Raw genomic sequence first — 246,889 nt, 5'->3', positions numbered from 1 at the left:
GTCATTTAAGGTAAATGTTTGTCAAATGTCAAAGTAGTTTTTGTGAATATATGATACAAATGTACAAAAAAACAGAAAAATGGAAAGTTTTATGGTTGTGAAAAGCTTTACTTCACTAAATTACTTTATCAGCGGCAAAGAAAAGCAAGAGATAGAAAAGAGAATTTAACTACAGCTCCTTCACTGAGCTGCTTTGTGACTGTGTCTGTATTTGTTGGTATTTCTGTTGATGTCCTTCAAGTCGAGGGATACAGAAACGGCTCGGAGTATGTGCAACGCCCTTTGACTGTCTGACTGACGGTTCACCCAACTATTCTGTTTCTGAACAGCGAGACGAGCAGTAAACACAGGCGTGGATGACACTCTGAGGAACTTGGACCAGAGCTGCTTCTCAAAGCTGCAGGCCTCCATCCTACCTGAAGGGACACAAGGCTGGGGTGTCCAGGCTAAAACTGTGTTTTTGTCTCTCCTCGCTGCCAAGAGGCCTTTCTCTTTTTCCCCTTTCAACTTTCAGACATCCAACAGGCCTCCATCACTGGTTTTACTGAACTGCTAGCCTGGGAATGCACTATTGATTGGTAAATGAAGATTATGAATAAAGTTTCAAACAAAGAGGAATGTTGCTGTTGTGTGGTTGTGACTTCATCTAATTTCAGATAAAACTACACAGGTAGGACTCTGGAAAAGGTAATAATTTGTAAATGAAATGTAGCCATGTGTAGTAACATGTGGACGCAGAAGACAAACAGACCGTGAAGCTGAGCTGAAGAGAAGTTCATGACAAATAAGGTCTAGTAAGGTTGAAGAAAAGCATTTAAAAGTATAAAGAAGATCAGAAGGAGATGCTTTGTGCCTTTCTGGATCTAAAGAAAAAAATGATAGTGTGCCAAGAGAGTAACTGTGGTAATAGTGAGGTCGTCAGACATGGAAGACACATATATTAGGGTGGTGTAGGACATGTATGAGGACAACAAGACAGTGGTGAGGTGTGCGGTAGGAGTGACAGATGGGTTCAAGGTGGAGGTGGGTTTCCATTAGGGATCAGCTCTGAGCCTTCACAGTGGTGATGGACAGGGTGACAGATGAAGTCAGGCAGGAGTCTCCATGGACTATTATGTTTACAGATGACATTGTGATCTGGGGTGAGAGTAAGGACCAGGTGGAGGAGAGTCTGGAGAGGTGTAGGTATGCACTGGAGAAAAGAGGTGTGAAAGTCAGTAGAAGCAAAACAGAAAACGTGAGAATGAGAGAGAGACAGGTGTAACAATGAAGCTGCAAGGAGTAGTGGTAGTAAAGGTAAATGAGTTTAAATACCTGGAGTCAACCATCCAAGCCAAAGGACAGTCTATGAAAGAGGTAATCAAGGTGATTGTGACAGAAGGATAGCAGCATGCTGGATAGGATAGAAGGACAGATGTACGTTTGAAGGTGGTGGCAGGATTAGAAATGAGTGCATCAGTGGGACAGCTCAGGTCAAACAGCGCGGAGATGAAGTAAAAGAGACGAGACTGACATGGTTTGGACACATGCAGAGGAGGGATGTTGAAGATGGAGCTGCCAGGCAGGAGGAAAACTGAGAGATTTGTGGATGCAGCGAAGGAGGGTGGTGTGACAGAGGAGGATGCTGTGGATAAGGTGAGATTGGAGGCAACTGATCCACCAGGGCAGCCCCTAAAGGGACCAGCTAGAAGAAGAAGAAGAAGAAGAGCCCTTATTCAAAAAAGCTGCTGAGACTCTCTGATGCCACAGTTTAGTTCACCCCACACTCTGACTCACCTGCACAAATAACTTATTCTACTGACCCGACTCATGATGCAAAGTGTGAGTCATATTTACCAAAAATGCTTGTTAAATCTAACATTATACATTTCTCAAACCTAATTTAATCTAATGCATGAGGCCTACTTACTGTAGCCGAGGTGCTGCAATTGTAGTGTTACAGTTTGGTTTAAAAAAAAAAAAGCATGGACGATTTATTTAGGCTTTCATAATTATCACAATAATTACCTTGATTAAAATTATTATGGAGTGCGCCTAGGCTCTGCTTTGACCTCTGATGTGTTGAAAACATGAGGCTGTGAGCAGGGTAAGAGGCTAATATCACTCCGGCATGCTTCATTCTTGTAGAGGTCTGTCTGTGTGGCAGATGGTAAGAAGATGTGACAGAGCATGATGGAAGCAAAGAGAGAGAGGAAAATGAAGGTTATCCCGAGGGTGATGGGAAGGATGAGGAGAGGATCAAAACTGAAGACAGGGACAATATTGGAGGACATAAACACTGAAGGATGAGACGGAGGGAGTAACAGAGAAGGAAACACTGAGGCAACTAAACCATGTGCACACAATTCAAGGACCAGAACTCAAACTGTACAATAAGAACTAAAACGAATGCTCAAAATTAAAATTAAAAAACATGACCTTTGAGACACTAGAGCAACAAGGAACCCTAAACAGAAACCCAAAATCAAGTATATTCTCTAAATATTCAAACCCCAAAACAAAACAAACCACAGCATCAGCCCCCCCAGTCAGACACAGGAATGCTTCACACACTACATAAGAATTAAACTGACTTAGCTCGATTTCTTCTAAAGCTTTGTCAACCAACAAAACATATTGAGGTCCACGGGAAGCTAACCTACCCAGTAGATATGTGACAAGGCTGGTATGTTGTAGTTCTCTGATATCGATAGGTTCTTTTATTAGTTTCTTTCTTTTTCTTTTCTTTTTTTTTGGGGGGGGGGGGGGGGGGGGCTTTTCAGTAGAGGACAGTAATATTTCTGCAGGATTTTCCACCTTTGAATCAGACTACATCATCTGAAGTGAAGTCTATCCCATTGCATCCTGAAGGAAATGGTGGCATGAGGGCACTGAGTTTTCTTTATTAATATGTTCAGGATAAATCTTCATTAGTGGTTTAATGATCTGATGAAGATTCAGTTTTAAAAAAAATTGAAATAATAAAGTGAGTCCTTCTGCAGATCTGACGACACACCAACTGGCAGGCAATCTGGTTAGTTGTTCACTTTGAAAGTGAACAGAAAACACACTCACACACACTCCACGCCTGCCTCTTTTTGCTCTCTGTCCTCCCCTCAACACTGTCACCACCTGACCCAACCTACTACCCGTGAAATATGTCTGCAGGGACACGAGAAGGGGCGGACTGTGGCGTAAAAAATAAGAAATATGGTGAAAATATGTGTTGAGAGGAAAAACAAAGAAGGTGGCAAACATGAGAGTCTCATCACAACAAGACAAAAGACAGATGACGTGTGTGTGTGAGAACCAGACGTGATGTTCAGCGTGTTGAACCCTCTCTGCTGTCACTTTATCGCCACTCTCTCTGCTCTTCACTTCATTTTCAGGCTCATCGTCCATTTTTTTCGTGTGCGTGTGAATGTGTGTTGTTGCTTTTAATAGCATCACCATGGAAGTGAAGAGGGGTTGCTAGGTAACTGGCTGGCGTCTGAAAGGGTGTCTGATAGGCGGTCATACTGACAGACACAGCAGGAGAGGACTTATGTATGTGTTTTCTGTGTGTGTGTGTGTGTGTGTGTGTGTGTGTGTGTGTGTGTGTGTGTGTGTGTGTGTGTGTGTGTGTGTGTGTGTGTGTGTGTGAGACATCTGTATGCACCGCGTTTGAACCATCTTTACATTGCGAGGTTGCAGCTCAAATCTCACATTTTGTTCACATGTTGATAATTTATTTATTTCTCACGTGTCACATTTCACCTGTAAGTTTTTGTTAACTGTGCTAAAATGCACGCTAACACATTCACGTGCCATCATCCAGCGCAGCTGCAGTGTCAGGAGGGGACAACGAGAGAAAAACAGCAGACATGGGAAAGAAATGACATCATAGGGCACAGTGGTGACACCTAGAGGAGTTTGCCTGCTGCTACAGGCGCCTTTGTCTCTGCTGCTCCCACCAGTGTGAAACGTGAGACAGCAGCAGTGTGATATAACCAAGACCAACTTTAGAGGTCCTTTAATGATGTCCTCCGTCACCTCTGCTACGTCTAACTTGTCTATTTGTCTTGTTGATAGAAGACTGCTGACTTCTCGCACGGTTTCACTGAAAAGACTGAAATACAGGTTACATTGAAAACCAGCCTCCAACACTATATCTAACAGTTTTAGGGCTTTTTGAGCGTCTCATGGTGAGTGCACATCTACAGCACTCACAGAAAGTGAAAAAGTAAACAGGTCTGGATAACTTTTTTCCCCCATTAATAAATGAAGTTTTCATTTATAAACTGCATTTTGTATTCACTCAGGTTATCTTTGATTAGAATTAACATGTGTTTGATGATCTGAAACATTTAAGTGTGACAAATATGCAAAAAGTAAAACCTATGAAACCAGGAAGGGGGCAAATGCCTTTTCACAGCACTGCAACAGGCATCTCTGAAGCTCATCAGCTTATATTTCACACCAGAACCATTGAGAAGGATAAACAGAACGGCGGGAACAATAACATGCGTGTTTTTTTGGGGGGGATGAACTGGCCCTTTAAGTGCATTTTGTTGATAATTTCACACCTCAGTCTGAGCCCAATGCTTTCAGTTCTACTTCTTCATCTGAAAGTCTGTGACTTCGTGACAATAACAAAACCAGATGCAGTCGTGACACTGAAGCATCTTTGTTTGTTTTTATTTCATTGTCTCTCATTCGTTTCACATTTACTCATCATTGAACCGTAGAAACGTCACAGGTTGAGACCGAAGACAACATGGATGTTTCAGCTTCCCAGGTTTTCCTTGGTTTTTCATTTTATACTAAACAAATATATACAGATATCCCAGGAAGAGCATCGCAATCATAATTAACCCTTTTCCATAATAACAATACATTTAATAAATACTCAGTGTTCTTAACCACACAACGGGAATGAGTTTGGGCTCACCCTTCAACCAGTGGGATTGTCATCATCCCATACAAATAATAAACATGCGCGCGCACACATACACGTACTCACACACACACACAAAGAAATCTGCACAGTCAAGTAATAACATCTGTAGCCAGGATGAACCGTCCTCTGTTCAAAAACTACTCCGGAGATAAAAGTTGATTTGTCAACCATGACGGGAGCACTTTGTGCCGAGCTGGTCCACCAGTTGCCCAACTTAAAGTGCAGGTGACATCGAACACAGCAGATGAAAAGGAGAGAAGGTGAAGTTTGGAATCGAGTGGCGGGCTTCTGTCAGCGCTTTCTACTTTGTGTCCGTTTCAATGGCGTGAGCAGGATGGGACCAGACCGTCGGTATGTAAGGAATGTCTCCATAAAAAGTTTTTTAAAAAGACGGAGGAGAGGAACAGATGTGTGGCAACCAGTGGTCTCGTTTTAAAGAAGTGAAAAACCGTTCACATGTGAAATGACATGCACTGAAAAAGCACCAGCACACAGAAACAGGCGTATCTCCTTAATCCACACGTGTAAAGTAATAAATACATATACATATATGTATATGTACACATTCACACACAGAGACGCACACTGGGGCTGCTGGACCAATAGAAAAACATTTTTGCTAACAGGCTGCAGCAGGGATGGTGCAAGCACTAGCACTGAGAAAATAAACTCTGATTTATTTATTTTTTAAATTTTTACCTTACAAGGCTGAGGATATACACCACCAGTGAGAAAAAGGCTTTTTCCTGTCTCGAGTCTGGGAGAGAAGAGGACGACAGATGACACGTGTGAGGATGAAGAAGGTGGAGCTGATTTTATAGGGCTTGTTTGTGCACTGGCATGACAAACAGTGTGCAAAAAAGGAACAAGGACACAAGATTTTCACAATATCAGCGCCTCTTTTTTTTTTAAATAATGAAAATGCTCCGCCTTCAGGGAAGAAACATGCAAGCAGAAAGTGTAAAGCTATGCAGACGGGCAAAAGCACAAGCAGATGGATTGAAATGAGCAGTTAGTGAAGTCACAGAACGGCTGTTTGAGTACTCGAATGGCTTTTAAAGAAATGTAGCCTGGTCGTAGGGCACCAGGAAGCAGGTAGAGATGGCCTTTCTGGGCAGGAAAAGAAAGGTAAAGTGGGACTGGGCGCACTACAAGGCTGTTAAAAAGGCCTCTTGGACCCTCAGTGTCGTGCAGGTTAGTGAGCACTATCAGCGAATGGCTTTCTGTGAGGGTTTAACACCTTATTAGGGCACACAAGTGAGGTGAGTTGCATGAGGGTCCTTAAAACAACAAGAGAAGAAGTGGGATGTTTTTGCAAACTTCGGTGAGAGTGCACTTTGCTCGGCTCAGACATCAGTAGGCGTTCCTTGTTCGGCCCAAGCTGTCATGTCCTGGAACAGGTCTGAATGCAAAAGAAAAAAAAAAAACCTTAAAATGTTTGTTTATTCTTTGATTTTTACTACGAGTACTGCTGCCCACATAGGGTGGCAGGCTGTAGCTGCCCGCACAGAGGAACAGTGTGGTCCAGATTCTGGCCCTCCATGTCCATGTCCATCAGGTTGGGTCGCGCCGCACTAGCGCTGCTGTCCCCTGAACCGAGGGGGCTGTCGCAGCTGCTGCCCGGCGATGAGCTCAGGGTCCGGGAGAGAGAGCCCAGCTTCCAGGGATCAGGTCTTACCCGGGATGGCGTTGGCCTCGGTCGGGGGGCAAACTCCAGCGTCTTGGGCCTCTCCAGGGGGCTGATGAGGCTGTGAGGATCCGGGTCGGGGATGGGTGGAGCGGGAGCTTTACGCCGGTGAGGGTAGATAATGGCAGGTTCAGGTAGCCGGGGGATATCCAGCTTGTCCTGCATACCTAAGAATAATAACAGAGGTGTGTCATGTTTCAAGCAAACACTTCGTGATTTAAGCTGCTCAGATACGCAAGTGTGTAGTCAAATAAATGCCTGTGGGCTGAAGCTCAAAACGGATGTTTTGCATCAAATCTCCATCTCACATTTTTTGCACAAAGCAATTAAGTGAGAAAATCATCTGCGGACTAACTCACTAGAAAATATTCAGCAGCTGCAGCTGTAGATCAGATAATGAGGCAATGTTTTGCATATGTTAGCCCACTAACTGCAAATTTGTGTGTAATTTATGTTGCCTCAGATCTTTTACTTTAGGAAAGTTTGTAAGAAGTAAGTACTGCAAGGTATAAGCAAATATTACAATTACATTCAACACCGGGGGTCATCTTAGTATGCATACTGCAGCGAAAAGTCCAACATAAAGTGAGAGTACACAAAGAAATAATAAAACAATAAAGAGGGAAAACTAGGAAACATAAGAGTACGGCTAGAGAGCTGGCAAGTGGAAGAGCTGCAGGTATAAATACTGAGAAGACCACATAATGAAGTGAACACAGGCGTGGCACAGGAAGTGCAGAAACTACCTGAAGTGTAAGTCAAACCTCCTTTTCCTAATTGCAGCAAAGGCGTGAAGGAGAACTGACAATGGTACAGCAGACGTCTGCCCCGCTGAAACTACAATGTCCAGAAGCTGGACTTCAAAATGCAAATTTAACATCATGACAGCATGTTGTCATCCTCAGCAGCAGATTGGCAGATTGAGCTTACCCCACCTCTTGCCATAGGACAGCTGGGTTAGGCTGGATGGATGGATTTTTTTTTTGTAACTTTAGTAAGACTGTGTCCATCCATCACTTGACCAGTTAACGGTCAGAGTGTTGGGGGCCTATCCCAGCTGACCTGAAGTAAAAATTTAATGAACGATAATCCTGAAGGCTGGCAAATAATCACGGACAATACTAATGCAAAGCGAAGCACTGAAAAACCTTGAATGCACTGTGATATAGTAAACATTACCAATAATCTGATTAAGAGAGGCAACACCATGAGGAAAAGTAGATTTTATTACAGCAACATAAAGTTCAGAGTTCCACTGTGAATAGAAAACACGCTTATAATTAACATTTACATGATCTGCACCACTTTGTTGGTTTTGTTGATCATTTTGCATCGCAGTGAGTGGGATGTAATCTCCTTTCCTTTCATGAAGGGTGCTCCAGTGTAGCATCCACCAAAGGAGGTTATAAACGAGGTACTGAAGCTGCCCTGCAGTTACTTCAGGGTCACTTTGCACAGCAAATTTGACTCGATTGTACCCAGAGGTTTCAAAATAAAGCATGATGTGACTAACACAACACAGATGGAACTGACTGTGGTGGGGTATGTGCTTGTAATCGATGCACAGAGGAAAGATAGTGGATATACTGGTGAAAGGATGTTGAAGATGGATGAAGAGAAGAAGACCACAGAGGAGATTTGTGGATGCAGTGAATGAGGACATGCAGAGGGTTTGTGTCACAGGTTGTGCCTGGGATAGGGTGAGATGGAGGAAGAAGAAGCTGAGGAAGTTGTTCTGTACAGTTATTCTGGAAAATCCTTCACAGGGTCTCCATGACGTGCTGAACAGCCACAAGAGCACTTTTAGAAAAAGACTCATTTGACCATGACACACCACAGAACACCACAGGAGCTCATTCCTACCTGTGACACATGGACTATTTTCACGTATAATAAGCTGTTTGTATTATTTTTGGATTTATTTAACTTTGGAGTATTATTTTAACATACTGCACGATGAATGGAGTGCCTGATTTTTAACATTTACTTTTAAGCACTTTAATCCCTGGGATTAATAAAATACTCCGATTCTGATGACAAGTTAGACTAGATTTGAGTCCCGTACCTTTGTTTGTTGTGATGTGCGGTGGAGGAGGCATGGGCATGCTCCCGTCTGACGGCGTCCTGTGGTGTCCCAGAGTTTGGGCTCTGGGTCGTATCGCCCCATCTGAAGGGGTGCGTCTGTGTCCTCGGTTCATGGCCATGGCTGCAGATACATGGGTGGGCGTGAGCGACTGGTTGGGCTCCTTCTTGAAGCTCTCGGCCCGCAGGTCCAACAGTGGGTTGAGGGCAGGCGCTGGGGGCGCCGCCGGTGTTCTGACCCCAGCCATCGGGGTGAGGGGATAATCGTCTGGGTCAGAGGGGAGGAGGGACTTGGTGGAGTTGCAGTCCGACAGAGAGGACAAAGAGAGCAGTGTTACAGAGGGAGAAGGGTCCAAGCAGGGAAGCGTGGAGTCGTGGTGTCTGGAGAGAGACAGAGAGAGGTTTCGGCTGGGTGGAGAGGTGCTGCGACGGAAACGTCCGGTCCGCTGGAAGAGGCCATCCTTCTTCTTACGCTGCTCCTCTCGGAGGTCCTGCTCATCCTGAAGCACCTGAAGAGAACATCAGACCACAAAAACGTGCTGAGCTTTACTCTCATTCTGAGAAAACACACACCATTCACATAAGTTTAACAATTCAGCTGCTGCAATGTGACCTGCAAAGAACAACATTTTGGCCCACTGTCTTTGCTTCTCTTAAGTTCCTCTGACAGCATTTCAGTCAGGTTGATGTCTGGCCACCTTTGGGTGGATCAGTGCAGCATTTTGTCCAAGGTTCTTGTGGTTTGTTCAACCGCAACTTGAACTTTCTAAGATTATCACTCCCAGGAAATTTGTGCCATTATTTTAACACACAGCTAAATGCTCCAGATATGCAGAATGCCAAAGCATCTTCTTTTAAAGAGGTGCTCAGACTTGCCGATGATCATTTAATCAAGTGAATTTGATTATCAGCACCTGGTTCCTACTGACCCTCTTAATTCCTCTGGAAGTAGTAAAAGTATTCTCAACTTTCGGGACTGCAAAGAGCCCTGTGAAAACTGTCTTTTTCACAGGACCATAAAGTAATAATATTGTCGACCTGTACTTTAATAGGAAACATGTTTGACTCAATACAAAAGATCAGGTCTGACTCAGCAGCATCCCACATCTCTCACTGATAATATAAGGGCTTGTTCATGCTGGTTTATCCTTCATAAATGATTCAAATGAGTCTGAGGAGTCCTGGTATCATAGATTCTGAGACATGATCTCTGCCAGGCACTGATTTTATATTAACAGGTAATAAACCGTCTGCAGGAGGAGGCTGTTTATGTGGAGAGGCCATGTCTTCAATAAAGTGGAATCATGCGTGTATGAATGAACACGTCTGTTATTGTGTAAGAGAGATTGTGTCTCCAAGAAGGACATTAAAACACAAAGATATACACAAATAAACAGGATTAGCACAACAATCGAACTGCCTTGAATAGCAAAAAAGCATAATAAAATCTTCTGAATACAAAACCATGCATCATATCTTATGAAGATGTATTAAGTAAAAAATAAATTCATTGTGGGGGTTTGAGGAATAAAAACTAAATGTCGAGACTAAACTCGACATTTCAAGATCAAAGTCACCCTTGACCTTTCAATTTTATTCTCTAAATGCAGCAAAAAAAATAAAAATCCAAATGTCAAATGAAGAAAAAGCTCCTTCCTCATGCAACATGGCTTTAATCTTGCTCCAGAGTTCAACCATATCTCTCCCAGTTTCAGGGTTTCCTACCTGCTGTTTTCCCAGCTGTAGCAAGTCTTGTCCGAGACCCACCGAGGCGAGCAGAGAGGCGCAACCCAGCAGGAATATATCGCTCTTCTTCCTCTGACTGCAGCGACGAAGCGAGTCCTGGTAGCTCACGCCCGTTCCCAAGCCTCCAACCGCCTGACAGGAGCCCATATTCCCAACAGCGGGCACCATGTTGGGCCCCAGGCTGCTCCACAGGGAACCCGAGTCCTCCATGGCCCCGTTACTGCTCGACTCCGAGGGCAGCAAGGAGCCTGGCGATTCCTCAAACTCACTGCATTCCTCTGTAAAAGACAGAATTGATTAAACTCACACTTGTGATTGTGTGAATGAGGCAGAACGCACAGTGAAATGAAAAGACTCACCCATTTCATTCAGGCTGGAGAAGCCAGCAGTCATCGGGGCATGTTTGGGAGACTTGCCCAGATTTGGCGCGCTGGATGACCAAACTTTGCTTCCCTCTGCGAGAGACTTCAACCTGCAAACAGGGAATTTGAATTAGACTGGCAGGACATCAAGACTCCATTTTTTAATATATTATCAGAGGCAACAGATGCTGTGAAAATAACATTTTTTAAACGAAAAAGGGACATAAACCGGTCAGGTCGATGCCACTTGAGGACGCGATTCATACAAAGCGAAGATGATTACTCTGCTTCTGGCTTCTCCGCTCACTGTAATGAGATATTGATCTAAAGGTTTTGTTTCTGTGTGTTATCCAGACGAGTATCTGAAGAAGCCCCTTTTTCTTGCCTGCAGGTGAACAGACAGTGGGCCTTATAATCCTGCAGGTGTTGACACTGCAGTTTCATCAGGTTTTTACAGAAAACAAAGCTTTCTGTTCAAAATTAAAGAGCTGTGACTTTCTGTGCCTGTTGCTGGAAATTATTAACCACAAAATCCATAGTTTATCAAACCGTGTAAGAGCAGCCTGTCACTCCACATACAGTGCTGTCAAAAAAACTTCTCCCCCTTCAAACAAACCTGAGAAAATACTAAATTATCAAAGCCAAAGTATATCTTTAACTTTGAGCAAAACTGTTGACGTACTTTTCCTCGCCGCCCACTCTCTCTTTCTGATGGGTGGAGCTTGGGCCCCAGGTGCGTCCTTTCTTCTTATTGGTCGTCAGGTCTTCCTTTTTACACACAGCGCTGCGACCCCACGTCTTACTGCCATCACTCGGCGTCACTGAAAAACACAGCAAACATTCAATAAACTCCGGTCCATATCCTCACTAGACTTATTGACGTTAACGCTCACATCTGATAGCTCTCAGCCGGGGTATGACCCCAGGGCTGGCAGGCGGGGTCGTGCTCTCGCTCCCCTGGGTCTTCCTCTTGTCCACGCTGGGCGATGCCTGCACCGTGATCTTATGCTCGAAGCCTGCAAAGACAGGGAATATGAGAAGCATTTACATGACAAAAGGAGAGATTGATAGACAAAGAACTCACAAACAAACTGGCGATTTGGAAACACACACAAAACAAGGCGCAGATTTTGAGGATAAACTGAAATTACATCAAAAGGAGGCACACAGGAGGCGTCTCCCCATCTATTGTATTAGAGTATTAATACGCCATGAGAACATATATTTTGGATTTCCTACATCCTACTTTCACTTTAGGGATAATAAATTGACTGAAAAGCAGAGTTAAGTTAACTTTACTTATTATTGGGTTACAACTCGCTCGACAGCAACAACATATTGGAAGAGTGTCATTCTAGGAAATGCAGTGACGGAAATTTTGAAGCATATAAACAGATTCATGGGAAAATTATCTCTAAATTATATCAAGGCCTCAGGAAACAGAAAGATAATAACACCAAGTACAGTGAAACTCAATTGGGAAAAAAGAGCCAAACTTAAACGCAGAAATAGCTGAGGCAGAGTTTGCGTTGTGACACAGTATGATCATCGTGCAGTAAAAGTCAAGTGTTTTGTTACAGTATGTTTAACGCTGAGAAAGATGCTAGGCTATCAAATCCCTGTAGCTGTCCCGGCACTGTATCTTGTAATGAAAGTAATCAAAGAAGATGTTATTATCAAAAAGGACTGTTAGTTATTCAAAATATTGATCATCACTGGTTAACAAACAAAAAAAAAAGCTGTGAGTGATGTTTGGAGTATCCCACCTGTTCGGTTTTCCTTCTTAAAACGTGTTAAATAAAAAGCGATTCAAGACAAAGATGAGCTAACTAATGAAAAAACACAAAGACATGCATGTCAGGATAGCTGCTGACTGTAAACTGGCCGTGTGAATGTAAGAGTGAATGGCTGTTTCTCTCTGTGTTAGCCCGGTGATAGACTGGGCTCCAGTCTGGATGGATGGATGGATGATGGATGCCATGTACCACTCTTTGTTAAACACACATCTGAACTGAAAGGCTTCTCTCATAAAACCTGCTTCTTTCTAAAGTGTTACTTTGCATTAACTGTGTCCCAAATGCAGCTGTTAGGATTAGCAAAGTAATATGACGGGTTTTTCTTTCCACCTTTAGTAATGAAGTGATATTTTTTTACTGGGACATCCTTGTTAGCCTACATGAAATGATTTGGTAAAACAAACACAAAGGGAAGTATCAAAAATGAATTTTTTCTTTGCCTTTGTGATGTTTTCCATCAAAATCAAGGAAAAGTGATTACTATCGTTTACTATTCGTGAGTCAAAATTTCTACTTACATACTTAAACATCTGAAAAAATAACTTAATGATGAGACAATAACTTTGAGTACTTGAGTATGAATTTTGAGGAGATAACCCAAACGTATTTACTCATGGATGACAGAAACGCTTTGTTTTCACTGGCGGAAACGAGCTCCCAAAGATTAGGGAAAGGACATATGAGGTCATTCTTTTAGGAATATTCAAATGCAGCCAGTGTCCTAAATTTTCCACCTGAAAATACCCCATCTCACAGGAAGTGACATCATACCACCTTTGTGCACCTGATTCACCGGATTAAAACTGTCCGGGTGTGATTCCTGTGTGCACCCACCAGAGGGCAGACTGATACAGTTGCTGTCTCTGCCCAGCTTCAGTAATCGGCTCTTCTTGAAGTGGCCCTTCCTCTTCTTGACGCTGGGCTTTTCCTGGTACATCTGGTGGATGATGATGTTCAGCTCTCGCTCAACAATGTCGATCTCCCTCTCTGCCAGCTCCTGCTCCCTCTTCCTCAGCTGTTCCTCCTGCTCCTTCTGCTCCTCGGCTGCTCGGGCCAGCGCCTCCTCCCATGATCTCAGCTCCTGCAGAGAAGCAGGGGAAGATGAAGAGCTTACCACAGCACCTCTTTTGACACCTCTTTCCTGGCATTTTGTTAGCTGCTAACTTAATTCTTATTTGCAGAAGCAGCACAGATGTGACAGCGTGAGATTCCTCTCACCTCCGTATGAAATGTGACTTTTATTAAAGCACTTCTGTCTGAATAAATCAGCTCAGAACAGGAGAAAAGAAGAGCAAACGAATGTACTCACATTTGTCAACTTTTAGCTGGAAACTAAAGTTCTGATTTACTCATTCTGTCTTTGTACAATGTGACTTCTAACCACAACACTGAGCATTATAGTACAGAGAGGATCTGCGCGCACATACGAGCGCTTTAAAGTATTTTTATATGCAGACATGTTTTATAAAAATCCACCATTTCTCACCTTCTCTTTGGCCCTGAGCTCGTCGAACATCTGCTGGATCTCCAGCCTCCAGTCTTCTTGTAAGGAGTGAAAGGACTCCAGAGGCATCTGAAACATGGCCGACTGCTCGATGGCCAGCAGCCGGCTCAGGATACTGGTGAACGACGGCCTGCCGTGAGGGTTCGGGCTCCAGCACTCTGAGGAGCAGCAGACAGTAAGAATCTGTTGTTTATTATGGATTTCGCAGCTGTAATCATGACTTATAACTATAACGTAAAATTACAGGCACACGTGAAATAAAGTGCCATTTAAGTTGTGTTTGCAATAATTGAACAGACGCTACTTTTTCTTAATTAAGTGTAAAATTGTCACAGAAATTTCAAAGATTTCAAATATGAAACATTTAAAAATACATAAGCACATTTTTTTAAAGGCATAACAAATGTGATCTTACGTAATCAGGCTTCTAATGTCAAAACATATTTTCACACAATGTCCTTGGAAAAATCTCACTACCACGTTTACCAAAATAAAGACTTTAAAGGAGGGACTGAGCTAATCGTAACTATGTATTTTTAAACTGCAAATTATGTCCTCAAAGTCAAATCTGTCATTATCTATTTTATCCAGCAAGATAATATTATCACACTTTAGTTTTTTATGGCAATTACATGTAATCTGTTTCTAATAATGCAGAATTAACTGTGATAGGTCAGCAAGAATCACATATCTGTAGCCGTCTACATATTTAACTATTACATTTCCACTCATCCACCTTCTTGTTTTACCATAAAATAACCAGAACCCAACCAGCCTGGCAGTCAGCTGAGTCGAGCTCATGGACAAAGACTCACTGTTATACTTGGAGAAGATGTCACCATAGTTTAAAACCCTTTACATTTACAGACCTTCAACAATCTCTTTGAGAGTAAATGCAGTTAGTCCAACTCGGACTGTGACAGTTTGCAGAAAGGTCGTCTCCTATCAGGAGACCTGTGCAATCGCCTTGTGATAAAAAGTGGTCGTGAAGAGTCGCAGAATGCAAAGAGGATCCTGTCGTTTTTTTACTCAGGTGTCTGAGCCACTATCTTGCTCTGACAAAGCTACGTCCTAATTCAGACTAAGTCTGTTTTCTGTTTTTTTTCCTATTATTTTAATTTATTTAATAAAATGTTGGTATTTGGCGTCTCTGTAACATGGAAACATGGATTGTTATCTAATTAGCTTTGTCCTATACTGGGAAGTGGACAGTACAGAATAAATGCATGCAGCAAAATCTATAAAAAAATAATACAGATAGTTAGATATAGATATGTTTACATATCAGATTTTATATATTCATTTTGTCTGAATTTTTCCTTCAAGTTTTAGAAAGACAGACAGTGGCTGTGCGACGGACTGTGCAGGGTGTACACCACCTTCTACCCTATGACAGCTGGGATAAGCTCCAGCACGCCGTGACCCTGGGGATGTTTGGATGGATGAACAAGCACACAATAAAACCTAAAAATGGATTTTTAGGTCTAACAAAATGACACATAGATAATTTCAGTAGACTCGCCCTCTACCCCATCGACAGTTAATGTTTATTACCCTATCACACAGCGGTCAGGTTATTAGTACAGCACAAAAAGGACTTAGCCATGAATTGCTGGCTCGGACAATTCTTCCCTTTCTGGCACTCAAAGCGGCAACAGGAGACGTGGAAGGAAGCGAGATGAGACGGCATATGGCGACCATCATGAGCCAAACCCCGACTGCCAGTGTTGCCGAAACATGCCGCACACCTACAATAATCTGCCGAGCCACAAACTGATCACAACTGCCTCTCCGACGTCTAACTACAAACACACAACCCGTCTCCTAAAAGTCCAACAGATTAACGCAAGAGAAGCACTAACAGTGGAAAATTGAAAACATGGAAAAAATAGGGGCTAAAAATACAGCCTGCAGCAGGTGACGTTCATTTTTTTAATGGATCTAAATTACCATAAAATCCATGTGGCGGGAGAGGAGATGAAAGTGAGCCGATGACAGGAGTAAACAGAGTGTAGAGAGTAGCGAGGGATGACAAAGGGGAGATTAACGGATGAACTTGGATAAGATGAAGTGGGGGAAAGGAGCTTTAAGCAGCAGAGTGGGAGGGAAGTTTGGTGCTGTGGTGCTGACAGTTTGAGACGCATCTCTCTCTCTTTTTTTTTTTGTCTTTTACATTAAACCTGCCCTGCAGCTTTAACCATCCACATTTTTTTAAAAGTAACCTGGGAATAAGCATATTAGGGCAGCTTAGATATAAAGCAAGTGTGTGTTTAAACAGGGATGATCTGAACTCTGAAACAGGAGCCGGTTAATACTCCACCACTGTTAACAGCGATTATTTGCAAGGTGAAAAGGAGAAATGTGGCCCGGGGGGAGCTCAGGCATGTATAAAAAGTAAGTTAATGAAACCGTCCAGACACGCGTCGTCTATTTTATCTCTGTGTTTGCTTCTCATCTCCCAAATGTGGGATAGAAATTGTTTTAAAATGAACAACAGTAACCTCAAAAGTTACAGGATCTTGAAGTCAGTGGATATGAACAGCCTGTGGGCTTATTTAAAATGTTTCAGCATTTTCAGTGACAGTTTAAGGTCATATTCACAGCAACATTTTAGGGCTTTACTAGGTTATAAAGAGAGACAAAGGAGAAGGGAAGACATATTAAAGTCATTCAATGAATAAAAACAACTCGAGTAATCTCTGAGATCATTAAAGTCAGAAAACTCAGATATTCCTTAAAATATAGTCAGAAATGTCTGAGAAAAACATTTTCCCCCACCTATGTGAAATCTCCTCTTTTTAGGAGGTGTGTTTCTGAAGTGCAGCTGTTAATCTGCTAATCTAACTAAAGCAGCAAGTGAAAGTAAAGCTTAAACATTTTCCAAGGTGAGGTCGAAATAGTAAAGCAAAGTAAACGCAGGTAAATTTAATGTGCAGGACCGAAATTTAAAGATTTCTGAGGGAGCTCGGAAAATTTCATTGCTACTGTGTTAATAAAGATTATGATTCTTGCCATCTCACTATATAAAGTGATATCATAAAGATTAAAAGAATGTAAGCCGATAAATTAACATATATGTTCGTGTACATGAGCGAAGTGGAAAAACTGCCACAAGCTTGGGGAAAAACTGCCAACTGGATGGGTTTTTGATGATGACGATAACAATAATAATAATCATCATTTTGGACTTTTTTAGTTTTAGAAACCACTTCCTGTAAACTTTTTGAGTTTTTTTCTCTTACCACCTCCTACTTTGCCATTTTTGGGGGTGTTTTTCATGTTTTAAAATCTAATTTTTAAGACAGGAAATGAATATATTATTAATCTAACCACAAACCCCAACAGAAATACCGCAGTGACACATCACAAAACACAATATCCAGATCATATGCAAAAACATGCCGGAAACAAACCAAATATATTTTCAAACAGCTTTCAGTGCGGCTGCTGGAGCAGCCATACCTTCATCTTCAGCTAACCGTGATTACATATGTGACAAACACACACACACACAAAAAAAAAATCACTTTGATTACATTCTTGACTGAGGCTGTGTTCAGGTAACAACCTTCTTACCTCCCAGTAGTTGAGCAAAAGGTTCAGGGCAGGTTGAAGGGACGGGAAGCGTCAGCTTGTTCATTGCGACTCCGTAAGCTACCGCCAGTGCATCTATCTCCCGGTAAGGAACCTCGCCAGTGAGCAACTCCCAGAGCAACACACCAAAACTATGAGGAGAGATAAAAATGAGAAATCAACATTAAATCTATTCTAACTTAAAAAAAAGTTTTCAACTGTCACCTTCATTTTTTTTAAGTGTAGAACATGCTGTGGATCTAACATTCACAGCAAATTAGTCATTTAGTCAAGTTTAGTCAAAAAGAAAAGATAAAGCAGGCTGGGTGGGATGTGTGTCGATAAGTACAACGTAGAATAAACAGCTTTCTGTTGTGCAATACAGAAAATACCTCTATAAAGTAAAATAGCTCTGTGTTCAATAATGCAGCAATATAAAGGAGAATGTTATTCACTAAATATAGTGCAAACAGTCACAATATAAAATTAAAGTGGCCCAGTATAAGCCACGTGAACGTGATATTAAATAAAATATGAAACTAGTGACTGAAACCATCAGAAGAATATCTGCTGTTGTCATAATTTCCAGTCAATCTGACTTCCTTCTGCAATCACGCATCACTTCCTGCAGATGATGCCTATCTTTTATATGCAGGCCATGTTATTAAATAAACAACCTGAACACTTGGAATTGCTAATTACTTAACTTTCTTCTTCCCTGCTCTTCTTCTTCTTACCGTTTCAGTTAGAGGTCCAACACAGTAGATCATCTTCCTCCATCTCACCAGCCCTCTCCTCTAATCACACCAACCCACTGCATGACCTTCTTCACTACATCCTTACATCTTCTCTGAAGTCTTCCTCTTTTGCTTCTCACATTTCTAATCCTGTCTCTCTTGGTCACTCCCATTGAAAATCTCAGCATCCTCAACTCCACCTCCACCTCCACCTCAGTATTTATCCTAAAAGCTTTCATTTCTGTAGCACAGACGAGCATCTACCTGTATTGCTCCTGTGTGTTTAGACTTTCTCACTATCTTCTCTTTCTACATGTAACCCCAGACTGACTGCATTATGTGGAGATCAAGGCCCGAGGAGGCTACACTGTCTGTTGTAGGTCGTCAGAGGTTTTTATGACTCTAGCTGTGTGTTTGGGATCATTGTCCTGCTGCAGACGCTGTGCTGATGCCACTTTGCTGGAAAGTCCACTGACAGCTTTTAAAGTGTTTTGGTTATTCACCCTGTTCCCCGTTCGTCTGCCCTGACAGGCTGCATGGAGACATCTGTCAATGTGTAAACCAGGGAAGTGCAGTGACACACAAAGAGGCAAGGGCAGTACCTCCACACGTCGCTGCTCTTGGAGAAGAGGGAGTGCTTGATGACCTCCGGGGCCATCCAGGCGTAGGTCCCTGCTGCACTCATCTTGGTGGTCTGGTGCCACTCTCTGGCCAGACCAAAGTCTGTGATCTTCAGGGTTTTGCCATTCAGGTCATCCCGCTCCACCGGCTGCAGAATGAGGACTGAGGATGAGGAGGAAAGAAAACAGAAGAGAAGAGCTTTCGTTATAAAAGGTGACATTCTCATACACACAGTGTGGATGACAAAAACGCACACAAATACACTTAGAAACTGCTTTTGTGACTTTTAAATATGCAAATGCGCTCTGACAAGATATCAAACTACTGAAAGGGAAAAAGAAGAAACACAGACAGCAAACAAAGCTCCGGAGTCATGAATAATTACTCCAATCCGGCAGTAAAAATGAACTCACATTACACAAACCAAGTGTTTTTATGATTCTTAAATGCAAATATCTCTTTCTTTATAGTTCCTTTATGATACAGATTGAATTTATTTATTTGTTTTGGGTGAGGGGGTGGATGTTCTAAATTAAAAGATCAAATTATAATGAAATTAACCAACAAATCAGTCAAAATAATCACTACTTACAGCCTTAACAGAAGTGTCAGTGTGATTCAGTTAACTTCTGCTTTACTTTAAGTGTTTGTTCACAACAGTTGTCCCAAAATGCTTTATATTGAGAAGTAAAGACCTACTATATTACCAAAAAAAAAAAAAAAACCCCAAAAAATGTAAAACACCAAAACTCCCCACTCCTGCAATCAGAGACCATGAACAAGACGCAGGGGGCAGTGCAATGAAGGCAGGAGGAGATTAAAGAGTCTTCTTTCACTTCTTATTATATTCAGCAGAATCTGTGAAAATTACGATGGGCCTGAGACGTCAAATGCATTGCAACTTAAGAAAACAGCAGCAAATATAGAAATGCTACAAAAGCGCACAACAAAACAAAAACACAACAGAAAGCAAAGCAAAACACACACACACAAAAAAAATCACTTTGATTACATTCTTGACTGAGGCTGTGTTCAGGTAACAACCTTCTGTGTTGTGTTCACAGAACACAACGCAAGTGTTTTTGTGGAGACAATAATGTGACGGACCAGCTGCAGAGGTGACGAGCTAACAGTAAACGGCTATTCTATTCAATTCAATTTTATTTATACATCGCCAAATCACAACAACAGTTGCCTCAAGGCGCTTTATATTGGAAGGTAGACCCTACAAAAATACATAGAGAAAATCCCAACAATCATATGACCCCCTATGAGCAAGCACTTTGGTGACAGTGGGAAGGAAAAACTCCCTTTTAACAGGAAGAAACCTCCGGCAGAACCAGTCTCGGCCATCTGCCACGACCGGTTGGGGTGAAAGACGGAAGACAGGATAAAAGACATGTGGAAGAGAGCCAGAGATTAAAAACAAGTATGACTAACAGCTAATAAGCATGTAAAGAGTTATAAGAATCATACACATCATCCCACATATTATCTGCATGTTTTGGTTTCTATCACTTCCTCACCTGTTCCGTCACATTATTGTCTCCCCTAAAACACCTTTTTTTGATTTGTGAGATTTTCTTTCCTACATGCTTTGTGTTTTATTCAATTTCCAATGTGTTTTTTCTCCCTCTGCTGAGTTTTGTGTGCAGTGTTTTTCTATTTGCTGATAATTCATAACTTTGAGTGCACTTCACCTGCCAGGGCCACTGCATAAATGCTGAAAATCAAACCATGGATCTATTTTTCATTAAGAATAAGAGTTCAGCAGCACAGCCATGTTCGCAGAGCAGGTGTAGTTGGACCTTTGTGCCTATTTCTTCCATTCAGTGAAACTACCTGGTCAGTCTGCAGTTTCCTACAGTGACGGTATTTTAATGTGTGCAGTCTCCTTGCTAACATTAGATACCTTCGTCTTTGTGCCACTCTCAGACTTCCTCCTTCATTTCCGTGAGAGGACTGGCTATGGAAATATTTGGAGTGTACACAGTTCACTGGGAGCCAGGTGGGGGTTGCTCTCTCTCTCTCTGACTCGCTCGCAATTATCTACAGCCGTATGCAAAAGGTGGTGAAACAAGGCTACACACACACACACACACACACACACACACACACACACACACACACAACAGCGTCTTTGTTTACACACACACGTGCACTCCTGTGCGCGCGCACACACACATGCACAATAACCTTTCACATGATAAAGGTGTGTCTCTTTCGCTCTCTGTGCTCTGTCCACAAGCTCGCTAGGAGACGAGTTTCAGTGATACGGACGTGCTCTCAGGCCTATCAGCTGATACTTCCATAGCCGAGTCATGTTTTGCTTGAGGAACGCCGTCACAGCACTCCATTACAGAGAGGCTGTAGCGGTGAGACGACGATTAAATCGTGTTTGTGTTTGTCTGCTGGGTCAGGTCTTAATAGCGACAAAGAGGTCACACGACTCTGCCTGTAACTTGCTTTACGTCCGCCCAGATCAGATCCTTCATAATGTAATTCTATTTTTGTGTCGCTGTACACACAGCATCTCCCACACATCAGTGAGTGCTGCTCTTCCTGAAGTTTCTCACTTGTTCTTTGAAGTGTGTTTTTTCTTATCCTATTGAGGTTCAAATGACATGTGGTGGTTTACAGATTGCAAAGCCAGTTAAGAAAAATGTTATAGTGACCTTAAAAAGTATCCTAGAGTTTATTTATTGCTTATTGGCAGCTCTCTATATGAGACTATCAAGGTCTTCAGCTCAGCCACTGTGGCCCTGCACCTTTAAATCAGCATTGTTTACTATTCTGTTTTCTTATCTTAACGGTCTGGTGTATTTCTTCATATTTCATAAAATGTGAATGTATGGCATTAGAAGTGCACACTGTTTTGGGGTCTTTTCTTATTAGACTTTATGTACAATATAATCTTTTAAAAGAACAATATATTTTATTCAATTCACTCGATTGTTAAATGAGTAGAAAACGATACTTTTGGTTGTTTTCTTATTCACAAAGGACCACCACAGCAGTTAGTTCCTGTCTTGAAACAACCCAAAAAGGGATTTGTGTCTCCTCCTTGGATCAAACCAGGTATCTTTTACTTGATCCTCCCTTTTTTTTTTTTTTTTTTATTGCTGGTTCCAAACACCAAAAAGGTATTTTATGTAAATCCAGTGACAGCATATTTCTGTCAAACCACATTTATAAATTTTTGGGGGGTTATATATATTATTAATAAACCAAATAAAATAATTCAGGACCCAAAATTGAACCCTGAGGAACGCCACACTGCATTAAATATAAACACTCCAGTTGTATAGCTGGTATTTTCTATCGTTGTTATAATTTTCTCCAGAACTACTGATGGAGTCAACCTATTTGTATGGAATCCATACTCAATTAAACTATACTGTATGCATATTATTTGTACATGATAACAAATATGTATAGCCTAGGTTAAATTATAATAAAGTTATTGAAGTGATACAAGAAGTTTGACTCCAATGGTAACTGGTGGAAATCACAGACTAACCCCATATGTTTCTGTGATATTCTGTACATTGCATAGAGTTGTCTAATTAATGAATAACATAAACAGCTGTTAAAGAACTAAAAGGCAGGTATTAAATGTGTATTCGCTGCATTGTTGGGGTCAGTGTGTGTTTATTGTGTTTGCTTTCTCCTGCTATGTTCACTGTGTGGGTTTTGTCCTATAAGTCGACTTCTGTTGGCTAATTTCTTTACATTTGCTTATAATTTGAACCAATGCATTAATCAATGCACTGGTACAAAAAACGAAAGAAAACAAACCACTATAATGTATACAATATATACTACTATATATTACTGTTACAGTGGACTGGACGTCTACTTGAGCAGTTTGTTTTTTGTTTTTTTTTTTAATTTAAGACTTTTACCTGTAACTATGTATTTTTATATCGTGCCCTTGGTGCTTTTACTTTAATAAAAAGGTGAAGTATGTCACCTCGGGCATGCGTATTAGCAAAAAAGGAATAAAATATTCTATATCTTAGTGGATAATGAGAAAAAATATTCAGCAACAGTTTTGAGCAAAAATGCCAAATACTGCTCACATTTGAATATTTGCTGTTTTCTTCAGTTTTCTGGAAAAGTCAGTTACGGTTTCAGCTTTGTTATTATATAACACATCACAGATGAAACATCTAGAGCAAAAAAATACTACATGTTTTACCAACGCTTTAAAATGTATAACGCTGAAGATAAAAACTTGAAAAATATAGGCGAGTCCTTGAGTACATGTTATTTTCCACCTCTCTAAGGTAATGTGACTGTGTCGAGGAGTAAAGTGAGGGTTGCTGACAGTGATAATAAGCTGCCCTCATCCTCCTCCTCCTTCATCCGTTCTATTCTGATACTGCCGTCTGTGTGAGGGACGACTGTCTCCTCGGGGTTAGCTGTTTCTGAGAAGCAAAAATGGACCCGGACAGACTCCAAAAAGAAAAAGAAAAAAAGGACAGAGAGAGATTGGGATGTGTTTGCATGCTCGGATGGGTGTGTCCTCACAGTCCACCTTTCCCAGTTCGTTTCGTGTGTACATATACAGAGCCCTGACACTCTGGGAGAGGACATCAGGCATGTGGGTGGAAGGTCGGGTGGAAATAGAAAGAAAAAGACAGGGAGGCTGACAGAAATGCACAAACACAAACTGGATGTGTGACTGAAGCAGCACTTCCACCTGCTTCCTCTCCGTTTCTCATCTTCAAATGACTATATCATCAGCTTAGGTTCACACACTGGTAGAGAGGCCTTCATATTCACCCTGCCACAAGTTCTTCCATCCACACATCAAACACACAAATCAACATGTTTGTGTTAAGCTGGCAGCACAGAAACCTGAAGTGCAGCGACACACGAATAAGACTCACAAGGGCGTGGGAAGCATATTTTTATCGCAGTGAAGGAGGGGAAAAAAAGTCCTCAAGGATAGTGTGGCTTTTACACAATGCGATGCCAGCGCTGTTGGAAATGTTATCTCAAAATGGGAATGAGAAGAAAGCAAGAAGCACTGCTTACATTCTCCCAAAGGGCTTCTATACAAACATGAATTCTGGTAAATATCACAGCCACTGATTAATCGCACATCTTGATTACAGTCATCATACTTTGACAGTATTTCATCAAGAAAAACTGGTGCTTTCTCTGCTCTTTGAAAGCAAAGTCCAAAAAGTCAATATCATTTACACTCTCTTATCAATGACCTCAGAGTGCTGTGCCTGCAACCTACAGAGAGCATCCAAATTATAAACAAGCAGATCAGAACGAGTCTAAAGCCAAGCAAATAGCTCCTTGAGGAAAAATAAAGCAATGAAGATAAAAACTGAGCTTCATAAACAGGAGCTCTGCAGTTATTAAGTCTTTTGGGTACCACGCACCTCAGTGCTGTGTAACTTCAGTGCCCGTGGTCCCTAATTGCAATAATTGAACATCTAGGAGGCAATAAACTTCACATTCTGACTTGTTGCATCCTATTAGAGTGTGGTTTAATTCAGTAAGCTTTTTAGAACGACCCATTCATTCACAAATTCTTTTAAAGGCAGAAGGCTTATGTGTTTGATTTTACACACCTGTGGCACTGAAAACACCTCAGTTATAAACCTAATAGGAGAACCCTTAAAAATCTTTTCTGTACTGTGGCTTCTGTCATGTTTCAGGTCTACTTATAGAACAAAACGAGTTTGCATTAGACATTAGTGAGGGTGGTCTACTTTTGGAAAATCCTGGAACCTATTCTAATGTCATCAAACCAAGTTTTAGTTATACATTAAAGGTCAGATCCACCTCTTATTCATGTCATAAGATTATTTCTTTAAAATCCCGAAACCCAAAAAGCACTGCATGACGTCACAGTGGCTACATCAGTCTTTGACACAGGTATGCACCAGTTTGTGATCTCTGGAAGAGGACTGTAGGGTTTAGTTTTTGGACAGGACACACAGTGTGACTCAGGCCGCACTCTCAAAGCTACTATCACAGCCGAGTATTGATCAGCTGTCAGAGACACCTGCTGGGAGTCAAGTTTTTTCCACAGAGAGCAGTGTGGCAGCAGTTTTCTGCCCCTCTGATTATTTATTTACTCGCACCAGATATCCATTGTCGGACTTTGACCCCAGTCGTTGTTTAAACACTGACAGAGAGGCTTTGAGCTTACTAATGATCCTTCAGACTAGTTAGTCAGGGCATTAAGAACAGGTGACACATTAGCCTACAGCCCACATGGATGCTTCACCACAATGGAATGTGCAAAGGTCTTCTGAGTGAAGGCATTTCTGGAAAGCTTTTATTTAAAAACAAAACAAAACACATAAGCAAAGAGTGTTTAGCACATGCTAGTTGTGATCTGGAAAACCCTGCTGCCCAGTATGTTGAACAGAGTATGTTGTACTTCATGCAGGTTTGTGTAACTATTAGTCAGCAACAGAGGAGAATTATTTCACAACAGTAAAAGCAGCACGGCGAAAATAATCGCTGACTTGAAGCAGGACGAGAGCATTTGCAATGTAAGCAAAACTAAATGCAGCAGGAAGTTTGCTTCATCCACTAAAAGTAAAGCATCCATGATAATATAGGACACAGACCTAGTATCTTTTGTATAATGACTGTTATGAAAACCAGGTTTTTGGTTGGGCATATTCAGTGTGTACTATTGACAGTCTTAAAACACCAAATCCTAAAGACCAGTGAGCCGATCCCTGCCAACAACTGGTTGCTATGGAAAAATGTTTATTCCCCCACTGGTTGGCAAATGGTTGCTGGCTGTTTCTAGGTGAAATAAGTCACGAAGAGGGTGCTGCACTAAAAACCTGCTTGTGATTGGTCTGTAGCAGACGGTCGCAGATGGCCGTAGTTTGCATGGTAGATCCACGCTTGTGTGCAAACACTCAACATAAAAAGTGCAACAGAAATCGTCGAAACAGAGAGCGATCACCTTCAAAGTAAAAGTTGCATTTTTTCAAAAGAACTGTTTGTTACACAGTTAACAACTTTGACTTTGAAGGTCCCCAACATACATCTCACCTTCTTGCTGTGAGGCGACTGTGATAACGACTCCACCGCTGTGGTGACCCGATTTAAACTTATCCAAGCAAGCTTCTGGCTTTCTTCCCCCCAGGAGCTTTCTGTCCTCCCTGATCTCACCTCAGGATGCCTGCGTTATAGTTTGACAGCAAGACTCCCTGCCTGCTCCTCTCTGGAACGGGTCATCTCGCTTGCACCAGGTGCTCAGGGCTCACCCCGCCTCTTTCACTACTTAAGCTAAAAATAAATAAATAAATAAAAATTTAAAAAAAAAAAGCTAGAACTAACAAGAATAGTCAGAGTAACAGCCAGAGGCATCCACTGTCCAAAGGCCTGTTTTAAAAATTCATTACAAAATATAAACATAAATGATCTAATAATAATACTCTTTTATGCTTTCTTTTGGACATGTCAGTCACAACATTTAAAAAACATGTTATTATACTTAAGGGAGGCAAAATATTAGGAGCAATTTTCAATAGAAAACAGTGTTAAACACCTTTCACCAAAGGCTCTGACCGTGATAATAAAAAGTAAATTATTAGCTTTCTATGTTAACAACAACAAAAAATGCATCTGCATTATAAAGTTTTCATTGTTTGTGAAAACTGCTCCGGTTAGGTCGTCTTGATACATGCTCAATCATCCAGGTAAGTAAATTTCCAAAAGCTGATAGTTTGTGTTGAAAAGTTGCATAATTAAGATTAAGGAACTGACCTCCCAGCCCATTGTTCCTTCACTGTGCTGGTTTCAGTCATTATGCAAATGTATTGTTTATAAGATTGGGGAAACCTGCAGTTAGCTGAGACTGAAGAAATCACTTGGATGAGTGATGAAACGTTTCTCCCACAAAACGCTACGTCCAGATGAACAGAATCAACTTTTGGAGACTCCGGTTAGGTCCCACATTTTATTCTTAACTATCAGGTCTAAATTCCACTTTTCACATATTTTCAGCCCAATATTGAGAGAAATACTGATGAAATGTATTTAAAAACACTATAGCACGACTACTGGCAGATGAAAAAAACTAAACAAAACTATTTACAACTCCTTTTGATGACTATTCAGTGAGATTTTTACAAGCCCTGAGCAAAGTGCCATTGTCTCTGTGCTGCCTCGCCTTAAATAAACTCCGTGATGTGAGAGCGAGCAATCAGCTGGAGCAGCATTTTGGGCGTGGTCCTCTGAGCAGTCAGCTGAGAGATTTATCTTCTGCTGATCAGCTGATCTGGTTACTGCAGGTGGAACAGCCTGACAGAGCTCGACACCACTTTCATTTTCCTTCCTCTGTTCTTTAAAGTAACACTGCAGGCACATTAGAGGAAAGCGCAGTAGCTTATAGCAAGCGTATGCCTAGTGAAAACCCTAACATAAGAAAATTACACTTTATTGTTCAAAAATATAAATATATACATGAAATGTGGCTGAATAAAGTTTAAAAAAAAAATTAAAAATCAACTGCATCCTAAGCTGACCTCCAGAGAGCAGCCTGGACACATCCAGCTGATATCGGAGCGATGAGGAAATTCACAAATGCAAATGTGCCCCGAATGATTCAGCTTTAACATCAACAGCGATCTCTTTAGGCTCGATCTCTTGCATCACATGTATAATTTCTGGATTCAGTCCACACTGCTGTGTCATTAATTTGATGTTGTGGTAACAAGTGGGAAAGGTCACAAACCAGAGTAGTGACGTTGGGAAAGAAAAGGTGACTGGGGTATGAACAGGCTGACGCTCCTATGAGGATCCATTTTTACCGTCGTCCTCATCGGTTTAAAGGAAACTACACCACATAATCAACCATGAGGAAAACCATCAGGAAACTACGACCCCCTCCCTGGAAGCCAAGTAGTGATTAGTATGATGCTCCTTTAAAAAGTATACATTATGCACTCCACACTGTATATAAATGCCACTTGTTTTGCACATATTCAACTCTGTATATTTTATATATTTTATTATTATTATTATTATTTTATTTTATTTTTTTACTATTTAATTTGTAAAAATGTGTATACACACACACACACACACACACACACACACACACACACACACACACACACACACACACACACACACACACGTAGGAAAATATTTAGTATACACATCCAGAAATGCATATACTATTATATATTGTACATATATTTATTAGTTTCAGGTTGGCCATTCTTGTATTTTGCTCGTTTGTGTTGTTGTGTTTGCACATCTCTGTTGCTTGTGGGGCTCGCACACAAGAATTTCACTCGCATGTGCTGTGCCAGTGTGCCTGCACATGTGATGTGACAATAAAAAGTGATTTGATTTGATTTGATTTGATTTATATATTGGTTAGGTTTTCTTAAGGCGGTTTCATTGCATTTTCTTTAATTCCCAGACACTTGTTTAAAAAATGTCTAATCTAACACAAACCTAATTTGATGACTGCATTTACTTCAAAGCAATGAGTCTAAATCAAGCCACGAACAGATGCTAACATGGATGGTGCAGTTTCAAAAGCTGCCACTAGAGGCAGGATACAAACACAAGTTAGTCTTCATATACGCTCATTTTAAATCCCCAACTTACAGCATTTGTCACTGAAGTAGAAATACAGATACTTGCTTAGTTAGAAAATACTCCGGTAAAAGCTAAAGTACTGATTAAACCTCTTTACTCAAATAAAAACTGTAAGATAACCAAATCCCAACGAATTAAATGGGACAAAGTGGGAACAAAGTCTAGTTAACCTGTTCACTGCATTAAGATGTGATGTTAAGACAACAGCCACTCTGAGTGACAACACTGGCGGGAGTCAAACACACTAAGTAGTCAGCGGATCAGCTTTTCCAAAATTTATATTTTGTTTTAAGCCAAAATTAGCATCCCAGTTAATATCACACATCTCGCCACCCAAGCTAGCAATAGCCTCACCCGATAACCTTCAACTGCTCTTCCAAATATGATCATGCCTGGCTTAAAGGGAAAAAGAATAATCAATGAATAAAATAGGATAGGAACAACCAAAATTCCAGAAACTAGCAGTCGATGGGCTGCGTCCCTCTTTTATATACAGTCTCACAAAGCTGCTGGCTTAGTTCTCAGTGTTGTTTTTATCTGACAAAATGTTTGTAAATTTTAATTCATGTTGTTTTCATGTTCAAAATGGGCCTTTGGGGTTAAATATTTAGTCAGATGTGAGCCACACAGTTGTGACATTGTTGAATTTTATTATATGAGATCCATTTAGGTACAGCCGAATAACAAAGACCATCCTTCATCGAGTTATTTCTTTTTTCCTTTTCCCTTATCAGACTCATTTTACAGCCCCTTCTCCCTCTCCCCTGCAGACCAGGTGTAGCATGCACTTGATAACAGCTGCTTCTGTGTCGCCTAGTCAGCACCCCGATGCACATCTCCAACCACCTTCATCTACCTCCTCATCCTCCTGCAAGTGCAGTTTTTGTTGTCACTCCAGTAACACCTGAGCACCCTCCCCGCCGCCTGCCTCAGCACATCGGCATGAAAAAATAAATAAATAAATAATACACCAACACAGCAGCAGGCTGATGTGCATCAACGCAGACAAAGTACGTGCCCATGGGATTACTGAGAAGCCATTTCCCCGCCCCTGCCTGCAGACCCACCCTGTTTCATCTTCATTTCTACAAGATCAAAACCTCACCAACGAAGAAGTAACCGCCCCCTCGTCTTCATCTTCACATCACTTCTTTTCCCCACAGGTCCAGCCCTCTTCCCTCCCCTACTGCTGGTGCCTACCACTCTACTCTCTGCTTTTGCAGCTGTCGCCAGCCTGGCTACGATCGCAGCACAAAACAGAGAGAAATAGACTGTGTGCGTGCAGAGTAATGGGTGGAGGGGGCGTAAGAATATGAGGAAGCAAGGGGGGGGGGGGGTTCATGGTTTAAGATGAGGAATGGGGCAGGGGGGTAGGGTGGAACAAAGCTGCAGAAATGAGGGCAAAGGAGGAGAGTGAAGGAGAGATGGAGGAGAGAAAAGGCACAAGCACTATGACAGGGAGGGAAAGGAGTGGATGAAAAGATGAGGGCTACTAAGGGTAAAGAGAGATGACTGGAGGGAATGCTTTTGTCATTATCCTGGCAGCACATACCACATGTCTTTGTACCTCGATAGGTCTCTCCATTTTTTTAAGGGTTTTTTTGGCTTCTCACATCTCTCACCTCTCAAGAGATTTGAACCATAACAAGATGCACATCTTTCCCAGCATGCCCTACAATATATACGTAAATAAAACCCCAGATTGGTTATCTTAATAAGTAAAAAAAAAAGCTTCATGAGACAGTGTGGAAATGATTTCTGCCTGTTAGTCTAACTAAAAACTGTTGCAACAGCACAGCAGATGTGCATCGAATCCCTGGGTCTCTTTCCATTCCCCAGTGCTTTGATACGGAGGTTGTAGTGAGTATGCTCCCATGTCATCGATACCCCAGCTTGGCTCCACTTGTACCACCACAGGCCATCGAGGCTCCAATCCTGAGCCACACAGTGGCACAGTTTCACCCTGCAGCTATTCACTTTGTCTGCACACAAACGTAGCTGCCAGATTTGTGTGACCAGGCAGCCTCTCTCTCAGAAGAGATGGAGGTATTAAATGAGGTGGCTTTTTTTGTGCATGGAGTCTATGTACGTGTGTGTTTGCATCTTTGAGTGTGTATGATATGAAAATGGTCGTACTTGCAGCACAGGAATACACACTGAGAGATTTGAGCTTTTCTAACTCATGACAAGGTTTAGCTTTCACAGTTGTTTAGTTAAAAAGCAACATTTTACTGACATTAGATGCAAACAATTAGCATTTCTTTCCCCTAACACAGTTATTACAAACAAGTCATAGCCATTCTGCAGTGACAAAGAATTAACTGGACCTGAAAAGGTTTGATAGCAGTTAACTTAAAGTAACAGATAAGCAGAAAATAAGGATCAAAACCAAGAAGACAAAAACAAAACATTGTGGATATAGCTAGCTAGGGTTGCCAACTTTTAACTATCAAATAAGGGACACTCTGGTGTGCCAGAAGCATAATGCACAACCAGCTGGACATAGTGTAAATATGCTCTGTATGTGACATTGCAAATAATGATAAAGGAACAATGATAAGGAACAAGCAAATTTGGTTTTTATAATGGCATGTCCCGGCTAAAATGGGAAAGTTAGCAACCCTATAGCTAGCTAAAAAAAATTAGTGGCAAGTTAGAAACATTGGAAAATAATAACTGTTAACTGTTTAAAGTATAAAATAAATCAACTGGAAAAAAGGGATAACATTGTAAATTTCAAGCAAAAAGTATTAATAAATACCTAGAAAATGTTAACATAAGATATGGATGCTAATTGAAAACTGTAAGCTAAAGGTAGCATTGTCAACTAGCTAACAATATAGATAAACAGTTAAAAACTGCTAATTCAAGTAATGGATATATACTTAAAACTGCTAAAAAAAAAAAACACTGAACAGCTAAACAGCTTAATAAAGTGGCTCAACAGTTAAAATAGAAAGTCAAAATTATACATAAAAATAGCTAAAGGTAAAAGGGGAAATTGCTAGCTGACAATATATAAAAACTGTTGAAAAGAAGAGAAAAAAAATTGCTGAAAATGGTTCAAAGTGTTAGCTAATGATATAAAAGATATAGCTAAAGCTGATAGCTAACAGTATGGATAAACAATTAAAACTTTTAATTGTTAACTGTTAACTGAACTTAATAGAGAAACAATTGAAACTGGTCCTACAACATAATGAGCAGGTCTTAAAAAGAATAACCACTAAAAATAATGAATGTATTAATGGCTGACACAGTAAGCAAATGGTTATAGATAAAGAATCGAGATAGTTGACCAACTCTGGGAAGTGATTAGTGTTAAACTAAACAAAAATCAGTAAAAGTATATGACTAACTGAAATTAACCTCAATCCAATCCAAATGTGTTTTATTCAAAGCAGTTAAAATCCTATCAACTATTCCTCAAGTTAAACATCTTTTTTGTGTACGAACAGATAGCTGACAACGGAAAACTGAAGTTAAAGTTGTCTCACATGGATCACCTTTAAATATTGAAAAGCTGCTAACTGTGCACATCATCTGTTACATTTATGTTTAGTTTCATGAGTTATGGATGGACCTGAGTACTCAGTGGTTTGTTTTGGAATCATCCAACATGTATCACACAGAAAAACATTGAATCTCTCCAGCAGTGAATGTAAACGTTGAATAAAACATTACATGCTCGCACTGAGTCTCAGCTCTTCGCTCCAAACACGCAGCGTGTTGTCTGCCGTCTCACTGAAGTGTCCTTCACATGACTCTGCTATAAAAGTGGGTGAAGGACCTTCGGCTCGGAAGGGACACCCAGCGCCTTCTCTGCTTAGCCCGACTCCCCACTCTCCGTGCCAGGCTGCTGGCAAACAACAATGACTCTCTAACAGCCAACTAAACAACCACTAAACAGCCCAGGACGTGCCAGTGTAAATCTTTATGACTTTGTCCACTGAAATCCATGTGTCTTTAACGTATGGTGGAGCAATCCACTGTGTACATTTGTTTGTAGAAGTTGCATTCTTTATCATTTTTAAACTCAAATTCAGCAGAATCCCTGAATTTGAGTGAACCTGTTACTCAGCTACATAATGCAGTGCATTATGTACACCATCATACAGCTTGGGGACGTGTAAATGTGTGTCAGTGAAGGAGGGAGTCATAACTGTTAACCGGCTTGAAATCAGAGTTTTATTGATCAGTGGAGAAAGCAATCGTGACGAGCGGGTGCATCATTTGTAATCGTGCAGGCACTGATGGATTCGATTTAGCAGTTTCACTGCAGCTCTCCCTTTGTCTCTCACTCATAGAGACAGACTGAGGCTCAGCGCCATGTCCTTCTGACAGCGAAGTGATATAAACGTGTTTTAGCAGCGTGGTTGAGTTCACACAGTGTCGGCAAGACGTGAACAAGTCCAAAGTCCTTCCAATAATCCACAGTGTGGCACGCTTTTACTACTGCAACTACAGATCTCCTACCTCTCACCAAACTATTCTGAAAACTTTGTAAGCCATTCATCAGAATAATTAACCATTAGACTGAGTACTTATTAACATGTATAGATGTATGATAAATATCCAGTAACAGTATATGAGACGAAAAAGGGGAACGAGGGCCGGCGTCCAGGTGAAACGGAGAAGGTACCGGAGGCTAGCTGCTTTGCTGTGGGGTGACTCTCGGTGTCTGCGACCAGTTCCTCTCCTGTCGTTTGCTGGGGATGTTACGCTGCCGCCTGGGACCCGAGCCCCATGGCTCGAAAGCAGTTTGCTCACTCTGTGTCCGTCATCCATTTCCCGTTTTGTTGGTGACAGCTACGTCTGCTCATCGATCAAGGTTTTTTCCAACTCTGGAGTCGCTGCCCTGCCCGGCAGGTCCACAGGTTTGCACAGGTGTTTAATTCAAGTACCGCTGCAGTCAGCTGTAGATTCCGCAGATAAACCGTCATCAATTCGGTTCGCCCTGCTTAACGTTCGCTCTATACCGAACAAATCATTTATTTTAAATGATCTTTTTATCAAAGAGTCTCTAGGTTTTATGTGTCTGACTGAGAACTGGCAGCAAAATAAGGATTATGTCCACCTGAATGAAATCTGCCCGTCTGGCTGTTCTGTCATTGGAACTCCGCGTCTTTTAGGACGTGGTGGAGGACTTGCTGCTGTTTACCAGGACAGACTCATATGCAAACTGGTGACTTCGGACTTCTTCTCTTCATTTGAGTCACAGATGATGAAGGTCGGTTCTCTGAAAACCTTTTATTGTATTTTAATCTATCGACCTCCTGGACCTGCTGGGGTCTTTCTAACTGAATTTAACGACCTTCTGACATCGATCATTAAACTGGAGAAGGTTGTAATATTGGGAGACTTAAACCTTCATATTGATGACGCTTCCTGTAACACTGCTGCTGAGCTCATCACTATCACTGAGTCTTTTAACTTTAAGCAGCATGTTTCTGGCCCCACACATACGAAGGGCCACACTCTTGATCTTGTTTTCTCCCTGGGTTTAAATATATATGATGTATGTGTGGAAGATGTCCATGTGAGTGACCATAGTTGTATATTCTTTAATTTGTCATTTTACGTGGATCCTTCACCTCCTAAATTGATGATCCAAAGGCGGATTATAAACCAGGATGCTGCTAGAAGGTTTTCTGCCATGTTTGTCCCTCGCATGGCTCAAAATGATATGGATTCACTTATTTTGTCTTTTAACAATCAATGTAAATCTATTTTAGATATGGTGGCACCTCTGAAACTAAATGTTGTCCATTCTTCAAATTTCTGTCCTTGGATAAATGAAAGTATTCGAAATTTTAGGAGATATTGTCGCAAATTAGAACGTTTATGGAAGGCTTCCAAGCTTGAGGTCCATAGGGTACATCTCAAGGAATCAATTTTCTCACTTAACAACATGATAAAAAATGCCAGAACGGAATATTTTGCTAATTTAATAGCTTCAAAAAAGAAAAATCCCAGAGTATTGTTTGATACAATTAAAAACATTGTCTCTCCTGATATTCCTCATGTACCAGTCTATACTAAATCTGACTGTAATGACTTTTTAAACTATTTTGTTGATAAGGTCGCTGCTGTCAGGTCTAATATTTCTCCATCATCCTCTCAGTATCACATTGACACGTTGCTTACCTCTGATACCTGGTCCTCTTTTACTCCTGTTACCTTACAGGACATCAGTGCTCTGCTTGGTCGAATGAAACTGACTTCAAGCCACCTTGATGTACTTCCTCCATCATTTTTCATTAGTGTGTTTGATTCTATTGGCCCCTGTATTCTGGAAATAATTAATACTTCTCTTTATACTGGCTCAGTTCCCAGCTATTTTAAACAAGCTATTGTTGAACCAATATTAAAGAAACCAAATTTGGACCCATCTCTTCCAAGCAGTTACAGGCCAATATCAAAACTTCCATTGGTGTCAAAGATTTTGGAAAAAACAGTTGCAGAACAACTTAACAACTTTTTGGAAAAGAACAATGTTCTGGACATTTTCCAGTCTGGTTTCCGCAAATTGCACTCCACTGAAACCGCTTTGCTTAAAGTGTCTAGTGACATTCTGATGGCAGCAGACTCTGGAGAGTACACTGTTCTGGTTATGTTGGATCTCAGCTCTGCTTTTGATACTGTTGATCACAGCATCATGATAAATAGGCTGAAGGACTTGTTTGGGATTACTGGCGTTGTTTTAAAATGGTTTATGTCATATCTATCTGAGAGATCCTTTACTGTCTGTATAAATCATGTGCTGTCGGAAACATCAGTTCTGTCTTCTGGGGTACCTCAAGGATCTGTTTTAGGTCCTATTCTCTTTTTGCTGTATATCCTCCCTCTAGGCCACATTAATATTTCTTATCATCTCTATGCTGATGACATTCAGTTGTACTGTTCTTTCAAAGCTTCTGAGTTGTATAAATTGTCTTGTTTAAATAATTGTCTGTCAGAAATCAAACAATGGTTAAATGACAATTTCCTTCAGTTAAATGCAGATAAAACAGAAACTTTGATTATTGCACCTGATCACATGCTCTCAGAAATTAGGCAGCATATCAGTTTTTTAGACCCTTCATTTCAGTCGAGTCTCAGAAACTTAGGTGTTATATTTGACAGTTCGATGTCTCTTGAGAAACACTCTAAACAACTTGTCCGGAACTGTTTTTATCATCTAAGAAACATTTCTAAACTCAGGCTACTGGTGTCAAAGGCAGAACTTGAGATGATTATTCATGCTTTTATCTCTTCTCGTTTGGATTATTGTAACGGTCTTTTTACGTGTCTTAACAAATCAGCTCTGGATCGCCTTCAGTCTGTACAGAATGCAGCGGCAAGACTTTTAACTGGTACAAACAAGAGGTCACACATTACTCCAGTTTTGGCTTCTCTTCATTGGTTGCCTGTAAATTTTAGGGTTCATTTTAAAATTTTAGTTGTAACTTTTAGAGCTCTGCATGGTGAAGCTCCCCAGTATATCTCTGACCTGCTGAAACCTCATGCTTCATCCCGAGCACTTAGGTCTTCAGGTCAGAGGCTACTGGTGGTCCCACGTACTAGATTTAAAACACGTGGGGATCGGGCTTTTCAGGCACTGGCACCTAGGCTGTGGAACTCTCTGCCGTTGTCTTTACGCTGTCTAGACTCTACTGACTCCTTTAAAAAGCAGAGGAAGACATTTTTATACAAACGGGCTTTTAACTAATTTAATTAATTTTAACTTGTATGTCTGATCTTACTGTAAAGCACTTTGTGATTTTTATCTGTGAAATGTGCTATATAAATAAATTTTACTTACTTACTTACTATATCCAGAATTCTTGATGGTGTGAATTAAATGTAAGAAAAATACAACAACACTGGATAAAAGCTGATTTTGTTTAAAAGTCAGGATGTTCACATTCTGTTTGAATAAAATGTTCTGGTAATCAAACAGCTTTGTGTTTATGACTAACAGATTTAAATTGCTAATGAAGGGAACTAAGTTTAATTGTACTTTTCTGGGCGATCACAACACATACATATCACTAAACACCTTATTAGTGTTAGTGCTTTGTTAGTACAATGGTTATGTGGGACGTAAATGTAAGTCATTAAAAATACTGGCGACTGTCAGTGCTACCCCTCAGCCTCCTAGTAGACACACCTTTGGTACCAGCTCGTAAATCATACGTCACCACATTCTTGAGTTATCCCACTAAAAAGATTTTCAGAAACCTGACCTCTGACCTTGAATTCAGCAATTTAAATAATTTAGCAATTTAACTCTCAAGCAGCCAAGCTAGTTCAGCAGCTAAAATGACCAAATGGAGTTATTCATCACCTCAATATATTTTATGCAGGAATGCTCATTGCAATTATAACCATACCGATTCTGTGTATAGGACAAATATTATAATCATTAGTTGCAACATTTTTTCCCCAAATATAACCAGTAACATTTTTAAGTCTTAAGTATGTATTTCAGTACATTTTAACACCAAAATGTAAAGAAGTTGTGACTTCACAATATTCTGATCAAATGACTCCCAGATCCCTCACACTGTTATTCGAAGCCATGGTAATGCCAAGTATCTGGTTAGACATCATGTTTCTAAGGTTTTTAGGGCTAAATTTAGAATCAGGAAATTAGGTCTGGGTCTTTATGTCTTTAAGACGTTCCTGCAGTTTAACTAATTTGTCCTCTGGCTTCATGGATAGATAAAGCTAATTGTCATCTGCATAGCAGTGAAAATGTATGTTATGCTTTCTAATATTCCTGTCTAAGGGAAGCGTCTATAATGCTAGTAGAATTGGTGCTAGCACAGAACCCTGCTGAACTCCATAATTATCCGTAAGTTTGTGACGAAGAGTCACCATTTACATGAACAAACTGGAGTTTATGAATTAGCCGTAATTCACTGAAAAACATCAGAATGTAGTGATTAGAAGTGAAAAATTACAATATAGTTACAATATAACCAATGCCTTCCATTATTTAGGTCACACCAGAAGAGCAGTTCCTCTTAAAAACCATGATAGTAAACATCTTTACAATTAAAAATTTCACAGTGATATATATACAAATATACGGTTGGCACTATAACTCTTGGGTTTCTCAATTTCCAGTGAGTCTTTAGCAAAGGTAAACTGCCAAGTTAATAAACTGCAGGTTATAAAATCATTTGTATCCAAATAAGCATTTTTTTAAATATGAGTGGTTAAATGCTCAATGAAGCGGTCTCCCTAAAAAAACTAAAGAATTTACTTTAAAGACACAATAATGCTGGAGGAGACTTATCTGAAGAAGCTTGTAGGCAATATCAGAAAACGAAAAAGAGGTTAGAAGAACAACTTAAATCAGCCTCTTCACTTTACATCATGTCTGGAGAGTTCACTGAGGCTTCTGTGAGTGGAGAAATCAATATCGCTGCTGTAGCTGTTAGGAAACCTCTGAGAGTATAAAATAAGTTTACAGCTCCCTGATGCTGAGAAAGCTCACACAAAAACCTCTTTTTTTTTATTCACATTTTTTGTGAGCTTTGGAGTTGCTTAAAAGAGGCATTTTGACTTTTTACTTTAAAGTTTGTTGTGTTTTTTCTTTTTAACAACCACAGAAAAATGACACCACATCCGCATTTCAGATGATCTAATGCTCATATTGCTCGAAAGTTGTCTGTCACCTCGGACGTGATACAACCACCTGCTGACTATTTGGTAGTGGTTCCTGGAGGTCACTGGGTAAAAGTCATAAAGACCGAAAACTTTCCGCTGTTGCCCGTTGTTCTTGTTTGTCTGCAAATATTCGCTAGTTACTAGATTAATTGCGTTCAGAGTAGAACTTGTGCCTCAGCGTTGCAACCAACATGTTTCAAAAGGGAGAACTGTTCAATTGGCAAACAGTCTTGATTTCTGATTTATGTCTCCGTTTTCAAAGTTTCACTGCAGCTTAGAGAGAAGCTGAACAGTGTTTGTAGACAAGTTCATCGCTTCCACTTAAACTACAACCACAGCTACATGCTAGCAACTAAAGCAATCATAAGGAGGTTTTTGCCAATCGCTTGGGGAAATACACATTCTTCCTTAGCAACAGGTGGTTGCCAAATGGTTGCAGACTGGTCTCTAGGTCTGCGTGACTAGGTCCTAATTCGATTTTTAAATGTTAAAAAGTTAACATCACATAGCTAGGGGTCACGTGTTTGTAAAAGCTCAATAAATCTTTAATTGGTGTCACCAGGCTGGAATTTTCCCTCACTAAATAATATTTTATTTGCAACAAAGAGGAAGTATGTCAGCAATTTGCAAACAACTCTAGAGATTTATCTTCAGAGTTACTGGTAGATAGCTTTAAATTGACTGACATGAAAGATATACAAACAACTTTGTAAATGTATCCATCCAAAAGAAGAAAGCTTCTTTTGGATTTGTCCTAACAGAGAGAGTGAGAGACGGGACAAAACAGGCGTTAGCCTGGGACAAGCATTCACACGATGGAGAGAGCTTCAGGATTGAAGGGACTTAATTATTTCTACTGATCAGTAAGCAACAAAACCTGGAGGCCTGTTATCCAGCCTACTTTTTTCTTATGACCTTAGCCTACTACTCAACTGTGCCGTTGGAGTTTAAAGTGGCAATGGCAGGATTTTGCGTAGTATTTTACAGTACAAAACAGCACAAAAATGATTTGTGATCTAAAAATAAACCAGAAACAACCACACACACTGATCTGTCAGAAAAATAGAACTACTATGACCATAAGGTTAGCACAGAAAAGAGGAAGGATCCACGGAGGGACCATGATTACAAACAACGAGCACATTCGTGGATCCTCCTTCCACCCTGCTGTTTGTAAAGTAATACGTAAAGAGGACTGGATGTGGCAATGAAAGACTGAATTTATAATGATGCCTCTAGGTAGTGTGTTCATCGCTTCATGTGACGTGTTTATAGAGGTTGCTAGGTTACAAGAAAAACAGTAAAGCCTGCAGTAATGCCGTTTAGGCTCACCAAAGCTGCAAAAATTATCTATTGTAGGTTTGATATCAATGAGACATCGTCGGACAAAGCAGCCCCCAAAACATATGAGGGTTTTTAACTAATTTGATGCCAAAATTAACAATGAAGTAAACACACTGTTGCAGATTATGCAACTTAAAATCTGTATTTAATTCGAGCATTGCTTTTTAAAAAACTCTAGCAATGAAAACTTGCACAGGTATCTTTCTTTCATAAAGGTACCAACAGTGTCTGATTTTAAGCCTAGTTCCACAACTTGGGGAGACAGCCTCAAGAGCATAGTCTCCTTTTCTCCTCGACCTGGATCTAAAAGCACTGATCATCTGCCTTCAGCTGACCTGGATCTAGTAGTTCACCAATATAGGGATTGAAACAGACCTATGTAAGGAGGACAGAATCGTTATCACAAAAGATCTTTCAGAGGAAGATCTTTCTGGGGAGAAGAAGCTAACTCCTGGATGATTTCTAAGCAATCCAGAGATGATTTGCTCTGCCAGAGGAATAATGAATTATAAAAAGCATATTTAATTATTTCCATTTGACAATGAGAAACAGTAAATTTAAGACGGGTAATATTCTGCAGATGATAAAAACAGGTTTGTACAAAACAGCCAACATGGTTATCAAAACTAAACAGCTAATCTAAAGCAACATCCAATTTTCTCACAGCTGGGAGAACTAAAGATAAAGCTGTCAGGGGCACACAGTGATCAGGCTCTGATTTATGTCTGCATTTCAGTCTGGAGACGTTGCTGAACAACTGATTTTCAGCTGCTAGGTGGCTGCTGTGTTACACAGCAAAATTAGGGAAAATGTAAGCAGCATTATTATGATTTCACTTTTTAACAAACCTGCATGTGTTATACAATTTGCTCATTTGACTCCAAGTCTATCAGTATAATGAGGCCTACATATATATGGACACAGATCGAAAAGAACTGCAGCCTTCAGTGCAGCAGCGATGTAAGCCTTAATCTGTATCTCCCTTACTGAGGGAAAGAAAACTGGTCTGACCTCCTCTCAAACTGGCCTGTCCCTTCCTCCCCCATCCATCTATCTATTCCCATTCCCTGCCGAGCCTGCAGGGGTTTCTCTACAATCACTGCATTCCTGCTCTATTCTCCTACCCATCCTGCCTTGCTTCCATCCATCTCTCTATTCACAGCCTACAGTCGACCCTCACTGCCAGCATCGCCCATCCTTCGCCCCCCGTTCCCGCTGCAGTGACTCCTGCCTTTGTGAGCTCTGCTCTTGCTCTGTCTTGGACTGCTGTGTGAGAATGGGGTCATTGTTGCTGTGCTGTAGCATGTACATAAGTGTGTGTGTACATGTGTGATAGCACAAGTGTGAGTTTTTGTCCTGCAGCCCGACCTCCATACACACGCAGGCCTACATCCCTGTACATGCACCGAGCTTGGAGACATGCAGAATTTAAAACACAGCCTAATCTAGTCACATAATTTATTCCAACATCTTAAATGTAACACAAAAATTCAGACTAAATAGTTGCCTCACACAAACCAAATTATTGACTTATTATTATTGGCTTTTTAATGTTCCTTCACTATTTTCTGATTGGCTGCCAGTGGGTGGGGCTTTTGTGCTCGCTGCCAGAGTTGTGTGAACAAGATGACCACATTAAGGATAACAATTCTACATGACATCACACAGAGCAAACAGGAAAACAAATGACTTAAACTGTTTGTCTAGAGCAGTCACAGGAATTAGGTACAAATACACAGATCTCATTGTTTCATAAAGGAACATAGTGGATTCTCTTTAAAGACTTTTTTTTCTTTTTACATTAGCTGTCATGAAGCCATTATACCTGTATCATGAATATTATCCTTGACCTGAACTATAGCTGTAAAATTGGAACTGGTCTTTAAAATCTAAACCTTGGTTAATGCCATGTTATCATAATTCACACGTCATCAGGTAGAAGGTGTCCTCCGGCTGTTTGCATTTTAATTCAGTGCTGAAATATTTCAATTAATAAAATATTAATAACACAAACATTAAAAATCATCTGTACTAGCTGTCATCTTTATAAAGTCATACACTGAAAGCTGCTATTGGTGCTATTGGTTTAATATTTTCATATGTGACACATAAAATTATTGTGTGGCCTAATTTGAAAGGTAAGCACATCTCATGTTATCTATTTACACAGTATTTAACATCATAATTATACACAGAAGTTAAAACATGTAAACTAACTCCCCATTGCTTTGCATGTACCTAACACAGTATCTTTACCTCACTCTGAACCTCCCTGATAGTTTGAAAACCTCTGATATGGACTTTACTTTTCATAGGTGGTAACCACCCTGATGTTACAGTGAGAAGACCAAATGCAATACCCCGACAGTCAAACAAACAAAACAAAAAAAAAACAATTGTCCACACTGTCTGCAAGCTTCACCGGGCAGTTAGTGTGCAAATATCAACTAATCTCTCAATAACTGAAAGTTAAGCTGAAGCTTTTGGCTTGGCTTATTTCGCCACAGCATGGACTCATCAAGGTGCTGGAAACAGTCCTCAGAGATTTTGGTACTCAGGTAATCTGAGTATTGTTGCAGTAGATACAAAGGTGCCCATAACGTGTCTAGAAAGTATGCTTCACACCGTTACATCACCAGCAGCAGCCTGAATCGCTGATACGAGGCAGGATGGATCCATGCTTTAATGTAGTTTACGCCAAATTGTCACTGTGCCATCCAAATGTTACAGCAAAAGTAAAGACTTTAGGAAAAGAACAGTCTTTCCAATCTTCTGCTGTCCATGTGAATTGTAGCCTCGGTTTCCAGCTCTTAGCTAACAAGTGTGGCACCCGGTGTGGTCTTCTGCTCCTGTAGTCCATCTGCTTCAAGGTTCAACACAGAGAGTCTCTTCTGCATACTTTTGTTATAATGAATTATTATTTAGGCTAGTGTTGTTTTCCTCTCAGCTCAATGCCGGCTAGCTATTCTCCTGTAACCTCTCTATGCCTCAATACACCAAGTTGCCACCATATGATTGACCGGTCGGATACTTTATTGTGCAGTTGAACAGTTGTACCTAACGAAGTGGCTGTGGGTGCACTTCCACACATCAGTCTCGAAGGCTGTGGCATGATAACAGTTTTGAGCCCAGTTCCTAGCATCGCTGGCTCGCACTAGCCCAGTTAGTCACAGCCTCGGCCTCTGCTCTGTCTCTCTGGGGGATTAGCAGCCCACACTGGCCACCGCTCTAATCCTTTCCTCAACAGACTCGCTCTTTGGTTCTCACACACAGCCAGACAGGCTTTTCAATGACGGCAGCTATATGCCATATCTCAGCTTGCTAATCTTAAGTAGCGATTACAGCACTAGCGCGCAAGCATTGTTATTGATGTCATGGCCGCTATAGTGTAACACATCAAATTAAAAAAAAGAAAAGGCAAAAAAACAAATCTGTTGAATGAATTATTGTTATGTTGCTTTATAACTTAAATATTCAGAGTTCAGGCAGAATACTCAACAAGCCAGCTTTGGGACAAGGGTCTCCCGCTATTCACGTGATTGTTGACTGTGTAAATGGCTTCCATTTGAAGCTGCTGCAGTCATAACAGCAGGTACTGTCAACCGTGCTCTGTCTTTATTGTGTACGTGTGTGTCTATAGTATTAGCCTTTGCATTCATTGTTAAACATTACAGGAGCTTCATCTGAGGCCAGAAAACCACCAGCTACCTATACGTTACAGACTTTTAATAATGTTATCAAACAGGAGTTCAAAGCAAAGGACAAATATTGTAAATGTCCACAGTGTAACACAGTCAAGCTACAAAGCATTTACGGTACGTAAGAGCAGGATACAGGCACAGATATGTGCTGTGCAAAGAAAGGTGATCTGCTCACCTGTATTGTCTTACCTCCAGCTGACTCACTGCTTCTGTGTATGCACAGAGTGTCAGTGATGTACATGAACCATGACTCAGACTTGTGTAGTGGCAGTGGGAATGAAATAGAAGCATTGACATGTCCACTTACTCAGTTAACTATAACTTTCAAGCAGTCTTTGTAAGTGGACTATATTAAAAATGTATCTTTTGGACATTGATTTTAAAAATAGACTGAAATTAGATGGTTGAAAGGTGGAAAAGTAACTGGACCTTCAATATAGCTGGACGAACTGCTTATTACAAAACTCTCAGCTCAAAGTATCTGTCAATTTATCTGTTAAATTGTGTTATTACCTTGCCTCAGTGCAACCAGTAGTCCAAGATCAGATATGATGACACCCCAGTGGTTCACGGTTAACCACTAACAACACCAATGTGATGTTTGTGATATTTGTGGTTATCACCTAATGATGTCAGTCCTGAAACCTTTATGAATCAATTCCCTGAACACGTGTGGAGCTGGACTCACTGTGAAGGTTTTGGACTACTGGTTGCACTGAAGCAAAGTAAAACACAATTTAACAGATCACTTGAGCCGAACTTTTGTCATCAGCATCTCATCAAACCATACTGAAGGCCCAGCTAATTTCAGTCTTTTTAAATGAATTTATTAAATTTATATTTTTAATACAGTCCACTTACGAGGACTCGTTGAAAGTTAGAGTTTAACTGAGTAAGTGGACGCTGGGTTAATGCTGCTTTCTGTTTCACTCCCACTGCCACTACATGAGTAATGGTTTATGTACATCACTGACACGCTGTACAGTGACATCAGAGGTGATGATGTTTGTGGTTACCACCTGTGATGTCACTGTATCACTGTGGTTCAACTACCATCTCCAAACATTAACATTTATTTTAAGTAAAGGGAAAAAAATAAAATGAGGCTGATTAACAACTGGATTGGTGCTTAAATACCAACCATTAATACTCCAGTTACATACTTATTGAGCTGTGGTAGGACTGCCCCGGTCACTAAGGAGAAACAGGCGGGGTGACGGGGGCAAAATCACTTCAACCATTGCCCCATACAAGCCAAAAACAAAACAGCTCTCCAAAAATTGGACATTTTCAAACATTTCTAGAGTGGCTCCTCTTTCTGTCTCACATTCCAGCATAAAGTTTCCTTAAAATTGCAGGTCATCCTTTTGCATTAGATAAATGTGCCTCGATTTCCCCGACTAATTTTCTGCTTCAGAAATAATGTCATCATAAACCTTTTTTCCCAGGTCATCTTGAGACTGTTTGTATTCCCCATTTGTCCAGAGGCCTGTCCCAGCTGCATTAGGGTGAGGTCGCCAGGCGTAGCACGGGAGAGACAGACAACCATTCGTAGTCAATTTAATATCATCAGTTAACCTAACCCCACTACCTGCATGCCTTAAACTGTGGGAGGAAGCCAGAGTACCAGAAGAGAGTCCACACAGGAAGGCCCCGCCCAGATGGTGGATTCAAACCCAGGACCTTCATGCTGTGAAACGACAGTGCTAACCGCTGCCCAGATATCGACACTCTAAATCTTTTCTGCTTCCTTTAGTTTTACATTTGAGTCAAGCGAGGGCGACTGGTGCCCTATGCTTTGAGCAACTTAGAGGCTGATCCAGGATCAGAGAAACAGGTAAGGCATGGCCGCGGGGGCGATGACCTGCCAACCCACAAACATGCTGTGACATCACTCTAAGGAGGTCACTGTAATCAGATTATCCCGGTTACACAGACTCACCCGCTCGCTGTGGGCCCACAACGGCAGCGACACTCAGCAGGTTAAAAACACCCGCTGCAAACACTCGGGATAAATTTAGAAGAAAGCATCTGAGCCAAAAATAATATTGCTGTAAAAAAAAAGAAAAAAGAAAAGAAAACTTGCACAAAGCTTCCAACACTGATTTGATCTATCACAAGTGTCACGTTTTCCCTTGATGATTTCTTTTTTCTCTTTGGGAGTATGGAAACGGGAGGTGGTGGAGAGGCTCGGGGGCCTGTGCTGCACTGTAACCGCGGTGCTGCCAAGTGGTCGGCGGTTTGAAGAGGACACCTGAGACCAGCGCACCTGGACAATGAGCTGAGGTGTAACCCTAAACTGAGATGAACCACTGTTTATCTTCCCCCCATGCTCTGCTTCTCTTGTTTTTTCCCAGCAGTCTCCACACTCCAGCTTATTTTCTCTTCACCACCTGATCTTTTCCACCCTCTTATCCTCCCAATCTTTTGACCTGCTACTTCTCTCCTCTGTCTCACTTTCTTCCCAAGATTTTCCCTTCTGGGCATCACAAGGCTAATGCAAACATCCCACCAGTCCGGGTATGACTCATATAATCACATGCTTAACGATTAGCACCCTGCATTTATGGCAAGATTCATTATTCCGGAGGGAAAAGAGAGTCCAACATTCCCTCCCTGAGATTTTCCTGCATTTCTTCAGTTGCTATTTTCACACACACACACACACACACAATCGACTAAATTAGGGGACTGACATTTTACCCAGCAGCTGACAGCGCCTAGCAGCTGTATGACTCAGTAGCACAGAAGCAGTGCCCATGTCACCATGGAAAGGCAGCGTTATGGCGTTGTTGCCAGGGCTCTGCTGTCCAATACGCATCAGCTCCCGCATCATTGCTGCCTGAGCCGTACAGAGAGGAGGTGGAAGACGGCAGAGACAGAACTGAGGATGTATGGCAGTACGAGACTCATGAAGACAGGGACTGAAGATTAACAGCACACGAGCAACGAGTGTGTTTGCTACTCATACCTCTCCTGCTTAAAAGGCCTACAGTCAGCATCCTACATACTCCACCCTTATTTGTACTATCCGTCCCCCATGACTCATGTCACTTGGGATAAATAAACACTCTCCGTACCTGACCTGTACCTAGACGCACTTAGATGCTTGCTGTGTATTATTTCTTTGATGCACCAGCAACTGCAACTGCGTCTTTAAACAGCAAGTAGCACAAAGGACCAAAAATAGCTCAGTGAGTTGCAGAGCAAAACTGCTCTCCTTGAGGAGGGGAGGATAGAGGAGGAGGAAGAGGATGAGGAGCAGTAGGAGGTGTAGCGAGAGATGGCAGGGAAAACATGGTAAAGTGAGACCAGGACTAAAGCCTCCCTGCTGGGATCAATTTAAGTTTCTCCGCTAGTGTCATCATTCCCAAAACATCACATCAAATACTGGAATCCAGTGATGACACCTTTATGATCACATTTCTGCAGTGACTGGGAGAGGGCTCATTTGCCCCGGAGGATTACACACAGGGCAGCCCTGACTGCAATAGCTGTGACCACAAATCTGACATATAGACTGTAAACATGTCAATATTCAATGTGGGACAACCATTTAACACAGCAGCACAGCACCGTGTGCTGCTCTGCAAGTGTTTATTTCTCACCAGTCTAAAGTGTTTCTTTCTCTTCTCTTCTGAAATACTGTAAATTACTGGTTTCTGCTGATGATAACAACGTGGAAGCTTGTTTCATCTACTAAAAGAAACATTTTTGCCCTACATAAGTCAAGTTATGACTTAGTTACTTAAATGTCTGAGAAAAATAACTCAAACCTGACATTTTATTGTAAAGATGGCAAATTTTTGCCATCTGTACAATCTGTTAGAGTCTGAAACAAGCTTCCGTATGATGATGAGCCACAGCTACAAAACGCAACGCAATTTAAGTGAATAACATTGATCTTCTCATTAATACACATGTACCTAGACACTGCCACAACATCAGCCTACATACACAAAACAAAAGTGCTCAGGAACCATCTCTGTCACTGAGTCTTACAATTTCAATCCCACTGAGAATCTGGAAGATGCTACAGGTCGATTTTGGTGCCACAGTGCAACCCACAGGACCCAAAGAATCTGCTGCCAGTGACACAGTGACAGAAGCTGCCCCCCCCCGAGGTCCAGTGTATAACGGTGAGTGTACACAATACAAGGTAGTAGATACAAGGCAGATCGATCCAAATATCACACACTGTGATCTCCAACATAAGTTACCTTTATGCTGTAAAAGTATCAGTATTGATATCAGCAATACTGAACTGCATTTACTTATTATCTGATCTATATCGAAATCTGCAGTATAGCCAGGGCTGGACTGGGACAAAAAAATCGGTCCGGGCATTTTGACTAGAAACCGGCCCACCAGGTGTTATAGGAAAAACCATAAAGCCTTTGAATGAAAACAAACGCTGTTGTGACAGTGATGTACACTGTCTTGTTGGTATATGTATGATTTCTATACGTTGTACATCAGATAAAAACTTTGGTTGTAAGATTCAGATAATTATTTAATAAAAGCTAGACATTTTAAATGAGAATAAGAAGGAAAAGTATTTTATTTGTGCCCCCCTTTCCCTGTTAATGCCCTACCTGGCCCCTCTGGCAAAACTTTCCTAGATCCGCCCCTGCACAGTTACCAGCTGTCAGCTACTTAGAAAAGGATCCTGGTGTTATTTGTCTCTCAGAAACAGTTCATAACTTCCCTTCAACTCATTCATGTCACCTAAAAGGTCAACCTGTTTCTCCATCACCTGTTCAGCTCTGATGATTCAGTAAGGACATCTCCTGGTTTCATCTTCATGTTTCCCTCTCACCAGATAACCAAACCGACATCATGACCAGCAGCTTTACAGCTGTGGCTCCAGCAAACATCAGCTGATAGTAGAAGAAATTAATATTAAATAAATTCTAACAACAGCTGATCAAGCTTAAACGTGCTGCTGTTGTTTAGCGCGACAACCGCTGGTTTCCTCTTTCTGGCGATAAACAAACAAGAGAGAAAAGCTGATCAGCTGATCATTGATCAGTTTCACGATTGAATGAGAGAAGAAGAGACAGCTGACAGCGGAAAGACAGAGAAAAACTCCAGCTTTGTGTCTTTTTCCATCCTAGCTGAAGTACGGGACAAACTGTGTTCCTTTTTAGCTCAATACAAAACACGTAATATTTTCTCTGAATGCGGGACGATTCCGTTTTTTAGGGGATGGTTGGCAACTCTACTAACTGACCTTATGAGTAAAATAAAGTTCACTAGCAGTAACATCATAGCACCCACCCAGCTGTAGAAACTCCGTCATGCTAGCCAGTACGCAGTACGAGTTATTGTAACTGACGGTAAAAACTCAGCGTAACGAAAATAAACTCCACCTAAACTTGGTTTATATCTGATCCAGATAGACTGCAGGTCATAACTTCTTACCTGAAGTTCAGTTCACCTGACACTCGGATGGGCGGGTCTCTGCTCCTCCTGCCTTCCCTTTCCCTCATCCACCTGGCCTCTTGTGGCAGCTCCACCATAGCCACCACCAAACAACTGAGTTATTTTTACACATCTGCCAGCATCTGGCCAATCCACCACCTTTCATTGTTTATACTGTTATAAAAAAAAAATTTAAAAAAAATCATCGGCCCATAAAAACGAAAAATCACCATCGGCCCCCCGGGCAAATGCCCGGTATGCCCGATGGCCAGTCCAGCTATGAGTATAGCACAGCACTACTAGGTAGATGGTTTAAATGTTATGATTATTTGGTGTGTACTTGGAGGTCCTGATAGGCTGATTTAGCTTGGACCAGCTAGCCATTTCCACCTGATTTCAGTCATCATGTTAAGCTAAGTCCTTCCCGTTTATTGTTCTACAGTCTAGGAACCCAGATAATCTGTTAGGTTTTTCCAATTGTGGTTTTATACAATTGATCACAGTAAAACTATAGTTGTGTACTGCAGATGCAAAACTCCATCCAGAGACAATGAATAGAAATTAGAACTAGCTATAAACACTCATGCTCTGTATTGGAACTATGTTAAAGGAAGCGTCCCTACCAAATAAAAATGTATAAAATATATTAATTCAGACCATGAATTCTGCTTTCTGGTCATCGCCTGCACATACAGATAATCATCTTCAGACAGTAGTTAATTATTAACCAGTGTATTTCTGCAAATCCCATCTTGCTTTTATTTCTTTTTCTGCTCTTTATATGACCTGATGATCAAACACCACTGGTCAATGAAAGCTTTCAGCAACAAAAATCTTGACTTTTTGCATATTCATGTGCAGAGATGGATAGCTTGCTCAGATTAGAGACTAGTTCACCCGTCTTTGCTCTTAAAAAGAAAAAGGTGCCATGTGTTCTCCTCTCTAGTAAAACACTGTGATGCACACTGGATGAGTCCTGCATATGCTGTTCGTATTATAATATGCCCCTGATACGGCGATCAATAGATTGTGACTGCATCAATCACATTATTCTCGCCTTGAGTCAGTCATTATCAAAGTAAAGTTGTAATTAGTTCACTAAATTGAATCTTCCAAAATGCCATGCATACAAATTTAGGGAGGAAACAAAACCTTAGGCAAATTGATGATAATATAGTCAGCTTTTTGTTTAAAATCCTCTATTGCCACTACTTACAACTGAATGAAGTGGAACACCTGTTTCAAACATCTCGAATAATAATAATAATAATAATAATAATAAATGAGCAATTCTGTGTGACTTTGTGTTAGATTAAAGTAGATTTGACCTATAACTCAAGTGTGTGTATATTAAACAGAGGAGCTAAACAGAAGAACTATGTAAGGTTGTGTGTATCCTCACTCCAGCATACACAAAGGTCAGCTTGAAGGTTGCAGTACTGCAAACAATATCTCATCATAATGTCAACATAATCTAAATAACCAGTCACCTTGAGCTGCATGATAACACAACAGCTGAGCAAACTCCTCCTGCTGATCTCACATCATAACAATTTAAAATGTTTATCCACCATTGAGTTCTGCTCTATTCTTCTGTCTCAGTACACGTACATTACATCAAAACCTTTTTTCCAACAACTACACATTTGAAATGTGTTTTAGTATCTTTGTTTGATTACAGAGAAGATAAAAGACTTTGAAGTACTCACTATTACTCGACTTGAGGTCTCTGTGGATGATGGGTACGAACGCCTGGTTGTGCAGATAGTCCATCCCCGTTGCAATCTGGACGGCCCAGTTCACCAAAACTCTCGGGGGGACCTTCTTCCCAGCCAAGGCTCGGTTTAGAGCCCCCCCTCGAGCATACTCCATCACCAAGCACAAGTTGGGCTCCTTCAGGCAGACTCCACGGAGCGCGATAATGTTGGCGTGCCGGAGCATCCAGAACAGCCTGGCCTCCTGCCGCACGCTCTCTGCTGTGACACTGATATCCTCATCTGGGTCCTGCCTGGCAGCCTTAACGGCTACTTCCTCTCCCCGCCACACTCCTTTGTACACTTTTCCAAATCCACCAGCTCCTATCACCTCTTCCAGGAGCAGTTCTGAAAAGTCAATCTCCAACGGACAATCACCCACCCCACCTGCCACCAGTCCTCCTGAAGTCAGCTGCTGGTAATTGGGAGTGTCTCCCCTTGTGACATAGTTGCTTGGAAAGATACCCACCTTGTCCTGGATTTTGCCCGTCCACCAGCCCTCGTCTCCAGACACCTTAGAGTCCTTGGAGAGAACCTCAAGAAGGTCCCCACGCCGCAGGGTTAACTCTTCATCAGCTGTGGCCTCATAGTCAAACACTGCCGTCCAGTAAGGGTTGTTTGCCCCACCTCGACCAGAGTGGGAGTCTGGGGAGCCAGAGGAGGAGATGGTGGAGGAGTTCCAGCTGCTACCATTCTCCACCTGCACGACTGGGGCAGGAAACATTGGTGGCGCAGGGGTCATGTTTGGGGGCATGGAAGAGGAAGAGGTAGTAGAGGAAGGGGGCCCAGGGGGAATGAGGCAAGGGGGAGGGGGTGAGCAACAGCCCCCACAGCTGGTGCAGGACAGGGGGGCCGCTGTGCTGCTCGCTCTGCTGTATGGGTTCATGGCAGCCTGACTGCTGTTTGACACTGTTGGCCTGCCCTCGAACAACTCAGGCACAAAATCCATACAGGGCCCATTGACTGAGATGAGCTGCCCTCGACCACCGGAGGAGGGGTGAGGGGAATCAGTGGGTCAGAGAGCAGCGACTGCTCTCCCCCATCACCACATATCGCTGCTGAAACTGTGCCAAATCCTAAATCCTGTCACCGGCTGCTGCTGTGCTGTTGGCACAAAGTGTGGAAGTAACATGAATTCCCAAAGGCAAGTTTATTCAGGGATAACGTACATTACGTCAAACAGAATGGATCCTAACCCCATGCCCCAAAAAACTGATTGTTTTCAAAACTGTCTTGTGAAAAAAAGAAGAAGAAGAAGCTGGCTCAGGAGAGCGTATTTATCTGTGAAGGAGCATAATCAGAGAGATGCCTTCAGGGGTCCTGATCAGCTAATAAGCTGTGAATTAAATCCATCCAGTAAAAATCCAGCATTTACAATCTGAGCTCATAATTTTGTTAGAATTTTGATTTATTTGCCCGAATGACCTCTGATGGTTGCCAGACATGTTCCTTGTATAGACTCTTAGGCAAACTGCTGTGGGTGTACGAGCTGAGTGAAATCCTCTGCGCAGAGGTCCTCATTATTTCTCATCCAGCCCCGTATAGATGCACCTCCACTGCCTGCCATCTCCATGAATATAGGCTGTTTTCTCTTCTGTGTTTGGGAATATCCGCGGATATGCGCCCTACATCCAGACAAGCCGGTCCAAGCTAAATCCTACACGCATGGCCACTCAAGAGCCGGTTCAGTGTCCCTGAATAGCCTTCATCAGAAAAGCCTCGTCCATTTTAAGACAGCTGGGCAATTAGTGAAATGAGCCGGCGGCTGGGCGACAGGTAGTCAATACAGAGCTGAGAAAGTGGCACCATGTTCAGCATCCAGCCAAGTCTGAGCATAACAAACCCGCCTCCGTCTCTGTGCAGCGGCCTGATTTAATCGCCTCTGCTGGGCTGCATTGGTGATGGTGACGAGCGTCGGTTTGGACAAGAAATTCTTCCTCACTGGTGACGGGAAAGAAATGCCAGCGTTTATCATTATCCCGTTGCCCTGTTACCGCGCACGATCGCCGAATCTATAGCGGCGTAAGGAAGGTGTGAGCTTTAAATGTCCGCCACTTCTTCAGCGGAGACGGAAACCGTCACATAAGGTTTGCATGGAGGCATTGCGGTATAACAGCTCTACAGGCTATCCGAGGACGAGATGAACAAATCCACTGTCTCCATTTTTCCTCTATCAAGACACATCTGTATCCCACTAATATTAATGATCATAATAATAACAATAATAAAATCCTGTGTGTAAAATGGTGCAGCGTATCCAGGTGCCTCTCGCGTGTTCCGCCTTAAAATGGCTTAATTTTAATACGTAAACAATTACTGTAACCTAACCTGGAAAGTGAAGCCAGCAACATCCACTGACATCGTCGCATGGGCGTACGGTTTACATCCAAGTAAAGGGGCCCATCGAGGTCCTCACAATTTGGCGTCAGATTGACAAAGCGCTCAGGGAGTCTGCGTTCAGCCAGCTGTCTGGAGCTCCACTGTATTCAAAAAGGCTTTTCTCTCTTCCCCCTCTACACACACACACCAAACAGACAAAATATTTCGAGCTCCGAGCTGTCAGTCTGCGGGCTGACTTTGCATTCAAATATGCCGGAGTGCCGTTCACGTACGCTGAAGCGAGCGCTTCCCCCGTCACCGATTCTCTAATCATAGGGATGGCTGCAGCAGGTAACAGGTCCACGCCCGCGATCCCATCGCCTGTGCGCAGATCAGGGTGACGCTCACTGTGCAGGGCGGAGAGTGTAAGACACCGCAGTCTGTTGGAACGGGACTGGACTGTGTTGGTGTGCAAGTGCACCCTGGGTAATGTAGTGTTTGCGTGCTCTCCAGCTGACCTACATCATTCTGGCGGCTGATATAACTAAATAATTAACATTATTACAATCATCGGGAAACGGCTGGCTGTACAGTACATTATTAGCATTATCCTTTAATATACTGTGGCCTACTGTCCACTTAAAACAACCAGATTACAATTCAAATAATGTAAAATATTATATATTATAATATAATGCAATAATAAGATTTTGGAGCTGAAAATAGGGAAGGATATTTTTAGGCTCTAGTTGATAACACGACACAAAAGAGGCATTTTAACCCAACTGGTAGCCCCCTGATTCCCATTGTCCTGCTCCATTCCTTTTAATGTGTGATTTTTAAGCACCAGTGGCAGCTGGTATTTGTCTCATAGGCCATAAAATCACGGATTATAAAGCATTACTTATTTTATTTAGCCTATTAAAATTCAGAAAGCAGTAGCTGAAGGTCTTTTTATTTGATCTAAAAATAAGACCAGAATAGCAGTACAATGCAAAAAAGAAAAAGCAATAAAATAATGTCTTTTTAAACAATAGTGTTCACGCCCATTAATTGTTGAGCTATACTGACCCCTGGTGCGCAGTTAGTGAAACAGAAAGTCTTGAATGGAGTGTCTTATTCAGAAGGGGATCAAACTCTCTAGTCCATCTTTCTTCAAGTTCTTTCTCCCCACTTCTTTTATTACTCTCCACCCTTCATTGCCGCTTTGAATTCAAGGCGTGGTGTCCTTGCCATCCTTTTAGCAACACCCTCCTGTGCGTCAAACTCCACTCTTTATCAGTGCTTAGGTTGCATGCTGTGGTTTATTCTTACATCTTATTAGAAGGGGTTTTTTTGTCACATTATATATTTGACTTGCTGGAAAATTCACATCCTATATTTTCATTATCAACCCCGCCGACGAGGTAATGGCTCAAAAAGTTTTGGATGAATTCTGATAAAACTTTGTAGAGTGTAGAGTGGGGTCATGTTAACAGTCCATTAAAATTTGAGCTGAATCCACCAAGGTTTTCAAGGTCAACTGAAAGATTTATTCATCAAAATTGATAAAAAGCTTTATAACTTCAAAAATATGACTCCTAAAAGTCTGGTATGTCACATTTGACCTTTGACCTCTCCTTTAATAAACCAATCTGAAGGTTGGAGTGATAATATTTGCTATATATAGATATTTTTAAAACTATGTTTCTTACTGCAATTGTTTGTATTGACAAAATATAGGCACATGGAATATATGGCATATGATACACAGACATTATTAGCAATGATTTACAAAGCTCAGAGTCAGTGTTACAATACAAACACTTCATGTCATGTAACAATGCAATTCAATTAAGGAGGTGGTGGGTAAGGAGGTGGTGATTCATTTCAACAAATTACAACAACAGTCGACTCAAGGGGCTTTATATTTTACACACACACACATACATACATATATATATATATATATATATATATATATATATATATATATATATATATATAGCTTGTTAGTCTCGGTTATGGTGGCCATAGGTATCGTCCGTAGTGCTGCATTAACATCATCTAGCAGACCTTCTGAGAGTACTTCACGTAGTCTTGGTAACCAGCTACGGGGGTCCAGGTTTCAAGCTTGGCCATGATCCTATCTTTCAGGTCAGTTCCCCTCGCACTCAACGATCCTTCTTCTATCGCACTTGGGGCTTGGTACCCAATCTCGGGTGGGGGTGATGACATCACCCTCCTGACCTGGCGTCCTGGCTCCCCCTTGCCATAGCATTTGTGTTGTACCTCGTCAATCTCTAGCTGTGAGAGCAGTCCCTTCTTTCGAATGTTGGAACACTGAGCTACTAGTTGTTTCGCCGCCATTGTGGATGTTGGGTATCGAGGATTCCATAGGTCATCATCCTATTCATGTAACCCTTCCACCAGGGTTACTTGCGTAGTAGCATTCCAACAATGCCCTATTTTCATGTCTTGCCCACCGATGCCTTATTCCAGTAGCCCACTTCTCGTCAGGGTGCCCTGGGTCCTCAACACTTGAGGCGGATCTTGCTGATCCGGGCGATGCCTTCATATCAGTCTCAAATAAAGCAGTTTTTAATGTGTGTTATTTTTGTGTTATTATCTCAAAACTTTATTTTAAGAAGTTGAAATATACAGTGAGATTTACTGTTTAAAAAAAGCTCTCTGGAAAAGAAAGAAAATCAATCAACAGTATAAATATAAAAATAAATAAATATATCCAAATTCTTTCAAACAAATAGTTATATATCATTAACTTAGTTATTATTCATTTCAGGTTAATCGCTCAGCATTTCAAATCAGCAACCACAAGGGTGTGCTATTGACCTATTTGTGAACTTGACATGACACTGAGTAAAAACTTATTGGGCTGTGCAGTAAAACGCTCTGTCCACAGTTTAAAAGAAACAAAATAAAACAAAATACATTTACTCAAGTACATAACAATACGGGGATATTCCATTCTGCTTCTTGATACTATTCCACCAGTTCAGATTCTGTTTTTTATTTTTTACTTTATTTTTTACTTTGTAGACTCAGATTATTCATACAACATATTATTTAGTATTTAGTATTTATTTATTTATTGTCATTGTCAAGAACAATGAAATTGCGTTTGGGGCTTCCATTATAAACAAATAAATGATAACTAAGTATTATTGGTTAGGATAAGATGGAAGTTTGTAAATGAAAGAAAAAAGCGCACCATCGTTATCTGTAACAATAGGTCTAATGTATAAGCCAATACTATAAAAATAATTTACTTGTGCTACTCTGCCTTCAAAATAACAGCGTGAATAGTTTTCGTTCATAAATAAACCGTACAAAAGCACAATAAATTAAATTAATACTTGGTGTTCTGATTATTGTACTCTACTTATTGTAATCTGATACTTGTACTCTGCAGTATTACCACTTGTATTTACTACGTGTTTCCACGGCTCCAGGAGCAGCAGCGTGCCGCCCCCTGTGTTACTATCAGTAGTTTGCGCCAGTCGGAGTTACGCATGCGCAGTGAGTGCGGGCGCAGCTTCGCCGTGGTTTCGGTTGAGAATTCTTGGCAACGTCTCACTTGGTGAACAGGCAGCAGACCGTCGGGCAACGGCTGTTTCCACAATGTCTGGAGGATTATTTTAACGGAGCTGGAAGTGAGCGGAAACCCTGGAGCAGCGAAAGGTAAGCCGTGTGTGCTCTCTTGGTTTTCACTGAGCAGTTTTGGGTGAGCAGCCGGGGATATTCAAAAGCGCTGAAAAGTGGCGAGCGAAGTGAACGTTAGTGAGCCAAAGCAAACATTGAGAGGAGAGGCAGCCGAGCCGAGCAGACCAACTTCAGTCAATGCGGAGAGCAGCCTCTTTACTACGGCTCAGTCGCGGTTCTCAGTCCCGCCAGGAGCCGTTTTCACCGGGTCCGTGCTCCACTTTGGCCTCCAGCTTCTCAGCAAAGTATATACATACTCTCAAATGTGCCGCTGCACGCAAAAATTATTAAGGAGAAAATATTCCACAACCTTCGCGATCCTTAAGGGGCCAGTGCGCATGCTCATGGGGCTCTGCAGACTTCGGATTTGTAGTTTTTCGTACCTGAGTTAATCACAGTTGCGAGGGCCAAGAGAAAAACGGTAAAACTACAAGTTCCAGACAATGGGAGCTTTGTTTGGGAGCCAGCTAGTTAGCCTGGACGAGCTTTGAATTTCGAGTAGTTTTTCCTACAAACGGAAGTTGCCTTGGCTGGATATTGGATCCAGCATGAGCGGCATGGGAAATATTTTGGCTGCACCGCATATTTAAGGAGGAGGGGTGGGGAGACGAGTTCATTAGTTGTAGATGGAAGTGCTTTGTCATGAAAGGGTATGCAACACGTTTTAATTGATTGTGCTTACGCGTGTGTGTGCATGCAGACGCTCAGCTGTCAGAGGACCTGTGTGCAGGATTTGTAAGTGCATTGTAGATATGCATGCTTCTGTGTGTGTGCTTAGTCGATTGTGTGTACGCAGAATGGGAGATGATAATGCCTCAGTGTGTGTGTCATCTCCCTTTCATTGAGATCCTCCGTGTTGCTGCTGTACCCCCTCCACCCCCAAAGCCCTCAGAAAACGACACGTCGAGTATGAGGATGATGGATTTTGTCGGGCAAGAGCAGCAGAGCATGGCAGCACTGCACATATTCAAGGCATCATTTGCTGTGGTCGCCTCTCGTCTGGAACTAATGGAATAATGATTACCAGGAAAATGTGAGAATCATGTGCCAATGCCTTAACCTGGTTATCCTGTACTGCCCACTGTTTGCTGTACTATTGGGGAAATCCTGTATTTCACGTCCAGTTTAAGGGGAAATCAGGATTGGATGTTGCCTGTGCTGTTCACTGTAGTAACGACATGGTTTTCCTCATTGTAAATACAGTTTTTGATCAGTGGATGTACACCGAGCTGCAAGAGTCAGCCATTCAGTGATCTGTGTTTCCGTTGTTTTCATCCTTTCCATGGGTGTTTGGAAAGCTTGCATATTAAAAGCCAAACTAAGCACAATGGCTATTTTTGGTCAAGGAAAATATTAGGCAGTTGCTTTAGCTGGGAATCCAAAATGCATTATAGTTATCGACTGAGCAAAAGTTATGTACCCTCTTCGCAGTATAAGATAAATAGAAACTGAATGGTGAATGCAAACCTGATGAAACTGTATAATTAAAATATACCTAACATACAATATATGGACTCAATATGTATTGGGCCACCTACACATAATACCTACAGAAGCTTTTAAATCTTTCTACAAGATTTTGGAGGATGCTGTTGGGAATTTGTCAGGTCAGACACTTCTGTGAGCAGAGGCCCCCATTCTAGTTCATCCTGAAGGTACCGTATTTTTTGGATCATAAGGCGCACTGGATTATAAGGCGCATTAAGCGGAACAAAACAGTCAGATAAGACAAACTTTACTCAACTCATTCTTCTTGCTTACGCCACTTCCGTACCACTGATTCATTAATGTTGAATTCTCTTGCAGCTGCTCTATTCCCATGTTGTTGCAGTATATTAATGACTAACCTCGTATTGTGGATGGATTATCTCAGTTGTTCTCCTGACTGACGTTTGGTCCGTTTACAGCATCCTGCCATGCGATTGCATTTGTCCCCAACCCTCAGGAACCCTCACATTAATTTCTGTTGAGCAAAAAAAAAAAAAGGTTAGCATTCATCCTCCAGCTTCACTGTGTTTCTGTTATGCTAACATAGCTGTGTCGCTAGCGATCACGTAGCGCATCATTATATACCAGCTAGCCAAATTTCAGTAACCCTACAAACGTCACTGCTTTTTAGTTTTCTGTCTTCATTTATGTTGGAAGTGATAGCAGAGCTGTATGTTTTAATTTTTTTTGGAAATCTCTCAGTCAGAACATGCTATATCATGTTTATGTGGAAACTAGCGAGCTAACTTCCTGCTTCTAACTTCTAACTCCATTAAATTTAATACATTCTGTTTTCATGGATGCCGGGATGTTAAACTTAATTGTTACACCTAGTAAAGCAGCAACGCTCATCATTTTATTAAAGATGAAAGAATTTAGACGGTTTTTAACTCTGAGTGATGCCGCAGTGCTCGCTTGACTTTGGGACCTGAAGAGGACAGACTTTTTTGGACCCAGATTACTCTGAGTCTGTGAGGCTCCTGATTACAGTAGCCATAATGCTCTGACAATCCATCAAGCAGTACGGCTTCGTAGCTTACCAAAGTCATACTAAAACATTTTTGACAGATTTTTGAGTAGGGCTGTGCAATATGACCAAAATCTCATATCCCGATATAAGACATTTATCGTCCCTACAACGATATATAGCACAAAAATTTTACATTTTCTGTAAATTCTGTGAATCTTGGGTAACTCGACTGGCGTGAAGAAACCTGGTGGCTCTTTTTTGCTCATCCGTAAACACTCTGCATACTATTTCACGTGATTCATTTTATTTTGAAGAATCTCAACAGGATCTTCAGCTTTATTGTGAAAGGTTTATGTGGAAAATAAACAAGCGGATGGAGCCACGTGATCGTTGTTGCTAACGACAACGCATAAAAGCAGTTGCTTGTCCATCCATTGTCAGAATCAGAGAGACTTTATTTATCCCCAAGGGGCAATTAAGTGTGGTTGTTTTAAATATAAGAGGGAAAGCTTTAAGAAATTAAAATTAAATATTGCCTACAGTGCTGTAGGTACATCTTAGCTGCAAACCCCTTTGAAACCCTACGCTATGCATAACCTGGCGTACACTTCTCTGGAAATTTAACTGGATATTGAATTGATGCAGCCCGCAACTATTGACTGACTGGGCTGTTCATTACAGCTGATTCGTCTTATGTATTTCCGCCTACTTTTTAGCCTTAGTTTTTGAATTTATCATTGAGACGATAACAGTCATAGCCTCAATATAAGAACTCATGCATGTCAGTAAGTTCTTGAAGGGAAATTGGCAAACCTATGGGAGTGGATTTGAGGAGATGTACAAAGAAGTGGAAAAACTTGAGGGATAAATGTTTGCCTCTGGGAAGAAAAAAAAAAAATACCCACATTAAAGAGAAGGGACCCAGGAGGGGAAAACAAGCCAGAAGTTTATTTGTTTCTATTGTGGCATGTATAAAACACTGGGGACGTGACCAGATGCGCAAGCATGCTGGCAACAGCACTGGCCACTTACGTAGGTTACATCGTAGGCTCTGTAAAGATTCAAATCAACTGTCAAAGTGTTTGCGTTGAAGTTATGATCTTAATGCCAGAGGGGGTGTGAAACTCATTGAGTCAGCAGAGAGTTGGTGACTTTCACACACTATTAGCACTCTGTGACCCCACTCTGTAACTGTCAACTGTGGTTGCCACTTTGTGGCTGAGTTGCTGTGGTTCCTAATCACTTCCACTTTGTAATACTGCTTAAAGGTGGCCATGGAATATTTATACTTGGTTTCATTTTTCTCCAGATGGGTGAAGTTGTGTTAAAAAAATTGCATTAACGACCTTCAGTCTTATTTTAGAATTATTTGTATATCCGCCTGTTTGGGAGATGTGTATTCTTTCAAATGCAAAAACTGTGACACCAAATGTTCTTGATGAGCTGCTTAAGGGACCTTTTATGAACCTGTATACAGGGGGATGCAGCCACTGGTGTGAACTGACCCTTTTCATGTGCCAGAGTAGTAACTTGATAATGATGTCTCTGTTCTGTGAACATGCCTCAGTAATAACTTTACAATATGAGGGGGATGAGGAAGCTAAAGTGAATTAGCAACTTTTAGCTAAAGCTGTGTTGTTGTTGTTTTGTTTGGGGTTTTTTGTAAGGAAAGAGATTTTTCAGAAAAAAGGCTGTTGAAGTTTGTTGTCTTGGAGCTGAAAATCGTTGTAGTTTAAAGTTACAGTCATTTGTTTTTTGGGGTTATTTGATAGGGGGGAAAGTGATACTCTGAAATATCCATGTATTAATTATGTCTTCCAATAACAGCATTCTCATAAGCTTATGCTTATGAGGAAGCTGCCTTGTTGAATACAGTGGTGTAGATAGACATTGTCGTTCTGCCTAACGGCGTTATATGTATGTAGCTACAGAGCAACCACATGCATAATATGCTCAATATTGTCAGCAGATGCAACACTCCATCACCAGAAATCTGACAACAAGCCAACTAAACAACAACAGCTGTATGCAAGCTGCATTTTGCATACAGCATTAACTGTTTAAACTTCACCTTTCCTATCAAAATATGTTGATACAGCTGTAAGAATTCATGTGTTTCACCTGCATGCATTTTATCTAAAATACGTTTCGCTGAGTGTGACATGGGCTTGGAAAGTCTTGTATGGTCTTTTGGGTCTATCTAAGCATGTTTTTGTTTCTCTTAAAGCAATGATATCATGTTAATTTGCGTTGACCTCATAACCCATGACCCATGTAGGATTGTTGCAAAGCGCCTACAGGAGTCAGTTTGTAGCAGATAACTCTTGCTTTCAGTCTGTGATCTTTTAAGACATCCTATATTTTCTGCTACATATTTTTGGTGTTTCATTGCATGCAGCTGCAGGAACAAAGACTGCTGTCTTCAAAGGGAGGTGAATGTGGGCCACCTGAGTTATTTCGCCTGTAAACATTTTGTTGAATCACAGCATTCTATCTTGGCAGAGGTGACTCATCAGTTGTTGATTTTCCCCTTTTCCTTTTTTTCTTGACAAAGATTTCAAGGAACGTACTCATGGCCATGCAGTCGTGGTCATCTGTGGGAGGAACAAAGCAATCTTTCCAAGATCGTGATTTATTTTTTTTATTTTTTTAACACCAGTAAAAGCTGCGTTTTGGCATCAGCAATGGTTGTAGCTCTCTTTCCTAGCCGCGACACCTTGGCCGTCCTCCTGCCGTTTGTAATTTTAGAACGCAAAATCTCTTGCCAGGTTTCTTTTTAATCCTTCAAGGCGTCTTAGTTAAATAGAGGTTAATAGAAGTGAATAACTGTGTGTGCTCACTGTGTACATGACATCCATCACAATCACTGGGTGTATCCTGATAGGTCACAGAGAGGGAGCACAAACCTTGAGGCTATGGATGCCATCTGGTCTAAGTCAGGTTCCACAGTGATGCTGCATATGTGCATAAGTTTGTGTTTAAAGTGGGTCTTTAACTAGAACTCGGGCTAGCTACTGTCTTCTGTTCTTTATTGGAGTGTATTTCAAATTGCATTCTGTGTTTGTTGCTGGCTCATAGTCTTTTTATAGCCTTTATAAACCGACACTGTGACACAGGTTAAACCAGTGCTGGCAGTTAATCTGAATGGATCTGCGCACGTCAGCACACCTGACATCACAGCCTCCACCCAGCTTGCGGTGAGGGCATTAATTGACTGTGATCAACAGGTGGTTTTACCGAAGGTGTAGTTTTGTGTGTGTGTGTGTGTTTGGTGATGATTTCTTATTTTTGAAATAATAAACCTTCCAGATAAAACAATTTGTACATCAACTCTTTTTCCATCAAAAAAGTGCATTTCTTTCACCATTTATTCAGGACATCTACTAATCTGAAGGTCGGTGGTCCGATTTCTAGCTCTTCTAGTCTGCTTGCCAAAGTATCCTTGGCTCTGAGTCTCTCTTGATTCACGCATCAAGAGAAACTCTGAGTTTCTCTTGATGCGTGAATGTATGTGACTGTTGGATAGAAAGGACTTAGACATGTATGTGAATACATGTTGTATAAAGGTTCTTTGCGTGCTGAAGTATAAAAGCATTATACAAGAACCAGTTCATTTACCATTTGCCAGGGCTTGTCATGGTCATTTTTATCATCTCGGTAAAAACCCTTGAACAGTGTTACTGGACTTTATCATGGTGTTTTTCAAGCCTGAAGGTTTGTTTCTGCTCCTAAAGTTAATTTTCATTTAAATACTATTCATTTTCTGGCAGAAGTTAAACATTACAATTAATGTACTGTAAAACGTTATGCGGTTGTATGTCAGATAAATAACATGGGTATATGTTATAAAATTAAATCCTAATTCAGATTAGGGCTGCCACGATTAGTCGACTAGTCATGATTTCGTCGACTATCAAAATCGTCGACGACTGATTTAATAGTCGACGCGTCGTTTGAAGCTTTGTACGATCACAAAAGCCGCAGGAATAAGTACTAGGATTTAAGAGTGTAATAACGGACTGAAACAGGAGATGGCAGCACTGAATGTACAAGGATGCCAGCTGCCGTTAAACCCCGAAGAAGAAGTAGCAGCTCTGTCCCAGAATTCATAGCGCAGCCCAGCTCAGTTTCCAACAATGGCAGCAGCTACTTAGTTTTAATGTTACTCTTATTATTCTTTCTGGGTCACAAAATAAACGTTCAACATATTTTCAGGCGAGAATGTAGCTGTGTAAACCTCAAATATCTGCTCAGTTTATCAAGACACCACATATGTTCAAAAGCGCTCCGACATTTTCGGAGACATCTGTTACCCACTAGCTCGATAGCTAGCCGGGGGCAAGGCTCACTAGAGCCGGTGAGAACACCGGACTCCCAGCAAATCGTTTTCAAACCCACTGCAGTCTTTCGCTACTCAGGTTAAACATGATATATAAGTCATTTAGATAACTTAAAAATGTTATTGTTTGGCTTTTTTCAGTATTTTATTTGTTCCTGAGTAAATCTGTTTGGCTGAGATTAAAGTTATAGTTTTTACACAGCTGAATAAACGTCAAGCAGACAACTGATTATCAGAAGTGTGAGATGCTCGAGAATATACTCCGGTGTCCCGTTATATTACAGATAGCAAGGAGTTTATTAAATTTCACCGAAACAATCTGCAAATTTGCTAAATCTGCTAAAATTTAATAAACTATCATCTTGTCTTTATTTTTAGTTAGCACATACCTTAAACACTTAAAGCTGTAAGCTAATGATAGTTATATAAGAGCAGATGCACGCTGGTGCAATAAGCTGTAGGTTTTATGTCCAATGGATGATGATCCGATTAGTCGACTAATCGCAAAAATAATCGGTGACTAGTCGACTATCAAAATAATCGTTTGTGGCAGCCCTAATTCAGATCAGTCAAAAGTTTTAAGTGTCACAGAACAATGCAAACAAAATAAAAGGCTAAATTCTTTGGTTACTTAAAAATGAATAATGTAATATAATACCAAACAAAATCTCCAAAAAACTTCCTCTATACAATGTCTTTTCTTCTGCATAGATTCAAAATATTTTACTTTGTTGGGAAACAACCCACAAATAAATGGCCAATACACATATATGTGTATATATCCTCAACACAAATGCTAGAAACTTTTAAATGTAAGCAAAGGAAAACTTGAACAAAGCCAATATTTACTCAGTTGTAGTCCACGTTTTCTCCAATGAAGAAAGAAAAGAGAAAAAGCACAAGAAGTGCAGTTAATAGGGGTGCAACGATACACAAAATTCACGGTTCGGTTCGATTCGATACTTTGGTGTCACGGTTCGATATTTTTTCGATACAAAAAAAATGTTCATGCCTTTTTAATTTGTCATTTATTAAAATTATAAATATATATTTTAACTCAAAAGTACAGTTTTTAAATTTAACCCTAACCCTTGTGCGTGTTTTTTTTATTTTGACAGCGAATGCGCACCTGCGGACCACTTATGTGCAGCCCTGGTTATTTCGCTTGTCATATTGCAGCCACAGAAATTCTTTTGTCCATGAAACCATAAAGCTGCACTTTCTTTTTGCCTTATAGTCTGATTTGTCATAACTTCTCCGTTTTGTGGTAAGCTTTTCTTTGGCTGTCACTTCTTCACCCTGACCTGTCTTATTTGGCTCAGCAGAACTAAAATATATATCTGTCTGTGAAGGTTCTCAGTCATCCAGGTCATCGTAGTCAAATATAAATCCTGCTGCTTTTACACACGCACTCACATAAGCTCAGCGATTCTCTGCGCGATCAACCTCTCACATGTTTAAGCTTGCTGTGGGAGATTTCACTTGTCATGTTTGCATAGTAAGCTAACGATTAATAAGACGATGTCAGAGGAATTGGTGCACAAATTATCATCACTCACAGATCAGTGCTGTCGCTCTCTATACACAGTTCACACGATTGCAAAGTGAAAGCAAAAAAACAAGCGCAAATTCAAACGCGATTTCAATATGTCACATATTGGCAGTGGCTCACCGATGCCAATGACATAATTACCCAGCTACATTTCTGAAAGAATGCAAAAGCATTGACATATATTTTTCCTTCTTACAATAGCCCGACGGGCAGGGAAGAGATAGATTTTGGTAGCCCGACTGAAAAAATCGCTAGCCCCAGGACGTCAGGCTAGCGATATTGCAAGCCCTGTATCTGATTGAGGAATCATGCATCTTTGGAAAAGAGAGTTTATTACAGAGAAATGTCTCTTTCCAAAATAAAAGCTATACTATCCGCTTCTTCTGGGCTATATTCTCAGCAGCATAAGGAGAATCATGTGCTAACAGCTGTCTAAATGACTCTGCTAAAGTTAGTAGCATGCTTGTTGTTTTTGTCTTTGCACTAGGATGATGTCGGCGTAAATGTGCAGTCATATTCGTTGTGTTCCCACTAGTGCTTTCAGGTTAATCTCGTTGAAATGACCTTAACGCCACAACACGGCAAATCTCCGTTAACGAGCTACCGCGGATCGCCCCGTGCATGGGGCTAGACAGCCAACACGTTAACGAGCTAACTGTGCTAACACACTAGTTCCCACCCATGTAATTGAGCATTGCATGGCACATCCAACATACTGTTTTACTTTAGTCCATGACTCGCTTACCTTCAGGGTCATACGTCACATGAAAACCAAAATAATTCCAAACGCCAGATCTGAATGAGGGTGGGGGAGGTGCCCTGCGCTCTTCCTTCTGACTATGCTGTCTGTGTTGAGCGCTCAGTGGATCTGCGCTCGACAGTGCAGCCTAGGCAGAGTAGTCGAACGCAGATTCACTGAGCGCTCAACACAGACAGCATCGTCAGAAGGAAAATTTATAAAATAAATTACAAATGTTGTATTGTTCGATACATATGCGTACCGAACCGAAAGCACTGTATCGAACGGTTCAATATCGATACGAATATCGTTGCACCCCTAGCAGTTAAGTGTGCAGTGAGGGTCATATGGATAGTATGTGCAGCTAGACCACAAATCCAATGTGGTATCGAGCTGTCATAAGATGAGCGGCAGTGTTCAACCTGACAGGGGTCTGGCCTGCTATAAAGCTACAGGGTTAACTCAGAAACAGGTGTCAACACTTCTCCCATTTTGCCTTCCCTGCCTGCTGCTGCTGAGGGCTGGATGCCTCATTTGTATTGGCGTAAAGCGTCTAAAAGCTGAGTTGCTCTTTTGCTCAGCGCAGCAGCAAACCGAGCGAGCCATTTAAAAAGTGTGTTTCAGAGTGCGTCTTGTCTAAAAGCACCTTTACACCCTGTATTTACTTTGTGAATCCATATATAGAAATCTCTAGGCTTTTTGCCATTGCTCTATATCCTCTGTAGTGTTTTCAACAAGCAACCATCAATTTCATTTTTGTTTACACTGCATGCAAATAAGTTGAAATGTCTCGACAGAGATTGTTTTAATCTTTATGTAGCAGGCACCTTGTGGATGCAGGTACATGGGGATTGGGGGTGTGTGTGGAAGGAAAGTGCAGTCAATTAAAATACAGTTAGATTTAATTAAAGGTAGAATACAGTTGCAGAGCAGTGATCTGTAACATACAGATGTGTGTACATATAAGGTAGAATAGTAAGAGGCAATAAGAGAGAGAGGAGGACAGAAATGTAGAGGTATTGTGTGGGTGTAATAAGTGTGAGTTCAACAGAAAGGACAGAAAATTGCATTTCATTTGATAATGATGTAATGTAGTGTAGTTTTATGTAATATTGTGGTTACAGTGTGCTAAGTCACAGTTTCTCTGAGCAGTCAGCATGAACATGTTTTTGTCTAACTGAAAATATATTTCTGTATACATGAATGTATATATATCATTTTATATACATGTAGATTGGACTCAGCAGCATCTTTGTGTATGCAACAAGCTCTTGTTTGCAAACCTAATGAAAGTTGTTTAGATACTGTGCATAAACACATGCTGAATGGTTGTTCTGTGTTAGAGTTCAGGTGTACAGTTTAATATCAAATAGCATTAGATGAGTGACAGCATTACAGCCCACCCCCCTCCACTCTCTTTGATGTATTTTCCCTCAAGGGTTTTGTCCATAAGTCAGCATTCATGATGGTATCAGGAGGCCAGAGATTTACAGAGGGAGGGGCACATGAAATGAGTCTCTGCTTTATGGCCTCTTGTGCAGTGATAAAACATCTTCTAGGAAGGCAGCTGATCTGTGAAAACTGCCTCCTCTTTTTTTTCTCATTCCCTCAGTGGTCAAATTCTCTTAAGGTGTTGTTTACCCATCTGTGTCTTCTTGTCAGAGAAGAGAATGAATCAGATAATCACAGGCCTGGGTGTAAATATATGAGATGTGCCACTTTCTTTCTTTAAAAGAGGTCTTTTTAGCAGCACAGGCTATGTCCTAGGCTCCATCTTTCTCCTCTGAATGTGTTTGACTCGGGTAAATATAGCCTGTTGGTTTTAGCTCGAGGATAAACCCAGATGTTGAGGAGGCCTGTCTTGCCACAGGTTGGCCTGCGTCCGCTTCGTGGTCATCGTTGGTAACAGAGGGGAGAGTGAGAGAATGAAAGAGAGAGAGAGAGAGAGAACCACATCGTCCATCCACAAAACACTTAAATAGTGTTACTGACTTAACTCTCAGCTTGTGACAGGGTTAAAGCAGATCCACTGGCTACAAAGGCATTTAGACAACCTGATAAAGTGCTGTACATAAAGAGTGATTTTCACAAGACTGTAATGCAGTCCATTCGGTAATTTAAAGTGAAGGCCACGCTACAGATTTATAAATGGATATCTACTCCAGAAGAGTCTGTACTTAGCCCTGACAGGCAGTGAGTTTAAATATGAACACTTAGATCTGTCCTTTTTGAAACAGAGAAGGACTAAGATTTACATGAGTGTTAGAAAACTGGATTCAATTTTTTGAGGATTATCCGAATTCTTACATTAAATCTGAGCGCATGAAAAATAGGAATAGCTTCACCAATTGGCTATAGACTTGCTTTATCCCTGAACAGCACTGAATGTCCTCACCTTTATGACATTAAGAGCTCTCAGCTGTTACTCCTTCTCCTCCCTTTCCTTTGTAAAGTCTCTCTCTGCCCTCTCTTTAAAACACGAATGAGGATGGTGAGTGATGCTGATGACGATGCTAGAAGCACAGTTCATTCAATTGATCTCTAGGGAAAAGACTTTGTTCCAGAGACTTCCAAAGCGTTCAAATACTTGCTCGTTAATATGAAATGCCACGGAGGTGAAAGGGACAGCAGACACTTTTCTCTATAATGTCTTCATTTCCAGGTAGCCATGTCTAGAGCGTTAAGACAACGAGTATGTTGTTACACCTGCTTCTTATCTGTTCTTAACTGAGCCATCACATGTGGAGATGACAGGTGGCGTCTGCGTGTGTGTGTATGATTCCACAAAAAGCTCTATTGTATTTAGCATGCCAGAAATGTGCTGGAAACAGGAAATCCTGCACGACGGGATAAAGAAACAGCTGATTGTGTCTCCATCTGTTATTAATGTAGTGAGACAGAGTGAATTAACCCCATGCGCTTGACATACACACGAGCTTGACCATCAAACACCCGTCAGGTCATAGGTTCACTTGCTGTCTGTTTTAGGGTGGGGATATACCCTCTTTTGGATGCATGCGTGGCCAACTTGCACACACTAGGGACGAGTAGTTGTTGTTGTTGTTGTTGTTACTTTTTAAGCCAACCTAGAAAAAGCATAGATCTTTGGTGATTTGTATTGTTGTGACACACAGTTTAAACAATTTGGATAGTACCCCTCCGTAAGGTTGCAGATTACAGCAACAATCATAATCATGACTACTGTGTTCAATATTGTTAATAAAAGTTTTTCTTTTATTTCTTAATTTAATAAACATGCAGCTGATTTTCCCATAGAAATTCATGCTTTAAACTTTTCCTTAAATTTAATTAAAATGGAAAACAAATATATTTAAATAAAGAAGTGAAGCCCATTTCACAAAGGCACCAGCTTGAGCTTTGCTAAGATGTTGCTGCAGAGAGTCCTCTTCTGTTATCACAAGATGTTACATTTTAAAGTTTCAGTAATATCAATGATAATGTCTATGGTGCAGACGGACATTAAGAAAGGACCACACAGCTGTCGAGTGACAGAGAGCTGAAATTTACAGCCAAGTACTGGATGCCACCAAATACAGGCTGACTTAGGGGCCTTGGAGACACAAGCAGCTGCAAACACCTGAAAATCCTTTCCAAGGTTCCCTTGTCGCTGCAGTTGGTTGGTTGCTAGTGGTCATTCCACGCTCAAGCCTAGATGACCCTCTAACCAATTTGCCGTGCTGTCAATCAACCAAATGCGAGACTGTGTCATGATGCTGACCATCATTGCTGCCATTACTGTACAGTCACTGAATTTATTTCACTTTACATTGACTCTCGTTGCAACGCTAATGCTGTTCATGTCCTGTTTGGGTGCCTTTAAACAAACTTTCACTTCACCTTTCCTTCATCCTGTCCTACCTACTAAAAGTTCTGTTTTAGTTGTATTGGCTCAAGCTGAAAATGATGTGTGAGTTTGGTCTTTTACAAAGCAAAAAATAAATAAATGAATGCATCTTTTATGAAAAAAAGGGATGTGCTTTATTTATAACAAGTAACCAAACAGAAGCTTCTTGGTGAAATGAACGCAAGAGTAATTATTTTGTCCTGATGATCTCATTTCAATAAGTCACAATCTTTTAATTTTATTTTAATAAGTTAGTGGCCCAGTCCCACGCCTGCATTCTCACAGATGCAGAACTTGTTACAGTGGCATTACTCCGGACTAGAGTAAGATCAGCTCTGGATTTTTGCTTCAGTTTTCACCCATCTGTTTTTTAGTCTTACAGTTTGAAACTCAACACTAACAACCGAGTGTTTGAAATCAGCAATCAAAAATGGTAATGCAAAAGAGGAAGTATAAAAGCCCTTCATCTCAGTAAATTGTCTGAATCACAAAGTCAACAAAAGGCTGTCGTGTTCCAGGCAATTATGTCCCAACAATGAGTCAGTTCTTCTTTGTTACATGGATGTGTGAATGACCACATTTTGGCCTCTTGGTAGCCTCCAGGAACCTCTGGTGGGAAAATTCGATCTGTACTTTCTTTGAAGGTGTTCATCAGCCTTTTTACTACTTCTCCTTCTGTGCTGCCAGCTGGAAGTTGAGCTGCTGGACAGGAAGTGAGTGTATTCTGAGGAGGACGCAAGTGTGTGGTGAATATGAGTGTTGCTGTGAATCAGCCGTTAGGCATCAGGGAGAGAAATGGTCTTACCCTGTGATCCGTCATCATGATAAATGACCAGTTCACAGGGTATGAGTCTAAACATTCATTTCAGAAAGAGGCCGTGGAGTTGTCTGTGGCATGCAGCTGCAATCCTGGAGACTCACCCTGCCCTTTCATTGTTAGGATAGTTTAAGATTGGATCATCCTGGTTTCCGGAGAGGAACAAGGCTGCTTCCAAATTCTCCAAACAGCATCAGGAAACATGTAGAGAGATTTGAATGTTTCCTCATTCCTCTGTCGCACAGGATGTGTTTCTTTTAGTGACCAGCATGTCCTTTTAAAACAGAGACAGCAGATCACACACACACACACACACACACACACACACCCACACCCACAGGATCTCGCGCATGTATAGGAATAGGTGGATGAGGTGGGGATTGTTTAAGTTGTTTTATTTTTTGTTTTTTATTTGAAATATTTCATGAAACATCAACAGTAACATGGTATATTCCCCTGGCATTTTGTGGCATGTGTGACGAGAAACTTGCATAAATTTACAAACATGCATATATACACACTGTTGTACATACATGTGGTCTCTCCCACTGTCAGTTTTTTCACAGCTCAGGTCTCAGGCTGTTGCTGCTCACTGTGGTGCCATTGTTTTAATGCTAATTGAGTATAGCGCGCGGTCATTCCATGGATGCCTCTTGTCCCACTTTATTATGGTACTGTATCAAAATGTGCATTTTTTCCCCCCTCCTTATTTCAAAATCAGATTTGGTGCTGTGATGGAGGTTATTTAGTTCATTGGTCTACACAGCTCAGACAGTGTATGGTATGATAATGTGTTTATGTCATTGCTACAGCAGGGCAGACAATATATTTAGTCTGCTGTGTGAGGGGGAATTTCTTGCAAACATACAGTATATTTCTGTAACTCTCGGGCGCCTTTTGTTGTCTTGAGTATTCATTATGTGTATGTGTATGCATCTTTAAAAATGTATATTTGTAGTCAACAATCAACTTATGTTGATAGGCTGCCATTTCCAAAGGCATCTTTTTAGACACTAATGTGTTTGTTAGATTTCTGCTTATTAAGCTCCATCTAGTTTATTTCCAATATAAACCAGCAGATTTTTTTTATTTCTTTATTTTTTTACAGTAAGTAACATATTTGATAAAACCATGTAATATTTTATATTTACGACTAGAGGATGTAGGTAAAAAGTAGACATTGATATGTAATAACTTGTTTTGATAAGCCACTGATCCTACGTGGTGATATGACCCTGGGAATGTTGTCCCAGCATTTGCTTTTTGAAGGTCTCTCCAGGGAATAATCAGAAAACAGATCCAGCATCCAGGGCAACAAATCTAGTTTCTGTTTCTCTACTCCAGTTTTGCTATTGAAATAATGATGTATCTCATGATGTTGATGCTCAAATTTGGTTTTGGAAAAAATCTCTTTGACCCCCCCCCCCTCCACGTACTTGTGACATCTAGACTGATGTGTGCGCATTGCTTTGGTACCACAAGTCAAACTGACCTGTCCATGGTGGACAGTGAACAACAGTTAATTTTACTGAAACGTAGCTGGTCCCGACTCTTGAATTTACTCAAAATTATGTAGCCTCCACTGGCAGAATGAGCAAACTAGACACAATAGCAGCCTATTACACTGAGATTCACAAAGATGATCCTTATGCTAATCAGTGTACTTGTTTACAATGCATATTACAACCTAAAAGTGCAGTGTCTACGTTGCGGCATAGGATATAGAGCCCTGCCATAGATTTAATGCAGTACCATAAATCATGCATAACTGTGGTCACACGCTTTAAACAAGCCTCTTATAAACTCTTTTCAGGTGAACATAAATAGTAGTGTGGCTCCTGCTTGTGCCCTGCCCTCACACATACATCATCTTTGTCTTAGCTTTTTTTGCTGAGCCTGAACAGAGTTTTCCTGAGCCACTACATGTGGAAACTTGTATGCCTTCAAGTGCTGTTTATTCGAGTGCCCGAGTAAATTAGCAGTGTTGTAATTAGTTCTTCTGATGCCAGTCCTCGAAACACGTTCATTGTAACATGTAGCTCCCTGGCTGTTTTTAATCTTTTTCTCTCACTGCAGACTTGGCATTCAGTGCATTTAGATCATGCACTACTGTGGAAAATATTTATGTGGTCAAATTTATTTTACATTGGAGGGAAAATGTCAAAAGTGTCAGCTCTCTGCTTAATTGTTTGTTGTAGCCAAAGGCAGTGATCAATGCAGTTGTTTTTCCAGCAAACGTTAGTGCATGTAGCAGTGACAGGCTTGTTAACTGTCCCACAGGAGTCGGCCAGAGAGCAGTGGAGGGGTGAAGGAAGTGACAAAAGTTAGTATTTCTCCACACACCAGTAGAGGCTGTTATCATTGCGAGAGAGGAGACGGGTGAGCTGATAACTCAGAGGCCTGGGATGAGGGACAGACCGTGGGAGAGGCTGAAAGCAAGGTCTGTTGCAAGGAAGAAGAAAAAAGGCCCAGTTCATGTGCTTCCTTCTCCTCTTTCACTCCCTGGATTTATCCTCCCTTTTGTCTATGTGTTTTCCCCGTGACCTCTGCAGCTGAGCTCTGATTAGATAACTGCTCAGTTCAGTGTGGCAGGAGAGGCTTTACCTGAGAAACAGTAATGACTAAAACAAAGACAGACAAAGAAGAATAGAGTGACATCTGATTGTGATAAAGGAGGAGATCTCCTCTTTCTCTAATGAGTATGATTACAAAGACAAAAGGTTTAGTACAATGTAGACTTAGGAGACGGTCTACATTGTAGACCGTGCTGGAGCTACCTGTGTGTGCGTGTGTGTGTGTTTTCACAGTACCTGACTGAAACTTAAAGGCACTCACAACACCTCTCTGTCCTTGTGTGTCTCAGACTTCTCTCAGACTGTCGCTGATCTCAACCCAAACACCTCAACACAGACTTACCTGCACCCATTAACTACTCCAGATGCTCTTCCCTCGTGTGCACAATTGTCTGCAGATGGCTGCGTTTCTTCAGCCGTTCCCGCGTCTGAGTTTTGAATATTGGCAGCCCCGTGCTAATCCCCGAGGCGCTGTTTCCCCCCCTACCCTGCTAATTTATTCACAAATAGTTTGACTTTTGGGGAAATGGGCTTAATTTCAGTGTTGAAAGTTAAATCCGGGAAGAGTAGTGGTGTTGAAATTAAAAAAAAAAAAAAAAGGCTAGTTACAAAACGGTAACCTGTCAGGTTTTTATACCAGTTTATATCCTGTTGCCATTATAAGCTAAACGAATGAAGGTATGAAGACAACAGAAATCTCCGCTTCATGGTGAACACACACTTCACATTAATATGTAATAAGTGGTTAATGGCAAACTATTGTGACATTAATCTATCTCATTTCAGGTTAGGTTTCATTGCATTTGGGCAAAAAGATTTACCTATTTAGCGAAGAGTGTGACCCATGAGTAAACCATATCAAAGGAAGTTCAACAAGAGCCAAGGCTGTTTGTATTTGGGTTGCTTCATCTTCAAAAGGCCATTAACAATAAACAATGTGGAGCTAACAGACAATTTATTTATTTGGTTTTGAAGGGACAAGAAGCAATTTTTCCCCTGATGTTTGGAAAATAAAAAGAAATGAAGTTGTTGTTTGAATATAAATTATGACATGTTGGTAAGAAGACCATTTTCTGCTTTATAATAGTCTTTTTTTTTTTAATTTTATATTAATAGAAGTATTGTCAGCCCTGTGACAGACTGGCGACCTGTCCAGGGTGTACCCTGCCTCTCGCCCTAAGACAGCTGGGATAGGCTCCAGCCCCCCTGCAACCCTGAAAGGGATAAGCAGGGATGGATGGAGAAGTATTGTTGAAAAATAAATGGAGAAAGAACGAAGATTGCTGTTGTTGAAACTGGGATCTTGAATATTGCCCAAAATGTCAAATAATTCCTTCCAATGCTCCTTCTTAACTCTCTTTACCCTTCCCTCCCCTTTGTCCTATTTTTAATCTTTAACTTCATGCCATTAGTTAAATGTTTTCACTCCACACCGTAACTCCTAGCCCCGGAAAACAAATAGGGCACTGTATCCTTTGGAGAGCACATGTGCAGCTCAGTGTGAGTGCATGCATGGCTGTAGGACCACACCCTGGACTCACGCCACGCTTTAAACCAAACACAGAGAGAAAGGGAGATGACTTCTGCATGAATTTAGCTTGTTGTGACACAGCTCCACATCAGTTCAAGCCGGGACCGTGATGACTGTGGATTGCAGGGTAAGGAATGAGAATAATGGCAGTGGCGCTGCCCTCAGTGCCTTCCCTGCAGCTGTAGCCAAGTTTGAGAAAGAAAGTGATGATGGTGATCCGATGGTACAGTGCTTGTGTTGTGAGTATGCTTTGAAGCATTTGAGGATGGTTGGAGCAGACACACCTTCCGTTTGATTGTTGTTATTGGCCTAATTCCACTTCAGAGATGTCGCTGTCAGCCCAAATGCCTGAGATAGCTCTGAAAGGCTGAAACCTCTATCAGCTAGTAAAACTCCTCCTCACCTCCTCTGTGTGACTTGAAACAAACAACCATTCATAAATTATCACAGTATTTTCTTAAGCATTAGAACCACAGTGGTTTTAATGCAGTGCAGATTTTGACCTCTGGATTCTAAAAGCAAAGCATCTGCGCTGTTCCTGTGTTGACTCTGAACCCTATTGGGTAGGTCAAAAACACAACCAGCCGCAACATTAATACATGGGTTAACCCCTTACCCTAATCTTTACCACCACAACTAAAGTCTTAACCCTGAAAAGCTATTTAAACTTATGGGGCCCAGCATTTTTAGCCCCCATAAAGATCTAGGTCCACACCAGTATAGTAGGCTTCCTCTTTTCAGAATCCCATGAATAGTAAAACAAGCCCACACACATGCACACAATACCACTGTGAGTTAAGAAGAACCACACCTTCTCCTGTAATCCTCTTCAGTCAAGACAAACCCCTCTTTATAATATCTTCTGAATAGGCTTCGTTCACTGTACTCACCACCTGCCTCTCTGCTTCTCCTTTGCCAGGAATAGATGTCCTTGTAAATGTTTAATACACAACTGCAACCTTAAGTCCAGTGTAAGAAGAACAAGTGGTACAAAAACAAAGAAACTCAACAATAATAATGAGAAGAGTACTAAGAAAACAAGAGAAATAACCAAAATGATTACAAACATTAAAGGGATGCTAGGACTTTATAATTAATATTTGTTATCCCATCAGTTTCCTCCATGTTTGAGCAACATCTTCAGAGTATCCAGAGTTTCTTGCAGAATTGGACTGTATTTGAGGTGTTAATGATGCAGGAAACGGGTGAGAGCATATGTGTGCAAAAGGGGGGCACAGCCATGTTTTCTTAAATAAATTAATAAGTAACACTGCATTCAGTTTGTGACAATGAATAACAGCGCTCCCTCATGTGAGTCTCATCCTGTGGATGGAGTCCAACTTCACTGTCGTGGACCAGTGATGATGGTTGCTGTTTCTGCTCTGCAGCTTTGGTAAACTCGGGGTAGTGGTTGTGACCACTTAAAGCCCCGGTTCTCCACCTGCTGCAGGCTCTGATTGCACAATGTCTACACAGGGAGCTCACATTCTCGTCATCATCATGTGATCATTATCATGTGATACCAGAGTGCGATGTGTTGCAGCAACAATGTGAAATAATTGTTAGTGAAACTGATTTGGCTGCTCCTGCGTTAACGTTTCTTAGCTTTGAGGTGAGTGAAGCCAGGACCAATAGGACCAATGGGACGCAGTTGAGTGACACAACAGGGTGGGAACTCATCACAGGGTTCAGAACAGCAGAGTTGGAGTCTGTGTGACAAAAGGAGGAAACACCCCAGATAATTGACTGACCTCCATGACTGAGTAGCAACTGAGCTTTGAATCGGAGAGCAAGGCAACTGTATAATAGTTAGGTTATTAGGTCATTGTGTCTGACAAATATATCGTTCATTTCCTCAGCATCTATTCCAGAGTTTTGAAAATGCATAGAAACAACCCTGAAGTGGAGAAGTGGTTAAAAAATTTAAATGAATAGATGCGGGGGAGAATATAGGAAGCATTGATATGGAAGCTGTTTTATAGCACTTAATACAAATGCTTAACAAATACAGAGTATGCATTTACCTTAGAGATTTACCTCTGCTGCTGTTTGCGCTGGTTTAATTTCCTTGCTGTTGGCTGCAGTCTTTGTTTCTCTTTTCTCACAGCTACGGTGCTTTCTGCAGCTCTGTGTTTCAGCTCAGTCTCAATGGACCTACTGTACTCTGTTTGCGCTCACCAGTCCTGCAGGCAAACAGTGCCTGGTCTCTGTGGGGCCTGGGACCTGCTGAGATGCAGTACTTCAGTTTCACTGTAGGCTCATGTTACCACAGTGTCTGGCTACTGGCATTGTGTTTGTGTGCGCACATGTGTGTGCATACAAATGCTCGAGAGGGACTCGAAGTTGACAGTTTGCATGTTTTTTTTTTTTGTTTTTTTTCCCCCCTTATTATTCTTGAAGTCACACTCGTGGATAAAAGGTCACCAAAATGTAAAATTTTAGATATTTTAGTTATAATTTTAGATCAGATTCTAGTTATAATTAGAGATGGACCGATCCGATATTACGTATCGGTATCGGTCCGATACTGACCTAAATTACTGGATCGGATATCGGAGAAAAATAAAAAATGTAATCCGATCCATTAAATATCACGAAAGCACCTCACAAAACTTGCAACACGCCGTAACTCGCCTCAGAACGTTAGCACGTCGGAGCAGTATGCATCACGTGATAGAGCGGCTGTGGCATGCGGGACCTGTCGGTGGTCTGGATAGCATGTGGAGCTTCGCTAGCAACCCGCCATTTCATCTCCGACAAAGTTATTCCCGAGAGAAGTAAAGCAAGTGTGTAAGTCCATCTCTGAATGTTTGTAAAGCATTCCTGCGTTAAGCTTAACAAACGATATATGGAGCGACTGCCTCTTCTTGCTGCTACTTCAATCATGAAACTGCTTAATGATCAGCTGATCGGCTTTTCTGTTGCGAGTCTGTCTCTCTTGTTTGTTTTTGGCCCACTTTGCACCAAAAATAGGAAACCAGTGGATAAACAACAGCAGCACATTTAAGCTTGATAAGCTGTTGTTAGAATTTATTTAATATTACTTTCTACACCAGGATCTTTTTCTACGTAGCTGACGCTGGTAGCTGTGCAGGGGCGGATCTAGCAAAGTTTAGCCAGGGGGGCCGATAGGGCATTAACAGGGAAAAGGGGGCACAAAGACATACTTTTCTTTCTTATTCTCATTTAAAATGTCTAGCTTTTAATAAATAATTATCTGACACCCAAAGTTTTAATTTGATGTAAAATGAATAGAAGTCCATTACTGTATATAGTAACTATTAAGTCTAATATATATATACCCTAGTAAGCTATAGTACTTTTTCCTTTGGGAAGGTACCATCTGTGCAGTCTGCAATTTTGTTGAAGAAAGATGTTGAATCTATTTAATATTTTAATATATTGAAAAATAATTGATTTCTGTGCATTTTTTTTCCACACTGCATCAAATTAAGGTTGATTACGTCGATTAAGCATCATGAGGTGGAGGGTGGTTCCCTATTTTTTATTTATTTATGTGAAATATGAAATATTTTTTTTTGCATACAGGTATAACAGAATAGCTTTAGTGTAGTTGTTGTTTTAAACTTGAGTATGAACTTATACAAAATGCAGCAAGATATTTTAAAAAACAGTTTTGTTGATTAAAACACACTATATCGGATTAATATCGGTATCGGCAGATATCCAAATTTATGATATCGGTATCGGACATAAAAAAGTGGTATCATGCCATCTCTAGTTATAATGCCTATCTATTCAAGTCAGTTCGGTATTCTAAGCCAGCGGTCCCCAACCTTTTTTGCGCTGCGGACCGGTTTATGCCCGACAATATTTTCATGGACCGGCCTTTAAGGTGTCGCGGATAAATACAACAAAATAAAACTAGTACCGGTACCGAAAAATAGAAGATTTATTCATAACACACGTGAAAAGACCCAGGAAAACCGAGTTAACGATAAAAGCGATAACAAAATAACGCTGAAAACCGATAAAAACCCTGAAAACCATACATTTCACACCTGAGCCTCAACTCTCGTGGGTGTGTTCCAAAAGACTCACGGACCGGTACCGGTCCGAGGCCCGGGGGGTTCTAAGCTAACATCGCCCCGTGTTAGCGCAGCTAGCAGGAGAGCTAATATAGGATGCAGAGAGCAAAGAGCTACCATCATGGAGGATATTTACAAGCTTTTAATTTTAATTGGTAACTGAGGTTGAGTGAATGGGTACGACTGGAAAGCTCAATGACGATAGTTTGGCTTTTCTCTGACACTTGTTTAGTGTCATTAGTTGTGCTTGGTCAGAGAGTTTATGTAAGGAGAAGTTAGAGGATAGTGATTCCCCTTCCTGAGAAGCTTTTGTTAAATTTAGAGTAACGACATGTTATTGTCAACTTGTTTAATATGCCTTATAAAATATAAAAGAATTGCTCCCAGTTTCTTCCTTAGAGTGAGGAAAACAGCTTAATTTGTAACGAGTTGAATTGATGCCTGAACCTAGAAATAGAAGGAGCTGGATCAGTGACAGCAATAGAGTGAGGGTGATGCAGAAGTTATGAGAAAAAGAGCAGCAGACACTTGTGAAAGATAGATGCACCCCCTCTGGGTAAGGAATGCTTGGTGATGGCCCTCCATTTGTCTCCAGCGGTGTCTGGATGAAGTTGCATGTTCACATTTTTGTGCATGTCTTTTCTGTTTCATCTAACTCTTTACCTCGGCCTCCAAATATTCTGTGGGACTGGAAATTGCTCCCCTTGGCTGGTGTTGGCCGACAGAGGGGGGAGAAGGAGGGGGAGGGGGGCGGGCTGGAGCGATTATGAGACTTGGGGTGTGCTTTAACCCACTTAGTACACCATCTCAGGGTCTCCTGCCAAAACGGTGAGCTTAGTGCTTTAAATCCTCCTCCCAGAGTGAGCTTATAGTTTGTTGCTTGCGGCTGTTCTTTGTCTTACTGCCTAGAAATGCTATCTGCACACTTTTCATCTTTCTTGAAAATTTATGTTTATTTGTATCAGCATGCTGTTTTTATTTGCCTTATAAGTGGATTCATGTGGGTGTGGATCTGTCCATGTAGTGTAGAGAATTTTGTTTGAAGTGTGCCTCCTGGTTTGTCTTCCCAGTGTTCAACGCCAGCACCCCCCTTTTCACACACAGTTTGTGCTGGGCTAGCCTCTGCCCCAGGGGTCTGATTATAGTCTTGTCCATCCTCTCCCAGCTATGCTGGGCTTCCTCTCTCAATAAAACAGGCTCATAAGGCCAAGTTACTTGCATTCTTTATGTGCAGCATTCTCTCTTGTTTTTTCACATGCATGGATGGGTTGCACTGAGAAATGTAGACCACCACATCATTTACAAAGCGAAATTGTGCACAATGCTTTCACTGTGGCTGAGTACTCATGAGTAAGGCTGCTCCATTATGGTTATTTTGGACCCTAATGTTTAAAATGTAATTATTTAATGCAGTTATTCAAACTTTTGAACTTTAAAAAGCTTGTGTGTGGGATTGTCTTTAAATCTAAATGAAATTTTTTTTTAATAAATACAGGGAAAAAGAGGTGAAGTTAGGGGTACACAAGGCCGACTGGTTGGGAATTATGTTTCTGACCCTAAAGCCTAGTTTGTACGGGCAACCGCCAGCTCCTGCTGGCCTGCAGCCTCCACCCTGATGTCTATGGGGATGGAGTTTTTTGCAAACTATGAGACCTAAACAGCAGCAACAGGGAGAGCAATAAAGAGCTGATGACCAACTGATAACACTATCAAACACTACCAAAAGTGGACCGGGTGAGAGACCTGGTGATTCACAGATAAAAGCAGCTGTAATTTGTTTTGGTGATCTGCTCCATAATCTGATCATCCGATGATCGCTGGTCGGTGTTATCACCAAAGTAGTGTTTTCTGAGCTCTGAAATGTGTGGTACAAAAAAAAGACTCAACAGTGTTGTCTCAGTAACTGGTAAGCGAGAAACTGCTGCTGATAGAGAGATAAATGTACCATAATTAGTGAGTATACATGGACAGACATCAGCTGAGCAACTAAAACGATATTTGATCATTACATATGCTGTCTCTTTAAGTTATTACTACAAGTCTGTAGCTCTGCTGTCCTTCTGTCACCTTTCTCTCCTCCACCCTTCATCACGTTTTTTTACATACAGCACTTTTTCACCAACAGAAATGCCTGGCAGGAAAAAAGTTAAGGAGACACAATAATTCTGGCAAAATAATAACACAATTTTCTGCAATTGCACATTTATATTAAGCTCAAAATGATTTGATGATCGTCGAGCCGAGATATCATTGTCCTTTGGGACAGCTCTAGCTGTATCGTTTATGATCCATCCACAGTTTCAGCTACATAATTATTTTATGTCCTTATTTTTTTCTAGATAGTCTGTTGACTAAAGGGTCCCTTTCCATTATCTTGGCATGAGCTGAAGATTAAGATTTGGTGGCAGGAAAGCACACTGATGTAAAGGAAATGAGTTCTCTTGGAACACAAGACATAAAATTAATGCAAAAAATATATTTTATCCAGATTATTATTTTCAGAATTTTCAAAAGCCAGTAAATTAAATGTAATTTAAATTCCAATAAATTGCGTTTGAGTTTTGTTTGCCAGTATTAGTCATTCACAAAACAACAGAATACTTTTGTGTTTTCCTGCAAATGCAAACTGAAGAGCAGAGGGGAAACAAACAGTTGGGGGTTGGCTGATTCATCGGAGGGGGTGCATTGTTAGAACAGCAGCCTTGTCATTGTAGGTTTAAGTCTGGACTCCTCCCTACACACACACACACACACACACACACACACACACACACCCACCCACCCCTCCCGGCCTTGTAGCACAGAGGAGTCATGGCAGAATCGAGGTCAGCCAGGCAACCCAGTCCTTATTTTGTCCTCTCTTCCCCCCCCCCCCCCAAAACAAACAATCTTCTGTATCCTCATATCTGTCCTCTCTCCCTCTCTGACCTTCTGATTCAGATCAGTCAGCCATGTCTTTCTCCTTCTTCCTTTTCATAATGTCTCGCCTCATCTCATGCTCTTGCTTGGGGTAGTTCCCCTTGTGTCTGTTAAAATAAGGCGGCAGGGTGAGATTTATAATTAACAAAGGCACTGGCACTGAAAGGGAGAGCTGTCTGGAAGAGTGGGGATGGTGAACAAATTGGCCTTTTTAAAAAAGATGATCAGAGATGCTGAAAGAGGGACAGAGGCCCAGTGAGTGATGCGATCTAAAAAAGGTTGTGCAGTTTTTGTATGCAAGTTTTAGCCAAGTGTAAGCTGCTTAGCCATAGCTGAACTCTACTTTCACACAACTTACTAAATGCAACCCTTCATGCATACTGTGATAAGTTCAGGCATCCATGAAGAATCGTTACCATCACATAAGAGATCTTTGTACCCTCAAGACTAAATTGTCGCTGGTGGAATTACTTTGTTGCTGTACACCCACAATACAGTTCAGTGTTTTTTTTCCTTAAAGAAGTGCTATAAATTCAGCTTATTTTTGTCACAAGGTTTTTATTGCATGTCTCATAAATGCTAACATTTCATGTAGTATTGGGCAACTCACTGTTATCTTTCAAGGCGTAACAGGCAGCTGACTGTACAGCTTTGAGCCTAATGTTTACATGTTTGTTAGAGCTTAATAGCAGACTAGGGCTGCCACGATTTGTCGACTAGTCACGATTACGTCGACTATCAAAATCGTCGATGACTGATTTAATAGTCGACGCGTCATTTGAAGCTTTGTAAGATCACAAAAGACGCAGGAATAAGTGGCAGGATTTAAGAGTGTAATAACGGACTGAAACAGAAGATGGCAGCATTGCATGTACAAGGATGTCAGCTACCGTTAAACCCCGAAGAAGAAGAAGAAGCAGCTGTGTCCCAGAATTCATAGCGCGGCCCAGCGCAGTTTCCAACAATGGCAGCAGCTAGTTAGTTTTAATGTTACTCTTATTATTCTTTCTGGGTCACAAAATAAATGTTTAACATATTTTCAGGCGAGAATGTAGCTGTGTAAACCTCAAATATCTGCTCAGTTTATCAGGACACCACATATTTTCAAAAGCGCTCCGACGTTTTCGGAGACATCTGTTACCCACTAGCTCGTTAGCGAGCCGGGGGCTAGGCTCACTAGCGCCGTGAGAACACCGGACTCCCCGCAAATCGTTTTCAAACCCACTGCCGTCTTTCGCTACTCAGGTTAAATATATATGAGTCACTTAGATAACTTAAAATGTTATTGTTTGGCTTTTTTTTTTTAGTATTTTATTTGTTCCTGAGTAAATCAGTTTGGCTGAGATTAAAGTTATAGTTTAATCACAGCTGAATAAACGTCAAGCAGACAGCTGATTATCAGAAGTGTGAGATGCTGGAGAATTTACTCCAGTGTCCTGTTATATTTTAGATAGCAAGGAGTTCATTAAACTTCACCGAAACAATCTGCAAATTTCATTAAAATTTAATAAACTATCATCTTGTCTTTATTTTTAGTTAGCACAGACCTTAAACACTTAAAGCTGTAAGCTAATGATAGTTATATGAGCAGATGCTGCTGGTGCAATAAGCTGTAGTTTTACGTCCAATGGATGATGATCTGATTAGTCGACTAATCGCAAAAATAATCGGTGACTAGTCGACTATCAAAATGATCGTTTGTGGCAGCCCTATAGCAGACTATTTCATCTTTTGGCTATGTGGTGTTGTTAAGGTTTGTTTCTTTATTATTATGAAATTAAAGTGCTTTTGTACATTATACACTCCTAACAGTAGATGAGCCATTGTACAGGCTCACTTATACGGAAACAATCATTATACTATAATGAGCATTGCGCATGTATGCCTGTATGTTTGTTTGTTGATCTCCTCCTAGACTGATGGTTCAATCTTGATGAAACTTAGCCTTTAAACAATCTAACATCTATATCTGTTCATAACAATGATATAGTATTTGATTAAACCATTTACATTAAATAAAAAGTACTGTTTCTGTTTATTTCTTTATAGAAACTGGGCAATCGAGGCCAATTCATGACTGTATGCTGTTTTTACACAAAATACAACTTAACGCAATCACAAGAGATGGCAGAGAGAGGGTAATCTTTCCAGACATTTGCATGCATGGTTCCAAAGAACCACGATCAACATAAAAGGGCAAAGGTAGTTTCTGCGAACAGCAGGTGTGGCCGTTGTTTCCTTTGAGGTAAAATGCTGGCTTGTCCTTTCAGGCATTTTCACATTTATATCTATGTTCACAGTCAAAAGGCCCTAGTAATTGTTGATATACAATACGAGGGTTAAAGTGTCTCAACTGTGGCAAAATGTTTAAAGTCATGTCTTTTTCTCTTTCAGTGACTCTGTAAATGTAGTTTTAAGCATTGCTCAGAATTTTCTTTAGTAGCAGTTAACAACGTTTGCAAATAACAGAAATGATATGTATAACAACAACAGCCTCATCTTGTACCATACAGACCATAGAGCCTTTGGTACTCCCTTATAAATTACATGTTCCTATTGCATTTATATAGTATAGTGAAGTATAGTGAAACTGCCAGATTCTTTTTAAAATGGGCATACCATCCAGTGCTAGATTCTTAAAAAGGATCATCTCTGGTTTTGCAGAGTTTGTAGACATAGGCTGCTTTGATCAAGGAAGACAGTTGGAGAGAGGACTGCAGATTGAATCAAAGCCATCTCCATCCTTAAGGAAGCTGAGGCTGAGGCTATAAGGCACGGCCTGGCCAGGCCTGGCACAGTATGGTTGGTTAAACAGATGGCACAGTGCAGGTCAGTGTAGTGGAGGGAGGGACGGTGCAGACAAGCTTTTAACCATCTGGGCTCCAAGTAATGCTGGCGCCGGTTGTCTGTGCTTCACTCAACTGGTACCTGCTTCCTGACGAGTTAACGATCCCTGTTGGTATATTATATTGGCTCCCTGAGAGTCATCAGTGTGGAAACGAATAACTGCTACCAGAACCAGGGAATCACCGATTAAAACGTGAACTCTATTTTTTCTGTGATATAAGTCTTTGTTTTTCCTTAGATATCATTACATTTTGCTGTCTGACATCCATCTCACTCACAGCATTTCATTGTAGTTGACCTCTTAGTACTTAACATCTTAGTATTGCTCAGTGAGTTGTGTCAGGGTTTTGTCTGCGTAGTGAATAGCAGAGATAATCGAACAGCAGTAACCATGAGGTGTTTGCACATGAGCAGTGTTGTTCTTGTGTAATTATTGGAAGGCATTACAGTTCAGTACAGAATAATAAACAGCAGCCTCTCCAAAAAGTCTCTCTCCTCGTGCGCAGAGTTCCACAGTCACGGACTATAGCTGACAGCGGTAGTCTCCATGAGTGTAGTGACAGGAGTTCTCCACCTGCTTCAGGTTCTGGTTATAATGGTCCTCAAGCAGTTGAGGTCTGTCCAACTGAAGCAGTTAGTCTGTCCAACCATGGGTACTGGAGACTTAAGACAGCTGAATGACAGTATCAAGATAGACCTACCCATAGAAAACTCTAGGAGCTAGCTGTCTGCAGTGACTAAAGTTTCAAAATAAAACAGAGAGGATTGTCCAGTGTTACTCTGTTGTCTTTGATAGATTAATTGTCACTCCAGGAAATACCTGTGAGAAAAACCATCCACTGCTGCTAACCTCTTAATGATCATTTTAATGGTGTTTACCACAGACCTACACCATGAACAACAAATGGCTTGATTCCAGGAACTAGTCAGGTTCTTTTTCACTTTACACACACAGACATAACGAGATGAGCATTAAATGCTGGTAGGTGGATTTTTTTTATCACATTTAAACAGAATTTCCAGTATTTCCGATCCTTGTTATCTCCTAAATATAACTATATTAATTGTAGAGCTACGAGTCAAGTCCAGCTCCCAATGAGAACCAACTGTAGTATTTTCCAGAGTGGTGAAATAATTCTCTGAGGGTATGTTTTTCTTCTCCAGTGCGCTGAGAGTTGGCTTGTATCATCAGTTTGGGCTGAGTATGGTTGGTAAACCACACGTCTGAGAGTTGCGAAATATCCCACATTTGATTTTTGTATGAATTTGAAGACAAGCTGTTTGTAGCTTATTAGAAACCATGATCATGTTTGAACCAGTCACTCTGTGAATCACTCCTTTGACGGTCCTCCTACATTACAAGTAGAAATGTGGAACTGACAGTTTCACTGGGAACAAATCATTGTTCCCTTTTTTTTCTGTCATTTATTCAGTAACGCACTGAAAAGGGCTGTATGGTTTTGGTATGTGTATTATAGCAATTTGAGTTCAAGGTGATGTGGTGGAACACAGCTGCCAGCCCTCAGTTAATATTTGACTCTGTAAGTGTGTAGTCACTGGCAGGAGAACAAACTAAAACAGTCTAATGAAGTCTTAGTGGAAGAAGGGCTAGGTATAAGTACAAACTTTCTCTCCCATGTTAAATCTCCTCCAGCTGCCAGTGAGTGTGCAACACCTGTTCTCCAGGTCTGTGTATCAAACACATTGGACCAAAACCACAGAACTACCGGTAAGTGGTTGGTTTGTGGCTCCAGCAGGAGCTTCGTCAGATGCATTTGCATTGTGAATTGCTGCTGTGACACATTGTCAGACAAACAACTGGGACTCAGGCCACTCATCGAGGACCGGACACTGTGCTGTGGTGTTTGTCATCACTCCTCTTCTCCGCCCACTGCTTCGTCCATCTGGCAACGAGAAAGATTTTTAAAAAGAATAGTATAACAGAGGTTTGAAGACTTGTAAAATGTGTCGGGGCAGATAAGAAAGCTGACAAGAAAAACATGAGGAAAAGATAGAGAAGGAAAGGTGTGGACTGAGAGTAAAAGTGTGTGAATGTGATTCCAGGTTATTCCTGGCTCACGATGGGCCTTTTAAAGGTATGCATTATTATGTCTGTATACAGTTAAAACATAGAATCTGGCTTCTTGATTAAACAGAAATATGTGGATTTTCTGGCTCCCCCCCCCCCCCCCCCCCCCCCCAAATTAAAAACTCCACTTTCAAAGAACTTCTTATAAGTCAACATCCTGGTGGTTTTTCTTTGGATGAAAGCCAAAACCTTTCCATCTTTTAGATGCAGGAGAATCTGTGGATTGAGTAACATGTGACCCTGTGACCAGCTTATCTCATTAGCCAGGTCTTACTCAGAGACTTTGAAAGGAGTGCACCACGGTTGTTGTTTACAATTTCTCACTCTACGCAGCTTGAGTTAAAATCTGATTTGTTACCAGTATTTTTGTTTTTCATCTATAAATTTGGCATCTTATTTCAAAAACAGAAGTATTGTTATCACCACCTTGAAAAATCACCTGAGAATTACACGAACAGCCTCCCAGTTTCTGTTTTGTATTCATTTAGGCGGTCATATTTAGGCCAGCATGCTGCCTCTATAAATGCCAAAACGAAGTGTTACTCCGTGTTCGTGGAGTTGCACAGTGACTCATTTCATAGTGAAACTCGACTGCCCAGTTTGCTAACGCTCACCCTTGCTCTGTTGTGTACGCTGTATGGATGGAGTAGTATTTCCTGTTTTGCCAGGTGTGTTTGGACTGTTCGAACATGTTTACAAGAAAGTGCGCCTAAGAGTTATAGACATGCAAGTATGCTCACCCAAAAATTTCAAAAAGAAAAAAACTGCTCTTCGTATAACAAATGCAGCAGTGAGAGCACCATCACTCTTCTGAGATTGTAGAATAACCAGTAACTTTCTAAAAGAGGGAAATGAAATCATGAAGGCTTTACTAAAGATCTAAACAAAAACAAAAAAAGACACCAATAACAGATCCACGCGGCCTTAATGTGTAATTATAGTTTCGGATAGATGGAGGACTGTTCCAACTAGAGCAGGGCGATATGGCCAAAAATATTTATCACGATATATATTTGAAAATTTGCGATAACGATATAACTGACGATATAATTGATGCGAGACAAAATACAACTCCACAACATTACTCGCGCAAAAAGACAACCTTCCATTTATTTTCACTTAAACAAGAAGCTGGTTTTTATGTACATTAAAGCTTTATAAAAATTTAACAGTGCAAATGCAAATTCCTTGCTGAAAATTTAACCAAAAGGCATTTCCAGTAGAAATGGGCTGACATATCCTGAGCATAACCATGTATAATATCCACTGAAGTTAAAAAGAGGTGCTTTGCAACATTAAACTGCAGTGTGCAGTACGTATTTTTCGGACCATAAGGTGCACAGGATTATAAGGCACATTAAGCGAAACAAAGCAGTCAGATAAATCAAACTTTATTAAACTCATTCTTCTTGCTTCCTCCACTTCTGTACCATTGTTTCATTAATGTTGAATTCTCTGGCAGCTGCTCTATTCCCATGTCGTTGCAGTATATTAATGACTAACCTTGTATTGTGGATGGATTATCTCAGTTGTTCTCCTGACTGAAGATTGGTCTGTTTACAGCATCCTGTCATGCGATTGCATTTGTCTCTAACCATGAAGAACCTTCACGTTAACTTTTATAAGTGGAAAAGTGTTAGTGTTCGTCCTCCAGCTTCACTGTTTATGTTATGCTAACATAGCTGTGTCGCTAACGATCACGTAGCACATCCTTATATACCAGCTAGCCCAACATCAGTAACCCTACAAACGTCACTGCTGTTTAGTTTCCTGTCTTCATTTATGTTGGAAGTGATAGCAGACCTGTACGTTTGAATTTTTTCAGAAATCTCTCAGTCAGAACATGCAATATCATGCTTACTAGCGAAACTAGCGAGCTAACTTCCGCTAGCTTCCTGCTAACTTCTAACTCCGTTAAATGTAATAAATTTTGTTTTCATGGATGCCTGGAAGTTAAACTTCATAGTTACACCTGGTAAAGCAGCAATGCTGATCGTTTTATTAAAGATGAAAGAATTTAGACAGTTTTTAACTCTCAGTGATGCTGCAGTGTTCGTTTGACCTGAAGAGGGGGGTTTAGGACCCAGATTACTCCCAGATTTAAGAGCATCTTAGTCCGACAATAACGACGGCCGCTTGCATGTTCTGCAAAAAAATGTGCTTTGTCGTGTATCTGACGGACAAACACCAAACCAGTTCCACATCACTGAAGTTGCACCATTTTTACAAACCAATTCTGGTTCATCTGTTTCACTCAACAATCGGCCATGTGCGTATGAAAACAAAGACACTGCGCATGCGCGTTTTACTCATATTCTATCGCGATATTTCATTTTCCTATCGTTGCCTAACATTATACCGGTATTACCGTGAACGGTATAATATGGCCCAGCCCTAGTTCCAACTGTTATATCAGCAGAGCTACAGAGCCTCTACAGCTCCTCAGCAGACAAGTGTATGTCTGGCTCACTCACTGTGAGTACAGCACGAGTGTACCAAAACACTTGAAAGTAACACTTTGGTCTAAAATTAACTAGCAGTCTCACCAGGTGGGTCACATACAAGAGGAGTGGTCCCCATATGGTGTGCCTTAATGCAAGGCCAGGTGTGACTCTGGGATTTTGTGACAAGCAAACATTATCACTGCAGCTGTACAAAGAGTAATGAATGAAATTTTAATTTTTAGGGTCTTTGGTTAGTAAATATCAGGAGATGACATTTGTGAGAAAATAAAACTGATCACCTTTTATGAGAAAATCACTTAAAGAATGAAAAGACAACATAACGATGGAGGACTTCAAGATGATGGCATATTTGCTGCTTGGTGTAAAGTTTTTTTTTTTTTTTGTCAGACTCGGGGAACGTTCCCTTGTTGCCGATTCTCAAAATCGGCAACAAGGTCTTAATTTTCGTGGAGTCACTCTCATGATTCATCGAGTGATGCCATTGACTAGCCAATCAGTGGCATGCAGTCTGTTTACGTTACATTTTCAGATCCACACTTGGAACCCTGGTTGAGCAGATACTAAAAAAGTACCTGGTACCAGGCACTACCATCTATTGGAAAACCCTAAAAACTGAGCCAAGCTGAGCTAAGTGGAAAGGCTATAAGTGATATGGGGAATAGTGCATCATGCTAGATGATGCATCATCAAGTGCCTTGATCGGTGCAATCAGAAGAACTGATAAAAATCCAGATGGCATTTTTTGCTGATGTGAGTAAAAGTGTGCTTTGATTTAAAATAAATAAAACATGTTAATGTGCACTAGGAAATGTATATGTAGAATATGATTAATGACAAAACAAGAGAACGTCATCTGCGTATAATCGTACCCTCTACCTTGATTTTAATTTATCCCCTGAAATGTATAGATGTGGAAGGACTGTATAGCTTCTACAAGTCCCAGCCCGATCCCTGCTACAACACATATCTTGGATTTGTTTGATGATTATGCATAGAAAAATAGCTACATGGGTGAAAAGATTTGAAGTCTGCCAACAGAACTTAATCTTAATCAATTTAAATAATACCACAGCCACTTTGTCAACCGCACATTGGGGAGACAAACCTCTTAGTGATTCAAAACTTTCAAGAAATCAGTTGAGTTAAAAAACCGTAACACCAGCTCCTTCTCATATCAAGGCTGGTTTTGTCCTTATCAGTTCTGTTGGTCTATTCACAGCAGAGTCAATGCAGAACAATTTGTAAGAAGAAAAACAAAACAAAACAAAAAAAGGTTAATATAATGGCTGGAGGTTTCAGAGTCTGAGAATTTGCAGTCAACCTTTGAAAATGTACCCGAATGTGTGTGAAAACATAGAGGATCATATTTGTGGGGTTCCCCTGCACATTCCTCCTCCTTGTATTTTCCATGTATTTTCCTGTTAAACATTTCCAAGTCTGCTGCTACCCCCATCTTCTCTGAACGCCTTTTTGTGCCCGATCCTAGCAATTTTTCACCAGCCTGACCACAGACAGTGAAAACAGTCTAGAGTAAGAGACATGACTCAAGCTATATATACAGCTATATATATAAGTTTAGCAAAATAATGGTTCTTCTTAATTTTAACGGAGAATTGTTTCTGTTTTCTTTAGGTTACGAATCACATCTAGTTCGTTTTCACAATCCGGTATTCAAGGGTGGCAACCATAAATTTTTAGAAAGGAGTTAGAGGAGAGGGAGGAACAAGGGAGTGGTAGATGTGTTTTTAATTTCCTTTAGCATGCTGCTGCTGCTGCTGCTGTTGCTGCCTCTGTCTGCAAGCCCTGTGGCAGATTGAAGTCTGGGTCAGGACAGGGTGCGGGGGTTGACAGTCACCCAAATGTAGCCAAAAAGATGTTGAGTGAGGACAGGAGAGAGATGTTTAAAAGAAACATTTTCTTGACAGGAGCTAATTCTGCTAGCAAATGTCAACCCTCAGTCCTTACATTGCAATAGCAACAACTGTGTGTACAAGCGGTCACCTACCAGGGTCTATAAACCTCATTCTTTCCACCAGAAGATTCATATCTAGTCATTTTCTTGCTTTTCCCTGCCAACATCTGAACTTTAGATTGTTCTGCTTTCTGGCTGTTTATGGCTGTCAGATAGTACATATACTACCATGTATAATGTGTGCAGCACGTAAATGTGCTGTAAAAAGCTCACACTCTCTGTACTTTAGTGCACTCTGTTTTTAAAGAGCAGACTTGAGGTTTTCTATTGGACTGCATATGCCTAAGATCTTTTTTTTATTTTTACACCACAGTGACTGTAGAAAGTTACCCCATTATGGCCCCCACGCACATGAGGAATATACAGAGAAATAAAGGTTTTAATCCCAGCTGTTCATAAGGCCATTCACAACTCAAAACTTGAATATAATTAAAATAATGAAGCAATTTGAAGTAATGGCTCAGTCTTATAAAAGTAGTCAAGTCTTGCCTTCTCCTTGTTAAGTTCCTCATTGTGAAAATGTGTTTTAGTGTGTTTAGCAAGTTCGCTAAACTTGCGCATATAAAGTTTGAGCCCAGAGAATTTGAAGTATCCCAGTCTACCTCCGCCCCCGCAAGAAACTAGACCACGCTTCAGCTTCACAGCCAGTTAGTGCTTTCTCCTCTTTCTTTGGGTGAATGGAGAAACTATAGGTGCTGTTAAAATTCATCCATACTCAGGAGAGGTGCAGGATGGTGCGAACACGGATCTTAACCATTCTACTGTGTGAGGTCATTAGTAAAATGTATTTTAGAAACCTTACAGACATCTCTCAGTTCTGCTTTAGGCTGCATTTTAAGTGTAAGATATGTTCCACCACAAAAACAGTAATGATTTTAACAAGAGAATGGCAAGGGCTCTCTTAGGGCTGTAAGTGTTGAGATTCACCTACAGCTTACAAATAAGCTAATGCTTACACGTTCTCCTGTATCACAGCTGTATGTGTGAAACTTGACTGTCTTTCTTTTATCTGTTTATATCTGTTTGCTTCTCTCTTACTCGGTGTGCTCACATTTACTGTATTTTAACACAGCTGAATTCCCAGCAAACCTGTTCTCACATACATATTTTTTCTGTCCTTTTCATCAGACAAGAGAACGACCATGAAATGTTGACTTTAACACGGCCCATTAACTACAGGGAAAAACACACTGGTGCCATTTACCAAGCGCTGTGCTATTCTCTGGAACTTTCAGTTTACATTGTGGGAACATGTGAGACTGACATGAATTTGTCCTGAAATGGAAAAGTGATTTAAGGTTAAAGTCAGCTGATGCATTCTTGTTTTCTTGGGAGTTTGTGTTATTAAGCTTTGTTACTCTGTGTGAGCTGTGTGATAGGGACACTGCAGACTGCATCTGTCATTGAAGTAGAGGTGACTACACCTTGAAGCTGCAACTTGACCGGGCGTGAGATGAATTTAAAGCCGGTGATTGTATTATCCAGGTTGGTATACTTGACTGACTTCATTTGTGAGGCTGATACACTCAGATGCAGGTATTGCTAATAAAATGATGAAAAGTTGCATACAGTAATCTCCAAATCCAGCAGTGGTTAAACGCTTTCTCTTGCTCTGAGATTAATTTGACCTTACAGTATTACACCCACAATAGGCCAAGCCATTCCCACACTTCATCTTGAACTAACCCACAATTGTGGTACAAACTGTCTGCAGAGATAATCCCAGAGGAGTCCATCATTTCACAGGCATCAGAGGAACCGGCAGGCTCTATCTCTGACCGCTATCTTTCAGCCCTGACATGCTTTCCCTCCACCAGCTGAGCTTATCTAGGCCATACAGCTACACAAATACTGGGTGGAGGCAGTCAAAGTTTTCAAAGAGATCAGACAAGAGGCACGGCTTTATTGTAAATCATATTGTTGTCACTGTCTTGATTTTCAAGTGTAGTGACATTTTTTTTTTTTTTTAGTCTTATACAAAGTCTGACCCCCTCCCCTTAGGTAAGAGGAGACTAGAGGTAACCGAGGGGGGAAAATGATCTGCATCAGTTGGGCTTGTTTCTGAGAGCTCATGTGTTCCTTTGAGAGCTCACCAAGTTTTTGTGGAATAATGTCCTAACTGCCTCTTCTTTCAATGGTGCTATGGGGGGGTTGGGCTCAAAACAGTGAGAGTCTGAGTGGAAAAAAAAGTGAAAGAGAGAGAAAGACTAGCTGAATTTGTCTCAGAGGCCTTCTTTGTTTGCCTACACTGTAACCCCATCTCTCTCTCACACACACACACACACACACCCCTTGACCCTGTGCTCTTTTGCTATTGTCAATATGGAGCAGGCTGCAGAAAAGAGGACACCAGTGTCACTTCTCATTAATCAGCAAAACTGACAGGGATGGCACTCAGGGTACTCTTTAATCTTGAAAACAAGGCATGTTTACCAGCAGAGCGCTGAGCTTTTGTTCACGTTGAGTCAATTTCCTTATTTAGTGCAAACATTAAAATTGTTCTGCTTTCCAGCAGGTTTCTGGCTATTTATGGTTGTCTGTCTATTTTTATTTATTTATTTTTTCCATGGCCATTCACCAGCCACCATTGTTTTTTGGGGTTTATTTTTGTTTTGCCAAATTGTGGAAACATGGATTGGTCTGTATTTTTTTTTCTTCTTCTAGAAAATCTTGGGTTGCCAAATCCAGCTCTTAGCCTTAAAACCCTGATTTGGCTCATTTTTGTGCCTGCACTGATTAAATAATCTGTTTTTTGAGAGAAGTGCATGAAGGAGTGGGCTTTAGGAATTTTTTGATTGAAGCTTAACCCGAGCTTGACCCTTGCTGATCCGGTCACTGGAAATATTGTGATGAACCCTTAATTCGAGTGCTTGGCCACTGTGGTCAGGAGGCTGTTGAATGAGGGCTTGCATCTGTTTACATCAGCCCCACAATATCCACCTCAGAGATGGTGTTTGTGAGACTGCGTGCACTTCAGGGACTCGAGAACAAGCCCCGGCCACTCTGACTGCCCTCTGAAGAAGATAATTTACTTATGGCGATCAATAATCATCAGATAAGAATCAATACAAGACACTCAGGTTGTTTTTGATTGCGCTGACTGCTGCTGGTGGAAATCTTATACACGATGAGAGCAGTTCTTTCCTGCCAGATATAGTGTTTCTATAAAAGCAAAGCTTCCAGAGGAAAACCACGACTCTGTCCCAGCAGTTTGACACATCTTCTCTTCTCCCTGCTGGAGGCTATCTTCCTGAAGCATCATCATCATTTAGCCTCATTAGTCTGTCACTGCCCTGATTTGGTTACAGGAAGAACCTTGAAATAACCAGCAGAACACACACAGACACACTGAGGCATCACCACTCTCCTGCTCCTGCCTCCTCTTTGAAAGCACTGTTGTAGAAAGATAGCTAAGACAAGTTTATGAACAAGTTTGAGAAACATAATCATGTTTTATTTTGCCATAAGTGTTATATCCAGCTGCAGGCCAACCTGAGGTGGGGGTTTAACACAGAGAGAAACTCAGGAGTGTATTTACCTTTCCACCATTAAAAGAAAGTAACGTCGATACACCAGGCGGAGAAGTAACCTTTCATTGCTTGGTTTCTTTTTTACTTTTTGTTTCAAATTTTTTGTAGTTGAGGTCCTGGTAAAGTGAGGATTATACACAGTCGCAAATAGCTGTAGATGAGCAGTCATTCCTGTTGTATTTCTTTGAAGTCCACTTAACATAAAGGGCAGATGTTTAGATGGTGCATAGTTGTGTAGTTGCTCCATAAACGAGTCTGTGGTTTTACAAAAAAGTGGCCCTAAATTGGACATTCGCATGGAGTCTCGCACTCACCATCTGAAATGTGCATCACTATGAAATGAGCAGAGCCACGGACGCAACAACCAAAACGTCTACTCATGATGATATCTGGAATATTTCAGTTTTATGGAGATAGTGTTTTCTGTACAGTGAAATAAATAAATGTAAAGTCATTATTCATTCAAAGATACTTTGTAAAAATAAGGAAATAAGACCCAATATTCAGTAACACCCTTCAGCACTTTAAGAAGTATGGGGAAATTAGACCTGCTTGCTTTCTTGGTGAGAGTCACATGGGAAAATAAGTACTGGTAGCAAATAAATATTAAATATGAAGCTAAAGCCATTTTTGTTTGTTTAAGGGATGAGAGAAAAATTATGGCGTTAGTAGAATAATTGCACCCTAATCCCAATCAGATGGCAGATAATTTTTAGGAGTGTTACAGGTTCATAAACAGTCAAGAGAACTGACATAGTGATGCTGTAAAAATTTGGAAACAGCAGCACAAATCACAGATGTGTATTTGCTGCACATCACGGTCTTTCTCCTCCTGCTAACCTAAGTTGTTGAAGGGGAAACGCTAATGCTAATCAGTATTGTGCTAGACAGATTGAATATGACAGATGGATTTACAGTAATTGAAACACCGTCACGATCTGCCTTCAGAGCTGTCGTCTTTTTGACAGGTGAACAAACATGAACATTATTCCCAATTAGAAAGTCATGTGTCACTGACAGTGTGCAGTGTCAGGCGTGCCTCGACAACAGTATCTCCATAATGCGTGATCATTATTTTAGTATTCCGTCAGTAATTATTAACTACAGCACTGAAGTCTTTGTCAGTGTCCAGGTCTTATTCGGAAATGTTTAATCAAACTGGTACCTTCTTTTTTCAGTTGTTTTGATAACTAAACGGAACTCAAGATACATAGAATTCTATTTATTTCAGATGATCTGTGGCTTGTAATGTAATTCATCAGCATGCATTAGTTTGGGTAGTTGCACGTTCAATCACTCACTGCAGAAATGTAAATGCAGTGATTTAATAGAGGGTGCTTTTGGAGTTTGGAGATTTGTATTTGATTAACTTGCCTGTTTTTCACCTCTCCACCAAACTTCACTTGGCCCTGCCTCGATTTGATTTGAACCCAGGAACTGCCAAACCAGTCCATCAAAGCCCCTTTTGGGCTTCTTTTATGGTCAGGTTTCTGGGGGGATGTGCCAAGTGTGGTTCAAGGGAGGGGGAGTTTTGCCTGATGTTTGGAGGATGTGTTAACCCTTTTTAAGCAGTTTGAGAGTTAGTTCATTCTCTTAGAATGGAGGTAGATATCTTTTTCCAATATTGAGTTATTGCAGTTCTCTTAAACTAAGCACTGCTACAAATTAGTTTAGTACTTTATTGTAAGTTAATTGTAATTTCCTGGAGTGGGTGGAGCTACTGACTATAAAGGCAGCAGTCTTGAGTTTCAGCAGGTCTCAAGATGTCCTGCCAAAGGTTGTGTTGAAAAGGGGTATAACTTAGTGCAGAATTGTTTTTTGACAGTCATATTCAGTTTTGGCTGCATTAAAGCCACTTTATTTCTGCCTCTACTGCTCAGCCATCCCTCATACGAACCTCCTGAGCGACATGTGAATTTGTGTACAGTGACTGATTTATAAAGTGAAGTCCGGGCTTTGTTAAACCTGCAGTGGAGGAAGTACAAAGTACTGTTAAAACCTCATTCAATATTCATCATGAGATAATGAAACAAAAATAAATAATTTATTTAATTAGCAGTTGAAATACACAGTTAATCTCTGCACCGTTATATTTAACTGCTGAAGCAAAATGCCACTGATTTACTGAATGAATGTTAAACTTTAGATGTACCTTAATATAACATAGGATAAACGCTACAGTGAACACTCAAGCCTGTTCTGTCTGTGTGAGTCAAAGAATTTTCCTTGTGTGCGCCTTTGAATTAATCAGTGAAAAGCTGCAGTAACCCTCAGTTTTCCCCTGAGACCTCTCTGTGGGAGCTGCAACAGCTGTGAAGGTGTAAGGCACCCCTAGGACCTGTCGCTACAGCTGCAGCGCCACAACACACACGATGTCTCACACTGCACGTCCATGAAGGCCAAGGGCTGCAGTCGGCCTCCTTTATTGTCTGTCTTCTGTATGGTTTTGCATTGGGAATGTCCGATTTAATACGCCATCCTTTCTAAGATAGCCCAATCTTTGCTAATGAACGTGCTTAATGTGCTCCTCAGCATCTTTTTTTTTTAATCTAAATTACCAGGTGGGAATTTCCCATGTTTGAATTGTGCATAATGTGCTGTGATCAAAGGGGCTCTGGAACGATGGCTAAAATTAAAAACAGAACCAGATCCTGATATGTGGTCTCTTTATTGGAATGTTTGTGTGTGTTCGGGTATGCAGGGAAAAAAAAACCTAGGTGGGTAAAGATAGATATTATCCTTACACAAATTAATCTCTTTCAATGTTTCAATATGTTTCGCGAAGCTATTTTTAGTTCAATGGTGGAGTTTCAGCCTGTATCTGCCCTTTACAGCAGAGGAACATGTGTAAGTCTTGTCAGGAATTTGCCTTCTGGCCTGAGTTTGGATGAAAGAATCTGTGATCTTGTGTCTGATCTGCACGTCACTGCACAGAGATGCATCAGGCAGTTTGTTTGACAGTCAGACAAAACAGGGCCCAGGTCTCCACCAGATACAAAAAGGTAGCTGGCTGACAAGATCTAGATGGTAATCGATGCTCCCACCAACGCAGATGATATGCCTTGAAGAGCTGAAAGAATGACTGCGTGATGAGAAAATGTCTGTGTGGTGAAAAAATTCCTTTTTCATGAGATGAGCACTGAACATGCAGGCTGGTCTCTCTAAGAAGCCATACTCATTTTATTGCTAAAAGTGAAGGTAACATTATAGTACATATACAGGGTTTCTCTTTGCTCATGTGTCTTGACTGTTAAACAGAAATGTCTGTTATGCTTGGGTAAATAAAATCCCAATCAGCAAAACTAGTTGTCATATTATTGCAATGTGTGGCTGTAACTAAAACCTCTCTTCTCTGTGCAGGAAAAAACACCGTGATCAGTGGGCTAAAGATTGCAGTTACATGGTTAGGAAGAAAGAAGGCAGAAAAGGTCACTTTCTGTTGGGACAGCCATATTTTTTATTTATTTATTTATTTATTAATAAAAAATGGTCCAGTAGATCATCTGCTGAATGAGTTCATTTTAAAAAATAAGCGAAACATCTTTACTTAGTGTTTGAGGGGTTTGACCAGCTCTTATTATGGCTGCAGCACAGATACGTCAGGGTCATTTCACTTAGTTACCGACCTTCCTAAGCACAATTATTTGACTGTTTTCCCATAGCCTACCAAGTACTACAATAACACAGTAGTTCACAGGGACATCCCCAGTTTATCTTTCCATGTCAATATTTTTCCATCACAGAGCAATAAGCGCATGAAAGTTGTGTAGCATCTTAAAATCAAAAGTCGACTGCTGTTGTGTATGAATAAAATAAGACAATTTTGCTTGGGCAGCTATTTTCATCTGCTAGTGGATGGGGAGAGCATCAGGTTTGAATGTCTAGTCGACTAGTCTCGCACATCCCTGCAGTAAACTTCTAATGAGGAAATAAGATTTAACTGTCAAACTTTTCTGCTCTTTATCAGTAGTTATTTTGTCACCAAGTTCAAACACTGTAGATCAGGGGTCGGCAACCTTTCTGATGAGTGCCATCTAAAATTTCCTCAGATGTCAATGTGCCATATGATTGCATTAGCAATAAATTTAATAACGCTCTATACTAACAGTTACACACTATATAGAACAACTTTCTAGAATTCTATTTGTTCGCAGATGTTTGCAGCTATCAGCGAATAGTTATCAGCTATTTTGAAACAAAAAAAAAGACACTTTTTATCCATAACAAGAACTCCATAACAGCAAATGAACTGTACAACAGAAAATGCAAATGCTATTTATGGTCTCCTCACAACAACGATAAGAAAAATAAACTGGGCCTATGGCATGTTTGTTAATACAGGGATACACATGTTAATGTGATCTCTGGTCTCCCACTTAGAGACACAGGTCTCCGAGTGTCCAGCATTCAGACGGCTACCTGAGGACTCTCTTCATGTGAGAGAAAATCTGCTCACACAGATATGTAGAGCCAAATACTGTCAATAAGGCCTCTGCAATGTTCTGAAGACAGTTAAACTTGTCAGGTAGTGATGTCCAGCAGGTGAAAATGCAAGCTCCATGAACACGCACAGCTATGGATTCCAGCTGCGTTCGTAGTTCTGCAACCTACAGAGTTGAGGTTTTCAGTTCAATCAGCTGCATTTCGATGTTGCATTAACTGGCATTAACTCAGCCAGTTAATGCGAGACAAATCCAGCTGCTCATTAAAGCTTTCTGGTTTGATCAGTCTTGAGTCTACAGATGTATCCGTGTATTTCTTTTGGTGCTGATACTGCGCTGAGCAGACAGCTCCTGAAGCATTTGAAGTGTCGGAATGTGGAAATTTCAACATCGCTTGGAAAAACTGCCAGCTAGCAACGTCCCTCTCACCAGTAGGATAAGTTATTTTTAGCCAATTACAAGTTGAATCTGGTAGTTGGGGTTGTTAGCTAAGATACCGTCATTAAGAAGCGGCACAACTAATGTGTCTATGCAAGCTCATTTGCGATGTGCACCGCTGGCCCGGCCATTACTTTTTTAAATGTACCTTCTGAGATTAATTCACTGCGTGCCATGCCCAGGGATGGACTGGGACAAAAAATCGGCCCGGGCATTTTGACTAGAAACCGGCCCACCAGGTATTAAAGCCATAAAGCCTTTGAATAAAAACAAACGCTGCTGTGACAGGGATGTACACTGTCTTGTTGGTATATGTATGATTTCTATACATCTTATGTCAGATAAAAACTTTGGTTGTAAGATTCAGATAATTATTTATTAAAAGCTAAACATTTCTGGGGTGGAATGTGTCAAACATCTTTTTAAAAATGGTACTTTTATGTCTGCTGCTCAACTGGAAAAGGACTATGGAATCTCTTCCAAGACTAATTACTTTAGATATTTCCAGGTTCGGGACTTTGTGAAAAAGTCATTCAGCCCCTCCCTCGAGCTTCCACAAAGCGGATGGATAGACGAGTTGATGGACACAGATCCGACTGCTAAGGGGACAATCTCCACGCTATATACACATATTCAGAATGTGGCTTCCCCCTCCCTGGACAATGTAAGACGGAAATGGGAGGAAGAATTGGGGCTGGACATTTCAGAGGTTGACTGGGGGGGGGGGCTGTAGATCTAGTACACTCTGCTTCTATATGTGTGAGACACGGATTGATACAGTTCAAGGTGTTGCACAGACTGCATTTGTCAAGGGAGAAACTGGCAAGAATGTACCAGGGGGCCGATCCGACCTGCCCCAGATGTAAACAGGTACCAGCCAACTTATGCCACATGTTCTGGTCTTGTTCCAGGCTGAAAGACTTTTGGGCTAACATCTTTAGAACATTCTCATTCATTTCTAATAAGGATATGGAACCAATGCCTCTGACAGCCATCTTTGGTGTGGCACCGAGGGAAACTCAACTAACAGCCTCTCAGAGGAAGGCAATAGCATTCGCCTCATTGCTGGCTAGGAGATTGATTCTACATAACTGGATAAAGGCAACACCGCCATCCCATAAACGCTGGGTGGAGGAGGTGATGGCACACCTCAAATTAGAACATCTCAGATTTACTATACAGGGCAACACCAAGAAATTCTTTAAGGTCTGGCAGCCTTTCATTTCCTATTTTGAAGATGAGTTTCCTTCCACTCCATAACTGGCAACTCCCCCCCCCCCCCCCCCCCTTTTTTTTTTTTTTTTTCCCTTTTCTTTTCTTCCTCTGTCTGGGTATAGTTTTGTCTTACACTGTGCGGTAGGACTTGAGTTCGAGCTTTTCTGTATGAATGATATGCTTTCTGAAAACTCAATAAAAACACTTTGATTATTAAAAGCTAAACATTTTAAATGAGAATAAGAAAGAGACACATTTCTTTGTGTCCCCCTCTCCCTGTTAATGCCCTACCTGGCCCCCTGGCAAAGCTTTGCTAGACCCGCCCCTGCACAGTTACCAGCTGTCAGCTACTTAGAAAAGGATCCTGGTGTTATTTGTCTCTCAGAAACGGTTCATAATTTCCCTTCAACTCACTCATGTCACCTAAAAGGTAAACCTGTTTCTCCATCACCTGTTCAGCTCTGATGATTCAGTAAGGACATCTCCTGGTTTCATCTTCATGTTTCCCTCTCACCACATATTCAAACCGATATCATGACCAGCAGCTTTTACGGCTGTGGCTCCAGCCAACATCAGCTGATACTACAAATTAATATTAAATAAATTCTAACAACAGCTGATCAAGCTTGAACATGCTGCTGTTGTTTAGCACGACATCCGCTGGTTTCCTCTTTCTGGCGATAAACAAGAGACAAAAGCTGATCATTGATCAGTTTCATGATTGAAGTAGAAACAGGAGAGAGAGGGGGAGAGAATGAGAGAAGGGGCAGCTGACAGCATAAAGACACAGAATAACTCCAGCTTTGTGTCTTTTTCCATTGTAGCTGAGGTACGGGACAAACTGTGTTCCTTTTCTATATGTGTGAGACACATATACTTTTCACCTCAATACGTAACATGTAATATTTTCTCTGAATGCAGGACGATTCCGTTTTTTACGGGATGGTTGGCAACTCTACTAACTGACCTTATGAATAAAATAAAGTTCACTATCAGTAACATCATAGCACCCAGCCAGCTGTATAGAAACTCCGTCATGCTAGCTAGTACGCAGTACGAGTTATTGTAACTGATTGTAAAAAGTCAGCATAACGAAAATAAACTCCACCTAAACTTGGTTTATATCTGACCCAGATAGACTGCAGGTCATAACTTCTTACCTGAAGTTCAGTTCACCACACTCAGACCGGTGGCCGCCTCGGGTCTCTCCTCCTGCCTCCCCTTTCCCTCATCCACCTGCAGGCCTCTGTGGCAGGTCCGCCATAGCCACCACCAAAGAACTGAGTTATTTTTACACATCAACCAGCATCTGGCCAATCCACCACCTTTCATTGTTTATACTGTTACAAAAAAAAAAAAAAAAAAATATCATCGGCCCATAAAAATGAAAAATCACCATCGGCCCACCGGGCAAAGGCGCGATGGCCAGTCCAGCTATGGTCGTGCCATCAGTTAACCTTTCCAGGGTTGCCAACCCCTGCTATAGATATAAAAGCCAAGCTCAAGAGTTTGATGTATGGCTTTTAAGTCCACCAAAGATTGTGTCCTTCACGACCATCCTTATAAAATGTCAGGAATTTGCCAGGCTGAATTATGTTATGGGAACAAAAACAAGTAACAGATCCTGGAAGTCTGCTGATGTGTGCACTTTTCTGCCACTCGGCTTTTTCAACAGTTTAGAGGCCATGCAGTCCTGCTTCGGTGCTCATGTAGAAATTGTTGTTAGAGATGGACAGACTATATAGTCCTCAGTGGAAGGAAAAAACATGTCTTAGTATAGTAAAATAATAAAATAACAGGATCAACTCCAGCGCCTTTAAAGATCTTCAGCTTTGGAGAGTGGAACCAGCTGATGGACATGTTATCTACATTACTGTGCTGGGCCTTTATTATTTACTGCTCTGCTCTCGGGTTGTGTGTCCTGATTGCCTGCAGCCGACCGCCTACACTGTACATCTTCTCGCTGTTGCACCTTTACGTTCCTATAGCAACCAGCACCAGCATAGCGATTAAACATCTACAGCAACATTTCCAAGTGGTTTTGGTAAAAAGGAGCCCCTGTGTATTACACATGACTTCATCGCTTATTTTCCTCCTGTGTTGCCCAGACTTTAAGCCCACAGTCTGTGGACTTCATTCACTTCTTAGACATTAAGAAATGTGTGATTTGAAGTTTCTTTTTTTAAACCTGCATGTGATCACTTAGCCTGATTGTTAATGTTAGGGTAATTGATGCCAGATAAGAGTTGCCCTGGTTGTGTTTAAGTCTATTTCATGATTTAACATTATGGAAAGAAAGACTGATAGAGTTTGGGTGTTTTTAACGTAAAATGCTTTGAGTAAATGGTCACAGCCTGAATCTATTGATGGATTTCCTTAGACATGATGTGAGCTGAGTCATACCCTGCTTGTGTCAAATAATGCAAACTGAGCACGCTTACACTGCAAATACATATGGGTACATTTGCATGGGAGGCTCATCAGTCTCAGATTCGTATTGATTAAATGCTGATTTGATCAGCCCAGCTCTCACCCTGATGTATTTGTCATATGCAGTGATATCTTTTTAAGACAGTGGGACAGAGCCATACATCATTATCGTGTGACACATAGAAGAAGGAAGCAAACCAGGCTCCTTTTTTTTTTTTCTTGCCTTTTTTTTTTCCTCTCACCCACGGCTTCATTTTAATGTGAATTAATTAAAGCAGAGGAAGACAAGAGGGGTCATGCATGGGAACAGAGATGCAAAAGGGAAGCGGCCATGTCTCCCCCTCCCAAGCATTAGAGTGTGAATGGGGCTGTCCACCCTCTCTGTAGGGGGCCTCCCTGTCCTGAAACATGTGAGCTCATTACACATTTCAGGCTCCTGTTTGATATGTAAACATGAAAACGTACACACAATATTCTGGAATCTAGATATTAGATCTAGATATTTTACAGTGTATGAGCAATGTAGATGATGGCACTGACTGGGAAAAGCCTAAAAGCTTAAAAAGTATTTCCTTTTAGCTATAGCTAAGCTAAATAATTGCTTGCTAACCGACAAAATAAGCAATTCCAACTTCCTCAAAGTGGCATTAAACCAGCAGAAATATTGAATTACATCCAGTTACATACTTTCAAATAATATTTATCGCCATAAGGAAAAATGCATGTGAAACACATCAATTAATTAAAGAAACCAGTAGGATACAAAAGAAATTAATATCTTTATGCTTTAACAAAAAACTTGATTTCACCTTATTAATTTTATTTTATATTAAAGTTATCATATATTGGGTATTTTTAGGTAATCTGTTAATTTCTGCAGTGAGAGGCTAGTGTGGGGAAAAACTTCTGTACATTATCTGATGCACAGGTGTGGAAAAAGAGCAGCGATGTGCACAGACACTGATGATGTTTCAGTGTCAGTAAAAACGTCAGTAGGCTTAACTCTGAAGGAACACTGACGCAGCAAAATTGCATCAGTGTTAATCCCATCTTAATCACGACATAATACTAATGACGGTGCAGGCTTACACACACACACACACACACACACACACACACACACACACACACACACACACTCTTTTAATGCCATCAGTGGTTGCTGCACATCTTCTGCAGGTAAAATTTCTTGTTCTTCTCTGAAATGTCTGTAGCAGAATTTATTTATTTATAGCTTCACACTGAAGTCTGTATCCCACTGTCCTGAAAACATAACATATGTACACAGACGTACACACAGGGGGATCAGGCCTGTTCTGGCAGCAATCACAGAAGCAGACAGTGACTCCACTGCTGTTCGTGCAGATATACAAAACTAAAGCCTCGGTCAGCAGGGACCTGTGAACACCTGCTCTTAGCTCAGCTCTGCTCTCTGCTGCATGTGAAGGGTTAGTGGTGTGAACATGTGGTGCTTGTGGGGGCCACCGAGGTCATTTGTCTTCATCCATGGTATTCATTGGATTTTCTGAACTTCTACGGCAGCGTGCTCTGCTCTGACACAGCCATTCATCAGGACCACTGGACCACACAATGCAGCAGAGCCATCTCCTTTCACTAACGTGTTTTGTGGCATGCAGGTGGTTTATAAGAGGACTGCACTACGAATGGGCGTATGCGATTCCCATGACTGCTTCATTAAGCTGTGGAAAAGTTTTAGACATAAATGGCCTTTTTTATGTACTATTTTTAAAGTGTGTTAGAAATAAGTGACAGTCGAAATGTGTGTTTGTGTTTGTGTAGGTCATTGTTACTTGTCCTCTGATAATGTCTCTGACTGTACTATGCCGCTCTCAATAGGTCCATTTACTGTGTAACAAGAAAGCATTAAATGCTCCCTTCCATGTGAGCATGTGCAGAGCCTGAGGCAGAAAGTCTGGTTTAACAAAGAAAGTTTAAAAAGCCCCCACAGTGGTTTGGGTCTTGATGCAGCAGTGTCATCATATTTGTTTCCCTGCTGTGATGCGACGTGGTGCAGCTCATGTTTTCCACCTCTCCTCAAACTTTACATAAAATTTTATGTAATTTACTGCAGTAAAAAGTGAGATTACTTTTGAAAAACAAATAAAGCTCTGTTCCCTAAAACATTCTGACAACAGTACAACTTTGTCAGATGAAGAAGATGATGACTTTTGTTGTCTTTAAGTTTTCCAAATACTCACTCCTTTGTTTATTTCACATGGATGTATTTTTTTAAGTTAAAATGGAAATTAAAAGGTTAATAAATCTGCTGTTTTTCCAGTTGTAAATAAAATTAATGTGAATAGCTGTGTACGTGTAGGCGTACTCAGTAAACATAGAGCTAGTTTTCATTCTATGCTTCTGCATAGATGTTAGGGAGAGTGTTTTCTTGATTTTACTGCTATAATGTGTCCTTCAGAGAGAGAGGGAGGGTTCACGCGCGGGTGTGTGTGTGTGTGTGTGTGTGTGTGTGTGTGTGTGTGTGTGTGTGTGTGTGTGTGTGTGTGTGTACAGTGTCTTACACTGACAGGCAGGTGTAATTACTTTCAGGGGTCTGCGGTGCAAAGTCTTCCATGGTTGGGAAGTTTTCACTTTGAGTTTAATTTCATTTTCAGTGCAGTGGAGTGGAGCCTGAGCCTTAAATCTGTGCTGACGCTGCTAGCTTTCCCTCACTGTTGTAGTAAAATAGATGCTCATGCAATCACTGACCCTGCTCCACCCCTGCTCTCCCCCACTGCCAAAGACAGTGTGATTTTGCTTTGTGCGGCAGGATAAGTGTACTCTGATTGATCATTATTGATCAGAACTGTACTTGCCAGACAGTAATGGGCCTGCCCCTCAGGACATTATGTCTGCTGCTTCTCTGGCCCCCCCTTCTCCCCTATCTTTATGTCCTACTTCAAGGGCCCTCCTTTTCATTGTTTAGCCTCTAATCACAGAGCACTAAGCTCCTTCACTTTGCCTCCACTTATCTTCTGTGTTTCCATCTATGTTTAAGATAGAGGTTGAGGATGGAGGTGGATTGTGAAGTTAATCAAGTCAGGGAGCATGTGTGTTTGTTTCTCTTTACGGCTCTGTGCAGATCAAGACCTTTTTCCAGGAAGAATTTTGCAAAGCCTACTTTAAATGATGTTTTTAAATGTATTTGCATACCTGCTTGCTTGTGTGTATACAAACTTCTTTGAAGACTGCATCATGGTTGCTGGCAGTCACTAGGTGAAATCGGTCGGTGCTGCACCTGAAACCTCATTGTGATGCTTTGGTCTCTAGCAGATTGCTGTAGTGAATGAGACTGACCTGTCTGCAAACACTCAACGATAAAGTAGCTTTAAAACTTTGAAGAGTTCACCTTCAAATTAAAAGTGTGCCTTTTGAACCATGTTGGTTTCACTGGTGAGGCACCAGTTTTACTTCAGAATCTTTGCTTCTGGTTTATGTTACACACTTTCAGTTTCATTACTGCTGAGGGAGCAGATGGTGGTGAGTGTTTGCAGGCAAGTTGGAGCCTTCCACCAGGTGACCGAGGCAGTCTACTGTCAACCAAAGCAGACACAAGGAGGGTTTGGGAACAGCACCATATTTCCAGCCAGCAACCTTCAGCAAGCGTGTCACTGACCAGTCTCCAGGCCTGTGTGACTAAGACATACATCACAAACTGTTATAGTTCAGTGATAACTGTAAATATCTGAATTATATACTTTTCAGCTTTAAGCCAAAATTAATCATTAAAACACTAAAATAAGTGGAGACTTGACCCCTCTTCCTTTTGACAAAGCCGAGCAGTAAGTGCCTTCAAGATTGAAAGTACAAACTTAACTAAATAGAAAAAAGAAACTGTTCCATGGGACGCATATGTCCAATAAAAGCAAATATTTCATTAGCATGAAAATATAGCTGATATATTGTCTTAGTCTTCTTTTTTTCCTCACTCCTCCGTGTTGTATCCCTGATGCAGGGCTCTGTACTTGGGAACATTTTTCCATTTAGCTGTATAAATCTGATTATATGTGTGGAAAAAAATCACAAACTGCGCTGTGCTTTTCTGCAAAACAATCATCCAACATAATTTCCCCTCCTCTATCCAAGAAGTCAATTACAAACATGGGTTCATTAAACAATGGTTTCACTTTAAGTAATAATTTTTTATTGTACCATAACGACTGATTGTGGAGTCTGCCAGCTTGTTTACAATACAGATAGACCGTCTTGAGCCTCTTTGTTCGTACTCCTCACAAGCAATAGACGAAGTCTGTGTGAATGCTCTGATGAGCGTGGAACTGATTACAGCTACACATACACACATTATCAGTACCACACACAGATTATATGACATGCAAAAAGCTGAAAACACCGTGCCACATTTTATTCCACAAGTTAGGCTCACCTGTTTGGCATTATAAAAGAAACTTTACAATTATGTAACACCGAACAGAAGTTGGTATCATTTTTTAATAAGATGTTTGTGCCTTGTCTGTACAGAGTGAAAAACCGGGCCGCCTCTGCCTGCACAGTGACGTCAGACATCACCACAAGCTTCGCCTGCACAGCTGAGGGCAAAAAAGGTAAAATTAGCATGAATGGTGATGGGTATCTGCATGGGTAATTAATTCTTTATAATGTTGATTCTTGAGCTAAACATTCATGAGCCATCTGAAACCGTTTACTGTCAATGGATGTTTGTGTCGGTTGTATAGCCATTGTTGAGTTTGAACATAGTTCTTGGGTATAAGCAAAGTGAGATTTAAAGACTCGATCAGAGGTTAATTGTCTTGATAACCTCAATATTTTTCTGCAGTGGAGGTGGGAGCTGTTGGCTCTGCACTGCTCTCTAGGAGATAAAGCACTTCCTCATCTGCATTTTGTACTGATAATGGAAAGCAGGTCACTTGACATGTACTCTGCTTGCATAAAGGAGGGCTACACATGCAGCCACTGTCAGAAAACACTCTGAAGTGTCCCATAGCCGTCTCTCTGGTTTCTGTAACAGCTGCTTTGCTCTGTTTCACTCTGGTTGTTGTCATGAATGTGTGAATCTGATTTATAGCTCTTTTGTTTTGTTAGCTTCAGGAAGCATTTTGATTTGTCGCTGAGCTGTCTGCATTCACCCACAAAGCCTTTTCTAACATAAATTCAATTTTGTTACTGCTCAGGCTAATTTTTTCTTAAAATATATAGTTGAGTCTTGACATGTACTTTTCATCGTGCTGCAATTTACACATATATCAGATCTTCTTACACAGCATAAGACAACATTAAATAGTTAGAAAAGTGCAGTGGATTCATCAGGGAGAAATATTATTAGTGACATTTTGATGGAAAGAAACGTAAATAAGTTAGGATGTGTGTGTGTGTGCTGAGTGTGCCCGCAACTATTTGCCTGCACTCGGTTCTGTGTTGCACATGAAACCGCCTCATAATTGTTCTTACAGGAGACAGACATTCTCACGATCTCTAATGGACGCTGTAGCTATCCTGTTAATATCTGTGAATGTGTTACTTCACTGTGAATAAATCTGATATAATCTTATCTTCAGTGCGGTTAAGAATCTGGATTTTTCACACATTTAGTTAAATAAATTAAATGAATCTAACATTTCCCAGAAAAGTGATAAGTGCCAGGGCTACAGCTAAGTCTTTATTCTTGATTAATCAGTTAATCTTCAAGTGCGCAACCTAAGGCGAACAGAAAATGTTTTAGAGCCCAAACTGACTAAATCAAATGACGTGTCTTTTGAGAAATGTTGATTACGCGGCAGATTTTTTGCATGAAACTACATGTAGAAGCAGAGACTATGGTACAGTGTGCTTGTATCTTTCAGTACAGCTGTTAAGTCAGCTGCTTTTGCTAAGAAAGGCTGTCATGGTTCCACTTGGCATCTGAGGTTCATGACCCTTTTCCTGCAGGGACTTTTCCTGAAATGCCCTTTAACAGTTCACTGAATCATCATCATCATCATCATCATCATCATCATCATCATCATCATCATCATCATCATCATCAGTGTCATCATCAGCTCCTGGCAAGTTGACTACTGAGAGAAAGGGGAACTAACATGTTCTGTGTGGAAATGAGCGGTGCTGTTTCATAGAAATTTTTCTGCGGCAGTGGCAATTGAAACATCAAGTGATGCAATATGTGAATACTTTCATAATCATCTTGACCTCCCTTCTGTGATTTTTGCACAATCCCTTCAGCTTTCTGTTCAGCTGCGTTTTCTCACCACTACCACAGATAAACCAGTGAACGATGAATCGCGGTGTGGGCTGCAATTTGTGATCTTCCAACTGGATGCAAATCATTAGACTCATTACATCAGTGCCTGTGTGTGTGCGCGCGTGCTAAATGAATCTAGCTCTTTTCACCCCAACCCCCGGTCTTTCTGCTTCTCTTCCTCCTCGGCCTCACGAGCTGCTTTAGTGTCCTGGGACAGCAGCCTGACGGACAGACAGGCAGATGGAAGTGACGTTGGCGACATCAGCGGGATTCAGCAAAAGCAAAGTAGATGGAAATCAATGGCGACAATGACAGTGGGGTCAGGAGAGGTTGGGGGAGGAAAGTGAGTGGAGAGGAAAGAGCTGCAGCTTAGTAAAGTTCAGTGTAAGATAGAGATGTCTCCTACAAATAACTCAAACGGACCTATGAGCCCAACACAGACCGGAGTCAGAGGTATTCATTGTGTGCTTCCTCCCAGCCTGGTGTGCTGCAATGCTAGTGTTGTTTAAAGTGTTTCCTTGAAAGTATTGTTGTTGTTTAGTGTTTCCTGGTTCACATTAAGAATGTGATTTCTCTGTAAAGAATAGGTCTAATTTGGAATAGGTCATGGGGTGCAGTCTGTTGGGATAATATCAGAACAACAAGGCTGGATTTACATTTATTTCTTAGAGGATGTTTCCTGTTGTAGGAAAATGTGGATCTTTAACAGCTGGTTTTTGACAGTGCTGCCTTGTCAGAAGCAGAGCCTCCATTTGCCACGTATGCCAACATCAAATTTGGTTATCAAATCTGTTGTTGTGGAGGGAAAGAAGGTTGCCTCTTCAGTCTCAACAGGGAGTTGCAGGCAGACACCTGCAGACATCCTGTAGCCTCCTCCTGACTCCTCCACTGCAGAGCGCCGTCCGGTCCACTGAACACACACTGAACACACACTCACTCCCTTTTAATGGCACCAACCTTTCTGAAATCCACTGAGGATTTCTTTTTATTGAAGAGTTTACTATTGGCTTGTTATTTTTGACCAAAGCCACCTTTAAAGTGGATGTATTACGTCTATATCCAGCTCCATTTTTATTCTTGGACTCTGTAAGAGTTGCTTTGCATGACAAAATTAATGCCTGTTTATCTTATAGTGCAGCCCCTCAATTCATCCTCTGACTGCCCTTTAGGCCATGCTTCTTCTTCGTGTTCACACCAAACACCCTAGAATTTTTTGTCGGTCATTAATTATTAAAGAAAAAAGATCATAGTTGAATTTTTAATGAAGTAAAGGTCAGTAAATTCGGGTCAGCATCAACACACTTTTGTTTTCCCTACATCAAAAAATTCATTCAGTTTAGTTTCACTTCATACTTTTTCAAACAAGAAAACCAACATGCTCAACTCTAAATAATCCATTTAATGGGAGCTCAGTAGGGCTGCACGATTAATCGTTAGAAAATCGCAATCTCAATTCATACTTATGTGCGATCTCATTTCCAAATGACAACGATTTTTTTAAAAAAGAGAGAGAAAAAGACGACGACGATTGTACCGCATTTTGATCCGGGACGTAATCTGCATGAAAACAAGCGCTCACTCTTCCTGCTCAACAAATGACAAGGGCGGAGCCTTATACCACGTGGTACAGAAGCTGGCTGCTAAAATTGGCAGGGAAAAAACAACGGAGAGCACGTCAGGGATGACGAGAAAGTGACAGGAGAAAATCCGTCCCGGTCAACCACCCAAACATCAATAACGGGAACCTTATACAGCGCTTCCCTATACCCGTCGAACTCCCGCAGGCACAAAGAAATTACGGAGGCTATCACTTATCACCTGACCAAAGATATGGCTCCCATCAACACTGAGCAAAACGAGGGATTTAGGAAAATGATCAACACCCTAGACAAACGCTACACAGTGCCGTCCCGCAACTATTTTTCTATTGTTGCACTACCTGCTCTATACACGCAGTGTCGAGCAACGGTGGAGACGGAATTACAAGCAGTACAACATTTTGCGGCAACGACAAAATGTGAGACATTTGTTGTTTTTATGTTTATTTATTGTTTTTATGTTCAGTCTCAACTGTTACGAAGTTGATGTGCAGTTAATAAGTGCAATAAATATTTATACTGGAAAAGAAAATCGTGAGAGAATCGTGATCTCAATTCTAAGCAAAAAAATCCAGATTCTCATTTTATGCAAAATCGTGCAGCCCTAGTGCTCAGCCATGTAAGTGTCAGCTTATGAATGAGAACTTCAGCTCTCATACTTACACATATAAAGTATTTGCTATTACAAGGCAATAAGAAGAAACTGACAAGGCTTTCCTCTGTGTTTCCAATAGTCATGTAAAACACCACCAGGACCTAACCTCTAATAGGCAAAGGTGGCAACAATCAACAATACATCAATGTGCAACTCCACCCACATGTACAGATCATCGAAATGTGTACAAAACAACACACACCATTAACACTGTCTGAAACACATTCACAGACAAAAAACCCCAGACGACGACAGTTCCTCATTTAGTCAGCCAGGATACAAAGTTTGTAAATGATATATAAATACGTGACAGAGAGCTTACGTTCTCTGTCACCACCTCTTTTCAATGACTCACTCGCTTCAGGCTGAACACACTCAAAAGTTATAAGTTGATAAATGATGCTGTAGTAAAGAAGACAGTGTGCAGAAATCTCCTCAATCTCTCTTAATATGTACGAGTTACTGATGAGTCATTCCTCTTGTCCATATGTGACTGCACCTTATTTTCTTATCTGAAAGCAGGTTATGTGATAGTGAAGGACCAGTAATTAACAAAGATGTTTGTATCATGTTTTTGTGCTTGATTTTAGGGCTGTCAAACTGTCTCAGATCAGCTGTAGATGTTTTGTTTAACTTCTATATCATATCAGGTTAATAATGACTAACCTGGGGTCAGTCGAGACCTGGCATCTTCTTGCCTGACCTGTTCTCTTGCAGTCGTGGTGGCATGAATGCCAGATGTTGTACTCTGCTCCTGTCCGCCAGTCATACATTTCACCATCTGTTTGTCAAACCACCCCATGATGTAGCTCACACTCTAGTGTTGTTTGCACTGTTTGTAAGTGTTGTAGATGTTTTATATCCAGAGAGTTTGTTTTTGTCTTTTGGCGAGTTATCTCCTGTTATTATATCATCAGAAGCCCCTTCGTCTTTGTTCTTGTTGCCAGCATACGTCTGGTTCATCCCTCCTTATCGGTCACATTTCACTCTGATCTCAGGTCTGCCTGCATTGCTTTGACATACCAGTGAGCAGCACCTCCTCCTCCAGAGTGATTGCACTCATTCCGCTGGAAGCTGCACTCTTCTGCGAGCTCTGTCATTACTACCATCTAAGCAGTGTAATTACCAGCCTCGATGTGTGTTTGCGGTGCGCGATTCAAGCCTGCATCATGCTGGGCAAGCAGGAGTAGGTGAGCAGAGCGCGCGCGAGAGAGAGCGTGAATGGGAGAGCCAGAACAGGGGAGGTACATCCCTGAGCTAACTAATTACTGTATGTGAGTAATTAAAAAGCATTAAATGTCTGCTATTTATCTTCTGAAGTCTGTGCCAGAGACTGTGCTGGATGTTTCTGCCCTCCTCTCACTGAAGAGGAGGGAGATTAAGTCTTTTCTTCTTTTTTTTCCTCCCATGTGTGTCTCCTTTTTTGCCTGTTTGTTTGCAGTCAATGATCAATTTATGTTGATTTGCTTTAAAAATACTCTCTTACTTTAAATACAACTGGTTCTCAAGATTCCCACCATCAGGTATACAATATATTAGCTCCTTACTGCTAATTACTTTGTGATGGGGAGGTTTCTTCCTCACACAGCAACAGCATTTGTTTTGTCTCAGTACCATTTACTTAAGAAAAACTTGGACTTTGAGTTGAGAATTTGACGTCCTGAGAGTTTGCATTTAAGAAAATTAACGACATTACCATCAGCCTCAGCTCTACTTTTGCTTACAGCTCATCGGCAGCTGTTAGTACTCTCGCAGATTTACAGTATTTAAACATCAAACATGCTAACCAACAGCATGTTAGTAGCACATGTGTGACCAAGTATTGCCACACAGTGCCTGTAGCATGGCTGTAGATCACATATGCACTGCATTACCTCACAGAGGGGCACCTCAAAGGCTGAAGTCCTTACTGCAGCAGCCTGGGTTTGACTCTGCTCCAGACCTTGAACTAACTACACGTCTCTCTACTTTTCTGTTTGTCCACATTATCCTATCTGCCAAAGGCCTAAAATACCAGTAACTAAATTAATAAAGTACACCTTACCTATACAATAAACACCAATAAACCAGGAAAACGCACCAATAAACACAGAGCACCAAGAGCTTCTATAGGATTGGATGTTATTTGGCATCCACATTAGAAAGAACGCAGGTTTAAGTCACTATGCTGTTGGCTTCACTCACTCTGGGAGCTCCTGTTAATGAGAATACAGCTGATCTGAACCATCTCCTTGTAAATGTGAGAAAGGACAACTTCAGAAAAAGTCCCGACCTGATTCACCCGGTGTTTTCCGGAGTTTATGTGTGAGAACAGCTTTAATCAGATGTGTTTCTCACTAAGGAGCTGTGTTCTAGCAAAGGTCACTGATAAAGAAGACCACACTCTCTACATTGCTTCTCTCATCAGGCACCTCAGACATATAATGAAGCCATTCTACCGCTCCGGCAGCTGGGGCGGATAATCTGCGATTGGGCCTCAGTGGATCACAGGACAGCCCTCTGAAAGAGGAAGGACTCTGTCAGAAAGCATGATCAGAGCAGGCGTCTTTGGGCCGGAAGTGACTGTGGTTCCGTAAAAACAAAGACATGATACATCCGCGCGGCTGTATGACGATAGGGAGATTCTGTTTGCCGTGAATGAGTTTTGTTGATGTTGCCCATGTGCGTGTGTTGTGTATGAGTAATGCGGTCTTAATGCCAAAAAGGACTTGAGCTAGCTCTCATAAAAGCCATTGTGTATCATAAAAGACACTGGGACCACTGTGAGCTGCCTTTACACAATGGAAAGCTCAACGTTATGCAAATTGGACTTTGTAAAGCGATAGCCAACCCAGGAGTCGACATTTGTAGAGTTCACAAAGACGCGTGTAGCTGGAGAGAGCACATTTTCTGCTCGTTCTCACTGGAAATAGTTAAATGTTTAACTCCTGTCTTTCTGGAGCTTCCCTTGCAGCTTTGTGCGCAACAGTGTAGTGTGTCACTGCTTAAATTTTAATGCTGGACGTAGTTATGCAGCGGTTCGTTGTGTTTGAGCGTGTGTTCCTGCTGTTGTTTGAATCATATTACATTTTTTAAAGCGCTTGTCTTACGAGTAAAATTGTACTGCTCCTCTCTGATTAACTATGACCATGAGTTTGGTAACTGGTGAAAGTGAGGTGAAAGCACCATGTGATGACACGTACGGTTGAATGTGATGCAAGAAACAGGTGACAGATGAGTGGCATATATGATGGAAGTGGGGACATGAAACCCTAGGATTTTATGAAAGTTAAGTATAACAGCAGAGTAATATGGAACTCCAAAGAAGTACAAAAAATTAAATGGTGAGCAGTGGAACTTTATGGGCATATTTTATAAAGGTATATATGCAGATGATGAGCTTATTCACTGTGTGGAGCCTTATATAGATAAGAGCTTTAACCTCACAATGGAGAACTAAATGGAGACTGAGATTAGACAGAAACCTGAGAATGATAAAGGAAAGAGAGAAATTCTAGTGGTCTGTCTGCAGCATAGAGAATTAAGCACATTTACATTTCAGACATTAAGCTGAATATCATATTAATAACAAGTAACCCCCCACTGAGACTGCATTTTCACACTTGCCAAATTCCCTGTTGGTATCTGCAGCTCTTAAAACATTTTCCATAACCCGTGGTTTCTGTTTCATCCAAAATAGCTGTTAAATATGTGCATTGTTCTGGGCTGTGTTCTTTCTCCTCTGCTCTTCTCCCTGTACACCAACTGCTGCACCTCCACCCACCAGTCTGTCAAGCTAATCAAGTTTGCAGATGACACCACCGTTATTGGACTCATCTCGGACGGGGATGAGTCTGCCTACAGGAGGGGGGTTGAACGTCTGGTGTCCTGGTGCAGCCACAACAACCTGGTGCTGAATGCCCAGAAGACAGTGGAGATTATTGTGGACTTCAGGAAGCACACAGCCCCACTCCCCCCCATCATCCTGACTGACACCCCCATCACCTCTGTGGACTCGTTCCGCTTCCTGGGTACCACCATCACCCAGGACCTGAAGTGGGAGCCCACCATCACTTCCGTCATTAAGAAAGCCCAGCAGAGGATGTACTTCCTGAGGCAGCTGAAGAAATTCAACCTGCCAACACGGACGATGATGCAATTCTACACTGCAATCATCGAGTCCATCCTCACCTCCTCCATCACCGTGTGGTACGCTGGAGCCACTATCAGGGACAAACAGAGACTGCAGCGTGTTGTGCGCTCTGCTGAGAAGGTGATTGGCTGCAGACTCCCATCTCTGCAGGACCTGTACACCTCCAGGACACTGCGGCGTGCAGCTCGGATCTCAGCTGACCCTTCTCACCCTGGACACAGTCTGTTTGACCTGCTCCCCTCAGGCAGGAGGCTCCGGTCCATTCGCACCAGAACCTCTCGCCATAAGAACAGTTTCTTCCCCTCTGCTGTCGGACACATGAACAATAACCGTATGACTGTTCCCACCACTAACACATGACCCTACGCTGTGTTCACAGCATCATTCCATGTTTGGCACTGATCACCACCTGCACTCATGTATATATCATGTATATATCTATCCACTTAGCACTTTTAATTCTTATTCTTATTTTTATATTTTTATGACAGTATGTTTGCACTGAAGCACCGCAGCAATTTCCTAATGTTGTAGACCTGCTCAACATTTGGCAATAAAACCCTTTCTGATTCTGATTCTGATTCTTTGTCCAGGTAAGCAGTAGTTTGGCTACAAAATGCTCTGATAGCTGCAGGTTATCAGAAAAAACACCTAAAAAAAACCAAAGAAAGTGGGATTGTCTTGACAGCACAAGGATAATATGTCTGCCAGTGTCAATGCAGGCCGGTTTTCTGGTTTTCATGGCTCTGACAGTACATGCTGCAGAGAAGATAGAAGTCAGACAGAACAACGTCTTATAGTGAGATGAGACTGAAACTGTCCACTGCAGCCACTGTCTTCATGCTGAACTCTGCTGTCACTCCCTTTCTTTGCAACCAATCAGTATTCTACCCAGGGCAAAGTTTTGTTTGTAGCCTCTGCATTGGTTGAATTCCCACAATCCCTCTCACAGCATAGCGAGAGCTGGTCAAATGAGCACAAACAACACCATAAATCCACATCAGTCTCTTCAATACTTATATGCTATGCTGTAGTTACTTAAATGTAAGTAAATGTTCTTCAAAGCACTAAAGTGAACCTTTTAACTGTTCGTCACCTGCAGTGAAGGTTTATCAGGTTTCTGTTTAGAAAGAAAGCTCCAAAGCAAGTCATTTGACTATTGCCCTCCTGGTTCCAGGGCAATAGTCAAATGACTATGGGTTTGGTTTAATTCTCAGTAAAATTTCCAAGTCGGTTTTCAGTTAAATGTGAGGTTTTAAATGATTTTGAAGATTATGACATTCTGATTTCATTAACTTTTTACGCAGCGTCCCAACATTTTTCACCGCAGAGCTGTACTGCCAAGATCCCTTACTGGGTCTCTCTTTACATTTGCATATGGACCACCATGCCAGCACATTATCATTTCTTGCTGTCACGCAGTCGAGTCATAACCACATCATGAAAAAAAGAAAATAAATAAATAAATTCCCTGCCGGTCACCCTAAAGTACCAACGAAATCAAAACCAAAAACACGCAACCATGACTTCAGTCTGTTGTCTGCACTCACAATGACCCAAGATCAGAATAGTCCAGTCTTCAGGTTGATCGAGTAAGCTGGACGTGACCGTATTCCTGTACCTGTTTGCTGAACGTGTAACCATAAAACCTCAGAAGAGAGAAAACAGAAGTCTTTATAAAGCTAGTTCATTTTTAAGACTTGGTGCTGTGTGAGTGTTATGTTAAAACATACTGTTGTGGTTCACCAAGCAGTGCTCCAGTCTCCTCCACCCACTTTCTTGACTTTTGATATCTACTTTAGCCAAAAGGGTGAGGTTTGGTAAAGTGTTCTTTTGCTTTCTCTTTCTCTCTCTCTCTCTCTCCTAAAAACTATGAACCACACAAAGTTGTTTGTTTAGTGTCGCGCTGTGGAAAGAGTAGAAACAGAGTAACTTCTTTGTGACTGTCACAGCCGTGAGCCCACATAACAGCGAACACAAATATAGGACGCTTTTGTTTTTTTGGTATATAAAAAAATTGGGGGGTTTCATTTACTCATGCTTAAAATACAAAACAATCATCAAATGGCCCAGAATAAGAAAAGAATGCATAGATTTTTGTGTTTATGTGTGCAGTCGCCCCCTCCCTCAAAGATCATTTTTGAGCCCTGCTGTAATCTATGCAGTGGGAAAATGCTTCAGTGTATTTAAACTGTCTGTGCACTCTCCCTGTTTGGATTTGTATTACTTTCTTGTCTGATAAAATTAGCTAGTGTTTCTGAGGTTTTAATCTGCAGCAGAGCGGCTGCAGCCTTCGTGTCCTGTGGGTGTGCGGCTTTCTGTGTGTGCGCGCCATATGTGATAATAATATCCCTTGTCAGCCTCCTGAAGATTAGCCTGGATGGGAGAAATCCTCTGTCATATCCCCTCACCTTATTTTCTCTCTCACTCTGGTTTATCAGTCCTACGTTGTTTTACAGTTTAGAGACTCTGAGTTTTGACTCTGTGGAAAAAATATGGGTCACACAGGCTTTATGATTTAAAAATCAGTGTATTTTAAGGCACATTTGTCTTTGTCTTAATATTTTTCCTGATTGTATGCCTGTTGTTGTTTCTCCTCTCAGATCTGCATCAGACATCATCCAAGAAAGAAGCACAAGAAGAAGAGGAGGAGGACGGCCTGGTTCCAGATTGGATGGACCAGTGAAGTCTTTCCCACCCTCCCTGTTAAAAGCAATGTTTTTGGGAGCTGGAGGTCGTAACAGCACCTTCCCCAGCACCCCTCCCAATATGGGATGCCAGCCCCCTGCCCCCCTGCCCTGAGCTCTCCTGGGGTGTCATGAATAGTTACAGAGACAGAGGGGTAACTTGCACCTCCTCAGACCTTCTCGATGGAGGCGGAGGAGGGTTGCCCCAGCACACTCCATTTCGTCACACCCCTAATGGGCACCCGGCGCTAGGTCCCTCTGACCCGGTCATCCAACCACGCATCTCTGTGCCCAAAATGGGTGTCCGTGCACGGATCGCAGAATGGCCTCCACGCCGTGCTCAGTCCCGGGAGTCGCTGCTCGAGAATGGGCAGATTGGCGGCAATCACTACGGCAATGACGGTTCAGTTTTATCAGTTTTGTCTGACTTCAGGCTGGTGCGGGGAGGAGTCGCCAGGTTGCCCCGGCGGAGGTCCAAGGATGTAGGAGAGTTTGGCGGTGAGAGAAGTTCTCCTTTCAGCCTGAGAGTGTTCCCACCTTTGAGAAAGCGCTCCAACAGTGAAGTGACGCTGAGCGAACAAGATGAAAATGAGGTGAGTGTGAAATCTCCCTCTAGTGCCTCTTTTACACGTGTAGGTCCTAACTGGATTAATTGTTTTCCTTTTAGCAGTAGTCCAGATTGAGTTAAATGACTCAAACAAACCAACTTTACAATGCATGACTTCACAATGACTGACATCCACAAACACCAGTGACTGAATGCAGGTGATACAGCTCTGCAATCTGCTCTGTGGACATATTTACACCGTCCAAGAAAACTTTAAAAACTTAAAATGTTGTTACTGCGTGTTTAGTCTAAACTCCTTTCTGTTATCACAGATGCTGTGGCACATGTCTGCGGTTACAGATGATCTTCCATTAACATTTAAACAAATAGTTTATCAAGCTTTGACAGGCGGATTTAATGGTATTAACTTTTCAAGCTATGCTGAAATCACATATCTGCGGTTTTAAAATTCTGTCCTGCTTTACTTTAATGTGATTAATGAAGTGAAGTTTTACATTTTCATGTCACTTGCTCTGTGAATTCATGATGTTGTTGTTGTGCAGGTTTATTTATTTTCAGCTGTAGTTAGTATGGGTTGACATGCTAACCTAATGAGATTGTTGCAGATGTTTTTGGCTGTTCCCTTACCTCCAGGCCACCTGCAGAAGAAATCAGACATCTGATAAAGACATCTTAAGAATATGTCTGTGTAGGTTCTGGCAGGTTGCCAGGATTTAAGTAAACTGACAGAAACTAAAAAGCGAACCACACGTTAGAGTGAGGTCTTTAAATTACTCTCTGTCAGTCCAAAATGTACTACGGTCTGCCCCAGGGCAGCTGTGGCTACAACCGTAGCTTGCCTCCACCAGTGTGTGAATGTGAGAGTGAATGAATAGTGGCATTGTAAAGCGCTTTGGGTGCCTTGAAAAGCGCTATATAAATCCAATCCATTATTATTATTATTATTATTACGGATTCACTTGGCTTTTTAACAATGTATACCAAACTGTTAATTGTAACTTAATTATAAAATCCGCAGTATAAGAAATCTAGACATTGTTCAGCCTTTATTCTTGTTTCATTGAAGCACTGATATTTCTTTTTTATAGATTTTTTATTTTTTTTATTTGAGGAGCTCTCTGTGTGACTGGTTTGATTGACAGCTTTCAGATTTGTCTAAAATCTGCTCCTAGATCGATAAAAGGCTGATGTTCTAACCACTGAGCTGTTATCACACATTGAAATTGTCTCCTCTTCTTGCATAAAGGTGGAGGCTCGAGGAGATGGCGGATTGGGGAACCGGTTCAGGGAATACGGTAGCACCTCCTCCATCGACATCCAAGGCATCCCTGACCAGAGCTTCTTTGACATGATCAGCCAGTTCCGCCAGGAGAGGCCTGACCAGCGCAGCTCTGCACCCATACAAATCGGCGAGCTGCTGCGTGCTCCAGACTCGCCACCTGGACCTCTCCCCTCAGCGCCCTCACCTGGTCCCACAGGTGTGGAAGACAGAGAGACAGGAAGGAAAGACGGCACTGAGAGAGTGAGAAAGAAAAGTGGAGGGACAGAGTCGTCGCTGGGCACCTCCTCTTTGTTTCGGAAACTTCGGAGCTCCAATAGAGGGGAGCTGGATGGAGGGAAAGGAGAAACTGTTGAGGACAGGGGAACACGAGCTGCCATCAATTCCTCCTTTAAATCGTGGGTGTGTCCAAAAAGCTTTGTCCACTTTGACGCTCAGAGCATCCTGTTTGACCTCCACGAGGCAGCGGCTCAGCGTGGCTTTGTCACGCAGAGGAGAAACACGGCCACGGGAGCATCAGCAGCCTCAGTGTCTCTGTCAGTCTCCAGATCCTCAGCGAGTGTAAACGACCCCATTTACTCCAGCATCGAGGATCTGACTCTGAGCCTCGACCAGGGCTCCACCACACCCTCACTGGGTGTGGACCCTCTAGATGGCGCTGGAGCCCAGAGCTCCAGTCCACTTCTCCTCTCCTGCCCACACTTCCTCAATGAAACCGGAGGCCACGGAGAGCGCAACATCAGCTTCCTCAGCTCGTCATTAGAACGAGGAGGAGATGGAGGAGGAGGGGACGGGGGGAGGGGATGGCTGAGGAAGAGTAACGCCAGCGTGTCAGTGGTGGAGGTGGCCACTGAAGAGCAGGCTACAAGACTGGAAAGACTGAAACTGTACAGCATAGAGCATGTAGACCTGGGCGCTAGGTACTACAGAGACTACTTCCATGGAAAAGGTAGCACTGAGTCATACACAGTTAACACACTCACTCTGCTGCAGAGCCATCACTTCCACTGTCAATGCTATAAATACTCTTTGATCTAACTGCCAGCTGTGTTCATGTCATAATCACCAGAAGTTTTCATTTCCAAGAGTCTCTTGAGTTAATAAGAAAAGGGTAGGGCTCAGTTTCTGACACATTTAGCATGGTACGCTTACCTCCGGCAAACACAGCGATGAAAATTGACTTACAAAGAACATGAAACAAGAACAAGATGCGACATGTTAGGATGTTCTATCTTTTCATTTCATTTCATTCATTCATTTATTCATTTTCAGGCACAACAAATACCTATATTGAACATAAAATACACAAAACAAAAAACAAAACTTGCCTGAAAAAGGAGTGGGACGAAGAAAACTTATTAAATCCCACCCCTATACTCACTCATCAACAAAAAAAAACAATAAACTTCCCGCAGCTACGCCCATCATTGCATACAGACCCATCAACAGCCCCGGGCAGATACAAGCATCTAAGCGGCAGCTCGCAACCAACAATTAGAGCCTTCATAACTGAATACAGAATATATAAATTATAAATTGCATTACCACAGGTAACAGGCAGTAATAACTACAAGTAACAAACACACATACATATACATACATATATATCTACACACACAAGTACATATATGTACATACATACGCACACTTTATTTTTTTTTTTTTATTTTGGAATCCATACCAGCAATGGTAAGAGGACAGACATTACAGAGCACACTAAAACCCATCATTGAGTATACTGTGACCAGACCAACTGTTTGTAGAGGAATTTAAATCTATGAATATTTTTGCATTGTTTCAATTGTAAACTCAGACTGTTCCAGATTTTCACACCACATACAGACACACAAAAGCCTTTACGGGTTGTTCGAGTTCTGGGTAATTTGAATTCTCCAAAGCCTCTCACATTATAAACCTTTTCTCGAATTTCAAATCTAGTTTGTAAATTTGCCGGTAAAAGTTTAGTAAAAGCTTTATACAAAATTATGGATGTATTGTAATTAACCAGATCCTGGAATTTAAGTAACTTTGCCTGAAGAAAGAATTTGTGAGTATGATCTAGATAACCAGCCTTGTGAATAATACGCAGTGCTCGTTTCTGTACTGTGACTAATGGATTAGTTGTATTTTTATATGTATTTCCCCACACTTCCACACAATATGTAAGATATGGAAGAACCAGGGTACAGTACAGAGTACGAAGTGCATCTTTATCAAGGAATTGTTTCACTTTGTTCAAAACTGCGAGGCTTCTGGAAATTTTGGTTTTTTTTTCTTTGATGAGTTTCTAGTAACCGAGACAACAGAAATCACTTCTCACTCATGAGAGCCATTAATCTGATTGAAAGACACAACAGTTATACTTCATAAACATTCAGTCTCAGTAATAAAATTGTATAAATTATCTTTATGTTTTAAAATCTAAGTACCCTGAAAGTGAGCACTATAAAACTAGATGCTAGATGCTAACAGATTTTTTTTAAACCGTGGAACAGATTTACAGACATACGTTTTCCACATTGAAACCCAATGTTTTTCATTTTTGTTTTTGATTACTGCTTATATGTGTCCAGATGTAGTTTCTGAAACAAGAAACACTTGCTCTGCTTTTTCTTTCTCTTTTCTAAGTGACTAATAAGTCTTTAAAAGTAGTCAAATTTCTTCATCTTGTCGGATGATGTCCGCCCACTGGTGTTAATCACTACTGAGAGCTCAACAATACTGACGTAATGATCTTCCTTTATAATCCAATTTGTGCCTCTTGCTGTCATCCGTTGGAGTTAGATTGTGACGATGTTGTTTGTCCATTCAGAGTTTCTCACATCTCATCCTGCAGCTCTTTATATCCAGCTGGGCCCCAGCGCTGAGCTGGCCAACCTCCCACAGTTTTTCTTACACGTGTACCTGTCTGTTCTGCTGGCAAACTCTGACCTGATGATACGCCACCTGCCTTTCTGCAGGTCGGGAGGAGCACTTAACAACAGTTGTTTTAGATCTGTTGTTAAAGGTCAAATGTCACACCAATTTTCAGAGGAGGCGTTTGTGTGAGCTTGTCATTGGGCATTTCTTGTCAGCATCACCTCTTCTGACACTGTTGATGAAACTTCCCTCTGGCGTGCATCATCTGGCTGAAGCCTAATTAGTGACAGATGCTGTTAGCCGCACGTGTGTGTGTGTGTGTGAGCGAGAGAGAGAGACAGAGGCAGGCCTGCAGCCACACAGATAAAGGTTATCATTCCAAAAATATGTTCATCTGCTGACTTGTTTCCAGCTTAGCTGTCCCCCAAAACGCTGCAGAGATTGTGTGCGTGTGCACGTCAGAAAGCCTCATCAAAAAGCTGACATTTGCACCACAGGACGTGGCGTAGAAGCTGATCAGGCCCGAGTCTTCTAACGTGCCCATCATCCCCGTTCACTCCAGCGGTGGGATGGAGGAGGAGTACTTGTCAAACTGGATTCCTCCTCACAGTTCTGGAGAATTTGTGTTTCTTTCCATAATGCCTGCAGCACTGGCATTAGCATGGCTCAGCTTATGAGCTTTAGAGGAATATCGGCAAGATGCTAGTATAGTGTGGCGATAACTCTGTCTCGGCCCCTTTAATAGATGAACGTGTTGTGCCGACAATGCTAATTGACTGCTGTGGACATTACATTTTATTCACTTCCTTGAGTTACAAGGCTGAGGACATATTTCTCCTTTTAATGGTCTCATTCTAAAGGTCATGCTGCCTCATCTGTCAGGCCTGCTAAGTACACATGAATTACACAACATCCAGACAGTCTCTGTAAGTCAAGTTCTTTCCCATTCATCTCATTTCTTATGTATCAGTTCAGTGCTTGTGAACTTTTTCATCCTGTGAAGTGGGACATGACAGAATAATTTGAGAGCCAGTGTGTTATATGTGCTGCTTACTCTCCTTCTCAGTCATGTTGTGAACCTCAACACATTTCTGTAGCCACTTCTGCTGCTTTGTGCTCATTATACATGTAGTCATGTTGATATTACTGATTTAAATCATTGTGAGGTATGTTGCCTAGATAATTTCTCTCTGTGCAGCTACTGTAATTAAAACGTGTTATTTATTTTTAAATAGGGAAGCAGCATGGTGGGTCTGTAGACTGTGCTGTGCCTCATATTAGCGTTTGGAGTTTGTTCTCACTGTGTGTGCGTGGGTTTTCTCTCAGAGTTTCGGTTTCTTCTGCCATCATGCAGGTTAAAGATCACTATCTGCACCCAGGAGCCTCTCATAAAAGAGATTGTTGATCTCTAGAGTTTGCCTTCGAGGTAAAATAATTAAAAATAAATTAATGCGTACAGTTCATAGAGTCCTTTCTTAAACAGGATTACCTTAAACAGGATTTTAATAAATTCATCAGTTTTCCAGGGCAAACAAAAAGGTGGTTGTTATCTGATTTTATGGCTCCAAAAACACTCCAAAACATAAAGCTGGTCAGTTTACTCTCATTCAAGGATTAAGCAGTTAGAGAGAATCTGGAAACGATGTGGAAGTAGATGAAGATTACATTTCCGATGCTCGACTCATCACTGATAGCATTTTTTTGGCTGCTGCTTCTTCTTTTATTATTGGAAAACTCATCTGATCGCCTGTCTGCTGGCACACTGAGGTGTAGACACAACACAGGCACATGTTCAGACACAGAACTTTCTCTGCTTCTCAGACTTTAACCTTGGTTGTCTCTGACCTCCTCCAGAGCTCTCAAACTACTTCGGGACAGACGATAAGCTGGGCCCTGTGGCCTTGAGCATCCGCAGAGAGAAACTGGAAGACACCAAAGACCTGAAAGACCAGTACCAGTACCGACTCATCGTCAGGACGAGCGAGGTATGCGTGTGTGTGTTTATGTGTTTATATGCTGATCACGGGGGTTTCCAGTCAGAGTCTGTTAATTACTCAACTGCTTTCAGTTTCTCCAGGCCTACCTGTGACACGTGCCCTCATTATAACCTTCCCTCTGTCCCCTCGCCCCTCTGCTCATCCCTCTTCTGCTCTCTGTCAGTGGAAAATTCCACCTGCTCAGTCCAAGCACATTAAAGCCAAACCAAACACGGGCTGCTCCCACAGCCAGCTACTTCTCCTCTTTGATGGATCAGACACTCATGATGTGATAAATGATGGGCTGATGATTGTAGAGAATTAGTTTTCAGATTCTCTGCATCCATTCTTGGTTTTTTTCAGAGGTTTTACTTCCACAGTTTCCAAGACACAATTTTGGAAAGACATCTTTGTTCAGAGACACAACTGATGATTATTTTCCTACTAATTAATGTAAATTGTCCATCTCAGTTTACCGAAGTCAAGTAGAATGACTCTTGTAGTTTGACTAACAGTCCAAAACTGAAAGACATTAAGTTTACTGTAACTGAAATAGTTGGAGACTATCTCGATGCGGGGCTACCAATTCTAAATTATCTGAAGGTGTGAATGGTTCTTTCTCTGTGTTAGCCCTGCAGCGTGTCCAGGGTGTATCCTGCCTCTCATCCTATGACAGGTGGGATAAGCTGTTGGAAAATGGATGAAAATTCTGGAAATTAATAGTTAGTGCTAGTGTTCACACCACTTAGACCTCACTTTCTGCTCAGCTCAGTCTTATGGGTTTTTTTTTTTTTTTTTTATTTTGTGCATGGTTGGCATTTAAAATGATAACACAGCACAGTTTGTGTCAGAGGTCTTGTGAAGTAATTGGCTTAATCTCAATCAATATATTTTACCGGTTTAGCATCATAAAGACCGCTCGAACAACAAGCTCGCCTCTCCTCATTGTGTTAATGCAGTCTTAGCCTGAGTGTGTCCTTCTTTGTGGCTGTGCTGTGTTGTTTTTAGCAGGATTACATGGCTGCCTGGCCTCATCACTGTAGCTCTGGTATAACAATGGAGCCTCTCCACCATCTAAGTACACAGAGCTAAGCTAACAGACACAGTCCAGGCCCACTGTTCCCACACAGAGAAAAAAGGAGATTGATTGCGGACTTTATTCTCTCCCACTCAAGCCACAGCCGCTCTCAAATATCCATCCCCCTAAGCCTGTCATTTAATTCTGTGCTGACACAGCAAGGTGGGGAGACTTCCTCTTTCTCCTCTGTCACACATTCAAACAGCCCCCCCCCCCCCCCCCCCCCCCTGATATTTCTGCTCAGCACGTCGCAGTCACTCGTTCGGCCTTGCTCACAGGCTGACAAGTTGAAACGATATCTGCGTAACTTCAGCCGTGGGTCGGTCGGGCTTCATTTCCTTGCGGCAGACCCGAGTCGCTGAGGTTCAGCTGTCTCTCCGGCCTCTGCCAGCTCCAGAGACCGCCATACATTTTTAATCAGTCTGCAAGTGAGAAGCAGCAGCCCACTCCTCCCAGAGGTTATTATAGTCTAACTGTTTTGAAGCAGGTCAGTTCCCCCTGATCAGGAAGCAGCACAATACTGAGCAGAATCTTGATTCACAACACCGCTGAACTTAAAGCCTCCATGCAGACGCCTGTCACTGCGTGCGTGTTTGACAAACAGGAAGATGCTTCAGGGCAGCAGGGCGCCATTAATGTGATCTGATGGACCGACCTGCTTCAGACTCCCATACTGTGAATCATCCAAACCCCTTTTTCTCAAAAGTGTAGTACAGCGACCTCTGACCTCTCTCAGTAGAGTTCAACATCAACATTATTGTTACTTTTTTACGGCAATGCTGCTTTATTATTTCATAAATACCCAACCCACAAAGCCAATATGTCTGATACACTAAAGTTCAATTCACTTCAGAAGTTTTATGTCAACAAAGAAAAAAAGGAACAAGAAATAAATCCAAAAAATAAGAATTTAAAAACTAAGACTGTTCTTATTATTACTTAATCTAAATATTTTTTTTATTTATGTTTAAGGTGTACAACATAAATGTCCAACCAAAAATCTAAAACTTGAGCCCTTAAAGGAAAAACACTAAACAGCAGAAAGCATTAAACTTTAAGACCATGCAAAAAGAAATTTACTGCTTAACTATTTAAATTTATCGATGGGTTAAAAAAATCAAAACAACAGCAATAAATCCAGTGGTTTTATCACAAACAAGAACGATGCACATCATCACATCATTAGCAAGGCTGGTTACTATAATCACACTGATCTGTTGTTTCCCACATCATGAGGTTATATTCACTGTAACACCTTTGGGGGGCGGAATATAAATTTTCTTGACATTTCAACCATGACACTTGAATAATATTTGTTATGTAGGAAGCTCAAATTGCTTCCAGTTTGTTTTGTTTTTAAAACTAATGTTGTTCTGAACCCACAGCTGGTGACGCTGCGCGGCTCCATTTTAGAAGATGCAGTGGCGTCTACGGGGAAGCATGGCACCGTTCGGGGTCTGCCACTCAAAGAGGTCCTGGAACAGGTCGTCCCCGAACTCAACGTGTCCTGTCTGAGACTGGCGCTCAGCACGGCCAAAGTCACAGAGCAGCTCCTTAAACTGGATGAACAGGGGGTGAGTTTACGGTGCACTGAGTGCACCGAACAGCTGTTCCAGCAAGCTGGAAGACTGCAGAGTAAAATTGTACACTAATAAGGGGAAGCTGTGGCACGTGGTGTTCTCAGGTAGTGTGTGAGACTTGGGTAACTGATTTAGTGCTGGTGCAAAGTGCAGTGTTGTACAGGGAAAGCTGTAAGAAAAAGGGTGTGGTACGTTTGAGCATGAGTGAGTAACCATACAAGCTGTAATGTTTGGCCATGTTATCTCACCTTTCATTTAATGGAGGGAGAAGTGTAGGGTGGAGGTATTTTGCCAACAACTGAGCTGTTGGGTTGTTTGTGCAGGTGGTTTATAGATCAACAAAGCTGTGTGTAAACAAGTCCAGATATACGTTACTTTTGGGTTAAAAGCTTGTTTGTTGGCATTAACCTTCAGAGTGCTGTGTTTCAGCTGTGTTTGTGTGTGTGTGGTCTCTCAGCTGCTCGTGCTTGTTCTGCTTGTGTAATATTAACATCGTGTCTCTTCTGCCTTGTAGTTAAGTCAGAAGCACAAGGTGGGTGTTCTGCTGTGCCGTGCAGGGCAGAGCACAGAGGAGGAGATGTACAACAACGAGGAGGCATCGCCCGCCTTCTCTGCCTTCCTGGAGCTGCTCGGGGAGCAGGTGCTTCTCAAAGGATTCACCAAATACGCTGCACAGCTCGACACCAAGAGTAAGAACGCTCTGCAGCATAGCATCCGCTTTTAGAAATCATATTTTTACATGTTGGTCTCATTGCTGAAGAAGTGGTTTCAATGTATTATTTCATTACTGTTTCCTATTCTCAAAAGAAAAATGCAAATAAACTGTGAAATGAGTATTTTAGGTTTTAAAGGATGTTCTTCATAAAGACACTCACTTGTCTCGATAAAGCCATAAAGAATGTTTACACAGTAACTCCTGCAGCATCTTTAGTTTTCATGAATTCACTACATTTAACAGACTCATCAGTCAGTAATGTTGCATATGTGTCATAAAACCGGGGGTTACACAGTGAATGCATCATCAGAAACTTTGACTAATGTGTGGTCAACAGCTGCTGACTTTCAACAAATATCTTTCCTCCAGCGGACTCTACGGGCACCCACTCCCTGTACACCACCTACCAGGGCTATGAGATAATGTTCCACGTGTCCACCATGCTGCCATACATGCCCAGCAACCCACAGCAGGTAACAGCCCCACCTAAGTAAAGCACCAACACTGGTGTACGTCTCTAAAGAAAAAAAAACATCCAAGTCGATGCTTTGTTGTCACACAGCCTTTGAAAGCACGTCTGTGTTTGTTAGCTGAGGCTTCTTCTGCTATTTTTTCTCTGGCTCGTAAACGACGGCAAGAATTCATGAAGTGGAAACTTGTGACTTTTGTCGACCTCTTCATTTGGAATTTTTTGTTTTTATTCAGCCTCTTGTGTTTTTATAGTCTTTGTTTTCTGTGTCTTGGTATTTCTTTCCTTTCTGGCTGTCTCTTCTTTCATTGTTTGTCTGGATCAGAGTTGGGTGGGGTTCAGCAGTGTAGTTATTAGTATATTTTCTTCCTCTTACTTTCCCTCTCTATCTTTTTTTTTTTTTAAATTTGACTAAATTTTTCTTCTTGCATGATCTTCTGGATGCTGTGCGTTCCCAGCATGTGCTGGTGTCGCTCAAGAGTGTGTAAAATTCAGCATGTTGGTATTTTTTACAGTTTGCCTGAGTATTTGCGTAAGAGCCTGTCTCGAGTGTGCACATGTGCCTGCAGGTGCTCGGGATTAGTGCACACTTTTGAATGTGTCAGTATGTCAGAGCAGAGCAGTTTAGGCCAAAGAGGTGTCATTAAACATACATTAATCTTGTTAATTAAACTTCACTGTTGCCATATCCATACCAGCAATCAGTTATTTATTATAGAAAAAGCTTTTTGATAATCTCCTCATCTTTTAGTAACATGAGAAAATGTGAAATCGTTGAAATGTTCGAACAGCTGAGTGTTGGTGTCAGGTGTTTATAACAGCACAATAACTCCATCCAGAGGCTTTAGGGGCTGCAACAGCAAGGAGGTTTACTTACTCAGTTGAACCTCTAGATGGCATCATCTCACTGCAAAAATAACCCTCAGTGACTGGAGAAGCAAAAGAAGGTTGAAACATAAGCTGCTGTGATGACTCCTGAATTCAGGATAAAGGAGAACACTAACTTCACCTGCACAACTGTTCTTGGGTTAAATGAACAATGAAGAAATTTGCTGTAAATAACAGGTGAATCATGCATATGAAGGGTCACATTCAAAACGCTGAAATAGAAAATGATGATATGCTAACAGGGCTCTAGAGTGCGACCAATTTGGTCGCAAATGCGACCAAATTTTTCAGTGGTGCGACTAAAAATAAATATTTGGTCGCACAGGTGCGACCAACTGTTCCGGTAACAAAAAAAAAATCTCTGTAACTCTCCGTGTGGTCAACAACAGACACACATTATGCCCCTATCGTGGACTAAACCAATCAGAGATAGTCAGGGGCGGGACCTCTCTGATTGGCCGTGGTCCAGTTGAAAGTGCAGGTGGAAGAGAGAGGTGAGTAGCTTGAATAAAGCGATATCAATTCATTAACGGATTCCACACAAAGACCTAAACACGGAGCGGACCCAACACATCAGAATCAGCTTCGTCTTTCTCGGCTTTCTCACCCGACGGCCTGAACACGGACACGCTGTCGGAGTTTAGCGATTCTTCGGGTCCGCGCTGTGTTTACGTCTTTTTGCGCTGATTCTGAGCTGCAGGTTTTGCCTCTCTCCAACCAAAATTCACCGAGCCTGCAGCAAAAGAAGCAGCAAACTGCGCTTCACATTTGATCAATGTCGTCATGAATTCCCTCTGACTTTTGCTGTTTTGCTTCCACCACGATAAAAATCACACTTCCTGCACAGCTCTCTCTCTCTCTGTACTTCAGGAACAGTTTCCCGTCTCAAATCTGTTTTCTGCATTATTCATTCGCTTATTACCCACCAGTCTAGCGTTGTTTACAGCGCTTTTTCTTTTTTCACTTAAATGACCTCGGACAAGAAAGCCTAATTTCTGCTGTTCAATACTGAAGAAATTTAAATTTCTTAAAATTATGCAAAATTGCAGAATATTTTTAAGGTTATCTGCTATAAAAAGCCAGACCAGGAAAATCTCCTTCATGTTTTCCTGTGTTTTATTCTCAGTTACTTTCACACAAAGGCATCTGCTGTGATTTTCACAATTCTGATGAAGTCTCATGTGTATCAGTACTGATAAATGATCAGAATTATAATATTTCTGACTGTCTGAGGCTAAATTGAATCAAATCAGGACTTTGAGAACCGGAATTGAATGGATTATAGAAATCAGTGATGATACTCAGCCCTAGTGAGCAGCCTAGGCCTGAGAGAAGTGGATGTACTGTAGCTGTGGGTAATAAGAAAAGATGAAAAGAACTATTGATAACTTTTTTGTTAAGTTAAGGCCTGATCTGTCTGAAATTCATAGCCAGTGCTCTGACACGGTGCCATCAATATTTGAATGCTGAAAAAGCACAGTGTATCCAGAAAACACATTATATGCTGCAGTAAATGCACTGCCCAAGTGTCCCCTCTCCCCACGGCCTTTCAGCAGCAGACAGCAGCAAACAGGTCGTCAGAGGAGGCCAAGATGATGATTAAGTTTTTAACATTTTCTACAATATTGACAAAGCACTTTAAGCACAAGTTTGTTAGTTAATAATTTAGAAATTAATATTGTCTGTATGGACTTCCCCCCCCCCCAAAGAAAGTGCACATGTAAAACTGCGGTGTTAAGCAATGCGGTTGAAAAATTTGAGTGCGCCTAACTTTTGTGCCGGTACGCCTAAATTTTTAAAGTTAGGCGTACCGGTGCGCCCATGTCAAAAAGTTAGTCTAGAGCCCTGGCTAATACATAAGAGGCCCCAAATAGCCCAGATTTTCATGCTACTGTAAAAAAAACATGAAGTGCAATTCAAATATTCACACAGCAGCCTGGGTATGAGTGAAGGATGCTCCTGTGGTACTGCACAGGAGCCAAACAGTGGGCTGCATTACATAATTGGTATTTTCACACTTCTCTTTGCAGATGAAGAGCAGATTGGCAAGCACCGCACCACAGACACAGCCTGCACTGTGTGCCACGTCTCCTACATAAACGCAGATAGACAGACAAGCTAACGCACACACACAGACACAAATAGCCCACACAGAACCCGCAAAACAAATTACGTAAAGAGCTGTTGCTTGGTGTCTAACAGCGAGTGTCTTAATCTCTCTTTTCCCCTGTCGGACATTCTGTCGTTCACTGAGTCAGTCGTGTGAATGCCAATTACGCTCGCTCGTTTTTATTAATTTATCGTTTTTATGTCTTCTCTCCTGCTCAGCTCCTGAGAAAGAGGCACATAGGGAACGATATTGTCACCATCATCTTTCAGGAGCCCGGAGCGCTGCCCTTCACCCCGCAAAATATTCGTTCACACTTCCAGCACGTTTTTGTTATTGTTCGTGTTCACAACCCCTGCTCTGAAAACACCTATTACAGGTAAATGTTTACATCAGCACAAACTCATGTTTCTATACACGTGGTGCACGTTATTAATTAGGATCTCACTTCCAATACTGTTCCCGCCTCTCAGTGTTGCCGTGACGCGAATGAAGGATGTGCCCCCCTTTGGACCACCCATCCCCAGCGGCGTCACCTTCCGGGACCCAGAGACCTTTCGTAACTTCCTTCTCGCCAAAGTCATCAACGCAGAAAACGCAGCACACAAGTCTGAGAAGTTCCACACCATGGCGACGCGAACACGGCAGGAGTACCTGCGCGACCTGGCCGAGAACTATGTCAGCAGCACGCCGCTGGATTCAGCCGGCAAATTAAACAACCTCATCTCCCTCGCATCTAAGAAACGGGAGCGCACGAAGGCGAGAGAGGGAGCGGAGCTGGGTGCTGCCGGGGCGGTCGCCTGGAGAGTCCAGGCCCAGGACTTTAGCGGAGGAGGGGGAGCAGAACTCCCCTGTGCCTTGGGTGTGTCGGCTGAATACATCGTCCTCATAGACTGCTCCACCAAAGAGGTGGTGTTCAACTGTTTCTGTGCAGACGTGATCGGCTGGACGCCGGAGCGGCTGGCACTGAAGATCTTCTACGGCAGAGGAGACCACATTGCAGTTCGAGTGCCAGAGGGAGGTGCACAGGACATCAGGGAGATGGTGCAGAGGTTAAAGGTGAGACCTTGGAGCAAAGACTTGATCTTGGGATTTGGGGTCATACAGGCTGTGCTGTAAGCAGATCTTGTAGAAAGACTACAGTGCAAACACAGTTGTGTCATGTCTTGTTTACTTCCTTGTTCTCCAGCCTGTAGTTTTCTTTACATCCTTTGGTGTGTGTGTTGTTTTTTTTATTGCTTTGTTGCTTTCTCACCAACTCTTAGAGTAAAATAACATGAAACTTTCCTCATCTGTTTGGATTTGTGCCCCTGTATGTCTAGTGCAAACAAGACATACTGCTTGCACAAAATTATTCTTTAGAGCTTCCTGTAGTCAGAAATGTTTCATGTGGTTATTGAAGTTTATTAGACCAAATCAGTGCAACACCTTCATTCTTTTATACTCCTTTAAGCTCAGGGGATTTCCACAGTGGATGTTGGTTTTCATTCCACTGAAAAACTAAATTCAAAGGCAAGTCATTGTGTCAACATTCACACTGTATTCTGTGTTTTGTTTTTTTTTTTTGCTTTATGTTTTTGTGGTTGTCTTCCTTTTTCAATGAAGCTATGCCACTGTCTGCACTGGCTCATCTGAGGCCTTTCAAATTGTGATAATCTCTGAAAAAAGTGATGAATTAAACGCTGGGAAGAGGAGATTTCCTGGACTCGATCAAGCTTTGAGTTAATCCAGCAGAAAATGAAATATTTAAAAATGAGTTAATCTTACTAAAAGCACCAAATACATGCAGAGTTGAGACTGAAAAGTTGACCCAGTGCTGGGTAAGAAGTCATCATCACCTGGTTGTTACTTTGCTATGATGATCTTTAGTTTGTTAGTCCATATATATAACAAGCTAATACTGTAAATCTGATATGATTTTTTTTTCCTTCTGTTTGTGTAGTTGTTGACAGTGGGATGTGAAACTGTGGATATGACACTAAGGAGAAATGGACTGGGACAGCTGGGCTTCCACGTTCGCTTGGATGGCACCGTAGCTGAGGTACCGTCAGATGACCAGATCTAATTTTGAAGCACTCTGAAGATTCTTGGCCGCGCATAAATGCTCTGCTTTTGTTTTGTTTTTCATCCAGGTGGAGGAGTACGGCTTCGCCTGGCAGGCAGGCCTGAGGCAGGGTAGCCGGTTAGTGGAGATCTGTAAGGTGGCTGCAGTGACGCTGACGCACGAGCAGATGATTGACCTGTTGAGGACATCGGTGACAGTCAAAGTTATCATCATTCCTCCATACGAAGAAGGCGGGCCTCGTAGGTGCGTGGCAGTCTGCGTGTGGTTTCCTTTGAATCCTGTAGAGCTTCATTTGTAAACAGCTGTCATGAATGCAGATGTTTGGACAGTGGGTTACAGCACAGGAGCGCGCTCAGTGTAAGTGGGCAGAAGTGGAAGGACAAGAGCGAGCTAGAAGAGAGCGCAGGACACTCATTACTCCAACACACAAAAGCCTGGCAGAGATAGTGGCCAGACTCCAATGTTCTGATGATTCTGTGTGGGAGTGTGTGAAAAGAGGAAGCGAGCAAACAGAGAGAAAGAAAGATGCGTGGCTGAAAAGGAAGCGGGAGAAATGAGGCACACAGACAAAAAGAAAGAAGCATTTGTTTAACGTGAATTAGCTACAATCCGCCTTCCTTTCTTCTTCATATCTGCTCATCTCTGCTATTGTGTCACTTCCTCTCCTCCACATCATTTATATCTTTTCCCTGCCGTCACCCTTTTCCATCCTTTCATCCACACACGAGGCCTTGATTGAGACAGAATAACGAGACCTTATGAGACGCTGATGTGGTGTTACTGAGGTGAAAAAATAACCGTGTGTGTGTGCGCGCACACTTGTGACCGAGAACCAGAGCTCCTAAATACAGTAATTGTGTCAGGCTGTGTGATCGCACAGTGGTTAGATTTCTTTAATGCTGGAGGCAGTTTAATTACGCCAACTTAAATCCCTTTGACACACACACATGCACAAACACACACATGGTACTGTGGCATTGGAGCAACTGATAATTAGAGTCTTGTATTTCATTCTTCCTCTCTCTCCCCATCCGACTCATTTGCTGTTGTGTGCCAGGCAAGCAGATTGCATGAGATTAAAGCCTGGAATCTGCAGGAGAAAAAAGGTCCACAAAAAATATAAATAAATAAATAAATAAAGGAGTGGAAGTGATTAATTAAAAATGCACGCCCTGTGCGAATGAAAAGGACAGGAAAAGAGGGAGGGAGGGAGAGAGTGAAAGAGAGAGAGAGAGAGGGAGGCAGGGTTGAGTGTTATGAGCAGGAGAGGCAGAGAAGCGCTGGGTGAGGAGGACGTGTCTCAACACCGCCGAGAGTTAGAGCAGTGGGTGGAAGAGAAAAAGAAAGAAAAGAGAGAGAGAGACCAAAGTTGGAAGGGCTTTTTCTTTGCCGTTCTTTCTCGGCTCTGAACGTGCAAGATGGACAGATACGACGGGGAGAAGGTGTGACTTCTGGCACTGTGTATTTGACTGTGTGCGTGCACGAGTGCGTGCGTGCGTGCACGAGCTCCAGCTGTGTCACATCAGCCAGCGTGATGGGAGGAACACTGAATGCCGGCAGATTGAGGCTCTGCTCTCTCTAAGGTTTGTGCTCTCTTCCTGCGTTTGTGTTAGCCCGCGCTGCTGTTATGTAACCGTATTGATACTGATTGGATTTGACTCATTCCGTTGTTGATGAAAATATCCCGACCACATGTGCATCGACTTGTGTGTCTTTTGGTTTAATGCACATGTCATTTGAAATCAGCTGGTGGTGTTTTTGAGGACGTCTGTGTTGTGTTTGTGTTTTACCGTGGACATGGCTGCAGCGTGTTTTCACTGTGGATTAGTCAGCTGATTATTTTCAAGGTTAAATGAATAATCACACTGTATAAAAGAAACATGTATCCCCTGCACAGTTTCCCAAAGCACACGATGACATCTTGAAATGTTTTGTCCAAGCAGCACTTTGAGGAGCCTCACAGATATTCTGCTAACATGTGTGCTAAAAACAAACATTTGATTCATCGTTGAAGCCAATTTTAAGCAAAAACATGTTTGGGGAAACTATAATGGACTTCTTTGTTCTGACTTTATTTTTGTTCTGCTGCTTACAGGAACTTTTGGTGCCCCCAAAGACTTTATAACCACCCCCAAAACAAAAATGCACTCCCCCCTCTGATGCTGTGGTGAATTTATCATTGGGGTCTAATTTATCCAAGCATAACAGACACTTTTATTCATCCATTAAACGTAAATAACTGAAAATTAATAGACTTACGTCAGACAAGGTAACCGCATTATTGCCTTAATACGCCACATGCGTATTGTTTAATAATGAAAGTTTATACTACACACACTCTGTCCTCATGGCCTTTATCCCACTCTGCCTCACTTTAAATCCTCACCCTCACAGCATTTTCCTGCTCATTTCCTCCTCTCTTCATTAGTCTCATGTTAAATGCCATCCAGTATGCATATTTGATGCCTCCTTCCCTCCCTCAGTGAGGCTTTGTGAATGGAGTAATGATGATGATGTGTAAAAGACATGTGCTGGGCTACTTACATGCTGTTTTTATTTATTTAGTCAGAGGGAGCTGAAAGAGTGAATATCTGTGTGATCTTTGTTTTAAAAACAGATTCATAATTATTTGATGCGTGATTGTACAACCAAGGCAACCTTGCGTGCCTTTACTAAACATATCTGCTGTGTCTACCAAGACTCTGATTCAGGAGCTGTTTGATGAGATTGGATATTTCTCTCTCACACACATATACACAGACACACACACTTGACCTCAGTCTCGCAGTAGGAGAGATGGAGTCCTGATGTGCCAATAATCGGTTTACTTTGCTCTCTTTCTCCCCCCATTGGCGTCAGGGGAGCTCATTAGTGAGCTCTGTTACATGTCTGCAGTGTGTTTGAGCATCCACAAAGTAAGTTATGAGACGACAATAATGTGGAGCATTTGGGGGAGATTTATTGAGCAGTTTCCACGCACTGAACTCGGTACAGAAACCGCTGTTCTGGTTCAGCTACAGTTCAGGGCTGCTGCATTTACTGACCCGTGCTGAGGATCAAAAACTACACATGAAGGCTGTGTAAAGGAGATAACCTTGGAGTTTTGGAGGGAAACAGCAGCATTTTAAGTGTCATGCTTTTAATTCTCTTGTAGTGGATGTGGTGTCTCTGTACCGTTATAAACTGTCCTCCTCTGTCTCTGTAGGGGCTGCACCGAGGAGTACGAGATGAAGACCATGGAGCAGAAACCAGAACCTGAGCCTCTAGCAGCAGGATACCGACCCTCTCCTCGCCAGACCTGGCGATGGGAGAACTCACCTGTTCCTCAAGTGCTCCACCCCACTAGCATGCAGCGCTGGGCCCCCATCGGCCCCCCACCTCCTCCACTAGTACGCTCACACAAGCCCCTGATGCCAGTTCCCTACAGAGAGCCTCAGCACCTCAGCTCCAAGAGGTGAGCCTCACTTCTACACATGTGCTGCTGCCCCACTTGCACCAAGTCTTTATTTATCACTCCATTAAAATTCAGATTTTAAGGGGAAAAAAGCAAGTATAAAAAGTGTTTAAAGCCTGCAGTGTGTAGAAATGTAGAAAAGGGACAACAGCAGCTGCTTTGACTTTTTTTTCCTCATTGTACTCTTCACCTGAAAAGCTCAGTGAGTGGCCAAAGTCTTTGTTCTAGGCTAGATGTTCTAAAGCCTCATACAGACCTTGGAGGAGGTGCAGGAGTCAAATTTCCTTTAAGTAATGAATGCGAAAAGGTTGTTATGGATGTCTTTGTCCAGTGATGACAAAATCTTGTCACCTACTTCAGCTTTAACTGCGTATTGTATGAAGTTAGTGAATCCAGTCAGCATTCTTCAGCATACTATGAGGATATTTGTTCATTAAGACTTAAAGCAATAATTAATGATGGGTGTAAAAGTGTGATATGCATTGCAGTGAGCCATCTTCACAAAGGCTTCCTGTAGTAGATAGCATCCTCGTCCAAACTCCTCAATCCTCGTCGCATTTTCAGTTTTACATCACGGAGCTGTCATCATCTTACACAGTTAATTATAGAGATGAGGAGAAAACTGCTGCAGCTGTACAGGTGGCTGTAGATGAAATGTTTTATTGCATTTTAACTAAACAGTTGTTCTGCAGCTCCTTGTCTTAGTTTGTTTATGTTGTCTGATGAAAGATTTGATGTTAAATCACTGAATGAATGTTTGAGGAAAAGTGATGTCAGCTGGATGACATCATGGATAAACCGAACATGAACTGTGACTGCTCCAAGAAAACCTGCTTAGTCCTGTCATCAGGATGTTTTCTTCATACAAAAACCATAAATATGATGGAACTCCTGTGCACGGCTCCTGAAATCCTTCTATATAACATTTCACATCAGGGTTTTCCGAGGCAGATATGTGTGAAGTAACAAAAGCCCTCAGGCTAACTCGTGTGATTACTGCACCGTATAAGCCTGCCAGACGGTCGTAAACTTGTATTGATAGTAAATGATACCCTGGCATTTTGTTTCACCTAAAAAGTGGAAACAATAAAGTCTTTGTGTGGTTTTATTCCACTTAAAGAAGTTTTTTCCCCCAAAACTGTCAATACTAGTTTTTTAAACTTGAGTTGGTTCCAGGTGTTTGTCTAAAACAACACATTTTAACAAATTTCCCACGTGTGGGACTAATAAAGGTTATCTTATCTTATCTTATCTTTAAGCTGTTTTCATTGTGTTTTCAGTCTGTTTTGCTCTTTTGAGTGACACACAGACACACTAGTCCTCAGTTATTTTAAATCTCTCTTATTTGTGTTATGTATCAATCACCTCTCTGTAGTACGCTTGTTTCTCTCGATTACCCACCGTCCTTTGTGTATTTCAGGCCGGTCAGCTACCCAGAGAACCACTACAGCCTGTCTCCTGCAGGAGGCGACAGGCCCTACAGAAACCCCTCAGCCAGCTTCTCCTCTCCTCCCTCCGGCCTGGTCAGTCTCACCACGATGGGACCACCTGGAATCTCACCGGGCCCCTTTGTGCGCTACAAACCTTCACCCGACAGGTGTGTGTGGGTGTGTGGTGTTTTACTCTGCAAGCTCTCCACTGTCACTCGTTTGATCTTGATCAAACATGTCTGGTTTTACTCGTAAATGCTTTGTGTGCTGAAGGTGGAATATATTGGTTCAAATCGCAGGCTGAATAGCGCGGCACGACCAGGTCTGCAGTTAGACGTGTATGAACACACAGTCTCCCAGAGGAAGGATCTGTTGTGTGGGTGGCTCTTCCTCACACTGTGGAGGTTGATAACATCTCACCCAACCAGAAAAACTTGTTTTATTCAACCGCCACAGGGATGCAAAGCAGAAGCTGGAAATGTTCTCTGTTAGTCAGAAACGTTATATTTTTACAGCTGGGGAGTTTTATTCCAGAGTGTGTCCTTTCTGTCGTGATGTCTGAGTAGCTGTACATCTTATTTTATTTGAAAAAGGGTTTTGACCTTCCACCAATTATAACATCAGGACTGATTAAAAGAGCAGAGCAACACAAAATGCAATTTTGGTCAGAAACAGCAGGAGGATTCACAGACTTCTGTTTAGTAAGGTAGAACAGACTCGTCACCTTAAACATATGCAGCTCCAGGGACCGGGAAAATCCCTGCGAATGTGTTCACTAATGTTTCTCCTGTGGTTCATATAGATTTGGAACAGGACAGCGCCCCCTGCTGCCGTATGATCCTCACCTCGGTGTGGACCTCCTCTCCAGTGGAGAATCTTCGTCAGGCTTTACCAGTCAGGAGAGTACCATGGAGCGCAGCAAAACAGGTACAGCACCACCTTCAGAAGTAAATGTTGAACTCACTTGTATGTGTCTACTCTTATGTAACATATAATGTAAAATCTCATAAGGAGCAAAAAATGAGTTTTTTATTGGTTTGGTTTTTAAAAACAGTTAAACATCACCCTACATATTTTCATTGCTGACGTCTAAACAGAGACTTGTAAAAGTCTCACATTATTGTTTAAATGTCCTAAAAAATAGGTCTCTATCTGCTGATAAACAAGCCTTTCTGAAGCCCTAAGTAGTATGTTATTCTATCAGATTTCCCAAACATCCAATCATATGGTTGATATGCTGATAGTGCTTTTAACTCCTGCTGTCAATAGTAGTCGTATAAGATATCTATTAGCTGACCCCTGAGCAATGCGATCTTGGACTCTTTTGCAAGATTTTGGCGAAATATCTTCTTGAGGGCATCAGAGACATTATTATGTGTCTGAATTTGGACAAATCCAGAGTATGTGCAAATGAGTCCTAGCTTGTGTACCACATTATAACTTTCAGTTATAATTTATTTATTCAGTTCCATGAATTTTAACTTGTTGCTGAATGTGCTTCACTGCATATTTCCAGTGGTATTTCTGTGCGTACTTCAGCATCCCATTTCCTTTTTGTATGTAATGTAGTGGGTTTTGTTTTTTTTTACAGTTTTTACAGAATTTCTCACTTCCATTTATTCTATAGATATGTACTCTTCTTATGTGTTGTTTTCATGCTGCTTTAAAGAGTGCAGTTGTTGCTCAGACTAGAGGCTGCTGAGTGTGGTTTTGGTGTGTGGGGGGAGGTCAGTGTTTAAATGTGCTATAAGTATTTAATCCTCTTTGACAGCCGTGGACGTTCAGTGTGATTTGTTATAATCCTGAGAGTGTCTGTCTATGTGTGTGTTTGGATGCAGAGCCTCTCTGGCATGTCCCAGCGTCTCGAGGACCAGGTGGTGGAGGGGGGCAGAGGAGAATGCCCAGACAGGATGTCCCGGGGAAAGACTCTCCAAACAGACACTCGAAGGTCAGACTCAACATCAACACTGCGTCTCTCTTCTTTCCACCTTTCGCCTTTTCGCTGAGCTCCTCTGACTCTGTGTCCTCCGCAGGGTGAGACTCAGTACTCCAGCCACTCCAGCAGCAACACCCTGTCCAGTAACGCCTCGAGCAGCCACAGCGACGAGCGCTGGTTCGACGGAGGCGCACCTGGAGAGCGAGGAGGCGTGGGTTGCCTCGGTGAGCCGGCCGATCCTGACCCCGACCTCCTTAACAAGGGCGGATCCAACGATAGCGGCATCGACGCCTCGACCCACTACGGAAACGGTCGCCACAGTAACATGTCCAACAGCCAGTCCCACAAGGCCATGCACAGCTCTGCGACCTACAGTGGCATCCCGGAGCTGTCGGTGGGAAGGAGCGGCGGCAGCGGGGGGGAGGCTAAGAGACGAGAGTCTTCGCCCATTATACCAGCTGCGGCCAATCAGAACAAAGGGTACAGGACGAGGACGTTCCCTCCTCCTGGCTCCAGCGCTGATAAAATGGATGCTTTCAAGCCCAGGTAAGTGACAAACTCCTGATGAGATGCATCGCCTGCTGATCCTTTTCCTGTAAGAATGCCAGGCCCCATGGACAGTGAATAGATAAGATAAGATAAGATAACCTTTATTAGTCCCACACGTGGGAAATTTGTTTTGTCACAGAATAGAGTGAATGTTACAGTTTTAGGCTCAGATTCATGTGCTTATTAATCACTTTAGAGTGTTTTTATCAGTCTTTAGTTTATGTAGCATCATCACATGACTGAAAATGTTCAATACTAAACTAAATGTAGAGAAAAAGTAGGATTATGGCCGTCTAATCCTTGTCAAACATAAAGATCATCATGTGATCTCTTGCTCTCGTGGTTTTATAACTGTCAGGGCTGTGATATAAATCCACGCAGGGATTCAGCACACAAACCTCCACCCGCTTCGGTCACTCCGTGCTGGATTAAAGCAATCTGTGCTGAAACTCTGAGTCCCAGCAGCTCTTGTTCTGTACTCTGTGCATGCGATGTGTCACATGATGATCGAGACACGTAACCCCAAGTCCTAAAAAGCCAGAACATTGTTTAAGATGTGGATAAAAAAAGAATTCAATGATTTGGAAAGCTCATAAACCCATACTATATTCACATTAGAGCGTAGAAAACATCTGATATTTAAACTGACACATTTTACTATTTCATAAAAAAAATCACCCCTGTCTGAGCACAGGATGTGTTTCAGTTCAATTGATGCAGTCAAAATACAAATGATTTTTAAATGTTTGTCCTCATTCAAACAACAAACATGTTTCCTGTCTGTTTTCTGTAACCTTCAGGGCCTACACACCGCAGGGTTACAAAACTCCAGTGGAGAAACCACGGCCTGTCCGAGCCTCTACCGCAACGCCCACTTCAGCTAAGCTAAGCTCCACCCCTCTGTCCAGCTCCGCCCCCAAGTCATCATATGGCAAGAGCACACCAAGCGGTTGGCATGCAGAAGACTCCAACCCCTCTCCTTCAAACTCGACTACAGCATCGAGCTCCAACAGCAGCAACAGCAAGAAGTAAGAGCGACAGCCTCAGCGGATCTGCTCTGATGCTTGGTTCTTCTTCCGGGATAGAAATAATTTTTAGGCACCTCCTTTTATACCAAAATAATCATATAAATGACCTCGTACTCAAAAGGATGGTGGACATAAATGTGTGATTAACAGTGCAAATTATGTTTTAAAATTTCATATTTTTAAAGCGCTGATCAATGAAATTGAAGGCATTTGGCTTTTTGTGTCTTTATCCGTGGAGTCAAACTTGGGCCCGCACAGTGGCCATGAACTTTGTAACATCTGCCTCGTTTTCACTTTGTTACTTAAAATCACATCCACAAAACAAAGTGATCGGAACAACTTTCCAAGTCCGTATATCCATCCACCCGGGGAGCGCGTGATCGCTCCTAAACAAAGTGAAATCCTTCAACACGTGTTTGTTTTTACTCGAAACCATCCAAAGAGTTCTGACTCTCCTGTGAGTGGCAGTGGACCAACAAACACTGGAGGATACTGTAGGCAGAATAAAGTGGAACATAGTTTCTTACCGTGGAAAGAGGCAGGAAGCAGTGTTCAATAAAGGAAGACTGTATGTTTGTGTTTTGTTCTCATATCTTGTGTCTCCAGGCAGGTGGACACAAATTCAAAGAACGTGTTTGGACAACCTCGTCTGCGAGCGTCACTGAGGGACCTGCGCTCGCCACGACGGACGTACAAGAGCAGCATCGAGGACGACCTGAAGAAACTGATCATCATGGACAACCCGGGGGAGACGCCGCAGAGAGACCCTGTGAGCATTGTGCTGGTGGATGATATCCGTTTTCCTCTCATGAGCACACAGCTCTGACCTCTGACCTTTCTCCCTGCAGTCTCCCAGACGCCCCCTGCAGCGCACCTTTTCCGACGAGTCGCTGTGCAGCGGACGCAGGGACGCCGGCTTCGCCAGCTCTGAGAACCAGACGACTCCCAGCGACGTGCTGTTCACCTGCACGCTGCCCACACGCAAACACGCCGGCTCCTCCAACCACTCCAACCACATGCAGAGCAAGAAGGGTGAGTGCCTCGATTCTCCTCCCAGTGACTTGCAGCGACTAAAGCAAACCTGCTGTGATTGTGTTCAGATCATTAATCATGACTCTGCTGCCCCTCAGTGCCGCTCTCTGCATCCGAGCTCTCTCTGACCGAAGTGAGAGACAAGCTCCCCCCTCTGAGGAGGCTCGACCCCGGCATGATGCCCCTCCCTGACACAGCCAGCGGACTCGAGTGGTCCAGCCTGGTCAACGCTGCTAAGGCGTACGAAGGTGAGGGTGGATATTTCAGTATTAAATGTAACATAACCTGATTTGTGAGTGATGAGGTAACCACCATCTCTACAAGAGTCTCCCGGAAATATCGACCCCGACCTCACCCGTGCTGAGGATGGAGTCATGTCAGATCTTTGAACATTCGTCTGGCTGTTAGGAACCCTGAGCAGTCTACGTCCTCTCAGTGCTGATGTGTTTGTAGCAGCACAGCTTTCTATGTTAACTGTTATGTTTTCTGCTTTTCTTTACATGCAAAGCTGAAGTAGTGCTTTACTTAAAAAAAACAACAAAAAAAACTTCCTTATCACTCGCTAAGCTACTGCTAACTTCACTCCACTAAACCCCATAAACCCTGTTTTTTCACAGATGTTTAACTTTATTGTAACATCTGGCAGAGCAGCCACACCGATCGTTTTATTGGACCTGGAAAAAATTTTGGACTGTTAATCATTCAGTGGAGCCTCGGTGCTTAGACTCGTATATATATTTTTATATTTTTTTTGCACCCAGAGGATCGTTTTATGTGGCTGCTGGGATTTGGTTGCTTTTTACCTTCTTTTACCACTTTTTTTTTCCCAGGAAAGGTTTTTAGAGCACTCCTTTTCTTTTTGGGGATGTGCTTTACGTGGAAAAGGCTTTTTAAAAGCACGATCATGTGTTTATTTTGCAGCACAAAGAGCGGGTTCCCTGTTCTCGCTGACTGACCCGCAGCTCGGAGGTCCAGACACGAGACCGGCCGCTAGTCCAGTCCAGTTTCAGACTCCTCAGACGCCACGGACCACGCCCACACTCAGCAGGTAGGTCAGCCCCTCGGTTACAGAGATCCAGAACAACATGTTGTAAAGAAGCAGAGAGCGCCTGTAAATATTCAGGTTTTCATAAGTCACTACTGCCACCTGGTGGTAGTTTATCAGCATCTTCTTTTCAGCGTTTTCACCAGAATTAAAAGTTTGTTAACTCTGTGGCACCAGAGAGGCTGTTTGTCCTGCCAGTGAGCAGCACACTTTTATAAAAAAAAAAAAAAAGGTTTTTACTGAAGATGACGAGCTTTCGGATCCTCATAATAAAACCAGTAAAACCTGTCTGTTTACCTGCGGCGTGCACATCACAGCGGTGTTTTGTGTGTGTAATCACTGGATCCACGGTAATGAATGCCAGGTGTGTTTGTGTGTGTTACAGCGATGAGGTGCCCAACGATCTGTCCGGTCGGCTCTACCACCTGGAAGTGATGCTGAAGCAGCTGAACAATGACCTGGAGAAAGTGAGAGCCTTTTGTTTTTCTCTCTAAAGCAGGAACCCTCTGAGGTTAAAGAACCAAATAATCGATAATAAGTGACTGTGGAGTCATGTCTTCTTAAAGACTTGATTTACATGTGTTGCTGATGTTGATTTATGTTTAAAAGCTGCATCACTTTCATTATGAGGCTCACATGTATTTGTGGCTCCATGCAGATGTTATTTGGTCTTTGATAACTGAACATTGCCTTTATTTCTCCTCCTCTCTATTACAGGAGAAGCAAGATAAGGTCGTCTTACTCGCTGAGATGGCCAACCTGAGAGAGAACAACCAGCGGCTGCAGGTGGAGAGCCAGACTGCCAGCGAGCAGCTGCGCAAGTTCAGCGTGCTTCTGACCAATCTCAACAAGCCGGGCAGCGACCACGAGGCTCACTCCTTAGCCGATTCACAGAGGGAGTGACCGACAGCCAAGGAAGAGAGTGAGGTTCAGGCCAGAGGGAGGGGCTTTCAGTTCCCATGATTCCTTGCACTCACAGGGGCGGCAGATGTCACACTCAGCTTCCACTGGGCTGCCTTAAACCAGAGAGAAAAAGATGATCTGGATTTTTTTAAACCCTTCCAGTAGAGAACCTCCCTCTCTACACGCTCCCTGCTCTGAGCCTGTTTATTTTTCTAACTGACGTCTGGATATTTGTCACACGGTGTAAATACATCTGCTACTATGCCGGAGGAGCGAGCAGGAGTGGAGATCCTGACTGTTTTAGAGAACACTACATCACCTGGAGAGGCCTAATACTGTTCCTGCAGCCAATCAGCCAAAAAAATAAATAAATAAGACTGCATCTCCCAGAATGCACTAGAAGAGAGGAAGCTCTACAGACGTGGTACTGTAGATAGATACCTGTGTGGTACAATTCTCATATATCAGTTATATCGACAATGTACTGATATTGTATAAGAGACGTACTAAAGGTGTGTGTGTGTGTGTGTGTGTGTGTGTGTGTGTGTGTGTGTGTGTGTGTGTGTGTGTGTGTGTGTGTGTGTGTGTGTGTGTGTGTGGACAGCGGAGTGATGAACAAACCTGTTTACTGTAATCTGAACCCTGTGGGCCTCGTTTTCCTGCCCTCCGTTTACACGGGTGACCCGCGGCGGCCCACGGATGTGAATCAAGCCATCAGTGTGCCGAGAGCAAACGGTCGCAGAGCTCGCCAGCGTGGCGGCGTCGTATCTCCCACACAGAGCAGCGTCCTCAGCAGTGCCCGATCATCTCAGACCTGAATGAAATGATGGTTGCTTTAACCTTAAGCGGGTCCTTTGTTTGGTTTTAGTTGCAGAATTTTGAGAGTTACACTTACCTGCTTTCTGGTGAAGAGCTTATTCTGAAGTGATGTGGTTGGCGTAGCCCCACATGAGCCCAGTTTTGACCATATTGTTTATGTTTTGGGGAATAAAGCATGGCGAATAAACTTTCATTTTTACCTTTTTTATTGGACGTACCAACTGCTGTAGCTGGATTACTGTAAAACTGGAGAAATGTTTAAAAATCAGCCAACTTCTCGCTCCTGGCAGTTCTCAGAAGAGCTGGTAGTTATGAGGTGATTCGATGGCTCACACACGTCATGTTATTTTTGCTTTTGTGAAATCAAATTGCTTCCATCACATCGCTGTAACCTCTAGCCGACGTCCTTTAACAAACCTTGTGTTGTTTATGATTTCGTGTGTCGGGCAGCAGAGCGAGCCGGTTGTTGTTTTTGTGTTTTAAGACGTCACAAACTGAACTGGAGTGCATAAAGCATGTGCAACAGCCTCACCAAGAAAGTAAATAAGTGTATTTTCTCAAAGTGTTCTCAAGTCTTCATGTATTTGTGATCCAGTGAAGCTCCGTCTCCGGCTGAGCGCGCTCACAGGAAACATGTACTGTACCTGAAAGCCCGTCACATCAGGACAGATGTGCTTGTTTGAGAGGACTTTTCTTGTGTTTTATACTGCGACAGTGCTCTCAATGATACTGTGTACTGTATTTTTCATACAGAAACATATTTTTGAATGCTGGCAGTGAATAGACAGTACACCCCAACCCCCTCGCCCTGCTAAAACTGTACTGCACTCTCATCTCTCTGATAAAACAGGAGGTTTCTCTTTAACTGGATCTGTTTAAAGTTTCCACTCAGGTTCCTCAGGATGCTGTTAACAACACTCGACCGTTGGGGGGGGGGGGGTTGATGATGACAGACGTCACCCTGCTGTCTGCACCGTTGTCCCTTTAAATGTTTTTGGGCAGCAGGATGTTTCAAATTGCTGGAAGAGCCAAATAAAACCTTTTTTTTTTTTTTTGTCACTGACCCCGGAGGATAACTAACGCCTTCTTCACCCCACCCCCGCTCCTCTCTCTCTCTCTGCAGCACCCGCTTTAAACCCACCGCCTCCTTCTCTGGGTTGTTGTCATCCCAGTTTTTCCTTTGTCATTTTTTGTCTTTAAGCAGCTTCAGTCGGGTTCCTGTTAGCAGGATGTCCTCCATCCACACAGCTCTGCAGGTGTAGCTGTGATTTTAGTGTCTTCAAGTCTTAATCTTTAGTTTGCTGATGTAAAAGGGGCAAGGTTGTTTTTGTTTGTTTTTTACATATATATATAAATCTTGTTATGTATAATTTTAAGCTATTTAAAGCATACACAAGGACCCCTATTGAACAAATCCAATAATGCATTATTATAATAATAATAATGATAATTACTGGTAATATTGTGCGACCAGTTATTCTTTGTTTTTTGTTGTTAATATTTTTATAATTTATTTTTGACATGTTGGTCACTGTTGCAGACAATAGTGAAGATGAGAGGGTACTGTGTTTTCTCTTCAATTCCTCCTTCCTTTACTTTTTCCTCAAGCCTCATTGTTCCTCTTTCCATCGATGTTTCCTGCATTCAGCAGGAATAACTGAAGCAAGGGTTTGGTTTTCTTTGGGTTGTAATAACGTGTACATTTTAAAAGTGTAAATTATGTTTTCATTGTTTTATAAAAAAAAATATATTAAAAATAAGTCAAAACATTTGCTGGTTTCTGGTCTTTGAGTTTTTGAGCTGCGGTTCAAAAATAACCTTTTAGTTTCAGATTTTAGAAAACGACTGCAGGGTTGTAAGGAGTTAGTAAATTCTGTGTATGTAAAGAAAATGTTTTTCACTTAAACATGAAGCAGATTTTTGCTGCATTAACAGTACATTTGAAAAAAAATTTTGCTGTCTGTCCCCGTTTTCATTTTTAGGTTCCTGGTTAAATGAATTAATCAGTACATTTTTCATTAATAAACTGGTAAAAAACAGTCTCTCCCATCGGTGTCCGACATAAAGAACCTGAGTAAATTATTATTATTTTTTTAATTCTGTATTTAAATTTCATTTGAGGAGAAAAATAAAAAATAAAACCGAACCTACCAGACCCTGTTTGAAAAGTAATCACCCCTCTTTATCATAAACACTTGATTGCAGTTCTGTTAAGTGTGGCACAATTTTGTCACAGCAGTGAATACAACTAAGAAAAACAAACAAACACATTCAGTCCATTTTGTTTATAGCAGACAAAGCGTCAATGAAACAGATTTTACACAATCAACACAAGTTGTTAGAAAAAGTCTCAAATGTATTTTACAGTAAGTGCTTTCTGTCTTTGAGTCGACAGGAAGTTTACTTTATACAATACTGATTTTTTAACTCTGAACTGTAGTGGAAGAAGCTTTAAGTCAAGGAAGAAGATCCAGGGCTTCAGCAGGTCGGAAACGTTTACGAGCCGCACATCAGGCACTCGTCCTTGTTCTCCAGAGAGCACACCATGGCCGCCGTGTTGCGCTCTTTGATCTCCTGCTCCGAGGACGTGGCCGGCTGTGCCTCCTTCAGCTTCTCCTTGTTCAGGGTGAACTGGATGGGGTTGGCGGCAGGCTTGGTCCTCAGATAGTACATCCCAGTCTTCAGACCCTGCGGTGGGAGAAAGACGGAGTTATTTTAAACCCCAACATGTCTTCACGGTGAGGTTTCACTCCTCCTCGTGCAGCTCGACACTCACCTGCTTCCAGCCGTAGAAGTGCATGCTGGTCAGCTTGCCGTAGTTCGGCTCTGCTATGTGGATGTTCAGGGACTGGCTCTGGTCAATGTAGGCCCCACGGTCGGCGGCCATCTTGACTACAGTTTTTTGTGAGATCTCCCATACGGTTTTGTAGAGCTGCTTCAGATCATCTGGGATCTCATTGATGTTCTGTCAAAATTAAAAAAATAATAATTAAAACTAAAGTTTCAGGTTCAAACACAAAGGAGTAAAAACAAGAAGAAAAAAAAACCCCACCTGAGCTTAAAACATCTTAAACTTCTCAGCTGATGGTATTTGGGACACAGACCAGAATTTAGGGCTAATGTGATGCTTAAAACCATTTTCCATTCAATTTTATTTAAGTAGCACCAAATCACAACAACACTCATGTCACAGTGCTTTATTTTGTAAGCTAACGACAACAATTGAGAGAAAACGCCAACAGATGACCTAGCAAGCACTGCGTGACAGTGGGGAGGAAAAACTCCCCTTTAACAGGAAGAAACAATTTGCTGTGGAAACGAAATAGTTACAAAAATAATTGGACCATTTCAGAATGTTAGACTGAGATGACGGATTTCCTTCTTTGTGTTTTCACAGATTGCTTTGGATCCTCTAAATATTTGACTGTTCAGTGATTTACTTTGTGGCACCTAATCGAAATTAGTTTTTTAATTGATGAACTAGAAGACTAATTATTCAAGATGAAAGAGGATGAAAAACAGCAAAGAGATAGAGTATTGCCTAATTTCATTATGCTTTTTTTCAAGAGTCTTGAAGCTTTAAATGTATATATTTAAAAGCAGTTAAGTGGCATTTTATCTTTTCCTGTAAAGGAAATGTTTGGGAATCAATATTTTAGTCTACAGAATGAAGTTCACACCTAAGAAGCTGGAACCTAGAGATGTCTGTCATCTTTAATGGTTTTCCTCCCTGCTGATGATTACCTGGATGGAGCCATTGTTAGCGATCAGCTGGTTCTTCATCTCCTCATTCCACAGGCCCCTCTCTGTCAGGTCTTTGAGCAGGTGGGGGTTGACGATCTGAAACTCCCCCGAGAGCACCCGGCGGGTGTAGATGTTGCTTGTGTAGGCCTCGATGGACTCGTTGTTGCCCAGGATCTGGGCGGTGGAGGCCGTGGGCATTGGGGACAGCAGCAGGCTGTTCCTCACGCCATGTTTGGCGATCTTCTCCTTCAGCAGCTTCCAGTCCCACAGGTCCGTTGGCGTCTTCTCCCACATGTCGTACTGGAGAATGCCCTTACTCACCGGCGAGCCTTCGTACGTCTCATAGGTGCCGAGCTCGGCGGCCAGCTCGCAGCTCGCTTCCAAAGCGGCATAATACATAGTCTCAAAGATCTGGATGTTGAGCAGTTGAGCCTCGGGGCTTTCAAAGGGATAACGCATAAGGATGAAAGCATCAGCCAATCCCTGGACCCCGATTCCTATCGGCCTGTGGCGCATGTTCGACCTCCTGGCTTCTTCCACCGGGTAGTAGTTGATGTCGATAACCTTGTTCAAGTTCCTGACAATTACTTTGGTCACGGATGCCAATTTTTTAAAGTCATAAGTCCGCTCAGGGGTGACGTACATGTTGAGAGCGACAGAGGCCAGATTGCAAACCGCCACCTCGTCCTTGCTAGTGTACTCGACGATTTCCGTGCAGAGGTTGCTGCACTTGATGGTGCCCAGATTCTGCTGGTTGCTCTTCCTGTTGCAGGCATCTTTGTAGACCATGTACGGCGTCCCGGTTTCTGTCTGCGACTCGATGATTGCATACCATAGCTGCTGAGCCTTCACCACACGCTTCACCCTCCCCTCCTTCTCATATCTGGTGTAGAGTTCTTCAAACTCCTCCCCCCAGCACTCATCCAGCCCGGGGCAGTCGGCCGGACACATCAGGGACCAGTCTTCGTTGTTCTCCACCCGCTTCATGAAGAGGTCAGGGATCCACAGGGCGTAGAACAGGTCCCTGGCTCGCTGCTCCTCCTTTCCCGTGTTCTTCTTCAGCTCCAGGAAGTCAAACACATCGAAGTGCCAGGGCTCCAGGTACATGGCGAAGGCGCCGGGTCTTTTGTTGCCCCCCTGATCAACATAACGCGCTGTGTTGTTGTAAACCCTCAACATTGGGACGAGCCCGTTGGAACAGCCGTTGGTGCCGGCGATGTAGCTCCCCGTGGATCTAATGCAGCTGACTGCCACGCCAATCCCTCCAGCTGATTTGGAGATGAGGGCGCAATGCTTCAGCGTGTCGTAGATCCCCTCGATGCTGTCATCCTTCATGGCGAGCAGGAAGCAGCTGGACAGCTGCGGCCTGTTGGTTCCAGCATTGAAGAGGGTCGGGGAGGCGTGGGTGAACCACTTCTCTGACAGCAGGTTGTAGGTCTCGATGACTGCTTCGATATCCGTCCCGTGGATTCCCACAGCCACCCTCATGAGCATGTGCTGCGGACGCTCAGCTACTTTGCCATTGATCTTTAGCAGGTAGGAGCGCTCCAGAGTCTTGAAGCCAAAGAAGTTGTAGGAGAAATCTCTGTCATAGATTATGGCCGAGTTAAGGCGGTCTTTGTTTGCAAGAACAATGTCAAGTGTGTCTTTCGAAATCATGGAGGAGTGGCGTTTGTTCAGGGGGTTGATGTAGTTGTACAGGTCCTCCATGACGTCGCTGAACACCTTCTTCGTCTCTTTGTGCAAGTTAGAGACGGCGATGCGTGCTGCGAGGATGGCGTAGTCGGGGTACTTGGTTGTGAGAGTGGCAGCGATCTCCGCCGCCAGCGTGTCGAGCTCCACAGTGGTGACGCCGCTGTACAAACCCTGGATGACCTTCATCGTGATCTGGGCTGGGTCCACAAACTCCATGTTGAGTCCGTAGCAAAGCTTCTGGATGCGAGATGTGATTTTGTCGAACATGACGCGCTCTTGGCGTCCATCTGAAAAATAGAGAAACGCGTTTTTACTTCAGTGTAAATTAGCGGGCAAAGCTCAGGAGGTAGTAGCTTCACTTTCGCTAGAGCAGAGCATGAAATATGAAGTGTTGAAGGAAACAATTGTACGTGCCTATGAACTGGTACCTGAGGCCTACAGGCAGAAATTTAGGAACCACAAGAGTCCAGCAGTCAAACATATGTGGAGTTTGCACTAGGGCTGAACGATTATGGAAAATAATCTAATTGCGATTTTTTGCCCCAATATTGCGATTGCGATGCGATATGCGATTATTTTTTAAGGTCTTTGTCTTCTGTATTATTAAACAAAGACAAGCAATACATCATATAGTATGGCCAATACTATATTACATTAATTTTAAACTGTTCTTTCCTGGAAGACAGACCTCTGTTATGATGACATGAGGTGATGCATGAATTGATGACTGACATTTTTATTTAACTTCTTCAATCACAACAGTATATTTGAACATACACAATAGTTTATTTTTAGCTCACAAACATCTGAGCATAAAGTGCTGACAAGGAACCCTGGTGTAAACATTAAAATGAAAGTCAGTACAATGTGCAGATTGCAGAAATATACATAAAAAAAATCAGTGGCTTTACCACACTCAGTTTTTCGACATCTGTGAACTACTAGACAGTCATTCAATTAAAAAATAATATTAAATAAATAAAACTAATAAATAAAAAATACACACATCTTACTGATCTCTGCAGTCAGTAACATTACACATAAAGTGCAAACATAATAGCAATTGTATAAACACACACACAAACACGCCTTTAAAGTTTAAAGGCGTGAAATTGGACGGTCTAGTTCTGATTAGCGTCACCGCTGTCTCGGTGGAGTTTAATAAACTCGGCCGTCTGCTTCTTGCTATCTAAAATATAACCAGACACTGGTGTAAATTCTCGACTGTCTCATACTTCTGTTTAATAAGTTTTCTGTTTGACGTTTAGTCAGCTGTGTGAAAACCAAGGAGGAACCCACCCGGGGGATTAATAAAGTTTTATTTTATCTAATCTAATAACTTTAATCTCAGCCAAACCGATTTACTCACGAACAAACAAAACACTGAAAAAAGCCCAACAATAACATTTTTAGGTTGTCTAAGTGACTTATATATTACGTTTAACCCGAGCAGCGAAACTCCGCGGTGATCTGAAAATGATGTGCCGGGAGTTGTGCCGTTCTCGGCCGCATCAGTAACCCTCGAGCTCCCGGCTAGCTGTCGAGCTGGTGGGTAGCAGACGCCTCTGAAAACGTCGAAGCACTTTTGCAAATATGGGATATCTTGATAAACCGAGCAGATATTTGATGTTTACACAACTACTTTCTCGCCTGAAAATATGTTAAAAGTTTATTTTGTGACCCAGAAAGATTAGTATGAGTAATTTTAAAACTTAGTAGCGGCCGCCATTGCTGGAAACTGGAGTTTGGCTGGGCCGCGCTATGAATTCTGGGATATGGTAGTAATTTGGACAGCCTTCGGCGCGTCGCTGTGACGTAATCGGTCTACAAATGCGGCCTCAGGAGGATGCAGCCCATGAATTTGGACATGTCCAGAGTATAATCGCAGCCTTTGCGGTTAGAAAATTGCACTTGATCATGTCGCGATATTATCGCAAATGCGATATATCGTTCAGCCCTAGTTTGCACATGAAAAAGGGGCTCTTTTTGATAAGTGGTGTGCTGCTAACAGAGTTGGTGATGATTATGAGTCTCTGAGCGAGTTAATGCTACTGGAGGATTTAAAAAAAATTCACTACCTGAGAGAGTCATAATGTTCTTAAATGAACATACATGGCAAGTACGGCAGTATTGAACAACATCAGATTTCAGTCCTGGCCAGAAGAAATGTTTCAGAATTCTGCTGTAGGTCTTGTTAACCCCCAAATGTCCTGACCATGGATGGTCATGTGCTAAGGACAATACCTGGGTACGATAGGCAGTAGGTACAACCACCAAATTCAGGATTGGTTGTATTTTGTCAGCAGGTGGAACTTTGGCCTGAACCTTAGATCCAGAGATAAATGTGATCCCGTCACCAAAGGGATCTGACCTCATAAAGGAATCAACCAAGTCTGGGCCCTCATAACTACACAAGCTGGAAAAATGGCAGGCTGGTCTTGGGCTGAGTCAGAGTCCACAGCACCAATCACAGGACAGTTTATTTAAAAGGCAGAAAACTAAACCTGCTTGTTTCAGATAACAAGGGGCTACACTGAGGCTCAAAAAGGCATGAAGATGACAATCATATCTTTAGATGAAGCTCAACCCAAAAGTAAAGTTTCTTCCTATGATGCATTTAGTCTCTATTAATCGTTTTTCTTTGTGTTTTGTCATTAATCTTTTTTCTACACTCTTCTCTTGTTTAGTTGTTATTTTTTCCTCCCTCTGCTCCTTTTCCCTTCCATCTCCCCTCATCCTCCAACCAGTCGATGGCTGCCCCTCCCTGAACCCTCCTAACAGGAAAAGAACCGATTTCTCTTCTTGATGATTGGGAGTTCTTTCTCCCAATCATCGCCAAGACCTGCTCAACACTGTAAGGTTTGAACATTACAGTTCAGATCAAACTCTGAACACACTGTCAAAACTACCTTCAAAGAGGAGGTGTTGTAAGGGTTTATAGATCTTCTTTATGACGTTACACTGCGAGGCTATAAAAACTTTTGGCGCCTCTTTTAAGACAAAGACTAAGTCCATATTGTCAAACTACAACCGACCCCACCACCACCACTTAAACACGTTTAACCTCCACGTCAGGGGGACGGTGCAGCACTAACCAGCTCCTCACTAGTCCAGGTTAACCAGCCTGTCGCTAAATGATGTAACCCCACAGCAGACAGAATCACCGGTAACTCCACACGAAGCTAACCGAGGCCTGCTACAACATCGCAGCGCTCACCTCTTTTGATCACATGCATGTTGGCGGGCTCAGGCGTCTCTGTCTCAGGGACGGGGGTGTGAGCAGCTCTCCAGGTACAGTCGAAGCTGTTCGCGGGATCACAGCGAGCTGCTGGACACTAACTCGCCGACTGCTTGCTGTAGAAGCGCGCGAAAGAGCCCCAGAAAACCCGCTCACCTCCTATTTGTACGGAATGCGTCACCACGGAAGTGAAGAGATGGACAGGCATCTCGGCCAATCAACATCGCGGGACTTCAAATCTGGCGGGACAGAGAAGTGTGTCATAACAGTGGGTCAAAACACACAAAAAAGCAACTTTTACAGTCAAAGTAAACTATCCTGTTAACAGGAAAATGTCACATGTATGTGTACATGAGGTGTATTTGTCTGAAAAGGTTAAAAATTCCCGAGTTAGTACAGAAAAAATGGTGTGTTTGGGGTTTATTGTGCGTTTTCAGTTTGTATATATGTCTGTTTTGTTTTCAGAGGCAGGATTTTGGATCGTAAGAACACATATTATAGTGGTAATTTACAAAGAACCAAAGTATAAATAATAACTGCATGTCAAAGTATTATATTTGTGAATTACACGTTTCTGATGCATCAGTTTAAAAGGTTTGATTTAAACTTAAATCCTTAAAGAGTCAGAAGACTTAAAAATCCGGAGAAACAGTAATAAATAAAACATGTTTGCTTTGTCACAGCAAAGCACTGAAGTTTAATGTGCTGCAGAAGCAGTAGAAAATATACACTCAATGGCCACTTCATTGGGCACACCTACACCTGCACTAAGGCAGATAGAGTGAGGCTTCAGAGTGTAGTCAAGGCAGCACAGAAGATCATCGGCTGCCTTCTCCTCTCTCTGATGGACATTTATTCCTCCCACTGCCTCAACAGAGCAACAAACATCATCAAAGACAGCTCCCACCCTGGTTTCAACTTGTTCAACCTGCTTCCTCAGGGAAGCGCTACAGGTGCAATAGCACAAAGACCCACAGACTCAAGAACAGTTTCTTCCCAAAAGCCATAACCACCCTGAACTCACACATGCACTGATAAACACAGTTCACCCCCCATTCCAAGGATTTCCCTCTATAAACCATCACTGTGCAATAACCCAAACTGTATATACACAACACTATTTATTTACATATTGACTGATTTATTTATTTAATTTTATCAGATTGTATATTTGCACATTTTATATATTTTTTCTATAAATACTGTCCATTTGTATATAGTGTTGCAATAACTGTGCAGCACTATATACATGTTTGCACTGAGTAGGAGATGCTCTGTATCTCATTGTATGTCTGTATTGTGACAATAAAGGCATTGTATTCAATTCTATTCAACGGCTTATTGCAAATATCTAATTAGTCAATCACATGCCACCAACTCACTGCATTTAGGCATGTAGTCATGATCAATACAACCTGCTGAAATTCAAATTGATGCAGAAGAGCATCTCTGCATGTGCAAGATGAACTACAGCAGCAGATGACTGTAGGTCTGTCTACACTAGCAGATGAATGTGCCACCCCCCAACAAAAGGAGGGTGCCACTCCTGTCAGCTAAAAACAGGAAGCTGAAGCTTAGTGATACATATAATCCCTGAGATATTTTAATATAAGAAAAAGAACTGCAATCCTAACTGTATGTCTCAGTTTTACACGTTACATGTTAAAGAAATGCTGCTGTAGCAAATGAAAGAAATCTGACTCTTTAGGCTTAAACGGTAAGTAGTGAGTGTGTAAAATGACAGAAATCTATTACTTATTTACTTTGGTGGTAATGGCCACGGGGAATGTCTGTAAAACCTATGAAAATACAAATAAAAGTCCCAAATTAATGTTCTCCTTCAAATTTTCCAACACTTTCCAGGAAGCCGAATTGAAGTGTTTGGGTTAAGGGCAATCTGAAGGCAAGAACAAGAAGATGTACCTAACAAAGTGTTGTGTTGTTTACTGTAGTTCCTTTTGCGCTCCATAGGTGGCGATTACGTCTTTACCCCCCTACAGGCACCACAGAAGAAGAAGCAGTGCAGTTTTCAGTGGAGATGTCCCGTAAAGAGAAGGGGTTAAAATTAAACATTTTTAAAAGGAATAACGCGGCAGTGGAGTTATGATAAGCTTGCTTCGTTACTTCATTTTTGTAGTGTTTCTCTGATGTAGCTGTAAGTGGATTAAAACGAGTTTTACGACAGAAAGTGAGGCGTTACAGGCGGCAGTTTGTGTCTCTGTTGTAATTTATGATGGATTAAAAGCTCCACTGAACATCTCCAACATGTCCGGCGTGTCTTCGAGCTGCGGGGCCGCTGCGTCTAGGAGCTGCGACCCCCGGAGTCCGCCGAGCTGCAGCTAATGATGGGCTGCCGCTGTGCTGCAGGAGGGCAGCGTGCTGTGTCGGATGTCCCCCTCGGCTTTGCTTCTCAACAGCCTCCACTTCCTGTGTGACTCTCTCTCCTGCGCTGTTCTGCAAAGCCGGTTGTGACACGTAGCTGTAAGGACCGCCAGGAGCGGCTCTGCGCGTTCAGTCATGTCCAGGTCCGGCCGGAGGTTCAAGCCGCTCCAGCAGAGCAGCGGGGGCGGCGGCTCGCTGCCCGGCTGTGACCGGGTCCGGATGCCCCGGGCCCGGGTGCTGCTGTTCTGCCTCCTCGGTGTTCTGGTGCTGGCGGTGGTCCTGGGAGTGTACCTGTCCAACGACACCGTCACCGGACATGTGAGCCGCGTGCCAGCGGTGGATCTGAGCAGAGACAGGGTAAGAGCTGCGACAGGAAACAAACTGAAGCTGTGCACACAGCAGGACTGATTTAATCCCCACAGACGGTCATTATGACACCTCACTGCAACCAGACCTGTTCAGTCACAGCTGTGCTACGGGTTACTTCAGACCAGTACTCCAGGATAACTTAGCTTTTATAAGAATAACTCAAATACAGCATCGCAGTCATTCCAAATCTAAATGATCAGGATCTTAATACGAAAAATCTGGCTGATAACAGCGGCTACTGTGGAGTGAGGCAATGCAAAGTTTGAATCTGGGTTTGCAGCAGTGGAGCTGAATCATATAGTGCTGCAGAGCATCTGTAATCACGCAGATGAGCCCATAGTCATTTTTACATAACTCGGATCATGCTGAAGTAATTACTGAGCTTAAATTGAATCATTGTCTGCTTATAATAACTTTAAAGTGTATCTGTGAGCAAGCTGATGTTGGCATACATGCAAAACAAATAAAGAGCCAAAGTCATTTTATATATGAGCTAAATTTTTGTTTTTGTTTTTTTTTTTTTTTCTTTTTTTTTTATTACCAAAAATAGATTATTTTACTTTTATTTTAAATGAGCCAGGTAAAACATTAAAGCAGCAGGAGCCACTGTAACTATTAGAAACACAATCACACAGATAGATGCAGAAGTGAACACAGCACCAGATTATATGTTAAAAACAACAACAACAACAACATCAAAAACCCAACTAACTTTCAGTCAAACTTGACACCTGAAATTCACTCAGAGCTCTGAAACAGTTTCAGTTTAACCTAAAAATGAATCTTTTTGAATAGAATTACAGAGGCACTGTTCATTTTTAATGGGCAAAAGACTCGAGCTGTGAAAACATAATAATAATTTAACTTGCAAGGCCAAACCGATGTGAAGTCAGGCGTATAGTCTGCAGGTGTGATTCATGACGAGTCAGCAGTTTGGTGGGATACTGACACTCTCAGTGCAGTGGCTGATATCAACATAAAAACAGCCAGCTGTAACATGTAGCATGTCAGGTGTGACATGCTTAATGATGATTTTCAGGACGTCTTTATTCATCAGTGAGTGCGTGTCCCGTGTAGTACATTGATACGTCTTATATTGCTTGACTTGTGACCATTGCAAGACAATGCTGATTCTGTGTAGCAGTGTATCACGTAGCACGTTTGTGAATCTAAGCCCTTTGAGAGGAGTCATGTGGCCAAGAGTAGCATTTTCTCTATCCTGTAATATTGACTGAAAATGAAAACTACTATTATGTAGAGGCCTACTGCTGTTTCTTCTCCCTGCTGCTGCTGCAGTCCTGACTGGGAGGCTCTCATATGAACAAATTTCACTGATCTCACTCTCACTCTTTCTGATTCATATTAAAGTCAATTTATTTCACTTAGAAGTTCTTGCACGGATCTGCCCTTCGCCAACGATCAGCAATGCTACAATTTTATATCCCACGCTCAGTTGACGGGCAGCAGTTCCAAGCACCACTTTGAGAAGTCGACATCTGTTGTGATTAAACGTGCTACATAAATAAACTGACGACCTGTCTATTTAGACACTCGGCTCCATTAATAATGAGCGCCGCAGCAGCGCAGGTGTGCCACTGATCATGTTTCACTCTGCAGCTTTTACCTATCCTCATTTTACTTTACTCCTTAGTCATGGCAGTTTAGTTTGCGTTGCCCCAAATCAGAAATAAATTACAGATTCCTGCAAATAAAAAGGTGAACAGAGCTGCTCATAGCTTCTGATCAGCAGCCCAAACCCAAAGATGTTTAATTTACTTTCATATAACACAAACAAAATCATCTTACCTTCATGTTTATGATTTGGGATTTGAATGAAGCACAAAAAGAGCTGCAAGTTTTACAAACGTCACATATGCTCTTATGTTGTTAAGCACATACAGCTGTGGCCAGAAGTTTATTCTGACTCATCACGGGCATGACTGTCATGGTAATTTTCAGCTTTTAATAATTTCTTTGAATTGTTTTTTTAGCCGTGTTGAATGATTGTACAGCATACAACTTTTAATTAATTAAAAAACAAGAGTTGTGTGCACGAGCTCAAATATATACACACCCCATTGATATTTGGTTAAATGTACCATAGCAAGTTGCACCTCAATCGGACCATCACAACACTTCTGGTTGGATTTTGGTAGATTATATTTAAATTGTTTGGTTTCCTGGCTCAGATCACTGTCAGCTACCATGCCTCCATGGTTGACAGTAGGGCTGTTCGATATAACGAATATATATCAGATGACGATATCAAAACGTCTATGTTTCATTTTACGCTATCGTTTGTTTCGTGGTGTCGCAAAAATAAACTGCTTACGGCAATATTTTTTCATCGTTTTGATGGTCACTGTAGTGGCTATATTAATTTCTTAAAGTTCTCTCTTTCTCTTATATTTAATATAACCACACTACAGACGGACAAGCGCCTGTTTTTATGCGTTGTGGTTAGCAACAACGACGGTAACAGCATCGCGTGTCCGCTTGTTTATGTTCCACATAAACCTTTCACAATAAAGCTCAGGATCCTGTTGAGACTTTTCAAAATAAACTGAATCACGTGAAAGAGCAGATTATTTACGGATGAGAAGTAAAAGAGAGCCGTCAGGTGCTAAAAAATAAACCTTAGACTCAAACGTTAGAACAGGCTTTTCCCCGCAGCACGCTGTGTAATAAATACTCACAAAGAAAACGGCAGCTGTTACAACTTATGTCTAAAAATGTATAGTTTCATGCATCTGTTAAAAGACTCGACTCCAGCTTCATGACGCGCAGCTGGAAACACTTCCCGCAAGACAAGCTGCCCGAGAGTCACAGAATTTACAGAAAATGTTACATTTTTGTGATTTATATCGTTATCGGACGATAGAATTCTTATATCGGGATATGAGATTTTGGTCATATCGCACAGCCCTAGTTGACAGTTGCCACAGTGTTCTTAGGTTTGAAACCCTTTACCCAAATGTACCCTGGCAATTCTCAGTCCATGGCAATATCAAACTAAGTTCATTGTGGACAGTGACACTGTGGCTCTCTTCCACAGCATGTCTTTTATCCTGTCTTCCTTCTCCCACCCCAACCGGTTGCGGCAGATGGCCCCGCCCTTCCATGAGCCTGGTTCTGCTGGAGGTTTCTTCCTGTTAAAAGGGAGTTTTTCCTTCCCACTGTCGGCAAAGTGCTTGCTCATAGGGGGTCATATGATTGTTGGGTTTTTCTCTGTATGTATTATTCTAGGGTCTAACTTACAATATAAAGCACCTTTAGGTGACTGTTGTTATGAGTTGGCGCTATATAAAATCAATTGAATTGAATTGACACTGGCGTTCCAGCAGTTTACACTTATTCCTGAACATCTGAGGATGACAGTTTGAGTCTTCTTCCAGATTTTGGAAAAGTGGTGTGACATGAATAAACTGTTGATCTTGGACTCTGCAGTTGTTCAGAAATGGCTCCAAGAAACCTTCCCAGCTTATGTAAATCTACAGTTCTTTTGACTTTCCCATTATTCTGAATATTGGTCAGTACAACGATGAGTGCTGTCAAAAGCAATCTACCAGATGTAGTCAATCACAATCACTGAAGAAGTACACTGTGCATGTAAACATTTGACCACAACTGTATTTTTGGGGCCCTCCTAAGAGGTTTTGGCTTTCCACCGAAGAAAACCCATGAGGACTGTGCTAAAAACATTTTTTTTTTTTTTTTTTTTAGTAGGGGTTAATTTTTCTTTGGCTTAAATACAGTTTTCTGTAAAACATTGCCAAAAACAACAGGAAACTGCACAGACTTGTCCTTAGTAAGGTAATGCAGACTGTTTGCCTGAACTGTGTGTGGGCTAGTTTTGCTTTGGGGCATTGAACCTTCGATAGTCAAAGGAAAAAAAACATGTTGACAAAATAGTTAAATGGAGAAAAGGAGGTGTAATATAAACACTGGAGGAACTGAATGATCCTTTAAACCCATCAGAAAGGACGTGAACCTCTGGACCACGAACATGTGGAACGTCCCATGCTCGTGTTTACAGACTGTTCTTTTTTCCCTCTCCTCCAGCTGTCCCACAAACCCAGTAAGTGCTCTCCAGCTCAGATCCGCCGTCTGGCCTCTCAGGTGGACGGCACTCGCCTGTGGGAGGCTCACCTGCGGCCCATCCTGATAGAGCGCCTCCCAGGCACGCAGGGCAGCCTGTCTGTACAGCAGGTGGGTGTAAATATATATAGCTTCCTCACTTTTACACATTCCCCCCTCATCATTAACTCCCTGCTCCACTTCAGCACATCACCTCCACCCTGTCCTCGCTGTCTGCTGGCTGGTCCATAGACCTGGACTCGTTCCAGTCCCCTACGCCTCGAGGCCAGGTCACTTTCACCAACGTCGTGGCCACTCTGGACCCTTCGGCACCTCGACGGCTGCTCCTGGCCTGCCACTATGACTCCAAGGTGCTGCCTCCAGACCCGCGAGCCCCGGAGAAGGTGTTCCTGGGGGCCAGCGATTCTGCAGTGCCCTGCGCTATGATCCTGGAGCTCGCCACCTCTCTGGATGCTCAGCTTAGGTCATTCAAACAGCAGGTGGGTTTTGTGTTGGCTGAATTTAAGCAACAGACAAAGCAGATGCTGACAGATGTGGTTCCCGCTCACGATGAAAAGTAAAGGGCTGAGATGCTGACGAGAGTCTTTCTTATTGTGTTGTTTCATCCCTCTGCTTCTGAGGCCGCAGTACTGGGGAGAAAATGCTGACTCGAGCACTATCTCTCCAGAGGGCTGTGATTTATGTAGTTACCGTAGAAACACACACTGCAACAGCACTGCAGAAAGAGAAACTCAAGCCCTGCTTTTTTTCCCCCTCACAAATTTGATTACCTCTGCTTTCTATGTTTTTCCTCTCAGAAACTTCCCGTAACTCTCCAGCTTGTGTTTTTCGACGGCGAGGAGTCATTTGAAGAATGGACCGCCACCGACTCACTGTACGGCTCGCGCCACCTGGCCGAGCGCATGGCCAACACGCCCCACCCGGCAGCCTCCTCGCACGCCAGCATGCTTCAGGCACTGGTGAGGAAGCTGCAAGCAGAAATATGTTTCCTCTGTGGTCACACTTACTTCCTGAACCAGACGCGCTCCACGCTGTCCTTCAGTTTGCACAGCTTGACTCCAGCCACGCTTTGGTCAGTCAAATCTGAAAAAGTTTCCACCTCAGACTCAGCTTCATACTTACATCTACAGGCTCTTAAGGAGAATAATGAGCCTTTTTAAGTCAGTAAATATTCATAATATGAAGGTAAAATGTGCATAAACTCATTTAAAAAACATTTTTGCACACAAAGGTCATGAGAAAGGATTATGAGAAGGTCAGGTGAGAGTGTCATGGAGTGACCCTTTGACTTACATTAACATTTAAATTACTCTGATTAAGACAAATGCCAGCTCCCGTCTCTCTAACTTCATCTCTGCAGGATCTCTTCGTGCTGCTCGACCTACTCGGTGGTCCCGATCCGCTGATTGCGAATCACTTCGATAACACTGCACGCTGGTTTGACCGCCTGATTGCTGCAGGTAAGCGTCCGCCGTAACTCCTCCACCAATGCTTGAATCCCTCCTGAACACTTGTAGACCCGATCTCTGCCTCCTCCTCCACCTTCAGAAAAGCGGCTCCATCGACAGGGTCTCCTGACGTCTCACCCCTCAGAGCAGACCTACTTCAGGAAGGATGTGTATCTCGGACCCGTGCAGGACGACCACATCCCCTTCCTTCACAAGGGTAGGTGGGAACCAGGAGTGTAGCCTGTATACCCACCCCCTGACCCCTGCAGCTGGAGGTCATCCCTCAGAGTTATTATAGTCGAAGCAAGCCACAAGACACTTCGATTAGGACTGCAGCAGCGATGCTTTCCATGAACAAAGACACTGGCAGTCCTGTACCGGTGTATTTGAATGTTTCTTTGCCTCGCTCGTGTAATTACAGTCAATCCGCAAGGGTTAAAATTTAAGAAGTTCAAAACAGGTATTGAACCTTTTAAGCTCAGTACTGTAGCACATGTCTGCCTCCAGGGATTTATCTCCTTAAAGAAGAGAAGTCACTTTCTTTAACCCATGCTCAGTCATCATACCTGCCTTCGTGTCTCTGTACAGGCGTCCCCGTGCTGCATGTCATCGCCACTCCCTTCCCACAGTTCTGGCACACACTGGAGGACACGGAGGAGAACATGCACCGCCCGACGGTGGAGAACCTGACGAAGGTCATGGCTGTGTTTGTGGCGGAGTACCTGGGCCTCTGAGCGCTGAACATAGATAGCAACGGTCCGAACAGGACTGGCGATAAACAGCGACGTGAGGAAGAGGAGAGCCTGGTGAAATTAAATAAACTGGAATCTGAACTTTACCAAAGACGTGTATCTGCTGGGCAGTCCTCGGGTTCACGTGGACAACGAATTGGACACAGCTGAGCAAAGTGTGTGAAGTGGATGGTTAAAACTTTATTACTAATACACATGCTGGGGAGCATCATACCTGAGAAGCAGCTGGGAAATGTGTCTGTGACTCTATATTAATGTTTTTGTTCTGTTCCTGTGAAAGAAAAAAAGCCTTATTAGCCTTATTGATGATTTAGCCTGTTAATAAGAGATGGAGATGCTCTTCGTCTTCTTGAGAGGGACCTGTTGTGCTCGTTTTCAGCTCCGAGATTTTTCTCTCAGACTCTGCTCAAGTAGTTTTGCATGATTTACTGATCACATGCAGCCTGAAACAAGCCTCTCCTTTTAAACTGAGCTCATTTTGATTGGCTGCCCATCATAAATAATAGAATATCTGCTCTCAGTGACATCATTCAGAGCCAAGTGTAGAAAAAAAACTGTGAAAAAGCGCATTTAGAGCACTCTCAAGCTTGAGCTTTGGCCATATGTAATAGGAGCATCCACAACTGTAGCCGTTTATGTATACATATGAAAGGAAACCAGCAAAAGCACGACGGGTCCCCCTTTAAGAACAACCTGTGACGAGCGCTGCTGCTGAGGACGCTTTTCGTAGTTTATCTGTGAGTACCTTCTCCTGACTTTACCTTCACATCAGTGAAGATCCTCATGGCCTTGGCTGTTATGAAGTGCCAGCAAGATGAAAATCATGAAGATGTTACTATGGTAAAAGATCACACCGCAGTGATTGTGAAATTATTTTATTCAGGTTCTCTTACAGTTTCAAGACATTTCAGGAAGTCGTAAACACTGAAAACGCTGTCTCCTGGTTCAGTGTGTAACCTTTGGGTATGATACATGTGGGTGCAGTTTACCAGCATGTACCCTTTAATAAAAATAATTCCCTGATCGTTATAAATGTTTTGATTTCATCTGTGAATGCAGTGTGGAGATGCACCTTTATGCCACACCTGTGATCCAGTCTGTTGGCTTTAATCTCCAGACGTCTGATGTCTGTCTTGTGTGATATTCTGTAAACGTTTAAGTCTCTGTAGGGGATCTGCTAGGTCTTGTTTTGGTAATAAACTTTCAATGACAACAGAAATTATGATGATCTATCAACCACTGGACAGCTTAAACATCTTGATGCCCTCCACATGTGTGGTGCAGTGGAGGAGGCAGTGGATGGAAAAGGGGTGGAGGTGGTTCGCTGCAGCACTGGGGACTGCCTGGAGGTGAAAGGTCGTTGTCAGAGGATGGGTAGGCTTGTTCTGAAGGTCCTCGAGAGCCTGTCTGAAAACTGAAGGATCATGAGATTTAGAAAAAAGTACAGATTAATGTCTTACTGTAGCCACAAGGTGGTGCTATTATGCAAAATTCAACGCGTGCGCCACAGTGATAAATTCTATTTACGGCATGCCAGATTAAAGTCTCCTTAAAGCGTTTTGTAGAAAGTACAACCCAGTTAAATGCTTCGCTTCACATAGATGTTTTTTTTTCTAGTTTTAACAGGGGAAAAAATCGTTCAGCCATTCGCTTGTTTTTCCCCCACAACGTTGACTCGAACTTTCAGAATTATCAGTGAACCCTATCACTATGTGCATGAAATGCATATTAACTAAAATACCAGTTTCTTTAAACTGATATGTACTGCTTATGTAATTTAGTTTGGTGATAGAAAAAAAAGCTACTGGAAAAAAGGAGGAACTATTTTATGCCCGACTATAAGGTAAGAGAATCGAGTTAGCTTATGGTGGCAATGTTTTAAAATCACTCGGCGATTTTTTAAAAATCGGTTTCTTAACGAAAAGTATAAAATCAATGATTTCTGTAAAGACCCTATTCTATTCAATTTTAAGTTAAAGGTATGAGTAGGTGATTTTTTTTTAGTCATTAATTTAAATTATTACAGAAATCACAAATCCCGATTTTTATTGCTTAATGCTAAACGCCAACGGTTTGTTTATTCGGTGTATCCATTCGCTTTCTGTGGGCCACTGATGGCGCCTTCCATTAGCAGTCGCAATCCGGTTGTTCAGTCTGACGTCACTAGCCGTGTCTGGGTCTAAACTCCGCTGCAGGTCCATATATCAAACGATCACTATGGCATTACTGAGAGTTGAAAAACTGTCTAAAGTATTTCATCTTTAATAAAATGATCAGCCTTCTCCTCTACCAGGTGTAACAATTGAGTTTAACATCCAGGCATCCATGAAAACGGAATTTATGACATTTAACGGAGTTAGAAGTTAGCAGGGAGTTAGCTCGCTAGCTTCTATCTAAATACAATATAGCATGTCCTGACTGCGGGGTTTTGGAAACAAATTCAAACGTACAGCTCTGCTATCACTTCCAGCATAAATGAAGACAGAAAACTAAACAGCAGTGACGTTTGTAGGGTTACTGAAGTTGGGCTAGCTGGTATATAATGATGTGCTACGTGACCGCTAGCGACACAGCTATGTTAGCATAATATAAACAAGCTAACTTTTTTTCCACTCGATAAAAGTTAATGTGAGTGTTCTCGGTGGTCAGGAACAAATGTAATCGCATGGCAGGATGCTGTAAAAGGACCAAACTTCAGCCAGGAGAACAACTGAGATAATCCATCCACAATACGAGGTTAGTCATTCATATACTGCTGCATGGGCTGGGCTGTAGTTACATCGTAAGGTTTTAAAAACTGAGCTTAAATAAATGATTAGCGGTAATAAAAGCCGAGGGAGGTCAACAGTGGTCGCTGACTGTTTTAGGAGCTTTTTGAGATCAAATAGAAGAAAATACATAACATTAAACATGTTAACAACACAAAAGCCATATTAAACGCAGACTACTTTAGACCCGGAAGTAGGATTCGTCGCGTCATCACTGAACAACCGGATAGCTAGGTTTCATTTGACGTAGACGTGACGTCGACGTAAAGCGCGAAATTTGACTGGCGGTCGGAAGTGAAAAAGATAAGCGCAAAATCACAGACAGACAGTACGCAAAATGCCTATGTCCTGTTGTGTTTACGGATGCTCCAGTAGGTCGACCAGAGAAACTGATAAACGGTATTTTAGGGTACCAAAAATAGCCCAACGAAGAGGAGAAAAATGGAAAATTCTAACCGAAAAACGTAGGAAAAAATGGATTTTAAATTTACGTTTACAGTCGGGAGGAGCAGAGTCTGCCAATGCCCGTGTCTGCAGCGACCACTTCGTCAGAGGTAATGTTATGTTTGCAAACGAACTTATTAGCATTAGGTTGTCGTTAAATTCTCGTTTACTTAGTGCTTTTAAGTTAGTAGTCTAATATTGACTTGATTGGGACTATAGGCTGCCCAAGTGCTTTGGATGACGAAGAGTCGGAGGACTGGGCTCCGACGGTCAATCTCGGCTACGAACGAAAACCCAGATCGGAATCAGTTCTCAAACGAGAGAAAAGAATGAAGCTTAAGGCAGAACAGCATCGATGTGCAGAGGCGATTTTGGATATGCAACAGACGGCTGAGAGCCCGGATTTGAGCCTAGTGACAGTGGAGAACAGGCTACTAACCCTGCCATACAATTGCAATGAGCTGCAATCACTTCTCCATCCTCCTTTGCAATTACCCAAGTCTTCAGAGGTGTCTCGTTAGACCGCTGAGAATGGTTTACCTTGAAACAAACAACTGTCACTCTAACGAAGTCCTAAGGATGTGGCATGTTTGTTGACGTTAAAGCCGCTACCGCTAACTGTTAGCGTGTTTAAGATAAAGCAATATAAGAACAAACACTCACCCTTGCAAACACCAAACTAAAGTTGCACAATAGCTGCTCTCCTGACTCTCCACAGTGTCCTCCATGTTTACTTCCGCCCTCCACTCAAAAATCGCGCTGCCTCCGCACGTCATCAGAACCACGTGACCGCAACCCAACTATTTCCCTGTTCCCAGTCAGACGTTTCACCTGCAACATACACTCAAGTCTAACCTCCAATTTGACAAATCGGAGAAGCCCCAAAGCCCAAACTACGATTTAGCAATCCAGGATGGCAGCAGTGCGCTTAAACATAAGTAAAACTGCGTTTTCTTTCCTGTTTTTCGTACGTCGCTCCCAGCTCCGACTTTCGAGGTAACTAGACGCGTTCATCACTTTTTATTATTAGTATTAGTTTACATGGGGGTTCTTTGAATGATAAGAGGACAGCAGTTCAGCTTACAGCGACCTGGTGCCCTTCACTGACCCGGTAAACTCCGCTATGCGGTCCCTCTGCCGGCGGTTCTTGAACCAGTTGCTGACCTGGATGGCGGTGAGGCCGGTGGCTGCTGCTAGCTCCCGCTTTTCTCGGGTGGAGGGATACGGCTTACGGCGGTACCACTCCCTGAGGATACTCCGAGATTTTTCCTGTTTGCAGTTAAATAAAATAAATAGTGAAATCTGGACATTATTATCAGAAGATATGTGAGCGATCCAGAAACTGTAATAGCATCTCTTATTAGCTGACGGGCCATGTGCATCTCTGTGTCAGGTCTTTTTCCTATTTCTTACATACATGACTTTTAGATACCTTCCTTCTACTGAGATTTGTTTTTGTCTTCACATTTTCAGTTTCCTCATTTTTTAAAGCACACATTGCACACCCCTGCTGAGCTAAACCTTTCGACTAATTGCAAAAAACCCCCAAACCTTTTATGCCTGTCAAACTATTATCTTTGGCATTTCTCATAGACTGAACTAGATTGAAGTGCCTAAAGATACCCCTTGTAGACTGCACTGGTCCATCCTTGAGTTAGGTCAGTGTTAACTGGTTCCAAATAACTAACCATCCATTCTCTTCCACTTATCCTTGTCAGGGTAGCAGGAGGGCTGGAGCCTATCCCAGCTATCACAGAACAAGAGGCAGTTCACCCTGGACAATTTGCCTAACCCCACTAACTGCATGTCTTTGGACTATGGGAGGAAATCGGAGTACCCAGAGAGATGTTCAATCTCTTCTTGCTGTCAGGCAACAGTGCTAACCAGCACGCCACCGTGCCGCTTTCTGAATAACTAACGAACACATTTTTTTTAAAAACAAAACCCATTCCTCTGAAAATATTTTTAATCCTTGTAGCTGACCTAAGTGAAACAGCAGCCAGTGTCCAAAGAAAGACTTTGAAAAAGCTTCAGAAAACCTAGAGAACTATTAGTCAAGACCACTTTAAAAATTACAAGTTCTACTCCTTAGAAGCAAAATATAAAGAAATTAGGGTGGCTCGAGATTTGCATAGCACTGTATTTTAAGCCGAAATACAATGGCATAGATGCAGCATGCTCCATAGAAATGCTTAAATTAAGTATGTGAGTAAAATACCAAGTTACATCCCACTGGTCCTATAATGCTCTGAACCAATAGTTTAAGATTAATAATACTCTTTACTCACAAAAGCAGGGTGGGACAGTTTATATTTACATATAATTAGATTCATTACTATAAAAATACTTGAAAGATAATGTTTTATGCAAAGCACAAAAATATAAATTATATATTTATGCTATAGAGGTCACATACTGTATTAAAGATGCAGTATTCCTCAGATGTGATAGTACACGACTTGTACATAGTAGTATTAGTAGCCCACAAGTACACTATGCTCCACTTCAATCAGTGCCAGTACACTACTTGATTAAATGCAGCTCACACTTCAGTTACTTAAAAACATGCAGTTTTAGTGTTTGCCTACCTTGAAGCAGTAACTGGTCTCCTCTCCGTCCCAGATGGTGTTTGGTAGAGGAAATTTTCTCCTCACGCGGTACTTCCCCACAGCTCCCAGGGGTCGGCCCCTCTGCCTCTCCGCTTCTATGTAGTGGGCTTGCAGCCAGAGCTGCTGCAGGAGCGGGTGGCTGCGTGCAGAGAAGGGGAAGCCCTCCAGCAGGGTGTAGAGGTCTGAGAAGCGCCCTTGGTGAAAGGCCACCGCGGCTTTGGCTTTTAGCACGCTCTCAAGCTCCCCGGGGCACGAGGAGGAGGAAGCAGGAGGAAGAGTGCGGAGGAAGCTGGCGAGACGATCTATGCAGCCGCTCTGCAGCAGGACCTCGCACACGCAGGTGACCTGCTCTGCTGTGAAGATCATAGCTGCATGGACGGGTCCTGAGGCGCGAGGTGAAAATATCTTCTCAGGAGAGCGCCAAAGCCTTCCCTCTATGCCCTTGTGTGTGTGGATGAACAAAAACTAAGTAAACTGCATGTGTGTGTAGCATTACTCATCATACCGCGGCACAGGTAACCTGAGACCATCAGGGCTATCATAACACACCATGCATCCCCTCCTTCTCTTGTACAAACACATGCATGCACAAGCTCACACACATTTTGGTCTGACTTGCACGCAGAGTCAGAGCACGATGGTTTCTCAGTAAAAGAATACATTTGAATAAAATTTTCTTGCCAAATTAGAAGCAAAGGTTGTCACCCCCCCTCACTCGCAATAATCTACAGTTCCAAAGTGTGGCGCATGAGGACATCCACAATAATCACAGTCTTTTCTGTAAATGTAGTTTATTACAGTATCATGTAATATAAAAAATAGAATGCATTTGAGTACAAAAATGAGAAGACGAGGCACAAATGATCCCTTTGAAAACTCAGAAACAAAAACAAAGCAAAAACACACGACATCTTTGGTTAAGTCTGGAGTCATGAATGTTACACGTCAGGCTGGAGAGTGAAAACCAATCCAGGAACATGTGTGCGTAAGCCATGCAGGCTTTAATGTCAACATACTTTGGTAAGAAATGGCTAATATGAACAAACACAATGAAAACATTTTCCTTTACCCCCCCCCAAACAAATTTAAACACTCAGCTAAATTCAGGTTGATTTGTCCAAGCTAATGTCCTGGAAGCTGAGCTTGGAAAACCTCACGTTACAGCGTGAATTGATAATGAACATTTCCTATCCACAGCTTCTCCTCGAGGACTGTTTTAAAAACTACTAACTGATTGATGCATGCCTTAAATAGATTAAATGAGACCAACAAACACACACACATTAATGTAACTATACGTGTTTTTCTGATTTTTTTTGTACCATAATTGGCCAAAGGTTTGACCGCTTACCTGTGTTATGACAACAGAAAGGTCACACAGCTTTGATCGAGCTGTACTCAAAAATTTAACAATATCTCAAAAACACGAACCACAACTTCCTGATTAATCTTCTTGGCTCCTTATCTTTCTGTGTCACTCTTACTAAGAGACTGTGAAATGAGTCCGACCGCTGTCATAACACCGTGGCAGCGCAGCGTAAACAATATGTGAATGAAATGTGCAAAATATACAACAACAACAAAATAAAAAACACAACTGAGCTATGACCACACAACCAAAAAAAGAAAAGACACGTTTGTGTATCACTGAACAAACTCATTCATAAACGTAGACACAAAAGAATCCATATGAAGTGAATCCAGGTATTTGGTTGAGTACATAGCAAATATATATATAGCACGTTTTAGTCAGAACATCAATAACATCAAACGTGTGAGCTTTAAAATAAGGCACTTATAAGTATTAACATGCTGAGATGTTAACAGGAAACATCGCAACATGTTTTAGTGTAATGCTCTGCTGTGCTTCCTTTTAAAAGCTCAGCACAGCTTCTTTTTATCTCCCAAGAGTACTGGCTTTAAAAAAAATTACACTCAGCCACTGTGCGACATAGTGTCTTATGAAGAACTAAACATGCATTGCATAGAGTATAAACCCTTTTATTTCCTCCTGTTCTATATATAGGTTTGTTTGTTTTTTTAAACAAAGGTCAGGCAGTGCTGAATCCTGGAAACTGCAGACAGTTCAATGATAAAAACAACACTACTAACGTGTGGTAATAAAATACTGTCATATAGCCCTTTCAGCTATGATCTAATGTTTGTGTAGATTATAATATTCGCTATATTCCTGGTCAAACTCGTTGCAACTGGGCAACAGATTCAGCCATGCTTGCCCTTAATCACCGACTGTGTTCATAGACTTAACTGACAGAACTGGTGATGTCGATGTTCGGTGGTCAGATGTTCGGAGGGTGACATCCTGCAGGGTGGGATGAGAATCCGAACCTCTAAGTTAAAAACAAAAGTCTCCACTGTGGGTTTAGGGTGAGTTTGTGTTGTTGCTACAAGTAGCTACTCCCTTATTCACTAGGGATTGGGAAGATTTTTTATGCTGGATGCTCTTCCTGACGCAACCCCGAAAGGGATTTGGGTCTCCACCCAGAATCGAGGATCGTTTATTTGTTAGGTGAACCTGTTACACATGTAGGAGTTAAATTATCCTGACGAAAGTGTGGAAGAGGACTGGTGGATGGTGAAAATATGGTGGACTGGTGTGGCGCGAGCAGTTAGGCAGATGATCCAGTTGTTTTGAAGAGAGGTGAGTCCGACTGTTCTGTACACTCCTACTCTACACTGTGAGGAATTAAATATTAGGGATACTTGGGGTGGTAACTGGAAGAATAAGACCATGAGATGCAAGTCAGATTCTTCAAAGTTGGAGACAAAGTGAGAAGGAGCTCAGAGGAGAGCCGCTGCCCTTCTGCTTTAAAAAGAACCAGCTGAAGTGGTTCAGGGATCCGACCAGGACGACTCCACGATTGATCACTGGAAACAGTGTGCTGTTGTTGCTGGCTTGGGAATGTCTTGGTTTCCTCCTGGAAGAACTGAAGTTGATAGCTGCTTAGGCTACCTTCTACTATGACCTGGTCCAGGATGAGTGGGAGATGATGGATGAAGGGATATTGCTGGAGTGTTGGCAGAATATATTCAGGCTGAATTCAGGACAGGGAGGGAACCATTTAAAGATTTTTCCCTTTTGAACAGTGTATCACTGTTGTGGATCTATATCAGAAACCCAGACGTAGTAGAGCTGAGTTAGTCCACAAAACCACAAGAAGGATCCATGACCCCTGACCCCATGACTCACAAGTCTTGGTCTAACATCAAGACTTGTGAGTCAAGCAGATTAATCCTTAAATCATCTGTGCGGATCTGATCTTTTTATTAAAAAAAAAAAAAAAAAAAAAGTAAGGCACATACTGATTTTAGTAAAAAATAAAATAAAAAAATCTTAATCCAAACTGAGAGGAGTAATTGAACCAGCAGGTGAATAATCCCATTCATAATAAAGAGAGCAGGAAAATTTCCAGCTAGCACCACAATGGCATCTGGTCTACTGAGTGAGAATTGCTGCTGTAGGTTATAAAAAAATATGGTGATCTTATATGATGCATGATGTGGGATAAAAATGTTTCAAGTCATCCAAACAAGACAAACAGATCTGTGGTGTTGAACCAGTTTTAAAAACTATAAGCCCAGCTCGTCATCCACAGGGACAGACTGAAGCTGAGTAAGGATTTTTGATTCTCCATCGATTTCCTCTGGATTCCCAAGTGGCGAGCTGGCTTCCACATCCTGCTCTGGAGAGGGGCTGCCCAGGAGCAGCGACTCCCCACCAGGTAGACCCAACAAGGCTGGGTCCACAGGTAGGTCCCCCTTGGTGCGGACGTCAAACAGAGTTAAACTGGCTGAAGTGGAGAGGGGCACTGGGCTCCACACTGGCTGGGGCATTTGGCTATTTGGTGTCACTCCAGTGTACATGGGGCTGAGCGTGAGCATGCTTTCTGGAGTCAGAGCATTCTGCGTTGTCGGGGTGGCCGTTGGGTCCAGCGGGTGAGGGGAGGGGATTGCGTGCACTTGGCTGGTTTGGATGGGAGTCTCTTGAGCACAGTATGGTGGAGATGAGCTGATGAAGTTCAGGGGAGATGATGCGGCGAGGCTGCTGGGCGTTGGTGTTGAAGGCTGTGAGACTACGGGAAAGGTAGAAGGGTTAAGAATGGGGATCACTCCGTTTGTAGAGATGGTGGAAGCGTCAGGGACTGGTTTCAGGGGCAAACTGGTGAGCTGAATGCCTGCTGGGATGGTCAGAATCAGCTTGCCTTGCTGGACACTCAGGTAGGGGCTACCACCGAGGAGAAGGTTACCTATGAATATGAATGATAAATGATAAACTGGCAACAATCTAAACAATATAACCAGATTCAGCTGATATAAAAAGCAATGGGGCTATATCTTATAAGTGCATGCAGCAATCCAAGTTATAGATCAATACTTTTAATGAGTGTTTTACAGAATGGCATATATATATATAATATCATACAGAAACAGAACATGTTTCTGAAAGCATTATTTTCTTTTATGTTTGGTTTTGTAGTGCTATCAATGGAAAAAAAAAACAAACACTGTACTGATAAATATTCCTCAAATTTTCCCAGGTACATACTAACTTGCGGGTAGATGCTTATATTAAACATGTCCAGTGTTGCACATAATGAGGTCAGAGGATCTGAGCAGAACCACAGGCTTCAGATAACTTTTCATAGTGTTGGCTTTGGATGATGTTATTTAGAATCGATATTCCCTCATGCGGTCATCTCAGGCACACGGCAACCTGCTGTTCAAACTTTTATTTATGAATGGATGCCAATCAGAATCAAATAGATTCAACTTTTCCCCCTATAGAGACGACATTTGAGGACCTCCCCAGTACACCCAATGATAAGCTTTGATACCTCAGTATATAATAAAGACGTAGTTTGATGACAATTTGAATAGTTTCTGGGTTTTTCCAAGGGTAGGTGGGTAGCAAAATATTAATCATAACCAATTCTGATTAAGCAAAAAATGTCAATGTCTGCTCGTCTTTGACTTGTGTGACATGTTGTTGATTATTTGCAAGACAAAACCCCCAAAAAACATGTCTGTCATTGTTTTTTCTTTCTGCACCACATAAACAATCAATGATGATCTATTAATCAATAATTAAAAAGATTTTTCTGAGTCCTAAAACATTCAAATGTCTTTGCGCACTCTTTCTGACTAACAGTAACTTCAAAAATTTCACCTTTTCTGACTGTAAATACAATCAGTTCATGTGAATATGAAAAAGAAGTCATGTCTGAGAAGCTGGAAGCAGTAACAAATACACACACATAGATATATGTACCGTAATTGTCGGGCTATAAGCCGCTACTTTTTGCACAAGCTTTGAACCCTGCGGCTTTTAGTCAGGTGCGGCTTTTCTATAGATTGTCCATGATTTTTGTGATATCGTAAGACGATTTGTTTTGTTTGTTCCGCTGTTGTACGGCACTACGTTGCCTGGCAGAAGGATCGGGGTTCAAGAGTGGTATGTTGGTCACATGTCCATCCGCCAGGCAACATAGTGCCGTACAAGTAGCGCGAAAAACAAACTTCAAAGTAGCGCTATGCGTTCAGCGGGAGTCGTGGATGACGAGCGGCGATAAACTTGCGAAAAGCAAGTTGTGCTCAACTCTACCGGTGGATTCTGACAGCGTGGAAAAGTGTGCAAACATCCACGATCACCAACGGATTTCGAAGGGCTGGACTGCTGCATGATGAAGAGGAGGACACCGCCACGGCCCTTCAGAGGGTGTTCGACTGACAATGACAATGAGGATTATCTTTGGTTTTGAAAGTGACAACGAAGGAAAGAAGCTGAGAGTGGATGACGAAGCCATCCTGAGCCTGTTCGTTTCCGACACTGGAGAAGAGGACTTTGGTGGTTTTAGTGCGCAGGAAGATGGTGGTGAATGACTGACTTTTCTTCTTGTTAAAGCCGTGTCACTGCACCTGAGCCTAAAAGGTAGTCTGAATCTATTTTTCTGGTGTGCTGTAGGTTACTGTTATGTACTACATTTGTTACTCATTTATGAAGCACAGCACATGTGCAAATATGTACCCATAACTTGATTTTCAAAATATTAATAAAAGGGGTGTGTCTCCAAACAGCCATCTCTTTCCTGACAATTCGCTTTGTGCATATTCTCTTACATATGATAAGTCAATATTGAAACACCTGCGGCTTTTGGTCAGGTGCGGCTAATGTATGTACAAAACAGGATTTTCCCCTGATTTTAGCTTGTGCGGCTAATATTCAGGTGCGCTTTGTAGTCCGGGAAATACGGTATATATAATTATTAATCAATAATCAGTTAATTTTCTCTTAGTTCTGGGTGCTACATTTTTTAAATATTTAATGAATTGAGAATACCTGGAGGGGTAGAGGGTAGCTGAATGATGCCGGAGTTTAGGAGCTGCACCGTAGGGGCCGTGCTGGCTGGAGGAGCTACGCTCTGAATGGGCCTCAGCTGGTTTAACCTGAGAGGAGCCTGTGGGACCCCTCCAGCTGCAGGAGCTGAAGTGAGGATCTGTAATGGTAGACGGGCAGAAGGGATGGAGATAGAAGGACTTGCAGGTACCACCTGTGGGAAAGAGATGGTGGAGGAAGTTTGGATGGAGGAGACTGGTACCAGCTGGGGCACAGAGAGTGGGACGAGCTGTGCCGGTGTGCCACCTTTGGCCTGGGGGACTGGGACGACTTGTGTTGGGGAAGAGATGGAAATAACCTGCGGTGTCTGGATTTTGCTGGGTGTACAGTTTGTGGTCTGCTCCCCCAGTTGTTGCATCACGTGCTGGGGGAGCTGACTGTTGTTGAGCGGTGAGATGGAAACTATGGTTGTGGCACCTTCAGACATAGCTGCCGAGGCTTCCTGTTGCTGCTGTGCCAGTCTGTTTCCTGTGTTCAGAGTCTGGGGGCTTTGAAATTGAGGCGCTGGTGAGGTGAGGGGGGATACTGGGACCAGCTGAGGGCACTGGGATACCTGGGCTCCCGAAGAGTGCTGAACCAGGTGAGATACTGGTATACCCTGGATGGAAGGCACAACCTGGGGCAGAGAGAAAACCTGAGGGGTGCAGTTGCTGGTTGAAATCACAGAGCTAGGAGGGTTGAGGCTGGTAGAGGGAGCAGTAGCAGAGATGCTATACTCCCCTTGCTCCCCTGCAGAACTGGAGACAAGCATGCCTGCAGATGACAGAGATGCTGGGAGGGGGAGGGAGTCCTGGCGTTGGTGGTTTTGTGTTAAAACTAGTGAAGAGAGGCTGGTTGGTGAGGAAGAGGAAGAAGAGGATGATACCGTCTGGCTGCTGCCCTCTGATTCGGAAACACCGATGAAGCCCATTGCACTGTCACTCTCGGTCTTGGTTTGCAGGGGAAGAGAAATGATGGGGTTCGAGACAGGCGTGACGTTAGTGTTAAGAACAACTGCTGGAACGCCGCTCGGCTTGGCCTCCATTTCTGAAACTTCCTGCTCCACCCCAGAAACAGCTTGCTGTGGCTGCTGCACACCAACCCCAGATTTGGTTATTACTTGAGCCCCGTTCAGTATTAAAGGAGAGCTGGTTCCAACAGGACTCAGTGTGACGGTCTGGCAATCACCTAAATTTATCCCATTAATTATAACACCAGCACCACTGCTGGAGATCAGGGAGTTGCCATTGAGCAGAGAGGCGGTGAGGAAGCCGCTGGACCCGTTGAGGATGAGCTGGCCTCCAGTGCTGGACGGGACCGCAGAGACAGAGATGATGGAAGCTGTGGAGCCGGCAGCCTCGTCTAGTTTGTCGGGAGTGTCATCCATCGCACTCGCCTCATCCTCAGTGCTGTGGTTCCCATCGGACTCACTGAAATGGTCAAATATAAAGGACAGAAGCACACACAGACAAATGAGTTTTTAATGTTACAAGAAATGAACGAAAATACACAATTAGATCAACTCACAAATAAAACAAAACCTTAAGACTGAAAAATGTTTGATTCAAAAAGTAGCTACTTGTAAGACTGCAGCTAATAATTATATATTCATTATTTTTATAAAATTCATCCCACGATTTTCAGTCTAACCAAAAAGAGGAAAAAGCCTCAACTCTTTTACAACAGAATTTAAAGTCAGTGAATATGTGTCTGTTTGGAAAGAGCTCAAATTATTAATCAATAATCAGACTTGCTGTTGGTTAATTTTCTGTTAAACTAACTAGGTAAATAATTAACTAAGCAGCCAGATAAAGAGGCAAACACTCCTCTCCAGCACCAGAGGCAAGGAGTGTGATTCCCCCTGAATTTTGAATCCACGGTCCACCACCCAAGAGGAGAGGTGTGCACATCAGGATAACCCACAATATCCAGAATCTAATTCACTGCTGCCCCATAATGGACTGGTTCTCATAGCACTCTTCTACTTAAGCGCTGTTTTTTTTAAAGTTGTTTCTATCCAACTTCACACACATTCATACTGCGATGGATGCATCTGAGAGCAACTTGGGGTTAATATCTTGCCCAAGGATATTTGGCATGCAGACGGGAGTAGACGAGGAGTGAACCACCAACCTTCCGATTAGCAGGTGACCTGCTACAACAATAGAGAGAAAACCCCAAGAATCAGACAATCCTCTATGAGCACTTGGTGACAGTGGGAAGGAAAAACTCCCTTTTAACAGGAAGAAACCTCCGGCAGAATCAGGCTCAGGGAGTGACGGCCATCTGCCACAACTGATTGTGGTGAGAGAAGACAGGACAGAAGACCCACTATGGAAACAGCCAAAGATTAAAAATAACCAGTAATTAAATGCAGAGTGAAGAAGAAACGCTCAGTGCAGCCCAAGATTATTGCAGTGCAACTAAGGGAGGATTCACAATCACCTGAGCCAGCCCTAACTATATGCTTCATCAACAAGGAAAGTTTCAAGCCTACTTTTAAAAATAGAAGAGGGGCCTCCACATCAGCACCGGGGTAGGAGTGTAAAAGAAGTCGAAACAGGAAAGAGAGAAATCCCAAAGTCTTCTTCAGAAAGTTTCATCTGTCTCAGCTGCTGGAGCATCTCCCTCTCTGTAATGTGGGAGTTTCTGAGCTCCTGCACCAGTACGTCACTGAACACAGTTCAGAGGTGCCCGACAAGCAGAAACGACACCAGGACGTGGCAGTTGTGATGTCACTTTTGGCGCGTGCTGCAATTTGTTGTGGTGCCAATGGCGAGTATAAACCGGCTATTAAGGGACTTAGGATGAATCTCATCCATCCGCCAGGCCGCTAGAGACTAATCAACTATTCATTACAACTATAAATAGATAAATAGATGTATTTGTCCCCACGGGGAAGTCACCTGACATTTGCAGACACCTCAAATAAAACAATCCCATCAACATAAGACAAGCACACGTTAAACACTCTTTCACTCTTCCTGTATCGTAGGGATGACTTTGGCCACACGAACTGAGCAGGCTGTGTGTTGCTCATGTTCAGACGTTTGATGGCTCGAGGAATAAAAGATAGAGTCGACCCATTTGTGAACAAGACGGGACAATGACACCATGCAGATGGTAAAAAAAATCTAATTTAAGCTCTGTGTATATAATATTACAGGATTCAAATCTATTAGACTGAGCAAGCAACCTTCATCGTACCAAGTAACACTCTCTTTTCTTCTAACTGCACTCTGCTGTTTCCATTACCATCATGTGAAACTTTAAATGTGATATAAATGCATTATTTAAGATTCAATATTACTAGAATACTAAAAAAAAACAAAAAAACAAAGCAAACCACTTTCCAAAAGCACATCCAATCAGCAATATACTGTCACTCTTAAATATGTTAAATATTTCTAATTCAAAACTAGGATGCCTGCAAGTTTTAAAGTTTGCCTCAGCAGGATGTTTGATTTTAAAGGGAGAGTAGCCTCCACTTTAAGGTGCAGAAATCATTTTGTATCCGTCCGGAAATCCTAACATAATCAAAGCGTTCTTCTAATGCCGACGTTCTCCAACAGTTTCTGGCATGCCTCCTTTAGAAGAAGCTACTTTCAGCTGATCCCTTATTAACAAAGGGTCGCCACAGCAGGTAGCTGCACGTTTGATTTGACTGCACTGTACAGCGACTTTGTCGTTTCAACTGAAGGAATGCAGGTTAAATATTTGCTAACAGGCTCATTTACACTAATGTTTACTGGTGATCTTTGTTCCTGTGAATTAAGGCAAAAATACTTATTGGTGCTGTTTTAGAGACTTTATAATACAGTAGTCAGTTACGGACTCTAAAAACCTTTATAAATGCAACATCAGGATTATTACAAAAAGTGGGGCTCAAAGTTGCTGTATGATCACCTACCTACCTACTGACATTAATCCTAATTTTTAAGTTTTAGTCTTTGTCACTTTGGTCAAGTTTGTCAGCACAACATGCATCAGGAGGTTCTGAGGCTTTGTTTTTTTAAGACTGACATTAATCAGACACGATGAGTTGCGTGTCCCAGTTTTAAAACAGAATCTAACCGAATCTTTTCTAAAGAAACTAAACTAAAATGAGCAAAAACTCTGTGGAAATGTAACTGAAACTAAGATGAATTGATAATAAAACTTCTAAATAAGCTGGAATATGTTCTTATCACTTGGATACATTTGGTGATATGTGGTTAATGTGTGAAAATAAAGCATCCTGGTGGCCCCAGTCTGCCAGACCGTGGGGTTTGATACAGCACAGCAAACTTATCTTTCTTATCTTTTCACAAACTTCCCCTCCCACTGCTTGCAGAAATCTTCATTTTAAAACTGTGATTTCAGCCTCCCCCCACACTCCCACCTTTGCCTTAGTTTACGCTCTTTTCCTCCCCTAACCTTTGTCACCCTGTGGCTCTGCAGGATGCGGTGCAGGGTTTCAGGAAACTTGAGCCACAGTGGGCGCCTAGATCTCACATTTCATAACAAAGCAACATGCTCTTGGTGTCAGACATGTGTGGCCTCACTGCTGTCAGAAGTCACCTCCTGTTTGTCTTCCTACTTCGTGCCATTTCTGAGTTTTGCCACACTGATTTGTGCACTCCTGCAGGCAGCCCTCTGTAGGTCTGCGCGCTTTTTAATTGGTAAGCTTTTATGTGCTGCTTTCAGTGACTTTTCTGATAAGCCCTCGCTATAAAAGACAAAGTAAAGAAAAAAAGTTTCGTTCAGATAAACACAGGACAGCTAAAAAACAGCAGCTGCTGCCGCTCAGGCTGTGACTCCTTGCTTGCTACCAAACTTAGAGCGCAAACAGAGATAAAGGCGACAGCTGGATTGTGTTTCCAGTGTTGCGGGTCTTGCCTTTTGCTGTGGGTCCCGGACGGGGTCCTGTCCCTCTGCCTGCGGTTCTTGAACCAGTTGCTGACCTGCGTGAGGGATAGCCCGGTGATTTTGGCCAGGTTTTTCTTCTCGTCCGGAGTGGGATACCTGTTGCTCTTGTAGCACTCTTTCAGGGCATTGCGGGACTTCTCTTTGAAGCAGTACACGGTCTCTTCTCCGTCCCAGATGGTTTTGGGTAGGGGGAACTTCTTTCTGAGCCGGTACTTGTCCACTGCGCCCAGGCTACGGCCCCGGGACCTCTCCGCCTCCTTGTAGCGGGCTTTGAGGTACAGGTCCTGCAGGAACCCGTGGTTAGACGGGTGGAAGTTGTGGCTTTCCAGGATGGCGTACAGCTCCTTGAATTCCTCCCGGTGGAAAGCCACCAGTGCCTGGGCCTTTAGCAGGGTCTCGTTGCCACGTAGCAGCTCGGACGAAGGAGGTATAGTGGAGAGAAATCTCCACAGGCGATCCACATTGCCCGCCTGCAGAAGGGCCTCGCACAGACATGAGACCTGGTCAGTGGAAAAACTCAGCGCCGACTTTTGGAAACTTTGGAGCAGTTGTTCCGAAATTTGGAGCGGATCTTTCTCTTCTTTGGTCTCCGACCCCGCTGGCTCCCCTGTGCTGTTCTCAGATTGTTCTGTGGACTCCAAAGACAAGGAAGCCATTTTCACTTTAACTTTTTTTTCCACCCGTAGTTCCTCCTCCTCCTCCTCCTCGCTCCCTCCCTCTGCAGCGCCGTCCTCTCTCCCATCCTCCAAACCGCGAGCGTGCTCGATGAACAACGGCGGCCACGCCCCTTTGTTTTTCAAGCCGCACAGACATCGGAGGGAAAGCAAGAGCGGTTGCTTCTGATTATCAAATAATCCGATGCAAAGACTGATACGGAGCATTTACATAATTTATTTTTTAATGAAGCAAAGGTAATTAGAAAGCTTTGCTTTTGGATATCTGACATTTTTAAGACATCCCGGTAAATTTCTAGGAGGTAAATTAGGCTTTTATTTTGGAGAAGAAATCTCACATAGAGCTTTTATTTTGGAAACCCCCCCAAAAAACACATCCCCCATAGCTTGAGTATTTAATTTGGAAAAATGAAACTTTAAAGCAGGGGCGAAACTGGGACTGTTGAAGGGGGCCACACGAATAAGCAACCCTCCACAACAGTCCCAGTTTCTCGTGTGGCCCCTTTGGATTCTGAATTGCAGGCCTCTCCTTGTAAATATATACAATGTCAAACTGTAAGTGAGAATTTAAACACTCACAAATGTATATGTAAAATGTTTAATACTACATTTTTTTTCTTACTGCCTTGTAATAGTAAATACTTTATAAATGTACTTTGAGTCCCGAAGTTCTCATTTAGTCAAGTCAAGTCAAGTGGCTTTATTGTCATTTCAACCATGTGTACAGTACACAGTAAAACGAGACAACGGTCCTCCAAGACCACAGTGCTACATATAGCATATAACAGACAATCAACACAGGACTACATAAAGTGCAATGCGCAAAAATTGCAACAAAACAAAACAAAGACAGTACCACACCAGACAGAACAGAACGATGCAGACACAACACTGCAATAGAAATGTGCAAAAGACTGAATATTGTGCAAAAAGTCACTTGGTGTATGAAGGTGTGTGTGTGTGTGTGTGTGTGTGTGTGTGTGTGTGTGTGTGTGTGTGTGTGTGTGTGTGTGTGTGTGTGTGCGCGCGCGTGCTACATAATAGTTTAACATTTATGTTGTTCAGCACCTATTCAATGGTTTAGTATTTTGGAGTTAAGAATGCCATATTTTCATGTATAACCTCCAATAATGTCCAAAAAAAAATACAAACAAACAAACAAAACACTAAACTGTCCCTTTCTTATCATTTTGAATTACATTCAATATTATTGCTGAAGCTACACTGTAAACAATATTTATTATCATAGTTGAAGTGCAACAAATAATAGCTATGTAGGCTGCTGTAAAATAAAAATATATAATAATAATATCTGTGTAAATGAACCTGCTATAATCTGCTAAATATATGTGATTATTCTGATTAATAACAGATTACCTGTTAGAAGTCATTCTTGGCCAGCCTTTAGTGATGCTTTTATTCAAGGGCAATGCTGGTTGCATGTGTTTTATGTGTGTTGTGCATCGTGTATGGCCATGTTTCCCTGTTTGTTCAGGCTGAACATGTTGTCATCACTTTTCTGTGTGCCTGAGGTGGTTGCCTAATGCAAATACTCTCAGTATAAACGCATGCGTGTAGGCACACACAAACGTGTTTAAGTGCAACTGTAACAGGGTCATAAATCACATTGTTATAATTACCCAAAATGTGTTCTAAACCCCCAAACCGTTCCTTTTATACCTGACTTTTAGGACCTCCAAGCCTGTAGTTATGTTCATTGTCAGTTAGAGCCCCTCCTCATTCTTTTCTTCTTCTTCTTTGGTGCAATCCTATAAATACAGTGTACCCCTTTGCCTCTCCCCTTTTCTACAATTCCCCTGTGGGAGAGGTGGGTGTCATTTCTTTCCAACACTTTAAAACACACATGGTCTCTTGTGTTCTGGGGGCCTCTGGATGTCTGGAGTTTTGATCTCCTCCATACCTGCTTCATGCCCTGGAGGACGGGGCTGTGGCCCCCCCACACCCTCTAGCAGATCATTACATAAAGGAACCTTTTAAAAAAACAAGCGCGTTCATGCTCACAGGTGTACACACGGGTGATCACACCCACAAACTACACCCTTTTTGGCTCCTACCTCAAAGCACACTGTGTTCTGTTGATCTTATGTGCTGCACAATAATGTTTAATATTTAGTATTTACTGTCATATTCCCATATATCATTGTGATGTTGTTTATTCTATTACTCTTGTTCTCTTCTGCTTGTTTTCTTTTTTCTTTCTCAGCAGGTGACCCAGGTGATCGATATATGCATTTTTTATTTCTTTTTTTTTTTTTCCTGCTCATTCTGTTGGTTTTTGTTTTTTGCCCTTCTCCCCCGTCCCTCTTCTCAGCTGTTTCTCTTTCCCTCTTTCTTTCTCCCCTTCTTTCCCCCAGTCAAGTCTGTCCCGTATTCAGTAAGTGAAAATAAAATAAACAATAAAAGGTGAATCAAATGGACCATTACGGCAAGGCTGGGATGGTCAATTTGGTAAAGTAAATCCGTTGGGCATCTTTCTTTGCCTTTAGACAACAATTCTGATGGCAAAAGAGCTAAACGGGACAGGCAAAAAAAAGAAAAAAAAAAAGAATTCGACACTTTAAATCAGGTCCAGATTGTTAGAGGCTTCACCTGAGCATTATGTATAAAAATGGCTATAATTCCTAAACAGTTAATTCAATACTTTTATTTAATCCCCTTCATTGAAGCCGAAATTCATCATTCACAACTTTATAAGCATTATTATTACAAAAGTAAAATAAGAATAATAATAATTTAAAAAAAAAGAGACAAAAAAAAAACAAAACACACATATAATGCATATTTAGCCACCTGGATGTTTCTGATTGCGATTTTAGTTCAATTATTGTCATTATTAAGCCTGTTTTTGTTAGATGTTATAAGTGTGTAGTATGTGTGTATCATAAATGTGTTTTAGGCGCCATAAATGCTAGCATGAATATATACTCCTTGCTAGCTTGGACGTTGTGGTGGGTTGAGCTAACTCTCTTCCCCACTGTTTGTATTCTTTTACCTTTTTTATCAGGTATGTCGGATTTCATGTTGTTGTTTTTGTTTTATCTTATGTCAAATATGTTACGTGTAAATGCATACTTTATGTTTAATGTAAAAATAAATGCCGCGCCCTTTTCTACCTGCGTGCGGTAGTACCTCCTGCCACGAGTTCCCAGAATCCTTTGCGGTTTTACCCCTGAATGGCGTCACATTTTCAATCTCCATCTTCAATCCCCTGTGGGAGAGGAGCTGGAGTGGGCAAATTATTTACTTGGAGGTCTTTCTTTCTTTTACCTTTTTTATCCGACACAACGCAGAATCACACCGGTTACACTACATGTTTCATGTGTTCTCTCAGTACAAACGCATGCGTGTAGGCACACACAAACATGTTTCATGTGTTCTGAGTTTTTACAAAAGATATCTTATTAAACTGACAGAACAAAGACCCATTTAGACTGCTACGCTGTATGTGACACACTATTTCAGTTATTGAAGCTGAAAGGTTGCGTATTTACAGGTCTTGTACCCAAGCTCAAAGATGTGTCAAACAGAGAAAGAAGCCCAGCGTATTTTATAATATGACTTGCAAATGAGCTATGAATGAGACCATGCTGCATCTCCATTAACAACCACAGGCATGTAAATCCTCACTGTGGTGCTGTAGGCTTGTGTCATCCCCCCCCCCCCTTATGTTTTCTTGAGGTTCTCAGCTTTTTTGACACTTCTGTTTTCTGTCTGTGCTTTAATTTACTCACCACATATCTGGGTTTTATCAGGGGAGATTTCTTTGTTAGTCGACCAAGTATGAAATAGCAATAGGGTAAAAATTGTATAATAGAGCGTAGTGCTTATAATCAAACTCTACGAATACTCTGTCTTAAAAATATATTTTAAAACAAATCCATAATAAAGAGAAAGTTTCCAGCTTAGTCTTCTACATAGTTTATTTTGGACTTCAGCGCCACTATGTGGTTATTTCTACGGTCGCATTTACTCCTGACGAATGATTGGCCACCATTTGTGCCAATCTAGCGGTCAATAGGCGGGTCTTGAGGGTCTGTTTCTTCGTATCGTAAAGCTATTGGTTAAAATTTCTCCTTCCTACGTTGTGATTGGCCGTGTTCCAGTTTGGAGGCGGGTGGAACCTTCCAGAGTTGGGCGTAGCAGGAATTGAGGTTATAATTTTCTGGCAAACCCACAGATCTAGGCTACATGCACCATTTTCACTGCTATTATAATCAAGTAGTCATGAATACTTCCGGTTAATTGTAGATACAAAGATCAAAGGCCTTTTCAGCACCATCGAGGAAAATATACATAATCTGTAAGTAACTATGGCAACCTTGCCGTCTGTCTCAGGGTCCCGAGTGAGTCCAACGTGACTCTGCTAGCCGCCCAGTGGCTAACGTAGCTAGCTACTCTAAACTACACAGCTAAAAAAAATGGTTATTTAAAATTATACGATCACAGCTAATATGACGAATAAACACGAGAGACCAAGCATATATGTAAAATTTAACTTCAGACAGGATTAATATCAGAGAAGGGCTTAAGTAGCTACTATCGGTGGAAAAGGAGCAGTTTTTTGGAAGTCTTTGTGGTTGTTTGACTATTGACTTAAATTTGTTTGCAGCTATGAGATGGCGTATGAGCTTCAGTCCCGTTGGCTGAATGGGTCACGTTATTTTTTATTCCTGTTTTCAGTGTTTGATTAATACCCGAGTCCAAGGAGACAGGAAAATGGACAGCGGAGTGACAGTAATAACCAATCCCACGGTGAATGTGCGCTTAACAAGCACCCTCTCCTCCTTCGAGGTGCAGCGCAGGTTCAACAGAGGGATCAGTATAGCAGAACTGAAGGTGAGACAGCATACAGCGCACCACTAAAACCCTCAAGGATGGGTCTGTTGTTGGGTTTTCTCTTTGTTAACATATCTGTTGATATTGAAATGACACATTCAATTGATAACGTCACCTCTTTTGTGTTACATGAACTATTTGCAACGTTGCATTCAGGGAAAGTTGGAGATGATTATGGGTGCACCGGCCTCCTGCATGGACCTGGAGTTATTCAGCATATCTGACAAGTTCCTGCAAAAAATGAATGAGAATGAAGCTCTGCTAGGATCGTATCCTGTGGATGACGACTGCAGAATACACGTATGTCCCAGCTCTGTTGGGAGCTTCTTGTAATACTGTGGCTCAGATCACTGTGATGTTGGAGTAAATACAGGTTGAGACAGGTTTTTAGTTTATTTCACTTGAATTGAACGTGCTATCTGTCAAAGTTACTTTCACAGAGAGAGACATAATGACATATGCTGGCTGAATGATCAGCTTTAAATGTTTACTCTGAGAGGATTTATATAAAATTTTAGAACAATAATGTGTTCACTACACAACTTCTAACCTCAGTCAGAATTATACCACTTTGTTTTTAAGCATGTATATGAGGTCACGTAATGGATTAGTGTCTGATTCTTTAATGGAGATTCAGCTGTGGTAGTGTGTGGGGAGCTCTGGACTGTCTATCTATTGTTAATGGGTCAGTGTCAAAAGTACAACTAGTCTGTAGGCCAGTCTCGATTGTGCTGCTGCTGGTCTGTTAGCCAGCCACAGAGAAGAGTGTTGCAACATACACAAAGTAGAAGGGAAACCAAGTTTTTAAAAACAATGAAAAGTATCCAATCCAGATACTCTTTGCATGCATCTCCTGTCCCCGATGAACTCCAATATTAGTTCCTTCCCTATTCATGCCCATTTGTCAACAAGTCACCATTGAACTGATGTGCAGTGTCATCCACGTCAAGCACTGTGCAGTTGGGAGTTTGGGGGAACTGCACGGGAGCATGTTTGCAAACTTCTCTCTGTGGACTCTTGTAGGGAAATACCTCAGAAAGGAGATTCAACTGCAGTACAATAAATTAAGCATAATCCAGTCATCTGAAACTCATGTACTGATGTATCAAAAAAATTAGAATATCATGGAAAAGTTAATTGCTTCTGTAAATTATTTCAAAAATTAAACATCTATTATCATTACATGTAAAGAGAAACGTTTTGCTGCATTTATTTTATTTTATTATTATAAGTTTGTTGATAATGGCTTGTAGCTTGTTGCAATCAGAAATCTCATATTGGAATATTTAATTTTGAGTAGTTGATGCAAGAACTTGGGAGAGCTTCACAAGGACCAAGACTCTAGCCAGTGCACTAAGCAACGTGTTTAATGTGGACATCATTTAAAAGCCATTCGTATATACTTGGGTTATCTTTGTCTAATATAATTTGTTGATAAACGTGTAAATGTAACAAATATGCAACAAATTAAGAAAGCACTGCAAGGGTGGGATTTTTCTATATTTTTTATTTTAGACAAAAATCCTTTAATTCCTACGACTAGACTAAACTGGTTTACATTTCAGCATAGTAACACTGGCATTACATGATTCTGGTTTAACAACACAGTTGAATATATTGGGATAGAGCATCCCTCTCTGGCATTGAATGGGGTTTTTAGTTAAGTGTCTGAATCCCAAATCTATTCACTCTGCATGCATCCAGAAACTTTGATGTCCAAAAATAAGAACTCTGCTGTGCAGATAGTGTTTTAATGATTGAAAAGGTAATAATCCTTTCCATTTAAATACACTAGCACTCACTTAAATTGTCCAGTAAGTGTAAAACTGATTTATTGTTAAACAACAATAATGTTACAATTACCACACTAACAACAGTAAACAAAAGATCATATCTAAGTTGCTAAAAGCTAAAGTTCTGGTGGCTTTTATAGGCTGTTACTAAGTCACAACAGCGTGACTTAATAATTGCTTGTCTTTCACGTTGTTTCTCTTACAGGTTGTTGATAGAAGTGGCGGGCAGATGGGCGAGTTCACTGATGTTTCCAAAGTGGAGAAATTTGAGCTCCCAGATGATGCTTATGATAAGAGAACAGGTACAGTATTTTTTATTTAAATAAATAAAAAAAATAAGTCAGCTGAATGGGAAGTATGTCCATGATCGTTAGTTGCATTCTGCACTTGTTCTGTTTATGTTTTTTAAGCTAACTATTGATAGCTGGTTCCAATGTGGATGACTTACTTCATGAGAATGAAGATGAATAGACTTCAGTCTGTTTTGAAGAGCTTTGCATTTATCACAAACTGTGTCTTTCCTTCAGACACAGCCAGGTCATTTATGAAGAAGCAACGTGTGGGTCGCTACAATGAGGAAGAAATGGCCAAGAAGAAGGCGGAGAATGCTGCACGGGAAGAGGAGCAGAAGGCTGCTGCCGATGCCATTGCTGTTGGCAGCCGCTGCAAAGTGCAGGTCCCCGGTCAGCCCACGAAGCTTGGCACAGTCATGTATGTTGGTAAGTGTGGATAAAGCTGAGCTGGTTTACTTTGTGTAGGACATTAGTGTAAACCCTGTGCTGCTGAGGATTTTCTGTCCTGCAGAGCAGACTTTGCTGTCATTTATCTAAGGCCCATTCCCAAATCTGTGATGTCAGTGGAGGACAAACTTTTTTTTTAGTACGCTAAATATCACGTTTGGATTCTGCGTGTTTTGTCCATCCATCCATCCATCCATCCATCCATCCATCCATCCATCCATCCATCCATCCGATTCCGCTTATACTTTTCAGGGTCGTGGGGGGCTCTGGAGCCTATCCCAGCTGTCTTATGGCGAGAGGCAGGGTACATGCTGGACAGGTCGCCAGTCTGTCGCAGGGCTAACACATTGACTCCCACATTCACACCTATGGGCAATTTATTGTTTCCAATTAACCTAACCCTACTGTTTTGTTTAATCTATTTTATTAGCAGGTTTTAAGTCTGCCTAGAAAATCTAATTACATTTCCTGTGAGGTGAACATGTTCCAGTTTAGTTTGAAAGCAGCTTTACCTGAGTACTAATGCCAAGTGTCACCCTCCAAAAACATAGCAAATAAAAGTGATTCAGTTTAGGTAGTTTGTTAACTTCAATAAGGTCCCCAAAGAGGTTATGTTGTTGTTAGCATTTCCATGCGTGCCATTCTTTCTGTCTGTACGATGGCTTAAAAAGTTTTGAATGAATTCTTCTAAAACTTCGTAGTGGTGTAGAGGGGGGTCATGTTAACAGTCCATTAAAACTGACATCTGCCAAGGTCTTCAAGGTTAACTTAATGATCATCAACTTTGTTGGTTGATAATTGACAAGAAGGCTTATAACTATGACAAGTCTGGTGTGTATTGTCAAACTATAGCAAGTACCGTATGCAGACTTAAAATAGTATGTCATGTTTGACAAAATGTGTTATTTTTACTGCACTACAAACTTCTAGGAAAATAAAATACTAGTTCCTTAAAAGTAAATACTTCCCAGAGAGTGAGCTGCTTTGGTGGGGGTTTGCACTTCTTTTTTCATATAATATCATTATTGTGAAGTCAAAGTCTTCCTAATATGCCCTGCTAGAGCTCAATAAGTGTTGCATTTCTTGCAGGAACAACAGATTTCAAGCCGGGCTACTGGGTGGGTGTGAAGTACGATGAACCACTGGGCAAACACAATGGAACGTAAGAGGGCCTTTTTCTGGCTTTGTTTTTAAATAATTCAAAGTTTCAGTGACGCTGGTCCTGATTTCTGACTCTGCCTTGTTTATTGTATCTCTGTAGTGTCGAAGGGAAGCAGTACTTTGAGTGCGAGAGCAAATACGGTGCGTTTGTGAAGCCCCTGAGTGTGACTGTGGGGGATTTCCCTGAGGAGGACTACGGTTTAGACGAGATGTAGGTGTAGGGTAATTTCCAATAAACGAATTTCAAAAAAGGAGAGTCTATGGCTGACGCGTGTTCCTGGTTTCCAAAAGAAATGCTTCCAGTTGCATTATGATTTGAAGACTGTTTATTTATTACAAACTGAAGATGTAACAATGAACTCCTTCCTAAAAAAGCATGAAAGTTCCAAAAAATAGCAGTTATCCAGAACTAGCTGTGCACACGGTCAGAAAACCGTGAGACTCCTAACCTCTCTGTCCATGCTCCTCCCCTTCCCTCTCACACAGGGTTTCATGCTACTATTGCACTTACATACTTAAAGTGAGAGGTACCCCCTTTTAGGTTCCAATCCCAAAACAGTGACTTAAAATTACTTTATGCAAACACATATATTTTCACATTTATTAATCCTGAAAAGATGACTTATGTAATGAATCTATGAATTATAAAACAAACATGAACTCAATCGTAAATAAAAATATAAAGCAGACGTCTGGCGCGTACAGTAGGACTAGTTTTCTGCCCCAACCTCGCACCTTTATCCGCTCACCAAGATGGCGCGTCATTTTAGTGTGGCAAATTAGAATTGTTTTGCCTGTGCTTCTCTGGAAGGCATGATCCTAAAGCACTCTCTCAGTAACTTGACAGACTTTTGGGTTCTCGTACCAACAGGCATTTCATAAGGTTGGGGATTTTTTTCTTTTTTGCAGCAAAATGAAGGTTTCTGTTGTTTGTTCCTTACTACAAACACTTCTGTTCAATTCATAGCGCTTCCTGTAATTGTACTTTATTTTTGTTCTCATGTTTAGTAAATGTCATTGTGTACAAAGATTATTGTATATAGCTGTTTATAGTTATCTGTAGTCTTTGCATTTCTTTTTTGGTTTAAAGACTGAGTTGCTGGTAGGAAAAAATCACCCAGCCACACTTTGACACTAAGATAAAAAGCGGCATTGTGTTACTAACTTTGTATAAGTGAGTTAAACCCGAGGTGCTTTTTCTTCCTGTCATTTAAGATTCTTGCTCGCTGGCAAATTTAATGTCTGACTCACAAGGATTTTGGCAGAAGAGGAAGAAACAGTAGATCCCATCTCACCAGATATATTTCCTACTCTTTTTCGTCGTACTTTGCAGTTAAAAATTTCCTCATAGACAAACCGTGCCTGAAATTTTTGTGCCAAAGTGTGCAAGGGTTGATATTCTTCTTTTTTCTTTAAAAGTTAAATTCGTTATTTTTGTTTGGACGTAGGATGTGCAACAGTCCAGATTTTAGCTTTCAGAGCAAAGATAAAATGTAATTTCCATTAATTTTTCTGTGACACGATTGTTCTTGTTAAACATTAAATTTGTGCGCTTGAATGTATCATGCATGTTTTTGAACCACTGGACTAAAAGAGCTTTCGCATTTAAAATTTGATGAGGCTCAATTTTACTATTTTCTTCACTGAGCAATTTGAATTTACTTAAAGCTCCAGTCACACATGCCTACAGACCGACCAGCGACCCACTGGCAACCCAAAAATATGACTTCGAGCAACCGCTAAATCACTGAAATTCAACTTTTCATTGGTTGGTGATGGAGAATGCATTTTTTTTCTCTAGTGACCAGTGATTGCTCACTGATTGCTCAGCCTGAGCTCTACTGTATATAAACTGGATGTTTAAAAAAAATCTAAGCGTGAATCTAAAAACTATGAGTTTATTCCAGTTATTAGGTGAAACTTGTTACTCAAGTCTGAAACCTGAGATGGATTTTATATTGCATCAAAAAAAACACCCCCCCCCCCCCCCCCCCCAAACATATTTTCAAGTCTTTAATTGCTGCAGTTTAATGTAAACACAGCATGTAAAATTTCACAGAGAACATAAGAATCAGAATACTTTATTAGTCCCAGAGGAAATTATTTAAATGTTAATAAGATTCACACTTGAGTAAACTCTGAAATAAACCTGGTTATGATTACCGCCTGTAGCACCCTTACCAATTGTTTTTGTGAAGTATACAAAGTACCTTCAGATGCATTTTGATCGTACATACTCGAAGGCCATCAAGTTAAAACACAAGGTAAAGCACAAAAAAAAAAAACTGTCCTCATTGTGCTCACAACACTCACTCTTGGACTGTGTTTCAAATGGCCTTATTTATGCTTTGTTTTATGTTACTGATCAAAACCTCTTCATGTCTTTGTCCTCTGTTGCTTATAGAACAAATGTAAAAGTCTTTTTAAGGAAATGTCACACATGGAAGATTGTCCAGGTGTTTTCTCTCTTCCTTAAAATCTGTGTCTATCTGAGGTACTGGTGTTATGTGCCAAAGCGTAATGATTAGAAATGAGAAGTGTTTACCAGTACACTTATAGCTTATTAAAGTGAGTGAATCTATTTGATTTGCAGTAATATTCATTTCTTATCATATGTCAATCTGGTTTCCATTTTGTTTTACAGCTTCTCCAGGCAATAGAAACTCACTCGACTCACATCAGTTCCTTCTTCAGCCCCTGGTACTATATTTTCTCAATTGTGTCTCTCATCAGGACCTCTGGCCACTTATTTTTGCCTTTCAGTGTATGCGGTCTCAGCTTTTATCCTCCATCCTGGTGTAGTACACAGTCTGCAACTTATCAGCTGTCCTGCCTCTATAAATCTGGGGCTTAGACCCTGTTCTTATGTTGCCATCATCAGAGCCTCTGTGCTGTCCTTTAGGCTTTTTCAAGCCATTAGTGGGATTTCTTGATGTGAGCCACTTCTATATGTCAATAGAACATCCCATACAGGGGTTCGTCCTTCAGTGATTGTTCCTGCTCTGTGTTTCTTCCTGGATCATGGCTCGACACTCACTAACCTCACTCCTCACCCTCCCTCTTTCTGCTGCTCATAGAGCCTCAGGGTGCAGGACTTCAGATGGAGATCTTAGTGCATTGCAAGGAGTTATTGTGTTTTGACATCCATGGTATCTATCTCCTCCTGTAGCCAGCTGGATAGTGTAGTGACAACAATGCTCTCTTTGGAACAGTAGGTCAGGGTTTCAAATCCCAGCTCTGGTAAGGGTCTTTGGGCTAAACTCCCATGCAATCCAAACTCACTTTAGAGTATGAGCGACAGATACATAACTAAAGACATACTGACTTGGAAATCCCCTAGCTTAACAGTATGACAAGTGGACTGAGAAGCTATAATAAGACATACATGGACAAGGACTGACAGCATGTAATTAATGGCTATGACCCAATTAGAGAGGTTATATGCAACACCTGTGAGAACTATGGATGGATGAATAGAAAGATAACACCAATGATGAGAAGCAAGCTTTTATTTTGGTGTACTTTTTGCTGATTAGCAATTCAAAATTTAAACTCCTTTTCTAAAAAATGTTTATTTTCTCAGTTTGGAGTTATTTTTTCAGAAGTCCAAATTTTGCGATAATAACCCGAAATTTAGCCTTGTGGATAGTATGTCTTTATCCTCCCCACTTTCGGAAATAAACTTCTATTTAATGCTGCAATAACCATAAAAAAATCTACTAAGTCATTCATTAGGTGATAAAATAATCTTTTTATTATTAATTAACTATTTATTTATTTTTTTTTTTCATTTTATTGTTACATGATCGAACATTCCTGACGAAGTGTGTCACGGGGTTTCGCCGGCCCCGCCCAAAAAACAGAAAAAAAGATCACCTGACTTTATTCATCGCATTTTCGATCACTTCTCTGAAGACGTAACTACAGTCTTCTCGCGAGAGTACGCGCAGTTTCCCAGCCAGCAGTGTGGTGCGCTTGTAGAGACGAAGAAAGATGGCGACGCAGGAGAGCGGAGTAACCAAAGCTACCGTGAGCAACGGCGAGGTAAAAATGAATGACACTGTTACTGGGTTTTTCACTTTTAACGCGCGAGGCAGAGGAAGTTGGTTGGTTTGTGTGAAGCTCGCGTGTGGGGGTGCGCTGACATTTAAACGTGATCACAGTCGATACACGAGCCACAGTGACGTTGTCAGTGCCGGGTGGTTTTAAAACGACCCCCCCTCCTGGCGCTAACGATGTGTAGAGAAATCCCGACGGTAAGCGGCGAGAAGGCCGATGTTGAAGTTGAAATCTCACTTGAAATCACACGGTAACCTCCAACGGACTCGGTAATTAACCGACTGCCGGTGTGCTGAAGTGAGCCGAGTGAGTGCTGGCGTGTGTCAGTTAGCTTATCACAAGGCCTGAACCTCAACAACGCAGCTTGTCTTGCTTAACAAGGCCAGTCTCAAGCCCCTCTCGCACATTTCTCACCTCATGCTAAAACCTTCCAGCTACTGTCTACTTAGATATTTCAAGAAAACTTTTGACTCGAGGTGCATTTTCGAAATCCCCTAAAGGAAAAAAAAATGCATATAAACATCCTATTCACCTGAGAGCTTTTTAACACGGATAGAGTGGATGAATCAGGTGTAGCCGTCGTCAAATGTAGCCAACCATGAAAAATGCTCCTAAAATTGTCTTGTTAGCACTGGAGCCTTAATGAGGGCAGTAGCTAGCAGTTATTTTCCAAAGTCGAAAATGCTTATCACAAGCTGCTAGAGGTCATTGTGAATCATCGCTCTCTTTTTAGATGGCTAAACATTACTCTTCCGTTTGCTCAATCCTCAAAAATGTGTAGTGACACAAATACTGAATACAGGAGCATGACTGTAAAGATTGTAAATGCGTATCCATTCTCTATTGAAGACTGACACAGTCAATGATTGGCTTTTTATGATTCAATCTAAAGTATTGATAGCAACTAATGTATTGTTTATCGAGTACAGTTGCATAGCAGAGATTTTACCCATTTGAAATCGGAAATGTACTGGTTCTTATATAGCTATATTTCTTATATTCTACTCTCCTTGATGAATGCATTGTCAGTAACTCAGGGTTCAGTATCTTGCCCAAAGATACGTTTGAACGCAGAGTGGAGCCAGGGATCAAACCATCAGCTCCAGATGACCTGCTCCAAGCAGTCACAGGGTGAGAGGCAGATCGACAATGTATTGTAAGGCTAACACAGAGAGACATAGAACCACACATGTCTATGGCAAAGAATCACCAATTAATTTAACTGCAGGCAATGCAAACTCAACACAGAGAGACCCCAGGTGGCCAAGGTGCATCTTCCTGTTACGCCACTGTGCTAACCACTGTACTACCATGCCGCCTGATTCCAAATAAAAATGACTGTGTATCTGTATTGTCATCTTTTGCTACATGTTTTCTGTCAAAGAGAGAGAAAAAAAAAGCTTTCTTCTGTGCTTGAAATTCTGTGAATACACACATGTCAGAAACTAGGGTGAGGGTAACGCATACACAAAGTGTTTCTTCTGTAATAAAATTGCTCTGTCAGGATAAATGTGCTGTTGTTTTTAGAGTGAGCCCTAACGGGTCTCTTGAGGGCCACTACTAGGTGAATCTGTTGATTGAATTGCTTGTAATGGGGTGGGGGTGGGGGGTTACTGATGAGTTAATAACACTGATTATCTTGTCAGTGAGTGAACAATGAGCTCCTAAAATAAGTTTGTTGAAAGAAGGAATAAAAAGTGTGAGGATCTGAGTGACTTTGATGTGGGCAGATGTCTGGGAGTATCTCTGTAGGGTGCTAGCTGTATGCAGTTGGTAGTACATAGAAAAAGTGATGAGAGGAATGTCAACCAGTGACCCGATGGAGAACTGTCCACTGGTCCAATACAGAGAAGATTTCTGTATGCCAGCTTGTTGTTTAGCTCCAGGCTTGTCAGCTCAGTAGCCCCTTAGATAGTTGACCATGGGTTTGGACCATAAAAATCTGGAAGGTGGTTTGAGGAAGTATCATTATATTTATACGATGTGGAGGACTGGGTACGGTTACAGCAATTAACTGGGGAAGAGGTAGAAGCAGGATATACTGTTTGGGGGTTGGAGGAGGGAAGAGAAGAGTGAAGTGTCAGAGTGATGCTCCCGGTTTGACTCTCTGGTAACCTTGGATCCTGGTATTCGTGTGTGCTGCTTTGACAAGTACTACATACCTAAACATTAGGGACCTTGGGTAGCAGTGATTGAATGAAATCTATCACAGGCCAAGGTGGTCAAAAGAAAAACAAAACCTTTGAGCACATCCTGTTGTACCAGCCCAGATTTCAGTGCAGGGAGAGTTTTGATATATATATACACACACACACACACACACACACACACACACGTCATTTTTCACCCTGTCCTCCTTTACATGCAGCTGCATTGAGAGTTCTAGTTAGGGTTGCAAAGGGGCGGAAAATTTCCGGTAAATTTCCATGGTAAGTTAAGCTTGGGAATTTTGGAAATATTCCATATTGGAAACTGTCCATGGAAATAATGGGAATTATGGAAATTAATGGGAATTTAGGAGAACTAACTGGGAATATATTATTTCCAAGCATAAATATAAACAAATCATAAGAAAACCTCCATGCAAAATGTTTTCAACAGATATTTAAACAGATTTATTTGTAAGTACAGTAGAATAGAACACGTTTCAATAACTTGTTTCATGGATGAATAAAAACAGAAATGTTGAGTTCAATATTACCATCCCCTAACCCCGCTCATTCAAAAATGCCCCCTGTCCAAAAATCTCCACAAAGTCCCATTCAAAAGGTTAAATGAAAAATGCCACTTATCCTCCAAAACGTCCCATTAAACATTCAAATCTTCCTTCAAGCAATCCTCTTTTCTCATTTTTGCTCAGTCAATAGACTCTTCCTGGACCTCATCATCATCCAACAACATGTCCACTTCCTCAGCATCCAACTCTGAGTCTTCCTCTTCAGTGTCACTTTCCAGCTTTGTTGAGGATGGCTCTGTGTCAGGCTCAAAGAGCCGTAGGTTTGCCCGAATGCCGACCAGCTTTTCCACTCTCACATTTGTGAGCCTGTTGCGAACCTTTGTGTGGGTGTTCCCAAACAGTGACCAGTTGCGCTCGGAGGCGGCTGATGATGGTGGGATTTGGAGGAGGATGGAGGCTACAGGTGCAAGGGCCTCAGATTCACATAGTCCCTTCCACCAGGTGGCTGCAGATATGTGCTGGCATGACTGCCATATTCCATCCCCTTTCCAAAGGCCTTGCTTTGTTCGATACTTTGCCAAACTGCCTAGAACTTTGCCTTTATCGAGACCCAGGTGGTCAGACATGGCTGTAATGACCGCATAGGCACCGTTGATCTCTTCCCCGGAAAGTATGCCCTTGTCATATTTGGGGTCCAGCATGTATGCTGCTGCATGCACTGGCTTCATGCAGAACTCCCTCCGCTGTTCCAATGACTTGACCACAGCCGTTTCCTCTGCTTTCAGTAGTAGGGAAGTGGGCAGAATTGTCTGGATTTCTTCTTTGAGTTCTGCAAAAAGGCACTGGACATCTGACAAGATGGCACCATCCCCCTCTATCTTCGCTATTGCTGCTGCAATAGGTTTGAGGATTTTCTGACTGCTAGATACTCTTTCCCAGAACACATCATCCAAGATGACCTTCTTGATGTCACTGTCGATGCCTACAGACTGGGATATGGCCATCTCTTGCAGAGACTCCTTTCCCTCCAGAAGGCTGTCAAACATGATAACAACACCACCCCATCGCGTTATGCTGGGAAGCTTCAGTGTAGTACTCTTGTTCTTTTCCTTTTGCTTTGACAGAAATGTAGCGGAAGTTACTTGTTTGCCTTTAACATATTTCAGAACTTGCTTCACTCTCTTATTCAGAGTGTCCATTGTTTTTAGTGCCATTATGTCTTTTAGGAGAAGGTTTAGTGTATGGGCTGCACAGCCAATAGTAGTTATATGAGGGTAGGTCTCCTCCACATGTGCCCAGGCAACCTTCATGTTGGCTGCATTGTCAGTGACCAGTGCAAAAACCTTATCTGGTCCAAGGTCATTGATGATCACTTTTAGCTCATCTGCAATGTATTGGCCTGTGTGTCTGTTTTCCTTTGTGTCTACACTCTTGTAGAACACAGGCTGAGGAGTGGTGATTATGTAGTTAATAATTCCTTGTCCCCTGATATTGGACCATCCATCAGAGATGACTGAAATACAGTCAGCTTGGTCAATGGTCTGTTTCACCTTGGCTTGAACTCGACTGAACTCTTCATCCAGTAGATGAGTAGACAATGCATGTCTGGTTGGGGGAATGTATGCTGGTCGGAGAACATTCAAAAATCTCTTCCAGTACACATTGGATGTCAGCATCAGGGGTGAGCCAGTTGCATAGATTGCACGAGCGAAACACTCATCTGCGTTTTTCTGGCTAGTGTCATCCATAAAATCAAAGAATCCTCTGATGCCAGAGGGACCAGGAGCTGATGAGTGGGTATCTGACTCTGATACAGCTGAAACAGATTCATTTTCCCCTTGAGTGGAACTCCTGGCTGCTGCATGTGTTGGGCCTTGAGGAATTTTTTTGCACTTTGCAATGTGCTGCTGCATTTTTGTGGCATTCTTCACGTACGTCTTATCACAATACATACACATATATACAGATTTCCCTTGTACATTAGCTGGTGTAAAATGTCTCCACACATCAGATAGCGCACGTGGCATTTTTCTGTAAAATAAAACAAGAGCTTGTAAAAGTGCTAATGCAATGCAAGAGATCGTAATAATACAATTGCAATATGATAATAAACAGATATAAATAGTAAGGCTAGCTAAACAACTGGAATGATCTTCAAAACAAAACAACCAAATGAGGAAGCTAGCATCTTCTTTATGTTATACTAGCTATGGCTTATTTAGCATCTAACAGATGCTAGCATTTTATTTAGCATCTAACAGATGCTAGCATTTTATTTAGCATCTAACAGATGCTAGCATTTTATTTAGCATCTAACAGATGCTAGCATTTTATTTAGCATCTAACAGATGCTAGCATTTTATTTAGCATCTTATCAGATTGCTATCTACCAGATTAATACATTTTATGTGATATTCACAATTTAAACATTTAATGAATATATTTTCCCATAATATCATCAAAACTTACCTCACTTGTTAAGTCCACAGGCTCAAATGTGTGCCTTTAATACTCTTTGTCCTTCAGGCTCAAAAGTGTGGTCCATGTGTACATGTGATGGAGGCATGCACAGTGCCAGTAGGTGGTCTCAATAGCCATGCAGCAAGCTTGTGCTCTGTACATGTGATTAAGGAATGGCATGGATATTCAAGTGTATTTGAATTGCATTTGTTTGTTTTTGTCAATATTATGCTAAAATATACTTTCCTCAACTATATTTAAGTTCCCTAAGAAGAGCCAACCTTCAATTTTGAAAATTCCCACTTTATTCCCATAAATTCCCGTTAATTCCCGTTTATTCCCATAAATTCCCGTTAATTCCCGTTAATTCCCATGGAAAGATTCCATCTTTGAAAATTCCGGGAATTTTGCAACCCTAGTTCTAGTATGCAGCTACTATATTCAAGTTCAACACTTATATATCAACCCCACGTCCTTTATCTGCTGACTGTATCATAGAATAAATGAGGGAAACGGCCTCATCTGGCGCAGCTGCTTATCAGCCAACTGTCCAGTTACATTGAGGGTCTGAGCCTCTGGGGAACTATCTATAAAAATTTCTGTATTACCAAAATAGTTATCATGGTATCTTTGTGAAACCCCTTGAATTAAGGCACTAAAGTCTGCCATGTTGATTGTTTGATATCAAAACCACTGTGGTGGTGTACAGAGTGTGTTATTGTCCTGATATTGATATACTGCATTGTTTGAGCTGGCATGTAGGAGATAATGTCACCATGTTAGAGACACATTACCAGAGCCTGTGAACAATTGACTTATGTGAGTGCTTAATGTTAGACTCTGTGATAAATTAAGGATCTGCTGTGAACCAAGAATAGGTGGTTAATTGTTAATCTTTGTTTCAGAGGGTGTAAATTGTAAATGATTATCCTAAGCTGGAAGAGAGAGGCTCAACAATAAAAACAGGTTATCAGGGGATCTATCTGTGTAATGGTTATTATGTTGATCCCATCAAGACTCTAAGATCCTTGTCTGTTTAGCGAATTGCTTCTATTTTAACGCAGCAGGAAAAGTACTGGGCACTGAGGGTGAAAGGACCTATTTTGAGCCAATCCGTGTCCTTGAAACGGTCTGATTATGATGTTGTTAGGTCAGTGTTTTAACAAAAACTTAAAAAAATTTCAAAACTGATGGTAATCTGTTTAAACATAAAACATTTTTTTTGCCTCAAGTCATGTTTTGTTTCTGCTGGCTGACTGCTGGTTGGTGACAACAGGGGAGATTAGATGTTTAGATAGTGAATGAGTCTCATGACTTGGCATGTGTTTGTCTATTGTGTCACTTGAATAGAGGGTGGCCTTGCCACAGGGGTGGTGGGGGTTACATGGACATGGAGAAACTTGGAAAAAAAATGAATTAAAGGGCAAACGTATGACAGATTTCACTGAAACCAGGGGAAGTTGCATAATCATGCTGACACTGTTATTAAAGGTTTTGAAACAAGGGGTTCCCAAAATGGGTTGTCTTCATTCAAAATCAGGTGTGCCATAGGATTTTGTAAATGGTGGTTCATTAAATATAAAAATGTGAATGTTTTAAGACTCTACTACTTTATTAAAAGAGAGAAATTTAGAGAGGTGTTTGTTTTTTCCATATAGGTAATACTGATCTGACCCACTTGAGATCAGATTGGGCTGTGTGTGGCTCATAAGCTAAAATGAGTTTGACTCTCCTGCTCTGTTAGGTCAACAGGTCACAATAGGTAAATAGGGATTTGCCAATATTATTATTATTATTATTTTAAGTGATGTTTATTCTGTAGCAGAGGTTTTGTTTGTTATGTAGCTTCTTTTAGCTGCTCTGTTATTCACACGGGGTCATCACAGGTAGTATCTCCACATGTTTGATTTAGATTTTTTTTTTTTTTTTTTTTTTTTTTAATGCCCAGGGCCTTTCCTAACCCAAGCCCAAAGAGAATCTTCTCCTCTCAGTATCAAACTGGGGATCCTCTGCTTAAACAGCTGCTTTTTAGGTCTTTCGTGTTTGTTACTTGCTATTAAGATTTAAGTGCATCAGTGAGCGACAAATCCGCTGTTCTTATTTAAAAAGTTAAAATGCAAAGGTCGAGGTGTAGTTAACTCTTAAGGCCATGTAATAAAAGACCCAGAAGAACTGCGGTTTGTCACCGTAACTGCACCTTTTAGTCTTTACAGCTGCACTACATCGTACTGTATGTTCTTTGTTTTGGCTGCAGATTGAGGAAGAATTCTTGAATAAATCATATCACCACTTTAGGCTTTCAGGAAAGTACATTGGGTCTCTGGATATTTTTACTGTCAATAAAGCTCTTTATTTTTAACATCCTTTCTTACGTTGTGCCGTTGCTGCGTCATCTTTGTGACTATCTTTGACCCTGTCTGTATGTTTCATTTCAGGTAAGCAGCAATGGGACTGCTGCAACAACAGATGGCCAGACTGTGCAGACAGCTGGAAATGCACAGGACCCTCAACAGCAACAGCAGCAACAGCAAGCTCCTAATGCATGGCAGGTCATTAAAGGAGTTCTCTTCAGGTGACTTATTGCATTTTTTTTCTCTTCTGTTTACCAGCACACAGATAATCATTCGCTCTGTGGGCTGGCTGTGAGTTTAATGACCAACCAAATGTGTTATGCCACAGTGGTGTCAGAGTGAATGTAAATGGTAAGGTAATAATAAAGGTGTGAGCTGCTGCTGGAGTATACTGTAAAGTTTGCGGTCTACATTGTTTAGTTTCATTGTGGGGGGTTTTTTTTGTGCAGCATAAATAATTAAGAGGAAACTAGTGATGGATCATTGTGTCTTTCCAAATACTGTCTCACACACAGTGGGACTGAAACAATAATTCAAACCAGGAATTGAACTTTATTCAAGGCCACTAAAAAATAGATTATAGTCTGTTGTGGATATGGTCACGGACAGATGGAGACGTGACATCCGAGCAGTCATTCCTGTTATCCGTCTTTGATGTCCGCTTAAAGTCTGTCACATGGGGAGCATGTGTATCCAAAAAAACAGGCGTGCATGGGGACGTCCACACAGAATGTTGAGCTGACGAAATTTGTCATTGGTACACAAGCGAACCTATAGCGGACACATAAAGTATAGTCCATGCCTAATGCCAGACTCGCATGTTAAAATCTTTCTGTGTGTGTCACCTCTTCTGCCACTATGAGCGCAGGGCACTCCACAAGCTGTTTAGTTACCTGCTACCACTGATGTTGCTGCTGTAGCTAGGTGAGGTGGAGTAACACAAACTAGGCTGTCCATACTGCTTTGGTTGGCACTGCCAGTTTTATTTCTTTCCCTAGAAATTACTACCTCCTTTGCCGTTACTTCACGCACATTGTGAAAGATGCATGATTGATTGAGGAGCAATGTGTTGACTTCCTTAACAATTTTATGCCAGTATAAGTGACTAATCTCTCACAGTGACCTTTGTAACAGTCAGAAATTTTGCAGCAGGCTTTTCAGTAAGTTTCCTCCTGACTGCATGATTTATTTATTTTTTTATTTATGACTTTTTGGTCCAAGTTCGTAAATAAGGTAAAATCCATGTATGCATGATCACAAAAACTTAGTACGTGTTATGAAGTGTGCAGGACCTTTTTTTTTTTTTTCTTTCTTTCTTCTATAGTCAAATTAATAGTTGACTTACTCTGAGTGTGAGAGCTTTGTAGGAATATCAGTTCAGTTTGATTTATATAAATCCAATTCACAACAACAGTTGCCTCAAGGTGCTTTTTATGGTGGGTACCTGTGCTGTAACGGCTAGCTGTCTGATGGCCATTATCCAGCTATGGAGGAGCTCAGCTTTGATTTCAGTATCATTGTACACTCTTTGAAGAGTTTAGCAGTTTTACATTTTTTGAAATGTTCCTGTATAATAAAAATGTACGGTACATTAGGGTAAGTGCTCATTTAAAAAAAAAAAGCTGGACCAGAGTAGTACTTTTTTGGCACCTTGTTTGAATAACAGGCTTTGGCTGCTTTTCCTACCTTTGGCAACTGCTCAAGCAGAAGAAGAGGCCCATTTATAAGATTAAGAAGATTATATTGCAATAATCAGTTAAAACCCTTCAGTTAAAATCTTTGGCACTGAATATTTGAACACATTTCAGGATCATGATTTGGAAACACGAGTGTTATGATGGTATATACGTTTTCTTAATTTATGTTGCTGTTTCCTGTGGTTGTAAGATCGCAAGTGCAATAAAAACAACCCATTTGCTCTACTTCAGTAAAAATAATTATTTCACTTTTCTCTGTAAGTGCATTTTAGTATATGGTGGGTCAAGGAAAAAATGAAAATGGTCACATCTGTCACATATAGTAAACTGACCCTCCACTGTATGGTGTGTTGTATATGTCACTAGTACATGGACTCTTAAAGGAGTTTTTATGGGCAGCTGTGTGCCACTCCCCTGCTGGCCTGCTCTCAAACTTAGTTTCAACAAAGAAATTTGTAATTGTATTTATTTGTGGCTTGATTGGGGCATTTTCTATCAGGGGAAGCACACAGTGTCCTCTCACACGCCTTGATATAGATTTAATTACTTAACACTGCAAAATCCATGGAGGCAGCTGTCCTTGGGTGTGGTTGGCGATCATGATGGATGTGTTCTACTGTGCAAGAAGCAATCACAGTAGTCAGATGAACTGGTCATGGGGGTCAAACGTGTTCGGGTATGATCTGTGTGAGCAGAGTGTAAGGGAGGTTTGGCATACTGGGTCCAGTCAATAATCGACACACTTCCCCCTCAGCCACACAGACTAAGTAACATGGAGTAAGGACAGAGAGCGTTTTCACATTAGAGATCTGCATTAAAATATCAGACACAAAATCCATTATTTCTGTTAGTTAGAACAACACAAAAGGAAAGAGGTGCTGTGAATATTCACTTAAAATCACAAACACACAAAGTTAGGGTGGATACAAATGAAAAATTATTTGTTGAAATATTCTGCAGCATTTTCTTCTTTTGTCTTTGTAGATTATTCTAGTTTGACTCATCACCCTTGTGTGAGGCAGGAAAACAGTTTCTTTGAAATGTAATGCAGTTAGACTGGTTAAACTTTAATCTGATTAGCTTCCTTGCCGTTTAACTCGCCTGCAGCAGCTCTTTTTATTTAGAGATGGTTGAAATAAATAACCTTGTCTAAGAATTTGAACAGTTTTTAAAGTGTTAGTGACTCGATTCATTTCCCACTTCTCTTTTCCTCTTTTATGTTTTTGTTTCTCACTTATTTTCTTTTAATTCCTTGTTAGTTAAACCTTGTTTTCCTCTGACTGTGATTGCATTTGTTTCACCAGAATCTTCATAATCTGGGCGATCAGTAGCTGGTTCCGCCGAGGGCCATCCACTCCTGACCCCAGCACACCAGCCGGTGCCCCCAGGGTACCCAGCAGGAACCTCTTCCCCAAAGACACTCTCATGGTATTACACTGTCCCCTTTTCCTTTCCTTTATCTACCTCGTCAGCTGCATAATTGTTTATTTACCACACAGCAAACCAGTTTTCTGACTGTTTCTAACTGTTTCAAAATGATAAACACCTTTATTATCTCTCTTTCTGCAGGATCTGTACGTGTACGTGTCCCAGGAGGAAGTCTTCTCTGACTTCAACAACACAGATGCCCTGTTCTGGTTCCACAGGGATCTGGTCTATGGAGACTGGACCACAGGGGAAGATGGTGATGGCTGCTACCAGCACTATAAGGAAATGGATATCCCAGAAGTAAGGATTACTATGGATGAATTGGGGGAGGGTGACAGACAGTAGTTGGACGGTGAGAAAGAACAGTTGTTAGTTTAGGAAATGTGACGGATGTTGATGAAGGACGGGAAAGTCCAGTTTATAGTGAAGTTTGCATATTTGAAAGCTGTTTATTTTTGTCTGATTTTCTTTTTCTTCCACTTTCTGTCTGATTGTAGAAAATACAGCAGAACGGCTCACTTTACATACACCTCTACTTCACTAAAAGTGGATTCCACCCAGACCCCAAACGAAAGGGGCAGTATCGCAGACTGGCAACAGTTCACGCAACCAGAAGTAAGCACCTGTGAAAAGCACACTCGCTTTAACATATTATCCTGTTGTTGTAATGTTTGTTTAAAGTGCTAAACTTTGCTTTTGAACTCTTTCAGTGCTGAATAAATATAAGCGAAGAAAGTTTCTGAAGACCAAGAATCTGCTCACAGGAGAGACGGAAGCAGACCCCGAGATGATCAAGGTTAAGATTATTATTTATCCTAAAAAGGAACTGAGTTCAGCGCAGAGAGCTTCATTACTTTAATTCCTAATGCATACTTCACATATTGCAAGTATGTGAAGTAATTTCTAGGGTTTTTTCAATTTCCAGTTAATGTATTTGAGGTAGTTGCCTTCACATTTTGCAGCAGAGGAAAAATAGACGAAGATCAAAGACTTTGGAAACTGAGAACCATTTATTGGCTCTCTCACAGTCTGTAAATGATTGCCCTTTACCGACGTCTGAACAGAGGAACTTTGAAAACTCACAGTCAATGATTTTACCTTTCCTTATGTATATCTTTATTTGGTTGGTTGATCAAGTCACTTTTATTTTTAAAGCGCATTTAAAAAATAATGTAAACCAACCCAGAGTCCTTTTCTTTTGAGTGCTTTGCTGTTGGACAGGGCTTATTGTGAGTAGATGTAGATAAGTTGCAGTGCAGTTGAGCCCAAAGTGACTTTGCCTTTGTTTGTACTAGTAAGAAGTGTAGCAGCTGTGTGATGATCAGTTTGCAGTTACCAGATTAATATATTTATGTTTGCACTGACACATTGGGTGTTTCCTCACAGCGAGCAGAGAGCCACGGTCCAGTGGAGATTATCTCACATTGGCACCCCAACCTCACTATCAATATGGTGGATGACCACACAGCCTGGGTGAAGGGCTCTGTTCCACCTCCTCTAGACCAGTGTAAGTATCGGAAGTATAATGTGACAGTTATTTATCCGTAGTTTATTTAAAGCTCTGGTTTATCTGACATTACTGCTCTTCTACCCTACCTTATATTAGATGTTAAGTTTGATGCAGTCAGTGGCGACTACTATCCCATTGTATACTTCAATGACTACTGGAACCTTCAGAAGGACTACTATCCCATCAACGAGACCCTAAAAAGCCTCCCGCTCCGCCTCAGTTATTGCCCGCTGTCCTTGTGGCGCTGGCAGCTGTATGCAGCCCAGAACGCTCGCTCACCCTGGAATTTCCTTCCTGAGGACACCTACGAGCAATCCGATGAAGACCAAGACTCAGTCAAGGTAAGGAGTCAAAGGTTACTGAGACGAAACTAAAGTTTTCCTCCTGCAAGTTGGGCTTTAATATTGGTGCTCATTTAGATGCTGTGATCTTATTTCACATATATTTAAAAGAAAGTCTACTTGAGTTGGTATGTGCCAGATGGAGAGGATTTCAAATGCTTTCTAGCAGATTACCTTTTACTTGAAAACAAAATGCAAGACGCGTGATGAGTGGAAACTGGCACTTCATACTTGAGTGACCTCTGCTCTTCGGGTGTAATGTGGGACTTTGTTATCTTGGTGTCCAAATACAGGCTACTCTAATTTTCAGTTGACACTGTATTAAAGCAAAATACTCGTAGTCCCAATCCCAAATACTTGGACAGGTGCACTTTAGTTATTTACAAAGCTGTCATGTACGCTGTTTCTAGGGTGATTAACTTCTGTAGCAACTGAACATATAGAAGATTCATTGTTTTATAAGCAAGCTGAGTTTAACAATAAAGTCTTTGTGAAGGTGGCCCTCCTGGAAACCAATCCATACCTGCTGGGACTCACCATCGTTGTCTCCATTGTGCACAGCATCTTTGAGTTTCTCGCCTTCAAGAACGGTAAGGTCGCAGCAGTCTGTACTCAGGACTTCACATAACAGGAGGAGAATAGTTTGAACAGTGTGCGCCTACCCGAGTTTGACCTCAGCTCCGTCTTCTCCTCAGATATCCAGTTTTGGAACAGCAGACAGTCTCTAGAAGGTCTATCTGTGCGCTCCATCATATTTGGAGTATTTCAGTCTCTAGTGGTGCTGCTGTACATTCTGGACAACGAAACCAACTTTGTGGTGCAGGTCAGCGTCTTCATTGGCCTTCTCATTGACCTGTGGAAAATCACCAAGGTCATGGATGTCAAAGTAAGTTGAAAAACATTAGTTTTTTCTTGCAGGATGAGCAGCATTTGATTAAACTCTCTAACAGGCTCTTCCTTACCTTTTGCAGATGCTAAACTGTTTATTCATCGAGTGTCGTTTCCACCAGATTCTTAACTGTTGTTGTTTTTCTCTAGTTGGACAGAGAGAACAAATTCGTAGGAGTGTTCCCAAGATTGGTATTCAAAGATAAGTCGACTTATGTGGAGTCTTCAACCAAAATCTACGATGATGTAAGTGAAACCAACACCAGTCACATTCAGAATGGTGGATGTAACAAATGCATTCACATGATTGTCTTCAGAACGGATGAAACATGATTAAATTGGTCTGTTTAAATGTTTATCTGAAGGAAGCTTCTCTAAATATGTATCTCTCTGTAAGTTGCTTGGATATTTCTGATAAAAAGGATGAGTGACATCTTCTTTTCTTCATTATCTCATGAACAGATGGCCTTCAAGTACTTGTCATGGCTGCTCTACCCTCTGTTTGGCTGCTATGCGGTCTACAGTTTATTGTACGTAGAGCACAAAGGCTGGTACTCATGGGTACTCAGCATGCTCTATGGCTTCTTGTTAACCTTTGGTAAGTTAATCTGAAGCAGTTTTATACTCTGAGGTCTTAAAACTTAATCCACAGGCTGAAGGAACGTAAACTGTGCTGGATTTACTAACTATGAAATAAATGAAGAATACTGAAGTGTTCCTTAAAAGTTTGGTTTTTAGATATAATATTTTAAAGGTTATCTTAAAAGGATGATATGAATAGAAATACAGAGCTACAGAGACAACGTTCTGAGATAAAGTTCATAAAAACCAAAACCATTTCCTGAGTTTTTAGCATAAACATTTTAGAGATCCCTGGCATTAAAGTATTAGATGAATTGTGTGCTCTTCCTGGAACTGTTTGTTTCCTCTTTTCTTTCTGTGGGGTTGATTTTTACTCTGTCATCCAGCAGGTTTTTTCAGTTTTTTTATGTTAATCTATTTTAAAGCCCAGAGAGGAGGCTGATTTATTTTGGTCTCTCTCGATTGCCTCGCCTCTGAGCTGCCGGACTCGCAGCTAATATTTTCATGCTTGCATCATGGTTACGCATTCAATTCCCAGTAGCCTTAGCTAATGTGCTGTGTATTAATAAACTTCACCTGGTACACTCACTCGCGATGGTTCTTGCTGGTTAAATTACTGCCTGTGATATAGGAATTCTTAGTGTAATCTAATCTCCTTTTTCTGTCTTTTTTTTTTTTTAAAGGTTTTATTACAATGACGCCACAGCTTTTCATCAACTATAAAATGAAGTCTGTAGCTCACCTCCCATGGAGGATGCTCACCTACAAGGCTCTCAATACCTTTATTGATGACCTTTTTGCCTTCGTAATCAAGATGCCAATGATGTACAGGATAGGATGCCTCAGAGATGGTGAGTTTTCTTTCAGATATTCATTAATGTTTTTTTTGTTTTTTAAGAACTATACCAGGATCAAAGAAAGCTAATCGCCTAAAACATCATTTTGCTTCCTCAGCCAGTGCAGCTTTGACTTTGTAGCATTAAGATGAGTGTTTTGTTGGAGGTGGTTTAAGATTTGCCTCATTCTCTAGAACGGTTTCCAGTTGACGTGGGTGGTTTTGTGCTTAAACAAAACCACGATCGTGGCTCAAGAGTTGGGAGTTCGCCTTGTAATCGGAAGGTTGCCGGTTCGAGCCCCGGCTTGGACAGTCTCGGTCGTTGTGTCCTTGGGCAAGACACTTCACCCGTTGCCTACTGGTGGTGGTCAGAGGGCCCGGTGGCGCCAGTGTCCGGCAGCCTCGCCTCTGTCAGTGCGCCCCAGGGTGGCTGTGGCTACATTGTAGCTTGCCATCACCAGTGTGTGAATGTGTGTGTGAATGGATATGTAAAGCGCTTTGGGGTCCTTAGGGACTAGTAAAGCGCTATATAAATACAGGCCATTTACCATTTAAACAAAATGCCGTCCTGATTTCTTTTATCGTGAGCGTATTGATCAAAAAGAAAATGTAGAATCACTGTCTCATACTGGAGGATTGTTTCTTTTCTTTTTTTAAATGTTTTTTTAACTGTCATTCTTGGATCTTTGACAGCTGTTGGTTTTCATAATCCTCTAACTCCACCTAGTGTTAACTCACCAGATCTCAGTTTTGAACTTGGTGTGATCATTAATCATCATCCACAAAGGTCACCGTGCCGCCTCTCATGAAATATTTCTTTGACACAAGAAAAGCCTAAATTGTAGTTCTTCTCCTGCTGTACAGTTCATGTTAGTTCATACAGTTTGGTAATGAAGCACTGAGCCCTGCTGTGCAAACTGAAACCTACACACTTTGCAGTTAGGAAGCCTTTAAATAAAATCCCCTGCTTCACAAATTAAACAGCTACCACCTACAGTGTGTGGCCAGCCAGTCAATTAGATGTTAGGTGGGCGACACTAATGTGAATTTTCGTTTGCTGTCTGTGCTAACTTGCTAAGTTGGACACGAAAAAGTGGTTTAGAGCAGCGCTCACATCAGCAAGAAGTCAAGTCAGTAACAACCAAACTGGGAGTAATGATTTGGTTGATATTCGCTGCACTGAGGACACTGATGTTGCTGCTAAGCAGATGATGGAGACCTGTCACATCTCTTTGAAACAACAAAGATGTCAATCATCAGCTCGTGCAGCCAGCTCTTAAACATTTTGTCATTTGATTTGTGAAATAATTGGAAAGTGAAAATTAGTGGGGTTAATTTGTGATTCTAAATGTCCCTGGGTGTGTATGTGAGTGTGAATGGTTGTCTGTTTAAGTGTGTTAGCCCTGTGACAGACCGGACATCTGTCCAGGGTGTACCCTGCCTCTGGGAGAGGCTCCAGCTCCCACACAACCCTGATAAGGATAAGAGGAAGAAAACGGATGGAGCGGAAAGATGTATCAAGTATATTCTACACTGAGTGTTGGTGAATTCATATATTCACTTAAACTAGGAGGACAGGTGTGGTTTATACTAAGCCCACTGTGTAACTTTGCTATATACTAGATGTACCTATTGAACGTTGCATTTGGACTTTCCAACAAGGGGAATTCTGTATGCAAGAAGGCTTAGTTATCTCTATATCAATTACAACAAAATGAAACTAAACGTTCTCGCTTGTGAGAAGAATAGAAAACTAAGCAGTAATCGGCCACAAGGGACGCTTGTACTTAAGATTTCTCAGTTTAAAATAACAGGCTGTGGTAATACTGGTGTATACATGGGCAGGATGTTGTGCAACTGTTGCTTTAAAAGCATGTAGTAACCAAATCAGGTGACAAGCAAATCTTGTATTTAAAACAAAGACAGATACGTTTGCACTGCATTGTGAGCATATTTGTTTCTGACTGGACCTCTACTGTACGTGAATACGTTCTCATCTCTCTGCTTGCAGTGCAGTTTTTGCCATCATAGCGTGTTCAGCTTTGATGGGAGATGATGTCAGTGCTTCACTTGTTTTTGATGCTTCTTAAGTAACATATTGGTCTCAATTCAGTTTTATTTATTTAGCTCTTAAAAAAAGTCTGATTGGGGCTGGTTTCTCACTGGACCAAACTGTGTCCTCTCCTGCAGATGTGGTGTTCTTCATCTACCTTTACCAGCGCTGGATCTATCGAGTCGATCCCAACAGGGTCAACGAGTTCGGTACCAGCGGAGTAGACCACGCCCAGAACAACACAGCAGCCCCTGCCCCAGATGCCGCCTCCGCTGCAATCACAGACAAACCAGAAGGGGAGAAGAAGAATGATTAAGCGAGATCCCACCCTCATCTTCCTCCCTGGCTCTCACTGCTGGAGTGAAGAGGACTTGTGGAAAGTGGGGCATGGAGTGGAGTTGTTGTTTAGCTATCATGGATGCCGCTACCAAAACAGAAAAAAGAAAAAAAAATATGCAGTTCAGCTGTTCCTTCTGGTTTCTTTGTGGATGCACAGAGAGTCATATTCAGTGTAGACTTGGTAAATTATTTCTGCTCCCCACCCACCCCTGCCCTCCGTTTTGCAGTTCAAGTGAAGTAAAACAAAACGTGATGTACTGTATTCTGTATGATTTTTTTTTTTTTTTTTTTCACTTCAGAGGGTAACAGTGTCTGGAAGTAGATGTTGGGAGGGGAACAGGTCGCAGTTGTGCTACTTTTTATTATTTTTATACAGAGGAAAAAGAGGCCAGGTGCAGCTTTTGTTCTTTGTGTAGATTCCTTTTCATTCCATGTGAGCACTCTGTTTCGGCTTGGTCGGAAACGGGTGAGTAGTGCTGGAAACTGGAAAGATCCTGAGCCGCAATGGAGGTTGGTGAAGAAGCGAGGTGGCGACTGGATGACCGTGCAGGACGTTACCCACGAGATAATGACTACTACCCTGAATTTTAAACAAATGGTTAATGTTCTAAACTTGAACATATAAAAAATAACAGCCTTGTTGGTATTAATATAAATATATTAATATTGTCAATGACTTAATTTTTGTTTTTCAGTCACTGATGCATTCTTTTGTATTTTCCTCAAACTGTACAGCCTCATGTTAATATTACCAATGTCAAACTGTTTAGCAATAGGTAATTTGCAAGTCTCATTTTTATTACCCCTCCCCTTCCCCTTCCTCAGCTGGTCATCTGACTTTTTGGATGGTTTCATCTTCACGCTCCAAAATCACTTTTGACGGACACAGCAGAGTCGAGCAGAGTCAGGCTTGTGCTGGAAGAGTTACAGTGTCTCTTTTTTTCTTTTTGAGTGCTGTAAATCCTGAAAGGATGAGGGGTTCCATGTTGGTACATATATTTTCAAGGATTCATGTTTATAGTAAAACTAAGTGTGATTTAAAATGTCTATGCAAAGTTGTTTTTGTTTTTGACACCTTTTTAAAATATTTGTTTTAGGACAACATTTTTGCATGACACTTCATTTTGCATATTAATTTCTATTGATGTTACAGAAAATACAAATTGTGCTAACACGGCATCTACACTACTGAACTCTTTCATCTTTGTGTTATGAGTTGAGGTCCAATATTCAGCCAGTAACAGCCATCATAACATCCAGAACTCAAGGTCGTAGATTGGAGTTGAGCACAAACAAGCCAACAAAATACAGCGGCTTGCAAAAGTATTCGGGCCCCTTGAACTTTCCCACATTTTGTCACATTACAGCCACAAACATGAATCAATTTTATTGGAATTCCATGTGAAAGACCAATACAAAGTGGTGTACACGTGAGAAGTGGAATGAAAATCATACATGATACCAAACATTTTTTACAAATACATAACTGCAAAGTGGGGTGTGCGTAATTATTCAGCCCCCTTTGGTCTGAGTGCAGTCAGTTGCCCATAGACATTGCCTGATGAGTGCTAATGACTAGATAGAGTGCACCTGTGTGTAATCTAATGTCAGTACAAATACAGCTGCTCTGTGACGGCCTCAGAGGTTGTCTCTAAGAGAATATTGGGAGCAACAACACCATGAAGTCCAAAGAACACACCAGACAGGTCAGGGATAAAGTTATTGAGAAATTTAAAGCAGGCTTAGGCTACAAAAAGATTTCCCAAGCCTTGAACATCCCATGGAGCACTGATCAAGCAATCGTTCAGAAATGGAATATGGCACAACTGTAAACCTACCAAGACAAGGCCGTCCACCTAAACTCACAGGCTGAACAAGGAGAGCGCTGATCAGTAATGCAGCCAAGAGGCCCGTGGTGACTCTGGACGAGCTGCAGAGATCTACAGCTCAGGTGGGGGAATCTGTCCACAGGACAGCTATTAGTCGTGCACTGCACAAAGTTGGCCTTTATGGAAGAGTGGCAAGAAGAAAGCCACTGTTAACAGAAAACCATAAGAAGTCCCGTTTGCAGTTTGCCACAAGCCATGTGGGGGACACAGCAAACATGTGGAAGAAGGTGCTCTGGTCAGATGAGACCAAAATGCAAAACGCTATGTGTGGCAGAAAACTAACACTGCACATCGCTCTGAACACACCATCCCCAGTGTCAAATATGATGGTGGCAGCATCATGCTCTGGGGGTGCTTCTCTTCAGCAGGGACAGGGAAGCTGGTCAGAGTTGATGGGAAGATGGATGGAGCCAAGTACAGGGCAATCTTGGAAGAAACCTCTTGGAGTCTGCAAAAGACTTGAGACTGGGGCGGAGGTTCACCTTCCAGCAGGACAACGACCCTAAACATAAAGCCAGGGCAACAATGGAATGGTTTAAAACAAAACATATCCATGTGTTAGTACGGCCCAGTCAAAGTCCAGATCTAAATCCAATTGAGAATCTGTGGCAAGATCTGAAAACTGCTGTTCACAAACGCTGTCCATCTAATCTGACTGAGCTGGAGCTGTTTTGCAAAGAATGGGAAAAGATTTCAGTCTCTAGACGTGCAAAGCTGGTAGAGACAGACCCTAAAAGACTGGCAGCTGTAATTGCAGCAAAAGGTGGTTCTACAAAGTATTGACTCAGGGGCTGAATAATTACACACACCCCACTTTTCAGTTATTTATTTGTAAGAAATGTTTGGAATCATGTATGATTTTCGTTCCACTTCTCACATGTACACCACTTTGTGTTGGTCTTTCACGTGGAATTCCAATAAAATTGATTCATGTTTGTTGCTGTAATGTGAGAAAATGTGGAAAAGTTCAAGGGGGCCGAATACTTTTGCAAGCCACTGTATGTGGAGTACTGTGCAAAGTCTTTAGCTGCCCTTCATTTCTTCACACATTTTTGTTTTCTCCTCAACTTCTCCAGTTTCCTCAGATTTTTAAGGACTCTCCACACCATGTTGAGATATACCATGTTTTCAGTTGATAGCGCCGAGTCTCATTTTCTATGTGCAAAAAAACTGTTTACTGTTTCTACTGTTATCTTTAGCATTTTTATTTTGTAGATTTGGCTAAAGAAAGGAAACTAATTGTGTTTTTGTGACATGCTGCTAGTAACAACGTGCACAAAGACACAATTTGAAGCTGGTTCTCGCTAAGCTGTTATGTATAGACACAGCAGTGGTTCATCCTTGAGTTAGTTTATGTTTACTAGAGTTAGGTCAGTGGTCAGGTAAAGGTCAAAGACTGGGCTGGAAATGAATGAAAAAGCAGCCAATGTCAAAGAAAAACTTTGAAAGATGTTCAGAAAACCCAAAGGACTGTTGCTAAACACAAAAAGTGTAAGCTAGTCCGGCTTTTTGAAAGCAGAACATATAGAAATGAGATCTGGCTTAAGACTTTTGATTGGAAGTAGAAAATATGATTCAAGAGGAGGAAACTTTAAAATGTTAAACATAATTATAAATTAGGCCTAATTATAGAGTTTCTGATCTAAATTAAGGTTTGTAAGGACAAAGTGCCCTTTCTGGCCTCACTGTTATGCATTATGCAAACAGATAAAGCGCCGAGGGTTTGATTTAAAAAAGCTCGGTTCGTGCTGTCCCAAGGCGGGTTCCCATCTGTGAGGACCTTCCGCGCGGAGGGGGATTGCGACGCGTCCAGCAGCCAATCAGCGCGAAGCCTGCTGCAGAAACACAAAAGCGGAGCACACTTAGTTCCACACATGGCTTCGGGACGGTTTGACACTTCTCCCCGGGATCAGACAGACACTCTGAGCCGCTGTGCAGTCTAACTGGTGGTTTAAGGAGCTGTTTCAGATTTCAGGACGAAGGTCTGGACCGAGACAGGGGGAAAAAAATCCAGTCATCTGGTTTGGCGAGATCTCAAGGAAGAATTCAAGGACACGGCGGTGGAGTTTAACGTCCTTAAGGTGGTTTAAGACTCGACGCGAGCCATGATAGACATGGACATGGTCAACGGTACCCCTGGCGGGTGGTTGTCTTTTGTAAACCTGTTGAATCTTGTGCGTAAAAACGCTGACATCTTCCTGAGGCGACACGACAGACCGCAGCCACTGGTCCCCAAAGATAGGTATATTTACCTGCAGGTAACCACTGCTCTAGATTGACTGTCACTGGTTAAACTAAGGGCTGACTACAGGGCAGGAGGCTTGGGGGGTTTTGGTGCAGTGCTCAAACAACGTACCACAGATTCATCCACCAGTGACAAAAACAAAACAGAGGAAACTGTTCATGTGATGTGGTAACCGCTCAGATTCTGACACATTGTGTCTTGTGACCCGTGGTCACAAAACGCAAATAAAAAAAGAGATGAGTGATTTTTAAATTTACTTTGACTTGTATTTCATTGCAAACAATATGAACACAAAATATTTCATGTTTTGTCTGGTCAACTGCATTTCATTTGTGAATATACATCCTTTCCTGTCATTCAGACCTGCAACATACTCCAAAAAAGGTTGGGAAAGTATCAATTTAGAGCTAGTAATCGGGTAAATTTGTTAAATAATGATATGATTTGAAACAGGTGATGTTAACAGGTGATTGTAATTATGATTTGGTACAAAAGCAGCATCCAAAAAATGTCAAGTACTTTAAGAGCAAAGATTGGCTGAGGATCGCCAGTTTGCCAACAAATACGTTAGAAAATTATTGAAATGTGTAAAAACAATATTCCTCAAAGAAAGATAGGAAGAGGTTTGAATATTTCACCTTCAACAGTGCATAACATAATTATAATATTCAAGGAACCAGGAGGAATTTCAGTGCGTAAAGGAAAAGGGTGCAAGCCTAAGCTGAACAACCGTGATCTCCGATCCCTCAGGCGGCACTGCATCAAAAATCGTCATTCATCTGTAAGTGATATTACCACATGAGCTCAGGACTACCTTGGCAAACCTTTGTCAAGCACCACAATACGTAGTTACATCCACAAATTCAGTTAAAACTGTACTGTGCCAAAAGGAAGCCCTATGTTAACAGTGTCCAGAAGCGCTGTCAACTTGTCTAGGTTCTGGAAGGCATCTGGGACGGACCATCGCACAGTGGAAACGTACTGTGGTCAGATGAATAAGTATTCTTGGGGAGAAATGTCTGCTTTGTGACTTCAGTCCCTAAACATCTTTTAACTCTCTGGGTTTGTTCAAAATCACTACCCTTTCAGCTTGTTCGTGGCCAAAAATGCCAAAATGTCTGTAATTTTTTATTATTTTTTATGTTTTTTGCCATTTTCTCTGCATAAAGCCTTTAACTAACTTCAGTTCTTTTCATAAATATAAAATAGTTATTACTTTTTACATTTTAACCCTTTAAACACCAGTTTATTTGTCCACTGCATCAGTTGGAAGACAACCTCAAATCTCACAATTTTATATATTTGCATTGCTACTGGAATTTCTTGTATTATTAATAGTAGAGTCTGGGACATGTAATTGATTCACATCAACATTGATTATAATGCATTGTTATTTTTGTGCAGGGAGAGCAAAAACATAAAAACTCCCTCTCAGCTTGTTCGTGCCAAAAATTTACAAAATGCTATAAAATGAATATATATAATATATATGCTATTCACCTCAGGACCAAACTGGATTTAGAGTTTGGTCCTGAGGTGATGCTATAAAATTAATATATATTAAAGCATTTTTCTACTTTCATTGACTTGATTTTTTTGTTCCAATCCTGGAGGTGCACCTTCTTCTCATTTTGTTGGTGGGGTGTGGGTCACACTCTGGTTCAGACTACTGTATCCTGAGATCAATGGCAGAAGTGGCTGAGAATCGGGGACAAGGGTGTCTTGCAGTTGTTGAGGTCACCGGCATGTGCCCCAGCTCTTCCAGAATCACTCTTCATTTCTAGGTTGTAAACTCATTCTAAACTCCTGTGTTGAGTTTAGAATAAAAGCAATCTTACCTAAATTGCATGATTTAGGGCTGTCAAAAACAAGTAATCAAAAAAGGTGGTTATAATGGGTTTCAGTCGGCCAAAAATGGCCACAATAGAGCCAAGAGGAACAATTTGATGTGTAATGTATATCAGTGGTCCCCAACCTTTTTTGCGCCATGGACCGGGTTTAATGTCAGACAATATTTTCAATATTTAAGGTGTCGCATGTGAATACAACAAAATAAAATGATACGACCGAAACAAACTCGTAAACATAATAATAAACGTGAATTGACTGTGTAATTGTGTAACTTTATTAGCAGTGTCCTCTGAAATGCGCCAACAACAGAGTAACATCCTCCTCTCTGCCCCTTAATGCTCTCTGGTCGCTATGGTAACGCGTAAATATATCTTTCAAAATAAGACACGACTACAACACGGGAAAAGACCCAGGGAAACCGAGCTAACAATAAAAACCCTGAAAACCATAAATTTCACACCTGAACCTCAACGCTTGCGGCCCGGTACCAAACGACCCACGGACCGCTACTGGTCTGTGGCCCGGGGGTTGGCGACCGCTGGTGTATATTATTGACATATTTAAGGAGCTGAAATTAAAAACAAAAAACCCCATAAAGAAACAGCACAGCTGCTGCCCTAAACCGCTGTCAGATTTTTATCACATTTGCACTTTCACTTTGGATTCACCATCAGTTTGTATTCATTCACAGACCTGATTCAAGAATATATCACAGAAAGTGAGCAGGTAGCACCCTCCCTATCTGGACTACCTGGACCACCACCTCCACCTGCTGGCCTCCCCTGCTCGACACCAACCCCCATCCACAAACCAACGCAGACATCCAAGCTGGTGCTGGTTGCAAGAGGCACCTCGTCTAAGGTGGGTGTTTGTGTTTTGTTTTTTTAGGTGGTGTCAGCTGTAGGCCGTAAAAGTTGCCTGTTTGGGGTTACAGATTCTTGGCAAAGTTTGTGCTCATTACTTCGATCCAGGTTCTATTTAACTAGATAAAGTCTTAATTAGTATACCTGATACTTAATTTATAAGAGCCAGAGAAATAAATGTCAGTACATGCACCTATTTTGTAAATACTCAATCACTTTGGCTGCTATGACTGTATAACAGGTAGGAAACTGGAGTCTAAGCTGTCTGGAGAAAGGTTATGACTAATAAACAATGATAACAATAATGATGGCATTCTTATTTTTAGCCTTTTCTTATCTTAGCTGGGCAACATAAACATTAAAACAGTTAATGGATTCAGCTAAAACTTAAAACATTTTATTTATGAGAAGAAACTGTTAAAATCTGCTTTTGGCTTCTCTGATTGTTTTTTTTGAGGTTTTCTTATCATTTGTTTATGCAAAGCAGTCACACAGATGGGCAGGTTGTTATGCTCTTCCCTCGGTTTATTATTAGCAACAGTAGTTTTATTTCCCATATTGTTTTTGTGCTATTATTGAAAGGCGGTTGATATAAAACACGTTCAGAGGAAGCGTCTGTTCCTCCTCCTCGGCGGTGGCTGCAGCTCTCATAATGAGGCTGTTGTGAGGATTGAATGTCGGTGGTATGAAGTGCTGCATGATTCATGTGCAGCCTGCAGACGGTTGGCTATTTTGCTGTGTGGCACAGAGCAGCCGTTAGGCAACTCGGCAGGTCAGGCTTCTACCAGAAAGCACGTGGTTTACAGGCAGCGGGAGCTCAGAAAGACTGTTTGTATTTAGATGGGTAATAATGAAGGGCGCTAGAAGACAAGTTTAGCCTTCTCTCAGTGAATGAGCTGCACAGGTTATGTCATGTCTGTTCCGATTATAATCTTTTCATGCTGCCTTTTCTGCCCAACGTTTATGGTGCGAGGTAAATATGTTTAAGCCAGTTTTAAATAATCTTGCTTTTCTCTCTCCCCCCCTCTCCAGGAGCCAGGCCTCCCTGTCCTCTTGTTTGCTGAGCTCGAAGAACTCCGGCATCCCGTCCTCTCAGAACCGGGGCGAGATGGACGTTCTGGACAAGCCCAAGCTCATGATAGTGGAGGAGCCCAGAAAAAGAGGCAGGTTTCGCTATGAATGTGCAGGCTGCCCGGTGGGCAGCATCCTGGGAGTATCCAGCACCAAAACCAGGCAGACTGGGCCTACAATAGAGGTAGGAGTTTTGTTTTCAATTCAGATTCTGAAGAGGGATTTACAAGATCTCAGAGGCAGTTAGGCACTTTTAACCACAGCTGATCCTGTTTACTCTGTTCACTTGACCCCTCCTGTCTGAAATGGGTGGAGACAGAAAAAATGTGGTTTGTCTGAATCAATTAGAAAGTCCCCACAAATCCCAGCTCAAGTGCAGTGAGATACAAGGAGGTATATCCCCCAGCTGCTTACTAACAAACACTCCCACACACATCTACACGCCACGATCATTCACACATCGACTTGGTGGTTACCAGGTTATATAAAGTTTAGTCAAGGAAATGTCCAGTTGCATAATGGATATTAATAGAATTGAACAATGGTGTTAACCTGTCATTATTTTTGGATGAAACTGGTACCTGAGAGGACTTAGTTTTGCTTTTATTTATTTTTTTATTGTAATGCATCAGGAAATCTGTAATGACCTTCTAACTATTGTTAAAAGTCTCACAGGTTGCTCAGATAAAAGACTGACGGAGTTTTTGTGTGTGTTTCAGTGAAAGGTAACTCTCTTATAATATTTGGCGTCCCTTCCTAATATGTTTCTATTGTCTTCAGTCTTTCGCACCTGATTGATAGATCCCCCCCCCCCCCCCGCCAAAGTATTATTATTATTTTACATTTTGTAATTTTATTCATAACTTTATTACTCCTATTTTTATTTAATATTATTATTATTTATATTCTGAATAGAATAAAAACTTTTCATTCATTTACTGTATTTAATCATTAAATACATGTACCCATAGGTATTTATTTATTCGTTGTTTGTATTTGAATTGTGTATTTCCTTATGGGGGTTTTTTTTCTTTTGTTTTTCTTTTCTTTTCTGCTGTCTCACCCATTTAAGTTCTTGCTTAAATCTATTTAAAAAAGAATATTTGGAGCTCATCACAGCGACCGCTCAGGTTGGACGGTTCTGGGACAAAGTAAGAAAGATGAGACTGAGTTTGTTTGGACATGTGCAGTGAAGACGTGCAGGTAGAAAGAGGCTGTCAGAGAAGAAGAAAGCACAAAGAGGTGTGTGGATGTGATGAAAGAGGACTTGTAGGTGGTTTCCAGGTGGTAACGCGCCCTAAAGAAGAAAACTGTTGTGACCTAATTATTTTGTGTCATGATCCTGGTTCATTTTGACCCACTGTTTTGTGTTTATTCTGATTTTGGTATTAGTTCTTAGTAGTGATGTGACGTTCTGTGTCGAGGTGTCAAAGCTTGTGTTGAGTAATTTAGGGGGCGTTTCCGCGATGCGCGTAACGAGGCTTTCTTCGTTTATGGACTGAAGCTGAAAATGATGACGTCCGAAGCCTCGCTGCCCGGCTGTACCACGTGACTGGTTCAGGAAGTTGTTCGAACTTTGCCGCGAGATATGACAGCGATAGAAACCCCTCAGACTTCATTCAAAATGTGGGTGTTTGATGGAGAGTTGCGGTTAGTGAGAGTTTGGAGACAGTTTGGAGGTTTATGAGAGTGAGGAGAGAAAGTCAGGAGAGAATGGAGCCAGCTAAGAAGAGGAGGATGTCCTCCCCTGTGTGGGAACATTTTGATCTTATTTCTCCCAACAAGGTATGTAAATTTCTACAGAAGATGTATTTTCATAATACTGCAATACAATTTATGTTAAGCTGTCTGTACTTTTGTACAAGGTGAAGTGTTTGCTATGTGCCAGGGAGCTGGGATATAACAACAACACCTCATCCATGCTTAGGCACTACAGAGCTTTGCATGAGAATAAGGGGGACACCGATTGTGGAGCAAGACCAGGTGAGCCATCAAATGCAATGATAATATAGCATGCAGTAATGTTACTAAATGATATAACAATATTATACAACTGTTATAAGTTACGTGTGTGATATTTATATTTGTGCTTTGTCTTTATTGTCTTTTCTCAGGAGAACAATCTCAAATAGATGAAGACCTGGTCAGCATGGTGATTGAGGACTCCCAGCCATTTAGCATTGTGGAGGACAAAGGATTCAAAAGATTTGTTAAATCATTAAATCCTAGCTATGTTCTCCCCACTAAAAAGGACGTAAAAGCAGTGAAAATTTAGTTTTTACAGAATAAAATGTGAACAGGCAGGACTGAGGCTCAAAGCCTCAGTGTGTAGCTGTCCATACCTCAACGTTACAAAAGCACAACCACTGTCCACACCCCAACCATACCTCACCTCACAGTAAATGATCATTTCCATTTCAAGCATTTCCAAATAATCATTTCCCATACTGCCACTATAAATATACACAGTATACTGCCATCACTACAATATACATGTTTTACACACTCCTTTTGTTGTTGACATTTACAGGCTGTGTGCAAAATGCCACACTCTTCAAATTCATGCCAACTAATATTTTTACGTCCAGTAGGTGTCCTACTAGAGCAAATCTGTGATCTATGTCTGTGAAGGTTCCTTCACAGACATAGTAGAGCAAATGAAGCTTCAAGACGCTTTGCACTGGGGTCAACCAATTGGATGAAAGGCTTCAGTGCTTCATGAAGCTTCATCTGCCCATCACTAGTTCTTAGGATTTGGTTCTTGTGTTTAGTGCTTGAGTGTTGTATCAGCCCTACCTGTGTCTGTGCTCTGTTTGGGTCCTCAAGTTTTGTGTTGTAAAACAGTCTGTGTGTTTGCTGTTTTACTTTGTAGGTCTGTGTCTCATTATGCCCATTAGTTCCAGCTGTGTCCCCTCCTGTGTGCCATTTCCTGATTGCCTGGTGTGTGTATTTGTAGGGTCTGTCTGCCTGTGCTCCTCGTCGCGTCGTCTGTGTTTCTCTGTGAAGCTTCTGCATTTCTCTGCATCATTTTGGTATATCTCCGTGTCTCTCTGTTCCTCGCCTCGTGTCCTCTGTTTGTGTTAGTTTTCCCAGTTTAGGTTTATGTTCAGTTCTGCCCTCACCTTGGGTTTTTCACTGTAAAAAAATCTCCACCTGCATCTTCACTGCCATCTGCATCTTGGGTCCTCATTCATTCCACCACACGACTGCTGCCCCAGCTGTGATATTTTGAATAAAAGTATTAAAAGTTTTGATTCCTCTAAAAAAGGTTATATTTTTAATCTTTGTATTTTGGATCATTTTGAAACATTTTCTCATCGATTCTTAATTAAGAGGCTTCTTCGCTTCTTAAGGCGAACAGGAAGGTGGCCTTGGAGTCAAATGTCCCATGAGCCTAGGTGCTGACCATTACGGGGTCCCTAATGTAATAAAACCTGGGACTCCCAGAAGTGAAGAAGCTTCTTGTTAAAGACTCCCATGACCTGGATGAATGAGAACACAAACATGTTCTAATGTTTCTTGAATAATAAAGAGCTTTGCGTGTTTGGTCCTCAGACGACATCGAGATCATCTTCAGGCGAGAGTCGTGGAAGGCGAACGGGGAGTTTGCCCAGACAGACGTGCACCGACAGATCGCCATCGTGTTTAAGACTCCGCCCTACGAGGACCAAGACATCACAGAGGAAGTGGAAGTCAACCTGGCCCTGTGTCGCATCTCAGACCAGATGGAGAGCGAGCCCGTTACATTCAAGTACCTGCCTCGCAATCCAGGTCAGTCAGCACTGGACTTCCCTAACATCCTCTTCTGCCACACCAACCATCTGCACGTCCTCCTTCACTACATCCATGAGCCTCCACTGTCTCTACTCCCTGTAGATTCACTTTTCCGCCGGTCTCCCTCCTTCTTCTGGTCATAAAGTCCACTGTCCTCTCTCCTATACATCTCTACACTTCCACACTTATGTCATCAGGACCAGCCACCTTTCTGTTCTTCCTCCTCTTCATAGCTGTCCTCACTTCCTCCTCACTGCACTTTCATGTTCATTAACTGTCCTCTGTCTGTCACCCTCTGTCTTATTTTCTCTCAAAGTACTCCTTCCACCTTCTCTTCACACTCTCCTTACTTGTTAGTACATTTCCATCCTGCTGCACATCTATTCCAGCTCGATCACTTTAATAATAATTCAATTCTGTTTTATTAATTCTGTGTCAAATCACAACAACAGTTGCCTCAAGGTGCTTTATATTGTAAGGTAGAGCCTACAATACAAGTCCATATCTCCTTCCTTACAACTCACTGTAAGGCTCTTTGAATACTTTCCTGTACGTCCTCATTCCACCAAGTCTGCTTGTCCTCTTTCCTCTGTCCACAGGATACTCCAAACACCCTCTTGGCAGTGCCCTTCAGCAGTTAAGTACTTTAGTACTTTCCCAGTAAACTGGTAAGTCATCCTTGAGACTACCATCTGGTGCTGATCAGCTAAATTTGCCAACTTGCAGATGTCATCCTGAGTGCACCTTCCTCCACTTATATACATCACGTTATGGTCCTCCCTCTTCTTAAAGCATTCACCATGGTCCTCTCCATCTTTTTTGGCAGGATCAGGGAAAGTTAATCACCTAAAACATTATAATTTTGCTTCCTCATTCAGTGTTCAACGAGCAGCTTTGACTTTGTAGCTTTAAAATGAGTGTTTTTCTGGAAGTGGTTTCAGATTTGCCTCATTGTCTTGCATGGTGGCAGCTAACATGGGTGGTTTTATTGGTTTTTAGCAGTCATTCTCTTGTATCTGGAGAATACTGATCAAAGAGAAAATGTAGAATCACTGTCTCATACTGGAAGATTGTTCCATTTTGGTGGAGTTAGATTTTCATAGTCTAACTCCACCTAGGGTTAACTCACCAGATCTCAGTTTTGAACTTGGTGGGATCAACCTACACACTTTGCAGTTAGGAAGCCTTTAAATAAAATCCCCTGCTTCACAAATTAAACAGCTACCACCTACAGTGTGTGGCCAGCCAGTCAATTAGATGTTAGGTGGGCGACACTAATGTGAATTTTCGTTTGCTGTCTGTGCTAACTCGCTAAGTTGGACACGAAAAAGTGGTTTAGAGCAGCGCTCACATCAGCAAGAAGTCAAGTCAGTAACAACCAAACTGGGAGTAATGATTTGGTTGATATTCGCTGCACTGAGGACACTGATGTTGCTGCTAAGCAGATGATGGAGACCTGTCACATCTCTTTGAAACAACAAAGATGTCAATCATCAGCTCGTGCAGCCAGCTCTTAAACATTTTATCATTTGATTTGTGAAATAATTGGAAAGTGAAAATTAGTGGGGTTAATTTGTGATTCTAAATGTCCCTGGGTGTGTATGTGATAGGGCTGCCACAAACGATTATTTTGATAGTCGACTAATCACCGATTATTTTTGCGATTAGTCGACTAATCAGATCATGCATCCATTGGACGTACAACTTATTACACCAGCAGCATCTGCTCTTATATAACTATCATTAGCTTACAACTTTAAGTGTTTAAGGTCTGTGCTAACTAAAAATAAAGACAAGATGATAGTTTATTAAATTTTAATGAAATTTGCAGATTGTTTCAGTGAAGTTTAATAAACTCCTTGCTATCTAAAATATAACAGGACACTGGAGTATATTCTGGAGCATCTCACACTTCTGATAATCAGCTGTCTGCTTGACGTTTATTCAGCTGTGTAAAAACTATAACTTTAATCTCAGACAAACCGATTTACTCAGGAACAAATAAAATACTGAAAAAAAGCCAAACAATAACATTTTTAAGTTATCTAAGTGACTCATGTTTAACATGTTTAACCTGAGTAGCGAAAGACGGCGGTGGGTTTGAAAGCGATTTGCTGGGAGTCCGGTGTTCTCACCGGCTCTAGTGAGCCTAGCCCCCGGCTAGCTATCGAGCTAGTGGGTAACAGACGTCTCCGAAAACGTCGGAGCGCTTTTGAAAATATGTGGTGTCCTGATAAACTGAGCCGATATTTGAGGTTTACACAGCTACATTCTCGCCTGAAAATATGTTAAACATTTATTTTGACCCAGAAAGAATAATAAGAGTAACATTAAAACTAACCAGCTGCCGCCATTGTTGGAAACTGAGCTGGGCCGCGCTATGAATTCTGGGACACAGCTTCTTCTTCTTCGGGGTTTAACAGCAGCTGGCATCCTTGTACATGCAGTGCTGCCATCTTCTGTTTCAGTCCGTTATTACACTCTTAAATCCCACTACTTATTCCTGCGTCTGTTGTGATCTTACAAAGCTTCAAACGACGCGTTGACTATTAAATCAGTCGTCGACGATTTTGATAGTCGACGTAATCGTGACTAGTCGACTAATCGTGGCAGCCCTAGTATGTGAGTGTGAATGGTTGTCTGTTTAAGTGTGTTAGCCCTGTGACAGACCGGACATCTGTCCAGGGTGTACCCTGCCTCTGGGAGAGGCTCCAGCTCCCACACAACCCTGATAAGGATAAGAGGAAGAAAACGGATGGAGTGGAAAGATGTATCAAGTATATTCTACACTGAGTGTTGGTGAATTCATATATTCACTTAAACTAGGAGGACAGGTGTGGTTTATACTAAGCCCACTGTGTAACTTTGCTATATACTGGATGTACCTATTGAACGTTGCATTTGGACTTTCCAACAAGGGGAATTCTGTATGCAAGAAGGCTTAGTTATCTCTATATCAATTACAACAAAATGAAACTAAACGTTCTCGCTTGTGAGAAGAATAGAAAACTAAGCAGTAATCGGCCACAAGGGACGCTTGTACTTAAGATTTCTCAGTTTAAAATAACAGGCTGTGGTAATACTGGTCTGTATACATGGGCAGGATGTTGTGCAACTGTTGCTTTACAAGCATGTAGTAACCAAATCAGGTGACAAGCAAATCTTGTATTTAAAACAAAGACAGATGAGTTTGCACTGCATTGTGAGCATATTTGTTTCTCTAGAAGAGACGGTCTGACTGGACCTCTACTGTACCTGAGCTACAGGGGTGGCTGTAGCTCAGGTGGCAGAGCAGGTCAGCCACTAATCAGAAGGTCGGTGGTTTGATCCCAGGCTGCCTCCTGGCTGCATGCCAAATATCCTTGGGCTGGTGGTGGTCAGAGGGCCCGGTGACGCCAGTGTCCTGCAGCCTCGCCTCTGTCAGTGCGCCCCAGGGCAGCTGTGGCTACAATGTAGCTTGCCATCACCAGTGTGTGAATGTGTGAATGTAGTGTAAAGCGCTTTGGGGTCCTTAGGGACTGAGTAAAGCGCTAGTGAACCATGTTTCACGTTTGACCCTTCGTCTACAAGTCATTGGGTGAATGGGGATGATCTGTGCTTTGTGTGCACATCTTTGTACGAAATCTGCTTACCTGCTCTTTAATCATTTGCTGTTTTAGCTGTTTGCTGGTTTCATGAGCTTTAACCAGAGATTCTGGTGTTTTTTGGCAAAATACATGTATATTTAAAAATTGATTCAGGCTTTAATTAATCGATATTGCATTATTCAAGCTAAAATCAATTTGAATCAGGAAATCGATTTTTATAAACCCACCGCTAGAAACAAGCCAGCAAAATATGTAGAGTACTGTGCAAAGTCTTGAGCTGCCCTTCATTTCTTCACACATTTGTTTCTCCTCAACTTTTTTCAGTTTCCTTAGATTTGTAGATTTGGCTAAAGAAAGGAAACTAATTGTGTTTTTGCGACAGGCTGCTAGTAACAATGTGCACATAGACACAATTTGAAACTGGTTCTTTGCTAAACTGTTATGTGTAGACACAGCACTGGTTCATCCTTGTGTTAGTGTATGCTTACTAGAGTAGGTCAGTGGTCAGGTATGGTCAATGACTGGGCTAAAAATAAATGTAAAAGCAGCCAATGTCCAAAGAAAAACTTTGAAAGACCTTCAGAAAACCTAAACGACTGTTGCTGAAGAGATAAAAAAAAAAAAACATTACAAGAAAGTCTGGGTCTTTGGAAGCAAAATGTATAGAAAGTTTTTTGATTAGAAGTTTAAAAAAATATTATGATTCAAGAGGGCGAAGCCTGAAAGTGATAAACATATAATTAGAAAATAGTGCTAATTATAGTCTGTTCTATATTGAGTCATTAGTTGCTGTGGGTTGATATTTTGGAGTCTAGCCTTATGGGGGTGGCCAGTACACTGAAAATAAAAAAGGGAAGTTTTAAAATTATGCGACAAGAATACTTCAGAGGGAAACTAGGTGTAGGAAGACTAACAGATTAACAGTAAAAAGGGTACCAAATCCTTTGCATAGTTTAAAGACTTAATAGTTCTGTGGACCTAGGCTTTCGGTTTCCACATAATCCAAGACCACCTCTGTGACATGTAAAACTGAGGTCATGTTTGGCCTGCTGCACAAAATATTGGATACAGTAAAACAAATTTACACTGGCAAAAGAGACACTCCAAACCTTTCTTTTAACCCTCAGCTAACCTTTTTTTCCTAACATCACCTGACCATTTAAATCAGATTCATGTCAGTTTGGCAGGTGTATGATGTTAGTGTAACCAGTTTCTGCTTCACCCTCTGTAACAGGCCGGCCCAAATAAACTCCTTGACTCTGCATTTTGTTGTATTTTTAAAGAAGACAAGGAGTCTCTGGTTTGTCTTGATGCATGCTCAGCCATCCAGGTATGCAAACCGCAAAAGTTTGATTCTGTTCATCTGGACGTAGCATTTTCAGTGGGAGAAAAGTTTCGTCACTCATCCATGTGACTTCTTCAGTCTCGGCTGACTGTAGGTTTCCCCAATCTTATAAATAGTACATTTGCACAATAACTGAAACCAGCACACTGAATGAACAATGGGCTGGGAGGTCAGTTTTTTGATCATTAATATGCAAATTGTGACGTTCATTGCTCAACAAACACTGATCAATGGTCATGAGTACCATTCACAGAGAGTTGGGGAATGGCTGCATTTACGGCATTGTAAGATGTCAAAAGATGTACCCTTGGGCCCCTTCCATGATTCAGAGATGTTTTTTCTATTTTTATGTAAATGGCCTCCTTGACTCCGCCCTCAAACCAGCGTTCCTCCCTGTCCAGGATGTGTACTTCCTCATCATTGAAAGAGTGTCCACTGGCCTGTAGGTGTAAATAGACTGCAGAGTCCTGGCCTGACGAGGTAGCTCTTCTGTGTTGTGCCATCTGCTTTGCCAGAGGTTGTTTGGTTTCCACGATGTATAAATCCTGGCAATCCTCCTGGCACTTAGCAGTGTACACTATATTACTTGTGTCGGGGGACCCGATCCTTGGGGTGGACCAATTTTTGGCACAGCATGTTTTGGGGTTTGCTTAGGCAGCAGTTGTCCTTCTCTCCTGGATGAACTGGAGCTTTCTTTAGGCGCCTTCCCAGATTTGACAAATGTCCAGCTAGGATCACCACATTTACTCAGGCCTTCTTGATGTGATGTTCTTCTGCTTCCCTGGCTGCTGTGTCTATGGGGATGGTGTTCGTTCTATGCTGTGGTGTCCTGATGACACCCGGTTTGTGCTCCAGTGGATGCATATTAATGATCAAGGACCTGACCTCACAACTTATTGTTCATTCAGTGGGCTAGTTTCAGTTATTGTGCAAATGTACTGTTTATAGGGTTGAGGAAACTTGCAGTCAGCAGGGGTCACTGCGTTCAGCAGCTAATGACACTGCGGTCAGCGTTTTGGAAAGCCATAGATGCAGAAGTAGTTATGCCAGAGTTGGTGCGCTACTGCCTTAGCAGACTGATTAAGGCTGATTAGAAAGGCCTGAGCCATCTTTGGAAAGTTGTTTATGACCACAAGCACATCCACTGATTTGTTTGCTGAATCCTCCAAAAATATTTTTGTGCCGTTCCTTGGTGGCCCTGGTGACCTGCTTCATCATGGACACCTTTTAGTACAGCAGGATGCACGGTTGACGGAACAACATACAGGTAGGTCTTAAAGACTCGATCCAGTAAACTATCTCTTATGATCAACTTGTCCCAAGCCTTTAGAAGTTTCTTTGTATCGGCTGCTTCTTTGGCCCACTCTTTCCTTGATGGTCTCCGCCCACATTCCACATAGGAGATCACTCTGCACAGCACATCATCATGTGTCCCACTAGGTCATCTTGTAAGAAGGATTCAGATTCAGACCAGTTCGGTGTAAGCACAGACTGAGAGAATTGAGACAGGAGAAGAGAATGTGGCCACACTTTTGACTCATGTTTACTATGGCCCTGGAGAACAGCTCCCACCTCAGCCTGTGCAACAGCTGCACTGAAAAATGACAAACTGGTCACCGCCTGGGGTCGGAACACTTGTACCCTCTTCCATATAGGGTTGCCTCTACAAGGGATGTAATGGATGACCTTATTCCATCAGCATTGACAATGTGTCCCAGGAATTTCATAGACTGTCTCAGAAAATGGGACTTCTTTGGAGCCAACTTGAGATTGTAAACCTGTGGTCTCTGGAAAACCACTTGCAAGTGCTCCAGTGCCACTTCTTCTGTGGCAGCACAAACCAGGACATCGTCAAGACAACATAGCACACTGAGAAAGGTCTGATCTCTGAAAATGGCTAACGTCATCCTCATGAAGGTCGCTGGACTGTTGCACAATCCTTGTGGCATATGATTATATTCGTATAATCCAAATGGTGACGTAAATTCGGTGTACTTACGGTCCTGCTCATGCAGCTCCACATTATAATAACCTGAAGTCAGGTCCATTGTAGAAAATAATGCGTTTCCTCCTATAGCAGCCAACGCATTGGCCAAAAGCGGAAATGGCTGGGCATCTTTGACAGTTGTAGCATTAAGTCAGCGGAAGTCATTACATATTCTCAACTCACCAGAATTCTTCCAAACTAAGACCAATGGTGATGCAAACACACTGCAAGATTTCTGAATAATTCCCCGTTCCTCCATTTCATTCTGTGGTAGTTTGTCATAAATTTGTCTTAGTTGGTGGCACATGTTGGCATGGCAACCGGAATGGTTTGTCATCCACAACTCGAATTCGATGTAGGCAAGCTCGTCTCTTGAGAAGATGGACACAAACTGTGCTATGAAGCCAACTAGTTTCTCTTTGCCAGCTGGTGAAACTGCACGTGAATCAATTTCAATATCAGATAGCCCCAGATTTTGTAGCACTGCATGTAAGGGGCTACCACAACTTGTCACTTCCTGTGAAGATGCATTTTAGGCTCACTGGCTTGTCAAAGGGGTTCAACACTTTTACAGGGACCCATCTATCACTTTTTAGATATGCCACAGTTCTTCCAACCATAACCGATCTTGGCCTGGACCTTGAGCCTGTGGGTTCTATAACTACAGCAAAGACCACCTCCCCACTATTGATTAGCTGCAGCCTGCCCCAAACTAGGTGTTCTGTCGGTGGCTCCAATGTGACAGCTCTCTTTAGCTTGACAGCTCCAATCTAATCACCAACGTGCTCTCGAACCACCACGCCTGATATTGAACTCAACAGATTTTTATTAGCCAGTTCTTCAGCATTCAGGGCCTTACTGTGTTCCTCTCCTAAATATAGGAGAATAAGGTCCTCACTCTGCCCTGCAACCACCAGCATTGCCACAACAACTTTGCAGCCATACATCTCAACGGTAATGTCACACACACCTGTTGGAACTGTCCTTGAACAACTACAACCAATCAGGACGACATCAGTGGGTTGGAAGGTTGAGGTCTCCAATGCTACATGACATACCCACATAGCAAGCAGGTCTGGCCCGGATCTGGTATCAAGTCGGCACTGCTAGCTAACTTCTGGCATGATAAGACGTATGTCATCCAGATACGGGCCAGGCCTGGTATAGATGGCACTATGTGATGGCATGCCATATCTGGCTTGATTGTGGTTTGGTTTATGTGTCCCAGGCCCACAGAAAACAGATCTGGCCCTGAAGAAGATCTGGCATCAAGCTGGCACTTCTGACTGACTGGTGTTTTGTCAACCAGATGTGGGCCACGTCTGGCAATGATGGCACTATTTATGTTCCTATTTTCCTATTTAAATTAGAAGACCAAAATGCCATGCTGCAATACTATACTGCTATGGTAGCCAATGTTTCAAATGCAGGTTTGACAGGTTTTTGAGTGTACATTTCATCCAAAACCTAGTGAGGGTTTACTCATCTTTGCCAGTGGGAGGCTGTAGCTCAGGAGGTAGAGCAGGTTACAAACTGATCGGAAGGTATAGTGGTTCGATCCCTGGCTCCTCCAGTCTGCATGTCAAGAGTATGAATGTAGTTAGGAAGCACTCAGTTAAGCGAAAGTGTGTGATTAGGTGAATGTGGCATGTTGTATAGAGCACTTTGAGTAATCTGGGAGAGTAGAAAAGCGCTATATAAGAATCAGTCCATTCACTGTCTGAACAGAGTTCAGCATGTTACTTTTGCACTGTTTTGCATGTTCTGGCACATGTTGTTATTGCATGGCTTGATTAAGTTACACATTAGGCTGACATCTGGGGCCAGAGCTGAAACTGTTCTGGGCCAGCCCAGGGCCAGCATTGTCTCTACAACTGGCCTATGGCTGCACACCACCTACAGATGGCCCACATGCCGCAAAGAATGACGGCCCTTTCGTGGCCCAAATCAGGTTTGCCAGAGGTAATCCACACATGGGCCAGCACAGGACAACCAGTGTGTATGCAACTGGCCTTGTGCTGTGCCCATGTGTGGGCCACCTCTGGCAAACCAGTCCCAAAAAACATATGTATTATACAGTGTTAAACAAATGAAGAGTACACCAACTGGTGTACTAAATACTTCATACACTGTGTTCGTCAGTTGATAAAACAAGTTTTATGTATCGATAAAACATAACTACTCTAGATACAACTCACCTCTCGTATAGCTTTAACAGACTGGGAGTGATTACTGCAGCCAGCCTCAAATAAACGGCCACAACAACAACTGTATAAAAGACTTTTTTCTTCTTTACAGTCATTGTGCCAAACCAGGAGGGAGGGCGCTGTTTCCCCATTGCACTGACAGTTGAGGCAAGTGGAAACACTGTTATGTTAGGAGCACACCGGTGACAGGTGTAGGTGATGCTTGGTGTCATGAAACACTGATGGTCTACTTTTGACTCAAGTAAAGACATGTGACCTCCAGGAAATGCTGTGTGCCTATAAAGTTTTAGCTAAAAACAGTTAAAAAAACAAACAGCATATTTTGCCTTCAAAATATGAGGACTCGCAGCTTATCCTCTCGTTGCAGAGCTCAGGCTGAAGCGTGTGGGTCATGCCTGCAGCTGGCTTGCTTTATTTTTGTTTTTTAATCTGCTCCCTGCTGAGTCACTGCTTCCCCTAAACGCCCCGCTTTCGATTTCCATTTCCTTTAAATCGTCTGTCTTCTGGGCGACCAGCAGGTGTCGCTGCTGCGCCTCGTAACTTTTCAGCAGTTTGTCAGAGTTTTTAAGTTGAGAGGAGAAGAGGCGCCGTTTCTAATGGGAGGGGGTTTTGTTTTTGTTTTTTTTGAAATTGTAACTTTTACTTTGCTCTTATGAAATTCCCACTTCTCCCTGATTGGAGGAACCGGGAGAAACGTGATAAAGACATGATGTAACCAGGAGAAATGCATCAGAGGGCGTGTGGCTGAGAAAGAGCTGGCTTTTTGACTTCTTTGTGCTAAAAATAGGTGCATTAGCTCTGGGATAGAGGCTAATTTGAATAGTTAAAAACCGATTTGCATATGCGCTGAAGCCGATATGAAAACAAGACGAGCCGCCGATACGTGCGGTCAGTTTACATATATAATGAGGGGGGAAATCGGCTTTTAAGGGTAAAATGCCTTTTCTGGCCTCACTATGATGCATTATGCAAATCAATAAAGCGCCGTTTGATTAAAAGTTTGGTTCGTGCTGTCGCGGGGGGGTTTTCCCGTCTGTGAGGTGACGTTACGCGCGGAGGGGGATTTCCACGCGTCTAGCAGCCAATCGCGAAGCCTGCCGGAAACACAAAAGCGGAGCACACTTAGTTCCACGCATGGCTTCGGGACGGTTTGACATTTCTCCTCGGGATCAGACAGACACTCTGAGCCGCTGTGCAGTCTAACTGGTGGTTTAAGGAGCTGTTTCAGAGTTCAGGACGAAGGTTTGGGCCGAGACGGAAAAAACCCAGAGTCATCCGGTTTGGAGAGTTCTCAAGGAAGAATTCAAGGACACGACGGTGGAGTTTAAGGTCCTCAAAGTGGTCTTAAAGACTGTACGCATGCCATGATAGACATGGACATGGTCAACGGTACCTCTGGTGGGTGGTTGTCTTTTGTAAACCTGTTGAATCTTTGCGTGTGTTTGTGCGTAAAAGCGCTGACATCATCCTGAGGCATGTGATTTTTCACAGCAGAGGAGACAACACCCCTTCCCGGGATTGACCCGCAGGACGACAATTATTCGAGCCTCAACTCTATAGATTTCGGTGAGTGGTGGGTCTTTTTTGTTTTGTTATGTTTTGTTTTGGCTCTGCGTGCATCTGCCGGAAGCGGGGAGGCATTACGGTGACCTGAGATGACCTCTGGCAGGAGGCATGAACCATCATCAGAGTTCCTGCTTGTTTAATCTTAGGTTGTCTTATTTCCGATGTCAGAGAAGGAGAACTCAACATTTGGGACATTAAATTAAACGTGAAAAAAGTCACAACAGCTGATTTCTCTTATCTAACTTTGAAAACTGTGCTGCAGATGCTTGCTTTGTTTAATGTTTCATGATTTCTGACAAAGTGTCAGACATGACAGACCACAACCACCCCAAAAGGTATATTTACCTGCAGATAACCACTGCTCTAGATTCACTTTCACTGGTTAAACTGAGGCTGGCTACATGGCACCAGGCTTGTTTTTTTGTTTTTTTTATTGGTGCAGTGCTGAAACAACGTGCCACAGATTCATGCACTAGTGACAAAAACAAAACAGAGGAAACGGTTCATGTGAGGTGGTAACCACTCAAATTCTGACACACTGTGTCTTGTGACACGTTGCCACGTCTTAAAATAGATTGCAGTAATATACTATTAGGTTTGAAAGATGTTAATGGAAGTGTTTCTGCTTTCAAATCCAAAAACATAAAGAAACAGCACAGCTGCTGCCCTAAAGTGGTGTCAGATTTTTATCACATTTGCACTTTCACTTTGGATTCACCATCAGTTTGTATTCATTCACAGACCTGATTCAAGAATATATCACAGAAAGTGAGCAGGTAGCACCCTCCCTATCTGGACTACCTGGACCACCTCCTCCACCTGCTGGCCTCCCCTGTTCGACACCAACCCCCATCCACAAACCAACGCAGACATCCAAGCCGGTGCTGGTTGCAAGAGGCACCTCGTCTAAGGTTTGTTTGTTTGTTTTTTGTTGTTGTTTGTTTGTTTGTTGTTGTTTTTAGGTGGTGTCATGCAGGGTGTTGATTTTTCTGGTTTCCAGCTCATTTCACAGTTTCATACGTTACCCAGAAAGACTGCTGGCAACACCCAAGGGTGCCAAGCAGAGAGGTGTTTATATCAGCTGTGGGCTGTGAAAGCTGCCAGCCTGCGGTGAATAGGGGCATAATTTTTTACAGTTTTTTTTTTTTACAATTTTTTTTTCTTGGCAAAATTTGTGCTCATTACTTCGATCCAGGTTCTATTGAACTAGATCAAGTCATAATCAATATACCTGATACTTAATTTATAAGAGCCAGAGAAATAAATGTCAGTACATGCACCTATTTTGTAAATATTCAATCACTTTGGCTGCTATGACTGTATAACAGGTAGGAAACTGGAGTCTAAGCTGTCTGGAGAAAGGTTATGACTAATAAACAATGATAACAATAATGATGGCATTCTTATTTTTAGCCTTTTCTTATCTTAGCTGGGCAACATAAACATTAAAACAGTTAATGGATTCAGCTAAAACTTAAAACATTTTATTTATGAGAAGAAACTGTTAAAATCTGCTTTTGGCTTCTCTGATTGTTTTTTTTGAGGTTTTCTTATCATTTGTTTATGCAAAGCAGTCACACAGATGGGCAGGTTGTTATGCTCTTCCCTCGGTTTATTATTAGCAACAGTAGTTTTATTTCCCATATTGTCTTTGTGCTATTATTGAAAGGCGGTTGATATAAAACACGTTCAGAGGAAGCGTCTGTTCCTCCTCCTCGGCGGTGGCTGCAGCTCTCATAATGAGGCTGTTGTGAGGATTGAATGTCGGTGGTATGAAGTGCTGCATGATTCATGTGCAGCCTGCAGACGGTTGGCTATTTTGCTGTGTGGCACAGAGCAGCCGTTAGGCAACTCGGCAGGTCAGGCTTCTACCAGAAAGCACGTGGTTTACAGGCAGCGGGAGCTCAGAAAGACTGTAATCTGATAAGAGAGGCACTGTAGTGACCGCACAGATGGGTAATAATGAAGGGCGGTAGAAGAGTAGTTCAGCCTTCTCTTAGTGAATGAGCTGCACAGGTTATGTTGCTGGGTTTGAAGAGGTTTTGCAGCTTGTGAGGGAGCGTGGCACACCTCTTTGTGCTTTTTTTTTTTTTTTGTTGTTATAGAGGAGGTGGGCTTGGGGAGTGGAGAGGACATTTTGGAAGAGCTGTAATCTGACTCCTGCTTTCAGTTTGCCATCCTTTCTGTTTACAAGCCAAACCCACCGGAGACGAAAGGTTGCATTTTTCACCCCCGTGTCAGTGCTGTGATTGGCTGAAGGGCGTAAGGCTGAGCTGACTTCCTATTTCCGTTTGCTGGCTCGGTGTAGCAGGCTTTTGTTGAAAGGTCCAGTCCTTTTTTTTTTTCTTTTCTTCTTTTGGGGAGGGGGCTAACACGATTGCAGGGGTGCATACAAACACTTTGACCAAAGACGTCTGGGGCTCGACAGGATATTATGAAACATGATCTCATGCAGAGGTATCCCCACATCTCTGCAGCGATGGTTTAATGATTCACAGCAACACGTCTGACAAAGGAGGCGACTTCTTTACTACTTTTCTTACCTGCAGGTTTGATCATTATCATTCTTATCTTCTGTTTTTTTTTTTTTTTGATTAGCTACAGCAGATAGACTGCAGTGAGTCGGGTGAAACTTGATTTGTGATAACTTTGGGTTCACGGTGATGTAAGAGAAAGCAATCAGGCGCCTCGATGAGCAGAAACAAATGAGCGAGGATGGCACTGCAGAGAAAGAGAGAAACTAAAAGCAGCAAAGACAAAAAAGAGATACAAAGTCTTGAGTGGGAGCGGAAAAAGCTCGGTGGTCTGCGGTGTAACGGAAAAAATAAGACATCATATGCAAGAGGAGGAGTCGCAGAGCACGAGGTTAACTCTGCTCACTGATAGAAAGCACATGTATAGAGAGAAAACAAAAAGAAACACACGCCATGAGTCAGTTCTTTCACTGCATGCTTCATCTGTAGTGTCATCACTGCCCAAGAGACATGAGGTCGTTTTTCTTCATTAAAACTATGAAGATGTCGAGGCGGGGAAAAAAAAGCTCTTTCAGCAGTAAAACCGCAAAACCGTGTAACATCATTAGACTGTTAATACAGACACACTGGTGTGTAAAAAGTACCATTGTAGTATTTTAGCTTGTCAAAGTGGAGCTACTTTCAGCTGCTTTATATAGAGTGTCTCAGTTTAACATGGGGGTTCCCAAAATGGGAGCTGAGCTGCTACAAAAAGATGCAAAGTAATCATTTAGAAATATTCTGAGATATTAAATTGCATTTGTTGCCATTTTTGACACTTTTCTCTCATTGTATTTTTTTAATGGTGAAATACTGAAACATCACACTTGGTTTTTAAATTAAATAACCTAGACGTTCGGAAGGGAAACATTTTATTAAAAGGATTTTATGAAGTTGTGCTTTGAAAGTGAGTCAGTGCTTCGAAACTGTAGATATTCTTATAGGTTGTAACTGGTTGCGAATGCCTGCGTATTTGACTTGGTGACTTCATCTCCTTTACACATCGAGTGAATGAAATGTGACTTGTCAGGTTTTTACTCCTCAGCCGTAAAAGGCTGATCATGTATTGTCGTCACCTCACCGAGGCCGGTGACGTGGGCACCTAAGTTTGTGAATGCGATAACTTGAGGACAAGATGACGTAGGATTTTGTAATTGATACCACAGGTGCGTCTGCTGGGAGTCTGAGGGGTAGCACTGGCAGTTGCCAGTACTTTTATTTTACTGCAGAAGTTCAGTTTTTCTTCTTGGAAGAGTGTTGAGAAAGGTCGATAGTTGATGATCGGAAATCTAAAGGCATAGTTCAACTGGAGAGATGTTTCATGCTGTCAGCAAACTGACTCACTGCATTTGTACATCCAAAGCAAGAAAACCTCTGAGTGTAAATTAAGTTTTCATGAGAAACATCAAGTCGAGCCATCTGACTTTTACATTTCCTGCTAAAACAGATGGAATAGGGAAAAGAAACCGTGGGGGCATGAGGTAAGACCAGAGCAGAAATAAAAAGCATCGAGATCACAAACATGATAAAGAAATGGTTAAAACATAAAATAAACACAAACCAGTGGGGGAAAATTAAAAAAACAACAACTATTGTTTCTTCTTTCAGATGCTTTGTGGATTTGCTTTGAAGTCTTTCGAGTACAGAAATTATCTTTACTCATTAGATCAGGTTATAAAAGACTCATCTGATGTGCATCACCAGCCTTTAGGGACAGTCGTGAGGCTTGGTTGGTTGTTGCATGTTGTCTGCATCTTTTCATTTCTGCCAAAAGTTTCTAGTGCGAGGTAAATATGTTTAAGTCAATTTTTTTAAATTGCTTTCTCTTGTCCCCCCCATCAGCCAGTCCTCCCTGTCATGGATATGGCATCGACTCATCCTTCCTCTGGGCGAGGGTCCTCGTGTTTGCTGAACTCGAAGAACTCCGGCATCCCGTCCTCTCAGAACCGAGGCGACACGGACATTCTGGAGCGTGTTCTGGACAAGCCCAAGCTCGCGATAGTGGAGGAGCCCAAAGACAGAGGCATGAGGTTTCGCTATGAATGTGAAGGACGCTCGGCGGGCAGCATCCTGGGAGCATCCAGCACCCACACTGAAAAGACCCTGCCTACGATAGAGGTAGGAGTTTTTGTTTCAGAAGGGGAGTTTACACGACCTCAGAGGCAGTTAGGCACTTTTAACCACAGCTGATCCTGTTTACTCTGTTCACTTGACCCCTCCTGTCTGAAATGGGTGGAGACTGAAAAAGATGTGGTTTGTCTGAATCAATTAGAAAGTCCCCACAAATCCCAGCTCAAGTGCAGTGAGATACAAGGAGGTATATCCCCCAGCTGCTTACTAAAAAACACTGCCACACACATCTACACGTCACGATCATTCACACATTGACTTGGTGGTTACCAGGTTATATAAAGTTTAGTCAAGGAAATGTCCGGTTGCATAATGGATATTAATAGAATTGAACAATGGTGTTAACCTGTCATTGTTTTTGGATGAAACTGGTACCTGAGAGGACTTAGTTTTGCTTTTATTTATATTTTTATTGTAATACATCAGGAAATCTGTAATGACCTTCTAGAAACCTATTGTTTAAAGTCTGCCCCTGAAAAATGTCTGAGGGGGAAAGAGACAAAAAATCCTGGAGCAACAGATAGAGAAGGTTAATCGGCTTTTATTTCAACTCTTTTCAAGCCAAGTTTCTCAGATGTCAGGGTTATCTGCTTTAGTTTGGCATATTACAACAGCTTTGGTCTGTTGGTCAGGGAAAAAATTAAGAACTTTAGACAACTTTTTCTGTTTTCTATCAAGAAAATCACATTAATAGGCATCACAGCTCTGAACTTATTCTGGATTTTTGCTATAAATCTTGTTCTTTTCTTTCTTTCAGATTCAGGGTTCCATCGACGGCTTAAAGAAAGTCAACGTCACAGTTTCTTTGGTGACCAAAGACCTCCCACACCGGCCTCACCCCCACTGCCTCGTGGGTAAAGACTGTCCAAATGGTACAGGGATCTGTTTTGTCACATTCAACCCTCGCAACAACCGACGTCACAGGTGAGCATTCGCCTTCGATCCCTGCCATTTTGATACCTTAAAATTCGTGGTGTGTCTTTACATTTTATTTGAACAGTTCCCCTTGTTTTTACACCCAGCTTCGCTAACCTTGGTATTCAGTGTGTGAGGCGGAAAGAGCTGGACATTTCACTTCAGAAGCGAAGAAGTCTAAATATCGACCCATTTCAGAGTGAGTGGGAGACGTATGCCAATACACCGCACCTTAATCTCCACGTTATTCTTCATTCAATAATACTAAGTGCAATAATCCTTTCTGTCATCGTTGTATTTTTACTCAGTTGTATATAGTATTTGTATTTGTATTCTATTTTTATCTTATTGTATATTTATTTTATTTTATTCTACTGTATATAGTATTTTATTTTATTCTATTCTGTACAGTTGTGTACTGTATTTATTCTTATTGTATTCTAATTTTTGCCTCATAACTTTTGCACTGTCCACTTCCTGCTGTGACAAAACAAATTTCCCACGTGTGGGACTAATAAAGGTTATCTTATCTTATCTTATTCACATATATAAAGGCAGTTTTTTCTGTCCTCACTGACCCATTTTGTCTCTGTTCTCCCCTCAGCCGGGCATTCGAAGGGCATTGAAGACATGGACATGAATTCAGTGCGTCTGTGCTTTCAGTGCGAGCTCGAGTGGCAGGACGGCAGGAAAGACCATCTCAGCCCGGTGGTGTCGAAGCCCATTTATGACAAGAGTAAGACATAACCAGACAAACACACCGAAAAGCCTTGACCGCAGTCAACCAAGCGCGCCAAAAATAAGGCAGCGTACTTCCCTATTCTCACGCTTTGTCGTGCATGTTTTTTTTAATTCCAGAGGCAACAACTACATCACAGCTGAAGATCACCCATTTGAACCTGTATGAAGGTCCCTGCACTGGCAAGACGGAGGTCTACATGTTGTGTGACAAAGTGCAGAAAGGTAACAGGAAAGTTTTTTTTGAAGTTAGGTTCCAGGAGTAGATTACATAAAACAAGTCCAGTTTCCACTATTCAGAAACGCGACAAAGAGCCTGATTACAATCTAAGTTTACTTGTAGGGCTTTGGAGCTTTAGTTAACTTTTAAATGAGATTTTTGTGTTTGTGTTATTAAAAAAAACAACCCACACACACCCACATTTTTGTAACTTAAAGTAGAGTCACATTGTGTTTTTCTTGACTAAGAGAAAGCATGTGACGGGGTGCCCAGGAAGGTGGTGCGGTGCTGCATGAGGAAGTCAGGAGTGTTAGAGAGAAGTGTGAGAGCGATGCAGGATATGCATGGGTGCACTGAGACAATAGTGTGTGGTAGGAGCGACAGACTGGTTAAAAGTGAATTTGAGAAGCTGCTTTTGAGAGCTTTTCAAGCTGGCAGATGAGGTCTGACTCTGTGGAATATTATGTTTGCGTATGATGTGTCGGTCTACACGGGGAGCTGTGGGGGTTTCCTGTGTAGAGAAAAGGAGTGAAGGTGAGAAGGAGCAAAGTAGAAAATGTGTTTTGGTGAGGATGATGGAGGAGGTGAAGGTGGTTGAGTTTAAATACTTGGGGTCAACCATCCAGAACAACTGGGGTGTGAAAAAGAGGTGAAGAAAAGGGTACTGGGTTGTGACAGAAGGATACCAACATGAAAGTAAAAGTTAAGAAGGCAGCTGAGAGATCAGTTACATTGCATGAAACGTATGAAAAGACCTGGAAGAAGCTGAGTTTGACATGCTGAGATGTTTGGAGCTCATCACAGCGACCGCTCAGGTTGGACGGTTCTGGGACAAAGTAAGAAAGATGAGCCTGAGTTTGTTTGGACATGTGAGTGAAGACTTGCAGGTAGAAAGATGCCGTCAGAGAAGAAGAAAGCACAAAGAGGAGGTGTGTGGATGTGATGAAGGAGGACTTGTAGGTGGTTTCCAGGTGGTAACGTGCCCTAAAGAAGAAAACTGTTGTGACCTAATTATTTTGAATTAAAGTATTAAAAGTTTTGATTCCTCTAAAAAAAGGTTTTATTTTTAATCTTCTTTGTATTTTGGATCCTTTTTGAAACATTTTCTCATCGATTCTTAATTAAGAGGCTTCTTCGCTTCTTAAGGCGAACAGGAAGGTGGCCTTGGAGTCAAGGGTCCCATGAGCCTAGGTGCTGACCATTACGGGGTCCCTAATGTAATAAAACCTGGGACTCCCAGAAGTGAAGAAGCTTCTTGTTAAAGACTCCCATGACCTGGATGAATGAGAACACAAACATGTTCTAATGTTTCTTGAATAATAAAGAGCTTTGCGTGTTTGGTCCTCAGACGACATCGAGATCATCTTCAGGCGAGAGTCGTGGAAGGCGAACGGGGAGTTTGCCCAGACAGACGTGCACCGACAGATCGCCATCGTGTTTAAGACTCCGCCCTACGAGGACCAAGACATCACAGAGGAAGTGGAAGTCAACCTGGCCCTGCGTCGCATCTCAGACCAGATGGAGAGCGAGCCCGTTACATTCAAGTACCTGCCTCGCAATCCAGGTCAGTAAGCACTGGACTTCCCTAACATCCTCTTCTGCCACACCAACCATCTGCACGTCCTCCTTCACTACATCCATGAGCCTCCACTATCTCTACTCCCTGTTAGAGATGGCACGATACCACTTTTTTATGTCCGATACCGATATCATAAATTTGGATATCTGCCGATACCGATATGAATCCGATATAGTGTTTTTTAATCAACAAAACTGTTTTTTAAAATATCTTGCTGCATTTTGCAAGTCTGCAAGTTCATACTCAAGTTTAAAACAACAACTACACTAAAGCTATTCTGTTATACCTGTATACAAAAAAAATATTTCATAGTTCAGCAATACTGATCAATCTAATAAACTTAGACCTACACCATCCTCCCTATTCTGGTATTTTAAAGAGTACTTAGCGTAAATATTAAGCAACCTAACTAATAGGGTTCCAACTCCCAGCAACAACAAAAATAAATAAATAAAAAATAGGGAACCACCCCTCACGCTCCACCTCATGATGCTTAATCAACGTAATCAACCTTAATTTGATGCAGTGTGAAAAAAATGCACAGAAATCAATTATTTTTCAAGAAATATTAAATAGATTCAACATCTTTCTTCAACAAAATTGCAGACTGCACAGATGGTACCTTCACAAAGGAAAAAGTACTATAGCTTACTAGGGTATATATATATTAGACTTAATAGTTACTATATACAGTAATGGACTTCTATTCATTTTACATCAAATTAAAACTTTGGGTGTCAGATAATTATTTATTAAAAGCTAGACATTTTAAATGAGAATAAGAAAGAAAAGTATGTCTTTGTGCCCCCTTTTCCCTGTTAATGCCCTATCGGCCCCCCTGGCTAAACTTTGCTAGATCCGCCCCTGCACAGCTACCAGCGTCAGCTACGTAGAAAAAGATCCTGGTGTAGAAAGTAATATTAAATAAATTCTAACAACAGCTGATCAAGCTTAAACGTGCTGCTGTTGTTCAGCCGCTGGTTTCCTCTTTCTGGTGCAAAGTGGGCCAAAAACAAAGACGGACTCGCGACAGAAAAGCCGATCAGCTGATCATTTAAGCAGTTTCACGATTGAAGTAGCAGCCGGAGAGCGAGAGGCAGTCGCTCGTTAAGCTTAACGCAGGAATGCTTTACAAACATTCAGAGATGGACTTACACACTTGCTTTACTTCTCTCGGGGATAACTTTGTCGGAGATGAAATGCCGGGTTGCTAGCGAAGCTCCAAATGCTATCCAGACCACCGACAGGTCCCGCATGCCACAGCCGCTCTATCACGTGATGCATACTTCTCCGACGTGCTAACGTTCTGAGGTGAGTTACGGCGTGTTGCAAGTTTTGTGAGGTGCTTTCGTGATATTTAATGGATCGGATTACATTTTTTATTTTTCTCCGATATCCGATCCAGTCATTTAGGTCAGTATCGGACCGATACCGATACGTAATATCGGATCGGTCCATCTCTACTCCCTGTAGATTCACTTTTCCGCCGGTCTCCCTCCTTCTTCTGGTCATAAAGTCCACTGTCCTCTCTCCTATACATCTCTACACTTCCACACTTATGTCATCAGGACCAGCCACCTTTCTGTTCTTCCTCCTCTTCATAGCTGTCCTCACTTCCTCCTCACTGCACTTTCTCATTCATTAACTGTCCTCTGTCTTTTTTCTCTCTCAAAGTACTCCTTCCACCTTCTCTGCACACTCTCCTTACTCATTAGTACATTTCCATCCTGCTGCAAATCCTTTCCAGCTCGATCACTCTGTTTAACCAATCAAAACAAACCTTTATCTCCTTTCTTGGTGTCCAGCCTCACATACAACTCACTGTAAGCCTCTTTGAATACTTTCCTGTACGTCCTCATTCCACCATTACGTCACCGGCCACCACCATCTTTCCTTCGGCATTCCTTGATACCATTCCTACTCAACACTTCCTCATCACCTCTCTTCCCTTCATCTACATGTCCATTGAAGTCTGTCCTACTCTTTCCCCCCTTGGGGACACTCTCTGCCACTTGATCCAACTTGCTCCAGAACTCCCCTCTCTTTTCTAAATGACATCCAACCTGTGGGGCATACGCACAGATAACAATGAAAACCACCCCTCTGATTTCCACCGTCACACCCATGATCCTGTCTGACACTCTCTGCGCGTCCACAGCACTATGTACACCACAATAGAACATTTTGAATCCACCTCCAGCGCTCCTGGCCTTTCCACGTGGTCTCCTGCACACGCAATACAGCCACCTTCTTTCTCTCCATCATGTCAGCCAGTTCTCTCTCCTCTTTACCAGTCATAGTGCTCACAAATTAAAAAAACAGATGCAGCAGATTATTGCTAAACACTGACAGCGTTTCATTTCTCATTTCAGACCCGTACGAGGTGAAGCGGAAGACAAGGCTAAAGTCAGAGGTGAACCTCAAGGAGAAGCCCTGTGTGACAGGTGAGGTTCAGACTGTCAGTTTGATCTTTGTGTTTTTACAATTCAGCATGTGAACTGTTTGACTGGGGTGTGCCACCTCTCTGGCTCCATGTTTACATATTCTCACTCAAAATATTGTGACTTAATACAACAGGAAAAGCACAGCAAACCAACATTTTAAATCTAAACTTTTTGGATTTCATCATGCAAAAAGCATAAAGTACCTTTAAGTGAATACAATTATTTTTATTTTAACTTGACACTCAGTCCAGATTAAAGCTATTCACAATCATGTTCAAACTGCTTGTTAAATGATAGCCAGTCTTCTCAAAATCCAGGTTTAAACTGTAGTCTATCTGCCTGACTTCAAGAACCGCAAAGCCCCTTTTCCACTGATGCAGGACCAGTCCATAATCTAGAACCTGTTCCACATATTTCCCCTGAAAAAGGGCCGGTGGCATTGTGGCCCAGGTTGGTGCCACAGAATTGCTGACACCAAAACTGAAACAAAATTAAGTGTGCAGGAATTTCACCCATGACTAGCAGATGCATTTTTTATTTATTTTTTTGCATGGAAATTACTCCAAAACCTGCTAGTAGCGTTTGGGTCTCAAAGCTTTTTTTTTCCTGAGAAAGCCCCCCACACCAGCTCCACACCAGCACTGCATTGGTGGAAACGAGGTGCAAGTGAGCCATTCATTTATTTTCCTCTGGAAAAAAAGGGCGTCTTGGTCATGCTCACTTGGTAAATTACAGAAACCTCAGTGGAACAGTTGAGTTGGTGTTTGTGCCATTAACCACACCTACTAAGAGTCAACACATCTGCTGTGAAGATGCACTATTAGACACATGGCAGCTTCTGTAATTGGGACGAATCACAATGCCCTTCAAAAAAAAAATCACACTTAATCATTTTCTGTCTACTCATCACTGCATGATGAAGAACAGATCACATGCTAACATGACATTTGCCAAAAATGCCAAAATCGACCACTGGAATACACAGACATGACAAAAGAGGAAGTGGTCAGCCACAAATACTCCTTATGTGACATGTCATTTCTATGACTGATTATCACATGAAGATAGACTAGTTTTATGTGTTATACATATATAGATACACCAAACAAGATAAAGATGGTGTGTAATAAAAGCACAAAGGGGTTAAAAGCAACAGGGTAAACTGTACAAAAGGTTAAAACTAAAGAGCAGCAAGTTCCACCTTCATGAAGGCTAGTTTTGGTTGATGTCGACTCAGCTGTGGGGTTGTTTTGGAGGTTTTTCACAGTTATTTCCATTTCATAGCCTGGTCTGACTGATATAAACAAGGCAAAACAGTCCTTGTGGCATAAAGTACTACAGATTAACAATGAGACAAACACCTTTCAAAATGATCACACAGCTGGCTCTGCACTTCTCCTCCCGTAATCTCAGTGAAGACCTTTTTCAAGACTGGCAGCTGTGTGTGTGTGCTTTTTAAAAAAGGTTGAGAATCACATGTCACAATCCAGGTACAAAGACCTCCGTCTAATAACTGACCATTCATCATGTTTCTAACAGCTTTGTTTTCTCTGTAACGTAATCTGTTTCAGCCAAGAGCGCACCTGCCTCAGATCAGGTCATCCAGTTCCTCCCAGAGGCCCAAAACATGATGTCGCCACAAGAGCGGTCGCACCCTGTCCTGCCCGGCACACCCGCTGCGGCGGAACCGCGTTACTGCAATCCAGTCGATTCAAACACAGACGAGGCGGCCGTTTACAACCAGTTGGTAGACATGCCTGAATTTTGGGAGGTCTTCAATAACCCAAACTTCTCCTCACTCGTGCCTGGCAACTTGGACATCACTGCCTCCCCCTTTGCTAATGTGGATATGAACTTCAACCAGAACTCCGGCTTCCTGCAGGACTTTTCCCATTACAGTGACTTGCAATTCAACATGCTCGTCAGCGAGAGCCAGAACCCGCAGTTGGAGCCGCAGGATAGCACGGTTCAGGTGAAAACAGAAGAGGAACTTTGAGGATCGTGTAGCACAGTTTACAGCTGTTTCTGTTTCTGTCATCTTTTAACATCTTGGTCACTTCCTTGCTGACAGTTTTATGTCACTGCCATGTGAGCACATTAAGCTAGTTTACCGCTTCCCCTTGTTTCTAGAACTTGTGCTAAGCTAACAAGCTATCGCCTGCTTTGTTTTTAGTATGAGACTGGTACTGATTAGCGCAGCAGAAAACTGAAACCATCCTTCAAAAGTGGATACAAGTGCCAAAATGCATATGCTTGTCTCTCTAGAGTCAAGTTTGAAAAATCCCATCAGCCACTTGAACTTTCATCACAGAATATCATCCATTTAATACATTTCAGAGGTTTTCTCTTGATTTTTAATGGATTTGACTTTAAGTCAAAGGTATAACTCCTACTTAAGCAAAATAACACGTTACATGCTGCTCCGATGGTCTGATGACAGTTAAGGCTGCGCATAGCTCTGCAGGCCGAGAGATTCCACTTTAACCCCTTTGATGGCACTGGTTCAGAGCTCCTTTATCCTTGGCTCAGTGCTCTCATGCTGGCACACGTATCCAGTTCATCCCAGACAATGGGTGAGAGGTGGGGCTCGCCATTTACCGTCACACCACTTTAGAATCGCCGGAGACCCACGCACAACTGTGCTGCTAAGCTGTTTGTTTTATTGGCTTACTCATGTCTAAACACAACAAGTTAGTCAGTACTAAACACTTAGCTAAGTTTCACACCAGTGATCATCAGTGTCTGATCTTCTGTGACAACTTACAATTTATTTTTTTC

The 246,889-nt window shown here is 41.9% G+C and overlaps 10 protein-coding genes and 1 long non-coding RNA gene across 14 annotated transcripts in view; 6 read left to right on the top strand and 5 right to left on the bottom strand.

Moving 5' to 3' along the window:
* Positions 1–3,737: 3,737 nt before the first annotated feature.
* On the bottom strand, positions 3,738–53,245 carry map3k10 (mitogen-activated protein kinase kinase kinase 10). Its single transcript, XM_080888318.1, has 11 exons — positions 50,474–53,245; positions 19,008–19,188; positions 17,672–17,820; positions 14,078–14,253; positions 13,426–13,672; positions 11,689–11,811; positions 11,478–11,616; positions 10,793–10,905; positions 10,413–10,711; positions 8,671–9,196; positions 3,738–6,772 (listed from the first exon to the last, which is right to left on the bottom strand). The coding sequence occupies exons 1-11, from the start codon at positions 51,465–51,467 to the stop codon at positions 6,378–6,380; spliced, it is 3,342 nt and encodes a 1,113-aa protein (XP_080744444.1). The 5' UTR covers positions 51,468–53,245; the 3' UTR covers positions 3,738–6,377.
* A 3,105-nt stretch (positions 53,246–56,350) lies between these two features.
* sipa1l3 (signal-induced proliferation-associated 1 like 3) lies at positions 56,351–147,596 on the top strand. The gene is made up of 24 exons (XM_080888794.1): positions 56,351–56,518; positions 107,307–107,389; positions 118,030–118,706; positions 119,928–120,909; positions 124,674–124,804; positions 127,259–127,447; positions 127,968–128,142; positions 128,538–128,641; positions 131,854–132,011; positions 132,106–132,691; positions 133,575–133,673; positions 133,765–133,940; positions 136,903–137,151; positions 138,572–138,748; positions 139,384–139,508; positions 140,420–140,529; positions 140,615–141,063; positions 141,867–142,094; positions 142,701–142,863; positions 142,943–143,126; positions 143,225–143,374; positions 144,048–144,174; positions 144,557–144,638; positions 144,889–147,596. The coding sequence occupies exons 3-24, from the start codon at positions 118,245–118,247 to the stop codon at positions 145,072–145,074; spliced, it is 5,292 nt and encodes a 1,763-aa protein (XP_080744920.1). The 5' UTR covers positions 56,351–56,518; positions 107,307–107,389; positions 118,030–118,244; the 3' UTR covers positions 145,075–147,596.
* A 567-nt stretch (positions 147,597–148,163) lies between these two features.
* LOC308400816 (ribonucleoside-diphosphate reductase large subunit) lies at positions 148,164–154,736 on the bottom strand. Its single transcript, XM_080888796.1, has 4 exons — positions 154,550–154,736; positions 149,638–151,619; positions 148,670–148,858; positions 148,164–148,581 (listed from the first exon to the last, which is right to left on the bottom strand). Exons 1-4 carry the CDS (start codon positions 154,566–154,568, stop codon positions 148,390–148,392), a joined length of 2,382 nt encoding a protein of 793 aa, XP_080744922.1. The 5' UTR covers positions 154,569–154,736; the 3' UTR covers positions 148,164–148,389.
* Positions 154,737–156,558: 1,822 nt separating this feature from the next.
* qpctla (glutaminyl-peptide cyclotransferase-like a) lies at positions 156,559–164,643 on the top strand. The gene is made up of 7 exons (XM_080888797.1): positions 156,559–157,309; positions 161,384–161,530; positions 161,605–161,898; positions 162,217–162,378; positions 162,780–162,879; positions 162,968–163,084; positions 163,456–164,643. The coding sequence occupies exons 1-7, from the start codon at positions 157,088–157,090 to the stop codon at positions 163,599–163,601; spliced, it is 1,188 nt and encodes a 395-aa protein (XP_080744923.1). The 5' UTR covers positions 156,559–157,087; the 3' UTR covers positions 163,602–164,643.
* A 146-nt stretch (positions 164,644–164,789) lies between these two features.
* Positions 164,790–172,584, bottom strand: six9 (SIX homeobox 9). Of its 2 annotated transcripts, XM_080888800.1 has the most exons (3): positions 169,420–172,584; positions 167,940–168,100; positions 164,790–165,033 (listed from the first exon to the last, which is right to left on the bottom strand). In XM_080888800.1, the coding sequence occupies exons 1-3, from the start codon at positions 169,804–169,806 to the stop codon at positions 164,868–164,870; spliced, it is 714 nt and encodes a 237-aa protein (XP_080744926.1). In that variant the 5' UTR covers positions 169,807–172,584; the 3' UTR covers positions 164,790–164,867. The 2 variants fall into 2 exon arrangements, 1 of the variants encoding a protein (XP_080744926.1); XR_013972423.1 differs by lacking the exons at positions 167,940–168,100; positions 169,420–172,584 and adding an exon at positions 167,495–167,628 and having other exon boundaries at positions 164,895–165,033.
* A 138-nt stretch (positions 172,585–172,722) lies between these two features.
* six5 (SIX homeobox 5) lies at positions 172,723–184,800 on the bottom strand. The gene is made up of 3 exons (XM_080888795.1): positions 180,713–184,800; positions 175,799–177,264; positions 172,723–173,708 (listed from the first exon to the last, which is right to left on the bottom strand). Exons 1-3 carry the CDS (start codon positions 181,621–181,623, stop codon positions 173,032–173,034), a joined length of 3,054 nt encoding a protein of 1,017 aa, XP_080744921.1. The 5' UTR covers positions 181,624–184,800; the 3' UTR covers positions 172,723–173,031.
* A 757-nt stretch (positions 184,801–185,557) lies between these two features.
* On the top strand, positions 185,558–192,548 carry tbcb (tubulin folding cofactor B). The gene is made up of 7 exons (XM_080888798.1): positions 185,558–185,737; positions 186,118–186,273; positions 186,430–186,573; positions 188,272–188,368; positions 188,594–188,785; positions 189,896–189,968; positions 190,068–192,548. The coding sequence occupies exons 2-7, from the start codon at positions 186,154–186,156 to the stop codon at positions 190,180–190,182; spliced, it is 741 nt and encodes a 246-aa protein (XP_080744924.1). The 5' UTR covers positions 185,558–185,737; positions 186,118–186,153; the 3' UTR covers positions 190,183–192,548.
* Positions 192,549–193,880: 1,332 nt separating this feature from the next.
* clptm1 (CLPTM1 regulator of GABA type A receptor forward trafficking) lies at positions 193,881–212,230 on the top strand. The gene is made up of 14 exons (XM_080889594.1): positions 193,881–194,011; positions 201,599–201,735; positions 204,516–204,639; positions 204,781–204,939; positions 205,137–205,254; positions 205,350–205,435; positions 206,026–206,146; positions 206,246–206,490; positions 206,987–207,080; positions 207,186–207,376; positions 207,529–207,624; positions 207,841–207,976; positions 208,644–208,811; positions 210,986–212,230. The coding sequence occupies exons 1-14, from the start codon at positions 193,961–193,963 to the stop codon at positions 211,162–211,164; spliced, it is 1,905 nt and encodes a 634-aa protein (XP_080745720.1). The 5' UTR covers positions 193,881–193,960; the 3' UTR covers positions 211,165–212,230.
* Positions 196,604–199,592, bottom strand: LOC308401450 (uncharacterized protein). The gene is made up of 2 exons (XM_080889658.1): positions 199,173–199,592; positions 196,604–198,734 (listed from the first exon to the last, which is right to left on the bottom strand). Exon 2 carries the CDS (start codon positions 198,728–198,730, stop codon positions 196,883–196,885), a length of 1,848 nt encoding a protein of 615 aa, XP_080745784.1. The 5' UTR covers positions 198,731–198,734; positions 199,173–199,592; the 3' UTR covers positions 196,604–196,882.
* Positions 212,231–220,385: 8,155 nt separating the features above from the next.
* LOC308401198 lies at positions 220,386–223,792 on the top strand. Its single transcript, XR_013972487.1, has 4 exons — positions 220,386–220,891; positions 220,972–221,089; positions 221,221–222,877; positions 223,480–223,792. It is a non-coding gene; the product is annotated as an uncharacterized lncRNA (long non-coding RNA).
* Positions 223,793–231,848: 8,056 nt separating this feature from the next.
* The window catches only part of relb (v-rel avian reticuloendotheliosis viral oncogene homolog B), a 16,265-nt gene continuing 1,224 nt past the window's right edge, over positions 231,849–246,889 (top strand). The window contains exons 1-11 of one of the 3 annotated variants that reach the window (XM_080889323.1): positions 231,849–233,404; positions 233,498–233,572; positions 234,314–234,483; positions 237,928–238,203; positions 238,973–239,139; positions 239,238–239,329; positions 239,735–239,866; positions 239,989–240,093; positions 241,437–241,652; positions 244,040–244,111; positions 245,683–246,889. The exon at positions 245,683–246,889 is cut by the window's right edge and continues 1,224 nt beyond it. In XM_080889323.1, coding sequence (XP_080745449.1) covers positions 233,371–233,404; positions 233,498–233,572; positions 234,314–234,483; positions 237,928–238,203; positions 238,973–239,139; positions 239,238–239,329; positions 239,735–239,866; positions 239,989–240,093; positions 241,437–241,652; positions 244,040–244,111; positions 245,683–246,107 — 1,764 coding nt within the window. In that variant the 5' untranslated portion in view covers positions 231,849–233,370 and the 3' untranslated portion in view covers positions 246,108–246,889. Of the gene's footprint in view, positions 233,405–233,497; positions 233,573–234,313; positions 234,484–235,920; positions 236,122–237,927; positions 238,204–238,972; positions 239,140–239,237; positions 239,330–239,734; positions 239,867–239,988; positions 240,094–241,436; positions 241,653–244,039; positions 244,112–245,682 lie in introns of those variants that run through there. The other 2 variants (XM_080889324.1, XM_080889325.1) reach the window with 2 other exon arrangements.

This window comes from Rhamphochromis sp. 'chilingali' (genome assembly GCF_963969265.1).
Source record: "Rhamphochromis sp. 'chilingali' genome assembly, chromosome: 8".
Taxonomy (NCBI): Eukaryota; Metazoa; Chordata; class Actinopteri; order Cichliformes; family Cichlidae; genus Rhamphochromis; species Rhamphochromis sp. 'chilingali'.
The sequence above is the reverse complement of the archived record's forward strand: the minus strand, read 5'-3'. Positions and strand labels throughout refer to the sequence as shown.

What these genes read in the sequence shown, in the direction of transcription:
- map3k10 (XM_080888318.1), bottom strand. Translation starts at nt 51,467, where the DNA reads ATGGATTTTGTGCCTGAGTTGTTCGAGGGCAGGCCAACAGTGTCAAAC. An exon ending in CCGGCTGAGAGCTATCAGAT is followed by an intron (nt 11,617 to 11,688) that starts GTGAGCGTTAAC and finishes TGTGTTTTTCAG; the next exon opens with TGACGCCGAGTGATGGCAGT. An exon ending in GCACATCACAACAAACAAAG is followed by an intron (nt 6,773 to 8,670) that starts GTACGGGACTCA and finishes TATTATTCTTAG; the next exon opens with GTATGCAGGACAAGCTGGAT.
- sipa1l3 (XM_080888794.1), top strand. Translation starts at nt 118,245, where the DNA reads ATGAATAGTTACAGAGACAGAGGGGTAACTTGCACCTCCTCAGACCTT. An exon ending in TGCACAGCTCGACACCAAGA is followed by an intron (nt 128,143 to 128,537) that starts GTAAGAACGCTC and finishes TCTTTCCTCCAG; the next exon opens with CGGACTCTACGGGCACCCAC. An exon ending in ACCACGCCCACACTCAGCAG is followed by an intron (nt 144,175 to 144,556) that starts GTAGGTCAGCCC and finishes TGTGTGTTACAG; the next exon opens with CGATGAGGTGCCCAACGATC.
- LOC308400816 (XM_080888796.1), bottom strand. An exon ending in CTAACAATGGCTCCATCCAG is followed by an intron (nt 148,859 to 149,637) that starts GTAATCATCAGC and finishes TAATTTTGACAG; the next exon opens with AACATCAATGAGATCCCAGA. An exon ending in ACTTCTACGGCTGGAAGCAG is followed by an intron (nt 148,582 to 148,669) that starts GTGAGTGTCGAG and finishes CTCCCACCGCAG; the next exon opens with GGTCTGAAGACTGGGATGTA.
- qpctla (XM_080888797.1), top strand. Translation starts at nt 157,088, where the DNA reads ATGTCCAGGTCCGGCCGGAGGTTCAAGCCGCTCCAGCAGAGCAGCGGG. An exon ending in CCAGCATGCTTCAGGCACTG is followed by an intron (nt 162,379 to 162,779) that starts GTGAGGAAGCTG and finishes TCATCTCTGCAG; the next exon opens with GATCTCTTCGTGCTGCTCGA. An exon ending in CATCCCCTTCCTTCACAAGG is followed by an intron (nt 163,085 to 163,455) that starts GTAGGTGGGAAC and finishes GTCTCTGTACAG; the next exon opens with GCGTCCCCGTGCTGCATGTC.
- six9 (XM_080888800.1), bottom strand. Translation starts at nt 169,806, where the DNA reads ATGATCTTCACAGCAGAGCAGGTCACCTGCGTGTGCGAGGTCCTGCTG. An exon ending in AGACCAGTTACTGCTTCAAG is followed by an intron (nt 168,101 to 169,419) that starts GTAGGCAAACAC and finishes AACTGCAAACAG; the next exon opens with GAAAAATCTCGGAGTATCCT. An exon ending in CGCATAGCGGAGTTTACCGG is followed by an intron (nt 165,034 to 167,939) that starts GTCAGTGAAGGG and finishes ATGATCCTTCAG; the next exon opens with TTTTCAGACAGGCTCTCGAG.
- six5 (XM_080888795.1), bottom strand. Translation starts at nt 181,623, where the DNA reads ATGCTCCGTATCAGTCTTTGCATCGGATTATTTGATAATCAGAAGCAA. An exon ending in TCCGGGACCCACAGCAAAAG is followed by an intron (nt 177,265 to 180,712) that starts GCAAGACCCGCA and finishes TGACCATTTCAG; the next exon opens with TGAGTCCGATGGGAACCACA. An exon ending in GCTACCCTCTACCCCTCCAG is followed by an intron (nt 173,709 to 175,798) that starts GTATTCTCAATT and finishes TCATATTCATAG; the next exon opens with GTAACCTTCTCCTCGGTGGT.
- tbcb (XM_080888798.1), top strand. Translation starts at nt 186,154, where the DNA reads ATGGACAGCGGAGTGACAGTAATAACCAATCCCACGGTGAATGTGCGC. An exon ending in TGCTTATGATAAGAGAACAG is followed by an intron (nt 188,369 to 188,593) that starts GTACAGTATTTT and finishes TCTTTCCTTCAG; the next exon opens with ACACAGCCAGGTCATTTATG. An exon ending in TGGCACAGTCATGTATGTTG is followed by an intron (nt 188,786 to 189,895) that starts GTAAGTGTGGAT and finishes CATTTCTTGCAG; the next exon opens with GAACAACAGATTTCAAGCCG.
- clptm1 (XM_080889594.1), top strand. Translation starts at nt 193,961, where the DNA reads ATGGCGACGCAGGAGAGCGGAGTAACCAAAGCTACCGTGAGCAACGGC. An exon ending in AAGACCAAGACTCAGTCAAG is followed by an intron (nt 206,491 to 206,986) that starts GTAAGGAGTCAA and finishes GTCTTTGTGAAG; the next exon opens with GTGGCCCTCCTGGAAACCAA. An exon ending in TGGCTTCTTGTTAACCTTTG is followed by an intron (nt 207,977 to 208,643) that starts GTAAGTTAATCT and finishes TTTTTTTTAAAG; the next exon opens with GTTTTATTACAATGACGCCA.
- LOC308401450 (XM_080889658.1), bottom strand. Translation starts at nt 198,730, where the DNA reads ATGCCACGTGCGCTATCTGATGTGTGGAGACATTTTACACCAGCTAAT.